The sequence below is a fragment of the Ooceraea biroi genome, chromosome 1 (assembly GCF_003672135.1).
Source record: "Ooceraea biroi isolate clonal line C1 chromosome 1, Obir_v5.4, whole genome shotgun sequence".
Classification (NCBI taxonomy): Eukaryota; Metazoa; Arthropoda; class Insecta; order Hymenoptera; family Formicidae; genus Ooceraea; species Ooceraea biroi.
The window spans coordinates 15,576,894-15,860,382 of record NC_039506.1 but is presented as its reverse complement, the minus strand read 5'-3'; the positions used below and the strand labels follow the sequence as shown (position 1 = coordinate 15,860,382).

General features: G+C 40.6%; 26 protein-coding genes, 3 long non-coding RNA genes and 1 pseudogene across 33 annotated transcripts; 11 read left to right on the top strand and 19 right to left on the bottom strand.

The window, feature by feature from the left end:
- The first annotated feature begins 27,265 nt into the window (after nucleotides 1-27,265).
- Nucleotides 27,266-57,152, top strand: LOC105274892 (transcriptional regulator ovo). Its single transcript, XM_011331359.3, is given in 11 exon segments — nucleotides 27,266-28,180; nucleotides 45,856-46,307; nucleotides 47,644-48,115; nucleotides 48,232-48,799; nucleotides 48,941-49,242; nucleotides 49,413-49,621; nucleotides 49,993-50,130; nucleotides 50,324-50,623; nucleotides 50,963-51,121; nucleotides 51,313-51,381; nucleotides 51,383-57,152. Coding segments are annotated over 11 exon segments (2,877 nt in total). The 5' UTR covers nucleotides 27,266-28,017; the 3' UTR covers nucleotides 51,428-57,152.
- Nucleotides 57,153-57,462: 310 nt separating this feature from the next.
- Nucleotides 57,463-73,184, bottom strand: LOC105274891 (probable glutamine-dependent NAD(+) synthetase). The gene is made up of 13 exons (XM_011331358.3): nucleotides 72,996-73,184; nucleotides 62,504-62,677; nucleotides 62,049-62,304; nucleotides 61,761-61,953; nucleotides 61,165-61,405; nucleotides 60,697-60,936; nucleotides 60,394-60,509; nucleotides 59,807-60,111; nucleotides 59,438-59,646; nucleotides 58,922-59,147; nucleotides 58,641-58,817; nucleotides 58,050-58,152; nucleotides 57,463-57,761 (listed from the first exon to the last, which is right to left on the bottom strand). The coding sequence occupies exons 2-13, from the start codon at nucleotides 62,647-62,649 to the stop codon at nucleotides 57,733-57,735; spliced, it is 2,241 nt and encodes a 746-aa protein (XP_011329660.1). The 5' UTR covers nucleotides 62,650-62,677; nucleotides 72,996-73,184; the 3' UTR covers nucleotides 57,463-57,732.
- On the top strand, nucleotides 62,685-72,359 carry LOC105274890. Its single transcript, XM_026970009.1, is given in 14 exon segments — nucleotides 62,685-65,230; nucleotides 65,867-66,096; nucleotides 66,206-66,358; nucleotides 66,720-67,039; nucleotides 67,405-67,551; nucleotides 67,640-67,751; nucleotides 68,329-68,574; nucleotides 68,918-69,250; nucleotides 69,469-69,696; nucleotides 69,940-70,031; nucleotides 70,111-70,339; nucleotides 70,492-70,603; nucleotides 70,713-71,298; nucleotides 71,511-72,359. Coding segments are annotated over 14 exon segments (3,474 nt in total). The 5' UTR covers nucleotides 62,685-65,151; the 3' UTR covers nucleotides 72,118-72,359.
- A 3,005-nt stretch (nucleotides 73,185-76,189) lies between the features above and the next one.
- On the top strand, nucleotides 76,190-83,789 carry LOC105274888 (cytochrome P450 4g15). The gene is made up of 8 exons (XM_011331356.3): nucleotides 76,190-76,256; nucleotides 76,848-77,078; nucleotides 77,455-77,652; nucleotides 80,892-81,144; nucleotides 81,378-81,597; nucleotides 81,718-81,906; nucleotides 81,986-82,223; nucleotides 82,878-83,789. The coding sequence occupies exons 2-8, from the start codon at nucleotides 76,853-76,855 to the stop codon at nucleotides 83,240-83,242; spliced, it is 1,689 nt and encodes a 562-aa protein (XP_011329658.1). The 5' UTR covers nucleotides 76,190-76,256; nucleotides 76,848-76,852; the 3' UTR covers nucleotides 83,243-83,789.
- Nucleotides 83,790-83,954: 165 nt separating this feature from the next.
- On the top strand, nucleotides 83,955-89,560 carry LOC105275004. The gene is made up of 8 exons (XM_020030253.2): nucleotides 83,955-84,461; nucleotides 84,699-84,948; nucleotides 85,132-85,363; nucleotides 85,569-85,810; nucleotides 85,961-86,320; nucleotides 86,404-86,571; nucleotides 86,806-86,917; nucleotides 87,030-89,560. The coding sequence occupies exons 1-8, from the start codon at nucleotides 84,196-84,198 to the stop codon at nucleotides 87,221-87,223; spliced, it is 1,824 nt and encodes a 607-aa protein (XP_019885812.2). The 5' UTR covers nucleotides 83,955-84,195; the 3' UTR covers nucleotides 87,224-89,560.
- Nucleotides 87,281-95,362, bottom strand: LOC105274887 (glutamic acid-rich protein). 2 transcript variants are annotated; one of them, XM_011331354.3, is made up of 4 exons: nucleotides 95,055-95,362; nucleotides 93,217-93,465; nucleotides 92,987-93,133; nucleotides 87,281-92,876 (listed from the first exon to the last, which is right to left on the bottom strand). In XM_011331354.3, the coding sequence occupies exons 1-4, from the start codon at nucleotides 95,166-95,168 to the stop codon at nucleotides 90,066-90,068; spliced, it is 3,321 nt and encodes a 1,106-aa protein (XP_011329656.2). In that variant the 5' UTR covers nucleotides 95,169-95,362; the 3' UTR covers nucleotides 87,281-90,065. The 2 variants fall into 2 exon arrangements, with proteins under 2 accessions (XP_011329656.2, XP_011329657.2); XM_011331355.3 differs by lacking the exons at nucleotides 92,987-93,133; nucleotides 95,055-95,362 and having other exon boundaries at nucleotides 93,180-93,320.
- A 2,384-nt stretch (nucleotides 95,363-97,746) lies between these two features.
- LOC105274886 (iron-sulfur cluster assembly 1 homolog, mitochondrial) lies at nucleotides 97,747-99,769 on the top strand. 2 transcript variants are annotated; one of them, XM_011331352.3, is made up of 4 exons: nucleotides 97,747-97,912; nucleotides 98,247-98,386; nucleotides 98,746-98,799; nucleotides 98,969-99,769. In XM_011331352.3, the coding sequence occupies exons 2-4, from the start codon at nucleotides 98,303-98,305 to the stop codon at nucleotides 99,221-99,223; spliced, it is 393 nt and encodes a 130-aa protein (XP_011329654.1). In that variant the 5' UTR covers nucleotides 97,747-97,912; nucleotides 98,247-98,302; the 3' UTR covers nucleotides 99,224-99,769. The 2 variants fall into 2 exon arrangements, with proteins under 2 accessions (XP_011329654.1, XP_011329655.1); XM_011331353.3 differs by lacking the exon at nucleotides 97,747-97,912 and adding an exon at nucleotides 97,923-98,080.
- A 2,580-nt stretch (nucleotides 99,770-102,349) lies between these two features.
- On the top strand, nucleotides 102,350-122,040 carry LOC105274877. Its single transcript, XM_011331343.2, has 11 exons — nucleotides 102,350-102,424; nucleotides 115,353-115,455; nucleotides 115,759-115,893; nucleotides 115,981-116,180; nucleotides 116,631-116,988; nucleotides 117,187-117,398; nucleotides 118,482-118,922; nucleotides 119,275-119,429; nucleotides 119,741-120,021; nucleotides 120,250-120,500; nucleotides 121,272-122,040. Exons 2-11 carry the CDS (start codon nucleotides 115,362-115,364, stop codon nucleotides 121,422-121,424), a joined length of 2,280 nt encoding a protein of 759 aa, XP_011329645.1. The 5' UTR covers nucleotides 102,350-102,424; nucleotides 115,353-115,361; the 3' UTR covers nucleotides 121,425-122,040.
- On the bottom strand, nucleotides 121,878-125,678 carry LOC105274879 (UDP-glucuronosyltransferase 2C1). The gene is made up of 5 exons (XM_011331345.3): nucleotides 124,948-125,678; nucleotides 123,877-124,290; nucleotides 123,147-123,378; nucleotides 122,845-123,070; nucleotides 121,878-122,603 (listed from the first exon to the last, which is right to left on the bottom strand). Exons 1-5 carry the CDS (start codon nucleotides 125,368-125,370, stop codon nucleotides 122,294-122,296), a joined length of 1,605 nt encoding a protein of 534 aa, XP_011329647.2. The 5' UTR covers nucleotides 125,371-125,678; the 3' UTR covers nucleotides 121,878-122,293.
- Nucleotides 125,679-129,937: 4,259 nt separating this feature from the next.
- LOC109610700 lies at nucleotides 129,938-146,642 on the bottom strand. The gene is made up of 15 exons (XM_026969615.1): nucleotides 145,768-146,642; nucleotides 144,745-145,158; nucleotides 144,016-144,247; nucleotides 143,479-143,704; nucleotides 142,922-143,197; nucleotides 139,638-139,995; nucleotides 138,636-139,049; nucleotides 137,888-138,119; nucleotides 137,436-137,661; nucleotides 136,960-137,124; nucleotides 133,234-133,762; nucleotides 132,139-132,552; nucleotides 131,409-131,640; nucleotides 131,106-131,331; nucleotides 129,938-130,848 (listed from the first exon to the last, which is right to left on the bottom strand). The coding sequence occupies exons 1-15, from the start codon at nucleotides 146,173-146,175 to the stop codon at nucleotides 130,572-130,574; spliced, it is 4,629 nt and encodes a 1,542-aa protein (XP_026825416.1). The 5' UTR covers nucleotides 146,176-146,642; the 3' UTR covers nucleotides 129,938-130,571.
- Nucleotides 136,406-140,379, bottom strand: LOC105275002 (UDP-glucuronosyltransferase 2C1). 2 transcript variants are annotated; one of them, XM_020030257.2, is made up of 6 exons: nucleotides 139,638-140,378; nucleotides 138,636-139,049; nucleotides 137,888-138,119; nucleotides 137,436-137,661; nucleotides 136,800-137,124; nucleotides 136,406-136,729 (listed from the first exon to the last, which is right to left on the bottom strand). In XM_020030257.2, the coding sequence occupies exons 1-5, from the start codon at nucleotides 140,046-140,048 to the stop codon at nucleotides 136,842-136,844; spliced, it is 1,566 nt and encodes a 521-aa protein (XP_019885816.1). In that variant the 5' UTR covers nucleotides 140,049-140,378; the 3' UTR covers nucleotides 136,406-136,729; nucleotides 136,800-136,841. The 2 variants fall into 2 exon arrangements, with proteins under 2 accessions (XP_019885816.1, XP_019885815.1); XM_020030256.2 differs by having other exon boundaries at nucleotides 136,406-137,124; nucleotides 139,638-140,379.
- On the top strand, nucleotides 144,110-144,735 carry LOC105274880. Its single transcript, XM_011331346.1, has 3 exons — nucleotides 144,110-144,197; nucleotides 144,307-144,509; nucleotides 144,611-144,735. Exons 2-3 carry the CDS (start codon nucleotides 144,318-144,320, stop codon nucleotides 144,728-144,730), a joined length of 312 nt encoding a protein of 103 aa, XP_011329648.1. The 5' UTR covers nucleotides 144,110-144,197; nucleotides 144,307-144,317; the 3' UTR covers nucleotides 144,731-144,735.
- A 2,914-nt stretch (nucleotides 146,643-149,556) lies between the features above and the next one.
- Nucleotides 149,557-173,187, bottom strand: LOC105275001. The gene is made up of 10 exons (XM_020030227.2): nucleotides 172,492-173,187; nucleotides 169,946-170,359; nucleotides 169,533-169,764; nucleotides 169,082-169,307; nucleotides 168,509-168,788; nucleotides 164,605-165,018; nucleotides 164,039-164,452; nucleotides 163,305-163,536; nucleotides 162,801-163,026; nucleotides 149,557-150,488 (listed from the first exon to the last, which is right to left on the bottom strand). Exons 1-10 carry the CDS (start codon nucleotides 172,897-172,899, stop codon nucleotides 150,206-150,208), a joined length of 3,129 nt encoding a protein of 1,042 aa, XP_019885786.2. The 5' UTR covers nucleotides 172,900-173,187; the 3' UTR covers nucleotides 149,557-150,205.
- LOC105274881 (2-hydroxyacylsphingosine 1-beta-galactosyltransferase-like) lies at nucleotides 150,511-153,428 on the bottom strand. The gene is made up of 4 exons (XM_026968131.1): nucleotides 153,006-153,428; nucleotides 151,977-152,390; nucleotides 151,259-151,490; nucleotides 150,511-150,984 (listed from the first exon to the last, which is right to left on the bottom strand). Exons 1-4 carry the CDS (start codon nucleotides 153,411-153,413, stop codon nucleotides 150,755-150,757), a joined length of 1,284 nt encoding a protein of 427 aa, XP_026823932.1. The 5' UTR covers nucleotides 153,414-153,428; the 3' UTR covers nucleotides 150,511-150,754.
- On the bottom strand, nucleotides 153,534-157,705 carry LOC105274884 (UDP-glucuronosyltransferase 2C1). The gene is made up of 5 exons (XM_011331348.3): nucleotides 157,177-157,705; nucleotides 155,790-156,203; nucleotides 155,072-155,303; nucleotides 154,572-154,797; nucleotides 153,534-154,297 (listed from the first exon to the last, which is right to left on the bottom strand). Exons 1-5 carry the CDS (start codon nucleotides 157,582-157,584, stop codon nucleotides 154,033-154,035), a joined length of 1,545 nt encoding a protein of 514 aa, XP_011329650.1. The 5' UTR covers nucleotides 157,585-157,705; the 3' UTR covers nucleotides 153,534-154,032.
- On the top strand, nucleotides 155,160-156,129 carry LOC113561612. The gene is made up of 3 exons (XR_003406300.1): nucleotides 155,160-155,253; nucleotides 155,671-155,879; nucleotides 156,001-156,129. It is a non-coding gene; the product is annotated as an uncharacterized LOC113561612 (long non-coding RNA).
- Nucleotides 173,188-173,771: 584 nt separating the features above from the next.
- LOC105275000 lies at nucleotides 173,772-187,640 on the bottom strand. The gene is made up of 17 exons (XM_026969612.1): nucleotides 186,784-187,640; nucleotides 185,977-186,390; nucleotides 185,204-185,435; nucleotides 184,677-184,902; nucleotides 184,118-184,399; nucleotides 183,478-183,517; nucleotides 182,040-182,513; nucleotides 181,290-181,703; nucleotides 180,588-180,819; nucleotides 180,127-180,352; nucleotides 179,547-179,828; nucleotides 178,166-178,224; nucleotides 177,392-178,014; nucleotides 176,597-177,010; nucleotides 175,887-176,118; nucleotides 175,415-175,640; nucleotides 173,772-175,122 (listed from the first exon to the last, which is right to left on the bottom strand). The coding sequence occupies exons 1-17, from the start codon at nucleotides 187,186-187,188 to the stop codon at nucleotides 174,840-174,842; spliced, it is 5,064 nt and encodes a 1,687-aa protein (XP_026825413.1). The 5' UTR covers nucleotides 187,189-187,640; the 3' UTR covers nucleotides 173,772-174,839.
- A 1,170-nt stretch (nucleotides 187,641-188,810) lies between these two features.
- LOC105274871 (UDP-glucuronosyltransferase 2C1) lies at nucleotides 188,811-192,239 on the bottom strand. The gene is made up of 5 exons (XM_026968127.1): nucleotides 191,720-192,239; nucleotides 190,921-191,334; nucleotides 190,200-190,431; nucleotides 189,761-189,986; nucleotides 188,811-189,482 (listed from the first exon to the last, which is right to left on the bottom strand). The coding sequence occupies exons 1-5, from the start codon at nucleotides 192,128-192,130 to the stop codon at nucleotides 189,200-189,202; spliced, it is 1,566 nt and encodes a 521-aa protein (XP_026823928.1). The 5' UTR covers nucleotides 192,131-192,239; the 3' UTR covers nucleotides 188,811-189,199.
- A 2,445-nt stretch (nucleotides 192,240-194,684) lies between these two features.
- Nucleotides 194,685-198,194, bottom strand: LOC105274873 (annotated as a pseudogene).
- Nucleotides 198,195-198,933: 739 nt separating this feature from the next.
- On the bottom strand, nucleotides 198,934-202,479 carry LOC105274874 (UDP-glucuronosyltransferase 2C1-like). Its single transcript, XM_011331338.3, has 5 exons — nucleotides 201,802-202,479; nucleotides 201,021-201,434; nucleotides 200,337-200,568; nucleotides 199,881-200,106; nucleotides 198,934-199,581 (listed from the first exon to the last, which is right to left on the bottom strand). The coding sequence occupies exons 1-5, from the start codon at nucleotides 202,210-202,212 to the stop codon at nucleotides 199,299-199,301; spliced, it is 1,566 nt and encodes a 521-aa protein (XP_011329640.2). The 5' UTR covers nucleotides 202,213-202,479; the 3' UTR covers nucleotides 198,934-199,298.
- An 818-nt stretch (nucleotides 202,480-203,297) lies between these two features.
- LOC105274876 (UDP-glucuronosyltransferase 2C1-like) lies at nucleotides 203,298-207,439 on the bottom strand. The gene is made up of 5 exons (XM_026968108.1): nucleotides 206,041-207,439; nucleotides 205,252-205,665; nucleotides 204,566-204,797; nucleotides 204,097-204,322; nucleotides 203,298-203,797 (listed from the first exon to the last, which is right to left on the bottom strand). Exons 1-5 carry the CDS (start codon nucleotides 206,449-206,451, stop codon nucleotides 203,515-203,517), a joined length of 1,566 nt encoding a protein of 521 aa, XP_026823909.1. The 5' UTR covers nucleotides 206,452-207,439; the 3' UTR covers nucleotides 203,298-203,514.
- A 97-nt stretch (nucleotides 207,440-207,536) lies between these two features.
- Nucleotides 207,537-210,911, bottom strand: LOC113561599 (UDP-glucuronosyltransferase 2C1-like). Its single transcript, XM_026968107.1, has 5 exons — nucleotides 210,286-210,911; nucleotides 209,497-209,910; nucleotides 208,811-209,042; nucleotides 208,341-208,566; nucleotides 207,537-208,034 (listed from the first exon to the last, which is right to left on the bottom strand). The coding sequence occupies exons 1-5, from the start codon at nucleotides 210,694-210,696 to the stop codon at nucleotides 207,752-207,754; spliced, it is 1,566 nt and encodes a 521-aa protein (XP_026823908.1). The 5' UTR covers nucleotides 210,697-210,911; the 3' UTR covers nucleotides 207,537-207,751.
- A 318-nt stretch (nucleotides 210,912-211,229) lies between these two features.
- Nucleotides 211,230-217,293, bottom strand: LOC105282451 (UDP-glucuronosyltransferase 2C1). The gene is made up of 5 exons (XM_026968121.1): nucleotides 215,924-217,293; nucleotides 215,135-215,548; nucleotides 214,450-214,681; nucleotides 213,980-214,205; nucleotides 211,230-213,230 (listed from the first exon to the last, which is right to left on the bottom strand). Exons 1-5 carry the CDS (start codon nucleotides 216,332-216,334, stop codon nucleotides 212,948-212,950), a joined length of 1,566 nt encoding a protein of 521 aa, XP_026823922.1. The 5' UTR covers nucleotides 216,335-217,293; the 3' UTR covers nucleotides 211,230-212,947.
- Nucleotides 216,552-223,070, top strand: LOC105287122 (dynein intermediate chain 2, ciliary). The gene is given in 9 exon segments (XM_026969602.1): nucleotides 216,552-216,556; nucleotides 220,907-221,109; nucleotides 221,188-221,331; nucleotides 221,401-221,507; nucleotides 221,612-221,789; nucleotides 221,872-222,100; nucleotides 222,162-222,395; nucleotides 222,507-222,568; nucleotides 222,571-223,070. Coding segments are annotated over 9 exon segments (1,260 nt in total). The 3' UTR covers nucleotides 222,669-223,070.
- Nucleotides 223,071-231,603: 8,533 nt separating this feature from the next.
- LOC113561613 lies at nucleotides 231,604-233,671 on the bottom strand. The gene is made up of 3 exons (XR_003406301.1): nucleotides 233,633-233,671; nucleotides 232,873-232,944; nucleotides 231,604-232,206 (listed from the first exon to the last, which is right to left on the bottom strand). It is a non-coding gene; the product is annotated as an uncharacterized LOC113561613 (long non-coding RNA).
- Nucleotides 233,672-236,020: 2,349 nt separating this feature from the next.
- LOC105283975 lies at nucleotides 236,021-236,608 on the bottom strand. Its single transcript, XR_894782.3, has 2 exons — nucleotides 236,386-236,608; nucleotides 236,021-236,249 (listed from the first exon to the last, which is right to left on the bottom strand). It is a non-coding gene; the product is annotated as an uncharacterized LOC105283975 (long non-coding RNA).
- A 1,969-nt stretch (nucleotides 236,609-238,577) lies between these two features.
- LOC105283974 (protein lethal(2)essential for life) lies at nucleotides 238,578-240,101 on the top strand. Its single transcript, XM_026967987.1, is given in 2 exon segments — nucleotides 238,578-238,640; nucleotides 238,715-240,101. A coding segment is annotated over 1 exon segment (588 nt). The 5' UTR covers nucleotides 238,578-238,640; nucleotides 238,715-238,725; the 3' UTR covers nucleotides 239,314-240,101.
- Nucleotides 240,102-240,137: 36 nt separating this feature from the next.
- LOC113561934 (heat shock protein 27-like) lies at nucleotides 240,138-241,389 on the bottom strand. The gene is made up of 3 exons (XM_026969597.1): nucleotides 241,244-241,389; nucleotides 241,055-241,149; nucleotides 240,138-240,526 (listed from the first exon to the last, which is right to left on the bottom strand). The coding sequence occupies exons 1-3, from the start codon at nucleotides 241,387-241,389 to the stop codon at nucleotides 240,276-240,278; spliced, it is 492 nt and encodes a 163-aa protein (XP_026825398.1). The 3' UTR covers nucleotides 240,138-240,275.
- LOC105283973 (brefeldin A-inhibited guanine nucleotide-exchange protein 2) lies at nucleotides 241,050-242,585 on the bottom strand. Of its 2 annotated transcripts, none has more exons than XM_020033173.2 (3): nucleotides 242,247-242,585; nucleotides 241,894-242,064; nucleotides 241,050-241,769 (listed from the first exon to the last, which is right to left on the bottom strand). In XM_020033173.2, exons 2-3 carry the CDS (start codon nucleotides 242,033-242,035, stop codon nucleotides 241,525-241,527), a joined length of 387 nt encoding a protein of 128 aa, XP_019888732.1. In that variant the 5' UTR covers nucleotides 242,036-242,064; nucleotides 242,247-242,585; the 3' UTR covers nucleotides 241,050-241,524. The 2 variants fall into 2 exon arrangements, with proteins under 2 accessions (XP_019888732.1, XP_019888733.1); XM_020033174.2 differs by having other exon boundaries at nucleotides 241,142-241,769; nucleotides 241,906-242,064; nucleotides 242,247-242,578.
- Nucleotides 242,586-242,986: 401 nt separating this feature from the next.
- Nucleotides 242,987-283,287, top strand: LOC105283971 (eukaryotic translation initiation factor 5B). Its single transcript, XM_011347135.3, has 16 exons — nucleotides 242,987-243,349; nucleotides 244,254-244,609; nucleotides 244,739-244,943; nucleotides 245,014-245,346; nucleotides 245,439-245,651; nucleotides 245,945-246,381; nucleotides 246,464-246,681; nucleotides 246,865-247,067; nucleotides 247,150-247,415; nucleotides 247,756-247,837; nucleotides 247,976-248,157; nucleotides 259,040-259,116; nucleotides 259,423-259,630; nucleotides 259,773-259,868; nucleotides 279,081-279,242; nucleotides 282,441-283,287. The coding sequence occupies exons 1-16, from the start codon at nucleotides 243,316-243,318 to the stop codon at nucleotides 282,546-282,548; spliced, it is 3,180 nt and encodes a 1,059-aa protein (XP_011345437.1). The 5' UTR covers nucleotides 242,987-243,315; the 3' UTR covers nucleotides 282,549-283,287.
- Nucleotides 283,288-283,489: the final 202 nt, after the last annotated feature.

Below are 283,489 nucleotides of genomic sequence, written 5' to 3'. Positions count from 1 at the left end.
AATTTACAGATTTGTAAACTGGTTACAGAGCATATCTCAATTTTCCTACCTAGTAGGATAAGTATAGCCGCTTGCAAGAATTTGTAAAGTCACAAATAGATGGCGACAACGAGGAAAAAGGAAAATTGGAAGCATTCACAGCGGAAACTCGTCCCCAACAGAAAGAAAGCGTCCAGGGCTGCTTAATGAACCATTTAAAAGCAATGGAAAAGATCCAGAAGAAAGGAAGACGGTTTTAATATTATACAAACTTTTCTAAGCACTCCATTACTTTTTAAAATTGCAAAGCGATATCTAGCGATTTCTTTTCGGCTAATATGTTACATGTATAATACGTTGTATCTTCTTTATACATGTGTAAGACATTCGATCCTTCCGAGAATATCATCTTTGGGCCACTTTACTTTCTCTTACATTTAGAGTGATTTATTGTTGAAAATGTCCTCTATAAATGACAGGACAGTAATAGAGTTTAAAACGTCTACAAGGTACGAAGTCTTGACATTTTTATACCTTTTTTAGACCATTAGATAACATCGGCTAGCTTTAGGCCCACTACACACTAGCGGTCCGCTCACGGTCCACTCACGATCCGATCAAATTTTTCTATTGTTATAATGGAGCGGAGCGGGACTTGAGCGTTACCCGTAATGTGAATACGTCCATTATAACCAATGGAAGAATATTTGATCGGACCGTGAGCTAGTGTGTATCGGGCCTTATACAGTATATCTACATTGTATATACAGTGTATGCAGTATATTTATACAGCATATATATATATAGAGTATATGTACGTTACAGTTCAACAAAATACTTTTTGAACAAAATACTTAAATTCAAAGTATTTAATTCTTTCAAAATGTGTGGCTGTGTGTGAATATTTCAAGCAAAATAACATATGATGTATGATTGATGTATGATTCTAACTAAAGAGAAAATAATATTCTGTAACGTAAACTATAAATCACAAAATAAGCGTAGAAAAAACATATAGAAATAGAGTCTATTCATATTTTTCCTTATAATAGTCCTGTCGTTGAATTGAGAACGTTAGAACTTTTAGAAATTTTAGAAAAACGTGAAACTATGCGTTTCTCAAACAGAATCCGTAGTTTTGGGATAGTGTCCTGTCCTAAGTGAGTACCAAACATTTTCTATAAATTTTCTATAATTGTGTAACAGAAATAACAAACGTGTAAATTGTCTGCTAAGAATACAATAAAAGTGAAGTTTTCCGCTTCAAAGTAAGAATCAGTCACGAGGGAACCGAAAAGACCCATCCTGTTCGTCATAAAAATTTTCTACTGGGACAAATGACTTTGATAGAACTTTCAGGAGGGCCCATCCTTTGCGAGTTCATGCCGGTTCATGCCGGTTCATGCCGGTGGCGTTATATGAGACACAGCAAAGTGTGCCCTATTGTTAGTTTGCTATTGCTGCTGCTACTTGTGCTGTTGCTATTGCTGCTGCTAGAGGGAGCCTGGTAGGGTACGTGCGCGCGAGGCCAAGCGAGGCGAGGCGAGGCGAGGCGAGGCGAAGCGAAGCGAAGGAAGCGAGCGAAGCGACGCTGGATACAAGAGCGTTGTTAGGTCATTGACTGCCGGTGGCCGCCGATCTGCGAGTATCCAAGGACAGCCGCTCCGACGCTCACGACGTCTCTCTCTCTGTCTCTCCTTTCTCTGTGTCTTCCTCGGTTCCTCTCACCTCCTGCCCTCCTCCCGCCTCCTGCCTCCTCTTCGTTCTCTTCTTCTTCTTCTTCGTGTTTCTCACTCTCTTTGCCACTTTGAAAAATCCGCCGTCTCGGCTATCTGTCTTAACAGCGAATCGAACGAGTATCCTTTATATGTCGTATCGGCGAATCGCCAATTAATTCGTTTATCATCCATCTTTGTCAGGACGCGCGCGCGCGTGCGCCATTTGGCCACGCAACGCGTTTCACGATGACGGTCGCTCATTATATTTGCAGATCGGGAAGCGACTATTCCGGGGAGATTTTTTGCTACGGTTTTGATTTGCGCGCTCGGCGCGTACCTACTCTGCGTAGCAACCGCGCGCGTTATTCACGCTGTCTCTGCATTCTTGAAATATTGGAGCGAGGAAAGAAGTATTTCTCGGAGGGATAATTGAATCAATGTCTTCATGATGAATTACAAAGGTCAAGGGTGCTGATGAAAAATTACGTTTCAATTACGTTGTGGAAGTGTATGTTGGACATAATGGACAACGTAAGCACGGAGAGGTACCACGTATCCCGTGTATTCTACTACGCTCTACACTCCGACGTATCCAGGTCATGGGAAAAAAGGACCGAGGTAAAGGTTTGTAGGATCTCGCGGTTGCCGTCTTCCGTGCGGCACGCATTTCCGTTTCGCGAATTATCGATGCGGTCTCTCTAGCCCGGCGTGACAATACCGAATAGCATTCTGCATTAAATCGACAAAGCGAGATTCGAAAAAGGCGACCTCAGCAGTTTGCCTCGAATGAGAATGCACACCATTATGCACCATCTTTACTTGTCATCGCGTTTTATAATACTTGACACAAATGTCACGTTATTCTTTTATTTCAGCATTTATTTCTGCACTTTTGTATTTTGTTTTTTATTGTACGTGAATGTTAGATTGCATTGTCTCGTTGCATAATCATTGTTTTTATTGATAACATTTGTTCATGTAATTTATGTAGGGTGAATGCACCGTTTGTGGCCATTGCGCCTATTTTGGCCATCTTCGTCATTTATTAAGATTTTCTAAGTTAGGGTTGGCTGTAGTGCGCAGCAATTTATATAAAATTGTGTAAGATATATTTATATATTCATTTCGCGATTGCTGCGCACTACAGCCAACCCTATAACTTAGAAAATCTTAATAAATGAGGAAGATGGCCAAAATAGGCGCAATGGCCACAAACGGTGCATTCACCCTAATTGATACATTAATGTTCATGTTGATAATATAATTGATATATGATAATTGATATGTTATTATTATCTGATCGATATAACGTTTAGGTATTTGGCGCCTTCGCAGCATGCCGGATTTCTGTTTGGAAAACAACTCTTCCCGAAGAGCCCAAATCGAATTCACACCAATATATCTCATTCTGCGAAAGGGAAAATCTTGGCCGTCGTGTGAGGCCCCTTTCACGTCGGAAACCGGATGAAAGGGTACCTCGTCAGCATAGGGGTATCTTCGGCACTGGAGAAGCATCGGATCAGTTTGTGAATATTGAATGGCTTCATTTTCCGCGGACCGTTGACCTAAGTTTTCTATAGGGTCGATTCATAGGCGGAGAGAAACTAGATCGATATCGTGAGAACGAGGGGATCCCTCGCGCCAGTAAAGGATTCACGAAGATTTGGCCATAGTTCGTGGATGATCTTATTTTGACGCCGTGTTTTTTGAAAAAGGTATGACGTCGATCATCGACTATGCGATTGCATTAATTAATCGATAGTTGTTATGGACATCTCTTTTAGGAATATTTTATAAATTTGTTGGCACGTATCGCGATGGCTTTGAAATTTATCAAATGACAAGCTCTATACTGGAGTACAACAATAACCGTCAGATGAAACGAAATATTGCATATAGAGATATTTATATTATTTTTATTATTTTATTACTCCATAATGGCACGAGAGCTCCACCTTGTCCGTCACAAGGGCCTCAAGGGTTAATACTTATATTTTTTTCGGAGGGATTTCAAACACTTTTTTCTCCAAAGATTTCTACCCATGTCGCATGTCACGTAGTCGGCAGCGTGTTCGCGCGTTTTTCCGTAATTAATCACTCTCGTCTTTGGCAACGGTTGGGTTTAAAATCGAAATTTTCCTTATTGCCTTTAACGTAATCTCAGCGAGCTGAATCGGTGATTCTCGAAACTTGCGTCACAAGCGGCAAGGTGCCTTCCAGGAATTCGTAACGGGATTTAATTTCGTCATTCGGAATTCCGTGGCCGTCCGCGGACGCGACGCGTGTATTTTTAGGTACGGCCATGTCAGTGCTGCCTTGTCGCGCTCTGCGCAAGAGGATCATGTAAGCATGTGCGTATATGAGCTTGCTAACATTTCACGAACAGTTGCAAATGTCACTTCTAGTTTGCAGTGACAATGCTTCCGCACTCTGCTCAGATCAACTGCAACGTTCTACGAAGCTTAAAGTCGAAGAATCAATCGCAAGACACTTCTCGCATGTTTCTGTGAAATTTCCAGCAGAAAGTGTAGGAAAAATAGTAAAATTGTATAGATTTCTGTAAAATAAATACAAAAATATATTTTCTAAAACGCCATCTTCACATCCTGAGATTATGATACCTACCCTTTTCTCAAATAATATATTACATATGTTCATAATTCTTGTGTATTAAAATAACAATCAAGAGAGAGAGAGAGAGAGAGAGAAAACGCGTTTGGCATGATACATCCACTCATTTGTCACAACTTTTGCACACTGACAAAACGAATAAAAAAAGAGTTGTAGTATTGGAAATCGATAGGTTGCTCTCAGAGAGAAGCACACGTAAAATGCCGATGCTGTTTGAGAGATTTGACGGAAGGGGTGAGTGTGCGGAGGTACTTCCTTTTCCGGTGAGTGTTCCAGATCTGTCGCGGCAGTTTTTCCCACAAGCTGCGCCGCGACGGGGTGCGGAACAGAAATATCGAATATACGGTAAGGTGCTACTGAGCACACTGCGCGGGGGTACGGCGGGGATGTATCGACCCACCTGTCCGTTTCTCCCACGCTCCTGAGGGATGATGGACCGATGGGTGGATGGATGGGCCCTAATACGGGAGTGCGCGGGAATTCATAGAGGAGAGCCGAAAAATGGATCGCCGCCCTCGCCCTTCATCCTCCACCTGCGAGCTTCCCTTTCTCTTTCATCGATTTAGGACAAAGAAATATAGCATAGCGCCGAGGAGGAAACCATCTCTCCCTTCTTTGCCACCGGAATCGATTGAATTTCAATCGTCCTTCAGTCCTCCCTCGCCCTCCCGCTGCCCCTGCGGAACTTTATTGAGCAAACATTCAAGCACAGGAAGTAATCGTTAATGTCCTCCGGCGGAAGTCTTATGTCACTCGGATCAATTATTCGTATCGCTATTGGATAGAGACAAACGAAAATTATATTTCATGTGTTTCACATTTGGTTTGTAAATAATTGTTTAATAAACATGAAGTATCTGTCTCTCCGAATTGTGTTGGATTCACAGAAAAATGTATAATTGCAAAGATTTGTCATTTTCTTTTCTCACTGACGCTTCTATAAAAGCGATAAAAATTTCTGCACAAAGATCAAAATATTGAATTTGCAGATTTTGAAGTGCTTTGTGACATCTTAATTAATTCATTTAATGAAAATTGACGTATCGAGAGACACTGTCTGAATGAAACAACAATGCGCTTTCGTTCCTACCCTAAAACTCATGGAACTATAAATGACCATCGTCCGACTGTAGTAATAAAATGAATGTTAAAACACGAAGGAGGTCTCGTCCACGATTTTTTCAGACTTTTAAGACCACTGTCCTTACGGTATCAGCAGTTTTTTTTTAAAGCTGTTTGTTGTCTTCGCACCGCCGGAGTTTTTGTTAAAAATACTCGCTTGCAAACCCTTTTTTATGGAGGGTGGCGATAGCGGATTTACGTCTCGCCAGTTCGAAAGAAAATTGCCACAGAGTAAAATAAAAAAAAAAGAGAGAAAAAAAGGAACAATTGTGTCTCCGACATTGTGCCCTGACGAAAATGCGGAACGATAAACGCGCGACACGATATTGTTGTCGGATTGTGCTTCGTTTTTATGACTTTTGAGGAAAACTCTTTCAACCCTTTACCTGGGACGCGCGACGCGTATAACGCCCGTGGCTCCGACACGAATGTAACGTCACATGTCCAGGCCTCGCTAAAAACACAGCGCACGCACATTAATTATTGATTCAAGTTCCTTGATACTATAAAAAGACCTATCAATCTCGCATCCTATATCTATTCATGGCTCTGCTCTTTTATAATTCGATATTTTCCCGAGGGGCGATCTTTTATAGACCTTTCACGATCCTCTGGACAGGAAGTGGGCAGCTTGCTTCGTGTTTTTTTCTGGCTCACCATTTTTTAGCATGGAGATACTTGATCGCTGATGCAACTGCGAGACTACTGTGGACGTTGGATTCTAGAAGTTTCAGTAGTTAACGTCTTTCACATCACATTCTTTCAAAATGTACATAATACAATCGCTAAAAAATCGAAGGAAGCTTGCGAATGTATCAATAAACTGAAAAACGGGTTTTTCTCGTTACACATTATTCATCAAACTTATGCGGTTTAGAGTCAAAGGACTTCGAAGCGGCATCCAGATTGCTACGTTTTTGCAGCTTTTCCGACTGAAAAAGCTGACTTCACTGATGAGGTATTAAAGTGTCGGTTGCGGCTTTGCAAAAAGTGCACGCGGATGGACTGTGTGCCCCGCGAAAAAATTGTCGAAAAAGCGACTAATAATCGCGAGCTCCTTTCCACATCGGTGACGGAAAAAGCGGAGAAAGAAGCTTGACACTAAACACTGAGATTAGTTTCGGTTAGACGACACGCTCATTTATACAGCGTTGGCACAGGGTTAAACCGTGAAACTTCCAGAAGCCAATAGTTTATTACTCGTACCCGTTATTTGCATTGTCCGCCAACCCTTTCAACCCCATGTTTCCCAACGGGGCGAGGAAGTGATCGTCTTGCCGAAGCGAGTTGAAGGTAAGTACGAAGGAAAAAAATTTCTTCCAGAAATTAACACGTCGATTGCGGTACCTGAGAACGCCGGTGGGTCGAATCGTAAAATCAAAATCGTAAAATAAAATTTGGGATGTTACAAGAATATGGACTAAAAAAAATTAGATAAAAGACAACGAAAATAAAGAGAAAAAAGATAAAACGAAAGGAATCCAGGGATCCCGCGCGTTTGCTTGACACATTTCCACGATTGAACGTAATTTATGTGTGACTGATGATGTTCGCTCGAGCTTCACGTGAGACTAGAGCAGAACGGAATATATAAATTTGACTTTAGACTCGCCTACATTAAGCATATGACGGTAGTTGTATGCTTAACATACAAAGTATGTTAAAAGGATACAGAAGAACTATGTTGCCAATATTTCAGGAATGAATCCGTGCGAAAAGCAAGAGAACAGGTACGAAGGTGCAATTAGTTAAGCATTTTCACAATGAAGTTGAAGAAGATGTAGAAGTCAATGACTGACAGGCGTTCAGACATGTGTCCTTTATCTTTATGCATTCAATTCAACCAGCGGTGTCTTGCTTCAAATAATTATTCTGGTTGCTAAATTTTCCGAGAATTCGCACTTTGCGGCATGTTTCTTGTGTGCTTTTAAATGTGCCTAAACAAACATGCCGACAAGAGTCTTTGCAACATGCTTATACGGAACCAAAACGGTTGGATACGTTTCAACCCTACGTTTAAATGCAATATAGGAAGCATCAGTCAAACGAGGGAAAATAAGATTCTTTCGATGAACTTAACTTCCGACGAAAGCGTAGGCGAAGAAACGCATTTTTCATTAATTAAAGATGAAGCATGCTGCTTTTCTACAAAATCTCTATTCCCTTCTTTTCTTTCGTGTCTGTCATCTCTTAACGGTAATTATCGAGTAATCGCTTTGGCACCATGACGCCTTCCAAACAGGACGGTAACAATCATAAACAAAGGAAAGAATTCTACCGCTCGCGATAAGCATTCCCAAGTAGCAACCAGGAATTTGAGCCGAGAGGAGACGATCAGTCCACGCCGATCGCCACACACTTCGATTCAACAATCGGCAATATCTGCAGATGAATCTACGGATGAAGAAAAGCGGGAAAGATTGAAACAACCTTTCGCAGTCTGCACGCACAGATCGCGGCGGGACGTATCGCGACGCCTTCAGTCCCCCTTTTCCCCTCCCCCTTCGGCCCCCCGCGTGTTCACCGAAATGAAATCGTACGGAGCGATCGCTCCGGTCCGGGGACTGGTTATCAAGAAGTACCGCCATGTTGCGGCGCAGAATGTATCCTTGATCGTTCGCTGGTCGCTCGTTCGTCGTCCTGCCGGCCGCGCGCGTGCGCTCGCGCTCGCCCGCGAGCGGACGAGTGGCGGTTCACTGACACGTCTGCGGCGGAGAGCGTCAAGTCCGGCACACTGTCAAGGTCCGCCGGTTCCCCTCAATGGCGACGCCGGGGCCTGTCACGCGATTTACCTACGGTAATCGACACGCCTCGCCGCGAAGGACGCCGCTTCCGTCCTTACTCCTTTGCCGCGCTCCGCGACTATCCTTGGACGTTCATCATTTCGGACGCGAGCGCATGTTGGTCCTTCACGAACACGCGCTTGAGGGGCACTCGTACCTACCTCGGCGAAATAGTTCGCCATTGTCTCGCCCTTTGAATATCCCGAAGAAGTTCTGCCGTTCGCGCGCGACGTCGACGGCCGTGGTAATTTTTAGGCGAGCGGAATGAAGCGGAATGATGCATTAAGGCGGAACTTGCGACCTCGCTAGCGGGATCGAGCGGGTAGCGTTGTCGCCAACTGGAGGACGAGGGGCGGAAGATGACTCGCGAACCGGAAATCGAAACTCGCGAGAGGATGCCTTCATCCCGCTCGGTCCCCTGGACGATCGCGCTCACGAGAGGAGAGACTCTCGTGAACTGCGGTCCTTCGGAAAAAAAGGAACGGAAAAAACGGGGTTGAATAAATCACGGCTGCTTCTGTTGTCCCGGTGACCATATGGCGTGTTTCTTGCGCAGCAAAAAAGAATTGAGAGGGAAAATTCGGGCACGTGAAGGGCCGATTATCCTGGAATTGATTTCGGGCCGCCCGTCTTTATAAATCCTTTGCGCGTGATGAGCAGTAATGTTAGTTCCATTAAAGTTCGCTATTAATTATCTCCCCAGGGCGCCATATATTATGTAATATGTAATAATATTCATATGAAAAAAATGCTGTGTGGCATTTACTACGTTATTTTGTAATACGATCATCAACGTAACGCACTACATAGTTGTTACATAACTACATTTATTATTCAGCATAATTCCCATTCAGTACAGGAGCTTGCAGCAACGTCGCTGTAAGTTCTTGTGTGTGTTGTATATAAATTATGCAATCAATGATGTAGCTTTCGGAACGCAAACTATTCACGCATTTAGCATAAGTCTCGGTAACGGGTCTTTCCACGTCAATCCACAAAATCTCCTTTTTTATTATCATCTCATACGTTGCGACACGGCGATTGTGTTCGCTCGCAAGCCGGCTTATGCAAACTCGCGACTGCCGAAAACGCGGCGATGACTCGGGGATTCGTCATCGGCTAGTCCCGTTTCGGGCGTTTCTCCTCCCGTCGCTTGCGCTTTCGTCGATGGCGTGCAGTTCAGGACGTGTGCGGGCCTCCTTCGACAATGCCGCGCTTTAAAACGTCCCACACCGGTCGCACCACGCGTCGTTATTGTCCCGGACTTATACGATCAGTACCGCAAGTACCAGAGACACGACTTACTTGGTTCACTTTTGCTGGTTAACGGTAAGCCCGTCAGGAGTCAGTGAGTCAACGAGTCAACGGGGGCGCGCGAACGGGCGAGCGAGTGCGCGCGCGAGTTCCCCACGCACTTCGTCGATCGCCCGAGAATCGATCTCCTGTCCGGTACGCGTACGCAAACCTCGTGCATGCCGAAGTGCCCCGGAACCACGGGTACCCCATTCATTATTAAGCGCAATCGCTACCGTCGAAGTTAACGATTCCTTTTTTGCAGGAGAAACCTGATAATTATATCTAGGAATATGTTTATTATTAATTAGTTCATGGTAAAATAGTTATTTAATCATAAATGATAATAGATGATTAATGATAATTAAGATTTAGATTATTTATTTTTTATTTTATATTATTATAATATTATTAATATATAAATTGATATTTTTAAACGAATATAAATTGTTACATAGAATTTTTAAATTAAAGTTTACACGAATTACGCCGAGATTGATTGTGATCCATTGTTGCTGTTTGAGTTTAATAGTTAAAAACTTTAATGATTGAACTGCGGGTCGCGCCGACGAGATACGGTTTCTACGCAGTACTCATCAGCGCCAAAGCGTTCTCCATTTCGCCACACGCTCTCGCGCAGTATTTCCCTCCGGGTTGTTCACTTTTCACCTCGGTCAACGGGTGCATATGTCCCGCATTGACGCGATCGCGTCCGCCATCGCGCCGCAAAAGCCGAGTACTTTCGATCTCGCGTGCCGATTGCATAATGATCGCATTGTCTTGGTCGAGATGGGTCGACGATGGTAACTTATTGTGAAGGACCGAGGGACAGGTATTATGCGTGCGAGAATCAGAAGCAGATCAGAATTTATTCCGTTCTGAAAGTATATCTGCCGAGAGTGATCTCAGACTTGCGCGAAATACATTCAATTTCTTGGCTAAACTGGATTCTAAAGTGGCAACATTTTTAAAAGTAAATTATCGAATGATAAAATAGATACAAGTATTACCAGAATAGTTTCCTATAAATAGTAACAGATAATCAGAAGCAAGGCATCGAATTATTATAATATCTAAATAATTACAGCTAAACAAGTCATTTGACATGACATCTGAAGAACGTTCTATTACTGCTAGAAAGAAGAAATCGAACAGAAGAATCGGCGTTGCTAATTGCATTCTGTCATTAAAAATTCTAATGCCAGACGCATGGGATAAACTCGATTTATTTATTTATCATAATAAACACAAGCAGAAATATCTAGTAACACGAGATATCTAATATCACGAGATAACAATCATTGCTAATAATTAATAGATTACGCAGCATCGATTAATCACCGTTAACGTTCCAGCCGAGAGGAACGGGGGTATCGTTCCATCAGCGCGACCAGCGGAAACTCGAGAAGACGCGAGAAATTCCCGAGGACGGGGCGACCCAATTCTCGAGGAGCCGGCATCCCGCTCCCACCCTGGCCTCGCCCTCTTATGCCACGATGACGCAACCGACTGTTCCGCTTCTCGGCGGAGGAGCGTCCTCGTCTTCACCGTCGTCTTCGTCATCATCTTCATCTTCACGGTCCTCATGGTCGTTACCTTCAGCCTCGTGTGGAGTTCCTCTTAAGAATCGTCAAAAGGCCGGGCCTCGTCGTGCAACCGGCCCCTTGCCTGTCCAGCGTGTCGTCACGAAAATGCGTTACAACTATTCATTCGGTAATGATTCGACGACGAGCGTGATAGGCGCACACACGCACACGTGCGTATGCACGCGTGTAGGCGTGCACACACGTACGCACGAGGCCCGAGGAAGAAGAAGGCTGCGCAGCAGGCCTTGCGAGGCTGAGAGTGGGTTCATCGGACGCCGGCGGCCGCGGATTTACCGTTACGTCTTCTTGGCGAAACCCGGGGAGTCCACCGGCGCGGCCGCGCGGCTCTCTTTCTTTCTTTCTTTCGCCCTGTGTCTATTCTTCGCCGTCTCTCTTTCTCGTTTGGTCCCCTCCTGTCTCGTTCTTCGTCTCTCGGTCTCTCGAGCGCACGTATACACGTATACCTTTGTTGAAGACCGGCCTCACCACCGTCACCAACCTCTTCTCCTCCTCTGTTCCACTGAATTCCAGCCCACCGGCAGCAGATTTGCCGGTAAGAAGCGGAAGCGCGGCGGTTTTATAGGATGACATCAAGGAAAGTCCAAAGTTTGTTGGTTTTAAGTGTCGTTGAACCCGCCTTTCTAAGATAATTTAGCCTACTGCTCGGACGAACGCGTCGATTGCCACACTTCGCTATGAAGGGGTACAATGGGGCACGCCGCAGTATTCTCTGAGTACTTAGGATAACAAAAAATAAATTTAGTAATTTTAGTGCTACGAAATGTTTTAATTTTGCGAAAGCATACATTTATTATTAATCCTTTACCGAATGCATGTGACAAATCGTGAGATGCATAGCTATATCTTTCTTTTAGACATTAAATTAACATGAAGTTTTACGATTAATGTAAAATATAAATTTTATGACGGACAATAAAACAACAAACAGGATAAACTAAATCCTGTGTCTTTTAGTAAAATACAAAAATTTATAAAATTATTGAAATCGAAAGCAAGCAGAGAAGGCAGAAGAGACTTAAAGAAAGTGCTAGTAATTTTAAGCATTCTTGTAAATAAAATTCGGTACTCATTTGCCTTGGTATCCTCTGTTGCTGCCAACCGAGTGTAGGTCAAACATGGTTGACGGTTTCATCATCAAGATGAAATTGATCTTTTCCTTTTCTCCATGACGATGACGTGTAAGCGTGTGTCATCTGTATTCCTAGAATTAGCAGCATGACTCGAAATCTAATTTCCTTGGAATGCGGCTATTAACATGATGAGACAGTAAGATCAGCATGCGCACGCTGGAAACTCGCATTTCGGAAATTTGTATAAATCGAATTAAAATATAAAATCTATAAAAGATGTGTAAATTGTTGGTGAACGTTAGTTTGTAACTTGTTAAGTGACACTATGACAGCAACGAAATACTACACAATTATTGCGATCAGGAATAATTTGCAGGGTAGAGGCCTTGATGTTAGAGAAGATGATATAAATAAAACGGTAAAACAGTTAATCGTGAAATCGCAGTGATGTCACGACGCACGTTACAGATTGCCATCTCTCGCGTACACGCATGCGGCAGATTCGTTTTCAGAATGATGATGACTGATCAGCAATCCGTATCGAATATACAATGGAACTTATCGTTGTCGTGCATGGAAAGGAATGCAGCAAATTCTGTTAAATGCACGTGGTAAGTGATCGTCAACGATAAATCTGATTCCGTGTTAGACGGAGATGGATATATTGGGTCGTCCGGAAAGTTCGTGCCGATTTTGAAGGAAAATTCAAAGGTAACATTTTTTTATGTCGATAAATATTTATTGACTTATGTATGCACCGTTTTGTTTCACAACCTTTGTCCATCTTTCACGCAACTGGAAGATTCCATTCTCCCAGAACTTCTTAGGTTTCTCGGCGAAAAACTCCTCAAGGTGGTTTTTTATATCGATCAAAGAGTTGAAGTTCTTGCCGCTAAGAGAATTTTGCAAAGACCTAAATAAGTGAAAGTCTGAAGGTGCAATGTCTGGTGAATACGGTGGGTAGCACATCCCAGCCAAACTCCAACAATTTTTGTCGGGTAGTCAAAGAAACATGAGGTCTGGCATTGTCCTGATGGAACACGATGCCCTTCCTATTAGCTAATTCTGGACGTTTTTCCTGAATCGCTGTCTGTAATTTGTCCAGTTGCGAGCAGTACTTATCTGCATTTATCGTTTGGTTGTGTGGTAGGAGCTCATAATATAGGATTCCTTTCCAATCCCACCAGACACAGAGCATGACTTTTTTTGGATGAAGGCCGGCTTTCGGAGTGGTTAATGCTGGTTCATTTCGCTTACCCCAGGATCTTTTTCGTTCTACATTGTTGTAAATGATCCATTTTTCGTCACCCGTCACTAATTGCTTCAAAAATGGTACGTTTGCGTTGCGCTTGTACAGCGAGTCGCAGATGGAAATGCGATCCATTAAATTTTTTCGGCCAAATTATGCGGAACCCATACATCATAGCGACTTACGTAACCAAGCTTCACTACATGATCGTGGACAGTGGTTTTCGATATTTTCAGTATCTCTGCTAATTCACGTGTCGTGTAGCGCGGGTTATTCTCGATCAGTGTCTTGATTTGGTCATCATCAGTAGTAGAGGGTCTGCCCGAGCGTTCTTGGTCTTTAAGGTTAAAATCACCAGCTCTAAACTTAGCGAACCACTTACGTACGGTTCTTTCAGCTAAAGCGCCTTCTCCGTAAACAGAACATATCGAATTTGTTGCTTGTGAGGCATTTTTGCCTTTCCGGTAATAGAAAAGCGTCAAGTGTCTAAAATGTTCTTTGTTTTCTTCCATCTTGAAAAGAGTACAAAACTGACACGAATCAATTTATCTGAAACAACTTTTTTCCTAAAGATGCGTTGAAATGTCACCTTTAAGCATATGTATATAAATCGTATGTTTTCAATAACATTGATATATTCAGACATGTTCCAACGCCATCTATTAAAAATCGGCACGAACTTTCCGGACGACCCAATACATGCATACGATGATTAGAAATCATTTATGTAAATTTCTCTTTGTTCGGAACGCGATTAATTCAAGCGGGATGCTAAATGGTTCTTTATTCATCATGTAATTATTTTTCACACTTGTTATATATCTTGATTTCAACAATATTTATATATATTTAATTTAGAATATATAAATGGAATAATAATAATAATTATTATTATTATTGTGTTTATCTATTTTACTTTATTCTGTTCAACAAGCTTTATAGAACTCGTTTTTCTGTGTCACTGTCAAAGTAAATGGCTTTTAAAGAGCAGAGTTCACGTTCTGCGGACGTACCTTTTTTGCATCGCGGTAGAAAAAGAGAGAGACATCCAGGTTTATCCATATCTCTCTTTGAAATTCTTACGACGCGACGCAGCGTTCGCGGAGATAAACGTTCGGTTACGAACGAGTTCATAAATTTGAGTTAATCGATCGCGCATATGCCTTTTTATATTCGCCATACGGAACCAGCTGTACCGTGTGCGCGATTGATGGGTACTATAAACTTTTGCAAGACAGTCTACAACTAGCGGTCCACTGCAAATTATGCTCGAATGCAAATTACTCTGTTTCGAAGAGCGCTCGTTCGATACACGCGAGAAGCCGCAACACTTCTTTCTCATCCGCTGCGCGTTTTTGTGCATTGCGCGACTGGTAGCTGGTTCGAGTTTTGGAGTTACATCGCTACGTTTACCTGTTTAAAACGTAAATAGTAAAAGAAATCTCTTGAATCTCCATATTTGTGCAACATGTATCAAAACTAATGTACCAAAATTAAAGCAAGTCCTCACCATTGAACTTCGAGTCTCTTTTTATTATGTACAGTTCGATTTTTTATTTTTTCGCGCTTGTGCAAATTCTTAGCTATTTTAATAAATTAGACATGTTGGTAGTAATACGTGTGGACAATGTTTTACAGTTTACGTTCATCAGGTCCTCCATTTCGGTCGCTTACAAATCAAAGTCTCGAGGCAGCTACGCGACCATGACGAAGGAGACCATTTTTCGGATCTGAACCGGGCACTTCGCAAGGCTTTCGCGGTGCCCCATGCTATCACGATCCGACGCTCGTTCAACGGGTGGACACGGGCGTCACGCCGAGTGCGTTTTTCCCCGAGCTGTGCGCGCATGCGCGCGCGCGCAAGGCAAGGGCCACCTGTGCCTCGTGCGCGCCTTCTACTTTACTTTCTTCGCGGTTCCGTTAAATACCCCACGCCGAACGCGATTGCGAATCCAGGTGCGGAGGTCAACTTACGTCAGGTTAGGGTTCCGGCGTCCCCTCCAACGTCCCCCGGCGTCCCTGTCACGCTCTCGCGCGTTATATTAGCCCGTTCCGTCACTTCCGCCGCGAGCTGACCCTGAGGGCACGCCGAGGATTTTCGAGTACCGTTCGATCGGTATCAACGTCTACGCTCGATACCCGGCGCCCGAGAGCGAAACCGGTCATTCCGATCGGGATCGAGGATTCCCTCGATTTAGCTTTCCTCTCTCGTGCGTCGTCCATTGGATAATCCACGTTACGCAACGATTAAACGAGCCGCGTAGCGTGGAGGTTTCGCGGTGGCTCGACGCGATCCCGAACAATGGCGGGTAAAACAGGAGATAAAAGTTGAAAGATAAAAGTGCGAGATAAGCGATGAAAAGCTGAGATAATTAGCCGGCCTCGTTTGATGGTCCGTCATTTGATATAACTGTGCAGCCTGCACTTTCAGGATAGTTTCGCTCGTAGCTTGCCATTCATCGCCCGATACTTTGCGCGCTAGATCGCGCGTTGTATGGCAGCCCGCATAATTCTATAATCAACGCCAGCGTCGCGTCGCGTCGCCCGCTCGTCGAGCGGACGCGGTGAATCCGCTGCTCGCGGTTCGTCGTCCGCGAGCCGTTCCCCGCTCGGTCGACCCGAAGAATGTTGCATCGTGCGATTTTCTGAGATGAAACTGCGTCGGAAGGCGTCCGCGAGCCGCGCGCGGCGATAAAACGCGCCGGTGAAACGGAACTGCCGTAAGTTTCGCGAAATATCGCCGCGGACTCGACCTATATAGAAGGGAAGAAGGGAGGGGGGGGCAGAATCGCTCGCAGAATTCGCAAACTCGCGGATAGGGGAGCGCGTAACGGTGTACTCCGGGAAGAGGAAGAGGCAGGAAAGAGAAGAGCCCCGGGAGATCGCAGGCGTTTTGCGCTGTCGAATGCTGCAGGATAGGTGCGAGAAACGCGAGAAACGCCGCCATGCTGGTACCCGCTGGCTTCCCAGTCCCCGTTGTCTCGACATGGTGGCCAGAGCCGACCGATAACCGTCGCCGGGCGATCAAAGTAAAGGGGTCGGCCGGCTCTGTTTCCCCTCGTCGCGGCTTTTCACATCGCGAGTAACGACAGTTATCAGGTACACGAGAGAGTGTTACAAATCCCGCAGCTTGCCGGTGTCCGTTTTCTCTTTTCGCATCTTCGGAGTACACACATATATACGTACATACACGTGGACGTTGAAGAAGATAACGCCGTTTTGTTACGACCCATCTACCGTTGTGGTAAATCTCGTAAGGTCAAAACAGAATCCGTTCCTGTGAAGCGATAATTGGATAAACAGATAAAAAGATAAATGGATAAATGAATAAACAATGAACGGACGGATGAAAGAGACGCAGATAGTGCACAATGGATGACGATGATGATGATGATGGGGTATGAGAGAAAGGTTCAGCTTTGAACCGGCCATTTTCTTTGATATAACAAAAGGACCGAAAAGTCCATCATAAAAAGCCGCCATTTTGTTTCTCAAAAAGTCAAAAAGGGAGAGGAGGATGAAAATCCTCCAATGGAGGAGTAGATAGATAGGCATTTATTTGCACTCTAGTAAAGATGGCCGCCGCGTGATGGCGCGCCGGCAACGATAATTTCGCCGTCGTCGACGTGGAAATCGCTTGAGAGATAGAGAAGGTGAAGCACGGTCATGGGAAGAGAAAGACCGGCGGGAGAGACGAGCGGCCGCGCGAGCGCGACTTCCTCCGCGGCGGAGCGCGGCGCGCAAGAAGCGAGTCAAGTTCGCCGGCGGCGGACGTGCCCGCACGGCGCGCGCGAGCGCGCACGTACACGCGCGTCCACGTAGCCTGCCTACGTAGCCGCGATACGCCGCGACGAGGACCAGGTAACAGCGTTCCCGTGTTACCGGTCCACGGCCGCCACGGTAATTTATTTAATGTAAGCGGCACACACCGCTGCACTCGGCGCGCACGAACACGCGCGCGCGCGCTCGCTGAGCCGGCTGAGCCTCCGCGCGTACGCGAGGCGTTCCTCGATGCAGAGATTCCTGCAGAGGACGAAAGACGAGCTGCACAGTTATTGCATAATAAGTCTGTTTTTTAGCTGCACTTTTCTGCACGCGTTTCCTCAATACGTAGAGCGTACGTGTTCAACGGATACGTACGTTGCAATTCGCAAACATGAGATAGAGGAGAGAGGTAGGAAAGGAGAAACGCGAGTGCGGAGAGTGTAGAAAGTATGGAAAGTGTAGCTGGAAAGGGAAGCTCAAATGTTCTTATATTAATTATTTTGTTATATTATGCCATTATATTTTTCATATTAAAATATATTTTCACATGTCTTTTATAGATAAAAGTATTTTAAGATAAAATTTTAATAAAACATTGGCTGTTTTCTACAATGTAAATAATTCTTGTACTGAGATTCGGCATGTGCTTCACCGTCTACGTATGATCTTGCGATCACGCTCGAAGCATGAGGAATTGCAACTTTCCGCGGCCCGATTATCCTCGCGAGCTTGCTCCTTCGATGAGGAGAAGTTTGAAATGCGAAAGAGGGCGAGGCTTTCTCGCTGTGGTCGAGTTTGAAGACGGATCGCGAGGGAAAAATGCAGCGTGCCAAGATGCTAAGATCGCAACGACGGTGCCGCGGCGTCGTCGCATGCGGGGGAACGCCGTAACCTCAAGAACTCGCGCGAGAAGGCGAGGCCGATGAATGCGCGAGAGCGCGCGCGCGCGCCGCGATGAACGGGAAGGAAGGTAAGAAGGTACGCTCCGTACACACGCTTCTCTGACCTCAAGAACCGGCGGGAAGAAAGGGGGGGGGGAGGGCGAGGGAGAGACGAGAAAGAGAGGAGAGAGAGAGAAAGAGGAAGAAAGAGAAAACTCGCCTTCGCGAGAGAGCCGAAGAGGCCCGACAACGGTCTGGCGCGGATCCAGCGTACGTGCACGGACGGAGGACTCCGTGCGGTTTCTCCTTTTCGCCTTTTTTCCTGCCCGTCGCGGGAATACGTGGCTCGCAGGGCCGACGGCGAACGGTAAAGCGAGGAGAAAGAGAGAGAAATCACGCTGGAACGCTTTCAGGGACTTTTAAGTCTCCAAACGGAAACGCGCGAAACAGCGTAGAAGATGAGAAAATGAAAAAAATGGACGAATCGTTGACACATTGGTTGATCGGCAATTAATAAAGGAATTAATTTCACGAAAGATTTGACGAAGTTAAGATGCACGTACAGGGCGCAGAAGAGAGCTCGACGTCTTTCCTGCGCGCGTACACGCGAGGCTTCTTCGGGGTTCAGCGGGTCAAACTTTTCTCAATAGGCGAGACGCTCATCGAATCTCGTGTGCGAGGGATGCCGGGAGGAATGCCGGGAGGTGTTAAGCGGCACGACGTATAATTACACGCGCAATCGCGCTCCTGGAGGTGTGACCGAACCGATACCGATCTATACGCGTAACCATTTTTTTATGTAACGTTCTCGAATCCAGGTATGATCGCTGCATGCGATATCGCTGAATACCGAAGAGTCGCAGAGGTGTATTTCATGATCTTACTCTCTCACAGTGGTCACACTTGCTTCGCAGCTCGTTAATTTTGCACGCTGATTAATGTTTCTTGCGGCCGCATAGACTTCACCTCTTTGACGTAACAAAGCGATGTTATACCACGTACGCGCGGCTGTGAATATTCATTGCCGATGATCCGATGTTGCACCCAGCTAATATTAGATACAGGAGAACCGCTTTATAGTTACATAAAACAAAACTGGCTCTTGAGCTCCGATTCGGTCCGCGCCTTCCCGAACGATCGTGAGTGATCGCAAATAAAATCGCAAACTCTTTTTTTTCGCTTCTTGGACTGAATAAATGCATACCGCAGTCAATATTGCGGAGCGTGTTACGCATAATTAGAACATAATAGCGCCGACGCAAAAATAGCTATGGTAAAAGACGGAAGGGAGCGTAGGAGAGGAAGGGGAGGGAGATGCTCCGGTCGAGCCGTGCGATCGACGAAGAGAACTGCGCTTTGGAAAATTGCATCGTTACGAGGAGGAGAACGCGCGCACGAACGGAACCGTGAACGCTCGCATGATGCGCGCGAACGCGCGGGTGAAAGAAAAGTCCCCCTTTGTGCCACCTCCATCCCTCTCCCCCTCCCAACGGAAGAAGCCCTTAATTGGTCAAGCCGCCACGCCACCGCGGGAAGTGTACGGGATCTAGAGACGTGTCTTCGAGACGTACCTCTCGTGTGCACGTATACACGCACGCGCACACCGAAGCGCATAAGCATCCGTCATAATCCAGAAACGCGGGGATTGTCGTGGAGTTCCGCCGCGCGGCTCGCTGAACACCAAGATTGTTTGATATCATGTAATACAGTATAATAACACAGTAGATGGAAATATGCGGGATTAAGTTTGATTCGTTGATTTCTGCGATTTTTCTCTCCGTTAATAAATTATCAAATGGGTTAGATAATCGCGATAGAGAGAGAGAGAAAGAGGGAGGTTCCTTTCGTAAGCAATAGCCAATTATAAAATATAATTGGCTCAGTGTATATTTATTAGAGGTACAATAATGACAATAATAAAATAGAATCGGCTTTATATGGAAGAAATTAAGTATCAAATTAGATACATAGTTCTTCAGAATTAATTAACGCATGAAATATAATAATCATGTTGATATTAAATATAACAATTATAAATTCAAATTTCAAAGTTATGCTTACATTATTAGTTCGACAACCTTCCGTTAATAATCTTCACAGAGTTTTAATCAAACATTGTGTAATTCAGACCTTATTATTGTATTAAAATATTCTTCCCTCGCGCGCGGGATATCTAAATATATGCAATCACCGTAGACACACACGTGAATGATGCGATCGCAACAACAACAGTTAGCTCATTAAGATTAATATAAATCGCAGGCTGATATAATAACGTCTAAGTAACATTGTTACGCGCGGCTCGACTCGGTCGCGGAGAGTTCAATGCGGCGTTACGATGCGCGTCATATGCGTATCTGATTATGCTGACGACATTGTGCACCGTTCATAGATTGTTCACGGATGCCCACGGTGCCGTAACTCAGTGTGAGTGATTTTAGGTAAGACCGTCAGCGCACCTGTTGTCGTCGTCATCGTCGTCGGCGACGTCTTCTTTCGTCTAGCTCCGTCCGCTGCTTTCAACACGCGAGTTACGTTAACGGTATACCGACTTGTGTTACGCGGAAATCGTCCCGGCGTACCGAACCGTAATTGTCTCCCAATTATTCGCATAAGAGCGAGCGCGGAATTTCGACTTTCTTGCTCGCCGCACGTGAAACAACGATAAGAGGATGCAGTCTGTTCCCACATCCAATGGCGTTTTCGTTACGATGCTAATCATAGTAGATGTCGGCTAATTATGAGAGACCGCAGCGGACTCGGAGTGAAAGATGTATCATATCGAGCCATTATTTCGGTTCATCTCTATTCGCTGATAAATTATAAAAAACGGTGATTTGTGACACGATTTACAGCAGTAACGTCGGAATTAATAACAAATAAAGACGATACAGATTGAAGAAACGCATTGTCTTCTTTCCTAAATGATATTATATAATTGTTCAAAGAATTATTATATATAGTATGTAATAAATAAAATATAAACGATGCCCGAGCAAGACAGATATCAGACCGATGCACGAGATTAAATTTTATTTGCAGAAGGTTCGTTTCATCGAAGGGAGTCCGAGCGCTCGTAAGAGGCGTCTCATCGCGCTGCGTCGCGTCGACGGTGCTCTACGGCCCTTTCACCTTTCTGTGAGAAGCGCCTGCGGGGAGTGCACCTTCCCTTCGCTCCTTCCTTCCGACTCTCCGGTTCCCGGGGCGGGATAGAAGCGGCGCGGCAGAAGAAAAAGATCTCCGCGAGATTACGTAAGACGGCCCGCGTGGCGAGCCAGCTACGGGCGAAGGAGGCAGGATGGCGATCATCGGGCGAGCGGTAACGAGCAACGACCGGAACTAGCGAGGACGATGCCACTGAACCCGAAGGGGAGGAAGGCGCGTCGACGATAACGACGACGATGACGATGACGGTGACGATGATGATGACGCTGACGACGACGACGGCGAAGCTGGACGCGACGCGTCGAAGCGCGTTGCGCGCGGGAAGAGACGAGAGATCGCCTTCCGAGACTAATGACAGTCTGGATTTTAGTGGTTCGTAGCATCAGCTGCAATACGTGTAATGACGATAATGATAATAATGATCGTAATAACGATGCCCGGCCTCGTGCGCTGAGACGCTCGAGTTCGCTCGAGCCTCTTTCCTTTTCGCGCGCGGGACCAGCCGGCGAGCCAACATTACGTGGAACCTCGCTGTTTTCAACGATCGTAACTCGATGTGAGATCGATCGACACGATGGAATTACATCCCGCCTGACATGTCGCTGGACCGACCGCGCATCGAAGGCGATAATGAAAAGCGGGATTTTCGCACAGCAAATGTAAGTAAGCAGCGTTCAAACGAACGCAGCGTTTCTCGATGACGCCGTGAAATGTTATTTTTCAATTTGCGATATTTATATATTAATAAATTGTTTCAAGCTTTTAGATGCAAATTGGTTCGGACTATCTGGAACATCTTCCAATTTATTACATTTAGTTAATAACTATCCAATCTTCTTCGATCATTGAAGAACGCACGGAAAATATTTGCAATTTTTAATTTTTTAAAACACTTTTAAAACTCGAGTCTTTTGTATTAAACAACATATTGCAAGTAGACTGAAATACTGAAAAGTTAGTCGTAGGAAGAAAGCCGGATTTTGACCAATTTTAGAATACATCTTTCTCTGTGCCACCCACTGTGGTTACTATGCAGCCATACAAAAAGCCTTTACTTGCTCAATTTCTGTGTATTGTATGTAAATCTTATTTCAGTTACCATTGTCAATACCCATCTCTTTGGTCTTTTGCTGCGAAAAGCGATCACCTTGACATAGAATGATTTTATACGTAAGACAGTTTATTAAAAAATAAATAATAACAATAAAATAAATAATGACAATTTATTGAATTATTATGATGGTTTCCTACTTTGTCCAATAATCTATTGAGCAGAAAGTCGGTGCGGAGGTTTTAGTAAAATTCAAACTTTTTGAATTAAGAATAAATTTTGTTAAAATAGTTCGGTCAACTTTCCAGTCAACCCAATATGCAAAACTTTGTACAGAGTTAACAGCTGTTAAGAAGCTTCTGCATTTCATATTGCGCTGATATGTTGGTAAACATGAACTGAACTGAATGCTAGACTGAGGGTTGCCTTCATCGTTCATCAACCAGTTCACTACTTTGCACTACAGCAGTTGAACTGAATGAGATCCCAATGTCTTTCAGTAGATAATTCCACGGGTCTAATCCTTCCTGTATCCTGTATGGATAGTCCAGTAGGTACCTGCATACTTGGGATGTTTGGGATGTTCTTTCCGAGATTTCGATGCATAATGGAAATAATGCTGACATCTGTCTGCGCTTTTATTATTTTAATCCGATTTTTGAATCGATTGGCACCACATAAAATTCTATAGAATTCTTTAAGTAGTTTGTTTATATGCATTTTGTTATATTTCATTATTTTATAATGACGTGAGGAAGCCTCGGTTTCGATTTCTCGCCAGTGCTTTCAGCTCTGACCATGTTTTTCCCTGTTCTTCAGCTTCATTTAAAATTATACGTTTTCACCTTGGGTTTGGGCGTCCATTGCATTTCCCTTGCGGATTCCACTCCAAAACACTTCTAATGATATCAAGTAGTGCTTTTCTAAGTATGTCCATTCCACTTCCACTTTCATTCTTCAATTTCTTTGTCTATCGGAGCGTATTTACATAGGTCCCATAATTAGATGTTTGGCCAGAAAAGTCTGCAGATTCTTCGTGAGCGATTTATTTGCGAAAAGTTGCAAGTTTATTAATTATTTTATCTCTTTGTTATTCGCCAGGTTTCACATCCATAAAGTAGCATCGACTTTATTTTGGAGTTGGAAATGCGCAATTTAATTTGCCTGTTGAGCTGATTTGACACTCAAATGTAGGAAGAAAGCCGGATTTTGACCAATTTTAGAATACATCTTTCTCTGTGCCACCCACTGTGGTTACTATGCAGCCATACAAAAAGCCTTTACTTGATAAATTTCTGTGTATTGTATGTAAATCTTATTTCAGTTACCATTCTCAATACGCATCTCTTTGGTCTTTTGAACATGAGGCCGACTGCCTTTTTTTCAAGTTCTTCGTTTTAATGTGTTCACCATATTGGCATGTGTGCGAGTTATGCTCGGTTCCACCAGCGTCGCTTAACTTTAGTTTAACTCATTTTTCATCTCTTTCTAACTACCCGCCTTAGAAAGAGACAAAGAGTGAAACACAGATTTGGTGGAGCCTTAATAAACTACCATGAGCTTAGCCTAGTCACCTAAACATTGTTTTCCTCAGGAGTCTTATACACGCCATCGGCAAAGATGTCAGTTTCCGGTAAAGCGCTCAAAGGCAAAGGATATGTCAAAGGGCATTAGTGAGAGCTTACAACCCTATTTGATATGGATCCCGTGGACTACAAGAACGTTTTTCACTTAGTCACGATTTAGTGTAGCCACGTGGCGTTAAAATATTATATTTACGCATTTATAGTGGTAAAATCATTAGAGTTACAAAAACATTGTTAAGATACACTTTAGCATTAAATAAAATTCAAGTAGGGAGAAAAAACGGAAATGAAATTATTCCCGTTATTATTACATAAAATATAAATAGAATAAAATACATATTACTTTTTAATATCGAGCAAATTACAGAATAAGAACAGCATCCGTTCATCCTGGCGGGAACCAGATACCACGTTTATCTTCGAAAATGCTACATTACTGTCTTCCAAACGCAGAACCGAAAGATTCTCATCACCAACGGTACCAACGTACGTCAAGCGTAGTGCGATCGCGTCGTGTATCGGATCGTAACGATTTACGTGCTCTTCCCCGCGACAGAAAGAGAGAGAGAGAAAGAGAGATACGTAACAGTTGCTTCATACCCGTTTAGTCGCACTGCTCGCTGAAGGGGGCTGTGCAACAATTCCCCCCACTCGGCAACGGACGTTTGCGCGACTGCGAGCGAACGCGGCGGCGGCGGCGGCGTTGCATAAGTGCTTCTCTCCTCGCCTCGATCCCGACCTTGACTTTGACTTTGACTCGTGATTACGATCACGACCACGACCAAGTAGCGGCGGCTGCCGACGTACGACATACGTACGGTTTCGCAAGCCGCGTATGGGCGGAATAGGCCTCACCTCGCATGCCGGATACCCGCGTTGCATCGCGGCTGACCGACTGCGAAACTGCGACGCCAACTGCACGACGGACCGCGACGCCGGAGCGGCGATTGCAACGGGGAATCGAGTGCGATGCAGAATTGGGCGCGAATTTTGGATAAAGGGAAGTTTGAAGTTGGAGAAGAGAGAGCGAGAGAGCGAGAGCGGGAGGAAGAAGGGAAGAGAAAGAGACAATTTATGATAATTTATGATTTTACTGGGTTTACTTATTACTGGTATCCTTTGTCGCTATTGTCAATGTCTTAATGTTTGAATATCTTCTATCTTAGTATTTTGAACTCTCTCGGAGTGGTCCATGTAGCGATTGGTGCAGAGCGGTGAGGTCGAACGGGCCAGTATTTGATTGTCCTAAAACCTTTGAAAAGAGAAAGTAGGTTTAAATCTTTGGTTGCAACATGGACCTGAGAATATGTGCTCTTTGACGGCGACGAGATATTTGACGGGATGCTTGATAGAAGGTATACAAAGTTGTGATATTAAGAACAACAGATGTTCCTTGGAAAAAGTATCTCCAAATTTATAGCAGAGTGCTCTCTATGTTCACACGGAGCAATAAGATTAATTAGAGTCAAAAAAAGTTTGATGCTGCTGGTTGGCGCAATTTCATTCATAATTACGATAAAATTGCGGCGATCTGAGAAAAAACAGCTAGAAAATATCGATAATTATTAATTCGTGGAACGCAACGGGAAGCCCATGAATATACATGTAATCCTATCACACAGCATCGTTTTTCTACATAATGACACACGCATACCGAGAGATGCATACGAATTGATCGTTTGATAACATGCGCCGAGTGGCAGGGGATATTTAAGAGAAGTAAATGCATAAAGAAATATACATAAGTTTACGTAATTTTATTACATAATTTATTTCACACATATCACTATATCTTTTGTCATATCGTTTAAAATTACAGAATTACAGAATTGTACTTTTCTATCCAATATTATAGCGTTAAGTGACTCTGCAATCCGACGAACTTTAATGTCTTAAATATTGTTAAATTGTCAAATCTTATGTGTCTTAATCTGATTAATATTTTATAAAACATAAAAACAAGCTCAATTAGAACAAAAAATATGAGATCATGTATAATTCAATTTTAACAAAGTGTAAAAATATTTTGTTAGCGTTTATATTTAACAGTTTGTATTGCACGTTCATATATTCAAAATTTAGAACATAGGTAGGTGCATTTAAATTATTCAAGAATTTGTTGAGGTCCCATCGCAGCCCGTGGGAAATATGCATGACTAGACAGAAATCTTCAAAAGATTAATGAACAACGATCTCTTTCTTAGAACATTTTACTTTTGCTCTACCTATTCTTCACGCCTTCCCAAAACTTTTCCAAAGAAGAGACCAGGATACCATGTCGTTCATAGGTTTAGACGCATAAAAATATTACCAGTTGTCTTGGACAAATTTACATATTTATATGAGTCTATAATGCTCGCGAGACATATTTGTAGAGTTTAATTAGCAATTATTGTGTGTTGCTCGATCACCTCAAGTTTTATGTGCATGGCACAACTTCTAAGATCATGGAAACAGATCTTGCTAATCGCGATCTCGATCACGTTCCGAGATTTCATCCCGTGGATATCTCTCCCTCTTGACGAAGGTCGTAAATGTTCTCTCTCTGGAAAAAGGTTTGGAAATCGCCAAGATCAGGCGAGAGACGACTCGTGTTCTGGACCCAGACATAATTCTTTACTGCTTCTTCCAGATCGAAATAAATATTCTGTCTTGTGGAATTTTTATGTCTTTATGAGAACTTTGTGCGTTTCCTCTGTTTCTGGTGGATCAATTTTTGCGTTATTTTTTAACTGTAATAGTATCTTGTGACAGAGAGAGAGAGAGAGAGAGAGAGAGAGAGAGAGAACAAACTAAGAGTACTTAAAAATACGCTAACAAAATTGACTTTAAAAAACTTTTATTTTTTACTTATTTTATATTATTTTTTGATACATTTCTTGTGTAAGAAAACTCTGCTAAAAATTAATAAAAATGCCGCAAATAACAAGTACGAACACGTAAGTAAAATAAGTTAATTTCGAAAAAAATTCCACTTTAATTGGCAGCTTGTCACGAAAATGTACAACTTGGAGAGTTGGCTACCCGGAAATGTGTTCAACAGCGAAGCGCTAATTCGATCAAAAGGTGTGACTAAACGACGGAGCAGTTTCCCTAGAAGAATAGAAAGGAAGAAGAAGCAGAAGAAAAAATAAAGAAAAAAGCCAGATCTCCTAACGAGAAAAAAAACGGGGAGCTCCTCGAGCGAGCACACGCACTCAGGCGAACACGCATGAGGCTCCGTTACGCGCATGCGCGCGTTGCAAGTTTTCATCTCCGTACGAGCGCGGGGCCCGGTCGCTCGGTACCGAAGCCACCGAGCAGTCCTGGCAGTCCCGCTGCTGGCTGTGAGGCTCCGTGGAGGGACGGGAAGGTGGGCCAGTCGTCAGGGCGGTGGGGAACGAAAGACAGTCAACGGGGTCCGCGTGCACTTAGCAGGCTCGCGGCGAAGGTACCAAAAGAGGGGGGGAGTGGAGAGCGGGTAGAGGGGAACCGCGACGGGGCCCGGACGGTCGAGTTCACTGCCGATGGACTCAGTAGCTCGTGAGGAGCCCGATGGTGGAGTTTCGTTCGACCCGTAGTGCTCGCTCGCAGTCGGAGCTAAAGATAACTGTAAATCCGCCGAGCGTGTGAAGTGACAGGATCAACCGCATGGACAGAGCGTACCGGAACTATCGGTCCAATCGATCAATGCTTATGCGCGCGAGTGATCAATCGCAAGTCGTCGATTGCGAGCGCTTCGGATTTAGCTTGAAGACGCTCGAGACCCCGCTATGTTTCCGTGAGGAACCTCTCTGGACGGAATGTGAATTTTTGGTCGTCGTGTTCGCGAGAAAAAGTTTCATACAGGACGGGTGGGATCCTCACGGTGCCAGGACGCGCAGTGGTCATCAAGCTGTCACGACCGAATCGACAGTCAGTGAACGAAGCTTCGAATTTTCTTTAAGTCACCCTCTCTTGCTTTAGGTCTCGGCCTCGAACTCGCCTCGTGCAAACTCGTCGCGGCTCCCGTGCGCGCCTCGTCGCGTCGCGAGCAACCTTGACTGTAGCTTCGCGGTCCGCGGAGCTCGCGCTCGACCGCGAAATGTAATGGAAGTGCGAGTGGGGTAGTAAATCGTGCGCAGCACCCAGCCTCACGATGCCGAAGATCTTCCTGATCAAGAATCGGCTGCACCAGCAGCAATTGCGACTGCTGGAGTCGCAGCATCTCGGCAAGAACGTATCACTCGGCAGCGCCAGGGACAACCCGCTGGACAGCTCGGCGCCGCAGCCGCTCAGTCTCATAGTCAATAAGGATCAATGTAAAGTGTTTTCCATCTGACTGGCAACCGACGTGATTTCGGCGAGTTTCTCAGGCTACTCTGTGTTCATTATCGCGACAGTTGCACCGATTGACGCAACGTTTCGAGACAACGGTTTCAACAAGTGCTTTCTTGTACACGTTGGAAACTCGTAGAGATGACACTGGTTTCGAATGCCGATATTATTGCTTTAATGCTTATTGCTTTAATGCGACATTGATGCTTTAACACTTAGTCTCTAAACTGTTTCAGGAGTTGTTTTTAGTATTTAAGATATTTCAAATTCTTCATGATTTCTCAGGCTTCTTACTTAACTTGAATGTGCACGTTTCGAAGAAAAAATATTGCCTATTTTATGCATCTTTTAGGATTTTAAGATTAAATCATTTAAATAACGTTTGTGCCAAGTTGCTCACGATCTTACAATTAGTCGCACTGTGCATCATTAAAGTGTATCGACATTTCTTCCTATTGAAACGTGAACATTCGATTAGGAAAAATATTTTCATATCCAATATGTTAGATGTAGGTCAAAGCAGGCCAATTTAACCATACCTCTGCCCTATGCCACATGTATGTAACAAGAAACAGTAGCACCGTTACTCAAATTGATGCAGCAAAATTATCGCGGAACGGACAATGCCATTCGCTTTATTATCGCCAATGTAATTACCCGTTCTTGCACGTTATGGATATTAGTGACACCCGTGAAAAAGATGCACGTACATACACGTCGTGCGCGAGAGGTGTATTAAATCGCAGTGAAAAGTGCAGCGCGCGCACACACGGGCGCATCATTAACTGAGGGAACGGATTAAAAAGGCGTAAGACAATTATCCTTATCTTTTCGGTGGTGCGCGTAGCAATTTGATATGCCGATTATCGACATTACCGGCGAGTCGTGCAAGAGCCGTTGCGTGCAAAATTAAGATACGGATCTCGACAGTTTAATCCGCAATGCGGCCCGCCGATAATTCGGCGGTCTCAGCCGGAACGCAAATGTAATATTGTAGCTTCCCTCTCGTCGAAGGGGTGCTCTCCTTTGCCACTCGATGTACCTGTCGGGCAAGTAAGAAAAAAAAAGAAAAAAAGAGACAAATAAGGGACGGGAAAAAGGGAGAGGAGAAGAACGAGAGAGCGGGAAGGAGCGAGGACCGCACCGAAATGTTACACTTCTGCTTCTGCAGGTGCAGTCGTCTCTCCGGGTACAGGTGCGATTGCAATTCACGTACCCGTTTCGGGAACGTTATCGCGCGACGCAGTTGCAAGCTTTTTTGGCCTTTGTGAATTCTTATGCGTGCACATTATGCTAAATTCTGCGTATCCTCTTTCGCGACTTGTTAATTTGGCAATTTGGCGGCATTAATTTGCAAATTCGACAGCATTCGTCACGACGATTCCCTTTTTTCTGGCGCTGGCAAAAGCTGGATTTGCTCCATTGTTTTAACCGACGATAGGATTTACGATGCGTTAATCAATATGTTAATATATTCGCAACGCGATGCTAGATGCAGAAGCTAGACGTCATTAAATTGTGAAGCGGCATCTTTTGACGCAGATTTATTTGAATCTTAAAATGACTATGGTGCTCGGTTCGTACTGGAGGGCGCAGGAATATCATCTGCAGATTCGTTTACAATTTATTTGAAACACCACATAATGCATAATAGTTTTATAATCTTTCCAGATACTTCCAAATAGGGATCCTATAAGGAGGGATCGCACTTTTTCCAGTTTCCGGTTTCCGATTTCCGGTTTCGAAACAAATGGCGCGACCAATAAAAAACGTAACCGCTTGTACCGATCCTATAGGATCCCTACTTCCAAAAGCCCTCCATGCGACATTTTTCGGTCCACGTGTCCACGTGCCCAAGAGCAGTTCAGCTCATCTCTCACAATCTCTCCCAGTGATTCATCCGCCAGGCATTTTCCAGGCGGCTTGATGTAATCAGCGATACGCAGTTACAGCATCGGGAAAAAGGGAAAAAAAAGAGAGATTGACGATTATCGAGTGACGACTGACCCCCGACAGTCAGCGCATTTGCTGTCCGCTGTAGCTGTGCATGCCACGTGCGGAGTTAATTATATGAATCGTCACTCTGTGCGGAACGTGCACACACGGGGATTGCGTAACGTGCTACGTTTACGTTGCCGCAAACGGTTTCGTTGGGAAACAACGGTCATTCCGTGGCTTCGTCAGCGCACAAGTCGACGAGAGACGGTAGAGTAATAACGGTAGAGCCCATGACGAAGGTCGTCCGTCAATTTCGCAATCGGGCGCGTGCAAAATATGTGTCCTTAGATGCTGTTTTTGTCTTCCCCGATAAAGTCCAGTAAAGTTCAGCAAGGTCCAGGTCGTAAAGGCTCCGCTTTTGATCCATGAAAAATCAAAGGCACAGGACAGTTTCAGGGCGGAATGTTTCAGAGCCCCAACGGCGTGGGTCGAAACAGCTTTGAAACGAAAGTCCATATAATACCTTACTCCGCTAGAATTGCCCTGTCGGTCCTAACGATTCCAGCCAATTCAGTATCTTTGGCCAGTAATCCGTTTAATTTCGGCGAAAGTTGCAGATTTATCTACCTACGAGGACTTTTCCTTTCAAATTCGCGACATGACCTTTGTCGTAAACATCTCCTCGTCTGTGGCCAGGTGCCATAAAAAAACTCAAATCGAAGCAGGCCGTATTGTAGGATATTACGCAATCTGAGTTTTCGTTGCTGCTGCTGCTGCTGTTGTCCTCAGGCAACCTAGCCGAAATCTAGACGGTCTAGAGATTGATCCGAGTTTCTTTTACAACGGTATAGTGCGTAGTAGGTGAAGGCTCCTGTAGTCCTAAAACTGGTTTAGAAAAGTGACCGGGGCGGCTTCTTCTTCATTCCGCTTGTTTCTTTTATTTCCTTTTTGGCATTCCCTTTCCTTTCGTTCTCTTTCGTATATTGCTCTTTACTTCACCCTCAAACCTGGCCCGGGAATTTATTTCTTTGTGTTTGTTCAGAAGCTTGTTGCTGTGTTGTTTTGTTGCAGTTTGTTGCTGCGTTCAGGAGCAAGTGATGCGCAAAATATAGTGTCGATGCCTTGCAACCGGCGATCACCGCGTGCTCCTCGGTTGCAGGTGCACCGAGCTCCTCTTTCTCCCTCTGTCTCTCTCTTTTCCTCCCTGCCGGTGCGCGCGCCGGTTTGCCATTAATTATACATGTTAATTAAACATATAAACGTGCATAACGCGGAAACGATCGTATTCTGCGTGCGTTCGTTCCGAGAATCGGTCGTCCTCGTTGTCGTCATCGTCGTCCTCTTCGTTGTCGTCGTCGTCTTGATGCCCCCGGCTATGTCCGACGCAACTGTCGTGTACTTAATTAACGCACCGGCGTCCAATTAAGTGATTTATCGTCCCCGAATTTAATGACTCACGTATAAATCGGCTCATTAAACGTACGTCATTTGGCAGCGCTCTTTCGCCGAGGCTTCGAGGCTTCGATTGAGACTCCAAGCGATTCGTTGCGGTAATAAATATCATTACTCCGCGCGAAGAAGAAAGAGATTTCCTCGCGTGATTAACCGGCCGGGAAATTGCGATGTTACGTAAACGCCGCCTTGCGACGGCACGTCTTTGCGTGTCGTCGTTCACCTTTTCTACGTTGACGAACGGAATCCAGACTGACGCACGTAGACGTGGCATATCCCGCGCCACTGGCGCGCGTATAACGTTTCCTGCGCCGTATATCACACAAGTCGAATATGCATGTGCGCACGCCTCCCATGCGCCGAGGCATTAAAGTTTCCGAGGTGCCTGGATGCCTGATCGCTGCGTGCCCTACCGAGCGGAGACTTTGATGCTCGCCTAAGCGATGCGTCGCGCTTCGATGCTAGGACAGGGACGAACTTTTCTTCCCACGATCGAATATTCTCATTCTCTTTGCTTTTCTCTAAGCTTTGAAAGTTGACCTGCTCGAAGTTAAAAGAACCTAATATTGAAAATTCGGGCGTTTCCTGCTGAAACGCTTCAAACGAAATTATTAAAATGTTTTTTAAAGAAGCGAAATGTAATTAAATGAAAAAAGTTTTAATTTATGTGAAAGAGGTTTTAATTTAATTTACTTTAATTAGTAATACGTTTGCGAACTGATGCATTTTCTCGTTTTTTAAAAATGGAGTTCTGTTTTGGACAGAGTGAAACAGTTTCTCAAGTTGCGAGCTGATGCATCTTCTCGTTTTATAAAAATGGCGTTCTGTTTTAGACAAAATGAGTTTCTGAAATAACAGTTTCCGAAACTCCTAGTTTCGGAAACTATTTTAGTCATGGAAACACGTCCTTTCTTATTGTGGAGATGAAATATACTTCCTCTTCCCACGTACGACCTTTTTGAAGGCCACCAGTGAAGACTGGACAAAACAGCATCGTTTGTCACGAGTCTCACGTTTCTCTCGTTCTCTTTCAGAATCATAAGTTACGATGCAAATAGAATAGAACCGAGTTACGGCGAATAACTGTTCTAATGGCGCAATCTTGGGCGCACCATTCTTGCGGATTCATGGCCACGACCTCAAATGGCGACGGTGGATCACTTCTATTTCGTGAATGCTAATGAGTCTCGCAAGTTATATTTGGCACGGCTGTGTTAGGCAACTGGAATTCCGCCCGTCCGTTAGAGCCGGGAGGAAACCTTCGGTTTCGCGCGAAAGTTGCGCAACGCAACGCGAAGGCATAAAATCCGCTGTCAGTGATCTCCAGCGGTCTCCGCGACGGCCAAGGCGATCGCGCTGGCATTAGAATCTCGTCGTGGCACGCAGCGACGAGCGGTGGGGAACGCACAGAAGGACGCAGACCGACCGGGAGTTACTGACTAGAAATTCAACGAAGAATACGGAACTCCTCACGTTCCCCGCTGACTTTAATTTACCCCAAATTTACTGAACTCTCACGGACCCGTAATTAATTCGTGATTGTCATGCTACGGATTCGTTGTACGGTTTCATATAAATGATGCGCTGAAATATTTGTCAGACTTAGAAAAAGAATTATGAAGAATTGTCGTTTTATGTAAATTATATGATTGGAATTTTTATTGAACTTTATAACGGAGAAGATGTCCCAACTCTGTTTCAGGTATTTTTATTTTTATTCGCTGGTGCACCGTGAGTTTTAAAAGTGTTGTTTCCTTTCGAGATGGAGTGAACGGTGGAGAGATTCATTGATATAAAGTTATGAAATTCTATTAATTAATTTCCAGTCTTGTTTTTATATGGGTATAGCAAGAAAATATTCCTGCTACGCAGACGTCATGCAAGTAAACCGTATGCGCGGATTATGTTAACCGGTCATAATTATTTTCTTGCCCCCTAATTTAATCACTGAATATTATTCACCGAAATCGAACCAGACCAGACGGGTGCTAATAATATCGCGATTCGAAAACAATTTATAATTATAATTTATAATCTAACTGGATATGCAGTTTATATTATTATTGTTTTCATTTTATTCCAGTGGCGGAAAGATCCACGCTATTTTTAGCGCGGATCGCACGTGCGGGTATTACACCTTTCCGATTTTTTACCCGCGCCTGCGTATGCGATTCTCATTAATCGCGGAATCATTAAGAATGCGTTTCTCGATCGCGCCGTCGTTCTGGATCAAAGCCCGGGCGACGAGCTGCATTTCGCGGACGCGCGCGCGCGCGTTTTATGCAATTGCGGTGCGACGCACGCTCATGCTCATTCCACTTTAGTCGCTAGCCACACCAAAAGAGGATCGCACTGTCGCCGTGTGCGTGGAATGCGTTAAATTCGACGCGGCGAAGGGAGCCGGCAGGGCCGGCGCGACCGGCCGCGATTGGTCGTTGCACTCCGCGTCGCAGGATGACATCGCGACTGACTGACCGTGCTAAAACGTTCACTATCATCCGTTTTGTATTGTTTGTGACGCGACACGGGCAAAGATCGTCCCCCATGCCGTTGTTCGACGTAACGTATTTGCGTACTTTTTGATTACGCACGAAGAGTTATTCGCTGGATAACTGTGCGTGACGTCACGAACAGTCACGACGTATCGCACATGCAAACGCGCATTGACATTTGTTACAAGATTGTTTCTGAGATATTTCAACGAGGAGAGATTTTTTTCTCACCTTTCGACAATCAAAGTTACGATAAATTTAATTGATGATGATGATTGATCCACGTGTCTGATATTAGTCGGAATTGTCTGTAAAATATTCCAGGAAGTCAAAAAGTCTTAATCTTTTCAACAATTTGGAGATAAAGTTGGTGATGAGTAAAAGTAATATTTTCCAAATTGATTATGTTATAATACTTGCAAAGACGATATTTTCTAAAGAACACAACACTTTCAAAGAGTTAACGTTTCATGAATTATAGTGATAAGTCACATACGAGCCATAAATTCCAAGTGAAAATGGCCTTGTCAATTTAGCATCAGAACTATAGTTCGTTTTTACTGGATTAAAATTTGAGATCATATATTACATATTATCTACAAAATTGAAAAGAATGTAAAATAGATATTTTTATATGAAAAAATTGTTCAATAAAACCAGTATCGGATTACCGTTATTTCCAGAAATACTACAACTTTGACATTTTGTATACGGTTCACTTAGAACTACAAATGTTTAAAAATACTTCTTCTTTTATCTCACCCTTAGACGTTAGAAATCTAGCCTGTTTAATGATTCCACTATTAAACCTTAATGGAACAATAATGGAACATTTTATCTAATTTTCTTCTAACGTTATTTTTTCATTAATTAAAACGGCGGGCATTAATTAATGTCAGTTTTGATTAAGTTAACTTTCCGTTTTATTACTTCAAGCCAGTCCGACGGTCTTAGCGGCTGAGTGGAGCCACAATGCTCCAAGAAATAAAAAAGAATATTCGCTTGGAAAAGAGCGTCGTGCGTGCGTATGTACCGCGCGTTCGTAGATAAATACTGTTACATCCAGTGCACATACGAGCTTTAACTGTCGTTGACACGCGGGTAATCGCGCTCGGTGACGCGCACCTGTTGCAAAGGCTGGTACACCAGGATGTGCAGTCATCGCGACGAATTACAATGCAACGCCCGTAAGCTTCGCGATGCGTGCATGCATGTCTAATCGTACGTACGTACGTACGTGTGTATGTACGTGTGCGAACGGCATAGGGGTACGCGGTGTCTTCGCCGGGTACCGTGACGCACATTGGAAAAAAGATGGCGCAGAATTAGATATCCGAGCAAACGTGCGACTGTATTCAGAATCATAAATATTGTATTTTGCGACTTTAGTACGAGCACAAATGTTCGTACAAATCTTTCACAATTCAGCTATTTGAAAATTCTTCCTATTCCGAATTATGAATCGCATTTTCGAAACCGCCGTCTTCCAAGTTACCATTTTTGCGCGTGCTTTTCTTTAGACATTCAAAAATCTCCAATTTACTTTAGGCATGATTCTTTAATCACGAAAGTTGCGTGAGGGTGAATTTGGACACCGCCCTCCCCCTGTCTTTCTCTCGCCCCTATCCTCTCGTCGCCCTATAAATTGCGCGAGGGAGTACGTTCCTGCTTGACGCAAATCTTGCGGAACACCCCGCAGACACGTACGTCGAGGTCCGCTCGAAACGACACGGACTCCGCATCGTGCGTGTGAAACAGGTTCGACTCGTCGAGAGGGCCGCAGGTACACTGTACGCGTATGTACGTGCGCGTTGCTTTGTGACGCGTACGCACCGACACGCGCAACAGGTACAACTCACACGCACCCTGGGCCGCGTCAGTGTGCGCGTTCACGTACACACATAGAGGCGCGGCAAGTGTACGGCGACGGCTAATGGCGCAAGAGGGGCCGTGACCGAAATTCTTTCCGAGCAAGGGGGCCAAGTGCAGAAGAGAACACTCGGCGCCGATAAATCTCGCTTCGCGCGCTAGGCGCGAAGTCCAGTATCGTGCCAATAGCGATTAATTCATAGCGTGGAATCGTCGCGAATGATGACGATGTTTCCTTCTCTCATCACGCATCAATGCGGATTGCGATCGATATTTTGCTGTCGATCGCTAAATGTGGGCGTGTGGACTCCAAAGAGAGAATTGATTCGCTTAATCAATTCAAATCAGCGCTTAATCCGTCGTCACAATACTCCTGATTGCAGCACTGCGTTCGCACTTTTTTGCTGCAGATTTCCTTTAACTCTGTTTATTATAAAGAAAGAGAATACATTTCTGTCTCTTTTCTTCTCTTTCTTTTTTTTCTTTCTCTCTGCATTTGAAATAGATAATTTTGCGCTTTATGTAAGCGTATGAAAGAGTCGTTATTTTCAAATAGTCTTTTTGTGTGATAGATATGGTAGTCCGACAACGATCGGTCGAATGACATCGCTCAGTCGCGACGATCTTGCCACGGTCTCTGATTGCGTCTATCTGTTTAAAAAAGTTTCGATAGAAATGAGAAGGCCAAGGTTTTGTCTCTGCCATTTCCCTTGGTACTATTTATTGTTTAACTAGAAGGAAAGGAAATTATTGTATTAGCATTATTTGATTGAAATTTAATTGTACAAATTAATATATATATACATACATAATATATATATATATATATTAATTATTATATATTAATATAGTTATAGTTAGTTAGTAATATAATTAATTAATACAGTAATTATTAATGAATATTAATATTTGCAACGTTTGATGAAATCATTTGCTTAACCTGATGTATCTTGTTGATAAGAATTACCATTTCCATGCGCTCGACTATTCTGTTTACATTTTTGATATTTCTATGAACAAAAGTGAGTTAAATCGATTTATAATCTCTAAGGTAATTGGGTACATTATATAATACAAATGCGTTAAGAAAAACGCGTTATACAACCATTGAGTCATGTGAATAGTTGTACGTCTAACTTAAGAGTTAACGATGATGCGCGTGTAATGTTTCTCATGGTGCACAGCAGAATATTAATTGTCATATTTGTCATCGCCTCTGTCAAATTACTATTGATGAGGTTTCTGGACAGTCCAACACTCTAGACAATCTGTTATGAAGGAAGTAGTGGAAGAAGAAAACAAGTCGACAAACATCTCGATTTTTAATTCCGTGTCCGCACACCACTTATCGCACGATAATAATCTCGAAATAATTTGCTGGTGGTAAAATTAAACGACAGTTTGTATTTTTTCTTCCTCTTTCCCTCTCTCTCTTTCTTTTTTCCAGAAACTATATTGATCGAATATTAAGATATTCTCTACTAAAGGTAGTCATAAAAATTAATTGGAAAGAGAAACTCGATAACAGATTATCACAAATAAACAATCGATCGGATATCAAAATATTTTTAATTACTGCAGGAAGAAGAGAGAGAGAAAGAGTTTGGAGAAATATTTAATAATAAATTCGAGAAGTATCGATAGTCGATTTTCACACTTGGTTGCATTTCATCGTGTCGTGGTATCGGTACCGCTTTGTCCGGTACCACTTGCACGAGCAAAAGTACCGGGCAGCAGTGCACTTTCCTTCAAGACGCAATCCCCACGAGCAGAGCGGTCATATCTTGGCATTGTGCGAGCTCTGGCATCACGGGGACACGCTTGACCGGTCACGTTGGAGCCGCACCGGTCTTCCCCCATCACCGCACCACCGATCGCCTCCTCCACCATCGCGTTCTCCCTTCGCCGTCGCTCCTCCGCCACGAAACGCCGCGGTCGGCGATGATTTTTTTCTCACCCGCGAGACTTTTCACCGAGTGCCAAGGTCAGGCGAGAAACGCCGTCGTCGTCATCGTCGTCGTCGGCTAACGCCTCGATCTTTCAGTCCGGCCGTAGAGAGGATTCTCTCTGAAGCGTGGCGCTATCGAGATGTGTTGTAGATGCGCGCGGCTGCATAGATTTATGCGCGCGGGTTGTATGTGTGCGTATGTGTGTGATGTATGTGTCCTGCAGCTTCTAGGAAGCGCAGAACTCGTATGTGCGATTACCTGCGATTCGATGCGTTTGATTTGCCGGCGGTGGAACACGCTCGGGCCGGCGGAAACCACGACGGGGAAACATCGTGCGCGCAAGTGAACCGACCGCGATTATCGATGCCGATAAAGACCGGATAATTTGGGGATGATAAACCGCAAATCGATAATCCGGACCCCGACAATTTGCCTCGAAATTAGTCCGCGGAGCGGACCGAGGGTTGCGCGCTCGCCGCGATCTCGGAGATAACGTAAATTGAGTTAAAGTACTAAACCGCACGTATGGCTGTGTGTATGTACGTGTGCACACTGACTCATTGCTGCGAGAAGGAAACATCCTGGACTTCGATGACTATCTGGAACAACTATTCATTCCGATATTGAGATTTCATGGAAATCTTAGATACCAATGAGTCCGCTGCACGGAGTCCGCTGGAAACGAGCAGCCGTTAGTCTACTAGAGCCATAGCTGAATGATACACTATTACACAATAAAAAATAAAATGTTAATTTTAACATTTTTTGCATGTCCCAGAAAGTCCACTCTAAATTTTAAGTTAAAGTAACTCATTCGTCATATGTTACTTCTTGACAAACTAGAAATGTTAAGTAATTAACACAATATTTTACATTTATTTTTGTTATTGTAACTTTAAGTGTGATGTAAAAATAACATACAAAGTAATTGAAAACTACATGGAAGAGAAGTTACAATAACTCATCAGAAAAGTTGATAGAACATTTTCGTTCATACAATATGAACATTTACTTTTTATGTTATATTAACACATGATAGTAATTATTTCAACTTAAATTATTTTTGATAGAAACATTTATTTTTAGTAAATTTGATTATTTTATATGTCAAAGTTCATGATTATTTGAAGATTTACTTTAACTTCTTTTAGAATGTTAAACTGACTTTGTGACGCGTTGATTGTTTAAAATTATTGTGTTAAAAGCATTTCAAATAATATTCCATTTCTAAGAGACATACACAAAATGTTAAGTTATGAAGTTAACATTAATGTAACATATAAAATTGTTATAAAAATAATAACATATCAGTTGTATGTTAATTTTACATTGAAGTAGTAATCAAAACATGGCAACACAAGAAAATTTTAACATATGGACGCACAATTTTTAACGGTGTAGAGACGACATTTGCAGCGATATTAATTTTTTCCTCGCAGAAAAAGTTTTAATTAATTTTTTTAATTTTAAAGTTGTAATTAATATTAATTACATATTAAACATCATTTCTGATTAGTTGCAGTCGTCTTTTGACAGCCTATTTTTCGCCAAATTGCTTGAATCTAATTGCATCAATATTGCCACAAGCTTGCCTCAATATTGCTGCAAGTCTGTTCCAATATTGTTGCAAGATTACCGCGTTTGGTGTCGCGGGCGATTCGTGCCGGATCGACGGCAGACTCGAGGATAATACGCACGCATACATTGTTACCCTGCACGCGTCCATTACGTAAAGCGACCAAGTGGCCGCGTATACGGTGTCACCTTGCTGTCCGTGCGACGCGACTTCCCAACCCACGCACGGTACCGCTACGCAAACGCTACACAGATATCGCGCCGGTCGGAGCGGACGCGCGCGTATCGCGTATAGGGGACGAAGCGGACTTCCTCGCGACAGTGTTGCAACGAGTTCTGAATCAATTTTATCTTGATATTTTGATAATAATCTACATTTAAAGTATCTTGACAGTCACATATGTAACAGTTTTATATGATTTTTAAAATGATACAATAATATTAACGAAATATCCCCGAAACGGAAAGCAGCAGAAAAAGGCAGAAGAATTATATTTTGAAGAGTGAGAAAATTGGAAAATTTTTCAAAAAGAATTTTAATAATTATTTTTTGATTCTCTCAGAAAGTATATATATACTTCTACATGCATATAATATAAATATACATCGAGGTGAATGCACAAATGTCGGATCACGTAGCGCAATTTCTAGATCGAGGCTTGGCGCAGCAGAAACGGATCGGGGATCGGGCTCGCGATGCGGAGATCGTGCTGCAGCAACCGAGCGAGGTCGGCGCGCGGGTTCGAAGAGAGCCCGACGTGTATGAAGTGCCCGGATCGCGACCGCACAGCTTCGCTGGCAAGATCCTGTTGCAGGTTCTCCCGCGGCCGGCGCGATGCGGACGGTGCATCGTCGGCAGCCGTTGCAGCCTTCGTAATACTCGCCGAGAAACATATCTGCTCGATCGAACGAGCCGAGCCACGGCTTAGCCGACCTACTTACAGCCCGACCGCTCCCTGCTCTCCGAGTCCTTTTTTCCAGATTTTTCCTTTCCTTTCGGGCGGTTAACGCGCGCAGCTCGCCCGAGCCATTTAACGCCGCCGCCGTTTATCGCGCTTATCTGCATACGAGACCAGAAAACAATGTGTTGGACGATGAAGTAATCGACGAGCTGCGTTACCGCACGTGCATGTGTATGCGTGTGCTGTGCACGTATTATACGTACACGGCCGGCGTGAGCGAACTCACGCGGGATTTACGGGTCGCCGTAAACGTCATGGGGCGGGTGTTTTATCGCCGTTCTTGAGAAACCGTTGGTAACAGAGTTGATAGGTCGAACGGACAGAAGAGCGAAGGCTCCGGAGAACGCGCACCACACCCCGCGTTCGACGCTGAAGCCGAGTGCGTAACGCCGCGCGGATTCCCCGATCGTACCGGGATAATATCGAGCGCAATTGTCGCATTTGTATGCGCGACGTGCTCGTCGGCGAGCACGATTAGCGCTCGAGAAGGAACGTACGGGCTTTACCTGTAGTCGTCAGTCTCGGCTTCGACGTTAAAAGCGATCGTCCGACTTTTACTAGAACCTGTCATCGAGTAACAAGCGTGTTCTTCAAGTTAGATGAGCTATGGTATGCATACCGCGACGTGATGCAGTAGCAGATATCGGTTAAGGAATACGATAGTTTAAATGTCGTACACGAAAAGAATTTTTCTGAGGATTATTGGCATTCGTAAACCGAAAGGAATATTTTTTGATCATACTTTGATGCAGATCAGTTCAAATATATCAATAATTGCGAAATTATACGTAGAACACGAGATAATAAAGGATAAAGATAATAGAAATTATACACGTAATTAATCTTAAAATATATGAGATGTATAAATATTTTATTATATCTACATAATTAAAAATATAAGAATAATTTTAAAAAATTGCCAGGAAATATGAGAGATTCCGCGTGCACGTGATAAATTTGTGATAAACGGCATATTACAAAAATATTTATTTAAAGTCGCTGATTAATTACTGCGATACATATACATTATACAAGCAGATATGTTAATTTTTGCAGCTTCTGGCATATTCAAGAAAAATTCTATTCGTGCGGGTTTGATGGGCGCCCGGCCCTCAATGGCAACGACCTCTAGGTCTCTCGTATCAGGAAGTGTACTCCACTCGTTCCAGCGCGTGCTCCCGCGTTTCGCTTTGGGAATTGTGAGGATTCAGTCGTTGCGCCGAGCCGGGCATCGATCTTCCCCGCTCGATCGCTCCGCAGGCACTCCGTTCCGCGAACGAGCGCATTCGTCTTAACGCTGCTTCGCGTCGCTTCGCCTGATACGCCGTATCTTCGCCTATGAGAGGCAGCCGAGGCGATTTCTTCGGTAACTACCTAACTGCTCCACGCGATGTTTCCTCGCGTCTTCTTACATTCATTTCGCCGCATCTCAGCGGTGCCAAGATTCTTCTTCATTAATCACGACCTCGATAGTAGAAGGAACTCTTATTTTTTGTTCTTGTTGTTAAAGCGGCCAAGGGTACGCGACGTCTCGACAGTTTTCCAGAGATAATGGATGAGTTTGGAAAAATAGTGTTCTTGCTTTTTGCTTGTACGTCTGCGTTTTACATATCGCTGTTGTTGTTGTTGATGATATTTGCAAAATGGAGCTGTGCAACGAACCGCACTTCGGGTGCCGATTTACCAGGATTTCCGTACCGTTTCCTCTCGACCCTCTCTGCATCCGATCTCTCCTCCTTGTCTTGTGGCTATTCCGCGAGCAAGCCCGTCTCTCGATTCCGACTCGATGTACCGGTTCTCGTTTCATTTTCTCCCTCTCTTTCTCTTTCTTTCCCTCTTTCTCTTCGATGAAGAGAAAGACCGAGGAGCAGAAGGAAAAATGAGAAGGAGAGAAGGACAGCGCGGTCGAACGAGGAACGGGAGGGAATCGGGCGGAGAACGAGCGCGATGGAGAACTTGGGGGCGGGAGGGGGGGGGAGGGAAAGGGAAAGAGACGGAGAATCGAAGATAGGCAAAGAGCGTACATCGGTACCCCGATCACGACGATCGCGCCGGTATTTATAGCGCGGCCGAACCTGTTAGGGGGATTTGGTTAGAGGGACTCACGCACTCACGCATGTACGCGTGCGGCGCGGTTCTCCCCGGATTCCGCCCGAAGGTTGCCCAACAAACGGAATCGCCATTTTGTGGTGCCTCGCTGCGCCCGCAGCGGAGTTGCCTTCAGGGTTCTCCGGGCTAGTGACGCAAGAAGGGGATTGCGTAAAGACATCGTTAGGCGCCTCTAACTCGCAGTTTCGGGGCCCGAGATTTTCGCCACCGCTGATTTCTGAACCCACGATCGACCCTTCGTCCCTCCCTCTTCCCCTCCCTGCCCCTCGACGTCCGCGAGATGGAGGATACCGTAACGTGGGATTTAAATCTCTCGCAATGCCGCTTCGAGCCTGACGCGCGTCTCGGGATTGGACAATCCGCGGAAGATTGTCCTTTCTTTTCTTCACTGTATTCTCCATAATGCACGTGACCTCGGTAAAACTTTGCGGCCTCGCGATTGGTTTCCTGGTTGTCGCTCCAACGACGTATAATTGCGCGACGCAGTGTCCTCGTGCTCCATCGGCGAGCCAGCAAGTCGATGTCGAAGCCTGTGCACGTCGCGGTGGCCAGCGGTCCCCTTTCAAACTAAAATAATGCACTATACTGCAACAAAAAGAAACAAGAAACTAATCCACTCTTAAAAAAGTCTGCTTAAAGAATCGAATCATTCAATTATTTAATGGAATGGTACATTATTGGTATCATCAACATTACCGACAAATGAATTCGATAATACTTCTCGTCCTATTCTGTATCCTCCAATCTCGTCTATTACCTCAACAATTTCGTTAACGAAAAAATAATAATTTCATAAGGACAATTTCTCGCGTCTAACGTGGAAGAACGTGGGCGACCCTCAATCTTCATCGCGTCCAATCTTCACCGGCCATTACGGCGACATCGAAAAACGCCGTTGCGATCAGTTGTCGCTGATCACCATTATTATCATAATTAAAAACGATCGCACACGTGGGCGTACCGCGTGCGCGTCTGAAAGCGCGCAGGACATTTCCGCGCCGCCGGGAATTAATCGCTGCGGGGGACAAGCGGGCGGTATCACGTACGCGCGAAGGACGCGCGAGCGTACGGAGCGGGGGTGCCGTGCCGCGGCATACGGCACCTACGAATCTTCAAGGTTGCTCGTAAATTCAGCGACGATGGCGGAGCGGGCCAACCGCCACGCTCGTGACCGTCCGCGTCCTCACGCATTACGTATGCCGGGGTCCCGCCGGTATTGAGATTCAATTCTCATCGGCTGTGAGTGCCGCCGGACCGCGCGAATGCAAGCCCGCGTCGCGCGGGCTGCGAGAGGACCGCCGCGTGAACCTTGAGAGTGGGAAGCTCCCGGCACGTTCTGGCACGCACGCGTACGCGCGATCGCATAAAGAGCAAAGAAATGCAGGAACGATTGTTTATCAGTAGTATGCAACCGATCGGGCGGTGCAGCAATGCAGAAAAGCGATTCTAATAATTATTTATCATCATTATTTTATGCGCGTCGAAGATAAACGCACGAAATGCGACAGAAATTATGCAACAGCCTAACGTCCATCTGTTGCGCACGTCATGCGAGGTCCATGCCTCAGAAAACTCTCGGGGATTGCTTTAGTAATGATGAATGAAATTTAATCGTGATTAAATTATTGCCGAGATGATTGTTTGCTTGGTAGAGAAGCTAACTGTTGTAAGCAAATCGTACAGCGAAAACCACACCGCGGAAATAGAAATGGGTCAATAAGGTAGATAATGCGAATTATTGAATCCTGAGGGCGCAATCAGCCAATATATAAAGAGCGAAGGAGAGATAAGCGGGGAGAGCGTTAGGAGAAAGCAAAGAGAGTAATCGAGGTAAAAAAGGGCGAGCGTGTCGTCGGATAAAGAAAAAGTAAGGCGAGCGTGCCGATAAACTAATTAATATCACGGTGAGCGTACCGGTGGACAGATCAAGTAAGAACAAGTGTGGCGAGCGTGCCCTAAGTGCGGAAGTGCCGCCTAAATACCGTCGAAGCAAGGAATAAATATAACCGTTGTTACCATTATCGTAAATTATTGACTATTGCCATCCTGAAATCCAACGAGACCTCACACTATGAACATGTGCGGAATATCGTTGCTGATACATGAAACATTTTTCTGCAGTTATATTTGTTCAGCGAAAAGTGGACGTTTCAAAGCCGGAAGTCGGGGATGTGAGGAAAACAGGATTAGTTGAGTGACAAACAGTCTAGGTTGGTCTAGGTGCACATGTGCGCGGTGTAAACTAAGAAGAAACCTTATTGATGTTTTCTCTCGTTTCTTTGATGTTTTCGACTCGTCTGTGAAGTCTTTTTAAATTGATGTCAGAAGTAAAAACACACACGTAAATCATATTCTCATACATTACACGCTTTAACAAGCTAGGTTGCTTGTTAAACCAGACCTGCGAGACGTAGAATGAAAAAGACGACAGACGGACAGTGTTTCTTGTAGATTCATAATTGATAAACGTCATTCGATTACATAGACCCCGCAGTACAGTAGTTACAAGACTGAATTATGCAATCATTTATTGACAAAGGTAAAGCGAGCTTTAAAATACGATCCATCTCGCCGAAGCAAAAAAGAAGCAAAGATTCGAATGCTTCTTAACATAATTTGTTATAGATGAAAAACGTTTTTATAATTTTGCTCAACAAAGGGAATCGCCATTTTGTGATGCCTAACGATAAAACTCTGTATCTTAAATCAAGGAGCTACCAGAAATCAAGGAGAATTTATTAACTACTTTTATAATGATCAATAATAAATCTGTCTGTTTATATTATATATTTTTATTAATTAATTTCAATAAAAACAAATTTTCGACGACTGAACTGGCAAAATTCGTTTATTAGTTCACAACGTTTCGACCATATGGGTTGTGATCCTTTTCAAGTGAAAGCTAATATGATAGTCTTATTTTTGATCCGAGACAATAGAGCAACCTTGACATGAGACCATCTCGTGTTGTTTGTCTGTGTTCGTTATTCCGCCAGTATCATCCGTTTGATACGGACGTGTTGGTTAGCATGTTCCAAGACTTCAAATGATCTTCTTTGTAAATTTCAATTTATTTGTAAGTAAATTATTTCTTTTTACGAATTTTCGTTGTAAAATTGAGAGTAAATTAATTAAGTTTGTGTGGTTTGTAGCTTTCACTTGAAAAGGACCACAACCCATATGGTCGAAACGTTGTGAACTAATAAACGAATTTCGCCAGTTCAGTCGTCGAAAATTTGTTTTTATTGAAATTTCTTATTACTGGCGTACACAATTATAATTTGTGATTTAATAATTAATTTATTACTAACAGACCGCGACAAACCTGATGATGACCGTGCGACAAGTCCGGAGTCCTTGTCCAGTAGCAGTCCTACACACTCGCCACTACTAAAAAACCTACCAGTTACTCCGAAAAATGCTACGATCAATACGCGTCCCCGAAGATTCTTCTCCAGTATTCTCAACGGAGAGTCGTACGGTAGCAGACTTCATGTGCTGACCCGGGCGGAGCGGAAGGATTACAGCAGTCCTCCGATAGCTTCGGATGATCCACCCAAGGTCTTGTCCAAAACCGAGTCAGAGAAGGTCATCCTCCCGAGGCCGGAGACCCCACCGAAGGCGCCCCATGTGGAGCCGCCTACTAGGGTCTCGGTTATTCAGAGGGTACCACCGCAAAGTCAATCTACTTCTCGGAAGGAGGAAAGTAAGAGCAAAGTCGAGATCGAAAAGGTCGATGAAGTACAAGATCCCGGTCCAGTACAGGTATTACCAGATTGATACTTTTGCTCTACTACTTTATCTCACAGTACCTCACAGTGTATCAGTATCTCATTAGTGTCATTAGTATAGTCTCAACTGGATTATTGTTGCTGTATTTTCACGGACATAACGCACGAGCAAGACCTTTTGTTACAAAGATCACTCACGGAAATAGTTAGACGTTCCTTTAGATTCACTGTAGCTATGACCCAAACTATGGAACCAAATGCCTTACGAAATTAGATTTGTCTCTTTCTTAAATGTATCAAAGCTAAATTTTATGATGTACTCTTACAATGTGGATAGCTCTTTGTGAACTCTGTCGTGCTCTTGTTACTTGTGCTTGTTGTGCTTGTTGACACCTGCTAGGTTTCATAAATAGTGCTCCTTTTTTTAACACTATGGTCACTGACACTATGAATAATGCGCTTATTCTTATCTTTATCTCTATTTAATTTTATGTGTATATATTTCTTCAATTTTATTATTATTTTCTGTCTATATTACTTTTTGTCTCTGTGATATTTACTGCGTACATTTATTAGCTTTTCTTTTTTGATTAGTTTATTATATTCTTTCTTCTGTTATTGACGTTATTGTATTAATGATATGCATTACTTTTTTGAATTTCTTTAATTTTGTTATATATTTGATTTATTGTGTGTAGTTTTTCTGCGCTTAAGGGAATACAATTTGCCGTTGAACCGATATATTTAATGTTGACTGAAATTTCTTTCTTTCAAGTCTTACTAATAAATATGCACAGAACTTAATTCTGGTCCTCATCAGGTGCGAAATTACATCAACACGCGTGTATCTCTCCACAGCACAAAATGTCACAGTGATATCAATGTGATCAATATGATATCATATTGATATCACCGTGACTCCCTTTGCTATGGGGGTCGTAATGCATTTATTTTCATTATTGCCAGTTGAGGTCAATTATAAAGTGATTTTATAGCATGAAAATTTTAGTAACACCACACTTACATACCGCACCACTCTTAATTAAACATGTACAGAAATCACGAAGATCTTGGATGTGTGTCCGTAGAGGGAGTGTAGAGGGTCCTGTTATTAGATCCTGTTATTAATGCAACTCACAATCCTCACACATGTATTATGCATGGTGATCAGGTAGGCAAGAAGGGTGAGAAAAATATTGCATGGTATTACGCGTAACACGCGCCGTGTCGGTGTTCCGCCTAGCTGCACCACATTCCTCGCACAATTACTCCCCGAATGCACATTTAACATCCCCAAGTAGAGAAAGAGAAACTGTAAATCACTGATCGCGACAACTGACAATTGATAACGACGCCGGTATTAATTACAGGAGCAGCCCATAGATTACGCGGTGCCGAAGCGCAAGGAAGAAGATGACGAGAAGGGTCGTGATGGTGCTTCGGTGTCACGCAATATTGGCAACTCCATCGCACGGTCCCTGCTGGCGGTCAAATTGTCCGGTTCACAGGTGGTACAGGCGGCTTCACGGCACTCTGATGGTTCTTCCGGAGGCAGTGGTAATGCTGGCAGTGGTTCCTCAGCATCATCGAACAATGGAGGTGGCGGCGGAGCTATGATCAATGGATGCAGTAGTGGAGCGATGATCGGATGCGGCGGTGGCGGTGGTGGCGGTGCCGTGGGTGGTGGCGCGGGTGCGGGCGGCATGCCTCCCGGTGGCAACGGGGGTCGCGGAAACTACGGGCCCAGCTCACCACCGACGGGCTCCCTGCCGCCGTTCTATGAGTCGCTGAAGGGCGGCAACAATCTTGCGAATTTTGCCAATCAGTATAACAGCGCTCAAGGTACCGTATCATGTCGCTACGCTCTTATTCCCCACATTTGTATCATTGTTTCTTCTTGATACTGAATCCTCATAATCAAGTAATTTCCTGATTTGTCCATTTCATCTCTGTTTCAGGAAATGGATATCTCACACCGTTGACGGCGGTCGGAATCGAGTGTGATACCGGCCAGCAGGACGTCAACTCGCAGCACGCGCAGTACAACGCGCAGGAAGGCAAGCAGTACTCTTTACTGCAAAACGTGTGCGCGAACGTTTGCGCCTCTTACGGCCTCACGTTCAAGGAGGAGGAGGAAGAGTTGGCGGCATACAAGATTCAGACGAACGATCTGCTATCTGGTCAGTACGGCCCGTACGATGTCACGGACGCAGGTATGATGGTGGACATGGTGACTGGCGCAGTGATGGACCCTCTGCAGTTCACGGCGGCGACCTTGACCTTTAACTCGCCACCGGACCACACAGCGTTGCTGGAGAGCCTCAGCGACGCCGCGGACCTTCTGCTGCCGAGGTTGCAAACCGAGGACGGCGGCAGTGACCTTCTGGAAGAGTCACTGCACTCGCCCGCGTCAACCGGCAGCAGCGGAACCGGTCAAGACAGCGGTCAGATGACCACTCCCGTCGAACCTAGCGTTGATCCTTTCCCCGAGCACAGCATAGCCTTGACCAGGGGTTTCGATACTAGGTAAGTGTGGCGGATGCCGTGAGAACTACTTGCTCGCTCGTTCACACTGAACTTACGCCGAGGCTGATCGAAAACGACGACGTGAATTTATTGGTACGCACAAGTCCAATAGAATTCGAAGAGGGATTTGCCTGTTCACAGACACTACACGACTCCGCAACACTTCAATGCGTCCAAACTCTCGGGGTTGAGCTACGCTGCAGGTGAATCCAGTTACCAGTCCCTGCAGAAGGAACGACCGGAGCTCGCTTTACACGTTAATCAGAATCATCAGCATCAGCAGAATCAGCAGCTGCAGATACAAGTGCAGCTGCAGCAACATCAGCAGAAGCACCAGACCGCCGCATCGCCGCATCAGCAACAACAGCAATCTCAACAGCAGCAACAGCAGCAGCAGCATCAACAAGGTTTACTGAGTCCTGGATTGAGCTTCGCTGGTAATGGTGAGTTCTTTCAAACTCGCTTTCATGCCTTTGCCACGAATATTAGCGAGGCGCTTTTACAAAATTTTTACTAAGTTTTTACAGGAACAAAATACAACTGTTCGATTGTTTGAACTGTTCGATTTTTTGAAGTAGGTACACATTAACGTTATTATTCTGGGATCTTGAAGGTTTAGAACTGGATTCCGGTAGCAGCGTGGGCGGAAGTCTACCCAGTCCCGGCACAACCAGCTGTTCCCTGGACGGAACATCATCCGGCACCTCTCCGTCGTGCGCTCTGGCTGACAGCCACGCACACAGTCCAGTCGTGTCACCCACAGTCGTGAATGCGGCCCAATCTTCTGGTGGAGCAGTCAGCGAACCTCATATCTCGCAACGGGTCAGTGTACTTCAACAAAGGGTAAGGACCCAAATTGATCCAGGCAAACGCATATCTGTTCGCATCGCGTTATTAGATTACCGCCGCCGGAAGTGGGATTGGATCGAATCGATCGTCGATTGATTCGATCCTGTTTATCCAGACCTACTCGCGACAAGATAATCCATGACTCGTCGATATTCTAGTTAATTCTAGAAGATACATTCTCACTTTGACATGAATAAAGTGGATCTTTGGCTCCCACTCTCGCGCATCTATTATGCAATGTCAATCAATCAATTTGAGTACTTCTTCCAATGTCATCAGGCTTAGTCTTCAATCGCCTCGCGAGGTTGGTTGATGATTAACGTGCATGCTTTAACTATTCGTAGTTGGGTTTGCCGAGCGACTGTCAAATAGAATTTGTTAATGGGGGTCATGGCATAAAGAATCCTCTCGCGGTCGAGGGTCAACGACAGGCGGCGACTAATCGGGATGAGGAGAGAGTGAGTCGCACGCCGCCTAGCAAGGTAATTGACGCTTGTTTTGCGTGTAAGATAACATTGAGCACCGTATCACGCACTGATCACGCAATGGTCAATGTTAACATGCATTATGACATAACGAAAGAATCGTGCCAGATCGTTATGTCAGATATGTTGCTATGCGATTCTAGAGAAGACATTATTATAATCAAACTTCCTCTGATTCCTTGTTCAACAGGAGGATGATCCCAGTCGCTTCAGTTGTCGCGTGTGCAGCAAGAACTTCAGCCTTCAGCGGCTCCTAAATCGTCACATGAAGTGTCACAGTGACGTGAAGCGTTACCTCTGCACATTTTGCGGAAAGGGTTTCAATGATACGTTTGATCTGAAGAGGCACACGAGGACACACACGGGCGTGCGACCGTACAAGTGCTACCTTTGCGAGAAGAGTTTCACGCAGAGATGTTCGTTGGAAAGTCACGGTCAGAAAGTTCACGGCGTTCAGCACCAGTATGCATATAAAGAGCGACGTGCTAAGGTAAATTATTCTTCAAAAATGACAAAACACCTGATATTCCGTGCTTATTGACAAGTGGTTCTTTATCGCTAAAGCTTCGAAACAATATTGTGTTGCGTATCCTGAATTTAATTTCTTTATGGAATTCTCTCTGTGGATCTATTTTGACATATTATGACATATTATTTGATATATTCTGGAAAATGTAAATGTTAGAGAATTTATTAATTTCATAATAGTAATTTATTTATTTAGTTATTCTCTTGTTGAAGCAATTTAAGTTGGGCAAATAACGTTAGTTATTAAAATAATGGGGCGACAAATGAGTTACTTGCACTGAAAATGTTCTTTATTCGACAGATGTATGTCTGCGAGGAATGCGGACACACTACGCACGAGCCAGAAGTGCACTATATCCACCTGAAGGAACAGCATCCTTACAGTCCAGCGTTGCTCAAGTTCTACGACAAGCGGCACTTCAAGTTCACCAATAGTAACTTCGCCAATATGTTGCTCCAGGTGGGCACAGAACCCGTAGACTAGACACGAGTAGACATGAATATTATTGAAAAAAACCGAGTTAAAGAATAGAGGGTCTCACATTGATCCGATGATCTGATATAGAGAAAACCTTCGATACTCGAACAAAATGAAATACACCGCGCGCTGTACAAGAACACGAAATTGTTCTTGTTGATGTAACTCTTCAGAGTGGCCTGTTGCAACGGGACTCGAGGAATACGGACAGCTGCGGCCTCGCGGAACGGCGGGAGGCGGTCCTCGAAGAGCAGTGACGAGTCGCAACAAACCACGATCAGCTTCTGAATCGGGAATCTGTCGGCTCCGGGACCAGGAGATTGAACGACATGTTCTTCGTTCGGGCTGATGAAATTCTCAGGAAGAGGAAGTGACATCGCGCGAACCTGCAGGTGGTTCTCACTGAAGGGACTATGGGAGAGAACTCGCGTGATGAAGCTTCTACGCATCTCTTCTTACTTAGTTGTCCGGCAAAGCGACATTACTGTTGCAAAAGGGGACGAGGGGGCACATCTGAAGAGGACGCGTATGTAATTCTTCGATCGATGAAAGGCGATTTTTAAGCGATGATGAATGTCTTGAGTTTTTAAGCTTTGATTCCATAGTGTCACCACTGAGACAAATGTTTCAAGTGATAGGAATTGCTTAAGAACTGAGCGATCACATAGGCTCTCTATTGGACTTGGATTCCATCCAAGTTTGGGGAGAAGAGGGACAAAGATGGGAGGAAGGTAGAAGACAGGCAGAAGGACAAAAGGAAAAAGAAAAGTAGGAAGAACTTACTTAGACGTCGCGAATGATGATGGCGAACGTGATTTCTCATATCACAGTTTCTCTCGCTGAAGAGAATGTGGGAGAGAACTCGCGTGATGAAGTTTCTACGCATCTTTTCTTACTTAGCTGTCCCGCAAAGGTGATACTCCTCGGCATTACTGTTGCCGAGGAGGCATGTCTGAAGAGAACGCGTATGTAGCGTACTCCTAATTCTTCAATCATGGGAGCCGATTTTTTGAACGATGATGAATGCTTTGAGATTTTAACCTTTCATTCCATAGTGACTGCACAACAGGATCGTTATCAAGCGGAGAACTTCGACGATCTCCTTGCGGCACTGTAATATTTCGACTGTACATCCGTTTCCTTCATCCATCATTAAACAATCCTTCAAATTTCTTAGATATTTACATCTAGTATCCTCTTAATCCTTAGCTTTATGTAGCGAATTAATCTAATGAAAGTTTAGAATACTGCGACTGAATGAATTATAGTGGACATGTATGCGGGTGTGTAGGACACACGTTCACGCGATTAGAAACATACTATAGGTACTATTCATGCGCGCGCGCTCACACGCTCATACCTACACCTACACACAAACAGACATACGGACACACGTGTAAGTAATTGCATATGTAGATTTTACATGGAATATTGACGACGCGACGGGCCGGATGTGGGCGCGACAACGAGCAGACCCAAAGACTCGGATAGAACGTTTCAGGAATGCCGATCACCCTCAGCCACACGCGGCCAGGGGGCGGGAAGAAGTGCACGGTCATACGGAAGACCTGTTTTTTTTTTTTTTTCTCAGAGATGTACGGCGAGTTACGTTGCTTTTCGACTCGATGGGCGGACGCGGACGCGAGAGACGCGAATCCTTGGCGTCGATCTGCGCGACCGACGTCGGAGGTTTCCTCGATCGCGAGTTCCTCGTCATGAATCTTTTGTCTTCCTTAAATCGGAGGAGCGTCGGGACAGAAGTCTGTCTCTCTTTCCCGAGTTGTCGTGCGTTGCAGAAGCGAGATCACGTTGACAGAGCGACTTTGCGCATTGTAGAAATAGGGTTTGAGCTATCGATGCCCAGCAAGTCGGTCGTGACGAGAATAATTGAAGTAAAGAAAAAGAAAAAGAAATGTTGCAGACAAAATCGGGAGGGTCAAAGAGAAATGATTGTAACATGAAACTTGGTCATGCGGAATGACTGCGTCTGTATAAGACTGTTTTCATATTACAGACATTTTACGACTGTTGATTGACTGTTAACAGAAAAGCTTAATTTTCGGAGTATTTTACAAGTGTGCTGAAGCGATCTGTAGTGTTTTTTATCAAAATATCTTTTTATTAGAAAATAGCACGCAAGAATTCTTAGCGTGTCATTTCTCGCCTCTGACGTCATAATTCAACAGGCGAGGGCAAGGAAATTTTATCCTTAATTTTTATCCTTAAGGACAAAAGGTTTATTGTGCTGTGATTATATAGCAGAAAAGAATATAGCGATGTAAATATCTTAAATATTGTGACAGTCAGAGACGGAGACTTTAATTCTAATGATTCTCGATACGATCGATTTCCCGAATGTCGATTGGTACGATCAGATGTATTAACGTCATCTGGTGCCGGCCTCAATTTGCAAGGATATCTTTGTTAATCAGTTGACTAGATAGACTAGACAGAACTGATGATGAAAACGAGACAATAAACCCCCATACAGCACAAAAGTCCGAGAGACATCGAAGGGATGTTTAAAGGACATTTTATATCCTGAGATATCCCTACGACGCCCTTCAGACTTTTGTATGGGAACTTTCTTAACATTGCACAGTCCTTAGGGCCTTTTCTAATAGATTTCTACTAGAACACGCTCTAGTCCGTATGTGTCCGGCATCCGACTGCGACGTATTGTAGAATAGGCCTTATTAGCGCACCCGACAGCATTGATGCACTAGATCGTACGCTATATGTATGATACATGCAATGTAACTCTCAAACTGAACCGCACTATGGGTAATCTGTGATATCAGCACCAATCGAGACAATCTCATTCTCGCTCCTTCACGCACCGGGTTTTTTGTTTCTCCCTTTTTTTCGCTCTTGCACCAATGGTTTTCTTCTTTCGGGCTCAGGGAAGGGACGGGGCGGCAAGAGGGATCACGCACCGATCACACGCACGTAGATCGAGCTATATATTACACGCACACAAACCGATACATCAGTTACACAGAACGGGATTTCGTGCAATTTTAATGGATTAGGACTTAGGGTTTAGATTGTATATTTCATGTCGATCTCTGTCCATCGGAGGGCAAGAAGCGCGAAGTTTTGGAGGTTTAGGGGTCTTAAGGGGACTCAAAGGCTCACGGTTGGCGGACGAATTAATTGCGACCGGGCGAGGGTTAACCCTTTGAAATGCGACGGCTGCGATGCCCAAATCACCTTTTTCTCTGTTCTTCCGCCCCACGTTTCCTGTTTCTTGAAATTAATTTGAAACTTCGCGCGACGCTCTGATTGATGGGCGGAACCGACATAATTCGCGTAACTTTACTCTTCTCTCTTTTCTCTTGTATTTATTTTTGTATCATAGATTATATATTTTGTACTGCAAACTCTGAACGGTGTACATATGTATATATCGTATGCATAGCACTTGTTCTCTCGTAGTCTACACAAACCTCGAGATGCGCTTTGTCGAAGGGCTGAAAACGTCATTTTCAATGCAAAGCACCTCCTGAGGTCTTCCAATCATCGGGCGAGCCCTTTATTCTCTTGGACGCCACCAATAGCGTAGGTAGAACAGTTCTTCAAGACTGTCCTACCAGTTTTACAGGCCAATTCCAGAACTTACTCTTACCGGAATTTAACTCATTAACTCTTTCAGGACTACTTTTGTACAAAATATACTTCTATTTATTTGTTTAATCCACTAAGAGAGTCATATGGAAGCTTATATTACAAATTTATAATATTTTTTAGAATAGGAGGATTTATAATATTTATTTTAGTTAACAAGGGCCTTAGGGCTCTGGGACAAAAATGTCCCTATGGGGGAAAAAATCTCTCACTTTTCAGTGGATTATTTTTGTACCAATGGTAAACAAAAATGAAAAAAAAAAAATTACTGAGTGGGACATATATATATCCCAGTGGTCCTGAAAGGGTTAACGAAGAAAATGAGAAATTCATACTGCGTCCGATGTCCGATGTATGACATTTAATCCAACAGGAGAGTTCGTTTTCTAGAGACACGTGACGCAGTGTCAATTCTCCATTAACAAGTTAAAGTAAATTGTGGAACTGGGTCTTAATCTTCGTTTGTCCTCTCGTTATTTCACAAGGAAGTTTTCGTTTTATCGAAATTGAGGATACATACGCTCGCCCGATGATCGTGAGAGCTTTTGGGGTAATACTTCCTAGTGTAAATAGCGACTACCGATGTTTTAATATAATTCTTATTATACATATGCGTATAAGATATGCGTATTTTCAAGTCCGATCACTTCGGCGTAGATGCTGATGCTCCGCCCAGAGACGCCTGTCTCGACTGTAAATATTATGTTTCATTAAATAAAACGGCGGGCGGAAACGGGTACCAATTAGTCCCACAATTATCGTAATATCTGACGGCAATAACGCGCGAATCCGTGAAGACTGGACGCGCGAGGACTGGAATCGGGGTACGAACTTCGTGCTCGCACCTTGAAGACAAGAATACTCAAGGGTGATGCGCATGCGAGCGGTACCCCTCGTCGTATACCGCAAACTTGTGGTGTTGCGTCTTGCATCTTATTATTAATTTAGGTTCTTAGATTTAAACGATATCCCTGTCCCCCATTGTTATTTAATTTACCTTCAGTATTGCCGCAAGCAAGTTAGTAGTTAACTGTCTTCTCAGTGGATCCTTCAGGTCGATTTCGAATTTGATTACTGTCATTTTCTCCTCCCCATTCTTTTCTTCGCTTTTGTTCTTATCCCAGTAGATTGCAAGTAGATTTCTTGAAATTCTGAGATATTAATTCGCATCAGTTTTAGTATTTAATAATTCGTCATATACTATTATTATTATTAATATCATTATTATTATCATTATTTTATTATTATTAATATTAATATTATTATATCATTATATAATGTTGATTACAGATTCGATTGACACAATATTGATATTATATTAATATTATTATTATTATGATGTTATTTTTAGTAGGATAATTATCCATGGACAACAATTTTACATATTAATAATAATAATAATTTTATAAGTAGTTCTATAGATAGCTAAGAGATAATCTTAAAGGAAGACAGTCGTATATAATATTTATCAGAAGCGAGGTGGTCCATGTTGTAAAACAGGCGGAAGAATGGCTAGTAAATATAGTTATCTGACGTAATGCGCTTTACCCAATCAAGAATACAGATATTTCAACTGATTGATGATGATAATATTTCCACGATCATTGATATAGTTTTCATTTTCAGAATTGTTTTATTAAACATTATTAATTAATTGCCAAATTACAATAATTGCCGCATAGATATAATCTGAAATTTCAAAATATCTATTCGTTCCTAAATTTTTATCCGTACGTTCTTTAATAATTTTCAACTTTAGTAAAATCATTGCTTGCAAAATGATTAATTAACTAAAATAGAGTTAAAAATAATTGAGTTGGATATTCTTGGTTTTCTTGGTTGGGCAAATTTCATATTGGAAGTTATATTTTAAACATATGTCTAAATTATATGTCTAAATGCGAATTGAGCGAGTGATTGTATGGATTGAGTGGTATCGTGGCATTGTATTATGAGGATACGTGCATATGTGTATGGCATAATTTTTGGCTATATTTGTGGGGAGCATAAGAATGTACAAGCTATAAGAGTGTACAATATATTGTAATATACGGTGCCTAAGCCTATATATAAAATATTACAATTTATTGTATAATGTTGAAATAAAGGAGTGAATAATGCCGAAAGTACAGTTAAAACAAATGAATTTACTGTTGTTCGATATATTATATTATGCATAGACATATTATGATATGTCTATGATATTATGTATGCGTGTTTCCGATGTTTGCCAGCTTGTAAATTCTATTAGAGTGCGATTGCATATCCGGTCGTGGTGTCTACTTATTAACGATCGTTATTAATTATAGCTAATGACAGAATGGCAGTTATGCGCTCTTATATCTTTGTGAGAAATAATAAAATTTATAATATTACATGCACTTTATATACTGTCTCATTTTTATACCTCAACTATATATGAAGACGAATATAAATATAATGAATATGAATATAACTAAATAAAATAAATTTTACGTGAAAATTTGTTAAGAAATATAATCGCATCGCAAAAAATATTTCGAAGATGAAAACTATTTTAATTAAAATGAAAAATATTTCGAATCTACATCGATACATAAATATATTCAAACAGATGCTTCTTGAAGAATATATTTCACGATTTTAAATCTAGATCAAAGCAGCAATGAGTACCCTTTTCTTTTTTTTTTAGGGATCAAAATTCAAACAACAGAGGGTTTTTTCCAATGCTTTATTCAACAAATTAATTTGTCATGTTTCACACAACTTTGCCTATAGGAAGCATATCTTACATGAGAACGCATTGCTCGCGGAAGCTCCTTGGACATTAACGTCACAGTCGCAAAAGATCGCTCGACGATTAATAGTCGATCGATCGAGCGGACCGAACGCAAATGGATCGGCTACCGAACACGTCCGTTGCCGCCGTTTAGTTTACCACGCAGCGCTGCAATGTCAAAATGATAAAGAGAGTGCTACTGCTACGGTTAAACTACTACTCCGGGATGCGTCTTATCTGCAACAGAGAATTGATGCCGCTGATGATTCCTCGATAGAAGTGGCAGCGGGCGAGAATGTGCCGCGGTGGTATAAGGCGGGACGCACGGGTGTCAGCTCGAAATTTCGAGGCGGGTCATTACGACCTGCCTGCGTGCAGCTCCAGAGGTGGTTACTTTTCGGTGGGTGCTTTCGCCGGGTTATTTGTTTTGTTACTTTTTGGCGATTAAGACGATATCGTCGTTCGAAGTGCATGATGCTTCGACGTGCTTCGTTAATGCGCGCACGCTTGGCTTTGTCTACTCACTACTGATTACGGAGCTAAACGGCATGTATCTGGGTTTGGCGGGCACTTTTGGAGCATCCTTGTGCGGCCTGGACGATTTCTCTTCGCTGCTGAGTCGTTTCACCTGGAAAAGGTCCAATCACTTTGTGAGATTAGAGGAAAGAAAAATACAGAAGATTTAGCAAGCTGTCGTTATATTGTCCACGTTATCTCTGATGATCTCTGCGTTATTAACGTATCATGGTATTAATTACGAAGACAAAAGATGAGACTGGAATTTCTATGAACGAAATCTGATTTAAGCTATCCTATTCATTTGCCAAGTCTCATTTTGTGTCGAAATACTCGAAGAAGCCTAACGTACTGTCCAACTCGCTCTCATCGTCAGCACGATTACGGATTTACGGAGAGAATTCAGGCTCTACGAGTCATCCTACGCATGAGGCGCCAGGTTCCACGATGCATGCAAGACTTTCCGTTACGTAGCGCGCTTTCATACGTGTTTCCTAATCCTGACGTTACTTCAGTCGCTCGACGTTTCCTCTTGCATTTTGATGCGTTAGAAGAACTGAAGACGAGAGTGGCGTCAACTTTTCCCCGCGTGACTCTCACCTGTTCGTCAATCGCCGCGAACTGCCACTTCCATGTATGATTATAGAGGAATGGACGATGATCGAACCGATTGTCGTCGGGGCTGTACGTTTCCGCGTGGCAGGACGGAGTCAGTATCGTCATTTTGTGACGATGTATGGCGTAACACCTGTAAAAGTGTTTCACCTTATCGGCCACCTGAAATGGGATTTTTTTTCTGTAAATTCAGTACTCGATGATGAGGAGACAATCAAAAGAATCGAGATCGACCGACGCATTCTGTTTTCAAAACCTGGACTCACCTCTTTCGGTGTGCAGTGATCCCACATATGCACCAGTCTGCAGAACATAGTGAAGGGTCCAGCGCAATTCTGCTTCCTCAGTCGTCCAAAGATCGACAGTTCGTTGTATGTCATACCCATGTCCACTTCGTCCAGCTGCGCGAGCTGTCCGGCTTGCAACGGCTCCAATTCCGCGGTAGGCGGAGCGTCTAAGATACCGTCCAACGAGGATATCCCATGTTTGCGTCTGAAATTCGTATAAACAGAATTTTATTAGTCCAATTCCTTTTTAAAAAGAATAATATTAATTACGATAGTAATTACAATGGTAATTAATATTCTTCGTTAATTTTATTATTTTATTACAATTATGTGGGCAAATAGAAAACGCGTTTGCTGGTGCGTTGTTTCAATTACTCAGTTTGTAATAAAACTCGTTGAAATTTATCATTTTGTTTAAGTTTTTGCTATTATAGCTCCTATGAACGCGTAGCTGATGTCGGATGAAATACATTATTATCATATTCGTGTACGCACCTAAAATACAGGAGAAACTTCTTCAGATCATTCTTCGCGATGCCACCGATCGGGTTTATGTCGGCGCTGCTGCAATCGTATTTCGTGAGGTAGCCTCGTAACGCCTCGTCTACATTACCACTACCAAGTACTAGGAGGCCACCCGGCCGACCTTTGACCCATAGCATCAATTGAGCGAACAAGTAAGCAATCACCATTCGTAACCGAGCCTGAAAATCAAGTATCCAAGTATAAAAATACGCAAGTGCAAAATTTCAAACTCTTGAAATATTTATTCAAAATATTTTATTGCTATTTAAAAGAGATATGGCACTTTATTAATAATAAAGTTAATAAAATAAAATCTATTAAAAATCGCGCGCAATTTACCTGCACGTTCTGCAAGGCCAGGTTCTCCCTGGGCGATCCGCCCTGTATCCTGAACCTCGGAGTCAGCTTCGTGACTTGCTGGAAGATCCCCAGAATCGCGGATATCGCGGTGTCTATGACTATGCTGTGATGATACGAGCCAATCTGACTGGCCAGTTCCGCCGCCCTGGCCTTCGTCTCCGCCGACGAGTTCTCCGTTCCCATGTAGCACGTGAACAAGATGGTGTTGCAGAGCTGTTTCGGGTCGACCGGCGTGTATTCGCAGTCGCCGACGATTTTCCTGATATCCGCCAGCACCTGCGTGTCTAAACAAGACATACATTTTCTAGACTCAAGAAAATTCACAGATCAACATATTAGATCGATACATAAGTTCTCGCTGATTTTGCAATTTTTCTTTATTGAAATGAAACAATCGATGCAGCATAAATCAATCCATAAATAAATATTTTCCATCGTTTTTTTATTTTTCTTTTTTCCACTTTTCTGGCAACATGCGAATACTACGTCGAAAGAAGAAATCATCTTTTGATCCATTCATCGACAAGAATTTATGCACCGACCTAATGACTATACGATGATCTTACCTCCCTTGCCGACCGACTCGACAATCATTTCACACATGGAGTACACAATGCACGCTGAAGACGACGAATCGACGCCGCCGCTCAGCGGTAAGAAGAATCCGCCTTGACACGACCGTCTAGAACGTAGATAAGCAATAATAACAATCACTTTATCAAAACGAAAACGATGCATGCAGTTGAGAATATGATAAGAAGAAAGATAGACACGAAAAAGGCTGATAGCAGTGACCTAAAACTTGAAAAAGGAAATCGGAGACTTGAAAATCCTGAGAGAAGAAATGATGTTGAAGGTAGTTTGTGTACCTTAAATAATCCCACAGCCAACACGCGGGTGCCATCGCAATCTCTTCTTCCGGGATGTGATAAACGAGTCTCGAGTGTCCGTCATCATCCTCGTATATGTCCTGGGGCCCGTCGAGCGGCCGGTCCGGCGGATTCGAGATAAGATTCTCCGGGGTGAGTGCGAAGTCGACCTTCACACGCGGGTAACTCGGTGTTGCAGCCGCCGCGTGCGACCGCGATCTGATGCCGTTCCGGTAATTCCTACAAGTGCCACGGTAAATATAAAATTGCGTTGCATTACTTTATTAGATATTGTTTAGCGATAAAATTATTTTTCTTTAATAAAAGTAGCCGCGGCAATTATTTTGTTTCGCATTATTTTTCAAAATAGAGTCCTGGAACACCCGAATTTGGATATTAATCAGTAATCGAAAATTATTTGACGTTGTACTCGAATTGTATTCCATACACACACGTGCTACTCCTTACCGAATATCCTCAAGATCGAACGTGGCGATGGTCACTTCCACGTCCTCGAGAGCAAATTGTCTCCCACGATTTAATATGTTGCCATTCAGCGTGATGCTGGAGCCACCGTTGAAGTAGAGCCTACCACCGTCGCATCCGCGCAAGTTACTAAACATGTAACAGCCGCCGGCTTTAAAGGTGGCCGATTTGACGAGATCCACGGTTACGTAGGCTTTACGCAGCTCGAAGTACGAACCGCTCCCTTTCAGACAGAAAGAATAATTTAAAACAAACGTCCAAATGTATTTCTTGATTATACAATACACGCTGGAAGTAAAATCAAGTAAAATAGGAGCGAATAAAATCTGACATAATTCTGGTAAACTCAGGAATATGTAAAACATAGAAATCGAATAATGTGGCAATGAAAACAAATTTCCAAAGAGGACTAATTGTAAGAGGTACCGAACAAAGACTTAATTCCTTCAAGATGTGTTCCCATTTTTTCCTCTTTTTCCACGCTCCGCTATCCACGATAAAAAGACAGAAACATATATCTAATAATACATATATCAGATATGACAATGTCAATGACATAGAGGCAATAACACCATTACCATTCGCGATAATCTCTACGCCGTCCAGCGACATCGGGATATGATTGCTGGCCGGATGCCAGAGCTCCTCGCATATCTCAAAGCCAATGCACGTGTCCCTGGTCGCGATTACCGCGTCGCCGAACGGCACCACGTTCTGACTGGTAATCTGCGATATCATTCGTGGCAGGAAGTAATCCTCGACCGTGCGTTCCTGAGACATTCAACGAGACGTGGCGATGAGTTATCGCGTGCGAATCACCCTGGTTGATCATGTAACACATATATATATGTCGTGTCTATCATTACTTTCGTCCACGGTGAGAACCATCTGCTCTCCCTGTAATTGCCATCCTCGCAGAGCCGCATCTTCGGTCTGATCAGAAGAATGCGTCGGTTCAGGAAGGCCACCCGGCAATTGTACGTGACGTTCTTGTGCATCACCGGCATGCCCACGTCTATCAGCATGTCCTCGCAGACGCTGGATCTCAGCAGGTTCGCCAGGACCTCCCAGCTATGGAGCAACGTATCCGATTCGTAAAAGTGGTCCTCGCAGCTGTAACCGCTGTTGAGCAAAAGTTTTTATTAATTTAATTAACTAAATTAATATATAATAAAACTATATGGTAAAAGTAATACAGTTATAGTAATCATCATACAGTTTGTGAATGAAGAAATATTTGAAAAGCAGTAAATCTGTTAAAAAACATGACTTCATGTGAAAAGTTGGTCTGATAGTTTTCGTGATCTTGAAATTTGATTACCAGATCTCGAGCTCTGGACCGCTTCGGTAAGTAGCGCCGGCATCCTTTGCTTCTTGTATGCTCTGTAAGATCCTTCTGGTGTTCCCATCGAAGTCCATCGCCCATTGATTCAACGTGCAAACGGCGACGGTCACCGTGCGCCCCATGTTGAACTCGTAGGATTCACCGTTACTTCTAAACAAAATTTACTTGAAATAAATTTTGAAACTTACTTGAAGCGTCATTATCAAATTTACAAAATCATGCAAACTTTCCGACAATACCAAGAAATAATTATAAAAATATTACAATTATCCGCGGTTTCTTCAATGTCTTTAGATCTTCAGATGAATGAAGAGAACGACCAAAATTTTTGGACAATCCAAAGATTAAAAGAAAATCGAACGGTTCTTTAATAAGATGCAAATATCGCTCCAAATTCCAAACACAGAGATGGAATATTTAATCAAATATTCCAAATCAACATGAAATTGCAGAGTGAGAGAAATCTAATAGTCCAATCTAAACATCGTAATAATACTGATCGTCTCGTTTGTCTACGATTGCATGTGCACTTAATGGAACTTTTGACGGTAGCTCGCCCGCTAATCCTATCAATTGCAATCCCATCGATCATACTAAGATGATGATACACTGAAAAGTTCTATTCTCCTTAGTCTGGCGCACGTTGATTGATCAATAAACTGGAAGACCCGGTACGGCCAGGTAAAACCGCCTGTTTCTCTACGTAGCAACCACTACAAACCATAGTCTACCACGAATTCTTTGTATCGCTGTCTCTGAAAAATTATTCTAAGGCATTTATTAAGATCTGGCGATATCTTAATACTAGAAAATTGAGACAATAAAAGGAAAACCAGTATAAATATCAATATAAACTGTAGATAAGTATTTGAAATATTGAGTTATATATTGCAGTATTGTCAGGTTTATCAGATGGAAAAGAAAATACAAAACGCGAAAGAACAGTCTGATTTTAACAGATTTTAACAAGACAATGTTAACAAGAATTTATCGCTAATGAGAGAATGCACGTAGTAATAAACGTTATATTAATAAATAACAAATAATATTAACTATTTATATAATAAAATTTACATAAAAATAACTAATAAATGTCATACTTGCTGAAAGACGAGTTTTTAACGCGATTCTAAACATGATTGTACAATACTTGTTCATCAAATCGTTCTATCGATATTAATCAACTCTAGAGTCACAATTCTTCAGAAGTAATATTACATTTCTCATCCCATTATGCCTGATAAAATTCTCGTAAATGGAAATGCTTCACGTTTCATACGAAGTGCTCAGCTTTGTGCAACAAGTTGAAATAGAACTCTTGTAAGTCAACGCAACCTTGTCCCAAATGTGGTGGGACACTAACCAGACGATGATAGACATTGAATTCCGAATTAGCAGGTCAACAACCTTTCTTCTCTTCCGATTAATTTTTGGATCACGTCTATCATCGTCAGGACCGGAGCAAATTCTCCGCCGGTGTTCTTCGTGTTCCGTCGCGAACTCCTGCGCGCTAGTCGCTTTGCGGTACTCCAGAAACGTCGATACTCATAGCAGACGAGTTACCGAACTCGGCTGGTATTATATCGATGAACCGCGCCGACGGCCTTCTGGAACGAGCGGTTAACGAACAATCACGTTCAAAGCCTAGCTCCGCCCACGATTGGCGACGGTTGTCAGGCAATCATCCAGGAACCTTCCGCTGAATCTTCAGCAATGGTTAGGTTCCTCTCCTGGCGTTCGCCAGGTTAAAATCGAACCCCGCGAGGCTCTTACAATTAGTACTGCTTGCACCCTCTCGTTGGCAGTTGCCTCGGAGAACTCTCTCTTAGTCTATTCGTACCTTCGACAGTTGCTTACAGCTCGTACAGCTTCGATCGATCAGAGTGATAGTTGTATCAGAGTGATTGTTAATGAATTCGAAAACGCTTCTATCAGTGTGAAAAGGACTCGCTTGACGAACATGTATTCGCGTATCGGATCTTTCCTTGTTAACACATTTGATGAATTATGATCGTAAAACGAGAGATTGGAAAGATTAATGTTGTTTCGCTCTTGCTAGGGTAGATATTTTATTTCATCCCATTTTATCACTCATTACATTTGTTTTCCATACAAAGTATGTAATATAATCCTCGACAATCAGATCAAGTTAACAGGGTATATACAAAATATGTTAACAAGATGGTTCGATAATATGCACATAAATATTCCTTAAGCAAGTTGTTGAGCATTCCTTTTCGCGTTGGCAAAAGTGTTTTTCCAGTGCTTTATCAATGCTTCCATTCTCGACGAGGCACATGATACATCTTAAATAATACTTTCTTAAATTAAAAAGTTAAAATCATGAGAGCAGGTCGTGAAGGATCGAAGATCGACCGACGTGGTCCGCAGCAGGAACAAGTGTCAAGATCCTCGATGTGAGAATCACGAGAACGTAGACTGGACGCTCCGGACTGGATTGGAAGATGAAGAATTCGGTTGCCAAGTATCTCTTGGGGGTGGACGCAACAACGAGGGTGGATTACACGGACTGGCAGGAGAATGCCGAGGGCGGAAGGACGTCGCCGATGGTAGACGCTGGCGAACGCGAGGACGAGGACGAGGCTGATGAGAGATAACGAAAGATGATGAAGGCGGTGTCGGGCAGCAGCAACAGAGTGAAAGAGCTTCAGGCCATGCTGTTTCCGGTCCAACCCATTCCAGGTGAGTCCTCGCGAAAGTCTTGATGATCACTTAATGATGTGGCGTTCGTTGAAGCTAAGAGCAAGCAACTCGACAACTCATTTCCATCCTGACGCGAGTAATGAGAGAGATAATGACGGAATAATACCTTCGTAACGATGTAATGGGATAATGAAGGTGTCGGCGGGGTCGTGAACCTACCAACATTGTATTTAACTGCACGGACATCGATTCCTCGTATGTGACCTGCGATCACTCCCCGTTTAACTCTGCAGAACGCGAGGTCTATCTGCCAAGATTGTAATTACTGATACTCGCGCGTTATTGCGCGAATAATTCACTTCGCTGATCCTGAACGGTTGTTCAGGATTTTTGTCCATTTGTAAATTCTCTTGAATTTCTTGTTAACATAATTGTCGGTGCCGCATAATTAATTTGGAAAGACGAACGAGTCAGTCTGAATGATTGAAAGGCCTTGAGGTCTTTTCGAATTATCGAAGCTTCTCGTGAACGACAATTGAAGGTCTCCCAATTCTTTTCACGAATATCGATCGAATATCTGATCCTCGAAAGCCGCGGAGAATTGATTTATGTTACAGCGTATATTAACAGTAATGATGATAGCGGAATAATTTTTTTTGTTTTTGTGCGACGTAGGTGGCATGTTTTCCGACCTACAAGGGCCACAGGAATTGTTGCAAGCGTCACCGCTGGAACGTTACGACAGCTCGTCTCTAAGACGAGATGCAGAATCGGCGCTGTTCGCGATTTCCTTGGGCTTCTCCAGGTACCGGTACTCGAAGGAGACTCTCCAGGCGGTTCTGGATGCACGCTGCATCATTGAGGGAAACATTCAGGAGGAAGCCAGGTGGCCAACCGAATGTCAGGTGACAATTAGTGTAATATCTGTGACTAATAGTAATATCTATAATGACTGATGAATGATGGCTATGAATGATTCATAAATTAATCGAAACAATATATCATATTTTCCAGGTAATCCCAGGGAGAATTCGTCACGTGGAATACAATCCTACCTCCGCAGAAGCTTTCTACGTTTCAACTGGAAGGGAACCAAAACCGAAGCCAATCAACGACGATCTCGGAACGGTGATATTTCGCTACTGTCCGACAAACGTCACCAATTACGTGAGTTGTGATATTATTGTGATAATCTAGATTTTACCTTTATTGTGTAAGATAAGTTCTTTTTTTTATTATATAAGATTATATAATTTTATTGATGACACGGATAATAATATAATAATTATATAAAATCTGTTTTTTATCATATAAGATTATGAAAAATATTTATTATATAAAGTAATATTATATTACGTAATTTATTATATTATATAATTATTATTATATATTATTATATAAGATAATAAAATAATATAATAAAGCTTTAATATAATTTTGTTGGAATGAAAATTTGCTCCAATCGCGAAAAAAACTGTCATAAAAGAGATCCAGAACACAAAGACGAAGGTCTGTTCTTTCTTCTTAGTTTAGCCGATCTTGCGTTGGTGGTAGTTCGGTATTACCGTTCCCCTCGGAATTCTCCGGACAGTCAACCACGTGTATTATGGATAATAAGGGGAGCACTAACGAGAACGACATTTTCTTCGTCACCGAAGCGCCCCGGCCGAGGGAAGACAGCATGGACTTGCGGTTCGAGTCGCGTTTCGAGTCCGGAAATCTCGGCAAAGTGGTAAAAATAACCGACACGTATTATCAGCTTTACCTGAGGAGGGATCTTTATACTCAGAGACACACGCAATGGTTTTACTTTCGGGTGTCCAACACGAGAAGCAAAATTACATACAGGTATATAATAATACAATCGCAAAGTTGACCGTAAAACTTGTTCAATTAAGTCTGATCAATTTTTCAGAAAATTACAGTCTTTCAGAAAAATCAACTCGAGTCTAATTCGAAAAAGATTTAGATAAAGGATGAACTTTTCTTTCATAATTTTCTTTTTTTAAGATACCTTTTACGTTTTTATAGAGATTTTTAAAATTTTATATTATAGACATTTTATTTTATTTTATATGATAAAACTCATGTGGCTTCCTCATACGCTACAATTTTCTTAAATTATAGATTGATTCATGCAAATGACAAATGACATGTAATTTTTCACACAGTGCGCTAATTAAATATAAAAAAATCTATTGTTACAACTGCAGATTTTCAATCGTGAATATGTGCAAGGAAGAAAGCCTGTACAACGAAGGACTCAAGCCTCTTCTCTACTCCACCGAGGACGCGCGCACTCGATCTGTAGGATGGAGAAGATGCGGCGACAACATTACGTATTACCGCAACAGCGATTCGTCGTGAGTGCTAAAGAATATCGAGTCCCAACGTCACGTAATTCCGCGACGTGACTGAAACTGAACACGCAAAATGGAACAATTGCAGAAGCGACGAGGAGAGGGAGAGGCACACGCTGACGTTCAACATCTCTTTTCCCCACGATCGCGACATCGTTTACTTGGCTCACTGTTATCCTTACACGTACACCGATCTCCAGGTACGATGAGCAACAATTTGTTATTAAAAAAGGCGCAGCTATAATAAATATGAGAATATCCACGTCCAGTTATTTTCTTCTTAATTTAATTGATCTTTGAAAACAAGATTGTAGCGATCGTAAAACAGTTGTAATTAATTAATTATAGTATCTGCAAATCATACAACAGTTATACTTAACAGTTATAATTAATTATATGCGAATCATCCGTTAATATGTTAATATAATTAATTAATGTCTTCCAATCACCAGTTAAATTAATTGTCTGTAATAATATGTATTTCATTGGTGAGCTCCACCCCCATTCGCTTCAAGCTTCCCATGCGAGAAAGCCGCGTGGACAAATTAAAAATGCTTTCGGCAATTACCGCGCGGAATGTTCCCACAGTCATTAAAAATGCGTATCATTTGTGAATACGCTCCGCCGTATTTATTACAGCTCGTCTGGGGGATATTATCGGGGTTTACCATCGACTCCCAACGCGCGCGGTGCAATTGCGTTTATCGTACACCGTCGCAGATTAAATCTCAGTCTTTACCTCCGTCTCTAATCGCGCGCAATAAATATACATGCCAGGAGTATCTCGGCAAGATCGCGACCGATCCTGCGAAGACGCGGTTCACCAAGCTGCGCTTGCTGTGCCGCAGCCTGGCCGGGAACGGCGTTTATTACCTGACAATCACCGCACCGACGCATAATGATGAGGTACGCAGGAAGAGAGGCGTCGTCATTACCGCCCGGGTGCACCCCGGCGAGACGCCGTCCAGCTGGACGATGAAGGGGATCATCGACTTCCTCACCGGCGACACGAACCGCGCCAAGGTAAGACGCGATATTGGGCGAGAGTTTCAGTATAATAAATATGTTTAATATATCTGATATAAATTTTATTAATATCAAATTAAATATATATATTATTATAGATGGATTATATATAGTAAATTGATATTTAACATATTTTTTGATATGTTAGATACATATCGCTCTTAAATATTCTTGAGACTTGACGAGATGCGTAGAAGGCTACGCGAACGTGATTTAATTTAATTTAATAGCGATAATCAGGCATGTCAGTAAATGATTTCATTACAATGAAACTCTGTTCTAACTCTAACAATGATTGCACACGAAACGATTTAATCAACACGACGTACGATTGTTACAGGAACTCAGAGAGAGGTTTGTCTTCAAGCTGGTGCCGATGTTGAACCCGGACGGCGTTATAGTAGGCAACAATCGGTGCTCGCTGTCCGGGAAGGATCTAAACCGACAATACAGAACCGTGATGCGAGAGAGCTACCCATCTGTATGGCACACGAAACTGATGATACGCAGGCTTCTCGAGGAATGTGGGGTGGCGATATACTGCGACCTTCACGCTCACTCGAGGAAGCACAATATCTTCGCGTACGGTTGCGAGAACAAGAGGCCCGGATGCAGCGGAAGACTGTCGGAACAAGTGTTTCCGCTGATGCTCCATAAGAATGCAGCTGATAAGGTAAGCGTACAAACACGTGAGATATCTCAGAAAATTCCTTCAACTTCAACTTGTATGACGTCACTTGAAGATCAAGTTGGAGAATAATTTCCAGAAATCTGGAATTCTTATTAAAAAAAAAGCCAAGAAGCAGGATATTTCATAATAATTTTCAGCTTCTGAATATCTTACTGATTATTGCCAAAGGGATTATACATCTTGATTCCATGGTGTTCCAGTTCTCTTTCGAGAATTGCAAATTTCACGTTGAGAAAGGAAAGGAAGGAACGGGTAGAGTGGTAGTGTGGTCGATGGGCGTTCAGAATAGTTACACCATAGAGGCCTCCATGGGCGGCACCAAGATTGGCTCGAGGTGCGGTACGCATTTCTCCATTCAGGATTACGAGCAGATCGGCAAGACCTTCTGCGAGACCCTCCTTGACTTTTTCGATCAGGATCCCATCAAGGTGAGATCAACAATCATGATGGTATCGATTTGTGGTATCGATCAGCCACAATTGGAGCTTCTGTTTATTATAAATTTACTTGATGAACGTTTTTCACGCGCGCGAACGGATCTATATCATGGTAAGAGCAAATTCACATATGAAACACATCGTAAGACACATCTGACATAAAGAGATTCTAAATATATTATTCAAGATGAATCACGATGGATCTCGTGAACACTGGGTATCACGACTCGATAGGAGAAGCTTCGGAATAAGATCATAGCCAGATTAACGAAGGAGGGATCGAGTGCCGAGGAGCCCATCAACATCGACTTGACCGATTACTCAAGGTAAATCCCATGTTCCGTCCGTTCCACGTCTTTCTTCAGATAACTCATATAATTAAAAAAATCTTGTCAATCTGACTAGTGACGAAGGAGACACCTCACAGGAAAGTCTCTCGTCGGAAGATCGATTCGAGTATACGGACCTCGCGTGGACCAGCGAGGGCGGAGAATTCACGGCGAGTCGGCGCCGTTATCTCTGCGTTCCTCCACCGTCACCAACCTTCATTCCACCTAGAAGTGTTGGTCTCTTCAGGAGGCGAGCGAGAAGGGACGTGATGGGAAGGATCTATCTGGAACGCAGGAGGAATCTGGTACATCTATCATACGTACAATCCTTGCAATCCTTGTCAATATGATAGTTGCACGTCGAGAGTGTTGATCTGCGGTGGCAGAAGTGTAATTCACGAAGGCACTTTTATAACGTAAAGAGTAACAAACTCACTCACAACAATATTTACGACAGGCGCAACGAGCCGTGATGGACCTGCCAACCACGGATCCAGGTAGCGATCTGTGCGATCTGACCGATTCGGCCGACGAGAGTTTCGCCAGAAGCGAAGGAAAGATGTGCGAAGGTACACTGATCCGAACAATACCGAAAAATAATACCATTCTATAATAATTTATTATAATTAAATTATTATTGCTACGTATATGGATTGATCTTATTTATTGATCTTGCAGTAGTATGGAGAAATACGCGAGAGCATCGCGAAGAGATCGTCGAGCTGTCCGAGGCGGGTCCGATCGAGGAAGAGAAGCAACAAGACAAGACGCTGATCCTACCGGAAATCGTGAGACCTCGCAGCGTGTCTTTCGGCGAGCTCTTGCCGCGCAAGGATCACCGAAAGACTCGTCAACGACAGCGATGCCTGCGGTACCGTTCAATACTTCGTTCCTCCCTCCTCATTTCGTGACATCGCCAAACATTGATTAGCAAAAGTTATGAATTATTTATCAGAGTAGAAGAACACGAAACGATATTAAATATCTTTTCTATTCTCGTCAGTGTTTATTATCAACAATTATTTAATCGATTGCTGCTGTTTAATCAATCTAGAAGAACGCTGAGGAATTCGTCGCCGGTGTCGCCAACGAGTCAGGAGGCGAAGGTCAAGTTGACGTCACTGAGACAGCAGATCTGGATGGGCGTACCATCCGCCACGCAGAGCAACGACGCGGAACACCTCGTATTCAAGACGCCACTAAGCTGGGGTGTTTCCAGACACGCTCTGATGCACTATCCCACGGACGGCGAGGTCACGCTGAAGTGAGTTCACCCTCGACTCATCATGCACTTACGGCGTCCGTAAGACACGTTAGCTACCGATTAAATTAAAAGCTAAAAATTAATGAACGCAAAATAATCAACGACAGACGAGTTCCGAGACAAAAACAATTATAATAACATTAATCCACGCATTTATCATGAAATGCATCTCGCGCGATATGTCTCTCATACTTTATCTATCATTTTTTCAGATCGCAATCGAAAAAAACGCAGATCGTCGACGAGGGTGCTCGGGACGACGCGAGGAAGACGGCGCGGAAGAAGTCGCGGCGGAAGCGGCAGGCTGGCGTCGCGGAAAACGCTCAGCTGAAGGAAACCGCGGGAGCGGACGCTCGCAAGTCGACGAAGAAGAGGGATCCGAGGATGGACTGGCAGCGACTGGCGACAAATCCGCGTTCCAGGATCAAGGATCACGCGAAGGAAGCGAGAACGTCGTTCCTCACGATCGAGGCGGACTCGCTGAAGCTGTTGGAGTCGGCCAAGCAGCCGCAGCGGCCGCGGAAGCTCGATTCGTCCCGGAAGAAGTTCCGCAGCGTCGGCGCGGTGGCGTCCATGTGCGTCGCGAGGACCAGCGACGCGAAGTCGAGGACGCCGAGGCGACCGCACGCGTGTCGCCACGACGTGGCGCTCTTCTGCGAGAGCACGACGTCGGACGACTCCTCGTCGGACTCGGAAAAGCAGCCGAAGGCTGCAAAGAAGAAGCCGAAGAAGAAGAAACGGCCGCGGTCGCGGAAGCTGGCGACCAGGGGAGCGGAGCAAAGCAAGAACGGGACGAAGAATTTGCGCAGTAACGTTTGATTGTTTCTATAATACAAAAGAGAGAAAGAGAGAGAAAAAAAAGAAAGGGATTGAGAGAAATGGTGGAACAATTTTCTCGGACGTTTCGAATCTGTTTGATCTATCTGGATCTACGAGTTTACTGGATTAGCATAGATCTTTGTTTTGCGATTATTCGAATGCAAACACAGGAATACTTATTTAATTAAGTGTTAAATAACGTTGTAATGTGATTGTTACATTCCTAATGTATACACATGTTGTGATATAGAAGTTTTTATTCAACGATAAGGAACACGTGACCAGCTAATATAAGATTCTAGCTGTTATAACTATATTCTCAAACTTCATTTTGGATAATGTAAATTAGTGCTAATCAGTCAATTCCTTCGTAATCAACTGATCGATCACTGCCTACATGTTACAGAAAGCACCGAGGAAAAGCACGTTAAACGGAAGAGTACGTAAAATAAAATTTCATACTGTGAAAAAATTACCACGCAGCGGACAAGTGTTCACTACCTACCAACAAAAGTCGTTGCGAAAATCGTGTTGCGAGCGAAAAGCGACGGCTAGAAATTTGCAACGCGCCGACGTCGGCGATTCGCACGCGCGCGGAATCGTCGCGCCACGTGCTCGCGTTTTGACAGCGCGTTTTGTCACCATAGCAACAGGTGCACGCGGAGTAAACAATCCACGCCATCGCCGCGGATTAGATCACGTGGCTCGCGCGACTAATCGTCGCAGAATCAATTAGCTCGCCTTCGTACGTTTTCGATGATCGTCGGACTCGCTCGCATGGAAAAGGTTTCGCCAAATTTCGCACAGAGTGACGTTCGGTGACAGATGCGACGAATCGCGTCGATCATCGCGAGAAAATGAGTAGAAAGACTACTTACCCCGACAACCTGGACGTCCGAGAGAGTTGAATTGGAAGAGCCCGAAGCGGCTCTAACGTTGGTGCTATGAGGGCTAATCGCTCGTTCTGGAAATTCACTGTAAATGAAACGAAAATCGACGAGAGAGACTCGTAACAACACGCACCACGCTCGTTCCCGTGACACTGGTCACGTTTCGCGCAGCTGATAGATAGCGGGCTCGTACGTACGAGAGGTCGAGAGCCGCGAGCTTTCGCGTCGCCATCTGCTGACGGTAACTTGCGGTAGCGGGAAATTCAATTCCTTGCTTTAGCTGAATACACACAGTAAATCTGAAATCTATATATATATATATATATATATATACTTGGATTGTTTTATTGTTCTAATGATTTTTTACTAGAAAAGTACTAAGTAATGTCGGCGATTCTCCTGAATTAATAAAAATAGAGCGTTTTTTTTAAGTAAATGTAATCTTTTCTCATTTTTTTGAGGATATTTTAGTTTGATACATTTCTAGTTGGAAAGTTTACTATATAACCTCTGTTATTTTTAGAATATAATGTCTGTTAACTTTTATTAAATTTAGATATTTTGAAAAAAGCAGTTGTAAAGAACGATCATGATAATTTGTTGGAAACTTGTCAAACAATGAAAAATTCTTAATATTATAAATTTCATAGCTGAGTTATGTAATAAAATAATTTTATTGTTTAGGAAACTTGAGCACAGATGTAAATTTACGCAATACCTTTCATGCCCTTTAATTTTATATATAATGAAACAATCTATTAATCAAATTTAAGTTACATATGAATGTCGATTAATCCATGCAAAAATATTCGTTCGTTTTTTACTTTTTACTCGCACCAATGACTTTAACATTTATATATATCTTTCCTGCACCCCCATCCACGTACGTTCAATCTGCATTGACGCATAATCATGTATGATTTTGCACCCTTGGAAATAGAATTCCACCTGGGCAGCATATGGGGTGCAGGAAAGATATATATTTGCGCGCGTAATTATACATTTGCATACGAAATACACGACGAGATTACACTCTGCACCTTTTTCGCGGAATTCCCATCCTTACGAGAAGCTCGGTTCATAGTTTCATACATTAATGCGCGCACGTGTAGGCATGCCATTGCCAGAATTCAGTATGATTTACCGCGCATGCCGCTGGATAATCTAAACATCCGACGATTTTATGCAACGTCATTTCGCCGACATCATTGACGTTTAAAGGATGTTTTTGCGATGTCTTTTGGATTTTTGTGTTGTCATATATTTACATATATATGAAATATAAAAAACACGGACTCCCATGGCATTTGAGATTTTCATGTATATGCATTTATTTCCGAGTGTATGGTGCGAAGTCTATCCATTGCGGTCCTTTTATATTCTAAAAATAAAATCTGACATTACTAACGAAATAGTTCGTTTCTCAATCTCACGTTAATTATCAATGATATTACGTACAGCTTTGCTCACAGCCGTTATTTGATTTTGTCTAATTACGTACAGATTAATAATTTGCATTTATTTATACATAATCAAAATACATAGTACACATATCAAAAAACATAGGAATCTTATGTACCTGCCGCAATGTTGTTTATTGCGAATGTTCTTTATTACACTGTGACAATGCTAATATCACAAAGATTTTAAGTGCTTTTGTTATATGTATAAAAAGTGCTTTATGATGGATCTGAAATATAAAAAGTAGATGAATTAAGCATTACTTATTATAGTGCTCTGATACACGTGACGCATTGTCTATGCATTGTTTGTGTAATAATAGTGACAATTAAATCCCTAACAGAAGAAAACTGCAATCCGACGTAATCAAGAGGCATGGTAGTGCCTGGTGCCAAATGTACATACGCGCAGCGCGAGAAGACACGTACGTGCTTTTTGTACGTGAGACGACGTTTCGAAATTGTATAAAAAATAGATTGATACATGGATAAAAAGTAAAGTGATATATGATGATATATTTCTGTTTTAAAGAACATATGTAAATATATGTAAACACATGTAAATCTATGCTCAGACTGCACAAAAATCCAAAAGATATCGCAAAGAAAACGTCCTTTCGATATTATTGATGTCATATATGTATGATTTTAATTGATTATTGATGTCTTTCGGATTTTTGTGCTGTCTGAGATATATTTGCACATATAAAATATATGAAACATAAATATATGTAACATAAATTGTGTATAAGTATTAGTTTACTGTAAACAAAGTATAGAAATATTATCATATTAAATAAGTTAAATAATAAAATCTAATTTTCTTGTTTATAATTTTAAATAAAATTTTAATGAAAAACAAGACACATAATAAGACACATGTTAAACATAATTTATCCCTTATAGTAATGAGCATAAAAAATGCAATGAAATGGAAAACAAAGAAGACAAAGAAAAAACTTTTTTAGAGTTTTTTAAAAATAAATTTTATTAAATATATTATAGTTTTTTAAAAAATACAGCACTCACTAAAACAATATTACATTTCATGCTATAAATAAATAATAACAAATTAGATACTACGTATTTGGCTTTACATTATATTTCATATATTGAACTTTTTCATTTAAATAGCAATTTTTCTAAATTTCTATTCTGACATATATTTATTATTAACAAACATTAACCATAAACATATATAAACATATAACAAACACGGCATCATAGATTATTAAAAACGAACATGGTTTCAAATCAAGCATTACAAAATTTACGCGGCATTAGAAAGGAATCTATCTCCGTAATGTTTGCAAAACCATTTGCATTCCTGCGAATTTCAACAATAATAGAAAAAAGTATGCATCGGCATTTTCTGTACATACCTATATGACCTTTCCTTTTTCGTTCCAATGAATCCGTATTATTGGAAAATTGCCGTTTGCAGTAGCGTCGAAAGCACAGACGTGGAATCAAAGTCTGATTTAGGGTAAATGTGCGATAATTTAATTATGCTTACAAATTTATCGGAGCACTCATCGGTATGATACATATTTGACACCGTCGCGCAACGGTGGTCCAATGAAAAGTGTAGAAACAGTAAGTGATTCGTTTATTAACATCGACGTTGCAGAAAAATAAAGGGAGCCGTTAATTAGCATTACGAAACTCGGTATCGATGGTGGTGGCTGACGAAAGCGCCGGTTATAAAGGATCGGGCGAGACACACGCGAGCAGTTTGATGCTGTTTCACCTGGAAAGTACTCGATCGTGCACACGTGAATATATATAGGTGGGTGTTGCATCAAAAGAGAGCGAGAGAGCTTTCTTATTCCGCAGCTCTCGAGCCTCTTCCGGTTTAGGGTCGATCAAGAAGCCCGTCTCTATTTGTTTTCTGTCTGTGATGATCAGTGATGTCTGGGGTTCATCGAAGACTCGACGAAGGCCGTGTCATGAGATCTCAGTGTTTAATGAAACGATTGGGGATTAATTGTTATGTTATTTGTCAATTGCATTTACATTTTGCGTTTTACGTTTATTTATTATTTTTAATATTTATTGATATAACTGGTGTTACTTGCCGTCGTGCGATAGTTTGATTTCATTTTTAAATGAAGAATCCCCTTAGGGAATCTCCCACGTGCAAGATATGTAGAGTTCAATATAAAAATTATAATAATCACTTTATAATAATTTATGTCACTGATCAATTTATAATTATAAGGATTTATATTCAGATAAGATTACGTTACGTTTATAATTTGCCCTTTGCAGAAACAATATTTCGTGCTTCAGAAGGGAATCGTCGAGTTCTTAAAGTTCTTAAGATCGAGAGATTAAGGTTCTAGATATTACAAGTCCATCTAATGTTGCTTCCTTTCAGGAATCATGTCGGCGGGCGAGCCGGAAGTGATAAGCGAAACTGCAGCGATAACTCCTGCTGGGTTATCAGCAAGAACCGTTTTTTTCTCCCTTTTGATACCTGCTCTGGTTCTGTACTATATCTACTTTAAGATCTCCCGTCGCCATATGAATCAGCTAGCGGAAAAATTACCGGGCCCTCCAGGCTTACCGTTCGTCGGAAACATACTGTTGTTCTTTGGAAGCTCCAACAGTAAGATAACACTTAAAAGAATATAGCAAACACAAAATGTACAAATGGTGAAAAAGATGTTTTATAAAATCAAAGATGAGTTAATTTGCTAACATTATTTATCAATTACGCTTCTGTAAGATGGAAGCAAATTTCCTTATTGTAAATTAAATTATCGTTTAACAAGAATTATTTAGAAGTAATTAAAAAGACGCGAATAATACAGTTAATCGTGTAAACGGCCAATCTTCTCGAATATTTGTATCTAAGAAGAATTATTTATTATTATAAAGCAATTTTTTAATTTGAACGCATCGAAAAGACTGCGTAATTAACGCGTCCATTTACATAACTTCTGATCGGCCGAACGCCAAGTCAAGTCTGACTCTTGTTACAGCCATATTCCGTAATATATACAAGTTATCCTTCGAATACGGCCAAGTCATCAGGATGTGGATCGGACCGAAGCTCATAGTTTTCCTAATGGATCCGCGCGATGTCGAGCTTATTCTGTCCAGCCACGTGTACCTCGAAAAATCCACCGAGTACAAATATTTCCAGCCTTGGCTTGGCAACGGTCTCCTCATCTCCAATGGTGAGTACTAATGATATACACTTGCACACCCACAGAAAAGATTTCTGGACTTAATGCTATTACTCTTTAATCTATCATAAAATAAGATCGCTATAGCGACAATCATATTTATTATTGAAAAGAAGCATATTTTAATCTTGAATAGAAAATTCGAAAATCTAGATTAAAATAATCTTGGTGCTATCTCATTAATTTTCTCAGAAGGAGTTAGATACAAATTTGTAGCAAGTTCAAAATATTCTTGATTTAAGAATGTTGTGAGATCTAAAAGACATCTTATTCTATTCTTGTAAGAGAATTTGTAGAATCTGCACAAAACGGCCAATATTTATGTGTTGTAATCGAAAATCGGGAAAGTGTTTCTGTGTTTCTGTTATTTACAATGAATAAGTGCAATACTCTACAAGAAATATTAAAAGATATGGAAATGTCTTATCTCGAATCTTATTTCTCAAGTAAGTATATTGTATATACTTACTTACATTTCCATATCTTTTAATATTTCTTGTAGAGTATTGCACTTATTCATTGTAAATCTTTCCCGATTTTCGATTGCAACACATAAATATTGGCCGTTTTATCGGAATAAAGGACGCAGAAGCGCCGAGTCGACGAGCGACTGCGAGAAAATGATGCGTCGACATCGATAAAGCCTACTATAAAGTGGCGCTAATATCAAATTATTCTACATACAAGAATATATAAGCATAAATTTGTATATGTTACTCTTGTCTCAAGACAGTAAGACAATCTTATTTAATTCGAGAGAGAAGAATAGAAATTACTGATTTAAATTAAAAATTGTTTTATTTTCATATTTTTTATACTTGTAATACGATTCAATTAGTCAAGAATATTTTTCGTCTTGTTATCAGAAATCCTTTCTGAGGGTGCACGCGTCGACTCGTTTTTGGCGCGGAAAAACGAGATTGTACCCTTTATACTTCCGTAGCCGCGTGATCCGGCGACCAGTCAAATTTTATATTTGTATATCAGTTACTACAAAGTTTTATCTATTTATTTATATTTGAAGTAGTTTCTCTTGAAAATCATTTTTGAATCAAGTTATCCGATCAAGTCGTCTTTGCATAGTATCTCGATTAAGTTTCTCGATGTTACTTTTCTACTTCTTCTTCCCCTTTTTTCTGTTTCTCCTCTGCTCATTCAGAATTAAAATAGAACTAAAGTTGACCGATTAAATGACTTCTGTCATTGCTCGGGATTTATGAATGCCTGGATCATTTTAAGCAGCTACCAGCGCGACATCCTCGCACGGTGGTCCGCGAAGATGTAAAACTGGATCGCCCGAGGTGAAAAGAACGGGTACTTGCGCGTGCACACGTGCGATCCACGATCGTCGACCCACGTGTTCGCTTTTATCGCAACTTTCTCGGTACCGCGAGAGAGATGATTTTTTTACTTGATGGAACTCTCTCGCGATCGGCGTAACAGCTTAAGCACGTAACATGCGGTGTTGTTCGCCTTAATTCGCGTATATATCGTTGTCATCGTCGTCGTTGTCGTCGACACAACGGCCGACATGGGCGTCGGCACCAGCCGACAGGTATGCACCATTTCATGCAAACTCTCTTTTTCTTGTAACGTGCCGTGTAAAATTGCATTCGCGATAACAGTGCGTTGTATAACGATCACATAATCCAATCGTGATCGTGTCGCTTAGTAATTGCCGCTATTGGCATAAACTGCACGCGCGCGATTCAGTCGAGTTTCACGAAATGCGTGCCTTGGCGAAATACCGGAGCGGGGAGAGATTTAACACTGATGTAACGTTATGTACCTCGGTGGTTTTATCATTAGCTTTTTAGACATGGCGTGGGTACCTCAGTTATGATGTTAGAAAAAAGGAAAAGTTAGTTATGATGTTAGCAAAAAGGAAAACGATAGTTTTATTACTTTTTTACGTAACTAAATTATCACATTTTCTCTCTTTATGTATTATATATTTCCACGAAACGTCACAGTAATTTGTATAAAGCATATGTAATATCATGAGATAATTTTTTGTACAGGAAATAAACTATTCCTTGCTAATTTGTTACTGTTAAAGAAAAACACTTTGGTGTTGTAACTGTCTCGAATTGCGATTATTTCATGCTTCCCCAGTCACGAAAATCTGCGTGTACGAATTTCAAGTGACACATTAGACCGAAATTAAGTAAATCCTAGATTGACAGGTACATTCTGGAGAGCAGACTCTTACGTAACAACAAAACGAACAAATGCGATAATAACATAGTAATAACATAGCAAGGCATCAGGATCTCGTTGTGTAAAAAGTCATTACACAACTGGACACGACTGTTAACAGCTAGCTTCGCGCTCTATTAATCGCTAAATTGAACGTTTGGTGCACGCACAATGGTATTTATCACAATCTCTTTGAAAAGCCAAGATAATGGAGATCTCCGCGAGCTAAAATGATAGCATTTATATTCGATTTCTTGAATCTACAATCTATTAAACGGATATTTATCACCATTTTGAGGATTGATTGAGGCGGGACTTGGGACGCCTATGCGTGCGCAGCAAACAGTACAATTACATAGTACTCCTCGCTCTCGCGCGAGAGTGGAGAAATGCAGAAAGGGAGAGTGAGTGAAATGCAATCAGTCCGCGTAATTCACGTGACGCAGAACAGGAAGAAAATTCACGCGCGGTGCTTTCTCTCCCTGGCTCTGTTCTCCATTTACGCACATCTCGCTCCCTCTGACGAAACGATACCGGACGTTACAGCCTCGAAGACGCGTTCCCCGGCTCTCCCTGCCTGCGCATACACGTTGCAATACATTATTCTTCTCTCGAAGTCCTCCTCTGCCTCTTCCCCTGTTTCCCCCCTTCCTACTTCCGTATGTTACAGATGACAGAAAGCACCTTTCACGTGTGCCTCTGGCGCACTCTGAAGCAAATAAGTTACTCTGAGATGTAAATGCAATAAGCAGACAGTAAGAATCCTCGTGTATGCGAAAACACGAATCGGATGTACAATTTTTCGAGGAATTTTCTTTGAAATTTAGATCTTTTTGTTATTTTTTTAAATATATTTTTATCATGTTGAGCGAGACAATTAAATTCCGAGTCGTAAATCGTTTCTGTCAACTTAATTCTTTCGAAAATTACAAATTTAAGATTTTTAGCGATCTTTCTAAATCCTCGGTTGCGATAAAAAATCGCTTTTGATAATTTTTATTGAAAATGATGAGATAAGTATCTTCTTGCAGGTCAGAAATGGCACACTCACCGTAAACTGATCGCGCCGACGTTCCACTTGAATGTGCTGAAGACCTTCATCGATCTGTTTAACGCGAATTCACGCACTGTCGTGGAAAAAATGCGCAAGGAATGCGACAAGGAGTTCGACTGCCACGATTACATGTCCGAGTGTACGGTAGAGATCCTCCTCGAGACCGCTATGGGGGTCAACAAGAAAACGCAGGACAGCAGCAGCTTCGAATACGCCATGGCAGTTATGAAGCAAGTGTTCAGAAACTTCAATCCACAAAATGACGAACTCCACTATCTGCCATAATGTTATTGTCGCAATTTTGTGTAGCATTGTACAGTAGCAATAGCTTTTTATGTGACAAATATTTTTTATATTATATAGCAATATTTGTAACATTTTGCAATACTTTTTTTATGAACACAGATAAAAGCGAAAAAGTGTAGAATGTGTCGCCTTGATATCACGATCATTCTTTTATCAGAATGTGCGACATCCTCCATCTTCGTCACACGAAATTCTGGCTCAGACCTGACTGGCTGTTCAACCTCTCGAAATACGGCAAGGATCAGATCCGGTTGCTAGAGATCATCCACGGGCTCACGAGGAAGATCATCGCCAGCAAGACGCAAAATTACAAGAGCGGCAAGCATAATGTTATCGACATCCCCGCTACGCAAAATGGCGCTCCCAAGGAATCCAATGTAATCGCCGGTTTGCCTTCCCTTAATACACCGAACAATCGTATTGGATAATAATGTACAAAATATAAAATACAAAATATCGAATAAAAAAATCAAAACGCGATTTCTTGTCCATTTCAGAACACCTCCGTGGAGGGACTTTCCTTTGGTCAGTCGGCTGGTCTGAAAGACGACCTCGATGTGGAGGAGAACGACGTTGGCGAGAAGAAGAGACAGGCTTTCCTCGACCTGCTGATGGAGGCTGGCCAGAACGGTTCCGTTCTCACGGCCGACGAAGTTAGGGAGCAAGTCGACACGATCATGTTCGAGGTAGGCGTCGCAGACTGCAATTATGAATACTATCTTGAAGAAGATTGGTCAATCATTGGTCTTCGCAATCTCTTCTTAGGGACACGACACGACGGCGGCCGCGTCCAGCTTCTTCCTGTCGCTGATGGGCTGTCACCCGGAGATCCAGGAGAAGGTCATTCAGGAGCTTGACGAGATCTTCGGCGACAGCGACAGGCCTGTAACCTTCCAGGATACCCTGGCGATGAAATATCTCGAGCGTTGCCTCATGGAGACACTCCGTTTATATCCACCCGTGCCCGTCATCGGGCGAAAAATCAACAGTGACCTGAAACTCGGTATGTTCCTCAAGCTCTTTCGTCGCAATTCTTTTTATTCTTATTGTGATCTCTTCTTCTTTCTTGTGAGTCGGTTTGAAAAGTTACGTTGGCTTCACTTGAAGAATATCTAAGTGTTAAGTGGAAAAAATACTTTATAAAAGAGAGAGATCTGCGTGTGTTTGAGTAATCGCTTTCAATGGACAGTAATCTTCTTAGAGATGTTTTATGTTTTGCATACTTTGATACTGAAGTTTCAAAGGTTGAAAGGTTTTCTAACAAACATTCTAAAAAACATTAAACGAATCTATAAAGAATAAAGTCTTTACACGCAAATGTTATCGGAAAGAACAAATACGCAAATAGTATGCAAATCGGAAACGTTTTTTTTTATTTACAACTGTTTTTTTTATTTACAACTGTCCAACGTGCATTGACGACGTTTTCTTATGAACTACATTTCCATATAAACATCATCCATTAATATTAAAAAGTTACAATATCATATAATTAAAATCAGATACAAAAAAAAGACGCAGTGTACAAACTATTTTTTTTTTGGAAAACGCTTTAAATTACCAATTAACATTCTTTACTCGATATTCATAAAATTCAATAATGAACGATAATAATGATAATGGACAAAATAATGACCAATATCAATCACCATTTCAGCGTCGGGAGATTACTCGATCCCGGCCGGCACTACGATCGCCGTGACGACCTTCAAAATGCATCGGCAGCCGTATATCTATTCGAATCCCGATGTCTTCGACCCCGACAACTTCCTGCCGGAAAGAACAGCCAATCGACACTACTACGCCTTCATACCGTTCTCGGCCGGACCTCGATCCTGCGTGGGTCGCAAATACGCCATGCTCAAGCTGAAGATCCTCCTCTCCACGATCATGAGGAACTTCCGCGTCAGATCGGACATCAAGGAGTCGGACTTCAGGCTGCAGGCCGACATCATCCTCAAGCGGGCCGAAGGCTTCAAGATCAGGCTGGAACCGAGGACAGCGGCGGCCGCCAAGGCTTAGACGGCATTCCTTGAGCATTTTCACTCTGATAGAGCTCAAATAGTACGGATCAAAGAGTACTGGAGAGTCATGTAGTAGAAAGTAGTAGAGAATTGTGAGGAGGGTAGTCATGTGCGGCGAAGCGGATTCCGAGCGAAGCGGAAGGTGAAGCGTCGCGCGCGGATTCGCGACCGCGCGAATCGCGGATATTGATTGTATATTTATTACACGTTTTATATTAATGGTCCGTGGTCATTAACATGTTGTATATGATACTTATTTGCTTATGGCTTGCGTTGATATTTATCTCTTGCAATAAACGTGGCGTACGTCGCGAAATTATAAATACGAGTCTACTCGCCATTTCCCTGTTTCAGAGTTACATAAGCTCTCTCGTCCCACGTAAATGTTATGTTCGTAACGTAACGCATATAACGCACGCATTACGAGTTATTATATAGAAAGAAAACATTCCGTCGATATTTTCCATATCTCTAAGGCTTTTTCTTTATTCAATAGCGTTATGCAATTTTGTTTGATGTCGTAATAAAAGAAGAACTAAAAAATATATGCAGTAATTCGTGAACCGGATTATTTCTAAAGTGGAGACCGACAGAATGTAAAATAATGTTCATACATTCAAAATAACAGTGACCGAGATGAATTTATTGTGTAAAAATTTCAAAAATATCTCTCCCAAAATCTCTTACCTCTCTCAAGAAATTTCAGAAAATTGGTAGCAACAAAAATTTCTTATTTTCATAAATCTTTTCAGAATCTGAGAGAACTCAGAGTCTCCACTCTTTCCATTTAGAATCTCAAATAAATCGATTATCCAAAATTGTCCTACGTACAAAGGCTTCAACAATATTTACTTGCATTCTATTAACAAATAGATTTGGTGTAAAAAATTGTGTACAAAAGATCACAATGGACAGTCGCTCTGGATCACCCTCTATATACAGAATATCTCGATGTTTATCTATCTTTTTAATTGCAAAATCGTGATCGCAAACATGCGAAAATTCGATTTAAAGGCTCGTGTAAGAGCAGTCCAAAAAGATCAGCCCCAGAATGAGAAATTGTCAAAGATTGATTTCAAGATTCGAGGAAGCGAACGAGATCTGGCCGGAAGCAAAGCGATCAAAACCCTTGCCGGGGCTCGATGGCACGAGATGGGGAAGGTTAAGGAGGAGTTGAAGGCGATGCTGCCCACGTTAAAGCCCTCGGAAGTGAAAAGGTTGCTTTATCTTCAAAAAAAGAAAAAAACACATTCTTCATTTTCTTCTCTTCGCGATATATGATAATATTAAAGCCTGAATGATTACAATTTTATAGTGACTCGTCCATCTTCTCAGCATTAATCTTTCTTTGCTTGATTCATTTTTAAGTAAAATGTATGACAAGAACTTAAAATTCCACGAAATAAGCATTTTTCATTGATTTTCTTGATTAACATTATTCCATCTGCGAACAGATTTCATTTACCACCTCACGAAGCTATTATCGACGAACTCGAGGAAGATGGTTACAAAGAATCAGCCCAGTATTTGAGAGAATTATTTGAGCTGGATGAAGAGACCCGGAAGGAAGCTGGTCCCGGTACATTAATCTGGAAAAAACCACGTTTGAAGGAGAATAAAGACGCGATGATGCGTCTCAAAGAAGGCTTGATGGCCTTTGAGCGAGCCAAAGACGCCGGTGCGCGTATTACAGGATTACGATATTAATTTTATGATGCTTGTAGAATAAAATTATTAAAAATTATTTATTACACACATGATATATAAATATAATTTAATTAGCTAAAACATATCTATAATACGTGATATATTTAATATAAAAATTATATTAAATTGTCGGTAGAAGAAAATACGGAGTATTTAATATAAAAATTATATAATTGATGTCGTGCTACAGCACGATTAAAGCCAGACTTTGCGAATGCAGGAAATCTCACTTCGATGGCCACGGTGTTCCTCGATATCGCGCTGTTTTTCCAAGCGATGACATGGGAGTGGTGGTGGTTGGCGGAACGGCTTTACCGTAGCGCTCTGGTGAACGCGAAATTAATCAGGAACGATGATCAACGGATGATTACCTTGATACGTTATCTACTCGGACGATTTCTGTTCGAACAAAGTTAGCTTACAACAAACGTAACGATGACGTAACGACGTGCAAATCACACGCATGAGAATAGCAAAAGGAGGACTTCCTCCTCTTAACATTCTTAATTTCATTATTATTTACTGAAAGCCACTTGTATCACTAAAGTATTATACAAATCTTACGTTAATTGCTATGAACTAATTGCAACTTCAATTACGTTTGCGCATACGATTAGTGCAAGACACAGCGGAATCACTGGTCCATCTAAACGTCGCTCGCGAAGCATCTCAAGAGAAATCGTGGAATGCGTCGAGAATAACTGGCCGAAAGGAAGAGAGCCTCTTTCGAGAATGCAACGTGCTTCTGTACAAGATACTGCTGGTGCACGCGCAACAGAGTGATCCTGGTCAACCGGACGTCGCCCTGAAAGCATGCACGGAAGCTCTCGCTCGAGCGGTAGATTGTATGGCTACTCATTTTTATAAATAATTAAAATAAATTGGTCACGTGTTCTTCAATTATTAAGAAATATAAAATATTGGTTTTGTAATCTTATCCTGAGAAACAAATCGTTTAAATCGCAAAAAGTTCTCAATGTGCTGAATTAAAGTGAAATCTTAATAAAATGTAGTGTTTTCTCAAGATAAAGGATTCGTTTATGTTCACATCTTAATTTTGGTGGTCATTGTATATGTAGCTGGACACCGCGAGTACATGGCGAACGCTCTGCACGAGCTAGGGAAGAGCCAGTTGCGGTCGGGCGACGTGAAATCCACCTTGAAGAGTTTCTCCAAATTGCTGGCGATTACCAAGAGGATTCCGGATCCGGAGGGAATCTGCAAAGCGCACCTGGCACTGGCGTCCGCGTATAAGTTACGTGTCACACACAATGCGAGAAAGTCTGCTTCCCAAACAAAACTGGAACGCAATATAAAAAAATATATATATAACACGCGCATCTCTCGAATTAAAACCAAAGTTCTCTGGTGAACAGAAAAATCGCAAATTTTAGCTTCGACTTTCCTTCGACTCCTATTTTGTATCACGACTTCAGTTGGCTCTCTCTGTAAATACGTAAAATAAAATGTTTTCTTGCTGATTCGTCTGCGCAGGAGGTGAACGACGAGGTGAACACCGAGAAACATCTCCGTCTGTGCAGAGAAGAAGCAACCGCGTCTAAACTGCCGAAGGAACTTGCGCAGGCACACTACTGCTTCGGTGAATACTTCTTGAGTAAGGTGCGCGCATCAGAGGGACTTTCTCGCGAAGAGAACGAAAGTGACACAGTAGTCAGAAGATATTTATGAACAGAAATTACTGTGTTTTCCTTCGAAGTCTTTACATTGTACAAAATATACGTCGATTACGATTAACAATTATTTACGTGTCTAGACGAACTCGGTCGCATTTTTAATTAAATATAGCGTTCCCACACAACGATTATTAAAGTAAAAATAATTTGAATTCTCTAGAGAAGGCTGGATATCGCGACCCCTCATCTGGAAACGTCTTTCAATCTGTACAACGAGCTCGATTTGCACAACGACGCTGACAAAGCGCGGACTAACGCCGGTGTTTCGAAGGGTGAGTGAACACGGTGTTTTCGAAATCTCAAAATTACAACTGAGCGAAATTTATGCAGATTTTATAACGCACGCATTTTTTCTATTTTAATTAATTTTTTGGTTTATAATAGGACAGGGAGTTCTCGATCAGTACATCGATCTTGTACTCCGCTGCGGACCGGCTGATCAGAAAGCAACATTGATGCTTTGCCAGTGGAAAAATCGTAGAAGCGCGTTTTGGACTGAAAAAAAGTTGCATACTGGTAAGAGAGAGAAGGAGAGAGAGACTCTAAAAATGAATCCCGATGATCTACAATCAGTTTAAATCTGTTTGCGCGAGAATCCGCCTCTCGATTTCGAGTTATTGTGCATTCAAATCATATTGTAGTATTATCACAATATATTGTATTGCAGTATTACAAATGAATGCGTAACACAGATAAAAATTACTATTTCAGATGAGCTGGACGAGCTTGGCTCCAGGAATTTGGACGAGACGAGCTCTCCGTCGCTGTCTACTCTCACTGACACCACGGACACCGCAAAGTTTAATACAGGCTCTAATACAAAATCTAATTAATGTGACCTGATAAACGGATACGATGATGAAACTTTACATCTACATATTTACTGTATACATTCTTTGTACATTTTCTCCCAGCGATGCAATTCTCACATTTACAATGCAACGCGAATCACGGCAAGGAAAATGCCAACATCTGCAAATGAACATAACATATGCACGACCCTCGTTCATTACGATTAAAAATTAAAAAGATTAAAATCTCTATGATTAATTATGGATTTTAATTTAATGCCATAATTAATAGCAATATTTCTTACTTAACGATGTAACGATGTTAAATAACGTATTATGCTTCGCGTACCCTGATTGTGATCATTATGCAACGATGAGCAGAATAATTAATTTCTGCACGTATCGACTAAATCGCAATTTAATGTGAAATGTATCACGTATGTTTATCATTAATAGATGTCATTTAAGTAAATTTCTTGAGATGTTTGCTATTATCTCTCTTTCCATAGTGTATTGACTAATCTGTTGTTATATATGTATATGTAATTTAATTATATTAATTTCTTCTTTCATTACTTAATAATAGTTGACATTACTGCATAATTAGAATTAAATACCGAATTATTACTTCAGCGTAATACATATCTAGAATGAACATGTACATATAGAATTTTTAGTAATTTTACAAAACTTTTACATAAACTTTTTCAGATTGCTCTGTATTATAATTTACATTCATTTAATTTTTATCTAATCATCGAGACGTTTCAAATGTTGGTAGTGCATTACAATTATATTACACGTTACACGTTACGCGATCAATTATGCAACACGCGTGCTATCTTCTTTTCAGTAATAAAAGATAATATCTAAACATTTTGGTTGCAAATTAGCAAAATACAGACGAGCGATTTATTGTTTATTGTTTGAAAAGGAAATTTTGGAAGTTGAGAGACGAACAATTAGCGTTGAATTAACGTTGATATCATTTTCCTATGTTATTAATATTACCGTATATAGAAGAATGTTAAAACGTATATAGAAGAATGAAAAAAAGGCTACGAATTTATTTAAAAAATTATTAATCAACAATTTCTCTCTACAATTAATTAATCGCTCAGTACGCTTAACGTCTGCGTGTTCCTTGCATAACAATCACTAGGATAATCGACATTTCGTTTATTTCTTTTTCAAGTCTTTTTACATTATAATTGCAAATTTGGAAAGACCTCGTTTTTCACTGAGGCCATCTTCACTGTCTCTCCGAGACCACGTTGACGGCGGCCTTTCAGTGTTAAAATTTTCTCTGTGAAAACTCATCGATAGCGCATCAGCCGTTCGCTTTTACGTGGCAAGTGCTCGGCCTTACGAGGAAAGTTAACAATCGATACCGCCTGTTATCGCATACGGTTGTCTGGAGAAAGCACATCTGTCAGGCTACGCACTCTATTCTTCGGTAATGCAGCTGACGTTCGACGAATCGACAACGCTCAACAAGCCCGACACGCGCAAATTCAACCAACCGGGGAACCGACAAACGTATGCACTACCTGTGCACACTGTGCGTGTTCGCGCACAAAGAACGGAAACGTATTACACAGGAATTTGTTATACACGAATATGCAAACACCTTCGCAGAGAATTTAAATACATACCAAATCTGCCTATATACTCCAAAGATTTTGACGTACTATGTATAATATATATAACGTACCGCGTATCACGAATCACTTCGTCAACAGCGAGATATAACGGCTGGCTTAACAAGAGATCCAGCCGTTTCGCTGTGCTCTTCCGTGTCTTCCACCCCTTCATCCCTCACGATAAAAGTTCGTTGCTTATTGTTACAATTGTGAATTTCTTATCTCCTAGTTGGATACCTCGGTGGCATGCTCTTTCTACATTTTTGTTTTTCTTTTTCTCCTTCTTTTACATCTAAATTCTTATGCATACTTGTGGATCTTGACTGCAGTGACAATGGCTCTCACGATCGTGATGGCGTCGGACATTCTTACAATCTGATGTATCAGCTATCAGTCGCCGATATATTTCCACACTACTCTCAAACTTATTTTGATCAGTATAAAAAAATCGGTGCGCAAAAAGGCTTCCTACATCCCTTTTTATGCTTCGGTTCTACATCTCGATAACGAACGAGTGCTGAAACTCTCCAATGAAATCACATCGTGCGGATAGCTCATACATCCATACGACAAGCAATGCAGGAAATTAATGTGTAATCTTGCTTATCCTAATATGCCTAGATAATAATAATCATACGAGCTCCTTACACTGAAAAAATTAACTTCAATGCGTGGCATAAGGTCCCGTGTCAACCGTTGCCGCGTCTCTCTCGCCGTTCAATAAGAGGAGGCAGAAGAGGCAACTCGGGAGAAATAAAAACATGAATATTCTGCGAACATTTCAATATACTGGATGAGAAAAAAATAACTCGCAATTATGATTGTAAATTATAGACGTCCAATCCGTTTATTATCCTCCGCTTCCGCTAATTGGGAATCTATAATGGATGTGCATTGCACACACGGCGAAGTGCTCGCATAAAAATGCGACAGTATGTACAAAGTATGTATTGGCGTGCGCGCATGCGTAAGTTCTCTTACAGCCCTTAATCCAACGTGATATCATCGTGGTTGTCGTCGTCGTCCAGCTCCATCATACTGATCGGGTCCAATGACGGCATATCGGCGCTGTTACGTATCTCGCGCGATATGTTCTCCAGAGTCTCTATCTCGGTGTCGTCCAGGTCCTTCGTGATCTTGTTATCCTCCCGTTTCTGCACCTCGGCGGCCGCCAGGTTGAACACCTCGCTCAGAATCTCGTTCGCCGCGTCTGCGGGACTGTTGTTCGACGTCACGTGATTCGAGTTCTCCTGCTCCCCATACTCGCCCTCGCTCACCACCGTCTCCTTGATCAATCGCTCGAGGCTCTTGATGCCGTCTTCTAGTTTGTAGTTCTCTTCTGGAGGATCGTCCTTCAAAAGTGCTTCGTCCGTGAGCTTCTTGGCCTTCGCCACGTCGTTATTGTTGGCTAGCGGAACCATCAGGATGTCATCATCGTCTTGGACATCGTCTTGGACATCGTTTGCCGTCCCGTCCAGCTTGTCGCAGTTCGAGAGATCCGGCTCGTCTCCTATGCCATTAGGCTTGTCCGCGAGCATCTCGGCAATCAGATTGTCTCCGTTCTGCTGCTGCTCCGACGCCGTGACTCCGATTTCGTCTATTATTGTTAAGTCGTCCGAATGCTTCTTGTCATTTGGTACCTTTGTCTTACTCGTGATGTCCGTCGTGGTTTTATTCTTCTTCTCCGACTCCTCCTCGTCTTTGTCATTGTTACTTTCCTTTTGAGATTCGTTCGTTAAATTGTCTTGTGTTGTTTCAACGTCCTGTACCTCCTCGTCTTTATTGTCTCGACTGTTATTTTCCGATTCGTTTGTGCAGTTCTCGTCTTGATCCTTCGGCGCGTTATTGACTAGTGATTCCACCACCGTTTCCTCATTGTGCGTCGTCGCCTCCTGAACCTTCTCCGTGTCGTTATTACACTCGCTAACAGGTTGTTCTTCCTTTTTCTCGGTGAGCACTTCCGCCTCGTCCTCCGCCTGTACCGTTTCGCATTCCTCCGCGTCTTGATCAGCTGAAGCAACGGTAGCTTTCTCTTTCACATCTTTGTCTTTTGATGTATCAGTGGCTCCGTCAATTGGCGTCTTGATGTCTTGATCCTTTTCGTCTTTATCCTTTGTATCTTTCTCCTGAATTTTATCTGGCGTCACCGGTGTATCTGGCGTCAACGATTTATCTGGCGACGTCGACTTATCTAGCGTCGTCGACTTATCTGGCGTCATCGATTCTTCGCGTTGTTCAGATTCTTCCACTGAAACGTCTTTGTCGCTTTGAGTTTTCGTAGATTCTTCTTCTGTCCTCTGCGATTCATCCTCTGCCGTGTCCAATTTGTCAGATGCATCGGCTTTCTCACTTTTTTCACTTTCGTCGTGCTTCGCCATCTTTACCTGTTCCTCGGTTTTGATTTCGTTTTTCAACAAACTAAAGATTTCTTCGTCGTCGGTGTCGTCCTCGACGTTGATAGCAATTTCCTCGGACGGATCGTCACCCTGCTTGTCGATGGATACGGTTCTGCTGCACGGCGACTTTACTTCCTTAGAAGTCTCGTCTTCCTTCGTTTCCTGCTTCTCGCTGTCGACGTTGACTCTCTCGAGCTTCAAGGTGATTTGCTTGAGGTGTGTCAACCTGTGCTCCACGCTCAGTATCTTGTTGTCGAATTTCTGGCTGCACTTGTCGCATGTGTATTCCGCCTTCACCTCCACAGATTCCGGACTCTTGAATTCTGCCAACGGCATTTCCGTGCTGGAGATCGAGGACGACCGCGTTCTGTTGCGAATCTCCCGTTTGATCTCGACTTCCGGTTTGACCGTAGGGGTGGCCCATGTGCTCGACGCGTTACTCTTCTTCCGACTTCGGCTGTTCTCGTTGGACGAATCGTCGCTATGTTCCGAAAGCGCGGCTCCGTCCAAGGTAAAAGACCTCAGCCTCTTCCTGTTTGATTTTTTTGTGTTTTCCGCGGGTGATGTGATCGATGCGCGTAATACGGGTGACGCGGGCTTGGCGCGGTCGTTCGATGTACGTGCACGCGTCTCCTTCGACGTCAGCTGAGCAACGTCCGAGTCGGAGCTGGCGGTACTCGCCCTCTTGCGTCCCCGTCGCGTCACAGGCATGTTGGGCGACTGTTCCTTGTCGGATATTGTCTTCGATCTCGTCAATCTCGTTTCAGGGATTGTCGTACTCGTCTGCGTGCTCGATCTCGTCATTTTCACCGGCGTGGTCTCGATGTCGCTCTTAATGTCTATTCGCCGTTTCTTTCCCCGCTTTTTCGACGCGCTGGCGGCTGTGGCTGTGTGATTCTGCGACTTGGGCGAGGCGCTCTGACGGCTGCTCACGGACGATCTGTCCTCTGAACTGTCGTCCAGTATCACATATAGCTTGTTACCATCCTCGTCCTCCTCCAGCTTGTACGGTTTCTCGTGCGAGCCCTCGCTCAGCACGTCCGTCAAGAAGACCGTACACAGTTTCGTTTTCGTATTCTTCAGCGATCGTCGCCTTCCTTTACTTCTGTTCGGGTCCATCGTTATCCAACAGCTCTTGCACACTGTCAACCCCGTGCGGTGGAATCTGTACATGTCACTGCCGGTCGCAACAACGTTGCGACACTGGTCGCAAGTCCGTACTTTCGCCTTGGCACCTTTCAGCTTCTTCTGCGCGTTGCCCCGCGGCGCATTGCGGCTCTTGACGCGCGACTTGCGACGTGACATGTTCTCGCCCTCGCTGTCAGAACTTAATGAACCATAGAATGTGATATCCGGAAACGTAGTGACGGTTGTTTTGCGATTTACGACATCTGTGTGTACCTGCAATTGAAGAAAAAAACCAACTAAATACTGAGACAATTATCAGTCATAAAAGTACCGATTGATAAAATTGAAGAAAGAGGCACACGGATTCTGAACTGCCCTATTACCTTCGGAAAGCTTGAATAGTCTATTTCCTTGTTGATCAGAGCCTTTAAATTGATAATCGTCTCTTGATAAATTTTTTTCAAATCATAAAGAACATCCAAGTTATACCGGCACGTCAAACATATTAGTTTAGCATCTGTCTTGGTGAGCTGCAGGAAATAAGAATAATAACAGTATTAAAAAAAGCACTCGTACCATTCGCTTGCAGCGAAAGAGCCACAGATGAGCTTACGTCCTCATTGAAAATATTGCGGATCTTCTGCAGGGGACTGAATATTGCGCGACTGTCCTTGGTGATGTCGAAGATGCGACTGCTATCCACGAACTCCAGGCACAGGCAGCAGGAAGACGGCGCTGCTGGCGCCTTCGAGTTTGAGGTCTCGTGTGAATCCTTGTACTTCTTCACGAACTTGGTGCACTGGTCCAGTTCATACGCGCACTTGTAGCACACCTTGTTCGACAACTCGATATTCTCAGTAATCTACACAGACATTCGTTCAGAAAATCGACTGCTTGGAAATACAAATACAATCGGACAATCACATTAACGCTTTTTTTAGTGCTATCAGCAAATCAACATTCCTGCAATTATCGTGGTATCGCGACACTAACGTGCTCATTTCTTTCTTCCTCTCTTTGCTCAGTGGTTGTTTACGTGAACGATACATCAATTAACACTGCGCGTGAAGGACATTCCCCCTGAACACCGCAGATCTCGGGAACCTTTGAACGTAGCGCATGGGGCAGTGTTAGTGCGCTCGATTATTTATTTACACATACAAATGGAGCATTAACAAATGAAACGCGCAGGCCGTCCTGACAAGGTGCGGGCGCAACAACGAGCAAAACACGGCGGCGCTCGAGCAAGTGTACGCGTCGATTCGCCGCATGTCCCGGTAGACATCAGCCGAGCTAAATAAAGATACGCACGTGAGACGGCCGAGTTGCGCCAAGTAAACATCGCACATTCATTCTACGAAAAGTCGCGCTCTGTACGTGACAGGACTAGACGAGCGAGTGCTGACATGTTACGTCTCTTTGAGAAAAATCTCGCAGGCAAGAACACCTAACCGGAATCGGAAGGGCAGAACGGAAGGAATTTCTGCTGACAGTACCTACGCGAGATCTCCCTTCGTGCCTCCCTTCTCACGCGATTTCATATGTGCTCTCGCGATATCTGACGATCGGGACTATTTGTCGCGGCGTAGTAATAATTATGCACGCGTACTTAGCATCTCGACGATAGATGGCACGGAGCGCGCCGACGTTCGCGATAAAAGAATCTTTTTTGCCTGTTTTTTCTTTTTCTTATAAAAAAAAACAATTCTCTCTCTCTCTCTCTCTCTCTCTCTCTCTATTATAAATAAAGCTTTATCTATCTATCTATCTATCTCTCTCTCTCTCGCGCTTGAACGAACTGCGACACTCATTCGTTTGGCTCTGAAGAGAGATAATTTGACTATGTTTATTTTTAATTCTAACCTAAGTTTTAATTAAGCGACGAGTTTTAATTAGGCGACTCTCGAGTAGAATAATCTAAACCTGAATTGTTTGATCGATTTAGGTACTATTATTCGGTTGATAGTACTAGCTGTTGCTTCGCGATAAAGGGATCCGCTGGACCTAACCTAACTTAACCTAAAAGCTTGCGACCATGACTCCGTACACACTATGTTGTAATTTAAAACGAGATAAATTCAGATTCAAGAGCGCAAGGGGAGAAAACGAAACGTAGAAAGTGTAACGGAGATACATTCACAACGTCAACACAAGCCTTACAGGCGAGTAATGTCGTTGTTTTCCAGTGTCTCGTGACACGACTGCGTGTTTATCTATGACGAGACGCGGATTGTACGTCGCACCTTCTACATTTCGTACGCTACCGTTTGTTTTCCCTACGAATGCAAACTTTACTTTTACGCTGCAAGTGCAAAATAATAAATAGTGCAGTTGGAGAAGGGGTGCTGCACGTCTACTCCACGCACGCACAGACACGCGATTAGACACGCAAAAAGCGGACGTCCTCGCGAAGCTCTCCTGCTAAAATACATAAAGATTCATCCAATGTACCTTAGTGGTTAAGCATGTTTCGAGTTGATCGCCAAATACACTCTGATTGTCTGCCGTAACGTCCAGGAAGACACCCTCGTCGCTCGCGCACAAAAAACAATAGTGGTCAGGCATGGCGGCGCGTAATCAGGCTAACGTCACGGTGCTCGAGTTTTTCTTACGTCCGGATGAACTCCCATGTGCACAAACAACCGTCGGAATCTTTGTTTCGGCACAAAATTAATCGCTACGATATACGCACATTCTACATTACGTATCAAATTGGCGGTAACTCTCGCCAATATGGCGTATAACGACGCTATCGTGCTTCGATGTATCGAAGATTAGTTGATCGACATGCTCGAGTGGTTCTAGACTGGCTGCGTTCCAAAATTCACTGACTCAGCGCTTTTCAGCGCTGAGTCAGTGAATTTTGGAACACAGCCACTATAGTTGATTCGATCTCTGTCTCGTCGTTGGTTTATTCCGCTTGAAAGTAAAAGCTGAGTAATTCATTAGCGTATTTTACACCGATTGTTTAATACGCGTATTAAATAGTAAATAACTAGTGCATCCGTTTAGTCATTGGCTGATTAGCTGAAATGTACTATTTGATACGCGTATCAAACGATCGGTGTAAACTAGGCTATTGTTGAAAATAAAATTTGTTCTATTTATCATCTGGCTGTACTACTTAAAACTAAAGTCGCGTCTGATTTGCCGTCGGTTTATACTAAGGATCATTCAAATAGTTTCAGCAAACTCCGATAGATAACGACACGGTCCCACGATTTGTGCTTTCACTACATTGTGGGTTTTCCAGCAACGACACAGCGCGACACAGTGTATCATTCTATCTTCTTTCAATACCAGCGAACAACAAAGAATGATACACTGTGTCGCACTGTGTCGTTGCTGGAAAACCATCATTCTCAGCTTCAAAAAATTGACTCCAAAAATTCCGCTACGAGTCTCCACTGTCATTGATCGAAAACTAAAGTGGTAGTTGTGCCGTTGTGGTAGTACGACTCAACGATAGTCAGACCACAGTATGATATACAGTAGGGACAAAGAGCGTCGGCACCTTTGATCTTTTTCAGCCGATCCGCCATGTCTTCGGGCGGCAAGTAGCGTATCAATAATATTAGAAACCACCGCTATCAGTAAATATTTTTAACGTGTTTTCTTAAAAAAATTACATATTTTATAAATACATAAGTAATGCATACCTTTCTTTCTCTTTTGGAAAGCGAAAAAATGATATATTATCACTGTGAATCATTGTGAAAACAATTTTGCACTGCACACACTCGATGTATTCTCTTAGACATTGTTTTTAACAAAAGCACAAAACAAACAATACAATACAATATGCGAATTTTTATGTTTGGTTATGTTTCTCTATCTATTGGGTCGTCCGGAAAGTTTGTGCCGATTTTGAAGGAAAATTCAAAGGCAACATTTTTTTATGTCGATAAATATTTATTGACTTATGTATGCACCGTTTTGTTTCACAACCTTTGTCCATCTTTCACGCAACTGGAAGATTTCATTCTCCCAGAACTTCTTAGGTTTCTCGGCGAAAAACTCCTCAAGGTGGTTTTTTATGTCGATCAAAGAGTTGAAGTTCTTGCCGCTAAGAGAATTTTGCAAAGACCTAAATAAGTGAAAGTCTGAAGGTGCAATGTCTGGTGAATACGGTGGGTGAGGTAGCACATCCCAGCCAAACTCCAACAATTTTTGTCGGGTAGTCAAAGAAACATGAGGTCTGGCATTGTCCTGATGGAACACGACGCCCTTCCTATTAGCTAATTCTGGACGTTTTTCCTGAATCGCTGTCTTTAATTCGTCCAGTTGCGAGCAGTACTTATCTGCATTTATCGTTTGGTTGTGTGGTAGGAGCTCATAATATAGGATTCCTTTCCAATCCCACCAGACACAGAGCATGACTTTTTTTGGATGAAGGCCAGCTTTCGGAGTGGTTAATGCTGGTTCATTTCGCTTACCCCAGGGTCTTTTCGTTCTACATTGTTGTAAATGATCCATTTTTCGTCACCCGTCACTAATTGCTTCAAAAATGGTACGTTTTCGTTGCGCTTGTACAGCGAGTCGCAGATGGAAATGCGATCCATTAAATTTTTTTCGGCCAAATTATGCGGAACCCATATATCATAGCGACTTACATAACCAAGCTCGTGGACAGTGGTTTTCGATATTTTCAGTATCTCTGCTAATTCACGTGTCGTGTAGCGCGGGTTATTCTCGATCAGTGTCTTAATTTGGTCATCATCAGTAGTAGAGGGTCTGCCCGAGCGTTCTTGGTCTTTAAGGTTAAAATCACCAGCTCTAAACTTAGCGAACCACTTACGTACGGTTCTTTCAGCTAAAGCGCCTTCTCCGTAAACAGAACATACCGAATTTGTTGCTTGTGAGGCATTTTTGCCTTTCCGGTAATAGAAAAGCATCAAGTGTCTAAAATATTCTTTGTTTTCTTCCATCTTCAAAAGAGTACAAAACTGACACGAATCAATTTATCTGAAACAACTTTTTTCCTAAAGATGCGTTGAAATGTCACCTTTAAGCATATGTATATAAATCGTATGTTTTCAATAACATTGATATATTCAGACATGTTCCAACGCCATCTATTAAAAATCGGCACGAACTTTCCGGACGACCCAATATATGTGATCACAGTTACGGAGATAATGTGCGTTCTTTACTTTGAACGGGATTGGAAGCCGCCCAAGAACATGGCCGCTTGGGATGCGCAAGCAAATCTGCGCGGCTGACTCGAAAACGGGTGCTTGTCCCTACTGTATATCCTTATACCGTGGTCAGACGTAGTTTGTTTTTTTTTCAATCGATGCAGCTCCATGGTAGGTTAAGTATACATTTTACGTGTACATTTTCTTTTCGAGTAACTCAACATCGGGTTGTTATATCGATGGTTAATTTTTTGTGCACAAGTTTCCGCGTAATTGCGCAAGTTTGTATGAGTATTTTAATGCGTAACATTCCAAAAAAGGTTTTGCATCTTCAAATACGTGCGTATATGTATGTGCAGAATAAGATAGATATAAAATAGATATTTGAAGCAATAAAGGAAAGACGAAAGGGGCGAATAATAATAGAAAGTGCAGACGATGTAGTTAGAAGAATAAAGTTAGTTTATCCGCTCTTGCAATGACAATCCGGGCAATACTATTTCAGAATCGCACGTGACCGAGACTCCGATCAGCTGAGCGAAGTTCGTCCTTGCCACAAAAATGGCGTCGTCCATAATGGCAGCCACCACGATTCGAGCCATCAAAGGAAGAAAAATCATTTCGACTCGTGCTGCGCTTACTCTGGTTAGCATATTATCGCTTAATTACGCATTATGTTTTTGCTACTTTTTTTGCACAGAGACAGTTGCATGTTTCGATTTAATTTTGCGCACTTTGTGCATTGCGTCCGAGTGACGGGCGAAAATAAGTAAGAAATTCGAAAAGAAACTGTTCCACAAGAAATAATCGAGCGATTTAACGTTTAATGATGATTTATGATAGCAAATTTTGTGACGCACTACGGCTCTTGTTTATTTGCGCGTTTGATTATGTTCGTCGTTTCGTAATGTTGCGACATGCCTGTCGATAGGTTATAACCTTATCATTTTCAAGGATATCGTTTTCATGTAAATTCTGATGGAGAAACGTGTTTTATATTTCAGACACCCAATGCTGTCAAGAAGATTAAGGAGATTTTGAAAGACAAGAGTGACTACGTAAGTACATGCATAGTATCTGGATTACATAACGACGGTAGCAGGATTTTGCAATTAGGACAAACATGCATGTGCAATAGGCCGTTGTAAAAGTCCATTAAATCTTGTCATCATTAGATCATCATTAAATCTTTCCTAAAATCAACATAAACTTATGCTTGACTTGTAGATCGCCCTTAAGGTTGGAGTACGACAACGTGGATGCAACGGTTTGAGTTACACGCTGGACTACGCAAAGGAGAAGACCAAACTCGACGAGGAGGTGGTTCAAGACGGTGTCCGTATATTTATCGATAGAAAGGCACAGCTGTCCCTCCTTGGAACGGAAATGGATTACGTCGAGAATAAATTGAGCTCAGAGTTCATATTCAATAATCCAAACATCAAAGGGACATGCGGGTGTGGAGAAAGTTTCTCGTTATAGTGAAATTTTAGTGCAAACTCCCTGTCGCGATAGTTACTTCATGATGATAGACTGTGAAATACTTTATTATGATGTATTTAGGTAAACTAAAATTGTAAGATTGTGCGACATTGTGTTCTCAGCGTCACTTCTCCTAGTTGAAGGCTGCGTTTGAGATTGCAAAATAGTTGCATGTAACAATTTATCATAACAATTGTAATTTTTGTACATATCCTATCACATTTGCATTATACATTATGTATTTTCATTGATGATGCACATTAATTACGCACTTTTTTGTTTTACTGTAATCTTTCATTCACAGTAATTGAAGTTTCATTAAATTTTTAGTAACTCTCGTTTCATTTTTTTCTTGTTGCGTTATCCATTTATCACATTGCATAATGAAATGTACAAATAATGTATATAAACAAAATATATTTTTAGTTAAGAAATATAGCTTGTTTTTCTCTTTTCGCAATATAACGTTTCTTTATTATACATGATTTGAAAATTGTGTTGATAATGAGGTGTGTGATTTTAGAATACATTTATTTTATAATAATATTAAAAAGGAAACAGGATGTCTGAAATATCAATCTTACAGTAGTTAAATTAGGATATCTGATAATAAAAATAAAAAGTATACGTCTTAATGCCTTGCAGCAAAATATCACAAACACGTCAGGAATTCGCATTATGCCCAAGTCTATCAAAATCCGTTTTCGGTTTGTCTGATTGTTATTCCGAGTTTTTTCCGAGATGATTCCTTAACTTTTGCGCAACGCGCTTCGTGCTGTGCATCACCGACATAGTTGACATTCCTACGTCCATCGTGGAATTCCACTCGATATAATCACTCATTTTCGGTACTAATACAGAGAAGAATATTTAAAGCTCATTTATCTACAAGTCACTTATTGTTTTACTCAATTCCTTTAAATCTATCAAACGTTTTTCGTTAATTAACTGTTTGCATCATCTGAGATTTGCTCCTCCCCTCCTCTCTCTCTCTATCTCTTTCTGTGTGTATGTGTGTGCGCGCGCGCGCGTATATGTATGTGTTGGCATATTGCATGCAACAAGAAATCAAAGGATCCCCTAAAATTTGAGTATGTTTTCGCGGGCAATTTTTAATATTTATGGAAAGCTAATCCCGTATGCTAATCCCCGGCGCGATATGCGGCGTCGGTGTGTAGAAAGTGATATATGATCAATTACTGATTAACGCGTCAACCGAATTCCATGCAAGGAAACTTCGTAGGGGCAGCGGGAGAGGCAGCTTCGCTCGTTCGTCCTACGTGTACATATTTAGATTCGGTTTTGTTCTCCTCTCTCACAACGGGTATCGACTCATTTCGGGTATTTGTGTACGTATACGTGTGGGGATACCCGGATCATCCTGTCATGGTCATGAGGCCCATCTCCTACCCGACCCTCCTGTCCCTCTCCCTCCCCCGCCGTTGCGGTCTTCCTCGGAGGAGCCCTAACGTGGTATTTACGACGCAACTTGCGAAATCGCGATTTTCATGATGATAATGCTATTATCGCGACTGGCATGTCTTACCGGCTGACTCGGGCCTCAAAAAAAGCGAGAGAGAGACAGAGAGAGACAGAGAGAGAGAGAGAGAGGGAGGGAGGGAGAGTGATGCACGGGTTTGGAATTGGCGGGGCCCGACTTCGTTCGGAATCGAAATTTATCCGACACCTCTCGCGCGTATAGATAAATAATCCCAGAAGACAGGCGAAATTATAATTAACTTCTCTTCGTGCGCGCTTTCTTCCACGCGTTTAAATTCCTCGATTTACGGTCCATTTTTCAATCAAATCCAAAGGAGGAAGCGGCCAAGCTCTTGTTATCGCGCGCGGACTTGTTACTACGCGTTACGCGTTAATTCCTCGTGCTCGCAATTGTGTAACTTGGCACCCGTTAACTGACGTCACTCCGGAATCATCCGAATCAGTGGAAAAATTAGTATGAATCATTTGATTCGATCACCGTTTTGGAAACGGTTGGAGATATGCGGGTCAATGTCATAACTAATTCCATGTTTTGGATTTTTCATTTATCGAATTATTATTTACCGCATATTGAGATTTATCATCATTCGAGATCATCACCCGGCGCATTGAATCATAATGCAAGATAGCTGCGTTGACAAGAGGAGACTGTTTCGCGAAACATTTTGTGACGCGTTTGCACAAGAGTGCAAGAGGTAGTCAGGTACGTTGAATGTGTGCAAATACAGGGTAGTAGGCACATTCGACACACGCGCCGATACATTCGACACATTCCTCGAAAGGTGAAACAACTTTTCCTTAACAAGAAAGTCGAATAATCTCCCCGTTGTGATTGATCGAAAAAGAAAGTGTCTCTTGAAGTGCGCTTTGGAATTCGCATAGATAACGAGATTCCCTGTTTTTCAACCAGTTGTAGGTGGAGACCGAAATCTTCAGCGGAATCTCGATTCGGCATTTATCAAAGCATCGAAAGAGAAAGATACATGTACACACGTGGACTATGCTTGATTAAAAAAAAGGACGCAAAGAAGTGTTACACTTATTTGGCTGCTGTAATGGAACATAGACGTGCTTTTTGGAAGTTAGCGAGAAATTAAGTCATCTTCTGCTAAGGATGACTTTTTGACGCTGCTTATTTAACACTTGATAAGGAGCAGAATTAATGATCGAAACGTAGTGTTTCTCATTTTTTATTGGTACTTGCCAGTTTAGTCAACAATAAAGAGGACTCAATATTCGTTAAATTACTGGCGATATAAAGGCTTCATTCTGAATTAAATATGAATAAATTATGGATAAACAAATATGACTAAATATAGACAAAAATTGTTCTCATTTTCAATGAGAAGTATCGTCCCACTGGTGGAAGGAACGCCAACCGAGCACCCTATAGAACGCATTGCGTGGGTAACGTAGGTGTGCGTTTGTCTGGTCGATGCGGACACGGACGGACGGGAATAAAATTGGCGAGGCATCGCGCGCGGATGGGATGTCCGAGAGGGAGTCAATGTAATATGTTGACCAGCATAGGATATCGAAGGACAGCGGCGATTCACGCATCCAGCTGGTAGGGGGGTACCCGGGCCAGAGAGATCCGGAGGATGGTATAAGAGAAGAAGGGATACGAAACCGGCGTCAGTTACATTGACTTTCTTTTAAGCGACACGCGCGTTACACACTCTACGCGGGAGGATACATCAGGTAAGTGCCAGCTTCATTTATCGTCGTTGCACGTGAAGTGAGCGGCGTCACCCGAGCAATTACCCGGGTGCTCCGCGAATACACGCGTGTTACACTTGTTGCGCTGGCGCGCCGCCGCTAGCACCCGCAGTTAACTTCAAGTTGCATAGTATACCGCACCTGCGATTCTGTAACTCGTTATCGATAATATTCGGTATCGACTTAATTGACTAGCGACAGCCAATGGCAAGGACGATCTTGGAGAAAAGCGTGGCTCTCATAGGTTGTCGCTAGTTAACGATATCGAAAATTATCAATAACGAGTTACAGAATCGCACTACTGACATGAATCTGTCGAGTATCGAAACTGTCTGTAGCTTAAAGCTAGCGCTAGACTATGCGCGATTCGAAATTTGCGATTCGTGATTTGTAGAGACTCATTGGACATTCGGGAAAATTCGTTATTCATCAATGTAAACCTTCTACACTATTCGCGATTCGCAGTATATCATTCATAATTCAAATAAATTAATTCATGATGATTCGCGCCCTTTGAGTTTCGTCAAAAAACCTCTCGGCTAGCGAATCAGTGCGAATGGCGAATCGCACGCGACGAATCGACGAATTTTCCCTCCACTATTCACAAATTATGAATCACGAATTACGAATCGCGCATAGTCTGGCGCATAGTCATAGTTTTACATACTTTTCGATGAATCTTGCCACCGGATGCTGCGTGGCCGAAAAATTATATTTGGTTGTAACATAAGTTCGTCCCGTTTTTTAGTGCTTTTAAAAATATTGGTACAAAAATATTGTGACATATATTCATTATTAAAAACACTGAAAAAACAGGATGGATGTTACACGTTATGCATGTTATCAATATGTTATACCTTGCGCGCCAACGACCGCGTTTCGATTCTCGCGAGTAAAGGGGAGACGCTCCGCTGTGTTTGCAGCATCGTGGTCCAGACTCATCGACATTACATCGGCAGTAAATCGTGCGACGTGTTCGTCTTGACTTTTTTAATCGATTCGTCGAAACGCTTCTACTTCCGTATGCAGTAATAAACTTTCGCCTCATTATTAGCGAGATGTAACTGTTAAATAACCATCCCATATCTTGCTGAAAGTTTTCACATTATTACATAAATAAGTTTTACTCGATATTATCGTGCAGCTGGAATCGAGCGGCTTTTTTCGATTCCCGCTTGCGGAGAACTTCTTTTATATCGCGTATACTGCAGATTGGCTGACGAAGATCGGCAAAGTCGCTCGGGAATTCCGCGCGCCGTCACAAAATTAATGTCGGAATGTAGGACGTTAGAGAACTATCTCCGTCATTTCTTTCCTCCGTCTGTTTGGTATTTCTGAAAAACGAGTCCCTTCGAGATAAATTACAATTAAACACATACATCGTCGGCGACTCTTCGATTAATCAATAATATTTTTTCGAGGTTGCACGTGCAACAACCGCGTGCTGGGCTGCAAAAGGCGCGCCGCGAGAGATTAATGCGTTTCATCAATAAAAATTAATGACCGCTAAAGCATGCGTGTGCGAAAGCGGCGGTCGCTTCAAAATGCCGTAAAAAACGAATCCCACTACTTCCAAGTGCGTGCGAAATTCTTAAAATGAAAGAAAAAGAGGAGAAAAATGATCATGGGTTTTTCCGTGTGCGTTAATCACCGCGTGAATTCCAGAAACATAACAAGCTATCTACGTGGCTGTTTTAATTGAACGCGTCCGAATCGCTGAGAAGTTTTTTCAGTTCAAAGCCAACGGACAATACAAGCGGGAGGGCAGGGGAGAAGGCGGAGAGGGCGAACGGTTGAATAAATTAATAAATTTTCGCGTTTTTCACACGTTGCAATTATTAGCTGGATTTGTTATTTACGACTCAGGAAAGTCTTTGTTCACCCCTTGTCTGCGTTTCTGATCTTTTCCTCTGCCCGTGTTCTTTTCAATTTGTTCTTCCGTGACACAAATAATGAAATATCTGTCAGGCTTGCAAAATGTACTCGCCGGATTTATAGAATCCCACAGGCGCGCAGAGATCTGTCTCAGCGAGACTCGCGACCTTCTGCGTCCGTTTCCGTTCCCGCTGCGAGTTCTCTCAAAATGCTAATCCCGAATGCTAATGTGCGGAACCTAAAATTCCTATTCTGCCTCTAACGCTCGTAATAAGCCCTTCTTCTCTTTTAGCTGATTCTGAGCAGAACGGTAAAAACATATACACACGTGCGCGTATTAAAACCGAAATGAACGCGGAATAACGTTAATAAGTTCCTTCGGTCGGAGCCTTGAACCGACCGCCTCAACTATCTGAATCATTCATCTGAATCGTCGGATGCCAGAGTGCTGTTTTGCATTATACCGTCATCGTATTGTAATTCACCGTTTTTTTCATCTTTATTGCTCATCCATAGGTCGATTGTTCGGACACGATTAGGTAATCGTGCCGATGGCACTCGATTCCGGAGTTCCCGCCGCGCGCACGCGAAAGTTCACGTGCTCCGCGCGTCGGCAAGTAACGAAAAATCGCTCCAATACACCTGAAATATTCATGAGGGTCATATACTTCAGTTTGGAAAGTGCTATTTATCTCGCTCTACGTACCGCTCGAAATCGCGTTCTCTCCTCAAGAATTCGTGAGATGCGTGCACGTTGCGTGAAATCTCGCTGGAATACCAGCGCGAGAATGCCGCGCGTCTCTCAAAATTCGTCCGAGCTCCTTTTCGAGCGCCCTCGAAACAGTACGATCGGGGAATATCGAAAAGTAAAGACACGCGCTCGTATACCAAATATGTATCTTTATTCCAACATTTTTTCACTTGTTAATGTCATATTTGGAACCAGCAGCGAAAATTCTTATCGAGGAAAAACCGAGCCCATGCTCGAGGAACACGCACTTTCGGGCACTTAAAGTCGCGTGCTGGACATCGTGCGATAAATAAGAGCGGGATGTCACCGGGCGAAACCGCGTTCCCTGCAGCTCGTTAAACGCCCGTAATAACGATAATGATCCGTTACATCAGATCCCGCGAGCTTATTTTACCGGATAAAAAAGGATATCGGATGAGAACACACGCGCCGGTGCCCGAGCGATAAGGTCGTAAAAGAGGAGCCGCTGCCCGACGGCAACCTTGCGAAGGTAGTTAAACTACAAGCTGGAAGTGACATTTGCAAGACGCGTCGATCGTTATTCGGACTTAATTAAATGCGCGGCGTAATTACGCGTATTTACAGTGAAGCCGGAGTCGCAAACAAAGAAGCCGGCCGCGAATGAAGAAACGCTTTATCGAAATTCGTTGTTACAACGTTGATGGTTAATTTAGTAATTTATTTATATCGCCAGGCGAAATCGAAAGTTTTCTATGTTGATTAATCATCGAGAATTTCCTAAACTGGACGAAACTACGCTTCGTCAGGGGTTAGGTATTTATCACCCACGGAAATGAATAACGTATAGTTATCGATATTGTATCGCACGCGCGCGTTTAATTTGCGCTCGTAAACTCGTCCGTCATCAGAATACGTATAATAAATATATGGCGCGTCGTAAAGAAGACGCGAATAGAAACTTTAACAACACGGCGTCTCCAAAAATATTGGATAATTTTTTCCTTTTTTTTTTACCATTTTGTCGGCATCACGAGCGAATATAACGTCGCGCGTAGGTGTTTGCCGCACATTATGGTAATGACGGCACGAACAATCGGCCGGCGATCGTAAAATTTGCATTTTGGCACAGATATTGCAGACGTGCACGATGCGCGACGCACTCGCTACCCCCTTCCGCAAAAGCCCCGCGGCCTATCCTGGTATATATTCGGCTGCAGCCGTTATTTCAGAGTTTTGCAATGCGAACGGGTGTTACCGGAAACGTCCGGATGGAGGAACCATCAAAAGTCGAGGTTGAGTGATTGGAGGACGCTCGGATGATCGATTCGGGCGTCGCTGATCCTTGCCAGCTTCAATTAATATCCTGAAGTCGTTGCTCGCGCGCATGCGCATCAAAGGCGCATCAGGTGGCAACGGCTTCCTGAAGGACGGCGTAATTTCGTTTTTTTGCCCTCCGCGAAACACCTTGAGGATAATCGATCGTACATTATCCCCCTCGTGCGAGAAACTAACTCGAAAACAAGAAGTGCTTCTTCCTCCTCCCTTCTTCTCCCTGCGGAGGCGCGTCCGGGTTTTGCTTTCTCCTCCTCGCATGATGCGCGCAATTAGTCAAGTACTACCTTGCGCGCGCGCGCACGCACCCTGCAATTAGCCAATCTTAAGACGCCAATCCTTACGTCGACTCGGGGCTACTACACTGATATCTTGCTTCTTTCTCATTTATTTTTGCTCTGCGTTTTCGTTTTATCACTTGTTAGGTATAATTAGTCTGCCAGCAGCTTTAAGAGACATCTTCTTATATAATTAACGTCTTCTTATCGTTGATTTTTATTTAATCGTTGCAAAAATCTAGCTTTATCTGCCTTCGCTTCGTCTTCTGGTGACGCAAGATACGGATGGACTAATTAAACTGCGCTCCGTGGTCAGATCGACAGAAAGCGTTTCGATGGCTTCGACGACTTCATGCAGATGCGTTTTATATCTTCAGTTTTTGCCAGAGAGCGATGTCCAATATAACCCGGCAATTAAAAACGGTTTCCTCAGGAATCCCGCTTTTCACATGCAAATATTTCATAGCACGGCAATGAGGAAGATACTTGAAGAATTCCCATAGAGCGTCATTAATAAGAGATAAAATACCTCGAGTTGTGTCGAAGCGACAACCGAAAGGGGTCAATGGCGACTTCTTGATTTCGATAGTAAACGTAATTACCGGTTTCTCTTGCAAGAGAGGCGAGGGCGGGTACGAGGAGGGGGGGGGGGCGGGAGGGGAGTTAAAAAACATTCTCGTAATGATATTCACGCGGGCATTTTATGACGGCGCGGGTCGCCCTGCCACGATCCGCCCGTCACCTTTGCCCGATGGGGTCCCCGTTTTTGCCCGGAATGGCGTAACGTTCGGGATTGTGAACAGAGGAATCATGTCACGAAAACCGAAACGCAGAAGGCCGCGATGTGTGGAAATATACGGCTCACTCGTATAGGCAGAAACACGGACAAATATTCATATTCATATTCAGATTACGGCAACATTCTAAGGCCGGATCAGTTACAGTTTGACTGGCTAGTTTGGTTTGAGGGCCCAGGCGCCGATGACAGGAGAGGACAACCCGAAGACGTTTCTCACTACGGGGAGACGGTGCCGCACGTTTGCGCGCATCCCTTTCCCCCCCCCCCCCCTTTTGAGTAATTAACGCATGCTCGACGAGACTATCGAATCTCATTAGTATTTATACCGCATGACCCTGTAACACGTGTTAAGCTCACGCACGTGTCCAGATTGCGGGTCTAGGATGTCTGGATCTCCCGTTAGTGTTCCTCCGATGCGCTCCTATCGCGTCGCATTAATAATGGTGATGCAAATAGCGAACTTGCAAAATTCCAAAGTTCGCGAGTGAAACCCCGTCGACCCGGCCGTCGAATATCGAAATTGCTGGATATCGAAATGTTGCGGATGGAATGCTTATTAATGCTAGAAACGCCTGCGAGACGCTTCGTGTTTCTTTCCCAATTCAAAGTCGCCCGAATTTAACGGTAAATCAGACACGCGTCAATCGAAGTACGCTTCTTTTTTTTATAATATCTGAAACAGATCAGAGAGCGCGATAGCAGACAGATTCGTTAACTCTCCGATAGATCTTTCGATAAGAGAAGCTGTTCGGCGGCGAACCATGCTGTGAAAACAGATTCCATCGAGTTCTAGAGATGAAGATAGAAAGGAAGAGAGAGAGAGAGGTGTAGGGAGATACATAACTAGATTGATCTATCATCATGATCTAGAACCAGATCCCGTTACATCATCACCTATGCGAGAGGAAATTAGTAACGCGTGAAAGTGTCGAATAAAAATGAGACTGGCGCTAGCCGGTTTCTTCGACGTTGGTTTATTCTACTGGCAGATTGGCCTGACTTAAGAATAATCACTTAATAGTGACGGACTTACGCAAGCTCTCCACGCGAATTTATATCACTTCAGTTTCTGAAGTATTTTAATCCTACGATTGCGGATTTTTGCGACCAAATTCTGTTAAAAAACATCAATTTTCAATCCTATAAGCTGTTATTGCAAAATTAGCATCTACGACCGCAGCGCCCGTGTTTATTCAAAAACAGAAAAAATGCGGGGTTTGTCCTAAAACGACAGACCCGCATACGTACACACACACACACACACACACACACACACAAGCGTGTACTCGACTGCTGTGTCACAAGATCGAATCGACTCGGGAGTCAAATTTGACCCGTCGACACGATCAGTCAGATATAATCACCGGGGACTGATCGCTCGATCGCGCGTTACGTCCATCAGCGTGCAAGTGTGTTGCGAGTGAAATTGACCAGGGCCCACGGGGGGGTCCCGAGATTCGGTCTCGAGGTCGAGATCGCACATTAGGCGCGAAGCGCGCGCGCGAGCGCGTGCGTGGCGTCGCGTCGCCGAAGAATTCGAACCTTTGAACTCTCGTCCTCTCGCGGGGCCGCACGCGGTTTACGTAATCCTGGAGAGGCCACGATGGGCCCCGTGCGGCGCGCGTCGTCACACTGGACAGTGTCACGGATGCGTTCGAAATTGCGTAAGTCCGGTATTCACTCGGAAGAGGGGAAGGAGGAGAGGGAATCGTCATCTCTGGCGCCGCGCGCGGAGATGTAATCTCGGGCCGGGGACTGACGAATTAAACGGTCCGGCGGAATGTTCGGATGGACGTAGCAGGCCATCTTTGATTGCTTTCTCGTTTTACGCTCCGCGGGTGAATCGGGGCGACGACGACGAGGACGACGACGCTGAATCGTGAAATGCAAATAACCGAAGGCGAAAGTTAACTTAATTATGAGGTCGATTGGCTTTTATCGAGAGAAAAGCTAGGAGGGACCGGTGAGCCGGTCGACTCAGGCACGCCCACCCTCGCCTGCTCACGTTTCTCGAGTTACATCGAGTGTGGGTCCTTTTTAGGAAATAATTGAGGAGTTTATTCCCAAAGTCCACTTTGAACGGTCTATAATTTGCGATTTCTCACTTAGAGTTCCATCAGTAAATTATTGCAAACATTGAGGCGTCTCTCTCGATCTAGAACTGTCGAGTACTCTTACTCGATTTCACGTAATTCTTGCGAGACACTTGGATCAAATTATTTAATTGAAACAAAAGTGTAAGATAAATAATTAATTAAAACCCAAATTTTACTCGTTCGATTCTTTAAAATTGATTTGATTTTTCGAAAGTTTTTTGATAATTTACGAAATTATAAATTTAATACTTTACGCAAGAATTTTGATTGTCAATGTTAAGTAAGTCGTGGGGCCTTGACGGTTAAGAATTTACTGTCGCTTTTACTCGGGCCCTTCAGTACGCACGGTTGAAAGAGGAAACATCGGCCATAATGACGCACGGAGACCATATCTCGATCCTGATAATCGCCGACATGCTCAAGCAAAACGGATTTCATAATTCACGCGCGGATGACATCAGAGGAGGGGGAAAGGGGAAAGAGGAGGGCTTATTATCTAGCGACCTTGCTCCTTTCTAGTGGGCCCCGGACGACCGCCGCGAGTCCCACGCGCGTGAGCGCCGTCCGTTGCTGGCGCCGGCGACGCCGAAACAGAACTTTCCCAAAAGTAAAATGCATATCGGCGAGAGAGTAATAGGAGGTCAAATTCCCCGGCGAGAGAGGAGAACGTACTGGGAATTTCCGGGAAGCCTGCCCGACTTTTAATTTCTCTCACGTGCGCGTTCTCCGGCGATCCGTCGCCTTTCGACGGATACGTTATCCCTGCGTTCGATCGGGGCCTCATTTAGGAACTGTTAATTTCGACGAGACGTTTCGACGCCGTAACGACAGAAAAGCAGATGTAAAAACTAAAGCGCCAGGTATGCGTTACGTAACGCAAGGTATTAAGAGAATCACAAAATATAAAGAGAATATAATTATAATATAAATATAAATAAAACTTGCATATTTATGATGGATCAAGACTGAATTAAAGATCAAGACTAGTAATACCTGTCTTGATCGATTATTAATTTTATTAATTTTGATGCGATTTTCCAGAAAGCGCAATATTTTTATTGTCCTTTAAAGCAAAAGTTTTACAATTTTATTATGGCACAAAAGGGCATAAACTTTATTTTTAGACGAATATAAAAAAAATGAACCAAATATCTTAATAAATAAGAAAGAAGCAAAAAAGTAAAAGTCAGTGGTCAATTTCTCCCTTTCTTCTTGCTCGTTCGCTCGTTTGCATTTCAATCACGCGAATCGCAGATCAGCAGATCGTGTCGCGAATTCCATTTGTACGAGATTGCGATCGATTGCAGGATCGAGCGCCATAAACGGCATAATTATACCTCCATAAAAAAAAGAATGCGCGGTTTGAATCATTCTTCTCTCTTCCTTCTTTTTAGCGATGTCCATCGAATATAAGAGACTAAAATATCATAGCTTCGTAGGCGCCAAGTGATTGAAAGGGAAGATCGAGCAATAACTGATCTTCCCGTGACGTAACGTTTCAGACGAAGTGCTCGACGTGACGCAACTAGGATTTTATCTCTTCATTAGACACCCATTTATTAGCAGCTACGAAAATATCTTATTATTCGAATTTGATTGATGAGTCGCCAGACACTCGAGATATCGAGTTTATTGCGCCGACATCAAATAAGACCGGAAGGCTCGATGTTGAAAAAAGGATCTTAGGACGCTGTACTTTCAAGATTGCCTTTTTATTGCCGAAGATTCTACCCGGCGGAATTCCCGCCTGGGCAAGTGATGGCGTAAGTGATTGCGGATGTTGTTAGAAGTGCCGACGATGATCGCAGATTAAATATCGATCTCATCATGCTGCGTGTCATCGAAATAATTATTTAATATTCTTCTCTTCCGGTTGTCCGGTCGTGTCCGAGACAGTTTCCACGTGCTGGTCTGTTGATTATAAGCTAAATTACGCGCGGCGGTTGTTGTACAAAAAAGGATCTATATATCTACAGACTATAGGCAAATTAATATCCGGCTGTTAATTATGCGCCCGTTTTAATTATGTACAGCGAGACGGCGGGTCGGGATCGGTGAAAGTACATATTGATTGACAAATCGAAAGTAAGTTTCTACTTGGCAGCTATTCGGCCGGCGATCGATGTTATTAATGAGGACGTGAATATTTAAGTATTTACGCTGTGTTTAAGTATTACACCCACATTACAAAAGCGCCCGTTGAGACGCGTCAAAATCGGCTCCAGATTATTTATGCGTTTCCGTGTCGCAATAGGCAGCGAGAAGGAAGAAAAGAGGGAGGGAGGGACGAGAAGAGAAAGGAAAAAAGGGAGAAAAATTAATACGCGGGTCCATTTCTGTGCTGAGCGGAATACCAGAGCTCGCGTCTCTATAAGACCCGGATGTCAACCTCGATTTTGGCTCCAGAGTCGGGTTATTAGGATGCGCCGGGCATTACGCGGCGATTCGGTAAATCTGATTTGTGCGACTCGGGTAATCTCGCGCGTAATTCAATGAAAAGGAGAAAGTAGTATCGCATTCCCTTCCTCCCTCCCTCTCTCTCTCTCTCTAATGTATATGTGAAAGTAGTGTCCGCGCACGGGTACACATTTGCAAAATGATATTTGACGGTGCCGCCCGGGACCGACCGTCCCTCTGCGTGTCCGCGTCATGTCGGCGCTTATCATGGGAATCGAACGCATCGTGAATTTTCGGCGTTTCTGCAGTATACCGCGCGCACTTTCTCCTCACCCGGTGCCCAGGACGAGAGAGACGCCGTTAATCCTTCGCGATTACGCGGGATTATTATTTTTATCACCGCTTAATAGCCGCGCGATATCCTCCCGACTTGAAAGTCGAAAGCAAACGGATACCGGATCGATCCTCTTGCGGCGCGCCGATGTCGCGGACGCGGGCGCGTATATAGGCCGGTATTCATAGTCGGATCTTATATTCAAGACCGTCTTAAGTGTATCTTCAGATACTCCGTAGCCAATGAAATGATCTATACAACATCTGCGGATAAACTTAAGACGGTCTTAAATATAAGATCCGACTATGAATACCGGCCATAGACCCTTCGATGTACGCGGAAGCACAAAATCTAGAGAGTTAAATATTTTAAGAGAGAGAGAGAGAGAAATATGTAGATGGAACGATGTTAGATTTATGTAACGTATTTTTGGTGTTCCTCCAAGACATTTGAAACTTGGTTTTACACTCCTATAAATCTCAACTTGTGTATTAAAATGAATCACCAGGGATCATCTTTTCCTGGTAAGAAAAATTTTGTTTCTGCGGAATAAGTATCTGTTTACATCATTGTATACAACAGGGAATTTATTCTGAATATAAAAGTTGTAGTCGTCATTACCGAGCCGTTTCAGTTTCTTGATAAATATTGATATGTGTAAAAGCGTTTCTTTCTACTCTACATTCGTTACGTATTACACGTAACTGTTACAGCTCACTCTTTGGTGGAATTTACGAACCTTACTTGTCCAGTAAAAAGTAAAAGGAAGAGAGAAAGCGATAGAAAGAAAAGAAATAGAAAGCGATTGAAACATTTTGAAATTAATTACTGAATATAGTTTCACCCATACCAATCTCTTTCAATTCTTGTTTACCGAGAGAACGCTGTTTACGATTGCGGTTTTGAAGGCTGAGACGCAATCGTCGCATAAATCAACGCGCCTGACCAGCATATCGCACTGACATTTTTACGATATTAAATGTTAGGTGCGAATAACACGTAATATTCCCGTGTGCGCTCATCGCTCTCACGCGCCATTCGCACGATCACCGAATCGCAAAGTATGTAAATCTTTAGATCATCAGAAGACGTCTGACCACGGGAAATCCGTAATGCGTTCATCGCGCCGTTTCTTTTTTCTCGCTTTTTTTTCTTACGATAAATTTGCATCCCATGGAAATTTCTGCGATGAGCACGCAGGATGAGTGACTCATGAGAAATTTGAACGCTGCGAGGTACATATTTAACAAGCCGATATCGTGCATCAGTATCGCAGATGTATATTAATTAAGCGTTGTTTCGCCCGTTTTTCGCTTCGTTTCGTTTCACATACGATTTATCGTACGATGACGTAATGGTAACTCCATCCTCTGTTATTCAAGAATTCGGAGCAACGCTGGTCCAATAATGGTTTTTAAAGAATCTAAATATTAATATTGAACAGAAAAATAAAATCTTATAGTTTTCGTTATTCAAGAATTCGAAGCACGACTGACCCACCTTTAAATTTAATCCTTTTTTGAGAATTTTGGGATCAATATTTCAGGAAAAAGTTAGATTTTGTTTATAACTGCCGCAAGTTCTTGAAAAAAAGCGAATGTCACGGTAAACTGTGTCGGTATAGCATTTCGATCGTTAGGAAATGAAATCAGCAACGGGAATCAGACAATTAATTAAAGAAATGTAATGGTTACGTTAATATAGTAATCAATGACGTAATAACGGCGGCGGAATTTTTTACAAATACCAGAATACGCGATATATCTCCTGTTCTTACGCCCGCGTTTTGTTTGGCGCGCTACTGTGGCCCCGACCTAACCTAATCCAGCGTGATGACATCACCGATAGGAGGATGTGTTTGCACCTACACTGGCGGCCATGTAAGTGGCGGATCGAATATCCTGTAGAATTCCGGGCCGCCGTATAATTTTCATATAAATTATTTACCAAACAACAAAGATTGCAGAGATCCTTGAGCGCGATTATTTCATCGTTAGAAAATACCGCGGGCGATCCGAATATGAAAGTGTTCCTATTTATACTCGCGCGCGCGCGCTATTATACCCGTCTGCCCACGCGCTTGCGCAGTATTGGAAATAATCTACAGGGTGTATCTCGAAAATCGCGTATCTCACTCGCGCGGGTTTCTCGCGGGGCGAGCTGGCCACTTCGTCCGCGAACAATCAACGTTTCAGAATCTCGTTACATGGCGAGTTTTGGAACCAATTGACGAACGGGACGCCGAGATAATATCGACGACATCCCGATTACGTTAGATTTACATTATTAAAAATTTTTATTAATAATTTGAGGTATCAAGCGGGGTCCCTGAAAAAGAAGCCATGACATGTGATTGGTTTACGTACCATTTTCCACGTGGACTTTTGAGATATCGATAAACGCGCGAAAAGAAGAAAAAAAGCAAAAAGAGAATTTATTTATTTAAAAGGGAATATTTTCAGCTTTGCGCTCATTTTCATCACACCGGTGTCATCGGATGATCGCGGACGCACTATGAATGGAGTTACTCCTACAGAAAAAGCCTCGTTTCTGCGTCATCGATATCTGCAGTATTTCTGCAATTCCTGCGATTATGCTCCTCAGTCACGATTTTCCACCTCGAAGAGTCGATCGGAATCGTCGACCGCGCCGTACTAAGCGTCCACCTAGCGATTTCATCGTCTTCCGTTCCCCGCACTCGGGTCGGCGATTGCCGAGATGAAAATATAATAAAATACTCCTTTTTACGCGTGCGGGATTGCGTGCATGCATTTCTCCGTCTGCGGATAATTGAGCGGGTGACCGCGCGTTAAGGAAAAACGCGAGCGTTACTGCCGAAGGTTTGCACAACTTTTATATCGCGTTTATGGGTCCCGCGGTATTCGTGAAGAACCGGTCGGCCACCGCGGCTGGCGAGGTATGCAAAAATCCTTCCTTTTTTTTATTATCCTTTCTGGACGCCGTGCGCCTCGAAGTGACGTTAATGGCACCTCCGTTTATTTATTCGTCCGCGTGGCACGCGGGTCAAAATAATTGTCGTTTCGTAGTTGACGCGCGTGTGTTAATGTTGGCTCCGTCACCTTCCAGAATTCCACCATGAGACCACTGCTGGAGATGCTACTGGTTGTAGCGTTAGCTATGCACACAAGTGGACTCCCCTACGGCGAGCTGCCACCTCAGTTGCGAGCACGTGAGTATGCAACCTCGGCAGACTCGATAAATCATCCCTCTCCCCATTTATCAAGTATACGCAGACATAAATTCTGATTTATGGAATAATTTATCCGCGGACTCCCCATGGCTGGCATGATACATGAGCGAAAACTTTATAATTTTTTCTCTTTTGACACGCACCATTCATACTCTGCGAGGTGTTTCATCCCCTAATCCGGAATATTTAAGATGCGCTGGAAAAAAATATGCAAATTAGGTTTCCTTATTTCCCCCATAAAACGTGGCGTGACTTGTATCCTTCAATCGAGTCCGATTTCAGAGGACGGACTCGTCTGGTATGGCGACAATCGTGCTGCCCAAGTTCGGAGCAACGTCTATCAGAGCTACAAAGAGAACGTCGCCCCGGAACGAATCGGCCAAGTGCCGCAATACAGTTGGGATCAGTCCCAGCAAAGTAAGGCTTCTGCGTCTTTCATTTCCTTGATTTAGCGAAAAACAACTCGTCGTATTGTTATATAACATTGTTATCCCATCGCCACAGGTACGTTCGAGGGATATGAGCCGTCAAGATCGCAGAACAGTCCCAACTACGTATACCAGCAAACGCTGCAGTCCGATTCTAACGCCTTGGACAGTCTCACGATTAGCTGCAATGGGCAAAATAAAGTCTGCGTGGACAAGAGCGTGTGCGTGGACGGATACGTACATCCCTTGAAGCAAGGTTTCATTCGACCAGGACAGGTGAGATCAATCAATCCGTTATCGCTATCTTGTACTCACATTTCTCAACTTTCTATGAAATATTAGGTCATTAACTCCGTCAGTAATCCAGGTGTGTCTATAGATGGCGATGAATCAAACTAACACATGCTTATGACAGCACTAACGTAACATAACTTGTCATATATTAATTTTATAACAGGATAGGCAATATTTAAAAACCAAAAAATAATATTCTCCAAAGTATCGCTACACTATTTGACCACCTAGACGCGACCCGGATAACATTTCTTTAAATAAAAGATACCTTCAATTTCGGATGTGTGATATTTTTTAAATTCATTAATCATACAAAATTCTATATTTTATATAATTATATAATTATCTAACTTCTAATAGAATTTTCGTCATTTTCTTACGCAAGTTAACAGCTCGCTCACACAAATCTACTAATCCGTGTTTTACGCATAGGTGCAAGAATGCAAACTCAGCCACGAAGTGTGTTGTACCGTGCAATACGATTTTCATAACTCGCCATACGAGAACGATCAGATCAACGCGGTGCTGAAGAACAATCAGTACCTAGAACCCACCCTCGAGAATGATCAGAGGTACGTCCCGTACGGGCAGAACAACCAGGCTGATGTGGCGAGCGTCGACTTGACTCCACCTTTAAGAAACGACGGTGAATTGCAATCTGCAGCGAATGACGGATACGTCTTAGAAGCCGCGAATCAACCATACAGTGAGGCGAGGCCCGCTAAAGATTTGCCTGTCGATTTCAATCAGATACCAGACGGTACAAATCAACAGGAACAGTATCAATCAGGTACGATACACCAATGTCTTCCTCGACGATTTTTTTCATGATTTTCACGAAACCATTTCTTTAATCATTCTTCCAGTTTAGTATTTGTTTTTTGCAGTTTATAAAAGTTATAAATTACATATCTAAACTTTGTAGAAAATGATCCCTTTTATGCTTTGTTATGCTATTTTATTTCATTAATGTGGATTGACGTTGCAGGCAGTGCTAGTGCGAGCGAGCCAGTTCTTCCTCCGTTGAAGTCGGCCCCTACAAACTCCAATCCCGCGTCAGTTTTTCAGTTTCCGGTTCAATCGGGATGCGCGGCTGCTTTACTCTGCGTGGAGGAGCAGTATTGTACGTTGGAAGGAGTCATCAGCACGGAACCGGTTGCGCTTACCAGCCAGCAGCTTCTACGACGTGTTCCCTTGAGCGTAAGCAATATGAAAAACATTTCAACTATATTCACGTATCACGTATACTATATTGTATAATACGTGTATAAAATAATTTTATATCAGCGAAGATCATCAAGGAACTTGAAACTTTACCTCATCGAGGAAAACTAATCGAAAGCAATTTCTCGTAGTTAAAATCACACATAAATTATTCTTTATATTTTATAAAAATTTGTATCTCTTTCTCTCTCTATTTCTTATGTATATTTTTATTTATTTTTCATATAATTTTGTAACATTTTATAATTTTATAATTTCGTGCAATTAGTCATATATATATATACAGGGTGTCTGACATAAGGCGAAAAGCCCATAGGTAGATCTCGTCAAACTGAATTAAAAAGTCCTGTACCATTTTGCAAACAACACGTAAAATTTCGAGTAATTAAGTAAAGAAAGTTCGCTAATTCAGCGGACGCGAGAGAAGTACGAATGAATGACGTAAGAAACGTCTAGCCGCGCGCGCGACGCGAGCGTATTTCTTAGAAGAACGCGATAGCAGCGAGTATCGGATTACAGCGGCAGGCGAGACGACTTTTTGTGATGTATAAGAAACGGCTAACCGCGCGCGCGACGCGAGGATCGGATTACAGCGGCAGGCGAGGCGACGCTTCTGAAATACGACAACACTTTCTCGGCAACACGAGCGCGTGAATGAGACGCTGAGAAATTATTGTCCACGCGTCGTCTCGCCTGCCGCTGTAATCCGGTACTCGCTGTTATCGCGTCGCGCGCGTGGCTAGCCGATTTTTACGTCATTCATGCCTACTTCCCTCGCTGCCAATCGCGTCCGCTGAATTAGCGAACTTTCTTTACTTAATTACTCGAAATTTTACGTGATTGTTTGCAAAATGGTACAGGACTTTTTAATTCAGTTTGACGAGATCTACCTGTGGGCGAGAGCTTTTTCGCCTTATGTCAGACACCCTATATAATATATATAATTATAAAAATTCTCTAATTAATAAAATGTAAGAGAGATAAGCAAAACTCTTATCTGTCATTTAAAAAAATAAGATGTTAAGTGGATATTGATCGTGAATCGTTCGTTTTTTACAGAGCTGCAGGGATAAGGAAACCGGAATAGTCGGCAAGTGTTGCCGCGATCCGAATTACGTGGATCCGTGGCCGACGGGCAACCTGCCGGCCAACTACACCGGCGGTTTCGACGAGCAGGGCTTCCCAACGTTCCTGAACATCGCCAAAGTGCGACCACCGAAGAAGCCGGTCACGCAGTCGCCTATTAAGATCATCCCTAAGCCGCCCACCAAGACGCCTGCGCCTCCCATTTACGAGCAGCGAGAACCCACGCACGTCGTTCCCCTGGTACCGGATTATTCCGTGACACCGCAGTACGTGGTACCGATCCCGACCCAGCTTCCCCCGATTAGCACCCCCGCACCCTTCATCAAGAGACCGTACGAAACCGCCTCGAGCGATCAGGACTCCGTTCCTATTTTGCCAGAATTGCCGAGAGGCCCGTGCGGAGTGAGAAATTACGTAAGCATAAGATAGAATTGTATTATAACTAAATTAATTAATATTATTTATTATATAAAATTAATATTAATTATTAATATTAAAAATTAATATTATAACTTCTAACAGGATAATTTTAGACTAATTTTTTGCATTTTTTATCATCAAGATTCTAGTTTCTTTCTTAAAGTTAATTAGAAAATTGCATTTTTAAATCCTTATTCCCGTCATGAAAAAGGTTCATGAAATTTAGTAGTGTTATTGTCAAAATTACGAGACCGTTGCGTGATAAATAAATTTTTTGAAATACTGAGCAAGAAATATTCATCAAGTGAATTTGAAAATCTGATCTGATTTTTTTGTGTGTTAAAAGGGACAACGTCCGCCCGGCTTCAGAGACACCGATGCGGCTTTCGGAGAGATCCCGTGGCAGGCGATGGTTCTGTGGTCGGAGGAACGTAAGATCTTGTGTTCCGGCGCCCTCGTGGCAGAGAACGTCGTCCTGACGGCTGCCAGCTGCGTCAACAGGTAAAGCTTCGGACTTATTTTTGACGATGCGTGAAATTCGCGAGAAAATTCTGAACCTTTGCTTCTAAATTATACCGTATTTGTCATATTTTGTTTCTCGAAAATTATTTAAAGCGGTTTAAAGCAGAGTTGATCAACGTTTACTATCTTTTTCACGAAGCAACTGTTTTTATTAACTATGACATGTTTACCTACCTGTTAGACCCAGTTTTTCAACTTTTAATAATAATAATTTTGTTAATAATAATTTTAAATAATTATGTTAATAATTTTGAATAAAATAAACAAACTTACGACTTGAATGCTTTTAGATTCTCGCCGAATGAAATATCCGTAAAACTTGGCGAATGGAAGCTGGGCTACGAGCTTCAACAAGAAGAACCACTTCCGTTCCAGATCATCAACGTGCAGACCATCAAGTATCATCCCGGATACGTGGACGGACTGTCGAGCAACGACACCGCCATGTTATTTTTGCAGCATCCCGCGACCTTTAACTTGCACATTAACACTCTGTGTCTCCCTGAGGATTACCAAATACAAGCAACCTCGCAATGCATCGTAACGGGATGGGGCAAATCGATATTGCAATGTAATACATACTTATACGCTATTTTGCGTTGATTTATTGCCATCACAGTTCGATCCGTTACAACATGGCATCTCCATTGCCCGAAACGATTGTTTCTCGCAAATTCCATTAAAGAGGAATACGAGTGGACAGGATTATTTAAAATATTAAATTAACGATGTATTTGATAAATATCTAACGAAATAGAATTGAACAAGTATACGATTACATAAACGCAACATGTTACAGCTCACTACGCCGGCGCCATCATGCACATGGTAGACGTGGATCTGCTGTCGCACGACGTTTGCCAGAATCGCGTCTTGGGTGCGGAATCCCATATCAATGTCGCGAATAACGTGATTTGCGGCAAGCCACAGAATGAAAATAATATGTGCCAAGCTGACGTCGGTGCTCCGTTGGCCTGCTACGACGGCAACGGCGCGTATCACATCGCCGGTATCTACAGCCAAGATACCGGCTGCTTGCCCACAAATCAAGTGCGTACGGCTTATAATTTGTTGCACCGATAATAATACATTTGGCCATAATTAATTTAATAACACAAACATTATTTTTATAGTAAGCTACTATCATTTTTCAAAAATTCGAGAATTATTACGCTTTATGTAACATTTGGAAGATGTTTATTTTTTTATATTTTGTTTATTTACTTCAACCATTACAGTCAACAAGTGGGACTTGGTTTACAACCTCCTGCTTAACCATTCCTTCATTTTCGCACTCATCCTTCCACACTTTCCTATACTCTACTGATTTCTAAACATCCTGCTTAGATCTACCTTATACCTACTTGTCAATTCTTTCTTTCTCTTTCTTTCCTTCGATCCTGTTTTCTTTTATATCTCAATTTTATATAACTTATACACTGAGAAAAAAATGTAATTGATCTTACGAAATGTTTTGTCACGGGCTGCCAACAAAATATATACTTATTCCAACAAGTTCTATATTGAAACAAATATGTAGTTCTTGGATTATGGATATGGATGTGTAATCACACATACGAGAATTATAATCCAACAATTATATATTTGATTCAATATATAACTTGTTGAAATAAGTATATATTTTGTTGGCAGCCCGTGACAAAACATTTCGTAAGATCAATTACATTTTTTTCTCAGTGTATGTATTTTACATATATTTCACATAATTATTATTATATATATATATATAATTTTATATTTGCTATTTTATATTACATTTAATATAGGCTGTATTTGATTCACGCGCTTTTTGTATTTCAGGTGGCAACGTTTGCGCCAATCGATATCGCCTGGGTGAAACAGACCATGTATCCATCCGAGAGCAAGATCGACGCCGCGCAGACTATCATTGACGACGGCTACGATTACCGGAAGAGTAATTTAGCGGGTAATCAGTATCTGCCGCCAGTGTAGAAAGCCACACGCATACACGTGCGATATATATTTATACTGTTGTATAGCATACTTCTCTCTCTTAATACTCACGAACGCGAGGAAGCGGCGGTCGCGCGTTCGCATAATAATACGATTTAGTGTAATGCTGGGAAAATAATTAGTGATACGATAAAAAAAATGGAAAATAACCGATTTCATGCTAAGTCGCGGAAACAGTCGTCTATTATCAGCGCTGACATTGCATTACTTACGAGTGGACGTTACGACATTGCATGGATGCCGAACGTGAACTGACACTAATTTTGCACTTTACCTTGGAACGGCGATTCGATTTCAATAATGCAAGGAAAATAATACATGACGGAGAGCACTTGCTGCCCCTCGTGGCGAACCGAATGTCGAGATCAGCGTCCACTCGATACCGGAATAACACAATAAAACGTACAACATATACAATGAATTCCTAGACTCTAGACGCAAATATATTTATTTACCTGATGTAATGCTAAAATTATACATACATCTGTACATAATGGGAACATTGCATATAAAGAATGTGCGCTTCAGCGCGTAAGATTATGTAAACTTATACCAGACAACTTGTCAAGCTATGTTACGTTTAATATATACTTGTTAGAAAACACTATTATTCCCTTTCTTCCTCTCTCTCTTTCTAAAGAGATCACTGCATTTAATGTGCCGAAATAGCTTTCTTCATTCGTATCTATAAGAAGGCTATGTATCTGTATAATGATGTTTTTAAACTAAATTATTCAGCATATTTTTAAATTACTGCGTGGCGTAACAAGTACAGAGAGATCAAAATGAAATTCTTCACCTGCACAATAATTATCTCTGACGACTCCATTACGTGTCGTCCACATTTTTCAAAATTTCCCTCGAATTGGTTCGATTGAACCAATCTTCTTCAAATATAACAATAAGTGATGCTTTTCATTTATCATTTTCACCACAAAACGCATGATGAACATCGCAAAAGTAATAATAGCTGCCGCGCAAAGCAAAAGACACGCGGCCACATCGATGAGGCATATTTGCCACCAGGCCAAAGCCATAGCGGGCGATCGCAAGACATCGTCGCCGTATTTAATAACGTATTCGATCCAGTAATTCGCAGTGTCAACAGGATTCAACGGCTGATCGAGGAGTCTCTGCGATAGATTTCTAATGTTTTCCCTAAAAAGAAAACAGTCACATTATCAATAGCGATTAACATATCGCATTAAAGACGAAGCAAACAGTAAATACGCTGTGACAATGCCAAATGTACACAGTGTGCACTTTAAATAGATAAAGAATAGCATGTATATATACATTGTATAATTATAATCAGACAATGCAAAGTGCGCAATAATATCTTACTGACAGATTATTGTTTTACATGTATGTTAATACATGAAATCATATTTTCTCTTACATGTATCGGGGGTCGTGCAAGATCGCGTTCAAAGCTGCGCTCATGTCTTCTTCAGAAATCTTATGGATATCCAGTTTCATCGCGATGTTCCTTGTAACATACGTCTCCATATTTTTAAACTGATCGCTGTACAATGGTATGCCAATCATGGGAACACCGAGGAAGACCGCTTCCAGGGTGCTCATGAGTCCGCCATGAGTCACGAAGGCTCTTATATTTGGATGTTCTAAGACATTGAATTTGTATTATACGGATTTTGTAAATTTTACAAAATTGATTAAGTGTAGAACAATGTGACTCACTTAATACTTTAACTTGCGGCATCCAACGGAACGTGCGAATATTTTCGGGTAAGCCAGCCGGCAATTTTTCCGGGTTCGGTACCTTCATTAAAACCCGCACAGGTGCTATCTTGCCTAAGGAGGCATAAAACACATCGAGGATTTTGCGGGGAAACGTTTCAATCAGCACCATCGAGCCGAACGTGAAGTATACAAAACCATCTTTGCTGTCGTCCATCCATTTCTTCAATTCCTACAAAGAAAGAATTCTTAAATGCACTTGCTGTTCATGCCAATTGTTTTCTCGTGAATATTGAAATAAAGACTCAAGAAATTCAAGGAATAATTAAACAATTTATTTAGAGAAACGATCGAGCTGTGATTCATAAAATATACTGAAATTTGAATAGTACAAAATTAAGTGCAGATGACAAGTGGGAGATGATTGCAATCACACTACACCTTTTCACAATTCTTCTTTTTGTTTCTCTTCTATTTCCACTATTATTTATATTAACGATATATTAACTTCTAACGCAGTTTCCGTAAAGATGCTAGTTACTCAAATTGCAAAATACTTTGCCGTGCACGCTGACACACTTTAATTTTATCCTTGTTTCCAGAACAGTGTCATCAATGCGAGTGGATGAGAGAGAAGCAAGAGAGCAAGAGGTTGCCAAGAGTCATATAAAAGTGTCGTTGGCGTTAGGCAATAACGAAAACGACTTCACAATCGAAAGAATTGTCTTACCTGTGGCAACGGTGACTCATCATCTCGAATATGAATCCCGGCTATTTGAACGGCGGCAGGTGTCATTGGCTGGATGCCATTCAGAACGATGTGAGAGTTGATGAGGACCAATGCCAGATTCATCTTCTGTATGCTTGGAAGATTCGGTCCAAAGTACTTCCTTACTAACTCGTCTTGCGGTCTCGTGAGATAAGTGAAGTACAACTTGCAGTAGAGATTGTAAAGAGTGTTGTACGTACGTTGCCATAAATTTGTGGGAGATTCCTTGTTTGCAAAGAGGTTTGATACGAAAGCTAGGTTCTCTGGTTGAGCGATTAATTCATTATGCCATGGAAGCAGTGGCGTCGTGCTGAGCCCGATCAGAGGTATATTTAATAATTCGGCGATAGCCGCAAAGCAGTGTGCCCCGAATACCTAATAGGTAAATAATTTTATGTCAAGAATTAACATGGAAAATTCAGTTTCTCTTACACATTCGAAGTATTCATATTTGAAATATGACTAACAGATATTGTTCGATTGGTGACACCAGTTTTGTTTGAATATGATATTCAATTTTGTTCTTAATTTCCTTATTAAGTGTCCGGAATTTATGAAGTGTGAAATATATATTGTACATTACTATTCGCCGGAAAATGAACATCAGTGAAATTCATCCATCAATTGCAATTAAAGCAAAGTATTTCGCATCTTATTATTGATAAACTAGTGAACTGATTTGTGTAATGTAAATGAATAACATCAAATGGTCTATGGAAGATGACTTATGCATTTAACATTCCGTTGTATTATGTATTATTATTCTCCTTTACCATTGTCCGGTTGAAAAAGAAATCGATTAATTTACATCAGAGATAAAGTTTGATATCACCGATATGAAAAAAAAAACATATTATGCAGTTAGAGAGTAAACGTGTTTATTCACTGTTATGCCACTGGAAGGACTATTTTCTTTCTGCAATAATAAATAATATTGAGACAGATTCTTACTCTTCTTCCTCGCCACGAAATATGAAATATGAAAATATGAAAATATGGTGCGCGAATATGTATCACAACAATTTTTCATACCTCTATAATCATTGCATCGTAGGGTGGATCTTTCGGCGGGTTGCGAACGAGGTTTTGTATTACTGGATTCCCCAGATGGGCTTCACAAATATCATTACCATTTATTAGTCCGATCAGAATCGCCGGATTATTGTCCGCTACTATTTGTGTCATATGCTCATACGTGAAATTGTTTACAAATGATAGAGGCGCTGTCAAGTTTGCAATATCGGTATAGTTTGGATAGGGTGTCTTCTGTGGGAACGGACTGATTATGTCGACCTGGTGTCCTTTACTGATTAAACCTTTCATCACACTCTCTAGTATAACGAAATGACTCTTGAATGCAATGGGAAACACCCCGAGAAAGCGATATGCAGCGCAAATCGATAGCCAGAACAGCCAAACAAATATCACCGGCAACATCCGCATTTTTGTTTTCATAAATTTTCTTTCTTAAATTTGATTTTGAAACGGGAGGGAAATCACGATTACTTCGAATATTTTTATTTGTATTCTGTTGTCTGTTATTTCATATTTGCTTTTTTAATTCTTAATACTTTTGGTGATAATCAGATGTTCGATCTACTTTTTAAATGATTATGAAATAATTAAATGGCACAGAATGTTAAATATAAGATCCGAAGCTGAACATTCGCGATGACAACACGCGCTGAACTTAAGACGCAACTAAGCTTGAAAATTGTTAATTTTACGTATATAACTTGTTTATTATGCGCAATCGCAGTTGTATGCAACGATGAGTATTGAAATTTAAATCGTTTTGGATTTATCTTTTAAATTCTTATGCTTATTAGCACTATTTGCAATCTATGTTCATGGATTTGGTAAGTGTTTACATCACTTATCTTTTAGTTTGTACGTTGCAGCCATTGTAAGCGCGCAAAAAGTTTTCTTATCTTCGCGAGCTTGGAATTATTAAAAGGTTTTGATGATGATGAAGGTAATGATGAAGAGATTAACGGAGAATATTATAAACAATTGAGAATTTTTATTTTTCTTGTTCTTTTCTTAGTAAAATTATTAATAAAGAGACGACTCTCTATTGACTTTGATATAGTTGTTAAGATCATGACTTCAAAGAACCTCAAAGAGATTTTAATTGTCGCATATATTCTTTATTATAAAAGTTATCAGCACAAGAAGGTTTATAAATAGGATGTATTTATTCTGTGTGTGTGTGTGTGTGTGTGTGTGTGTGTGTGTGTGTGTGTGTATGATTCTGCGCATGTTCTTTGAACTCATGATCTTAACAACTATATCAAAGTCAATAGAGAGTCGTCTCTCCTATATATATATATATATATATATATATATATATATATATATATAGGAGAAATGGGCAATATCCTCGCATTTCTAACAAAATGGTGAAGTTTATATAGTTTTAACACCAATATTTTGTGAATGAAAACTTTAAAATGTTAGCGGCCTATTTTTGAAAGATTTTTGATTAAAAATCAGGGTATGTTTTCGGTAATTAAAAAAGATATGGTCATTTATCATGGACTACCTCATGTTTCACAATTTCGCTTCTTTATATATTTTGATGAATAAAAAAAAGGGTCGTTTACAGCGAAATAATACGCCAGAGTGTGTTAAAACTGATGAACGTTTCCATAAATCACATATTTCGTAGGGGAAGTATAATAATATACAATTATTTTAGTTTTCTCCGACAGTTCGTGAACATTTTCAGTCTACTTTACTGACCCGAGAAATAACTTTTGCTATTGTAAATCTAAATTTGGGAGTCAAATTTTCAATACTGTATGTTGGCTACAAATGAGCTGCAGTGATATGCGGTGGCATATTAATGCCTTAAGGAACACTTGCAAAAAACAGCCATTATTTATTCTTCCGAAGCATTATAACTCTGAAATTATCCTTGATTCATTATAATTTTATTCAATTGTTTGCATATTAAATACAGTTGCCTAATTCTACTATCTTATCTACTCTTAAAAAAGCCGTGTTAAGGCAAATCGAAATCATTGTTGCCTCTTTTCCGCGACGCTGATTAGTTATCTAGCGTTGTGCGTTATGTTCAGTTTAGATTACCATCGCGCGGCTATCTTCGCGTGGAGGTTAACAATTTGGTAGAGTGTGATAATTGTGCATATAATAAATAATAGATGAATATTATTATTCGAAAACATTATTAATATTGAAAAATAAAATAGCGCGCGCCTGTGTTGTACTGGTAACAATATAAATATCCCTCCTCGAACTCCTCGGAAAAAGAAAAAAATTTTAATGGCTAGAACTTATTCATTTATTGTTTTAACGAATTTTAAATCATCCAGAACTCTAGGCAATATGCCAATTAACAATATAAACGTCTCAGACCTACTCGGAAAAAGAAAAAATTTCTAAGGGCTAGAACTTTTTCATTGTTGAGTTTACGGTATTTTCAATAGCAGAGAACTCTAGGCAATATAAAAAATAATATCAACAGCTCAGAACTTCTCGGAAAAGAAAAAATTTCTAAGGGTTAGAACTTTTTCATTTCTGAGTTTACGGTATTTTCAATAGCAGAGAACTCTAGGCAATATAAAAAATAATGATATCAACAACTCAGAACTGCTCGGAAAAAGAAAAAATTTCTACGGGCTAGAACTTTTTCATTTCTGAGTTTACGGTATTTTCAATAGCAGAGAACTCTAGGCAATATACAATGACATAACTCAAAACTTGTGATTTTTCAGGAGACACGATTTAAAGTTTTGAATTGTTATAACTTTGAACGAGAATTTTAAAATACCGTATTGGCATAATTGAATAAAGTAACGTAACATATAGTAGAAAGAAAAAACTATTTTAATTGATTGAATGAATTGCTACTGAATTCTCCTATAACCCGAAAACAACCTCTCTTTAGACTTATGACATTCTTATTAAAAATAGCTTTTAGAATACGACATATGTAAAAATATGATGTTCTTGTTAGGAAAAAAAGCATATTTGGCAATCTTTCTCCCTGTATTAATAACTCAATAAGGGCAATTTTTGAGTTATGTCATTGTTGCAGCAAATGAGCGTTTTCATTTCTAAGGCCCAATTTCTTCACCTCTCGATAACTTTATCCAAATGATATCTCGTAGAATCAGTTTTCTTCACCTTTGTAACCTGACAGAATATGGTAATTTATAATAACATTCTAGACACTTTGTGTCAAAAGTGAGTAGTATAAAGAATAGCTATCCATTAAATACGTAATCAGAGGTTTCAATGAAGAAAAGAAATTTTTAGGTATCTGGAAGTTAGCTATTGAGAAGTATGAAGAAACCGGGCATAAATCTGAAGGATTTTCAATCGTCGAAAACTCTTCGCAATATGCCAAATCCATTCTTAAAAAAGCCGTGTTAAATGTCTTCGCGTGAAGGTTAACAATTTGGTAGAGTGTGATAATTGTGCATATAATAAATAATAGATGAATATTATTAGTCGAAAACATTATTAATATTGAAAAATAAAATAGCGCGCGCCTGTGTTGTACTAGTTTCATATAAAGTATTGGTTGTCATTTACATTAATTTTATTCGTCTGTCTTATTTGAATGTTTTCGAGATATTACATTTATTATAGTTACATAATAACAAATTTACGATGTAAATATAAATAAAATTACCGTTTACTAGATAAGAGCTATGTTCTGTTGAAAATGCGGAAAATTCTACTAAATTAAAAGATAGCGAAATGTTTTACTTTTTTTATGTATCTTTTTTTAATTTTTCCTTGTTTCCTTGTTTTAATTTTTTATAATAAACAAAAGTATAATTACTCTAACTTAAAGAAGTAAGAAGTAAGCAGGAATCATGTCTTCTTAAAAAACTAAGATACTGAGTTGCTACTGATTGTGAAACGTTCGTTTTCCAGTTACAAGAAGAATTCCGTGACACTGCAGTATATTGTACCAACCTAACTCAGCTTCCTTGATCACGATCATTCATACTTTCACGCCATTGCTCAAATTACCATACAAAATCTTGAGCAAATAGAACGCCCAACGTGCCCAAATTTTCGAAGAGTCCCTACAAAGTGAGAAATTACACGCTCTCGCCGTTTATACTGGGTGTCTCATAACTCCTTACCTTCCCGTTAATGGTGTATAGTTTTGACTTACAAGTAACACTACCCAAGTGTCACACGCCGATTTTGATAAGCTTCGAATATGTTGTTGTCTAGGTCAAAATATGAGATACATATTTTTTTATATCGGCCCGTTTTGCCATTAAGGGGGTGAAACACCCTCTTGAAAAAAATCGGGTTTTATATTTCTTAGCGAATACCGTCGAAACAATAAAACATATAAGAAAAAGTTTCAAGTAAAAGTTTTATGGATTCTAATGTACTTTATAACAGTGCAATCAGATTTTTCGAAAATGTCATATTTTTCAAAATTCCTTTCCCCCTCCACAATTTTTGAAAATTTTAAAATTTATCTTTCAGCAAAACTTCAAGCATATTTAACGACAATTCAACCATATATGATAAGGTCATATTCTGAAAACGCATTTTTCAAAAATAAGCTAAAAGTACCTCTATATCGCTACATACGCGCCCCGTCCGTATTCTCGTATTTAATACGCTAGTTACTCCTGGCAAGAGTTTTTTCGCACAGAGATAACAATGAAGTCGGGGGATTACTTTTAATTAACAAAATAAGTCAGGTTCTCGCCCTCTGCCGAACCCAGAAATGGTCAACGTAGAGCTGACAAGAAAATTTTACTTTTTTTATTTTTATCAATATTTCTAAATTTGTTTGTTTTTTTCTCTATAATTGCATATATACTAACATTTCTTATGAATCTGATTGCACTGTTATAAAGTACATTAGAATCCATAAAACTTTTACTTGAAACTTTTTCTTATATGTTTTATTGTTTCGACGGTATTCGCTAAGAAATATAAAACCCGATTTTTTTCAAGAGGGTGTTTCACCCCCTTAATGGCAAAACGGGCCGATATAAAAAAATATGTATCTCATATTTTGACCTAGACAACAACATATTCGAAGCTTATCAAAATCGGCGTGTGACACTTGGGTAGTGTTACTTGTTAGCTGAATCGAAAAGTCCTTTACCATTTTGCGATTTTCGCAATAATAATCAAGTTATTAAACGATTAAAGTAAATGAATGCGAGCACGGCTCGTGCAGCGAAGCCGTCGGTAGAAGGACCGCGCGCTCGTTGTTGGGTATCGTGCAATGAGACAGCGGTACCAGAACGCGTGCTTTGTAGCATGCAGTGGGGATGGAGTAGGAATGGTCTCGCGACTTGTCACACGTTTTCTGGCATCACTGTCTTCATCACGCATTACTGTGCCCTCCTACCGATGGCCTCGCTGCACGAGCCGTGCTCTCATACGTTAATATCAATCGTTAATAACTCAGTTATTATTGCAAAAATCGCAAAGTAGTACAGGACTTTTCGACTCAGCTATAGCTAAGTCTAAACTATACGTCATTAACCAGCGCAGCGGTAACAGAGTTTTGAGACATCCTGTATAAAGAATTGTTTTTAATACATCTTCTAACAGAAAGTTTCGTCAGCCAGAGAATAATTCTGATAAATAATTACTTCCTATTTATATTCTTCAAAATTTCTTTTGAATTAGTGCGACTAATTGATCTTCTTTGAATGTAACGACCTGTGATGATTTATCATTTTCATCACAAAACGCATAATGAACAATGCAATGGTAATAATGGCTGCCATGCAAAGCAAAAGACACGCAACTACGTCGACGAGACACAATTGCCACCAGGCCAAATCCATAGCGGGCGACCGCAAAACATCGTCACCGTATTTAATCACGTATTCGATCCAGTAATTTGCAGTGTCAATAGGACTTAGAGGTTGATCGAAGAGTCTCTGCGATAGATTTCTAGCGCTTTCCCTAAAAAGAAAATAGTCACATTATCAATAGCGATTAACATATCGCATTAAAGACGCAACGCAAATACGCTGTGGAAATGCTAAGTACACAGCGCGCACATAAAATAAAAATAAAATAGTGAATAGCATATTATACCGTGTTGTCGTATACATACAATGTATAATAATAAGTAGGCAATGCAAAGTGCGCAATAATATCTTACTGACAAATTATTGTTTTACATGTATGCTAATATTTCAAATACTATTTTCTCTTACATGTATCGAGAGTCGTGCAAGATCGCGTTCAAAGCTGCGCTCATGTCTTCTTCAGAAATCTTATGGATATCCAGTTTCAACGCGATATTTCTCGCAACGTACCTCTCCACAGTTTTAAACTGATCGCTGTACAATGGTATGCCGATCATGGGAACACCGAGGAAGACCGCTTCCAGGGTACTCATGAGTCCACCGTGAGTGACGAAGGCTTTTATGTTTGGATGCTCTAAGACATTGAATTTGTATTATACGGATTTTGTAAATTTTACAAAATTGATTAAGTAAGAACAACTTGTGACTCACTTAATACTTTAAGTTGCGCTATCCAACGGAACGTGCGAATATTTTCGGGTAAGCCAGCCGGCAATTTTTCCGGGTTCGGTACCTTCATTAAAACCCGCACAGGTGCTATCTTGCCTAAGGAGGCATAAAACACATCGAGGATTTTGCGGGGAAACGTTTCAATCAGCACCATCGAGCCGAACGTGAAGTATACAAAACCATCTTTGCTGTCGTCCATCCATTTCTTCAATTCCTACAAAGAAAGAATTCTTAAATGCACTTGCTGTTCATGCCAATTGTTTTCTCGTGAATATTGAAATAAAGACTCAAGAAATTCAAGGAATAATTAAACAATTTATTTAAAGAAACGATCGAGCTGTGATTCATAAAATATACTGAAATTTGAATAGTACAAAATTAAGTGCAGATGACAAGTGGGAGATGATTGCAATCACACTACACCTTTTCACAATTCTTCTTTTTGTTTCTCTTCTATTTCCACTATTATTTATATTAACGATATATTAACTTCTAACGCAGTTTCCGTAAAGATGCTAGTTACTCAAATTGCAAAATACTTTGCCGTGTACGCTGACACACTTTAATTTTATCCTTGTTTCCAGAACAGTGTCATCAATGCGAGTGGATGAGAGAGAAGCAAGAGAGCAAGAGGTTGCCAAGAGTCATATAAAAGTGTCGTTGGCGTTAAGCAATAATGAAAACGACTTCACAATCGAAAGAATTGTCTTACCTGTGGCAACGGTGACTCATCATCTCGAATATGAATCCCGGCTATTTGAACGGCGGCAGGTGTCATTGGCTGGATGCCATTCAGAGCGATGTGAGTATTAATAAAAATCAATGCCAGGTTCATTTTGTGTATGCTTGGAAGATTCGGTCCAAAGTACTTTCTTACTAACTCGTCCTGCGGCCCCGTCACGTACTTAAAGTTCCACTTGGAGTAAAAAACATTGAGAACGTTTTTCGTACGCTGCCATAAATTTGTGGGGAAACCCTCTTTTGCAAAATTGTTTGATACGAAGGCTAGGTTCTCTGGTTGAGCAATTAATTCATTATGCCATGGAAGTAGTGCCATTGTGCTGAGTCCGATCAAAGGTATATTTAATAATTCGGCGATAGCCGCGAAGCAGTGTGCCGCGAATATCTGAGATAGATAAATAATTTTAAGTCAAGAAGTTACAGAGAAACTTATCTTTCTTTTACAAATTCGAAGTATTCATATTTGAAATATGACTAACAGATATTGTTAGATGACATGTTGTTAGATGATTGGTAACAGCAGTTTTGTTTGATTATGATATTCAATTTAGTTCTTAATTTCTTTATTAAATCAGGAATTTATGAAGTGTGAAATATTGTATATTATACAGTATTCGCCGGAAAAAGGAACATCAGTGAAATTCATACATCAATTGCAGTTAAAGAAGTATTTCGTGTCTTATTATTGATGAACTAGTGAACCGACTTGAATAATGTAAATGAATAACATCAAATAGTTTATTGAAATTGACTTATGCATACAACATTCTGTTGTATTACTTATTCTCTTTGTATCATTGTCCATTGTATCATTGTACTAGGATGAAAAAGAAATCGATTAATTTACATAAGAGATAACGTTTCGTGTCACCTATATGAAAAAACGTATTATGCAGTTAAAGACCGAACGTGTTTATTCACTGCTATGCCATTGGAAGCACTATTTTTTTCACCAATAATAAGTAATATTGAGACAGATTCTTACTCTTCTTCCTCGCCACGAAATATGAAATATGAAAATATGAAAATATGGTGCGCGAATATGTATCACAACAATTTTTCATACCTCTATAATCATTGCATCGTAGGGTGGATCTTTCGGCGGGTTGCGAACGAGGTTTTGTATTACCGGATCCCCCAGATGGGCTTCACAAATATCATTACCATTTAGTGTTCCGAGCACAATCGCTGGATTATTGATCTGTTGTACTTTTGTCACAAGCTCATACGTGAAATTGTTTACAAGTGATAGAGGCGCTGTCAAGTTTGCAATATCGGTATAGTTTGGGTAAGGTGTCTTCTGTGGATACGGACTGATTATGTCGGCCTGATGTCCTTTACTGATTAAACCTTTCATCAAACTCTCTAGTATAACGAAATGACTCCTGTATGCAAGGGGAAACACCCCGAGAAAGCGATATGCAGTGCAAATCGATAACCAGAACAGCCAAACAAATATCACCGGCAACATCCGCATTTTTGGTTTCATAAATTTTGTTTCATAAATTCGATTTTGAAACACGGTAGGGAAATCACGATCACTTACTTCAAATGTATTGTTTATTTGTATTCTGTTGTCTGTTATTTTATATTTGCTTTTTTAATTCTTAATACTTTTGGTGATAATCAGATGTTCGATCTAATTTTTAAATGACTATTTATTTTGAAGAAGTAATTAAATGGCATACAATGTTAAATATAAGATCCGAAGCTGAACATTCGTGATGAAAACACGCGCTGAACTTACGACGCAATGAAACTAAGCTTGCAAAGTGTTAATTTTACGTATATAACTTGTTTATTATGCACAATGTAACAGAGTAGAATGTATCGCAATTGTATGCAACGACGAGTATACCAATTTAAATTTAAATTAGTTTGGATTCATATGTTTTGCGGTTTTAGTACTTATGCGTATAGCACCATTTGCAATCTATTTCCATGGATTTGAATGTTTAAGTGTTGGCATCACTCATCCTTTAGTTTGTATGTTGCCGCTATTGTAAGCGCGCAAAAAGTTTTCTTCGTTTTCTTGACTTTAATATAGTTGTTAAGATCATGACTTTAAAGGACCTCGAAGGGATTTTAATTGTCGCGTATATTGTTTATTAAAAAGTCATCATAAGAAGTTTTATACATAGGATATTTATTTTCTCTCTCTCTCTCTCGCTCTGTGTGTGTGTGTGTGTGTGTGTGTGTGTGATTCTGCGCATGTAAGTAATCTAGAATCATTTCCACGCCCTCTGTTGTTCTTATTTTTGCGTTAATTTTCAAAATTTCCATTTTGTATTTCATGATCATTTTTCCTGGATATACAGGGTGTTTCCTAAGTAAGTAGACAAACTTAAGGAGGATATTCCTTGGCTTATTTTAAGAAGAAAAGGTCATATAAACATATGTCCTAAACTGCTTTGTTTTCCAAAAAAAGTACATCACTGTTTTCGTTCACTTTTCGGATAGCGTGCTTTTGCAGTACGAGTCAACAGCGGTGGGGATGGAGTGGGGATGGTCAATTTTTGAACAGGAAGTTTGCCAATCGATGGATCGGTCGAGGTACTCAAAGACCAAACGATTTATGGCCTGCAAGATCCCAAGACTTAAATCCAGTAGATTTTTTTCTATGGGGACAGCTTAAATCTTTAGTTTACGCTACACCTATTCAAAATGAAGAAGATCTCAGAAATCGCATAATAGATGGATGTGAAAGAATACGTAACACTCCAGGTATTTTTAAGCATGTACGTCAATCAATGGAAAGGAGAGTTGAGGCGTGTATCATGGCTGCAGGTGGACATTTTCAGCAGTTACTGTGATGTTTATTATTTTTCTTTTTAGTTACTATTTTCTTTTTCGTTATAATTTTTCTTTTTGGTTACTATTGTTTTTCATTTGTTTCATTTGCAATAATACAAACTGTTCTATAATAAACGAAAAGTGAACGAAAACAGTGATGTACTTTTTTTTGGAAAACAAAGCAGTTTAGGACATATGTTTATATGACCTTTTCTTCTTAAAATAAGCCAAGGAATATCCTCCTTAAGTTTGTCTACTTACTTAGGAAACACCCTGTATAGGACATAGAATAAATAGGATAGATGGACAAGATCCTCGCATTTCTAAAACAATGGTAAAGTTATATAGTTATATAGTCCTTAAAATAATATTTTATGAGAGAAAACATGAAAATGTTAGTGGCCTATTTTTGACAGATTTTTTAAATTAAAATTCTGGGTATGTTTTCGGTAATTAAAAAAGATATGGCCATTTATCACGAATTACCCCATGTTTCACAATTTCGCTTCTTTGTGTATTTTGAAGAATAAAGAAAAGAGTCGTTTACAGCGAAATAATATGCCAGAGTGTGTTAAAACAGATGAACGTTTCCATAATCACATATTTTCATAGGGGAAGTAATATACAATTATTTTAGTTTTCTCCGACAGTTCGTGAACATTTTCAGTCTACTTTACTGACCCGAGAAATAACTTTTGCTATTGTATATCTAAATTTGTAAGCCAAATTTCCAATAATGTATGTTGGCTTGTTGGCTACAAATGAGCTGCAGTGATATTACGGTGGATATGTTAATGGTCGCTCCATAAAGAACAATTGCAAAGAACAGCGATTATTTATTCTTCCGAAGTATTACAACCCTGAAATTATCCTTGATTCATTACAATTTTATTCAATTACCTTTATTAAATACATTTGCTTAATTCTACTATCTTATTTCATATAAAGTATTGATTGCCATTTACATTAATTTTATTCGTCTTTCTTATTTGAATATTTTCGAGATATTGTATTTATTATAGTTACATAATAACAAATTTGCGATGTAAATATAAATAAAAATACCGTTTACTATACTGCAAAACATGTCTACTTTAAATTCCGCGAAACTATAACGGAAAAAAGTCATTTTTTCCCGCTTTAACTTGTAAGTGCGAAATTAAAGCGGAATCATTGCGAGTTGTCATAGTTACGTTATTTTCGTCCGCTTTAAATATGTATGACCGAAATCGTAACCGATGATCACATCCTTTATAATATTCGTTAACTATACTTTATATATATATATATATATGATTCCGCTTTAATTTCACACTTACAAGTTAAAGCGGAAAAAAATGACTTTTTTTCCGTTATAGTTAAAGTGGACATGTTTTGCAGTGTAGGTAAGAGCTAAGTTCTGTCGAGAAAATTTTACTAAATTAAAAGACAGCGAAAGGTTTTACTTTTTTTATATCATTTTTTAATTTTTCCTTGTTTTCTTGTTTTACTTTTTTATAATAAACAAAAGTATAATTACTCTAACTTAAAGAAGTAAGAAGGAAGCAGGAATCATGTCTTCTTAAAAAACTAAGATACTGAGTTGCTACTGATTGTGAAACGTTCGTTTTCCAGTTACAAGAAGAATTCTGTGACACTGCAGTATATGGTACCGACCTAACTCAGCTTCCTTGATCACGACCATTCACACTCTCACGCCAGTTTTCAAAATACCGTACAAAATCTTGAGCAAATGGAATGCCCATTGTGCCCAAATTTCCGAAGAGTCTCTGCAGAATGAAAAATTACATGCGCACAGAAAGTTTCGTCAGTCAGAGAACAATTCCGATAAATAATTACCTGCTGTTTATATTCTTCAAAGTTTCTTTTGAATTAGTGTATCTAATTAATCTTCTTTGAATGTAACGATCTGTGATGATTTCCATTTATCATTTCGATCACAAAACGAACGATGGTTACTGCAACGGTAATAATGGCTGCCACGCAAAGCAGAACACACGCAACCACGTCGACGAGACATAATTGCCACCAGGTCAAATCCATAGCGGGCGACCGCAACACGTCGTCACCGTATTTAATCACGTATTCGATCCAGTAATTTGCGGTGTCAATAGGTCTCAGTGGCTGATCGATGAATCTCTTCGACAGATTTCTAACGTTCTCCCTAAAAAAGAAGATAGAACAGTCACGGTATTAAATAACAATCAAGACATCGGATCAAAGATGAAGCGACAAAACCTAAATTCGCGAATACAAAATAAATTTCAAATGTACAATAATTTAATAAAGTTTAAATATAACAATACGCAAATTAAATTAGACAAAATTGAATACGATATATATTTGCGAATGGCAAATCGTATCACATTATGGTACATAGAATATAATAAGGGCGTGATATATAATAATTTATCACTGACAAATTGTTGTAGTAATAAGATATGGTAATTGTTATAATAAGAAGTTTTCTTTTACATGTATCGCGGATCATGCAAGATCGCGTTCAAGGCTGCATCCATGTCTTGCTCAGTGAGCTTATGGACGTCCAACTTCACAGCGATGTTTTTCGTGACGTACGAGTCGATATTCTTAAACTGATCGGCGAAAAGTGGCATGCCGATCATGGGAACACCGCAGGTGATCGCTTCCAGGGTGCCCATGAGCCCGCCATGAGTGATGAAGGCTCTTACATTTGGATGTCCTACAACATTGTATTTATACTAATAGAGTTTTATGATTTACACAAAAAAACATACTTTGTATAATTGATATAATTTACATGTAGTGATGGTTGCATGTGATAAGTTTTTAATTATTTTTAATATTGCAAATGTGTAATACCTTTACTGTTCGCATGAGATCACATTATAATTTTATTAATATTAATATATTATATAATTGATTAAGTAAAAACAATTGTGACTCACTTAATACTTTCAGCTGCGACATCCAAGCGGATGTGTAGACATTTTTGGGTAAGCCAGACGGTAACTTCTCCGGGTTCGGTACCTTCATTAAAACCCGCACAGGTGCTATCTTGCCTAAGGAGGTATAAAACACATCTAAAATTTTCTGCGGAAACGTTTCGATCAGCACCATCGAGCCGAAGGTGAAGTACACAAAACCGTCTTTGCTATCGTCCATCCATCTCTTCAATTCCTGCAAAGAGAGAATTATTGGATGCACTTGCCACTCATGCCAATCGTTTTTTCGTTGTTTAAATGAAGACTCAGGAAACAAAAGGTATTTAGGGAAACGGCCAAGCTGAGTTGTGTGAAAAAGACATCTTATTAAGAATGAATGTTCATTCTAATAAATAATATTATTATAATAAAACAAAATAAAGTTTAGCAATAAAATTAAGTGCACGTGATGTGGAAAATGATGAAACATATACTGCAAATTTTCGCAGTTTGTCCTCCTATTTGCAATATCAAGTCGATACATCAATTTCTACTTTAGTTTCCGTAAATATGTAAGTCACGCGTATTGCGAAATACTTTGCTGCGTATGCTTTAATTCTTTTTTACAAAGCAGTGTTATCAATGTTGCGGACGGAGTGAGAAAGAAGAAAAAAATAGATAGGCCAAAGGTCATACTAGAGTTTCATTGGCTAGAGTTTGGTTACGCTATCCAAAGTGAAAACAGCTTCAGAGATCGGCAGAATTATCTTACCTGCGGCAACGGCAAATCGTCATCTCGGATATGGATCCCCCCTACTTGGATGGCAGCAGGTGTCAGCGGTTGGATCTTATTCAGAGCGATGTGAGAATTAATAAGCATCAGCGCCAAGTTCATCTTATGTACACTTGGCAAATTTGGACCGAAGTACTTCCTCACTAAATCGTCTTGCGATCGCGTGAGATAGTTGAAGAACAACTTGGAGTAGTAGGTATTAAAGACGTTGTATGTACGCTGCCAAAAGTTCATGGGAACTTCCAAGTCTACAAGAGTGTTCGGCACGAAGGCCAAGTTCTCGGGCTGAGCGATTAAGTTATTAAGCCATGGATACATCGACGTCGTGCTGACTCCGATCAGGGGTATGTTTAACAAATGAGCGATGGCCGCGAAGCAATGTGCACCAAAGAGCTGAGCATAAACAGAATAATTTAAAGTCGAGAAGTATCTGAGGAGTTTTAATTAACTTTAAAACCTCGAAAGTAATCGTACTTGAAACATGATTATTAAATATTGTTAGATTGGTGACAGAATGTTTGCCTGTATATGTTATTTGACTTAATTTTTTTCTTGTTTAGTGTCGGTAATTTATATAAATAATAAAATAAATTTCTCAATATTTTTTTGCTAGGGAATAAACATTAGTTAAATAGATTAATGAATACGAGTCAAGTAGATTGTATCTCATGTTTATATCTGTTTAATTAAGGAAATCAATTACATCAATGTGAATAAAGTATTCACAAATTTTCTATTGAAGACGCTTTATGCACGTAACATTCATTCGTTATTAAATTGATTATTTACATTTGAAGTAACGATTTACTTCAAATATAAAAAAAACGTATTAAACAATTACTATAAAACCCGTACAAATTCCTTTCATTGCTGTGCAATTGAAAGACCATTTTTCTGCCTCATGGTGATGAGAAACATTCTTTCTCGCTACAAAATTGTTAAGTATTTTGCAAGAAAATACATCAAAATAATTTTTCGTACCTCCATAATCACCGCGTCGTAGGGTGGATTCTTTGGCGGATTGCGCACCAGATTTTGTATTATCGGATTCTTCAGATGAGCTTCACAAACATCGTTACCAGCTATTGTCGCTACAGGAATCACCGGATTCATGTGCACTAACAGCGTCATCACAAATTCATATGTCATATTGTTCACGAATACCATAGTCGATGTCAATTTTACGATATCGGTATAATTCGGATAGGGTTTTTTCTGAGGAAAAGGACTGATTACGTCGACCTGATGCCCTTTATCGGCCAAACCCTTCGCCAAACTTTCCAGCATGATGAAATGGCTTTTGCCCGGAAGTGGAAATATTCCAAGAAAGCGATATGCACTGCAAACCGTGAGCCATAACAGAGAAACAAGTATCACCGGAAGCACCCGCATTTTTTGTCTTTATTAATTCTAGTTGATTATAGAAAATGTATAAATGCGATTTGGATACACGTGGAAGAGGATCGACGACACTTGATTGGCATTTAATTGAATTCTCTGTTGTTCTCTTTTTTTTATTTCATCCGCATATTTTTAACTGGTAATACTCTTGGTAATATACGTTCGATTTAATTTAAAAAATTCGCTATTTAAAAAATAATTAATCAAAAATGTATGTTGCAAAATGGAGAATATACGAGGCTGAACATGGCACCGACAATTGCATTCACGAGCACGATACGCACAAATCTTAAGATGGAATGAAACTGTTTCGCAGTTCTATGACAAGATGACATGTATAATGCAGTGGAGGGAGATGTTTCGTAAAGATATGTGTTTAAACATGCAATCACTAGCAATGATATGTACAATTTGCTACGTCAGATTTTAAATTCTACGGAATTTACATGCAGACTTGTGTACCACGCTAGAAGAGATTATGTCATCTTGAACAATCATATCCTTCAACAAATTTCTCGCAACAAACGTAATTGTCATGCATTCGGCAATAGTTTCTCGTCATAATGTGACAAGCAACTTTATTAATGACAGTCTTTTGCTTGCGGCTTTTTTATGAACTGTGTGTGGCAATATACACTATTTTCTCGTTAAGAAGACATGCTTCATTTTTATGCGTTATCCCCGAATTTCGAAGTCAAATTTCCGATATTGTTAACTGATTAGGAGCGATCTTCGATGATATAACTGAATGCTAATGTTGATGCATTAATGAAATATTAATATAAGGGAGATCAATTTAATTCGCTATATATTATAAGAAGAAAATTGTTATTGACTGACGGCAACTATCTTGTTGTGAGAGCGATGTACTTACTTAGCATTCCCCATCAGATTAGCAGAACTCTGCATAAAATATATATGTCGATTGAGAAATTTCAAATGGAAGAGTGATATTAGAAGATATAATGTAATCTATACTAGAACGTCTAGCTCGGCAAGATTTGCACGCGGCAGCCGATTTTCAGCTAGCGCCGCCTCGCGCTATTCCCCTTACCTCGAGCCCCGCGCGCAGCCAACAATCTGCTCACGGCTCAGGACCGTATGACACGCGTATATCTACATATATTTCCAATAGCTTTCCACGTCACCCGTGAGGTACTATTGTTGACGCGTTTTTTTTAAGTGGTATCCCCAGTAGGCCTAATCCACCCTATGACCCTAAAACAACCCTTTTAAGGAATAAAATAGAAGAATGAAATTACTAATTAAATGAAAACTATTCGGACAATTCAGATTGTGAAGGCAATTTTCGAGATCTTTTAAAGACGAGAGTAGAAACATCGATTTCCATATTGCATGTAGCAAGTCGCATAAGACGCGGTAAAGAATCATCACTTAAAGAAGAATTAACGTTTTTCGTTTTTTATCAATTTCATTTTCGAAAATGAAGTTTCACATAAATATGTGGAACCAAACATGGAATAAATTCGAAGTCCGAAATTTTGCAGCTTGGGATATGATGATTCTGATAAAATTTTATAAAAATCAGCACCGGTTTCTTTAACCGTTTTGAGAGAAATATCAGTGTGTAAATCACACAATTCATCCTGCAAATCAAGGTGTTGTTCTTCGATTAATTCTTCTCAAGAATCCCCTTACAGGCTGTAAGTTACAGCGTCAATCGAATATATATATATATATATATATATATATATATATATATATATATAATTATTTTATTACATACTCGCGAATTGTTATTATAAAAAACTTGTTTATTGTATAAAACTTATTTAACTGTCTCTTATTTTCAATTTAATTTCTTTCATTTTAATTTCATATAAATTAAACTTGCATGTAATAACAAGTCTGAATCTCAATATTTGGAATGTAAATGTACAATGTAAATAAAACTGTCGTTTACTTTTTACTAGATTAACGTTCATTTATATGTCAAAGCATAGAAAATTGCTAAATTTGCTAAATTGAATAACATAAAAAAATTTAAGTTTTCGTACTTTTTAATGTTTTCATATTGTTAAATGTGTCACATGTCTACTATCGTATACGCCAGTGGATGATTTCTCTTTCGCATTTTGTCATTAGCTGCTCAAGCAGGAAGTTCTCACATAAGAAGATGCTCCCGAATGATATAAAATCAAGCCAGTTGAAATTAAGCGAGCTCAGGATATCAAACAGCTTAATAAGCAATGTTAATGGATATTCATGCTATTTATAGATTGGCAATCTTTAATTATGCACATCTGACTTTTTATGTCTAAGCTCTTGTGCTAAAACTTGTTAAAAAAATACTACTATTTAAACAAGAAATTGCTTTTCTACTTTTTCGTATATCTCTTTGCTTTAACGTTTTCGTATTCATATTTTGAAAAATAGAGCTACTGATTGCACGTGGTCTCAAGAGATTTAAAAGTAAAAACTAGACATGAGATGGAACTTTTTCTTATTAATATAAAAGCATAATGGAAGCAGCTGTTATAGCTGCAAAATAGTTTTCGCACAATTACAGTTTCCACACTTCTACTGTATTTATAACAATAAATTTATAATACTATTTAGAGAACAAAAATAGAAGAAAAATAAGTGGGGATCAAGTTTTTTTATTTCCAAAAATAAATATATCATTGTGTACTTGCATAACCTTCTTCTTAAAATAAATTAGTTAGCACATTTCTGATTCATATTTTTAATGTCCTCCGGGGACAAAGAAAATTCGCAGAGCGACTGAAAATGAAATTCCTCACATAAAGAATAATTGCTCCCGATGAATTATTGCGTACTATTTATATGTTCTTAAACTTTCAATTTTCCACTTTATATGTTCTCAACTGAATTAATGCAACTATTTAATCTTTTTCAAATGCAACAATCTGCGATGATTTATCATTTTCATCATAAAACGCATTATGAACATTGCAACGATAATAATGACGGCTATGCAAAGCAAAAGACACGCGGCCACATCGATGAGGTATATTTGCCACCAGGCCAAATCCATGGCGGGCGATCGCAAGACATCGTTGCCGTATTTAATTACGTATTCGATCCAATAATTCGCGGTGTTAGCAGGGCTCAGCGGCTGATCGTGAAATCTCTGAGATAGATTTCTCATATTCTCCCTAAAAAGCAAAGATAATAGTCACGTTATCAACAGCGATTAACACATCGAATTAAAGACGAAGCAACGAATATACATCGTCGTCGTGAAAATACATTAAATGTACACAGAGTGCACTTTAAATAGATAAAGAATGATGAATAGCATATCATACCATGTTGTTGCATATGTTGCATACATATAATGTAATAAGCGCGCAATGCAAAGTGCGCAAACAAGTTGTTGTACGGAAACTGTTATATATATGCTAATACATAAAATAATAAGTTTTCTTTCTTTTACATGTATCGCCGATCGTGCAAGATCGCGTTTAGGGCTGCATCCATGTCTTTCACAGTAACTTTATGGACGTCTAGTTTCACAGCGACGTTTCTCGTGACGGACGCATCAATGGTCTTAACTTGATCGACGGAAAGTGGCATGCCGATCATGGGAACACCACAGAAAACCGCTTCCAGGCTACTCACGAATCCGCCATGAGTGACGAAAGCTCTTATGTTTGGATGCTCTAAGACATTGAATTTGTATTAGTCGAGTTTTGTAAGTTTTACAAAATTAATCTCCCGGACAAAAGACATAATTTGTATGGTTGATTAATTATATATTCTATCAACTATTATAAAAGTTATATACATGTAACGATGACTGTATGTGCCAAGTCCAAAAATTTATAATATTGCAAATGTATAATGCCTTTATTATGTATGTTTATAGTAATTTATAATGTATGTTTATGTGAATTTACATTATACTTTTATTCTGTTTACTTTGAATATAATTATACCATATCATTGATTAAGTAAGAACAATGTGACTTACTTAATACTTTAAGTTGCGCTATCCAACGGAACGTGCGAATATTTTCGGGTAAACCAGCCGGCAATTTTTCCGGATTCGGTACCTTCATCAAAACCCGCACAGGTGCTATCTTGCGTAAAGAGGCATAAAACACATCGAGGATTTTGCGCGGAAACGTTTCAATCAGCACCTGTGAGCCAAGAGTAAAGTATACAAATCCATCTTTACTATCGTCCAACCATTTCTTTAATTCCTGCAAAGAAGGGATCATTAAATGCACTTGCCAATCATGCCAATTGTCTTCTCCACTAGTAAATGTTTAAATGAAGCTTCAAGAAAGTCGGAGGACCAAGCAATTTATTGGAGATCGCTCCGTGATTCGCAAAATACATAATGTGAAGGATGAATGGTACAAAATTAAGTGCACGCGACAAGTGGAAAATGATTGCAATCATACTACGAGTTTTCACAATCGTTTCTTTAGATTCTTCTATGTCCAACGCCATATTTATGATGTATTTACTTTTAATGCAATTTTCGTAAACATGCAAGTCATTTGAAATGCAAAACACTTTGTCGTGTACACTGATTCATTTTAATTTTATACTTTTTCCAGAGCAGTGTCATCAATTTTTGCGGGATGGACGAAAGAGAGGAAGAGATTGCCGAGGATTTCACAAGAGCTTCATTGGCGTTAGGCAACAGTGACAAATGGCTCCAAGATCGAAAACCTTGACTTAAGGTAAGTACCTGCGGCAATGGCGAATCGTCCTCTCGGATATGCATTCCGCCTACTTGGACGATAGCAGGTGTCATCGGCTGGATTCCATGCAGAGCGATGTGAGTATTGATAAAAAGCAATGCTAGGTTCATTTTGTGTATGTTTGGAAGATTTGGTCCAAAGTACTTCTTCACTAACTCATCTTGTGGTCTCGTGAAATAACTGAAGTACAACTTGCAGTAGAGAGTATAGAGAGTGTTGTAGGTACGTTGCCACACATTCTTGGGAAATTCCTGTCTTGCAAAGAAGTTTGATACGAAGGCCAAGTTATCTGGTTGAGCGATTAAGTCATTATGCCATGGAAGCAGCGGCGTTGTGCTGAGTCCGATCAGAGGTATATTTAATAATTCGGCGATAACCGCAAAGCAGTGTGCAGCGCAGATCTAATATAAACAGAATAATTTTAGTCAAGAACTAATAGAGAAACTTCTGTTTCTTTTACAAATTCAAAGTATTCATACTTCAAATATAAGTAATAGATATTGTTAGATTGGTGACAGCAGGTTGCTTGAATATGATATTTATTTTAATTCTTGATTTTCGTATTGAATGCCGGAAAGTAAGAAATTGTGAAACATATTCCTCAATATTTGCCTGAGAATAAATGTCAATAAAATGCATCAAATGCAATCAAAACGAAGCATGTCATTTGTCATCGCTAATGAAGTCTAATGAAGTCGAATCGAATTGAACAAATTGCTTAATGTAGACGATTTATTGTTTTCGAATATGTAACATTCGATCGTCATTTATTCTCATTGTTCCATTGCCAGAATAAAAGACAAAATGATTGTTTACATCAGAAGTAACGTTGTGCGTCAATTATGTGAAAGCATGTATATATGTATAGTAAAGATCGGACGTATTGTTTTCATTGCTACGCAATTTACAGGACCATTTGTTTTTCTACGATAATAAAATCAATTGCTGCTCGTTATAGAATTGTATTAATTTTGTAATAATATTATATATACCAACACAAATTTTCGTACCTCCATGATCATTGCGTCGTAGGGTGGATCCTTTGGCGGTTCCCGCACCAGTTTTTGTATTACAGGATTCCCCAGGTAGGCTTCACAAACTCTATTACCAACCTCTGTCGCGATGGCAGTCACCAGATCCCTGTGTTGTATTTTCATTATAAATTCATATGTCGTATTGTTATCACGTACCATAGGTATTGACAAGGTTGCGATATCGGTATAGTTTGGATAGGATTTCTTCTGTGGAAAAGGACTGATTACGTCGACCTGATGCCCTTTATCGGCCAAACTCTTCATCAAGCTCTCTGGCAAGACGAAATGACTTATGGCGGCAAACGGAAACACTCCAAGAAAGCGATATGCATTACAATCCGATAGCCACAGTAGTGAAATAACTACCACTGACAGCATCCGCATTTTTATAAATTCTGCTGCGTAAATTCGATTGTGACACACGTGAGAGAAAATTAATGATTATTTATCTCGAATTTATTTGGATTCTGTTTTTTTCTTTTATCCTTATTTTTTTAACTAGCGATATTTTGATAACACTCTTATGTTCAATCTAGGTTTTACTGGACAATATAAGAAATAATTAAATAAACTATATAGACATAAAATGGTGAATACAAGAGCCGAACAGTTGCGACGACTATGGCGAACTTAAGACAGAATGAGACTGTCAAGTCCGCAAATTATAACTTGACTACATGTATAATGTAGTAAAGGAGTATTTATCGCAATTGTTTTACATCAATATTTACACAATTTAAATTCATCTGGTATTCCTACTTTTGTACTGTCAGCGCTTATGCTTATTAGCACAATTTACAATCGTTTGACTTAGTTAATAAACACTTATACCTCTAATATTGGCCGTTTGATTTAAATATTATAAGCATTGTGAGTACAAGGTAAAAGTTGATATTGTTACATCACAGTAACACTTTATCTTTTACTTTTGCAATAGTCTTACTGATTTTAAATATGAAGACTCAAACGGTTCTATAGGAAAACATCTATAAAAACATGTGATGATTTCCATTTATCATCTTCATCACAAAACGTACAGTGAACACTGCAAAGGTAATGGCTGTCATGGAAAGAAGAAAACATGCGGTCACGTTGACAAGGGATAATTGCCACTAGGCCAAATCCATAGCGGGCGATCGCAAGACATCGTCGCCGTATTTAATTACGTATTTAATTCGATCCAGTACTTTACGGTATCAATAGGGCTCAGTAGCTGATCGAGAAATCTCTGCGATAGATTTTTCGTGTTCTCTCTAAAAAACAATAGCAGAAAAGGGTTACGTTATCAGTAGTGATTAACATATCGAGTCAAGGATGAAGCGACGAAGGCACGCAAATGCAAGATAACGATTAAATATTCACAGCGCGCACTTCAATTAGACAAGAAATAGTAAACTGTGAATAGCAACTCCTATCATTTGATCTTACGTATCTATATGCACGATGTAAAATGAACAATATTATGTTGCTGACTATTGTCGTAATCATTTACATGTATGCTAATACACAATAAAATAAGAAGTTTTCTCTTAAGTCGGGGAAGTTGGATTCACTTTAAAGATATATCGTAGATATGTGGATGACATATTTGTAATTTTATCAACAAATAAGATCCAATTCGTACTTGAGAGGTTCAATGCTTACCATCCGAGATTGAAGTTCACATTAGAATTGGAACGTAATAAGTGTCTCAACTTTCTCGATGTAACAGTCATACGTAACAGTGATGCTCTCATCACTAATTGGTTTAGAAAACCTACGTTTTCCGGACGATACACGAACTTTTTCGCTAACAACCCTACGCAGCATAAGGTGAATGTAATATCGAGCCTAATCGACAGAGCGATCTTGTTATCTGATAGCAAATTTCACGCCACTAACATTGAAACTGTTAAAACTATTTTATGCAACAACTGCTATCCTCGTAATTTTATAGAAAGACACATCAAGAAGAGACTCAAAAAGATTGTACATAAAAAATGTGTCAATGAGAATGACGGTGATATGTGTATACATAGGGACAACAATAAATACGACAGAGGCTTTTTGCCGATTCCATACATCAAAGGAGTAAGCCAGAGAATAGGTAGGATTTTTAAACATTGCCGGCTTCGAGTGTTGTATACAGTTTTTAGCAGGATGAGTAGCATCATTAAATGCGGTAAAGATGAACTTTCAAGCGACACTAGAATGGGTACTGTATACAGGATCAATTGTACTGATTGTAACAGCTGCTACATTGGACAAACTAAAAGACAGCTGAAGGTCCGCATTAACGAGCATAGGTCTGATATTAAAAAACATCAGAGCAATTGGTCGGTAGTTAGCAAGCATAGGATGGAGAACGGCCATACTTTTGACTGGTCGAACGTTGCCGTTCTCCATCAAGAAAAATATTTGAGAAAACGTGAGATGGCAGAGATGTTATTTATCAAACGTAGCAGTAACGCGATCAATCTGCAAAAAGATACGGACAGCCTACCCGGTACAAACGATCTTATTTTGACAAACATCTCATCGTCTCCTTGATCACACTTGCTTGTTGACTGCCACCGTTCAGTGACGTGTCTCCGCAAGTTCGTTACTTCGATAGTGTCTTATGTCTTTTTTAACCAGTAAGTACTTGCACATTTCTTATTAGCTAATTTCAGTGATGTAAATTATTAATTTAATTATGTATATTTTAGAATAAGATATTGTATGCTTGATAAGGACCGGAGTAAAGGTCGAAACGTAGCGGTTTTTTCCAATTAAAATACTGCCAGTGTGGTCGTGAAAATACGTTGTCGATTTTCTCTTAAGATCGTTCTACATTAGTCGCAAGCAAGCAATCGCATGAGCGCAAGTAGTACTACTTCCGGTCGCAAACTCCTTGCAAATAGTAGTCTCATACCCTGATTCGCTAGAGTCGTACGACTTGCGACAATATGGATGTGTGATCAATCGACTAATGTAGAACGACCTTTACATGTATCGCGGATCGTGCAAGATCGCTTTCAAGGCTGCATCCATATCTTTCTCAGTCATCTTTTGGACATCTAGATTCACAGCGATGTTTCTCGCGACGGATGCTTCGACATTCTTAAACTGATCAGCGAATAGTAGCATGCCGATCATAGGGACACCGCTGAAAATTGCTTCCAGGATCCCGCTGTGAATGATGAAGGCTCTTATGTTTGGATGTTCCAGGAATTTGAATTTATATTAGATATTACAACCCCTATAACATTTTCTGCAATTGCAAACATGGCAACAAATTATGTTTGCCGGAAGGTCGCAAATGGAAAACATACTTTGTTAACATACTTTGTTGCAATTCTGTTAGCACACTTCCGTCAATATGCAACATTTTCACCATTCTATTGTCAGATCTGCTCTAATGTTGTCGTCAATTTGACTGTGGAATATATTCGTCAGATTTAGTTCACATTGGAGACCAACTGAGGACACAGTAGGCTCTGGTTTTGGCATTATAGTTCCGCTGACATTTGTTTCTCATTTGGCAACATCCCACAACCAAAATGTTTGCTGGGAATGTCTATAAAATTAATCCAGGCAAAAGACACGGCTTGCATATTTGATAAAATTTACATTAGTGGTTCACATCTTTAATTGCAAATGTATAACGTGCGTATACGCATTTGAAACTACTTATAATTTTATTCCGTTAAATTTATATAGTTTATAATTATTTCAGTATAAACGATGTGACTTACTTAATACTTAAGCTGGGGCAACCAAGGGAATGTGACAGTACATGTATGTACTTGAAGCTATAACGACCGCAATATATTTTATTCGTATACTTTTTCTTGAAATCCATTATTTTTTTATTATTATTATAATACATTAATTATTATTATTTACATAATATAATATTTACGCGCGAATTGTTGTTATAAAAAAACTCGTTTATTATATAAACCTTATTTATCTGACTCTTATTTCCATGGTTATTTCATTTAAATTTTATTTAAATTAAAATTGCATGTAACAACAAGTCTGAATTTCAATATTTGCAATGTAAATATACATGTAAAAAAAACTGTCGTTTACTAGATTAATGTTAATTTATGCGTCTAGATGCAGAAAATTCTCCTAAATTGAATAACATAAAAAGAATTTAAGTTTTCGTATTTTTTAAAGTTTTCATATTGTTAAATGTAGACATATCTACTATCGCAATTGCCATTGGAAGATTTCTCTTTCACATTTTGTCATTAGCTGCTCAAACAGACAGTTCTCACATTTTTAATGCCCCCCGGGGGGACAAACGAATTGCAGAGCGAATGAAAATAAAATTCCTCACATAAAGAATAATTGTTCCCGATGAATTATTTATTATTACGTGCTATTTCTATGTTCTTAAACTTTTAATTTTAAACTTTATATGTTCTTAGACGAATTAATGCAACTATTTAGTCTTTTTCAAATGTAACAATCTGCGATGCTTACCATTTATCATTTTCATCATAAAACGTACTATGAACACTGCAATGATAATAATGACGGCCATGCAAAGCAAAAGACACGCGGCCACATCGATCAGGCATACTTGCCACCAGGCCAAATCCATGGCGGGCGATCGCAAGACATCGTCGCCGTATTTAATCACGTATTCGATCCAATAATTTACGGTGTCAGCAGGGCTCAGCGGCTGATCGTGGAATCTCTGCGATAGATTTCTCATATTCTCCCTAAAAAGCAAAGATAATAATCACGTTATCAACAGCGATTAACATATCGAGTTAAAGACGAAGCAACGAAAATACGCCATGAGTATGCTAAATGTACAAAGAGTACTGTTTACGTAGATAAAGATTGATGAATAGCATATCATACCATGTTGCATATGTTGCATACATACAATGTAATAAGCGCACAATGAAAAGTGCGCAAACAAATTGTGGTGCGCAAACCGTTATATATATGCTAATATGTAAAATAATAAGTTTTCTATCTTTTACATGTATCGTGGATCGTGCAAGATTGCGTTCAAGGCTGCATCCATGTCTTTCTCAGTTATCTTATGAACGTCCAGTTTCACAGCGACGTTTCTCGTGACACATGCTTCAACGTTCTTAAACTGATCGGCGTAAAGTGGCATGCCGATCATGGGAACACCGCAGAAGATCGCTTCCATAGTGCTCATGAGTCCGCCGTGAGTGACGAAGGCTCTTATGTTTGGATGCTCTAAGACATTAAAATTGTATTAGACGGATTTTGTAATTTTTACACAAGTAATCCCCCTGGACAAAAGACATAAGTTGTAAAAGTTATATTTTATTAACAATTATATAATTTATATGTAACGATGATATTATATGTGCCAAGTCCAAAAATTTTTAATATTGCAACTTTATAATGCCTTTATACTAAGTATATGTTTATGTGAAATTACATTATATTTTTATTCTGTTTACTTAATGTAGCATATAATTGATTAAGTAATAACAATGTGACTCACTTAATACTTTAACTTGCGGCATCCAACGGAACGTGCGAATATTTTCGGGTAAGCCAGCCGGCAATTTTTCTGGATTCGGTACCTTTATTAAAACACGTACAGGTGCTATCTTGCCCAAGGAGACATAAAACACATCGAGGATTGTGCGTGGAAACGTTTCAATCAGCACCATCGAGCCGAAGGTGAAGTATACAAAACCGTCCTTACTATCGTCCATCCAGTTCTTCAATTCCTACAAAGAAAGAATTCTTAAATGCACTTGCTGTTCAGGCCAATTGTTTTCTCGTGAATAGTGAAATGAAGACTCAAGAAAATCAAGAAGTAATTATAAGTACTTTATTTAGAGTGATCGCTCCGTGATTCGCAAAATACATAATGTGAAGGATGAATGGTACAAAATTAAGTGCACGCGACAAGTGGAAAATAATTGCAATCACTCTATAAGTTTTCGCAATCGTTTCTTCAGGTTCTTCTATTTCCAACGCTATATTACCGATGTATTTAATTTTAATGCAATTTCCGTAAATGTGCAAGTCATTTGAAATGCAAAACACTTTGTGCACTGATTCACTTTAATTTTATCCTTTTTTCCAGAGCAGTGTCATCAATATTTACAGGATGGACGAAAGAGAGGAAGAGATTGCCGAGGATTACACAAGAGCTTCATTGGCATTAGGCAACAATGACAATGGCTTCTAAATCGGGAAACTTGACTTACCTGCGGCAACGGCGAATCGTCCTCTCGGATATGCATTCCGCCTACTTGGACGATAGCAGGTGTCATCGGCTGGATTCCATGCAGAGCGATGTGAGTATTGATAAAAATCAATGCCAGGTTCATTTTTTGTATACTTGGACGATTCGGTCCAAAGTGCTTCCTTACTAACTCGTCTTGCGGTCTCGTGAGATACTTGAAGTATAACTTGCAGTAGAGAGTGTGGAGAGTGTTGTAGGTACGTTGCCACACAGTCTTGGGAAATTCCTGTCTTGCAATGTCGTTTGATACGAAGGCTAGGTTCTCTGGTTGAGCGATTAATTCATTATGCCATGGATACATCGACGACGTGCTGACTCCGATCAGGGGTATATGTAATAAATCAGCGATGGCCGCGAAGCAATGTGCAGTACAGATCTAATATAAACATAATAAGTTTAAAAACTAATAGAGAAATTTCTGTTTCTTTTACAAATTTAAAGTATTCATACTTCAAATATAAGTAATAGATATTGTTAGATTGGTGACAGCATTTTTGCTTGAATATGATATTTATTTTAGTTCTTGAGTTTTGTATTGAGTGCCGGAAACTAATAAATTGTGAAACATGTTCCTCAATATTTGCCTGAGAATAAATGGCAATGAAATTCATCAAACACAATTAAAGCGAAGTAATTCGTCATCTCTAATAAAGTCTAATGAAGTCGAATCGAATTGAACACATTGCTTAATGTAGACGATTTATTGTTTTCGAATATATAACATTCGATCGTTATTTATTTTCATTATACCATTGTCAGAATAAAAGACAAATCGATTGTTTACATCAGTAAACAATCATACAGAAGTAACGTTTCGTGTCAACTATGTGAAAACATATGTATATATGTATTATAACTCGAACGTATTCTTTTGATTGCTTCACAATTCGCAGGTCCATTTCTCTCTTTCACGATATAATAAAATCAATTGTTGCTCATTACAGAATTGTATAAATTTTGTAATAATATACACCAAAACAAATTGTCGTACCTCCATGATCATTGCGTCGTACGGTGGATCCTTTTGCGGTTCCCGCACCAGTTTTTGTATTATCGGATTCCCCAGATAAGCGTCACAAACATCATTACCAAGGAAATTCACGAGGGCACTCACCAGATTCCTGTTTGGTATTTGTAGTATAAATTCATATGTCATATTGTTATCATAAGTCACAGTCGTTGCCAATTTTGCGATATCGGTATAGTTTGGATAAGGTTTTTTCTGTGGAAAGTGACTGATTACGTCGACCTGATGCCCTTTATCGGCCAAACCCTTCGCCAAACTTTCTAGCACGATGAAATGGCTTTTGCTCGGAATCGGAAATATTCCAAGAAAGCGATATGCACTACAATCCGATAGGCACAATAGTGAAACAACTATCAACGACTGCACCCGCATTTTTGTTTTTATAAATTCTGCTGCGTAAATCCGATTTTGATACACGTGAGAGAAAATTAATGATTATTTATCTCAAATTTATTTGGATTCTTTTTTCTTCTTTTATCCTTATTTGTTTAACTAGCGATATTGTAATAACATTCTTATATTTGATCTAGTTTTTACTGGACAATATAAGAAATAATTAAATAATCAGACATAAGAGAATAGAGAATATAAGAACCGAAGCTGAACAGTTGCGACGGCTACTTGCTGAACTTAAGCTAAATGAGACTGTTAAGTCCGCAAATTATAACTTGACTACATGTATAATGTAGTAAAGGAGTATTTATCGCAATTGTTTTACATCAATATTTACACAATTTAAATTCATCTGGTATTCCTACTTTTGTACTGTCGGCGCTTATGCTTATTAGCACAATTTACAATTGTTTGACGTAGTTAATAAACAATTAAATCTCTAATATTGGTCGTTCATTTTGAATATTATAAGCATTGTGATTACAACGTAAAAGTTGAGACTATTGTTACATCACAGTAACACTTCATCTTTTACTCGTGCAATACGAGTCTTACTGATTTTACATGTGAAGACCCAAACGGTTCTACAGGAAAACATCTATAAAAACATGTGATGATTTCCATTTATCATCTTCATCACAAAGCATATAATGAACATCGCAACAGTAATAATTGCTGTCACACAAAATAGAAAACACGCGGCCACATCAATGAGGCATATTTGCCACCAGGCCAAATCCATGGCGGGCGATCGCAACACATCGTCGCCGTATTTAATCACGTATTCGATCCAATAATTCGCGATGTCAGCAGGCCTCAGCGGTTGATCGTGAACTCTCTGCGATAGATTTCTTATATTCTCCCTAAAAAGCAAAGATAATAATCACGTTATCAACAGCGATTAACATATTGAATAAAGACGAAGCAACGAAAATACGTCGTGAATGTACAATACATGTACATAAAGAGCACTTTAAATAGATACAGAATTGTGAATAGCATATCATACTATGTTGTTGCATATGTTGCATACATACAATGTAATAAGCGCACAATGCAAAGTGCGCAAACAAATTGTGGTGCGCAAACCGTTATATATATGCTAATATGTAAAATAATAAGTTTTCTATCTTTTACATGTATCGTGGATCGTGCAAGATTGCGTTCAAGGCTGCATCCATGTCTTTCTCAGTCATCTTATGAACGTCCAGTTTCACAGAGACGTTTCTCGTGACACATGCTTCAACGTTCTTAAACTGATCGGCGTAAAGTGGCATGCCGATCATGGGAACACCGCAGAAGATCGCTTCCATAGTGCTCATGAGTCCGCCGTGAGTGACGAAGGCTCTTATGTTTGGATGCTCTAAGACATTAAAATTGTATTAGACGGATTTTGTAATTTTTACACAAGTAATCCCCCTGGACAAAAGACATAAGTTGTAAAAGTTATATTTTATTAACAATTATATAATTTATATGTAACGATGATATTATATGTGCCAAGTCCAAAAATTTTTAATATTGCAACTTTATAATGCCTTTATACTAAGTATATGTTTATGTGAAATTACATTATATTTTTATTCTGTTTACTTAATGTAGCATATAATTGATTAAGTAATAACAATGTGACTCACTTAATACTTTAACTTGCGGCATCCAACGGAACGTGCGAATATTTTCGGGTAAGCCAGCCGGCAATTTTTCTGGATTCGGTACCTTTATTAAAACACGTACAGGTGCTATCTTGCCCAAGGAGACATAAAACACATCGAGGATTGTGCGTGGAAACGTTTCAATCAGCACCATCGAGCCGAAGGTGAAGTATACAAAACCGTCCTTACTATCGTCCATCCAGTTCTTCAATTCCTACAAAGAAAGAATTCTTAAATGCACTTGCTGTTCAGGCCAATTGTTTTCTCGTGAATAGTGAAATGAAGACTCAAGAAAATCAAGAAGTAATTATAAGCACTTTATTTAGAGTGATCGCTCCGTGATTCGCAAAATACATAATGTGAAGGATGAATGGTACAAAATTAAGTGCACGCGACAAGTGGAAAATAATTGCAATCACTCTATAAGTTTTCGCAATCGTTTCTTCAGATTCTTCTATTTCCAACGCTATATTACCGATGTATTTAATTTTAATGCAATTTCCGTAAATGTGCAAGTCATTTGAAATGCAAAACACTTTGTGCACTGATTCACTTTAATTTTATCCTTTTTTCCAGAGCAGTGTCATCAATATTTACAGGATGGACGAAAGAGAGGAAGAGATTGCCGAGGATTACACAAGAGCTTCATTGGCATTAGGCAACAGTGACAATGGCTTCTAAATCGGGAAACTTGACTTACCTGCGGCAACGGCGAATCGTCCTCTCGGATCTGAATCCCTCCTATTTGGACGGCAGCGGGTGTCATCGGCTGGATTCCATGCAGAGCGATGTGAGTATTGATAAGAATCAATGCCAGGTTCATTTTCTGTATACTTGGAAGATTCGGTCCAAAGTGCTTCCTTACTAACTCGTCTTGCGGTCTCGTGAGATAATTGAAGTACAACTTGCAGTAGAGAGTGTGGAGAGTGTTGTACGTACGTTGCCACACAGTCTTGGGAAATTCCTGTCTTACAATGACGTTTGATACGAAGGCCAAGTTCTCTGGTTGACCGATTAATTCACTATGCCATGGATACATCGACGTCGTGCTGACTCCGATCAAGGGTATATGTAATAAATCAGCGATGGCCGCGAAACAATGTGCGTTGAAGATCTAATATAAACAGTGTTGAACATCGATAGTTTATTTGTGCTTTATTAAACCGATTTAAATTGTATGTGTGTGAAGTGTGAATGTGAGAGACAACGCTACAAGTTCGGTTCCTCGTTAACTGTCCGGATGTAGCGATCTCTGAGGATCATTCAGGAATCTTCGAACCACATTATTACTTATGCGCAAACTTGTAGATCACAATCCTTTCCGCCCTCGTCGAGCACTCGCACTCAAGAAGTTGATCGATAAAGACGTGTTATCTTGTGATTATTGAAGTTCTTTATATTTTAAATCAAGTTATTTTTCACACCCGCATAATCCTTAACAAACAGAATAATTTTAAATTAAGAACTAATAGAGAAACTTCTGTTTCTTTTACAAATTCAAAGTATTCAAGTAATTATATTTAATTATATTTAATTATAATTAATTATTTATATTTAAGTACTTTAAATATAATTAAGATATTGTTAGATATTGTTAGATTGGTTACAATATTTGCTTGAATATGCTGTTTATTGTAATTCTTGATTTTCGTATTGAGTGCCGGAAACTACTGAATTGTGAAACATATTCCTCAATATTTGCCTGAGAAAACGTCAATGAAATGCATCAAATACAATCAAAGCGAAGTAGTCCGTCATCTCTATAACATAGTCTAATGAAGTCGCATCGAATTGAACAAATTGCTTACTGAAGACGATTTATTGTTTAATATATAACATTCGGTCGTTATTTATTCTCATTGTACCATTGCCAGAATAAAAGACAAATCGATTGTTTACATCAGAATTAACGTCACTATGTGAAAACATACGTATATGTATATGTATTAAAAATCAAACGTATTCTTTTGATTGCTTCACAATTCGCGGGACCATTTCTCTCTTCCACGATATAATAAAATCAATTGTTGCTCATTACAGAATTGTATAAATTTTGTAATAATATACACCAAAACAAATTTTCGTACCTCCATGATCATTGCGTCGTACGATGGATTCTTTGGTGGTTCGCGCACTAGTTTTTGTATTACCGGATTCCCCAGAGAGGCTTCACAAACATAATTACCACCGAATGTCGCGAGGGTATTCACCATATTCCTGTTTGGCATTTGCATTATAAATTCATATGTCACATTGTTATCATATATCACTGTCGTTGCCAATTTTGCGATATCGGTATAGTTTGGATAAGGTTTCTTCTGTGGAAAGTGACTGATTACGTCGACCTGATGCCCTTTATCGGCCAAACTCTTCATCAAGCTCTCCGGCACTACGAAATGGCTCCTGCCGGGAAATGGAAACACTCCGAGAAAGCGATATGCACTACAATCCGATAGCCACAATAGTGAAACAAATATCACCGACTGCACCCGCATTTTGTTTTTATAAATTCTGTTGCGTAAATTCGAGTTTGACACACGTGAGAGGATACTAACGATTATTTATCTCGAATTTATTTGGATTCTACTTTATTCGTTTATCCCTATTTTTTAACTAACGATAGTTTGAAAACATTCTTATATTCGATCTAATTTGTACTGGATATTATAAGAAACAATTAAATAAACAAACATAAAATGGTAAATGCAAGAGCCGAACAGTTGCGACGACTATTTGGCGAACTTAGGACGGAATGAGACTGTCAAGTCCGCAAATTATAACTTGACTACATGTATAGTGTAGTAAAGGAGTATTTATCGCAATTGGTTGCAGTAATAGTTACACAATATTTAAATTCTGGTATTCCTAATTTTGTACTGTCAGCGCTTATGCATAGTAGCACAATTTACAATCTTTCCACTTAGTTCATAAACATTTTAATCGCTAATATTGCTGTTCGATTTGAATATTATAAACATTGTAATGTTTTTTCAAAGAAAAGTGTTTATGAAAATCTTGTATGTATGTATAAGTATGCACAAGATTTTCATAAACACTTTTCTCTTTTATTACGCTTCTAAAGTCACTTCTAAAAGCTTCATTATATTTTTTTATTTTATCCCATTGGAAGTCGGGACCGCCGCAATTTTGTGCGTACAAATTGCGAAATTTTTATAAAAATCAAATATTTGTGCAAATGGCAGCACCATCGCGAAAAAGTTCCCTAGTCACTCCAGCAACCCCTTAAATTAGTTTTGCAATGTCTATAAAAGTAATCCGGGCAAAAAACACGGCTTGCATGTTTGATAAAATTTACATTAATGGTTCACATGACAAGTACAAAGATCTTTAATATTGCAAATATATAATGTGTATGCGCATGTGAAATTACTTATAATTTTATTCCGTTTCATTTATACATTTTATAATTGTTTCAGTACAAACAACTTACTTAATACTTTAATCTGGGGCAACCAATAGAACGTACGAATATTCTCGGACCAGGTAGCAACTTCTTCGGATTCGGCAGCTTCATAGAACTCGTACCGGTGCTATCTTGCCTAAGGAGATATAAAACACATTTAGAATATTGCGTGGAAACGATTCGATCAGCATCTGCGAGCCGGAGCTAAAGTACACAAAACCGTCTTTGCTATCGTCCATCCACTTCTTCTTTCCTGCAAAGAAAAGATTATTAAATGCACTTATTACTCATACCAATTATTTTCTCGTAATTATTTTCCATGAAGACTCAAGAAAATCAGAGAACAATTTTTTATTTAGAGGAATTGTTTTAGAGAAACAATCGCGCCGTAATTCGTAAAATAGATACCTGTTGTGAAAGATGCATAGTACAAGTAAAATGCACACGATAAGTGGAAAATGATGACAATCATACTGCGAGCTCTCACAATCCCTTCTTTTTTATTTTTTCTCTTTCCAACATAACATGTAACAATATATATTAACTTTTAACGTATTTCCACAAACATGCAAGTCACTCGAATTGCAAAACCTTTGCCGTGTACGCTGATTCACTTTAATTTTATCCTTCTTTGCAGTGTCATAATGGTTTGTGAAGTGGACTAGAGAGAAGAATGGAAATATACAAGAATTGTGCTAATTAACAGTGAAAATTGCTTGTGGATCGAAAGGATTCAATCGTATATGCTGATCGAAACGTTTCTGCGCAAAATCCTAAATGTACTTTATACTTCCTTAGGTAAGATAGCACCGATACGGATTTTAATGAAGGTATCGTGCCCAGAAAAGTTGTCGCCTGATTTACTCGAGAATATTCGCACGTTCCCTTGGATCTTACCTGCGGCAACGGCGAATCATTCTCTCGGATATGTATCCCGCCTATTTGGACAGCAGCTGGTGTCATCGGCTGGATCTCATTCAGAACGATGTGAGAATTGATGAGGACGAGTGCTAGGTTCATCTTCCAAACGCTCGGCAAGTTCGGTCCGAAGTGCTTCCTTATTACTACCTCGTCTTGCGGTCTCGTGAGATAATTGAAGTACAACTTGTAGTAGAGAGTGTGGAGAGTGTTGTAGGTTGCCACATTCTTAATTTTCTCATTGTCGGAAATTTATAAATTGTGAAACCGATTCATTAATATTTGCCGGGAAATAAATATCACAGAAATGCACGCATTAATTGCAGTTAAAGCGAAGTATTTTGCGTCTTAGCATTGATGAACTAGAGAACCGACATGAATGCAAATGCAAATGAATAACGCAGTTGAATAACATCAAATTGTCTATTCAAGACGACTTATGCACAGAACGTTATTTATTCTCGTTGTACTATTCAAGTCAAGATGAAAAAGAAATCGATTAATTTACATGTGAGATAACGTTTTCCGTCAACTACGTAAAAAAATATATTATGTAGTTAAACAGCGAATGTATTTATTCATTGCTACTATTGCTGTCATTGGAAGAATAGCAATTTTTTGTCTTTACTTTTCTTCTCCATAATAATAATTCTTCTCATAAATAATATATAATAAGATGCTTATTCTCGCTACGAAATATGGAAAGTATTTTGAATATATATTTGAACCATTTTTCGTACCTCCATAAACATCGTATTGTAGGTGATGGATCTTTCGGTGGGTTGCGAACCAGGTTTTGTATTCCCCAGATGGGCTTCACAAACATCATTAGATATTGTTCCAATAATACTCGCCGTATTTTGATTTGTCTTACAGACTCATACGTCAAATTGTTCACAATTGATATAGTAGGGTCTGTCTCTTTTGCGATATCAGTATAGTTTGGATAAGGTTTTTTCTGTGGAATCTGATTATGTCGACCTGATGACCTTTACTGATTAAACCTTTCATCAAACTTTCCAGCACAGCGAAATGGCTTAGCAATCGAGTCAGAAACACGAGAAAGCGATATGAACTGCAACCTGATAGCCAGAACAACCAACTAGGTATCACCGGGAGCACTCGTATTTTTTGTTTTCATAAATTTTGCATAAATTCGATTCTGACACACATGGAGGAAAGCTGACTCTGACTTGCTTCGAATTTATTGCTTATTTAGACTCTATTATCTGTTATTTTATATTTATGTTTTTAGTTGGAGATACTTTTGATAATATCCAGATGTTCAATCGAATGTTTAAATGTTAAAGAATAATTAACCAAAAAGATATATTAAGTGGCAAATACAAGAGCCGAAACTAAAGGTGGCACTTGCCGAACTTAAAACGGAATGAGAATCAAGTCCGCGAATTATTTTATAACTTGACTACATGTATAACACGTTATGTTATAAGGAATATTCTTAGAAACTATTTACGTCGATAGTTGTATAATATTTAGCTTGCATCTGTTATTGGATTCGTTGCACTATCAGTTTATGCTTATTAGCACTATTTGCAGTCGTTCCATTTTATTTAGTTGCTAAATTAGCGTTCACATCGCTAATGAGGAGATTCGATGTGAATATTGTTAAGATTGTAAAAATATAGCAAGCGCGTAAAAATATAGACATGTTCTTACATCACAGTAAAACATCATCTTTTACTCTTACAAAAGATTCTGAACTGTTCTGAAATGTTATGAAGACTCTTCTACAGGAAGACAAACATGCAACATTATTTGATAACATTTGATAAGAAAACTACCATTTGATCCCATGCATGTGGCTCTATAGTCATAAAGATGTCCAAACATTCGTGCATTTCTATGTCTACACACAAAGAATTAGTAAATTTTCCTGATGAAACCTTTTGTAGCATTATATTATTGCATATGTATAGATACAATATCACAATATACAATATACAGATACAATATATGAAAGTTTTCATAACAATAATTTTGTTATGATAATCTAATAGCGCGTATACACGATGACACCTAGAGCGGACACTTATATCTAGATTAGTGTCATTACAGGTACAATTTTCTTTAGCAACACGGTCTCAAGCACTGTACACACGTCGACACTTAATGTATATACTCGATCTAGAGACAAAAAGTGTCGTCGTGTGTACGCGCTATAACGCTAATGTTAATTCAAAAATCTCTGTCCTGAAAACAAAACACAACGATATTTTTATTCAAAGATTCAATCTTAGTCAATCCTTAATAAAGCACTATTTTGTATTTTCATTATGAAAGCTGATAGAACAATAACTCAAAAACGAAATAAACACTCTTTACATCCATAATTGCGTAGCGCAATTTATAATAATCAAAATTAATAGAAAAGATGTAAGTAGAAATCAAGTTTTTTATTTACAGTAAGATATTTAATTGATATTAGTCATAAATGGTTCGTTTGACAGAGATGCAATTTTGTGACGCCAGAGTACATGGTATCGGCGGCGGCGTCCCGGCACAGTTTCTTCGATTGCGCTCCAATCAGTAACTTCATGTAATTCCCAAAAAGAAACTGTACGAAACCGTTTGGAGTAAATAAGCTGTTTCTATCTTGTGAAAATTGTCAAAAAGTTTGTGCAGAGTAAGAAATTATACATGTGTGCGATAGAACGAATGTTTTCAACAATATAATTTCTAATAGAAATTCCTTAACAAGAGCTAATTGCTGCCGATAAATTATTACGTTCATATGTTCTTAAACTTTTCATAAATTAATGACTCTAATTAGTCTTCTTCGAATGTAACAACCTCTGATGATTTCTATTTATCATCTTCATCACAAAACGTACGATGAACACCGCAAGTGTAATAATGGCTGCCGCGCAAAGCAACAGACACGCGGCCACATCGATGAGGTATATTTGCCACCAGGCCAAATCCATTGCGGGCGATCGCAAGACATCGTCGCCGTATTTAATTACGTATTCGATCCAGTAATTTGCGGTATCAATAGGGCTCAGTGGCTGATCGTGGAATCTCTGCGCCAGAGTTTTAATGTTCTTCCTAAAGTAAAAAAAGCAAAGATAACAGTTACGTTAATGAATATTTAATAGTGTTTCATAATTAAAGACAACGAAGATAGAGCGACGAAAACAAGACACGCATATGCAAGATAACGATAAAATATGCGCGCATTTTAAATGAGACAAGAAATAGTGAACCATGAGTAGGAAAGTCTTTCATTTAATCGTAGATATTTATAATGCAATAAGCACGATATATAATGAACAATAATATGTTGATGACTATTATTGTAATCACTTATATGTGTGCTAATAAGAAAAATAAGAAGTTTTCTCTTACATGTATCGCGGATCGTGTAAGATCGCGTTCAAGGCTGCATCCATGTCTTTCACAGTAACTTTATGGACGTCTAGTTTCACAGCGACGTTTCTTGTGATGGACGTTTCAACGTTCTTAAATTGATCGGCGAATAATGGGACGCCGATCATGGGAACACCGCAGAAGATCGCTTCTAGGATACTCATAAGTCCGCCGTGAGTGATGAAGGCTCTTATGTTTGGATGTTCTAGAAGTATTTATATTAGGAGGATTTTGTAATTTCTACAAAATTAATACGGACAAAAGACATAATTTGCGTGGTTGACAAAATTTATTTGTAGTGGTGATAACATATGGGAAGGTCAACAGTTTTTAATATTGCAAATTTATGTCTATGGTGCGTGTGGAAATGCATTTGAATATACATAATATTAAATTGAATATTGTAATGCATATATATAATCATAATTATTCCGTTTAACTTATTCATTATATAATTGATTAAGTAGGAACAATATAACTTACTTAATACTTTAAGTTGCGGCAACCAAGAGAACGTACGAATATTTTTGGGTAAACCAGCCGGCAACTTCTTCGGATTCGGCACTTTCATTAAAACCCGCACAGGTGCTATCTTGTCTAAGGAGGCATAAAACACATCGAGGATTTTGCGCGGAAACGTTTCAATCAGCACCATCGAGCCGAACGTGAAGTATACAAATCCATCTTTACTATCGTCCAACCATTTCTTTAATTCCTACAAAAAGAGAATTATTAAGTACACTTGCTGTTCATGCAAATTGTTTTTCATGAATGTTTACATAAAGATTCCAGAAAATCAGAAAACAAATAAGTAGGAAGTATTTAAAGGGACGGTCGCGTTGTAATTCCTGAAAGGCATCATTTAGAAATGACTGAAACAAAATTAAATACATGCGCGACAATTAGAAAATGTTAAAAATCGTTCTGCGAATTATCGCAACCTCTTTCTTTGTTTTTTTTTCTATTTCCAACGATATGTCGATATATTACCTTTAAACACAATTTTCGTAAACATGCAAATCCTAAACATTTTGCGGAGTACATTGACTTCTTTAAGGTTTTTCTCTTATTTTGCAGAACAATGTCAATTATATTTGCGGAGAGCGGGGGAGTGAGACAGAAGAGGACTACAAGGTGCCGAGCGTCATGCAAGAATTTCGTTGGAGTTACATCAACAATAGCGGAAACAGTTTCATGCATCGAAAGAGTTGTCTTACCTGTGGCAATAGTGAATCGTCATCTCGGATATGAATTCCACCTATTTGGATAACGGCAGGTGTCATCGGTTGGATCCCATGCAGAGCGATGTGAGAGTTGACAAGGAACAGCGCTAACTTCATTTTCTGCACGCTCGGCAGATTCGGGCCAAAGTACATCCGCACTAAATCGTCTTGCATCCTCGTGTGATAGTTGAAGTACAACTTGGAGTAGAGAAAGGAGAAGACATTGTGCGTACGTTGCCACAAGTTCATGGGAAACTCCACATTCAGACGATTATTCGGCACGAAGGCTAGATTTTCGGGCTGAGCGATTAATTCATGAAGCCATGGATACAGCGTCGTCGTGCTGACACCGATCAGAGATATATTTAATAAATCAGCGATGACCGTGAAGCAATGCGCACCAAAGACCTGATATAAACAGAATAAGTTTAAGTGGAAGTGGAACTAGCTGAGAATTTTTTTGTGAATATGATTTGCTTGGACATTCAATTTAATTCTTGTTCATTACAAAATTGTAATGTATTTTGTGAGAAAATAACAATCAAGATAATTTTTCATACATCCATAATCATCGCATCGTAGGGTGGATCTTTTGGCGGATTGCGCACCAGATTTTGTATTACAGGATTCCCCAGGTGGGCTTCACAATTATCATTACTAAAGAATGTCACCACAGCATTCATCGGATTCGGGCTTGCTAGTGTTTGCATCATAGCTTTATATGTCACATTATTTACCGTTAATGAAGGCATTGGCAAATGTGCGATATCAGTATAGTTTGGATAAGGTTTCTTCTGTGGAAAAGAACTGATTATGTCGACCTGATGACCTTTACTGACCAAACCTTTCATCAAGCTCTCCAGCATGATAAAATGACTTTTGCTCGGAATCGGAAATATTCCAAGAAAGCGATATGCACTGGAAATCGATAACCAGAACAGCCACAATAGTACCACTGGCAGCACTCGCATTTTTTGGTTTTATAAACTCTGTTGCATAAATTCACTATTGATATTGTTACGTCAAGTGAGCGCACTTAATGAATGATATCTGAATACTGAAACACTGTCAAGTAAACAAAACTCCCGCACTAGATGAGTGATGTCTAGATACTGCGTCCAGGGAGGTTGTCATCTTTTTTATATGGGAGGAATGGTGTAGGAGAGGAGTATTCCTTTTCTGGGAACTATTTTCGGGGACGAACTGGACATCCCTTGCGATAATTAAGCCGGTATCGACAGATGGGTCTATGAGATGCTAATCCTTTGTTAGCCATAGATCCATTGTTCCAGCCGCGACGATCCCGAGACGTTCGCGGATCGTTTTCTTAAGCCGGATACGTTTCTAGCCGAAAGTCTCGGTCCCTGCCAGACACGTGTGCCAAAACTCGCTACTCTTGTGAGAGTATTCGCCCAGAGATCATCCGGCGGGCTCAGTTATATCATTTCCTCTTCGGGGAAAAGGGATATAATCTCTCACTGCGACCGCGAGGCTTCCGACCACACGCGACTGCACTTATCGCAACGCGGGATATTGTCCATTGGATTATTTTTATTTTTAGAATACTTATTACTTCCTTTGGAAGCGAGCAAACGTGGAGTCTGCTGGACATAACAATATACAGGGTGTCTCGATGACCCCGTGCCACCCGTTAATGACGTGTAGTTTGGACTTAGCTGAATAGAAAAGTCCAATGTCATTTTGCGATTTTCGCAATATTAACGGAGTTATTAATTAATAAATCTAAGCGAATGAGGGCGGTGCGTGCAGCGAGATAGGTCGGTAGGAGGGCCGCGCGCTCTTTGATACCGCGAGCTGGGCGGCGCGCGGTGAGGGAGAATGGGGTGTCTTAGATACTGACAATAACAAGGGCGCGCGGGGGGTCCTCCTACTGACGGCTATCTTGGAGACTGATAGAAACAGCGTGTGACGCTGGGGCCCCGCGCTGAGCGATAATTGATTCATATCCTTTTTTCCAAAATAGTTTATTTTGTGGCAATTTTATTTTGAGGTAAAAGAAATTGTTTTTAAGGCAAAGGAAAGGAAAGCTATCGTTTCCTCACCACCTTGCGGTAGATAGCACCGAGCGTTTTTTTAGGGCCGGTTTTTCAATCATGGTTTAAACGTAGATCTAAGTTTAAACCATGATTGAAAAACCGGTCCTTAAAGTGGTTTCTCCAATAGACCTAATCCACTCTCATTATTTAATGCAATAATTGTTCGAAGTGCCTTCCTCGTTGCTCTATGCAGAGTTCGGCTCTTCGAACAATGTTACGCGTTGCACGTTGCGCCATGTCCGGCGCGATGGTATTGAAGGCCGCGATAATTGCTTCACGTACTTTTACTTCGGAGGTATTCTTATTCTTCGTCATTAATAACGATTTTCGTACATTATTAACTATTGGCGATTTTCGTATATTATTAATCATTGGCGAAACATGCACAGGATTCCTTGCGCAGCATCGGCGAGACGTTTCTTTCCCCGATCGAATTCTATGGACCGATGAGGCTACATTTACGCCTAACGGAATTTTCAATTCTCGCAACTTTACAACATAGCGAGAAGAAAATCCGCATGCTATTCGCGTTAGCTCTTTCCAATATCGATGGAGCGTAAACGTGTGGGCAGGAATCATCGGAAATGAAATAGTAAGTTTGAGTAAATGAGTTAAATAAGATTTTTTGTTGCAATTTTACCTAAGTTTCTTGTCTTTGATTTTCAGATTGGCCCATTCTTTTTCCCGCCACGACTTAATGGGCAAATTTATTCAGATTTTCTGGAAAATCATTTGCCAATATTACTGGAAAATATTCCTTTACTTTTACGAACGCAGATGATTTTCCAGCAAGACGGGGCTCCTGCTCATTTTTCGCGACAAGCACGTGAAATTTTGAACGCGCGCTTTCCGGACAGGTGGATGGGCCGTGATGGCCCAATCGCTTGGCCGGCGCGATCGCCGGATCTGAATGTATTAGATTATTTTGTTTGGGGCTACATAAAGAATTTAGTCGAGCACTGGCGTGATGGCACAGAACATGAAGTACGTGAAGCAATTATCGCGGCCTTCAATACCATCGCGCCGGACATGGCGCAACGTGCAACGCGTAACATTGTTCGAAGAGCCGAACTCTGCATAGAGCAACGAGGAAGGCACTTCGAACAATTATTGCATTAAATAATGAGAGTGGATTAGGTCTATTGGAGAAACCACTTTAAGGACCGGTTTTTCAATCATGGTTTAAACTTAGATCTACGTTTAAACCATGATTGAAAAACCGGCCCTAAAAAAACGCTCGGTGCTATCTACCGCAAGGTGGTGAGGAAACGATAGCTTTCCTTTCCTTTGCCTTAAAAACAATTTCTTTTACCTCAAAATAAAATTGCCACAAAATAAACTATTTTGGAAAAAAGGATATGAATCAATTATCGCTCAGCGCGGGGCCCCAGCGTCACACGCTGTTTCTATCAGTCTCCAAGATAGCCGTCAGTAGGAGGACCCCCGCGCGCCCTTGTTATTGTCAGTATCTAAGACACCCCATTCTCCCTCACCGCGCGCCGCCCAGCTCGCGGTATCAAAGAGCGCGCGGCCCTCCTACCGACCTATCTCGCTGCACGCACCGCCCTCATTCGCTTAGATTTATTAATTAATAACTCCGTTAATATTGCGAAAATCGCAAAATGACATTGGACTTTTCTATTCAGCTAAGTCCAAACTACACGTCATTAACGGGTGGCACGGGGTCATCGAGACATCCTGTATATGTAGGAGAAGACGGACAATCGCTTGTTTCGAATTTATTTAGATTTCTGTTGTGATATGTTTGATAATATTTAGATCTTCGAATTTATAAATGACAATTGAAATAGTAATTATATGACAATTAGTACGTCTTAAATATAAGAGAGCCTAAACTGAAAGAGAGAGAAAAAACGTAACGGTAACACGAAACGCACCAAACGTAGGACAGAATAAAACTGTTCACAAATTCATGATTTTACGTATATAATTTGACTACATATAATGTAGTATAATATAATGTAATATAATGTAATTTAATGGAATAGGCCCGATAAAGAGACATGTCTTATTTTATTATCAACGACTTCCAATTCAAATTTTCAATATTATTGACTGGTTGCAAATTAGCTGCGATAAAAATAGCGGGATGCTAATTTCGGTGCATTAACAAACTACTAATGCAAAGAAACCGAATTTATTTCACAGATCTAATTTCCATAATTCTACGCTCTATATATATTTCTAATAAAATCTTAAATTAAAGTAATAAATAAAGTAATAATAAAAGACGCGCGCGCACGAATATATAATATATCAGCATATGATAGAAGAAATATTTTTAATGATATAATTTCTAACAGAAATTCCTCAACGAAAGCTAATTGCTTCCAATGATCTATTACGTACTGTTTATATTTTCTTAAAAATTTTCAAATTAATGTAATTTAGTATTCTTTGAATGTAACAACCTCTGATTATTTCTATTTATTATTTTTCTTCTAAAACGCACAATGAACACTGCAATAGTAGTAATGGCTGTCACGCAAAGCAGTAAACACACAGCTACATCGACGAGGGATAATTGCCACCAGGCCAAATCCATGGCGGGCGATCGCAAGACATCGTTGCCATATTTAATTATGTATTCGATCCAGTAATTCGCGGTGTCAACAGGGCTCAGCGGCTGATCGAGAAATCTCTGCGACAGATTTCTCATATTCTCTCTAAAAAAACAACGTAAAAAAAGGTCACGTTATCAATAGCGATTAACATATCGAGTCAAGGAAATGCAACGAAACTAAGGCACGCAAATGCAAGATAATGATTAAATATTCACAGCGTGCACTTAAATTAGATAAGAAATAGTGAACTGTGAATAACAAATTCTATCATTTGATCGTACATATCTATAATGCAATAAGCACGAACAATGAAAAATGAACAATAATATGTTGCTGATGGTTGTTGTAATCATTTATATGTATTTTAATATATAAACCAAGAAGTTTTTTCTTACACGAATCGCGGATCTTGCAAGATCGCGTTCAAAGCTGCATCCATGTCTTTCACAGTAACTTTATGGACGTCCAACTTCACAGCGATGTTTTTCGCGACAGACGCATCAATATTCTTAAACTGATCGGCGTAAAGTGGCATGCCGATCATGGGAACACCGCAGGTGATTGCTTCCAGAGTTCCCAGGAGCCCGCCATGAGTGATGAAAGCTTTTATGTTTGGATGTTCTAGAACATTTATATTAAAAGGGTTTTATAATTTCTACAAAATAATCTAGCTAAAGACACAATTTGCGTGTTTCATAAAGTTTACGTGAAATAGTGGTTGCTTATGGAAAATACAAACTGTTTAATATTTCAAAGTTATAATGCCTATGATGGAAATGTATTATAATGTTATTTCGTTTAACTTATTCATCATATAATTGATTAAGTATGAACACTATAGCTCACTTAATACTTTAAGCTGTGGCATCCAAGCGGCCATGTGAATATTTTCGGGTAAGCCAAGCGGCAACTTCTCCGGGTTCCATACCTTCATTAAAACTCGTATCGGTGCTATCTTGCCTAAGGAAGTGTAAAAAACATCTAAAATTTTGCGCGGAAACGTTTCGATCAGCACCATCGAGCCGAAGTTGAAGTACACAAAACCGTCTTTACTATCGTCCATCCACTCCTTCAATTTCTGCAAAGAAAACAATATTAATGGCACTTGCCACCCATGCCAATTATTATTTTCTCATAAATTGTAAAATACAAATTGAATAAAATCGGGGAACAAATAAGCACACAATATTTAGCGGAAGAGCTACATGTTATACGAGCAAAAGTGAAAACTGCTTCAGAGATCAAAAGAATTGCTTTACCTGTGGCAACGGCGAATCGTCATTTCGGATATGGATCCCCCCTACTTGGATGGCAGCAGGTGTCATCGGTTGGACCCCATTCAGAACGATGTGAGAATTGATGAGGATTATTCCCATGTTCATTTTTCGCACGCTCGGCATATTTGGCCCGAAATACTTTCTCACTAAATCATCTTGTGGCTTCGTGTAGCAATTAAAGTACAATTTGAGAAACTGGGTTTTTAGGAAGTTATATGTACGTTGCCAGAAGTTCATAGGAACTTCTAGGCCCATATAATTATTTGGTACAAAGGCCAAGTTCTCAGGCTGTGCGATTAATTGATGAAGCCATGGAAATAGCGTCGTCGTACTGACTCCGATCAGAGGTATATTTAACAAATGGGCGATAGCCGCAAAGCAATGTGCACCGAAGATCTGACAAAACCAGAATAATTTTATGATGAATAAGAGGATCCTGGAGTCGTCTGTATTACCAACGGAATGAGTGAGTTGTTTTAATAGATCTTTTCATTGGTTGCGCAGAATGAAAAATCCTTTTGCACGATATCAAGGAACTAATCTTGTGCTCTGTTTTACTCTTGGTCACGATTTTAGAGATGCACATGTGCTCAAAATTTTTACTCCAATCAAACTTTTTTACTAGACTTCTGAAGTCTCTTTTAAAAGCTTCCTTATATTCTTTCCTTCTCTTTGTCATTAGCTACTCATTTTTTGTACATACAAACTGCACAACTTATATATTATAAGCATATTATCATACGAGGCAAGCCACAAGTCGGTTATAAAACTGTAATTTTCGAAATTTTTTCCGTTTTTAACATTAAGTTCAGGTCATTGACAAATATTTTTATGTGTATTGTAATTGTGGAACAGGATTTGTTGTACATATCAAGGTCATTAGCGCTCCTCTATCCCCTAATCTAAATATTAGGTTGTTCATTAAGTTCTGCGGTTTTCTTGATAGATAGCGTTTGTCCATTGAAAAAGATAGCATGCATCGCCTGAACCGCGGATTGCCGCATACTCCGTGACAGGTTAGACAACGCTTGACATTTCGCCAGAGTCTTTGTTGTGTTTTGACGTGTTGTGTGTACGCACTATTCATTGAAAATGGAGGATCAAAAGGTGCATTTTCGGCACATTTTGCTATTTTTTTTCCGCAAAGGAGGAAAAGCGACGGACGCGCAACGTGAGATATGTGGCGTGTACGGGGACTCGGCCATAAGCGCTGACACTTGTCAGCGTTGGTTTGCGCGCTTTCGTTCCGGAGATGTGAACGTCTCCGATGCTGCTCGCTCCGGTCGTTCATCCACCACTGACGACGACCAAATCGTGGCCGCAATCAAAGCAGACCGACACCTGACGACGCGAGAGATCGCGGAGCGCTTCGACATCGCCCATACAACGGTTGCGCAGCGATTAAAACGGCTTGGGATGTCGAAAAAAGCAGATGTTTGGGTCCCTCACGAACTCACCGAAAAGAACATTTTGGACCGCGTCATGATCTGTGAATCCCTGCTGAAATGGAACTCGCTGGAGGCCTTTCTCAAACGGGTGGTCACGGGAGATGAAAAATGGGTGGTATATAACAACATTCGACGCAAGCGGTCATGGTGCGGTCCGGGTGAGTCGTCACAATCGGTTGCCAAAGCGGATTTGCATCCGATGAAAGTGATGCTGAGTGTGTGATGGGATTGGCGAGGCGTCCTGTACTTCGAGCTGCTTCCGCGCGGTCAGACCATCGACGCCGAGAAGCATTGCGCTCAGTTAGAAAAATTGAAGCAGGCAGTGGCGGAGAAGCGGCCGGAATTGGCGAACAGGAAGGGCGTTGTCTTCCACCACGACAACGCCAAACCACACACTGCTTTGGTGACCAAGAAGAAGTTGAAGCGCTTTGGCTGGGAAGTCATGCAGCACCCACCGTACTCCCCAGACCTTGCGCCGTCGGATTACCATCTGTTCCGGTCACTCCAAAACAATCTCGACGGGCAGCGCTTTAATTCAGTGGACGATATTCAAACGTACTTGAAGGACTTTTTCGCGCAGAAGTCGCGCGACTTCTACAAACGCGGCATTATGTCCCTTCCAGAACGTTGGCAGAAGGTGGTCGATCAAGATGGACAATACATTCTAGATTGAATAAATGTGTAAGTACAATAGATTTATGTTTTAATTTAGGGCAAAAAAACCGCAGAACTTAATGAACAACCTAATAATTACCAATCAAAGATATATGTAAAATAATATTATTTGTGATATATCTCAGAAACTAGAGACGACTCCTACATAGCTGTTAGGTAAAACTTACTTAGAACTTTACCCTTCATAACATATGTCACAATGAAAGAGATTTCTGCGCTGTGTAACCTTTTCTGCATAATTACAGTATATTAAACATTTAATGAGCGAACGTATTCTATTCATTGTTATGCAATTTGCAATACTAAATAATTTTTCTCCCCCATGATAATAATGAGGTAGATTCTTGCTCGCTACATAATTGAAAAGTATTTTACAAGAATATTCACTAGAACAAGTTTTCGTACCTCCATGATCATCGCGTCGTAGGGTGGATCCTTCGGCGGATCGCGCACCAGTTTTTGTATTACCGGATTTCCCAGATGTGCTTCACAAATATCATTACCATAACTTGTCGCGGATGAAGTCCACGGTATCGAGCCTAGTACTTGCACTATGAATTCATATGTCATATTATTCGTGAATGATATAGGCGCTGTCAAGTTTGCAATATCGGTATAGTTTGAATAGGGTTTTTTCTGTGGGAATGGGCTGATTATGTCGACCTGATGTCCTTTACTGATCAAACCCTTCATCAAGCTCTCCGGCAATGCGAAATGGCTCTTGCCGGGAAATGGAAACACTCCGAGAAAGCGATATGCACTGCAAACCAATAGCCACAACAGCAAAGCAAATATCACCGGCAGCATTCGCATTTTTTTATGTTGTGTAAATTTTATTTTAATTCTTAAATTTTTAAATTAGATTTTAAATTTTAAGTTTAGATTTAAAAATTTAATACACATAGGAAAATATTAACAATCACTTGTTTAGAATTTAGTTGGGTGTTTTCTTCTTTTATGCTTATAGTTTTAACTAGCGATATTTTTAATAATATTCATAGGTTCGATCTAATTAAAAATTGAGGAAGTTAATTGACTAGAAGAAGATATATTAAAGCGACGAATACAAGAGCCGAAACTGAACATTCGCGACGGCGACTTGCCGAACTTATTGTTAAGACGGAATAAGACTGCCAAGTCCGTAAATTATTTTGTCTACGCGTATAATGTAGTGAGAGAGTATTATCGCACTATGAGTGAATAGTTCTACAATATTTCAGTTGCTTAACGCGGTTTTCGTATCATTGAACTGTCAGTGCTTATGCTTATTAGAATTATTTGTAACCGTGTTGGTTGATAAACAACGCTAATAGAGGACATTCGATTTAAACATTGCAAATATTATGAGCGTATAAGAACTTAGGATATCCTTATATCACAGTAAAGCATTATCCTTTACTCCAACAAAGAATTTGGAATTATTTTCAGATCTAAAGATTTAAACGTTACAATAGAAAAACATACGTAAGGGATAAAAGATAATTTGGTAAGGCACCATTTAGCCTTGGGCATGCTATATTACCATAACCATAAAAGTAATTGAAGTATAAAGAAGTGCACATTCGTAATTTACGCATAAAAAATTAGCATTTTTCCAGGACGTGTAGGACTTTCTGTAGTATATAAGGAAGCAATGGATCTTTTCTTCCGTCAGGTTTAATTTATCGTATTTTAATAGACGCATAGTGCAAATAATAATTTATTAGAACATGATAAATCTAATGTGCGAGAAAGATATTTCGCCGCTTCACATGCGCCTCACAGCAAAAAACGCTTAACCCGATCATAAGCATCTCAGGGAAACAAAATTAAGAGTGGATGTATAATTTATAATTTTTTATGGATTTACAGCCTTCTTCTGTTTTTTTTCTTCTGTTCTTAAATCTTATTTTTGTTCTGTAAGTATATCTTACTTCTATTCTGTAACTCAAATAGCAAAGTGATATCAGAAGACGACATAATATCGTCTATGTAGCCCAAACCAGAGATCATGTCATTTTAAACAATTACCTCCCTCGATAAATCGGAGCAATCGTAATTGTCACCATCACTTAGCAATATTTTTTGTCACACTGTAACAAGCAAATTTATTATAATTTTTCGTCTGCAGCTTTTTATAAATTACATGGCAATACACACTATTTGCTCCGCATACATTCCATTGTTCTGTGTTATCATCCGAATTTCGAAGTCAAATTTTTGATATTGTCGGCTGGATACAAACGTGCTGCGACAAAATGGCGAAATGCTAATTTTGGCGTTGATAATACAAAGGAAGCGAATTTCTTTTACTGAAAGATTACAATTGCGGTTATTGTTGATTCACGATGACCATTATATTTGAATATTTTCTTGAATTCTATTATTTTACTTTATACGACTCAATGATTGTTAAAATTATAAGAATAAGTAATTTAAGTAAAAGTATATTATTTAGTAGATTTTCCACGCTACTTTGCGCGCAAAAAATGCAGTAAATTCTGCTATACTAAAAACTATTTTAAAAAATCCTATGCCTCCTATAATGTTCCTTGAAATGTTTCAGTACTAACAAATATGACAAGTACTACTATTATACCCTATCTGCTAGAAATTATATTTCTATTTCTCTTTCTGTTAGAAAATATAATTTCTAATAGAAATTCAGTAGCTTAAACTAACTGCTACCATTGAATCATTATGTGTTATATATTTTTTTTCGTAATACTTTTTTAGAATTAATACAATTAAGTAATTATTAAGTATTAATACAATTAAGTAGTTTTCTTCGCATGTAAGAGCTTGCGATGATTTCTATTCATCATTTTCACTATAAAACGCATTATGGACACAGCAACGATAATAATGACTGCCATGCAAAGCAAAAGACACGCGGCCACATCGATCAGGCATATTTGCCACCAGGCCAAATCCATGGCGGGCGATCGCAAGACATCGTCGCCGTATTTAATCACGTATTCGATCCAGTAATTCGCGGTGTCAACAGGACTCAGCGGCTGATCGTGAAATCTCTGCGATAGATTTCTAATGTTCTCCCTAAAATCCAAAGCAGATAACAATCACATTACTAATAGCGATCAAGACATCAAGTCAAAGTAAAAATGATGGAAACAAGGCACATGAATGCAACATAATGATAAAATATGTACGCACTTAAATTAGACAAGAAATAATGAACTATGAATAGCAAATTCTATCATTTGATCGTATCACATATCTATAATGCAATAAACACGATGTAAAATGAACAATAATATGCTGCTCACAAATTATTGTAATTATTTGTATGTATGCTACTACATAAGATAATAAGATAATACTCTCTTACATGTATCGCGGATCGTGCAAGATTGCATTCAATGCTGAATCCATGTCTTCCTCAGCCATCTTTTGAATGTCCAGTTTTACAGCGATGTTTCTCGCAATGGACGCGTCGACGTTTTTAAACTGATCGGCATAAAGTGGCATGCCGATCATGGGCACACCATTGGCGATCGCTTCCAGAATGCTCAGAATCCCGCCGTGAGTGATGAAGGCTCTTATGTTTGGATGTTCTAGGACATTGAATTTGTATTAGACAGTTTTACACTTTTCCAAAATTAATTCTAGCAAAAGACATAATATTTCCGTGATTGATAAAATTTATATGTAGCGATGATTGCATGTGGCACGTCCAAAAAGTTTTAATATTGCAAATTCAAATGCCTTTATAATGTATGTTTGTGTGAAATTACATTATAAGTTTATTCTGTTTAATTAACATAGTATGTAATTGATTAAGTAAGAACAATGTGACTCACTTAATACTTTAAGTTGCGGTACCCAAGAGAATGTGTAAACATTTTCGGGTAAGCCAGGCGGCAATTTCTCCGGATTCGGTACCTTCAGTAAAACCCGCATAGGTGCTATCTTGCTTAAGGAGGTATAAAAGACATTTAAAATTTTGCGTGGAAACGTTTCGATGAGAACCATCGAGCCGAAGGTGAAGTACACAAAACCGTCTTTACTATCGTCTATCCATTTCTTTAATTCCTGCAAAGAAAGACTTATTAAATACTCTTGCAGATCGTGCCAATTATTTTCTCCTCACAAGGTGAAACGGAAACTGAAGAAAATCATGGAACAATTAAGCACCAGATATTTAACGGACCGTCCACTCTGTTTCGTAAGAGACATCAGTTAGGAAATTAATGAAACAAAATTAAATACATTGAAACTGGAAACTTATACAAATTGCACTAAAAGTTTTCGCAATCTTCTGGTTTTCTTCCTCTTCTATTTCCTAATGCAAATTATGCGAATCGCATACATTTTGCGGAATAGGTTGACTCACTCTATGATAATTTTATCCTTATATTGCAGAGCAGTGTCATTGATATTTGTGAGGAGCATGAGAGAGAAGAATACAAGAGATTGCCGAGTGTCATTCAATAGTTTCGATAGCGGTATCACGTAAAAGAGCAAAAATGAAAACGGCATCTAACCAAAGATATTGAAAGGATTTTCATACATGCGGCAACGGTAAATCATTCTCTCGGATATGAATTCCGCCTATTTGGACGACAGCAGGTGTCATCGGTTGAATTTCACTAAGTGTGATATGAGAGTTGACGAGCAATAGCGCCAGCTTTATTTTCCGCACGCTCGGCAGGTTCGGCCCGAAATACTTCCTCACTAAATCGTCCTGCGATCTCGAGAGATAGTTGAAGTACGCCTTGTAGTAGAGAAAGGAGAAGACATTGTATGTACGTTGCCACAAATTCATAGGAAATTCCACATTCATAAAATTATTCGGCACGAAGGCCAGGTTCTCGGGCTGAGCGATTAATTCATTAAGCCATGGATAAAGCGTTGTCGTGCTGACTCCGATCAGGGGTATATTTAGCAAATGGGCGATGGCTGCAAAGCAGTGTGCCCCGAATACCTGATATTAACAGAATAAATGTATGTTAGCGAGTAATCTGAGATACTTTAATTGTTTTTGCAAGTTAGTAGTACTGTTAAGCTAACAATCAGTATCGAGAATTTATAAATTGTGATACAGATTCAGCGATATTCGCCGGAAAAATGTCAGTAAAGTGCGTGTATTCCAGAAACAAAAAAGATATCCAGTACGTCAATTTACATCAGAAGTAACATTTTACATCAAATATATGGAAAAACATATTATACAGTTAAAGAATATTTTTCATTAGCAATTGAAGAAAACCATTTTTTTTTCTACGGTGAAAATATGGCTGATTGTTGCTCACTACAAAATTCAAAAGTATTTTGTGAGAATATACACCAAACTATTGTTTCGTACCTCCATAATCATTGCATCGTAGGGTGGATCCTTTGGCGGATCGCGCACCAGTTTTTGTATTACCGGATTCCCCAGATGGGCTTCACAAATATTACTACCAAATAATGTCGCAAAAATTTTCGGATTCGAGCCCGCTAGTACTTGCACAAATTCATATGTTACATTATTTACATATTCCTCAGTTGCCCATTTTGCAATATCAGTGTAGTTCGGATAAGGTTTTTTCTGTGGATACGGACTAATTACGTCGATCTGATGACCTTTATTGGCCAAACCCTTCATCAGGCTCTCCAGCATAATATAATGGCTCTGGCTTAGTGGCGGTACTACTACAAGAAAGCGATGTGCAGTACAAAGCAATAGCCACAACAGTGAAACAAGTATCATTGGCAGCACCCGCATCTTTTGGTTTTGTTGGAAATAAGCGTGCCAATAGTGATTGAACAAAAGACCATTTATTGGTAACACAAACTGATAATTAGACAAACGGAATATAATTCGGATTTGACACACATGGAAGTCTGTGATCTCGAATTTTGAATTTATTGGACTGCTGTCGAGTATTTTGTCAATTTTTCCAAATAGTTTTTTATTTTTGGTATATTTAGATGTTCGTCGTAATTCTTAAATATAAAAAATAATTAAATAAAAAAGTATATTGTGAAATAGTAAACATAAGACCGAATCTAAGCAATTACGACGGCAACATGCCCCAGACTTAACACACAATGACACTGTCATGTCCGCGATTCATTTGTCCCATATATAACGTACTGCATTTCGTGAAGAGGGTTTTATCACAATTGTGCAACGATGGACATACAATATTTAAGCTGCATATTTTCCTTGTTTTCCCTGTTTGTCTTTATACTTGTTTGCTAACATTATTGGCAGTCGTTTTCCTTAGTTGGTAAGTACTTACATATATCTAATAGATCGTTCGGTTATGATATTGCAAGTGTGAGCGCATAAAAATGGAAAAACATTAGTACCTGTCTTATTTCTATAAGTTTTAAAATTATTAGAAATTCTTGATGATGACGAAGATGATGACGGAGGATACAATTGAAAATTGAAATATTTACTGAATGTTTTCTAAATTGCCGATATCTCAATTGAAAAATTTGAGAAAAATTTATATCAACGTTACAGCATGGCAATATAGTACACAATGTTAAACAACATCAATCACAATATGCAGCCACAAGCAGTAATCTGTAAACTTTGCTTCGTAAGATTATGTATTATAGATCCTATGGATATTGTATGCAGTTATATGTATCGCACTAAAAGAGATTATGTCATCTTAAATTAACTCCCACAGTTAATTACCTCGATTTGTTTGGAGTAATCATAATTGTAATCATCATTAACCAATCATCATTCACGTTTTCTCGTTACAGTATAGACATGCAAAATTATTAATGACAAAAATATTAGTTTTTTATCCAATGCTCCAATCCAATACTTTATGTAGCAACACATGTTATGTTTGTTAAAAACATATGTCCCATTTTAACGCGTTATCATCGAATTTCGAAGTCAAATTTCAATATTGATGGCTGTAAACGAGCTGCGATAATATACTTACATGCAAATACTGACGCATTGACGCAAACTATTACTTCAAAAAACGTTATTTCATTTCATTTCAGGTATTACAATAATGAAAGTCGTATTGAGTCACGACAATCATTTTATTTGAAGTATTACTGGAATTCCATTATTTTTTTCCACACTACTTATTGTTTGTTTATCTTTATTGTTATAAAATTTACTCGTCTGTTTTATTTTGAATCTTTTCAGGATATTTGTTAAAACTGCATGTTATAACACGTATTAAATTCAACATTTGCAAAACATGTATAAATAAAAGTACTGTTCATTAGAGTATCGCTACTTTACGTGTCGAGAATGCAGACGTTCTACTAGAGTGAAAAATATTTGAAAACTTTGAGCTTACGTAATTTTCTAATACTTTTGTGTTTTTGTAAATATATATATTATATTAGGTTATATTAGCACATAATGGAACAAATAGTTCTAATAGTATAATTTCCAACACAAATCCCTCAGCTAAAGTTTAATTTTTTCCCATGAATCATTACATGATATTGTTTCTTTTATTCTAATACTTCTCTCGAAGTAACGTAACTAATTAGTCTTCTTCGACTGTAACAATCTGTGATGATTTCTATTTATCATCTTCATCATGAAACGTACGATGAACATCGCAAGAGTAATAATGGCTGCCACGCAAATCAAAAGATATGCAGCCACATCGATGAGGTATATTTGCCACCAGGCCAAATCCATTGCGGGCGATCGCAAGACATCGTCGCCGTATTTAATTACGTATTCGATCCAGTAATTTGCGGTATTAATAGGGCGTAGCGGTTGATCATGGAATCTTTGCGACAGATTTCTCATGTTCTCCCTAAAAAGCAAAGAAGAATCACATTACTGATAGCAATCAGGAGGTCGAGAAAAGACAAAGCGATGAAAACAGGACACACGAAAGTAAAATAAAATATGTGCGCATTTACATTAGACGAAAAATAGTGAACTGCAGATATCTGTAAATTTGTAAAACGTACTGTAAATCGTACCATTTGATCCTTCATATTTATAATGTAAAAAGCGCGAGATGTACAATTCATAATAATATGTTGCTGACAAGTTGTCGTACCTTTTTTTATGTATGCTAATATATAAAATAATAAGTTTTCTCTTACAAGTATCGCGGATTGTGCAAGATAACGTTCAAAGCTGCATCCATGTCTTCCTCAGTCATCTTATGGACGTCTAGTTTCACAGCGATCTTTCTTGCGACGGATGCGTCGACGTTTTTAAACTGATCGGCGTAAAGTGGCATGCCGATCATGGGCACACCATAGGCGATCGCTTCCAGAGTGCTCAGAAGCCCGCCGTGAGTGATGAAGGCTCTTATGTTTGGATGTTCTAGAACATTGAATTTGTATTAGACGGTTTTGCACTTTTCCGAAATTAATTCTAGCAATATAATATTTTCGTGATTGATAAAATTTATATGTAGCGATGATTGTATATGGCAAGTCCAAAAATGTTTAATATTGCACATTTATAATTCTTTTATAATGTATCTTCGTGTAAGATTACATTATAATTTTATTCCGTTTACTTTTATAATTTTTTCAGTATAAACGATGTAACTTACTTAATACTTTAAGCTGCGGTATCCAAGAGAATGTGTAAACATTTTCGGGTAAGCCAGGCGGCAATTTCTCCGGATTCGGTACCTTCAGTAAAACCCGCATAGGTGCTACCTTGCCCAAGGAGGCGTAAAAGACATTTAAAATTTTGCACGGAAACGTTTCGATGAGAACCATCGAGCCAAAGGTGAAGTATACAAAACCGTCTTTACTATCGTCCATCCATTTCTTAAAGTTCTGCAAAGAATGACTTATTAAATATTTTTGCAGCTCATGACAATTGTTTTCTTGCAAAAGTTTAAACGAAAAGTTAAGAAAATCAAGGAACAATTAAGCATAAGATATTTAACGGAATGATCATTCTGTTTCGTAAGAGACATCAGTTGAAAAATGAATGAAACAAAATTAAATACACACTGAAACTAGAAAATGATAAAGAAGTATTTGCAATCTCTTGTTTTCGTTTCTCTTCCATTTTCCACATGCAAATCATGCAGAACCGCAAAATATTTTGCGGAATGGATTGAGTCATTTTATGATAATTTTATTCTTGTACTGCAGAACAATGTCATTAATATTTATGAGGAGCGCGAGAAAGAAGAGGACAAGAAGTTGCCAAGTATCATTCAACAGTTTCGTTTGCGATAACACGTAGGAGAGCAAAAGTGGAAATGGGCATCACTCAGATATCGGAAGGATTTTCATACGTGTGGCACTGGCGAATCGTCCTCTCGGATATGGATTCCGCCTACTTGGACGGCGGCAGGTGTCATCGGTTGAATCTCATTCAGAACGATGTGAGAGTTGATGAGAATCAGCGCCGGGTTCATATTCCTCACGCTCGGCAGGTTCGGCCCGAAATACTTCCTCACTAAATCGTCCTGCGATCTCGAGAGATAGTTGAAGTACAACTTGCAGTAGAGAAAGGAGAAGACGTTGTTCGTACGTTGCCACAAGTTCATGGGAAACTCCACATTCAGACAATTATTCGGCACGAAGGCCAGGTTCTCGGGCTGAGCGATTAATTCATTAAGCCATGGATAAAGCGTTGTCGTGCTGACTCCGATCAGGGGTATATTTAGCAAATGGGCGATGGCTGCAAAGCAGTGTGCCCCGAATACCTGATATTAACAGAATAAATGTATGTTAGCGAGTAATCTGAGATACTTTAGTTGTTTTTGCAAGTTAGTAGTACTGTTAAGCTAACAATCAGTATCGAGAATTTATAAATTGTGATACAGATTCATCGATATTCGTCGGAAAATTATTTATTAAATAAAATAAAAAATTATTTTATTATTATATTGTATTATATACATTTAAAGAGTAAACGTTTTTTTCATTAGCAATTGGAAGGACCATTGCTTTTCTTTACAGTGAAAATTCAGTTGATTTTTGCTCACTACAAAATTCAAAAGTATTTCGTGAGAATATACACCAAAATAAATATTTTGTACCTCCATAATCATTGCGTCATAGGGTAGATGCTTCGGCGGATCGCGCACCAGTTTTCGTATTACCGGATTTCCCAGATGGACTTCACACATATTGTTACCAAAGATTGTCGCGATATTTTTTACTGAATTCGAACCCCCTAGTATTTGCACTAATTCATATGTCATATTTATATCTGCCTCACGCGTTGCCCATTTTGCGATATCAGTGTAGTTCGGATAAGGTTTTTTCTGTGGATACGGACTAATTACGTCGATCTGATGACCTTTATCGGCCAAACCTTTCAACAGGCTCTGCAGTACTTTAAAGTGACTCTGGCCTACTGGCGGAAATACTACAAGAAATCGATGTGCACTACAAAGCAACCACAACAACGAAACAAGTATCACCGGCAGCACCCGCATGTTTGTTTTTAACTCTGTTGCGTAAATTCGGATTTGACACACATAGAAGACTGATGGCCACGTTTTTTGAATTTATTTGGATTCTGCTGTCTTTTATTTTGTATTAGTTTTCTTAATTATTTTTCAGTTTTGGTAATATTCAGATGTTCGACGTAATTCTTTAATATAAAAAATACTTCAATGAAAAAGTATATTGTAAAATATTAAATAAGTCAAAGCTGAGCAATTACGGCAACATGCGCCTGACTTAAGACGGAATAAGACTGTCATGTCCGCGATTCACTTGTCCTACCTATATAACGTGACTGAATAATATAGTGAAGAGAGTTTTATCACAATTATGCACCGATGGATATACAATGTGTCAGCATTAGTTTTCCATGTTTTTACGCTGTTTTTGCGCTGCTTTAAGGTTCTTTGTTACCATTATTGGCAGTCGTTCGCTTTTGCTGGTAAGCACGCACATATCTAATAGATCGTTCGGTTAAGATATTGCAAATGTGAGAGAATAAAAATGGAAAATTCCAAAGCATTAGTACGTGTCTTATTTCTGCAAGGTTAACAATTATTACACATTTGTGACGGTGACGAAGATTATGACGGAGGTTACTATGTGCAACTGGAAATTGGAATATTTCTTAAAGTTTCTTTTTTCTAAATGGCCGATATCTCAATTGAAAAATTTAATGGAAGAAGTTATACTAACGTTAAAATGGAGCAACGTAGTACGCAAACATAAATCACAATATACAGTCGCAAGGAATAATTTGTAAACTGTGTTAACATTTTATTATAGATCCTGCGGATTTTGTATGCAGGTATATGTAACGCACTAAAATAAATTATGTCACCTTAAATAATTATATCTCTTAAGAAATTGTTTGGAGCAATTATAATTGTCATTATTATTTATCAACGCTTTCTCAGCAGACATGCAAATTTATTGAACACAGTTTTCGTCAAATGCAAGTTTTTATAATAAATTATATGTATACATTATGCAACACACACTGTTTGCTGCATTTTAATACATTACCATTGAATTTCGGTGTCGAAGTTTTGATATCGATGACTGGCTGCAAGCGAGCAATGATAATGTATTTACATGCAAATGTTTACGTATTGACAAAATATAATTGCAAACAACGCCATTTTATTTGATTACAGGTATTATAACAACACCTACATTACGAATATAACGAAATTCTTATTAATTCATAATAACTATTTTATTTAAAGTTTATTAGAATTCTATTATTTTATTTCATATACATTATTGCTTTTTATATAAAAATTACTTGTCCGTTTTATTTTGAACGTTATCAGGATATTTTATTTGTTAAAACTACATGTAATAACATGTATCAAATTCTACATTTGTCAAATACGTATAAATAACTGTACCGATGTTTATTAGATTATTGCTAATTTACATGTCGAGAAGACAAAACGTTCTATTAGAGTGAAAAACATTTGAAAAATTTGTGCTGTTCTAATTTTCTATTACTTTTGTATTTTTGTAAAGGTATATATTATATTATATGAACATATGATGACTGACATTTTTCTACTAATATAATTTATACGCGAAATCTCTCAGCTGTACCTTAATTGCATCCCATGAATCATGACATGTTGTTTCTTTTTTAAAAATATTTCTCTCGCATTAAAGCAACTAATTAGTCTTCTTCGAATGTAACAACCTGTGCTGATTTCTATTTATCATCTTCATCACAAAACGTACGATGAACACCGCAAGTGTAATAATGGCTGCCGCGCAAAGCAGAAAACACACAGCCACGTCGACGAGGGATAATTGCCACCAGGCCAAATCCATGGCCGGTGATCGCAAGACATCGTCGCCGTATTTAATTACATATTCGATCCAGTAAGTTGCGGTGTCAACAGGACTCAGCGGCTGATCGTGAAATCTCTGTGACAAATGTCTAATGTTCTCCCTAAACAGAAGGATCACATTACTGATAGCAATCAGAAGATCGAGAAAAGACAAAGTGACGACAAGACACGCGAATGCAAGATAATGATAAAATATACCCGAACTTAACTTACAAGTTAGACAAGAAATAACGAACTGTGAATACCAAATCGTACAATTTGATCCTTCATACTTTTAATGTAAGAAGCGCGAGATATAAAATTAAAAATATGTTGCTGACAAATTGTCGTAACTGTGTTTATGTATGCTAATACATAAAATAGTAAGTACTCTCTTACTTGTATCGCGGATCGTGCAAGATTGCATTCAAAGCTGCATCCATGTTTTGCTCAGTTATATTATGGACGTCCAGTTTCACAGCGACGTTTCTCGTGACGCATGCTTCCATGTTCTTAAACTGATCGATGAATAGTGGGATGCCGATCATGGGCACACCGTAGAAGATCGCTTCCAGAGTGCCCAGAATCCCACCGTGAGTGATGAAGGCTCTTATGTTTGGATGTTCTAGGACATTTATACTTAGATTTATATTTAGACGGTCTTTGTACTTTCTACTAAACAATCTGGCCAAATGCACAATTTGCGTGTTTCATAAATTGTATGTGAAACAGTAGTTGCATGTGGGAAGTTTAGAAAGATATAATATATATAATATAGAAAACTTTTAATATATATATATAAGATTATATATATATAATATATAATATAATATTATATATATATATAAGATTACATCATAATTTTGTTTTATTTACTTAATACAATACATAAGTGATTAAATATGAATAACATGGATGTGACTCACTTAATACTTTAAGTTGCGGCATCCAAGCAGACGTGTGGATATTTTTAGGTAAGTCAGGTGGCAACTTCTTCGGGTTCCATACCTTAATTAAAACCCGTATCGGTGCTATTTTGCCTAAGGAAGTGTAAAAGACATCTAAAATTTTGCGCGGAAACGTTTCGATCAGCACCATCGAACCGAAGCTGAAGAACACAAAACCCTCTTTACTATCGTCCATCCATTTCCTTAAGTCCTGTAAAAAAAGGATTAAATGCTCTTGCGACTCATGCCAATTGTTATTCTTCTCACAGTTTAAACCTTAGAACATATATATAACATGTATATATGTTCTAAGGTTTAAACAAAAATTGAAGAAAACCATGGAACAATTAGGCACAAGATATTTAACGGAACGGCCATTCTGATTTGTAAGAGACATCAGTTGGAAAATGAATGAAACAAAATTAAGTGCACACTGGACCTGGAAAATGATAAAAATCGCGCTGCAAGTTTTCACTATCTCTTAGTTTCCTTCCTCTTCTATTCTTTTTCAAATGCAAATCATTAGTCATAAACATTTTGCGGAATAGGTTGACTCACTTAATGACAATTGTATCCTTGTATTGCAGAGCAGTATTATTGATATTTGTAAATTATTTAATATTTGTTGATGTAAGAAGCATGAGAGAGAAGAGAACAAGAGATTGCGAGTGTCATTCAATAGTTCTATTAGCGGTAACGCGCAGAGTAAAAATAAAAACGACATCACTCAGGTATCGGAAGGATTTTCATACGTGAGGCACTGGCGAATCGTCCTCTCGGATATGGATTCCGCCTACTTGAACGACGGCAGGTGTCATCGACTGGATCCCATTCAGAATGATGTGAGAGTTGACGAGGATCAGCGACAAATTCATCTTATGTACGCTTGGTAACTTTGGACCGAGGTATTTTCTCACTATATCGTCTTGTGATCGCGTGAGATAGTTGAAGTACAACTTGGAGTAGAGGGTATTTAAGACATTGTATGTACGCTGCCAAAAGTTCATGGGAACTCTCAAGTTTACATAGCTGTTCGGCACGAAGGCCAAGTTCTCGGGCTGAGCGATTAAGTCATTAAGCCATGGATACATCGACGTCGAGCTGACTCCGATCAGAGGTATATTTAATAATTCGGCGATGGCCGCGAAGCAATGCGCACTGAATACCTGATATTAACATAATAAATTTATGGTAGTGAGTAATCTGAGACACTTTAGTTGTTTTTGCAAGTTAGTAATACTGTTAAGCTAACAATCAGTGTCGAGAATTTATAAAATGATGATACAGGTTCAACGATATTTGCCGGAAAAATGTCAGTGAAGTGCATGCATTCCAAGAACGGGGGTCCAGTATATCAGTTTACATTAAATAGAGAACTAACGGTTTATTTCAACTATAAGAAGAAAACGTACAGTTAAAGAGTGAACATATTTTTTTCATTATTACGCGCAATTGGAAGAACCATTGGGTTTCTCTACAGTGAAAATTAGATTGCTTGTTGCTTACTACAAAAGTGAAAAGTATTTTGTTATAATATACACCAAACTATTGTTTCGTACCTCCATAATCATCGCGTCATAGGGTGGATCCTGTGGCGGATAGCGTACCAGTTTTTGTATTACCGAATTTCCCAGCCAGGCTTCACAAACATAATTACCAAATTTTGTCGCGATAATGTTTGTTGGATTCGGGCCCGCTGCTTGTCGCAGAAATTCATATGTCATATTGTTCAAGAAGAATTGAGGCAGTGGCAATTTTGCGATATCGGTATAGTTAGGATAGGGTTTTTTCTGTGGATTCGAACTGATTATGTCGACTTGATGCCCTTTATCGGCTAAGCCCTTCATCACGGTCTCCAGGATGACAAAGCGGCTCCTGGTTGTTTGCGGAAACACCCCAAGAAAACGATATGCACTGCACATTAGCCACGACAGCGACACAAGTATGATCGGCAGCACCCGCATTTTGTGTTTTTATGAACTCTGTTACGTAAATTCGGAATTGACACACATGGGAGACTGATGATCGCGAGTTTTGAATTTGTTTGAATTTTGCAGTTTTTTATTTTGTATTAATTTTTTTAATTGTCCCTTGTTTTTCTTAATATTTTGATGGTCGAACTAACATGGCAATATAAAAAATTAATTAAATAAAAAAAGATTTATTGAAAATTGCAATATGGTGAATATAAAGCTGAAGCTGAGCAAACACGACGACACATACGCCAGACTTAAGACGGAATGACATTGTATTGACTGTAATTCATTGGTCCTACGTGTATAACTTGATTACATGCATGACGTAGTAAAGAAGGCTTATCGCAATCGTATGCAACGATGGACATTCAATAATTAAGTTGCATTTGTTTTCTCTGTTTTTGCACTGTTGGTCTTTATGCTTCTTTGTTACTTTTGTTGATTGTTGGCAATCGTTCGCTTTTACGAAGCACTCACATATAGGTATAACATTTGCATTTGTGCGCCATTGCCGCTTGTAACAAACTACCGCCCCGCGCGCCTAGCAACCACGATCGCTAGGCGGTCACATCTCGCCGCGCGCTTACATTTGGCGGTAGGCCGGCTTAATGTGATAATTTTTAATAATTAATTACTCGATAATTATTGCGAAAATTGCAAAGTGGTACAGGACTTTTCTTTTCAGTTCACTGTGCTCTACCAGCTCACGAGCGTTGGTCCGCTTCATGCCGGACACCCTGTATAATAGATCGTTCGATTAGGTTGCACGTGTGAGTACATAAAAATGGAAAATATTAAAATATTAGTATCTGTCTTATTTCTACAGGTTTAAACTTATTACAAATTCTTGATGATGACGAAGATGATGACGGAGGATACTATATGCAACTGGAAATTGGAATACTTCTTTTTGCTAAAAGGCCGATATCACAGTTGAAAAATTCAATGGAAGAAGTTATACTAACGTTAAAATGGAGCAACGTAGTACGCAACGTTGAACATAAATCACAATATATGTAGTCGCAAGGAACAATTTGTAAAATCTGTTAACATTTTGTTAACAGAACCACCGGATTTTGTATGCAGATATGTGCATCGCGCTAAAAGAGATTATGTCACCTTAAACAATTATCTCTCATAACTAACTGTTTGAGGCAATTGTACTTGTTATTATTATTTATTTATCAACGCAATCTCGGCAGACAGGCAGAATTATTACTATCAGTTTTTCGTCAAATGCAAGTTTTTATAAATTATGTGTATACATTATGCATCGTATAAATTATGCGACACACAGTTTGCTCAGTAAAAAGATATGCTGCATTTGATATGCGTTAGCATTGAATTTCGGTGTCAAAGTTTTGCTGGCTGTAAATATATACTGCGATAATGTATTTACATGCAACTGCTGACGCGTTGACAAATTATTATTGCAAAGAACGCCATTTCATATGATTACAGGTATTACAACGATATTTACATAACGAATATAACGAAATTCTTATTAATTCACAATAATTATTTTATTTGAAGTTTTATTAGAATTCTATGATTTTATTTCATATATATTATTGCTTATTTTTGTACATAAAATTTAATTGTCCGTTTTATTTTGAACGTTATCAGGATATTTTATTTATTAAAACTATATTATTATAGTAATACATTATATTAATACGTGTAATAACATGTATTAAATTCTACATTTGCAAAGCACGTATAAATAAAAGTACCGTTTATTAGATTATTGCTACTTCACATGTCGGGAAGGCAAAACATTCTACTAGAGTGAAAAACATTTAAAACAATTAGTGCTTTTGAAATTTTCTACTACTTTTGTATTTTTGCAAAAGTATATATTATATTATATGAACATATTGCTAGGACACATTTTTCTACTACTATAATTTCTAAACTCACTCAGCTGAAATGTAATTGCTTTCAATGCATCATGACATGTTGTTTCTTTTTTTCTAATATTTCTCTCGAAATAACGCAACTAATTAGTCTTCTTCGACTGTAACAATCTGTGTTGATTTCTATTTATCATCTTCATCACAAAACGTACGATGAACACCGCAAGAGTAATAATGGCTGCCGCGCAAAGCAACAGACACGCGGCCACATCGATGAGGTATATTTGCCACCAGGCCAAATCCATTGCGGGCGATCGCAAGACATCGTCGCCGTATTTAATCACATATTCGATCCAGTAAGTTGCGGTGTCAATAGGGCTCAGCGGCTGATCGTGAAATCTCTGTGACAAATGTCTAATGTTCTCCCTAAAAAGCAAAGAAGGATCACATTATTGATAGCAATCAGAAGATCGAGAAAAGACAAAGTGACGACAAGACACGCGAATGCAAGATAATGATAAAATATGCTCGAACTTAAATTAGACAAAAACTAGTGAACTGTGTATAGCAAATTATACAATTTGATTCTTCATACTCAGAATGTAAGAAGCGCGAGATATAAAATTAGTAATAATATGTTGCTGACAAGTTGTCGTACCTGTTTCTATGTTTGCTAATACATAAAATAATAAGTACTCTCTTACATGTATCGCGGATCGTGCAAGATAACGTTCAAGGCTGCATCCATGTCTTCCTCAGTCATCTTTTGGACGTCTAGTTTCACAGCGATCTTTCTTGCGACGGACGCGTCGACGTTACTAAACTGATCGGCGAATAGTGGAATGCCAATCATGGGAACACCATAAGCGATCGCTTCCAGAGTGCCCAAAAGCCCGCCGTGATTGATGAAGGCTCTTATGTTTGGATGTTCTAGAACATTTATACTTAGATTTATATTTAGACGGTCTTTGTACTAAACAATCTGACTAAAGCACAATTTGCGCATTTCACAACCTTTGTGAAATAGTAATTGCGTGTGGCAAGTTTAACAATTTATAGTGTATATGATATTGCATTATATGGGCTTGGTTTCTTTAATTAATATATATACATAATTGACGAAATATAAATGATGTGAATTACTTAATACTTTAAGTTGCGGCATCCAAGCAGACGTGTGGATATTTTTAGGTAAGTCAGGTGGCAACTTCTCCGGGTTCCATACCTTAATTAAAACCCGTATCGGTGCTATTTTGCCTAAGGAAGTGTAAAAGACATCTAAAATTTTGCGCGGAAACGTTTCGATCAGCACCATCGAACCGAAGCTGAAGAACACAAAACCCTCTTTACTATCGTCCATCCATTTCCTTAAGTCCTTTAAAAAAAAGGATTAAATGCTCTTGCGTCTCATGTCAATTGCTTTATCCTCACAGTTTAAAAATTAAAGAACTAACGAAAACTAATGGAACAATTAAGCACAAGATATTTAACAGAACGGCTATTCTGTGATTCGTAAAAGACATCATATGGAAGATGAATAAATCAAAATTAAGTGCATACTGGAAGTGGAAAATGATAAAAATCGCGCTGCAAATTTTCGCGATCCCTTCGATTTTGTGCCTCTTCTATTTTCCAAATATAAATTACGTGAGCCTCAAAACATTTCGAGGAATAGATTGACCCATGTTAATTTTATCCTTGATTTGCAGAGCAGTGTCATTGTTAATCATTAATTTGCGAGAAGTGAGAGAGAAGTAGACAAGGGTGTTATCAAAGCTTGCCGAGTGTTATCTAATAATTTCATTAGTGATAATGTGTAGGCGAGCAGAAGTCACAACTACAAATGTCGAGAGGATTTTCATACATGCGGTAACGGTGAATCGTCCTCTCGGATATGGATTCCGCCTACTGGGACGAGAGCAGGTGTCATCGGTTGGATCCCATTCACAGCGGTGTGAGAGTTAATGAGGATCAGTGCCACGTTCATATTCCGGATGCTAGGCAGGTTCGGCCCGAAGTACCTCCTCACTATATCGTCTTGTGGTCTCGTGAGATAGTTGAAATACAACTTGCAATAGAGAAAGGAGAAGACATTGTATGTACGTTGCCACAAATTCATGGGAACTTGCAAATTTATACAACTGCTCGGCGTGAAGGCCAGATTCTCGGGCTGAGCGATTAATTCATGAAGCCATGGAAACATCGACGTTGTGCTGACTCCAATCAGAGGTATATTTATAAAATTGGAGATGGCGGCAAAGCAATGTGCACCGAATACCTGATATATACAAAATAAATTTAAGTTAGCGGGCTATCTGAGAAACATTAGGTGGTTTTGCAAATTAAAATAACTACTAAACTAACAATCGGTTCGGCAATTTATAAATTCTAATACAGATTCAATATTCGCCGGATATTCCCCGGAAAAACGTCAGTGAAATCCATACATTTCAAAATCAGGGGTCCAGTATATCAATTAACATCTGAAGTAACGTTTTATGTCAGCTATATGAAAAAAAAACATATTATACAAATAAAGGATGGACATATTTCTTTCATTGTTACACAATTGGAAGAACCATTGTTTTTCTGTACGATAATAATTTGTTGCTCACTACAAAACTGAAAAGTATTTTGTGAGAATATACATCAAAATATCGTACCTCCATAATCATCGCGTCGTAGGGTGGATCCTTTGGCGAATCGCGCACCAGTTTTTGTATTACCGGATTCCCCAGATGGGCTTCACAAATATCATTACCAAATACTGTCGCAATACTTTTTCCTATATTCGAGCTCGCAAGTACTTGCAGCATAAATTCATATGTCACATTGTTCAATACTGATAAATGGACTGGCAATGTTGCGATATCGGTATAATTCGGGTAGGGTTTCTTCTGTGGGAACGAACTGATTACGTCAATCTGATGTCCTTTATCGGCCAAACCCTTCATCAAGCCTTCCAGCACAGTAAAGTGACTCTTGCCTTTATACGGATACACCGCAAGAAAACGATATGCACTGCAAACCAACAGCCACGACAGCGACACAAGTATCATCGGCAGCACCCGCATATTTTGTTTTTATGAATTCTGTTGCGTAAATTCGGACTAAGGGTGGGTTTTCCGAAATTCCACCCCTAACGGGTGAGAAGGGGTAAAATGTGTTTTTATTTAATTCTACACATAATATCGCGGGCGAAGCCCGCGGACAGAGGTTGCTAGTAATTAAACAAAATAATTTAAAAAATATATTAACAATTACAAAATGGTCAATATAAAGTGTAATCACCACGACACCATGCGCCAGACTTAAGACGGAATGACACTGAAATGGCTACAATTCATTCGCCCTACACGTATAACGTGACTACATACATGTACTACAGAAGTTTTATCGCAATCGTATGCAACGATGGACAAACAATAATTAAAGTGGCATTCATTTTCCATGTTTTTGCGTTGTTCGCCTTGATGTTCTTTGTTAACATTGGTGGCAATCGTTCGCTTTTGGTGCTTTCACGTATCTAATAAATCGTTCGGTTATGACATTGCAAATGTCGCATGAGCGCATAAAGCTGGAAAAGATTAAACATTAGTATTTTTCTAAGTTTTACATGAGGTTTAGAATCATTACAATTTCTTAAAATGACGAAGAAACAGTAAAGTGACTCTTGCCTTTATACGGAAACAAAGAAAACGATATGCACTTCAAACCAACAGCCACGACAGCGATACAAGTATCACCGGCAGCACTCGCATATTTTGTTTTTATGAATTCTGTTGCGTAAATTCGGATTTGACGCATATCGGAAACCGATGATCTCGAGTTTGAATTTGTTTGAATTCTGATATCTTTTATTTTGTATTAATTGTCTTAATTGTTTTTCATTTTTCTTAATACTTTGATGTGCCCTAATATGGCAATATAAAAAGTAATTAAATGAAAAATTATATTGTAAAATAGTAAACATGAAACCGAATCTAAGTAATCACGACGGCAACATGCGCCAAACTTAACACAAAATGACACTGTCATGTCCGTGATTCAGTTGTCCCATATATAACGTGACTGCATTTCGTGAAGAGGGTTTTATCACAATTGTGCAACGATGGACATACAATATTTAAGCTGCATATTTTCCTTGTTTTCCCTGTTTATCTTTATACTTGTTTGCTAACATTGTTGACAATCGGTTTCCTTAGTCAGTAAGTACTTACATATCTAATACATCATGAATGACACTTTACAGACTGCAATTCATTGGTCCAACATGTATAACTTGTCTTCATGCATGCTGTAGTGAAGAAGGATTATCGCAAACCTATGCAACGATGGACATACAATACTTAAGTTGCATTCATTTTCCATGTTTTTGCGCTGTTTACCTTTATGCTTCGTTGTTAGCAGTCGTTCGCTTTTGCTGGTAAAAACTCATGTATTCAATAGATCATTCTATTAGAATATCACAAATGTCGGGAGCGCATAAAAATGGAAAAGATTAAAACATTAGTATCTTCCTTATTTTTACATGAGCTTTAGAATTATTACAATTTCTTAAAATGACGAAGAAACTGACGAAAGATGCTATATGGACAACTGAAAATACTTCTTCCTCTTATTTTCTAAAAGACTGATATCTCAATTAAGAAATGAGGTGCAAGACGTTATACTAACGTTAAATCATAGGAACATAGCAACGTTGAAAACTGGAAATCACAATATACAGCCGCGAAGAATGACGTACACAATGTGTTTCGTAAGATTTTAGATCTTGTGGAATTTGTGTGCAAACATGCACCTAAAAGAGGTGTCATTTTATACAGTTATCTGCAACAAATTGTTCGGAGCAATAATGCTTGTCATCATCATTCTCCAATTATTATTCACGTTTTCACGTCACAGTAAAGACGTGTACAATTATTAATGACAGTTTTTCGTCAAATACAAGCTTCTATAAATTATGTTGCAACACACACTTGTTTGTTAAAAATGCATTCTCCATTTTAATGCGTTACTATCGACTTTCGTAGTCAACTTATTTGATATTGGTGGCTGCCTGCAAATGAGCTGCGATAATGTATTTACATGCAAATACTGTTGCATTGATAAAGTATCATTGCAAAGAACACCATTTCATTTCATTATTACAATAATGAAATTCTTATTGATTCACGACAGTCCTTTTATTACAATTCTTTGTTTACTTATTTTATTTTATTCCGCATTATTGCTTAGGTTATATGTACAATTTACTCGTCCGTTTCATTTTAAAAGTTTTCTGGATATTTTATTTGTTAAAATTTCACGTAACAATATGTCTTAATTTCAACATTTGCAAAGCCTATTGAAATAAAAATACCGTTTATTATAGATTATCCTAAATTATATTTAATAATTTATGTGAATGCAGAATACTCTGCCATATTGAACAATATTGTGTTTTCCTAACTTTTTACTGCTTTTGTATTTGTGTATATACTATATTATATTATATTAGCATATGATGAAATAAATATTTCTAATAGTATAATTTCCAAGAGAAATCTGCTAAAACTTAATAGCCTTCCATAAATCATTACATAATGTTGTTTCTTTTATTCTAATACTTCTCTCGAATAAACGCAGCTAATTAGTCTTCTTCGAATGTAACAACCTCTGATGATTTCTATTTATCATTTTCATCATGAAACGTATGATGAACACCGCCACTGTAATAATGACTGCTGCGCAAAGCAAAAGACACGCGGCCACATCGATGAGGTATATTTGCCACCAAGTCAAATCCATGGCGGGCGATCGTAAGACATCGTCGCCGTATTTAATCACGTAGTCGATCCAGTAATTCGCGGTATCAACAGGGCTAAGCGGTTGATCGTGGAATCTTTGGGACAAATTTTTAATATTCTCTCTAAAAATGGGGACAGAAAAATGTTATATTATCAAATAGTAATCAAGGCAGAGAGTTAAAGGTGATGGCGACGAAACCAAACCATGCAAATATAAGATAACAATAATAAATGTACATAGCGCGCACTAAAGTTAGATAAAAAGTGATAAACTGCCTAGAGCTTTGTTTTTGTACCACTTAATCCTGCATACCTATTATATAGGAAGTGCAAGATATAAAATGCGCAACAATATATTGTTCACAACTTATTGTAACCGTTTGTATATATACTAATACATAAGATAATAAGATAAGATAATACTCTCTTACATGTATCGCGAGTCGTGCAAGATCGCATTCAGGGCTGCATCCATGTCTTTTTCAGTGATCTTATAAACATCCAGTTTCACAGCAATATTTTTCGCGACGTTAGCGTCGATGTTGTTATACTGATCCAAACATAGTGGCATACCAATCATGGGAACACCATAGGCTATTGCTTCAAGGGTGCCCATGATCCCACCATGAGTAATGAAGAGTCTTATATTCGGATGTTCTACATTGTAATAATATTAGAAAAGTTCTGTAATTTCTACAAAATAATCCGGATAAAAGACACAACTTGCATGTTTCATACGATTTATGTGAAATAGTAGTTACTTACATGTGGCTAGTTTATTAATATATTGAAAACTTTTAATGTATATGAGATTACAGTAATAATCTTGTTCTATTTAAAATACATACTTGATTAAATATGAATGATGTGACTCACTTAATACTTTAAGTTGCGGCAACCAAGGGAGCGTACGAATATTTTCGGGTAAGCCAGGCGGCAACTTTTTCGGATTCGGTACTTTCATTAGAACTCGGACAGGTGCTATCTTGCCCAAGGAGACGTAAAAGACATCTAAAATTTTACGCGGAAACGTTTCGATGAGGACCATCGAGCCGAAGGTGAAGTACACAAAACCATCTTTACTATCGTCCATCCATTTCTTTAATTCCTGTAAAGAAATGATTAAATGCTCTTGCGATCCACGCCACTTGTTTTTTCCTCCTCATACTTTAAACGAAAACTAAATAAAACTATGGATACAATAATTAAGCACAAGATATTTAATGGAATAGCTACGCCGTAATTTGTAAAAAATAGCAGTTGCAAGATGCATGAAACAAAATTAAATGTATACTCGAGGTGGAAAATGATGAAAATTGCGCTGCAAGTTTTCGCCACTTCTTGGTTTTGTTTCACTTCTATTATATAACTGAAAATCACACAATCCGCAAAACATTTTATGGAATAGATTGACTCATTTTAATTTTATTCTTGTTTTGAAAAGCAGTGTCATTGATATTTGCGAGAAGTGAGAAAGAAGAAGGCAAGGATGATAAATCTAGCCGAGTGTTATGCAATAGTGTTGTTAGGGATAAAGCGTAAGTAAGCAAAAGTAAAACCGGTTTCAGATATCGAGAGAAATTACATACTTGAGGCAATGGCGAATCGTCCTCTCGGATATGGATTCCGCCTATTGGGACGAGAGCAGGTGTCATCGGTTGGATCCCATTCACAGCGATGTGAGAGTTAATGAGGATCAGTGCCACGTTCATATTCCGGATGCTAGGCAGGTTCGGCCCGAAGTACTTCCTCACTATATCGTCTTGTGATATACTGAGATAGTTGAAATATAACTTGCAGTAGAGAAAGGAGAAGACATTATATATACGTTGCCACAAGTTCATTGGAAAGTTCACATTCACGCAGGTATTCGGTACGATGGCCAGATTCTCGGGCTGAGCGATTAATTCATGAAGCCATGGATACATCGACGTTGTGCTGACTCCAATCAGCGGTATGTTTAACAAATGGGCGATAGCCGCAAAGCAAGATGAACCCAAAATCTGTCATAAACAGAATAAATTTATGTTGCTATCTAAAAAACTTCAGTTGGTTTTAGAAGTTCGATTTACTATTACCTTAACAATGAGTTAGGAATTTATAACTTGTGATATAGTTTATAGTGATCGATATATCGATAAAATGCAGTGAAGTCTAGGGTTTACACAAGACCTAAAGTTTAATGACAACTATATGAAAACTTGTGCTGTTATAGATATATATTATATTGTGTTAAAGAGTGAATGTATTCTTTTATTTATTGCTTTGCTGGTTCTTGAAAGGACCTTTGGTTTTCTTAGTTGTAATTATGAGATGGATTCTAGCTCGTTACAAGTTTTAAAGTATTTGTTGAGAACATACACCAAAATAACGTTTTGTACCTCCATAATCATCGCGTCATAGGGTGGATGCTTGGGCGGATTGCGAACCAGATTTTTTATTACCGGATTTCCCAGATGGGCTTCACAAATATCATTACCAAATACTGTCGCGGAAGATTTTCCCATATTCGAGCCGGCTAGAGTTAGCAGCATAAATTCATATGTCACATTGTTCAATAATGATAAAGGAACTGGCAATTTTGCGATATCGGTATAGTTAGGATAGGGTTTTTTTGTGGATGTGAACTGATAATGTCGACTTGATGCCCTTTATCGGCCAAACCCTTCATCAGGCCTTCCAGCATAGTAAAGCGGTTCTTGCCTTGATACGGAAACACCCCAAGAAAACGATATGCACTGCAAACCAACAGCCACAATAACGAAACAAGTATTATCGACAGCAGTCGCATTTTTCTTTTTATGAACTCTGTTGTATAAATTGGGATTTGACACACATGGGAAACTGATGATCTCGTGTTTTGAATTTATTTGAATTTTGCTGTTTTTTATTTTGTATTAATCGTCTTAATTGTTTTTCATTTTTCGTAATATTCAGATGTTCGACCTAATGTGGCAATATACAAAGCAAATAAAAAAATATTTTGAAAATTGTAAAATGAGGAATATAAATTTGAAACTGAGCAATCACCACACATGCGCATGTTTAAGACAGAATAACACTGTAATGACTGCAATTCATTGGTTCTATATGTATAACTTGACTACATGCATGATATGTAGTGAAGAAGGGATATCGCAATCGTATGCAAGAATGGACATACAATACTTAAGTTGAATTCGTTTTCCATGTTTTTGCACTGTTCGCCTTGATGCTTCTTTGTTAGCATTGTTGGCAATCGTTCGCTTTTGGTAAGCACTCATATATCTAAAAGATTGTTCGGTTAGAATATCGCAAATGTCGGGAGCGCATAAAAATGGAAAAGATTAAAACATTAGTATCTTCCTTATTTTTACATGAGCTTTAGAATTATTACAATTTCTTAAAATGACGAAGAAACTGACGAAAGATGCTATATGAACAACTGAAAATACTTCTTCCTCTTATTTTCTAAAAGACTGATATCTCAATTAAGAAATGAGGTGCAAGACGTTATACTAACGTTAAATCATAGGAACATAGCAACGTTGAAAACTGGAAATCACAATATACAGCCGCGAAGAATGACGTACACAATGTGTTTCGTAAGATTTTAGATCTTGTGGAATTTGTGTGCAAACATGCACCTAAAAGAGGTGTCATTTTATACAGTTATCTGCAACAAATTGTTCGGAGCAATAATGCTTGTCATCATCATTCTCCAATTATTATTCACGTTTTCACGTCACAGTAAAGACGTGTACAATTATTAATGACAGTTTTTCGTCAAATACAAGCTTCTATAAATTATGTTGCAACACACACTTGTTTGTTAAAAATGCATTCTCCATTTTAATGCGTTACTATCGACTTTCGTAGTCAACTTATTTGATATTGGTGGCTGCCTGCAAATGAGCTGCGATAATGTATTTACATGCAAATACTGTTGCATTGATAAAGTATCATTGCAAAGAACACCATTTCATTTCATTATTACAATAATGAAATTCTTATTGATTCACGACAGTCCTTTTATTTCAATTCTTTATTTACTTATTTTATTTTATTCCCCATTATTGCTTAGGTTTTATGTACAATTTACTCGTCCGTTTCATTTTAAAAGTTTTCTGGATATTTTATTTGTTAAAATTTCACGTAACAATATGTCTTAATTTCAACATTTGCAAAGCCTATTGAAATACAAATACCGTTTATTATAGATTATCGCAAATTATATTTAATAATTTATGTGAATGCAAAATACTCTGCCATATTGAACAATTTTGTGTTTTCCTAACTTTTTAATGCTTTTGTATTTTTGTATATACTATATTATGTTATATTAGCACATGATGAAATAAATATTTCTAATAGTATAATTTCCAAGAGAAATCTGCTAAAACTTAATAGCCTTCCATGAATCATTACATAATGTTGTTTCTTTTATTCTAATACTTCTCTCGAATAAACGCAGCTAATTAGTCTTCTTCGAATGTAACAACCTCTGATGATTTCTATTTATCATCTTCATCACAAAACGTACGATGAACACCGCAAGTGTAATAATGGCTGCCGCGCAAAGCAACAGACACGCGGCCACATCGATGAGGTATATTTGCCACCAGGCCAAATCCATGGCGGGCGATCGTAAGACATCGTCGCCGTATTTGAGCACGTAGTCGATCCAGTAATTCGCGTTGTCAACAGGGCTAAGCGGTTGATCGTGGAATCTCTGGGACACCTTTTTAATGTTCTCTCTAAAAATGAAGACAAAAGAAGTCATATTATCAAATAGCAATCAGGACAGAGAGTAAAAGGTAATGGCGACGAAACCAAACCATGCAAATACAAGATAACAATAATAAATGTACATAGCGTGCATTAAAGTTAGATAAAAAGTGATAAACTGCCTAGAGCCAATTGTACCACTTAATCCTGCATACCTATTATGTAGGAAGTGCAAGATATAAAATGCGCAACAATATATTGTTCACAACTTATTGTAACCGTTTGTATATATGCTAATTCATAAGATAATAAAATAATATTCTCTTACATGTATTTCGGGTCGTGCAAGATCGCGTTCAAGGCTGCATCCATGTCTTCTTCAGTAATCTTATGGACATCCAGTTTCACAGCAATGTTTTTCGCGACGTAAGCATCGATGTTGTTATATTGATCGATATATAGAGGAATACCAATCATGGGAACACCATAAGCTACTGCTTCAAGGGTGCCCATGATCCCACCATGAGTAATGAAGGCTCTTATATTCGGATGTTCTATATTGTAATAATATTAGAAAAGTTATGTAATTTCTACAAAATAATCCGGGTAAAAGACACAATTTGCATGTTTCATACGATTTATGTGAAATAGTAGTTGCTTGTGACAAGTTTAGAACTATTTAATATTGAATATTTATAATGCATATGAGATATATTACATTATAAACTTGTTTTCTTTAATTAATACAATACAAAATTGTTTAAATATAAATGACATGACTCACTTAATACTTTCAATTGCGGCATCCAAGGGGACGTGTAGATATTTTTGGGTAAACCAGTCGGCAATTTTTCCGGATTCGGTACCTTCATTAAAACCCGCACAGGTGCTATCTTACCCAGGGACGCATAAAACACATCGAGCAGTTTGCGCGGAAACGTTTCAATCAGTACCATCGAGCCGAAGGTGAAGTACACAAAACCGTCTTTACTATCGTCCATCCATTTCTTTAATTCCTGTAAAGGAAGGATTATTAAATACTCTTGCGACTCATGCCAATTGTTTTCCGCACAAAGATTAAACAGAAACGGAGAAAACCATGGAACTTCGGAATTAGCTGAAAGATGAATGAAACACAATTAAATGCATGTGCAATGCAAGTGCACTCTTGAATTAAAAAATGATAAATCTCGCGCTGCAAGTCATTGTAATCTCTTGTTTTTGTTTCCCTTCTATTTTCCAAATGCAAATCACGTGAGACGCAAAACAATTTGGTGTAGAATAGATAGATGCATTTCAATTTTATCCTTTGTTTGCAAAGTAGTGTCATTGGTATTTGCGAGAAGTGAGAGAGAGGAGGGAAGAATGTTATCAAATCTTGCCGAGAGTTACCCAATAGTTTTGTTAGTGATAACGCGTGAGTAAGCAAACGTGAAAACAGCTTCAGATATCGAGAGAAATTACATACTTGAGGCAATGGCGAATCGTCCTCTCGGATATGGATTCCGCCTACTGGGACGAGAGCAGGTGTCATCGGTTGGATCCCATTCACAGCGATGTGAGAGTTAATGAGGATCAGTGCCACGTTCATATTCCGAATGCTAGGCAGGTTCGGCCCGAAGTACTTCCTCACTAAATCGTCCTGTGGACTTGTGAAGTAGGTGAAGAACAGCTTGGAGTAGATAAAGGAGAAAACATTGTATGTACGTTGCCACAAGTTCATGGGAACGACCACATTCACACAGTTATTCGGCACGATGGCCAAATTCTCGGGCTGAGCGATTAATTCATGAAGCCATGGAAGTAGTGACATCGTACTGACTCCAATCAGAGGTACGTTTAACAAATGGGCGATGGCTCCAAAGCAAGGTGCACCAAAAAGCTGACAAAAACAGAATAAATTTATGTTGCTATCTGAAAAACTGCAGTTGCTTTTAAAAGTTTGAATTACTATTATACGGTAACAATGAGTCGGGAATTTGTAAATTATGTTATAGATAATAGGTATCGATATTAACCAGTATAATGGCACTGAAGGTTAAGTAAATTATAAATTTTACAACAACTACATGAAAACCTGCTGTTATTACATACGTTTTATACTATTAATGAATGAACGCATCCTTTTTATTGCTACGCTCATCTTTGGAAAAATTGTTCTTCTCCATGATAATTATAGGATGGATTCTTACTCATTATAAGGCTGTATAGTATTTTCCGGGAATATACATCAACATAATGTTTCGTACCTCCATAATCATCGCGTCATAAGGTGGATCCTTTGGCGGATTGCGCACTAGGTTTTTTATTACTGGATTCCCCAGATGGAGTGTACAAATATCAGTCCCAACGACTGTTGCGATAGCTTTTGCTGGATTCGGGCCCACTACTACTTGTAGCATATATTCATACGTCATATTGTTCACTAACAATATAGGTAGTTGTAATGTTGCGATATCGGTATAGTTTGGATAAGGTTTTTTCTGTGGATAGGAACTAATTATGTCAACCTGATGCCCTTTATCGGCCAAACCTTTCATCAGGCCCTCCAGCATATTAAAACGGCTCTTGCCTTGATGCGGAAACACCCCAAGAAAACGATATGCACTGCAAACCAACAGCCATAATAGCGACACAAGTAGCATCGCCAGCACCCGCATGTTTTGGTTTTATGAACTCTGTTGCGCAAATTTGGATTTCACACACATGGAACACTGATGGCCTCGTTTTTTGAAATTATTTGGATTCTGCTATCTTTTATTTTGTATTACTTTTGTTAATTGTCTTTTAATTTTTCTTAATATTCGGGTGTTCGATGTTGTTCTTCTCCATGTGGCAATATAACAAAAAATTAATTTAAAAACATATATTGAAAAGTGCAAAATCGCGAATATAAAACTGTGTAATCACGACGACAAAATGCGCCAGACTAAAGACGGAATGCCACTGTCATATCTGCGATTCATTGCTCCTACATGTATAACTTAACTACATGCATGATGTAGTGAAGAAGGTTTATCGCAATCGTATGCAACGATGGACGTAAAATATTTAAGTAGCATTCGTTTTCCATGTGTTTGTACTGTTTACTTTTATTCTTCTGTGGTAGCATTGTTGGCAATCGTTCGCTTTTGCTGGCAAGTTCTAACTCATTCGGTTAGAATAATGTCGAAAGCAAATACAAATGGAGAAGATAAAAACATTATCTTTCTTCTTTTTACAAGAACTTTAGAATTATTACAAATTGTTAAAATGACGGAGGAACTGACGAAGGATGCTGTGGACAATTAAACATTGAAATACTTCCTGCTCTTTTTTTGTAAAAGGCCGATATCTCAATTACTTAGGTGTAAATCCGGTGTAAGAAGTTATACGAACGTTCATTGAAATCTATACATACTGAAGTGAGTGTGCCTATTGTTCTCGATATCGCCGGGAGAGAGGTATTGCCAATACCATATTGGTGGATGAATCTTTCTCTCTTTATAGTACCATCTGATTCGTTAATCGCATAAAGATGACGTCAGGCACAGGTTTACTATATTTACTAAAAAACATTGGTCCTTCAAATCATCAGCATAATCATGGATTTACAATTTTTGATTACACAATAGTGCACCATTTCTTAATTTTCAATTAACAAATGATTTCAAAAACTTCTATCTCAATAGGCACACTCACTCTAGTATGTATAGAGGTCAATGTTAACGTTTAGGGGAAGTTGAATTTCCGACAAAATTGAGGATTGTAGCACACAGAATTCGTTTTATTGGTTGCGCAGAATAAAAACTCCTTTACTCGTTTTTGTACATACTATATAGTATATTATATTAGCATATGATGGAATAAATATTTCTAATAGTATAATTTCCAATAGGAATCTGCTAAAACTTAATATCCTTCCATGAATCATTACATAATGTTGTTTCTTTTATTCTAATACTTCTCTCGAATAAACGCAGCTAATTAGTCTTCTTTGAATGTAACAACCTCTGATGATTTCTATTTATCATTTTCATCATGAAACGTATGATGAACACCGCCACTGTAATAGTGACTGCCGCGCAAAGCAAAAGGCATGCGGCCACATCGATGAGGTATATTTGCCACCAAGTCAAATCCATGGCGGGCGATCGTAAGACATCGTCGCCGTATTTAATCACGTAGTCGATCCAGTAATTCGCGGTGTCAACAGGGCTAAGCGGTTGATCGTGGAATCTTTGGGACAAATTTTTACTATTCTCTCTAAAAATGGCGACAGAAAAATGTTATATTATCAAATAGCAATCAAGGCAGAGAGTTAAAGGTGATGGCGACGAAACCAAACCATGCAAATACCAGATAACAATAATAAATGTATATAGCACGCACTAAATTAGATAAAAAGTGATAAACTGCCTAGAGCCAATTGTACCACTTAATCCTGCATACCTATTATCTAGGAAGTGCAAGATATAAAATGCGCAACAATATGTTGCTCACACCTTATTGTAACCGTTTGTATATATGCTAATATATAAGATAATAAGATAATATTCTCTTACATGTATTTCGGGTCGTGCAAGATCGCGTTCAAGGCTGCATCCATGTCTTCTTCAGTCATCTTATGGACATCTAGTTTCACAGCAATGTTTTTCGCGACATAAGCATCGATGTTGTTATATTGATCGACATATAGAGGAATTCCAATCATGGGAACACCATAAATGATTGCTTCAAGGGTGCCCATGATCCCACCATGAGTGATAAAGGCTCTTATATTGGGATGATCTACAACATTGTATTGATTCAAGCAAGGTTCCGTAATTTCTACAAAATAATCCGAGTAAAAGAAACAACTTGCATGTTTCATGCGATTTATATGAAATAGTAGTTACACGTGGCTAGTTTCGAAATTCATTTAATAATGAAAACTTTTAATGTATTTGAAATTACATTATAATCATGTTTATTTAATTAATACAATATATAATTATTTTAATCAATTGATTAAATATGAATTATGTGACTCACTTAATACTTTAAGTTGCGGAAACCAAGGGGACGTATGAATATTTTTGGGTAACCCAGGCGGCAATTTCTTCGGCTTCGGCACCTTCATTAGAACTCGCACAGGTGCTATCTTGCCCAAGGAGGCATAAAACACATCGAGGATTTTGCGCGGAAACGTTTCAATCAGTACCATCGAGCCGAAGGTGAAGTACACAAAACCGTCTTTACTATCGTCCATCCATTTCTTTAATTCCTGTAAAGGAAGGATTATTAAATGTTCTTGCAACCCATGCCAAATGGTTTCTGCACAAAGGTTAAACAGAAACGGAAGAAAACCATGGAACTACGGAATTAGCTGAAAGATGAATGAAACAAAATTAAATGCACGTGCAATGTAAGTGCACTTATGAATTAAAAAATGATGAAACTCGCGCTGCAAGTCATTGCAATCTCTTGTTTTTGTTTCTCTTCTATTTTCCAAATGCAATTCACATGAGACGCAAAACAATTTGGTGTAGAATAGGTTGATGCATTTCAATTGTATCCTTTGTTCGCAAAGTAGTGTCATTGGTATTTGCGAGAAGTGAGAGAGAGGAAGGCAAGAATGTTATCAAATCTTGCCGAGAGTTACCCAATAGTTTTGTTAGTGATAACGCGTGAGTGAGCAAAAGTGAAAACAGCTTCAGATGTCGAGAGAACTTTCATACTTGAGGCAATGGCGAATCGTCCTCTCGGATATGGATTCCGCCTATTGGGACGAGAGCAGGTGTCATCGGTTGGATCCCATTCACAGCGATGTGAGAGTTAATGAGGATCAGTGCCACGTTCATACTCCGGATGCTAGGCAGATTCGGCCCGAAGTACTTCCTCACTAAATCGTCCTGTGGACTGGTGAAGTAGGTGAAGAACAGCTTGGAGTAGATAAAGGAGAAAACATTGTATGTACGTTGCCACAAGTTCATGGGAACGACCACATTCACACAGGTATTCGGCACGATGGCCAAATTTTCGGGCTGAGCTATTAATTCATGAAGCCATGGAAGCAGTGACGACGTACTGACTCCAATCAGAGGTACGTTTAACAAATGGGCGATGGCCCCAAAGCAAGGTGCACCAAGAAACTGACAAAAACAGAATACATTTATGTTGCTATCTGAAAAACTTCAGTTGCTTTTAAAAGTTTGACTTACTATTATACGTTAACAATGAGTCGGGAATTTGTAAATTATGTTATAGATAATAGATATCGATATTCACCAGTATAATGGCAGTGAAGGCTTACGTTAGAAGTAAATTATAAATTTTACAACAACTATATGAAAACCTGCTGTTATTGCATACGTTTTATACTATTAATGAATGAACGCATCCTTTTTATTGCTACGCTCATCTTTGAAAAAATTGTTCTTCTCCATGGTAATTATAGGATGGATTCTTACTCGTTATAAAGCTGTAAAGTATTTTCCGGGAATATACATCAACATAATGTTTCGTACCTCCATAATCATCGCGTCGTAAGGTGGATCCTTTGGCGGATTACGCACCAGGTTTTGTATTACCGGATTCCCCAGATGGTGTTTACAAGAATCAGTACCAACGTGTGTCGCGATAGCTTTTGCTGGATTCGGGCCCACTATTACTTTTAACATAAATTCATACGTCATATTGTTCAATAATGATATCGATTGTTTCAATGTTGCGATATCGGTATAGTTTGGATAGAGTTTTTTCTGTGGATATGAACTAATTATGTCAACCTGATGCCCTTTATCGGCCAAACCTTTCATCAGGCCCTCGAACATATTAAAACGGCTCTTGCCTTGATGCGGAAACACCCCAAGAAAACGATATGCACTGCAAACCAACAGCCATAATAGCGACACAAGTAGCATCGCCAGCACCCGCATGTTTTGGTTTTATGAACTCTGTTGCGCAAATTTGGATTTCACACACATGGAACCCTGATGGCCTCGTTTTTTGAAATTATTTGGATTCTGCTATCTTTTATTTTGTATTACTTTTGTTAATTGTCTTTTAATTTTTCTTATTATTCGGGTGTTCGATGTTGTTCTTCTCCATGTGGCAATATAACAAAAAATTAATTTAAAAACATATATTGAAAAGTGCAAAATCGCGAATATAAAACTGTGTAATCACGACGACAAAATGCGCCAGACTAAAGACGGAATGCCACTGTCATATCTGCGATTCATTGCTCCTACATGTATAACTTAACTACATGCATGATGTAGTGAAGAAGGTTTATCGCAATCGTATGCAACGATGGACGTAAAATATTTAAGCAGCATTCGTTTTCCATGTGTTTGTACTGTTTACTTTTATTCTTCTGTGGTAGCATTGTTGGCAATCGTTCGCTTTTGCTGGCAAGTTCTAACTCATTCGGTTAGAATAATGTCGAAAGCAAATACAAATGGAGAAGATAAAAACATTATCTTTCTTCTTTTTACAAGAACTTTAGAATTATTACAAATTGTTAAAATGACGGAGGAACTGACGAAGGATGCTGTGGACAATTAAACATTGAAATACTTCCTGCTCTTTTTTTGTAAAAGGCCGATATCTCAATTACTTAGGTGTAAATCCGGTGTAAGAAGTTATACGAACGTTCATTGAAATCTATACATACTGAAGTGAGTGTGCCTATTGTTCTCGATATCGCCGGGAGAGAGGTATTGCCAATACCATATTGGTGGATGAATCTTTCTCTCTTTATAGTACCATCTGATTCGTTAATCGCATAAAGATGACGTCAGGCACAGGTTTACTATATTTACTAAAAAACATTGGTCCTTCAAATCATCAGCATAATCATGGATTTACAATTTTTGATTACACAATAGTGCACCATTTCTTAATTTTCTATTAACAAATGATTTCAAAAACTTCTATCTCAATAGGCACACTCACTCTAGTATGTAGAGGTCAATGTTAACGTTTAGGGGAAGTTGAATTTCCGACAAAATTGAGGATTGTAGCACACAGAATTCGTTTTATTGGTTGCGCAGAATAAAAACTCCTTTACTCGTTTTTGTACATACTATATAGTATATTATATTAGCATATGATGGAATAAATATTTCTAATAGTATAATTTCCAATAGGAATCTGCTAAAACTTAATATCCTTCCATGAATCATTACATAATGTTGTTTCTTTTATTCTAATACTTCTCTCGAATAAACGCAGCTAATTAGTCTTCTTCGAATTTAACAACCTCTGATGATTTCTATTTATCATTTTCATCATGAAACGTATGATGATCACCGCCACTGTAATAATGACTGCCGCGCAAAGCAAAAGGCATGCGGCCACATCGATGAGGTATATTTGCCACCAAGTCAAATCCATGGCGGGCGATCGTAAGACATCGTCGCCGTATTTAATCACGTAGTCGATCCAGTAATTCGCGGTGTCAACAGGGCTAAGCGGTTGATCGTGGAATCTTTGGGACAAATTTTTAATATTCTCTCTAAAAATGAAGACAAAAGACGTTATATTCATATCAAATAGCACTCAAGGTCAAGGCAGAGAGTAAAAGATAATAGCGACGAAACCAAACGATGCAAATACAAGATAGCAATAATATATGTACATAGCGCGCACTAAAGTTGGATAAAAAATGATAAACTGTCTAGAGCCAATTGTACCACTTAATCCTGCATACCTATTATGCAGGAAGTGCAAGATATAAAGTGCGCAACAATATGTTATTCACAACTTATTGTAACCGTTTGTATATGCTAATATATAAGATAATAAGATAATATTCTCTTACATGTATTTCGGGTCGTGCAAGATCGCGTTCAAGGCTGCATCCATGTCTTCTTCAGTCATCTTATGGACATCCAGTTTCACAGCAATGTTTTTCGCGACGTAAGCATCGATGTTGGTATATTGATCGACATATAGAGGAATTCCAATCATGGGAACACCATAAATGATTGCTTCAAGGGTGCCCATGATCCCACCATGAGTGATAAAGGCTCTTATATTGGGATGATCTACAACATTGTATTGATTCAAGCAAGGTTCCGTAATTTCTACAAAATAATCCGAGTAAAAGAAACAACTTGCATGTTTCATGCGATTTATATGAAATAGTAGTTACACGTGGCTAGTTTCGAAATTCATTTAATAATGACAACTTTTAATGTATTTGAAATTACATTATAATCTTGTTTTATTTAATTAATGCAATATAAAATTATTTTAATCAATTGATTAAATATGAATGATGTGACTCACTTAATACTTTAAGTTGCGGAAACCAAGGGGACGTATGAATATTTTTGGGTAACCCAGGCGGCAATTTCTTCGGCTTCGGCACCTTCATTAGAACTCGCACAGGTGCTATCTTGCCCAAGGAGGCATAAAACACATCGAGGATTTTGCGCGGAAACGTTTCAATCAGTACCATCGAGCCGAAGGTGAAGTACACAAAACCGTCTTTACTATCGTCCATCCATTTCTTTAATTCCTGTAAAGGAAGGATTATTAAATGCTCTTGCAACCCATGCCAAATGGTTTCTGCACAAAGGTTAAACAGAAACGGAAGAAAACCATGGAACTACGGAATTAGCTGAAAGATGAATGAAACAAAATTACATGCACGTGCAATGTAAGTGCACTTTTGAAATAAAAAATGATGAAACTCGCGCTGCAAGTCATTGCAATCTCTTGTTTTTGTTTCTCTTCTATTTTCCAAATGCAATTCACATGAGACGCAAAACAATTTGGTGTAGAATAGGTTGATGCATTTCAATTGTATCCTTTGTTCGCAAAGTAGTGTCATTGGTATTTGCGAGAAGTGAGAGAGAGGAAGGCAAGAATGTTATCAAATCTTGCCGAGAGTTACCCAATAGTTTTGTTAGTGATAACGCGTGAGTGAGCAAAAGTGAAAACAGCTTCAGATGTCGAGAGAACTTTCATACTTGAGGCAATGGCGAATCGTCCTCTCGGATATGGATTCCGCCTATTGGGACGAGAGCAGGTGTCATCGGTTGGATCCCATTCACAGCGATGTGAGAGTTAATGAGGATCAGTGCCACGTTCATATTCCGGATGCTAGGCAGATTCGGCCCGAAGTACTTTCTCACTAAATCGTCCTGTGGACTGGTGTAGTAGGTGAAGTACAGCTTAGAGTAGATAAAGGAGAAAACATTGTATGTACGTTGCCACAAATTCATGGGAACGACCACATTCACACAGTTATTCGGCACGATGGCCAAATTCTCGGGCTGAGCGATTAATTCATGAAGCCATGGAAGTAGTGACATCGTACTGACTCCAATCAGAGGTACGTTTAACAAATGGGCGATGGCTCCAAAGCAAGGTGCACCAAAAAGCTGACAAAAACAGAATAAATTTATGTTGCTATCTTAAAAACTGCAGTTGCTTTTAAAAGTTTGAATTACTATTATACGGTAACAATGAGTCGGGAATTTGTAAATTATGTTATAGATAATAGGTATCGATATTCACCAGTAAAATGGCACTGAAGGTTTACGTTAGAAGTAAATTATAAATTTTACAACAACTATATGAAAACCTGCTGTTATTACATACGTTTTATACAATTAATGAATGAACGCATCCTTTTTATTTCTACGCTCATCTTTGAAAAAATTGTTCTTCTCCATGATAATTATAAGATGGATTCTTACTCATTATAAAGTTGTAAAGTATTTTCCGGGAATATACATCAACATAATGTTTCGTACCTCCATAATCATCGCGTCGTAAGGTGGATCCTTTGGTGGATTACGCACCAGGTTTTGTATTACCGGATTCCCCAGATGGTGTTTACAAGAATCAGTACCGCCCTTTGTCGAGATAGCTTTTGCTGCATTCGGGCCCACTGTTACTTTTAACATATATTCATACGTCATATTGTTCAATAATGATATCGATTGTTTCAAAGTTGCGATATCGGTATAGTTTGGATAGAGTTTTTTCTGTGGATATGAACTAATTATGTCAACCTGATGCCCTTTATCGGCCAAACCCTTCATCAGGCCCTCCAGCATAGTAAAACGGCTCTTGCCTCGATGCGGAAACATCCCAAGAAAGCGATATGTATTGCCAACCAACAGCCATAATAGCGACACAAGTATCATCGCCAGCACCCGCATGTTTTGGTTTTATGAACTCTGTTGCGCAAATTTGGATTTCACACACATGGAACACTGATGGCCTCGTTTTTTGAATTTATTTGGATTCTGCTATCTTTTATTTTGTATTACTTTTGTTAATTGTTTTCACTTTATCTTAATATTCGGGTGTTCGATGTTGTTTTTCTCCATGTGGCAATTTAAAAGATAATTAAGTAAAAAACATATATTGAAAAGTGCAAAATAGCGAATGTAAAACTGTGTAATAATGACGACAACATGCGCCAGACTAAAGACGGAATGCCATTGTCATATCTGCGATTCATTGGTCCGACATGTATAACTTAACTACATGCATGATGTAGTGAAGGTTTATCGCAATCGTATGCAACGATGGACGTAAAATATTTAAGCAGCATTCGTTTTCCATGTTTTTGTATTGTTTGCTTTTATGCTTCTGTGGTAGCAGTGTTGGCAATCGTTCGCTTTTGCTGGCAAACACTCACATGATTAATAACTCATTCGGTTAGAATAATGTCGAAAGCAAATACAAATGGAGAAGATAAAAACATTATTATCTTTCTTCTTTTTACAAGAGATTGTGAAGTATTACAATTTCTTAAAATCACGAAGGAACTGACGAATGATTGGTTGATGAATCTTTGTATCTTTCTAGTATCATCTGATTGGTCTATCGCATAAAGATGACGTCAGGCACAGGTTTACTACCTTTATTAAAAAACATTGGGCCTTTAACACACCAGCATAATCATGGATTTACAATTGTTTATTACAATAGTGCACCATTTCTTAATTTTCAATTAACAAATGATTTCAAATACTTCTATCTCAATAGGCACACTCACTCCGGTACATATAGAGGTCAATATTAACGTTTTAGGGGATGTTGAATTTCCGACAAAATTGAGGGCACAATTACGATTTCTGAGGCGCCCCGATTTGACCGTTGATTCTTCATCTATCGACCATTACAAAGCGAATTTGAAGAGTGACTAAAGTTGATTTTCCGCTTAGTTTTCGAGTAAACACCTTATCAAAATTGTAAGATCGCAAAAGTTTTTACTGTATATCTGCGGAAATATTGATTTGAGGAAAAAAATTTGTGAGCAAAACATGAAACCACTAAAAAACCCTATAAAAAAGGTGATATGCATTTTTTTTTATAAACCTATTATTTTCCTGTTATGTAAAAAATAACAATTTTTAATACATTTAAGTGCGTAAAACACGAATTTGAAAATTAAAATCGTCGCTCTCAACTAGAACCAAAGTTACAAATTGTTAAAAAGTGATAGTTTCGGGGTAAGAAAATCTGTCATACCGACAATCTACTAGCCTACAGGCGTAGCACACACTGACCGAGCATGCGCGGTTTTCAGCCCGCTACGCGGGTGGGCGGGGAGGGGGGAGGGGCTTCGCCCCTCTACCCCGCTGGAGCTAGTGTAACAGATTTTACCATACAGATTTTGATCACCTGGTACATACACGGCACGGATCCCGGTAAGGAGCTCTTCTTCATATTTACCAAAATTTATTTCAATGGAAAAATACCAGCCCTTTATAAGTGAAAATGGTAAAACTGCTGTTTAGAGGACCCACCTCCAATGACCTTGACCTTGACATATGTTATAGAGAACACTTTCCTGAGTGACCTACACAACATATGTCAAGGTCGAGGTCAAGGTCATCGGAGGTGGGTCCCCTAAACAGCAGTTTTACCGTTAAAATTATTATTTTCTAACACAACAGCCAAAATAAAGCGTTTATGTAAAATAAATATGCATATAACTTTTTTGTAGAGTTTTTCAGTGGTTCCATTTTTTGCCTAACACTTTTTTTCCTCACATCAATATTTTCGGAGATATACAGTAAAAACTTTTGCGATCTTTACTATTTAAATAACGTTTTAACTAGGAAACTAAGCGGAAAATCGACTTTTGTCACTCTTCAAATTCACTTTGTAATGGCCCATAGATGAAGAGTCAACGGTCAAATCGGGGCGCCTCAGAAATCGTAATCTCCCCAAATTGAGGATTGTAGCACACAGAATTCGTTTTATTGGTTGCGCAGAATAAAAACTCCTTTACTTGTTTTTGTATATACTATATAGTATATTATATTAGCATATGATGGAATAAATATTTCTAATAGTATAATTTCCTATAGGAATCTGCTAAAACTTAATAGCCTTCCATGAATCATTACATAATGTTGTTTCTTTTATTCTAATACTTCTCTCGAATAAACGCAGCTAATTAGTCTTCTTCGAATGTAACAACCTCTGATGATTTCTATTTATCATTTTCATCATGAAACGTATGATGAACACCGCCACTGTAATAATGGCTGCCGCGCAAAGCAACAGACACGCGGCCACATCGATGAGGTATATTTGCCACCAGGCCAAATCCATGGCGGGCGATCGTAAGACATCGTCGCCGTATTTAATCACGTAGTCGATCCAGTAATTCGCGGTGTCAACAGGGCTAAGCGGTTGATCGTGGAATCTTTGGGACACCTTTTTAATATTCTCTCTAAAAATGAAGACAAAAGAAGTCATATTATCAAATAGCAATCAGGACAGAGAGTCAAAGGTGATGGCGACGAAACCAAACCATACAAATACAAGATAGCAATAATATACAGGGTGCCCCAGACCTACCGTATCACCGGTCAATGGCAGATTTCTCAGGTGATTCTGAGACGAATGTTCCTCTTGCAAAATGTCGAGGGTGGCGTAGTTTTGGCGCTACGAAGGGTTGTTAGTTATCCTATCCTTGTGTAGAATTTTCCCGCGTTCAGTGACGGTGGGTCGAAGGGGTCCCGCGTATCGCGCACACTTCAATTTGAACAGCCGTGAAAAATTAAGATCAAATTGAAGTGTGCGCGATACGCGGGACCCCTTCGACCCCCCGTCACTGAACGCGGGAAAATTCTACACAAGGATAGGATAACTACCAAATCCTTTGTAGCGCCGAAACTACGCCACCCTCGACATTTTGCAAGAGGAACATTCGTCTCAGAATCACATCAGGAATCTACCATTGACCGGTGATACGGTAGGTCTGGGACACCCTGTATGTACATAGCGAGCACTAAAGTTAGATAAAAAATGATAAACTGTCTACAGCCAATTGTACCACTTAATCCTGCATACCTATTATGTAGGAAGTGCAAGATATAAAGTGCGCAACACCATAGTGTTAATAACATATATTCACAACTTATTGTAACCGTTTGTATATATGCTAATACATAAGATAATAAGATAATATTCTCTTACATGTATTTCGGGTCGTGCAAGATCGCGTTCAAGGCTGCATCCATGTCTTCTTCAGTCATCTTATGGACATCCAGTTTCACAGCAATGTTTTTCGCGACGTAAGCATCGATGTTGTTATATTGATCGACATATAGAGGAATTCCAATCATGGGAACACCATAAGTGATTGCTTCAAGGGTACCCATGAGCCCACCATGAGTAATGAAGGCTCTTATATTGGGATGATCTACAACATTGTATTGATTCAAGTAAGGTTCCGTAATGTCTACAAAATAATCCGGGTAAAAGAAACAACTTGCATGTTTCATACGATTTATATGAAATAGTAGTTACACGTGGCTAGTATAGAAATTCATTTAATAATGAAAACTTTTAATGTATATGAAATTACATTATAATCTTGTTTTACTTAATTAATACAATACATAATTATTTTAATCAATTGATTAAATATGAATGATGTGACTCACTTAATACTTTAAGTTGCGGCAACCAAGGGGACGTATGAATATTTTTGGGTAACCCAGGCGGCAACTTTTTCGGCTTCGGCACCTTCATTAGAACTCGTACAGGTGCTATCTTGCCCAAGGAGGCATAAAACACATCGAGGATTTTGCGCGGAAACGTTTCAATCAGTACCATCGAGCCGAAGGTGAAGTACACAAAACCGTCTTTACTATCGTCCATCCATTTCTTTAATTCCTGTAAAGGAAGGATTATTAAATGCTCTTGCATCCCATGCCAAATGGTTTCTGCACAAAGGTTAAACAGAAACGGAGAAAACCATGGAACTACGGAATTAGCTGAAAGATGAATGAAACAAAATTAAATGCACGTGCAATGTAAGTGCACTTTTGAATTAAAAAATGATGAAACTCGCGCTGCAAGTCATGGCAATCTCTTGTTTTTGTTTCTCTTCTATTTTCCAAATGCAATTCACATGAGACGCAAAACAATTTGGTGTAGAATAGGTTGATGCATTTCAATTGTATCCTTTGTTCGCAAAGTAGTGTCATTGGTATTTGCGAGAAGTGAGAGAGAGGAAGGCAAGAATGTTATCAAATCTTGCCGAGAGTTACCCAATAGTTTTGTTAGTGATAACGCGTGAGTGAGCAAAAGTGAAAACAGCTTCAGATGTCGAGAGAACTTTCATACTTGAGGCAATGGCGAATCGTCCTTTCGGATATGGATTCCGCCTATTGGGACGAGAGCAGGTGTCATCGGTTGGATCCCATTCACAGCGATGTGAGAGTTAATGAGGATCAGTGCCACGTTCATACTCCGGATGCTAGGCAGATTCGGCCCGAAGTACTTCCTCACTATATCGTCCTGTGAGCTTGTGTAGTAGGTGAAGTACAGCTTAGAGTAGATAAAGGAGAAAACATTGTATGTACGTTGCCACAAGTTCATGGGAATGATCACATTCACACAGTTATTCGGCACGATGGCCAAATTCTCGGGCTGAGCGATTAATTCATGAAGCCATGGAAGTAGTGACGTCGTACTGACTCCAATCAGAGGTATGTTTAACAAATGGGCGATGGCTCCAAAGCAAGGTGCACCAAAAAGCTGACAAAAACAGAATACATTTATGTTGCTATCTGAAAAACTGCAGTTGCTTTTAAAAGTTTGAATTACTATTATACGTTAACAATGAGTCGGGAATTTGTAAATTATGTTATAGATAATAGATATCGATATTCACCAGTAAAATAGCACTGAAGGTTTACGTTAGAAGTAAATTATAAATTTTACAACAACTACATGAAAACCTGCTGTTATTACATACGTTTTATACTATTAATGAATGAACGCATCCTTTTTATTGTTACGCTCATCTTTGGAAAAATTGTTCTTCTCCATGGTAATTATAAGATGGATTCTTACTCGTTATGAAGCTGTAAAGTATTTTCCGGGAATATGCACCAACATAATGTTTCGTACCTCCATAAACATCGCGTCGTAGGGTGGATCCTTTGGCGGATTGCGCACTATGTTTTGTATTACCGGATTCCCCAGATGGAGTTTACAAAATTCAGTACCACCGTCTGTCGCGACAGCTTTTGCTGGATTCGGGCCCACTACTACTTGTAGCATAAATTCATACGTCATATTGTTCCATAATTCTACAGGTAGTTGCAATGTTGCGATATCGGTATAGTTTGGATAGAGTTTTTTCTGTGGATATGGACTGATTATGTCAACCTGATGCCCTTTATCGGCCAAACCCTTCATCAGACCTTCCAGCATATTAAAGCGGCTCTTGCCTTGATGCGGAAACACCCCAAGAAAACGATATGCACTGCAAACCAACAGCCATAATAGCGACACAACTAGCATCGGCAGCACCCGCATGTTTTGTTTTTATGAACTCTTGCGTAAATTCAGATTTGAGACACATGGAAGACTGATGGCCACGTTTTGTGAAGTTATTTGGATTCTGCTATCTGTTAGTTTGTATTATTTTTCTTAATTTTTAAGTTTTCTTAATATTCGGGTGTTCGATGTTGTTCTTCTTCATGTGGCAATATTAAAAATAATTAAGTAAAAAACATATATTGAAAAGTGCAAAATGGCGTATATAAAACTGTGCAATCACGACGACAACATGCGCCAGACTTAAAACGGAATGCCACTGTCATATCTGCGTTTCATTGGTCTTACATGTATAACGTAACTACATGCATGATGTAGTGAAGAAGGTTTATCGCAATCGTATGCAATGATGGATACAATGTTTAAGCAGCATTCGTTTTCCGCAGAATGTTTTTGTACTGTTTGCCGTTATTCTTCTTTGGTAGCATTGTTGACAGTCGTTCGCTTTTGCTGCTAAGTACTCACATGGCTTCTAAATCGTTCGGTTAGAATATTGCAAATGTCGAGGGCGCATAAAAATGGAAAAGATAAAAACATTATTATCTTTCTTATTTTTACAAGCTTTAGAATTATTACAATTTCTTGACAAGGACGAAAAAAATGACGAAGGATACTATGAACAGTTGAAAATTGAAATTACTAAGACAACTTTTCGTCAACTTTTTCGGCAAGGATTTAAACTGTTTGGTAACACATGCTGTTTGTTCGATAAAAAGACATGCTCCAGTTTAATGCATTACCATTGAATTTTGAAGTCAAATTTTTGATATCCTTGGCTGGCTGCAAACGAGCTGCGATAATATATAATCACATGCTACTGTTGTTAACAAACGACAGTGCAAAGGATGTTGTTTTATTTCATTTCAAGTACTGCAATAATGAAATCCTCATTTATTCACGACAATCATTTTATTTGAATTTTCACTTTAATTCTATTATTTTTAAAATATGAATTAGTGTTTGTTTTTTACATAAAACTAGCAACACAGGCGCGCGCTATGCGCGCGCTATTTATTTTTCAATATTAATAATGTGTTCGAATAATAATATTCATCTATTATTTATTATATAATAAAGAACACAAATCCTATTCTAAAAAAGGCTTTAAAGGTGTTATTTATTTCATCGTGTTTCATCAATACAAATTTGTCAGCCACTATGACATTTTGACATTCGCAACACAAATTTCAAGCCACACGAAGTTCGAGCCAAGCGAGATAACCAATCAGCGTCGCGGAAAAGAGGCCTCAATATTCGATAAAAAAGAACTTCAAGAAGTTACGCCTTTTTTAGAATAGGATTTACTTGTCCGTTTTATTTTTAATATTTAGGATAGTTCATTTGTTAAAATTGCATATAATATTAATTTCAATAATGATAGCATTGTCAAATTTGTGATATTGGTATTGTTCGGATTGGATTTTTTCTGTGGAAATGGGCTGTTTATATCGACCTGATGTCCTTTACTGATCAAACCCTTCATTAAGCTTTCTAGCAATATGAAATGGCTTCTGGCATGAAATGAGAACACTCCCAGGAATCGATATGCGCTGCAAACCAATAGTTACAACATAGAGCTAAAGTATATGGAGTGCGCGATGCAAAACAAAAGTGTGTCTACGTGTGCAAGAAGGATAGATAGCGTCCGCGGCTAATATATATCTGTCTTTTTCTAGTCAGGATCTAGCAATTACGTTCCTTAGCAACTAACTATTAACCAATCAGATTTATAGATAGAGGCAAAAAACGTCCGCGGCCACTTGCTATCTCCCTCATTTTTTAGGACCTCGTTTCGTACACGAAAAATAGAGAAATCGCGCAGTCCATTTTTAGATCTACTCATACAGCACAAGATCGTTCTATGATCATTCATAGAATAATATCGGAGAATGTTTAGAATATTCTCATATAATGCTTCAGAGTTTCTGTGAACCTTCCATGGAACATTTGAAGTAGACAAAAACTCATATTCTCTGAATGTTCTATAAATATTCTGTAGCATATTCTATGAACATTTTGCGTATGTTTATGGACTGTTTCTATATATACACTCTAAATAATAAGTGTTTAAAATTTCAAATACTTTCGTTGTCGCCGTTTTCAAGATGTTTATTAATGTTTGACATTTCAAACATTTATAAGTGTTGGGTTTGTGGTTGGTGTTTAATTATATTACACGCGTAAGGTGTTTGATTTTCTACTTAATTGAAATTTCCTGCAAATCCTGCAAATGTTTATGTTTTAAGTCTAACGAATTTGTTAGCGCGTAGTGGATGAATTGGTTCCTAGAGCGAGAGATTACTGCATCTTAATCCGACCATCAGATTATCAGATATTCCCAGTGTACCGCGATTTAATTATATTAAATATAATCTGATGGTCGGACTAAGATGCAGTAATCTCTCGCTCTAGGAACCAATTCATCCACTACGCGCCAACAAATTCGTTAGACTTAAAACATAAACATTTGCAGGATTTGCAGGAAATTTCAATTAAGTAGAAAATCAAACACCTTACGCGTGTAATATAATTAAACACCAACAACAAACCCAACACTTATAAATGTTTTAAATTTTAAACACTTATTATTTAGAGTGTATATATAGAAACAGTCCATGAACATACGCAAAATGTTCATAGAATATGCTACAGAATATTTATAGAACATTCAGAGAATATGAGTTTTTGTCTACTTCAAATGTTCCATGGAAGGTTCACAGAAACTCTGAAGCATTATATGAGAATATTTTAAACATTCTCCGATATTATTCTATGAATGATCATAGAACGATCTTGTGCTGTATGGGTACGTGGCAATACTCGCTATTTGTTCGGTAAAAAAACTTCCTTCGCTTTGTGCGTTATCACTGAATTTAGAAGTCAAATTTCTGACATGTTCGTATAATTAATAATGTACGTCTGAATATTTTTGTCTAAACTCGTGTGTTAAAATTTGCTTTACAAAATTTGCTTTTCAAGGATAAAATTGCTCCTTTACTTTTTTGTTATAACGTTCTCATATTCGAATTTTGAAACATGGCTCATAGTACTGTCAATTGAACAAACGTAGTCCGAACAGGTTTAAAATTAAAAATTAAACAAAAATTAAAAATTAGTCGTCAGATGGAATCTTTTTTTATTAATGCAATGAGAGAACCGAAGCCATCAGTTACAAGCTTATTTAGTAATTTACCTCAATAAAGTTAGCCGGACAACTTCGACTTTAAACATTTTTGTTTATACGAATCGTTTGTTAGTGGTTTGTTGTTGATTGTTAGATTAATTAAAACATTTGTTAGACAATATTTTCTATGTAAATACGAAAACAATTTTTAATGTCAAGATAGCCGGTAAATTACAATTTTTGTTTCAAAATAGGCTTAATCGATACGGAATCGTTTGTTGTTTCCGAATAAACTAATCAAAACGTTTGTTGGATCACGGTTTCGCTTAAAAAAGCGAAACTTACCGTGACGGCAGGGATCGGCAAAATATTAATAATAAATTAATATTACTTGAGTATTTAATTATTTATTTAACAGGAAAAAATAATTCCCGATTAATTGATTAATCAGCAATCAAGATAAGCAATTTTTCAATTGCTCGGTTAATCAGTAATCAAAATGAACAATTTCTTAATTACTCGATTAATCAGTAATCAAAATAAACAATTTTTCAATTACTCCAGTAATCAGTAATCAAAGTGAAGAAGTTTTTAATTATTCGATTAATCAGTAATTATAGTATAAAATATTTTTGTTACTTGATTAATCAGCAATCAGAACGTAATAATTTTAATTACTTGATTAATCAGTAATCAGACCGAAAAATTTTTCAATTATTTCATCACTCAGTAATCAATGTCAGATGTTCCTTGATTATTTAGTTGATTTTTTTCTGGATTATTTTCTTGATTATTTAAGTATCTTGATTATTTAAGTCATCAGCGTACAGCAGCAATTATATACAGAAAAAAATTAATTCAACGCAATATTTTTCTAATAAAATTAGTTGAAGTAGGATTTTTTATGACTGATTAAAAAATAATTTAAATAGTGAAATATTGCGTTAATTTCATTTTTTTCTGTATGGAATTGGTGCTGTACGCTGATAACTACTTAAATAATCAAGAAAATAATCCAGAAAAAAATCAACTAAATAATCAAGGAACGTCTGACACTGATTACTGAGTGATGAAATAATTGAAAAATGTTTCGGTCTGATTACTGATTAATCAAGTAATTAAAATTATTACGTTCTGATTGCTAATTAATCAAGTAACAAAAATATTTTATACTATAATTACTGATTAATCGAATAATTAAAAACTTTCACTTTGATTACTGATTACTGGAGTAATTGAAAAATTGTTTATTTTGATTACTGATTAATCGAGCAATTAAAAAATTGTTGATCTTGATTACTGATTAATCAATTAATAATAAATTTCTCGAAGTTGATTACTGATTATCAAAATAATTGTTAATCAAAGCTGAAAATATTACTGAAAATATCGTTGATGCCGATCCCTGCGTGACGGTAATACTGAAGGAGACGGGCTTCCTCACCGACATTTCCTCAATTGCCGTTAGATTATAGATACTGGAACGATCCTAGTGATGAGTTCAAGGACGAAGAAGGATCCTTATTACCTCTGTAGAAGTTCTCTTACGAGAAAACTAAGAAGCATGACATCACGGACATGTGCTTCAACACCACGTATTACTATCTTTTCGCGGTCGCCTTTGGAACATGTCGGTAGCGAGCACGCGTATTCCTATTTCCTCACAATGCTCAGGCTTTACAAGCAGATTCTTACATTGTCATTACAGTGTCATTTAATAGTGCGATAACGAACGGTACAGTATGCTTATTCAGTTTGAAGAATCCGTCGTATCCGGAATGGATTTGTCCGACAGAGTCTCCCGTGATGTGCCTGGACTTCAACGCCCAGCATCCTCACCTTCTGGTCATCGGTAAAAAAAATAATATGTCGGCACATAATATTTAGAGATACAAACGATTCATTGCGCTAATAATTTTAGGTACCGTGGACGGGTCAGTAGCGGTTTATAACGTAATGTTACCGCCCTCCGCGCCGCAATACAAGAGCAGCGACGTCGTGCAGAAGCACGGGGGATTGGTATGGGAGGTCTGTCGAAACTTTTTTTAACTTTGATGTATTATTCTGCGCCAACCGAGATCTCCCCGAGAGCCTCAACGAGAAGAACGTTAAAAGAATCGTACTGACCACAGATTTGTTGGGCGCCTGACACGGAAGAGGGAAATCTGGCGTTCTTCAGCGTCAGTATCGACGGCAAGATAAATCACTGGGTGTTAAATCAAAACGATCTCGGTCTCACCACCGTTATGACGTTATTTCTGGATCGACCGCCTATCCCGGGACCAGACGGCACGATGATCACGCTCAAAGGTAATCCCAGGCAAATGATGAACGGTGTTTACCGCGTCTCCTCCAGGTGTTACGTGATTACGTGAATTCCGTTTGAATTCAGGGTGTGGGATGTGCATGGCATTTCATCCTGCCGATCAGAACGTCTTCCTGGTAGGCACGGAAGAGGGTACCATATACAAGTGCAATACGGCGTACAGCAGTATCTACATGAGGACGTATCACGAGGCGCACACCATGCCAGTGTACCGGATAGTCTTCAACAAGTTCAACTCCAGCACCTTCGCCAGCTCCGGCGATTGGCGAATCAAAATCTGGGAAGACGAGAGACCGTGAGTTGCACATCCCCGACACAGATTTCAGATTTCATTGCGATACACCATTACGTTGCAGGGAGTCGTTGTTCATGTTTGATCTGGGCGTTCCGATCGGTGACGTTCAATGGGCACCGTACAGCTCGACAGTGCTGGCCTGCGTATCGAACGACGGCAAAGTTACGGTGTTTGATCTAAATGTTAACAAGTACAGGCCTATATGCAGTCAGCAGATTGTCAGCAAACGGAAGAGCAAATTGACGCAATTAGCTTTCAATTACGCGCTACCGTTTATAATAGTCGGCGATGGTAAGTAAGTAACATCTTCTCAAATTGTACAACGTCTGTCGTAAGTCACTTTTATTCGAGATTATGCTGTACACAATTCCTTTGCATTTCGTTACCTCAACCTTTGATCTCACAGAGGTATCGTGAATACACTGAAACTGTCCCCAAACTTGCGGATCCAAGTGAAACCGACGAAGAAGCAACTGAACTAGAATCGATGAAGTTAGAAAAACTGCTCAGTTTTGTGCGTGAGCCTCCAGTGCTGATTCCACCTGAAGACGTGAGAACGGTGTCCTAAATAAGTAAAACTGATGCGTCGAATATGTATACAGAGCTTTTGAGCTTTTGTAAAACAGTGCTTTATTAGTATCTGCTATAACAGATGCGGATACATATACATATCTATATTTTTACAAATAAATTGGCACTAATTAATTAATAGAGAGCTCAAACAGTTCTACGAAGTAGTATGTATGCGTGGGCTTATTGCCTGCAAAAATCTTTATAATAAATCATCTCAAGTTCACTGTGGAATATGCAATAAACAAAATTATTCGATCTAAACTATATCCAATCCATGTACGAAATATAATATATTATATAGGTTTTTCTAAAATGCAAAGAAATAAAAGAAAATATCTATTTATGGAAGTTTTGTCTTGTTCCCTTAAGATTACGACTTTTGATTGAGCGAAACTTGAACAATAGAAAATCTCGGGGAAGGAATTCAGGATGGACTCCACCATGGACGCCACATCGTTCTCGAAATCGTCCTCTGTTATAGGATCTCTATACAATATAACCTTCCTTACTTTAGGGTTAAACATATTAGTGTAAGAAAAATAAGTTTTTTTTTATCCCACCAACCAAACCGCTCACAAAGAGTCCTGGAACTAAAAGGCGCATTACGTCAGGACTCTCCGCCGGTTCCACGCTCCCGGCTAAAAAGGGTGATTTTGTACGACCTACGTCCCCCTGTGGGCCCCGGCCCCCAGGAGGTTCGGCCACCCCCCCCCCCACCTGGACTGCGCTCGTCCAATAAAAACGCCGTGCATCCCTGTCGAGACCGGGCAGAATGCCCCACGGGTGGATCATGCTGCCGAGTCGGTGCAACTAAAACCGCGCCCGAGGATGGAAGGGTAGCAGACCCGCGGGGTGTGCCATAACGGGAAGTTATGACAACTAACGATTTAAAAAAAGATATCTCGTAATTTCGTTCTAATGATAAAATAGTACGTAAAATAATCATTCGTATCTTAAACTTGTCAAATTTTATAAAGTTAGTTATAACGTAGTTTTTTAATTGAGAGCAACCTTATTTCTTCATTTATTCACATTAGTACGAAAATTTGTAATCTAAAAAATGGACAATTTCACACATGGGCGTAGGTTTGAATCCCATAAGGACCACATACGCTGAGCGAACTAATTATTTCGCACTTCCCTTACGGTTAATTTACGCTTTACTTGACATAAAAAATACAGTCGTGTTGCGTAACTGCGCCCTTTATTACCCGCATTAATTGTTAATAAAAGTCGAGAGGAGGCACTCTTGTTATACCGCGGCACATAATGTGGGTAATATAGTTTGCAACTCGTAACGATAATGGGGCGTTAAGACTCCATTATCACGCAACGTAAAACCCCATTAACTTAAGTCTATGGTTTCTGCCATGTACGAAGCGTGACGCGAGAAATATCGTTTGCATATGCGAAATGGAGATGACTTTCTTACGTTCAACAGACCCGCCGGCGACCGAAAAAGAACGGTATTCACAAGCGCGTTCTCTATCGTTCTTCATCCCTTACTGTTCCTTTCCTGCCACTCATGAAATCACTATTAGAATTTTCAAGCACCAAAATTCACCGGAAAAATCAGTAATATTTAGCATACAATTTATTTCAACTTCAACAAATTCGAATATTTGCTTTTGAAAATGAAAAGAACGATAATGCCTGCACATGAATTAATTTTAATAAAGTTACGCAAAAGTTTTAATTAATTTAAAACATTACAAAAATTTCCAAGCTTCAAATATCACAGAAATATTCGTACATGTTCAAACTTTACTCGTGCCTCTCTTCCATTACCATAATTATTTCGTTTTATAAACAATATATCTCTCAAAAAAGTTACATTAAAAGAGCAGTGTTTTCAATTCTCATTACATATACGTTTATGTATTCTGTAAAATCTCTTTCAGAGTTTCTCCATATTTTAATATAAATTTAAGCTCTCATTTAATTTTAGCTTGAATCAGACTCAAGAGTCGCCCGGAAATTGATCACAAAACCGCGTGTCGATCGTCCTACCGACTAAAATCATGATTCCCACAATTATTAATGAGCGCGAAAACATCGTTCCTGCTTGCAGAAGTTGTTAACCAAAGACGTGGTGCAACGGAAGAACCAGATAGTGCCATGCTGCTCGCCGACGCAACTCGCCCCGCTTCAGCTGCTCTACATCGACTCGAACAACACGATCACGCAGAAAACACTACCGAACATGGTGGTGGAGGCTTGCGGTTGCATGCGACGCCACCACCTCGAAGACAGAGGGTGGATCGATTATTACCGCCGAGAAGACGAGACTCTCTGCGATCACCCTTACGCCATCCTGTCCAAGGCTTTCGCTCGCGCTTAATCACCATAAGTTTCATCCTACCGAGACGCTGCGTCCCATCTCGTTTGTCTCATCAATGCGAGAAGATTGGCAAAAACGCGCAAAAACACACGAATTGCGCCTAAATCTCGCGATAACGATTAGAGATAACGGCACGCTCAACATGCGAGCTCACTCATCGTATTTTATTAAATCATGAATGATAGCATTGCAAAGTCACTGCCGTGAAAGTTATGAAACTTCCATGATTTACGTCTATTTACTTTTATTTGTGTGAGCATCACGTTTATCAGTAAAACGCTATTGTTCGCGATAGAGAATTATCATCGGACGATAAACTGCATACAAGAACAGATCGTCCTTTTTGATTAATAAAAAAAATAATAATACAATTGCTATGCGCGCGCGTTAGTTGAATACCGTAATACGTGAGCTCGCGTGATATGATAAAGGCGCGTCTTTATCAGAAACTTTATTCTTAAACGTTGGTGTGGCCCGAATTGCGAGACCGAGCGAGCGCCCTCACGGTGTCATGGGAAATTAAAGCGTGAATTAAGGCGAGCGAAATCGTGGAGGGAATCCATTCCGTGTTTTGCCATAAATACTGACACATCCGCGTGCCTGCCGCACGTCCACAAAATTAGTAGCGGGAGATCTTTTGAGCAATTTTGACAGTGAATCTCGTGTCTGTTTACGTAAAGCCATGTCTCCTGTTTCTAGAGCGCGAATCTCTTGCCGAATCTCAACTCCGGCGAATATAAAGACGCCCTTCGTGCCTTTCAAAAATAACGACTATCTCGAATCGACGATGCGACCAATGACACACTAGAAGCCATACAGTATATTTTCTCACCGAAAATCCACTTATTTGCCATACAATTTGAATCCGTTACGTCGATCTGACTTGTACTTAATTTAAGCAGCGTGACAGAATAGAATTTATTTATTGCTAAGATAAGGATTTCACGTCGTCGCCTTGTCATCGGCGGTTGACTCGCGGGCACGATTGCAGCAAGCAATAAAATACAGTAGCGACTAGTTTAGCGATAAATATGAGCGATGTGAGCACAATATTGATAGAATCTATTGGGTTGTTCGGAAAGTAATTTCGTTTTTCACAAAGAGATGTCGTTAGTCGCGTTCCTCGATACTTAACCTTACTCTAAGCGACAAATTCGTTTTATATTTTGACAATTGACATTTCAGACGTCATTTAGTATCTTATTATGTTGCGATCTGTCAAGTAATTTTTGTTTGGCATCACATCAAACATGGAAAATCAAAGTGAGCATTTTCGTAATATTTTGCTTTTTTACTACCGAAAGGGTAAAAATGCAGTGCAAGCGAGAAAAAAATTGTGTGCCGTGTACGGAGAAGATGTATTGAGTGAACGTCAGTGTCAGAATTGGTTTTCGAAATTTCGTACTGGAAATTTCGATTTGAAAGATGCACCACGTTCGGGTCGGCCAATTAAAGCTGATGACGAGAAAATAAAGGCTCTGGTGGATACAAACCGTCGCATAACAACACGCGAAATTGCTGAAAAGTTAAATTTATCGAATTCGACCGTTTACGATCATTTGAAACGCCTTGGATTCGTTTCAAAGCTCGATATTTGGGTTCCACACAATTTAAAGGAAATTGACTTGATTCGACGCATTACCATCTGCGATTCATTGTTGAAACGTGAAGAAAATGAACCATTTTTGAAGCGAATCATAACTGGAGATGAAAAATTGATTGTTTACAACAATGTTAAGCGAAAACGATCATGGTCCAGGCAAGATGAACCTACTCAATCGACATCCAAGGCAGATATTCATCAAAAGAAGATCATGCTTTCTGTATGGTGGGATTGGAAGGGAATCGTATTTTTCTAGCTACTACCAAGCAACCAGACGATTGATTCGAAAGTGTATTGTCGTCAGCTGGATGAATTGGATGCTGCCATCAAGCAGAAGCGACCAGAATTGGCGAATAGGAAAGGTGTCGTATTCCATCACGACAATGCCAGACCACACACAAGTTTGGTCACTCGCCAGAAGCTTTTACAGCTTGGATGAGATGTGCTACCACACTCACCATACTCTCCTGATCTGGCACCATCCGATTACCATTTGTTCCAGTCTCTACAAAATTCTTTGAACAATGTAAACTTCGATTCAAATGAAGGCGTCAAAAATCACTTGCTTCAATTTTTTGTCAATAAGGAGAAGGACTTCTATGAGCGTGGAATCTTAAAGTTGCCAGAAAGATGGCGAAAGGTAGTGGAACAAAATGGCCAATACATCACTGAATAAAATTTATTCTAAATATGAAAAAACCGCCTTTCATTTTTCCTTGAAAAAACGAAATAACTTTCCGAACAACCCAATATGTCATTAAGCGATGCTATGCGCCGACGATAACTGAAAGGATGAACTGCGAAAGGCACAGACTTCGAAAGGTTCTAATAAAAGGCGGAACAATATTATCGATGTATGATATTGTACTTGCGTTTCCTTTTTTTATAGCTTTACGAAACGCGTCGAGCGTGAGATAAATATATATATTCGCGGGGATCAATATCTCCCTTGCAACGCGGCTCAAGAACGCAAATCCGACGAGATGGATTCTTTTTGCACTTGAAACCTCGCTGGCTTACGATCTTAATTCAATCAAGATGATAATTTTTATTTTGTGTGAATAAATAATATACAATGCTATCGAATTTGTAATATTTCACCTAGTTTGTCCACGTATGATTTTAATCATGTGACGCGGATGTAAACAAAACGAATTACACTTCCTGCACATTTTTATCATATGCACGTCAACCAATCTGTTGTACGTCGACATAAGTCGCACTCAAACCTACATCGCGCTCGTTTTTTTCGCGAAACACGCGAAAACCCGGCTTGAAAGAATTCATGGGGACGGATGAGGGCAAAAACTGTGGACGAACTTCCGTGCGCGGCTTCGAGAGTGGATTAGCGCGTTCCATTCAAAAAATACATTTCGCGTTTCCCGCCCCTTCGCGTAACGCTCGATAAACCTTTCCCGAGTACATCCATCTCGCGGGTTTCTCCCTCGGCGCCATGTAAATATATCATTCGTGTTTTGCTGTACGGTGCCACGTCTCTGTAAATGAATTTCCCGGAGCGCTTCCTTCCTCCGTCCGGGAGACAGACACAGAAACGACAACGAGGAGGAAGTGGAGGAGAGAGAAAGAAAGAGAGGATACGAGGAAAACGGAAAAGAGAGAAAGAGAGAGGAACGAGGAGAGGATGGAAAGCGGAGGACTACGCGAAGAGCGAAGAGAACGGGAGAGGAAGAGGAAAAGAAAACAAGCACCAGGCAGAACGGGAGACAATGGGTGGCACTGTACCGCGGGATCGAAACCGAGTATGTCCTTTAGAGACATTAAACGCACCAGGGAAATAATACTTAACGCGACTCTGCGAAGCAAGTGTATGTCTTTGGCGACAGCAACGAGATAGCGTAATCTTTACTTATACGGATCTGGGCCCCGAATCGCGTCATGCTGCTGTTGTTAATTAAGGCGAGGCAATTTCCAATCTTTATAATCCTAATGGGATATCCGAGATGGATGGATATCGCGATATTGATGTGATATAAATAATACGATACTTCCCTTCGTCGCTTTCAATGAAATCTACAGTAAGATTATTTCCAGAGAAATTAGAGAAATATCATAGAATAGTATTACTGAATAGTAAGATTGAATTAATTAAATGTAACTAATGGATAGAAAATAGTTTATAGATCGTCGGGATTATAAAGATTGAAAATGCAAAACTAACATCCGCAATCACGATCCAGCAGGCCGCATGATGCAAGCGAAGATCTATATTTTTACCGTACATTTTGTACGGAATACAGCCGGTTTCAAGCCTCCGCTAACGTCAAACAACGTTCTCTGCAACGTGTTGTTTCAGTAAATTTTACACCACCCTTCATAACTGCAAGATTGTGCACGGAGTAAGTTCGTAATGAGACTGTAGATCAAGATTGTGTAATGTATAATTTAAGTTAGACCACAATTATATATTTGACAAAATGACAAATGTGTAAATACCTATAATCCATACATGCATGTGTATATTCGCATAAAGAAGCATGGAAAGTTGTGCTTCAGCATAACAAATAAAATTCATCGAGTACTCAATAGATATCCCAACAGGCCAGATGCGATGATCAATCTGGCGTTTCGTCAGATTTTGTTACGGTACTACAATATTTATCCGCACGTTCGCTGGCAATCGTAGTCGGTTAACGTGCGTTTCCCGCGCGATAACGAGTTTAACGTTACGTGACGTCGTCTCACCGCGGATTAATTGCGTCCACGTGAGAGTGCGAGTGCAGTGGCAAATTGCGATCGCCGCTGCTGCTGATGTTGCTACTGCACTTCGTCTGTCAATCAACCGCGCGGAATTGCGCCTGGCGGGCGTAGTCGTGCGTATACGCATATATGCGTGCACGCGTGCGCCTCTCGTTACGTATTATTTCGCTCCAAAGTCCGGTGATTACTTTAATTAAGCATGAGATTGCGACGGAAAAATGGCAATAACGCACCGTTGATAAAACCCTGATATGTGACAGGGCCGTCTCGCCACGTAACATCGTGTGACCTTTTCGCTCGACAGCTGTATCTCGAAGTCGGGTATCGACTTTAATACAAGTCTCTTCGCGGATAATAATGCCGGACAAAGACAATTGAAGCGTATGATTCAAATATCGAGATAAATTGCAAAAATGATCCTATTCTAAAAACGGCGTGTTAACTTCGTGAAGTTCTTTTTTATCGAATATTAAGGCCTCTTTTCCGCGACGCTGATTGGTTCTCTCGCTTGGCTCGAAAACATTAGTAATATTGAAAAATAAAATAGCACGCGCATCGCGCGCGCCTGTGGTGCTAATAGAATAAAAAATAATGATATCAACAACTCAGAACTTCTCGGAAAAGAAATAATTTCTACGGGCTAGAACTTTTTCATTTCAGAGTTTACAGTATTTTCAATAGCAGAGAACTCTAGGCAATATAAGAAATAATGATATCAATAACTCAGAACTCCTCTGAGAAGAAAAAAATTTTTAACTCGAGAACTTTTTCATTTCTGAATTTACGGTATTTTCAATAGCAGAGAACTCTAGGCAATATAATAAATAAGGATATCATCAACTCAGAACTTCTCGGAAAAGAAATAATTTCTACGGGCTAGAACTTTTTCATTTCAGAGTTTACAGTATTTTCAATAGCAGAGAACTCTAGGCAATATAACAAATAATGATATCAACAACTCAGAACTTCTCGGAAAAGAAAAAATTTCTAATGGCTAGAACTTTTTCATTTCTGAATTTACGGTATTTTCAATAGCGATGCAATTGCGATAATGATATTATAGTATATGTCGCGTAAATAAAAACTTGCAGGAAATGATATTTGAACTTGATTTAGGCTATATATAATCCGATAATATACTTCGAGACTTGGCTTGATGGAAAATTTAACAAGCGCTTCTGAGAAAATTTGATTAACCGAATAGAATTGTGCGATTCAGTTCGAGAATGCATACCCTGCTTGAAATAATCGTACATATATGCGCGCGTTAGATATACGAATTTATAGAGATAAATAACTGTTTTCATCTCGGTGTGAATACAAGCGTGTAACAGAGATTTAATAAAATATAAAGATTAATCGACTGCATGTTTATGAGGAAAACTATATAAAGCATATAGGATTTTTGTCTTTTCGAAATACAAGTGTAAAAGTGTAAAATACTTAGTTCTTTCATTGTGAATCTTTCAGCGTGATTTACAAATTACTGCATGCGTTATTACTATTCTACAAGTGGTAAAATTGAGCACTCACCAATGAGCGATGAAATCCTATAAGAATCCATCACAGCCACTGATGAAATTGACCGACCATCTGTAATCTCTTCAGCTGGGAATCTCTCATCGGTTGTTCTTCAGTTTTCACTTCTTTTTGTACTTTGCACTTTTCACTTTGTTCTTTACACTTTATACTTTGCACATACGAGTTTATTCGCGACGCGATACTATTGTTAACGATATTTAAAGAATATTTATGTCGGCACAAAAGTCACTTCACTTTACTGGCGGAGATCGATGCGCAGTGCGATGATCCCACGACGAATTACTCCATATTATGATGGCGAAGTTCATCTTCGAACAATATATTGCGAACATTGCTTCGCACAATATTTGAGAAGACTACTTCGCAATGTCTATGCGAAGATTGCACGGCTTATTTTAAAACGTAATTTAAATTTTAAATAATTAAATTTATAATAATTTATATATTTATTTATAATAATTAAATAATTGAAATTTAATTGAACGTGTTTTACGTCTTTCTACTCGAAATGTATAATAATTTATAACGCGACTTCTAAATCGTTTAATATGTAGGCGAACAAAATATAATCGCGCCTATCAATGCAGTAAATGGAATATCAAGAAAAAAGATTATGCAGTAAAATTGAATAATTAATTATAATTGTGATTACAAAATATATACTCTACTGAACGCAAATAAAATAATTCTTAAAACACTAATCCGATTTTTCTTTGACCGCGTATCTCTAATCGCAAATATGTATATATAATTAATGAGAAACAAAATATAATTGCATCACAACGCGAGCAAATATTCGTGAAATCTATATGACAGCAAATTAGCTCGCGATTTTGCCTCGCGAATTTGAAATATCATCCTTTTCGATGGTATTTGAATTAAAAACCATGCATATCCAAAAAGATAAAATTATTCAATAAGATGATATAAATCAATAATATATACATATATTTTAAAGATATAATACTTAATTAAATAACCGAAGAATCTTTTTAGAAGAATTAAGAAAACATGTAATTTATAAGATAGACTTAAAGACGAATAAGTTATAATTTATATAATTCTTTAATCAATAATTCATGCACAAAACTACGTAGAAAAGTATCTACTTTTATGTATTATACTAAAGCTATGTACTATACTACTGTAAATCACACTGATTATTGCAAAAAGACCATCACCATAATATACAAAATATTTTTACTTTTATTGTTTCAATTACTCACTCTACGATGCTTTGGCGTTGCACAATACAAAACTCTCTTGCTCCTTTTAATTCTTGATAGCTCGCACGAAACAATGGCACTCCTCAATTTCGCAGTCATATTCCTTTAGAAATTTCAATATAAAATTAATTTTATTTAATTAATTTTATAGTTACTGTCTTATTCATATTTTATTGCATCGAATTATATGAAATATGATGTAAATATAATTGCAAAAATGTAATTAATAACGGAAGCTAACGAAATATTTCAATCACATTGTGCGCACGTTTACGTCGAGAATATATGTATTTAAATCCTTACGAAATTTAATTAAATTAATGCGTTCGTGAAAAATAAACATTTGCTCGTTTGCACTACATTTTCTAATAATACTTGGATTTAAATTTAAATTTAATTTAATTATCAATTAATAATATCTTGTAGAGAATATTACGTGTGTCGATATTCGTCAACGGACGACAATAGAATGTTGCGCGATCTTGGGTCGAAGGTCGTTTTTGTGTAATAAGACGTCGATAATTTCAAGGATACACAACATTAATATGTGTGTATAATATATAAAATTTTCATTTAAAATTATATAATTTTACGGTTGTATTTGTCTGAATACAATGCGAAAAATGAACTCAACACACACTAAAGTGCACACATGATTGCGCTCATTAATAACTCGCGCCTATTTCAATACAAAATATTTATCAATTTAATGAATAAATGTGATGTTTCACGATGACGGCGAAGAAATTGAAAAGATTTATCGATTTACCTTTGATTTACGTTTTTGAGCCAATCCTGAACTGGAGTTTTCGGTGCCGCGAATTTGCAATCTTCGCAGGATCTAGAGACAGTAATATTTCTATTATATTTTCATGCAATTGTTAGATTAATTATACAATTAATTATACCCTATGTATAATTCTTACATTCGCAACGCGATATCATGTAGAAATGATCGCGCCAAAAGCGTATCGTAGCTATCGACCATTGAGCGAAAGGGTTAGGAACGCGACTCCATATTCGCGAGCTTATAACATTATAATATTTAATAAAATCGCGGCGCTAAATATCGCAACGGATTCGCAAACTCCACGCGCGTGTAATTTCGACTCTAATAGTTCAAACATAAAGCTTAGCGCGTCAAAAGAACGTAAAAAAAGTAGATTACAAAATACCTAGTGCGATATGAATGTCGCGCGAAAAGCAGCGTGAAGTTGTCGCGATCACGTGATCACACGTGGGAAAATGAGACAACGGAAAATGAAATAACGAGAGAAATCGCATAATGTATTACTGTTATTTTATCTTTTAACGCAAAAACTAGACATTGTTGGAATCTTAAAAAATTTCGTAGCGAAAACTGTACGATAAATAACTACATCGCGTCAACATGTTTATACGAACAGATATTCGTGAGAATTAATTAATCGCGCGCGTTAATAGCTCGCGCTGATAATTATTTATTAGGTTGTTCATTAAGTTCTGCGGTTTTTTTGCCCTAAATTAAAACATAAATCTATTGTACTTACACATTTATTCAATCTAGAATGTATTGTCCATCTTGATCGACCACCTTCTGCCAACGTTCTGGAAGGGACATAATGCCGCGTTTGTAGAAGTCGCGCGACTTCTGCGCGAAAAAGTCCTCCAAGTACGTTTGAATATCGTCCACTGAATTAAAGCGCTGCCCGTCGAGATTGTTTTGGAGTGACCGGAACAGATGGTAATCCGACGGCGCAAGGTCTGGGGAGTACGGTGGGTGCTGCATGACTTCCCAGCCAAAGCACTTCAACTTTTTCTTGGTCACCAAAGCAGTGTGTGGTTTGACGTTGTCGTGGTGGAAGACAACGCCCTTCCTGTTCGCCAATTCCGGCCGCTTCTCCGCCACTGCCTGCTTCAATTTTTCTAACTGAGCGCAATGCTTCTCGGCGTCGATGGTCTGACCGCGCGGAAGCAGCTCGAAGTACAGGACGCCTCGCCAATCCCACCACACGCTCAGCATCATTTTCTTCGGATGCAAATCCGCTTTGGCAACCGATTGTGACGACTCACCCGGACCGCACCATGACCGCTTGCGTCGAATGTTGTTATATACCACCCATTTTTCATCTCCCGTGACCACCCGTTTGAGAAAGGCCTCCAGCGAGTTCCATTTCAGCAGGGATTCACAGATCATGACGCGGTCCAAAATGTTCTTTTCGGTGAGCTCGTGAGGGACCCAAACATCTGCTTTTTTCGACATCCCAAGCCGTTTTAATCGCTGCGCAACCGTTGTATGGGCGATGTCGAAGCGCTCCGCGATCTCCCGCGTCGTCAGGTGTCGGTCTGCTTTGATTGCGGCCACGATTTGGTCGTCGTCAGTGGTGGATGGACGACCGGAGCGAGCAGCATCGGAGACGTTCACATCTCCGGAACGAAAGCGCGCAAACCAACGCTGACAAGTGTCAGCGCTTATGGCCGAGTTCCCGTACACGCCACATATCTCACGTTGTGCGTCCGTCGCTTTTACTCCTTTGCGGAAGAAAAATAGCAAAATGTGCCGAAAATGCACCTTTTGATCCTCCATTTTCAATGAATAGCGCGTACACACAACACGTCAAAACACAACAAAGACTCTGGCGAAATGTCAAGCGTTGTCTAACCTGTCACGGAGTATGCGGCAATCCGCGGTTCAGGCGATGCATGCTATCTTTTTCAATGGACAAACGCTATCGAGAAAACCGCAGAACTTAATGAACAACCTAATAGATTAACGGAGCAACCTCGAATGACCTTGACCTTGACATATGTTGTCACGGTCACCCTCCTGAGTGACCTTCAAAAGGTTTTAGCCGTCGCTCATTGTTTATTAAAAAGTTATTAACAAAAGAAGTTTAATGATTTCCCCCTGCTGCCGCGATACTGCAGCGTACATTTACCGCTTACATTATGCGCACATAGTGTACAATCGCGCCCCGCTTTCTTGTCTAATGCGACAAATGATCAATCTACTTGCCATATACGTCGTAATTTACATGCAATAAGACCTTACCACGCGAAAAAGATCCATAATTCGGACAGCGAATACACGTTCCGTGCGCCAAGCTTCGAGCCGGAGAAACTATACCGATTCAATTCAAATGCGCAGTACTACGTGAGTCGTACGAAAGTCAAACTGCACGAGTCAAGTGAGTGTCCCAGCACTACGCGAATCGTTGCCCCGTCCGTTTCGCCAATATGGCGGCCGCTGGGGAACCTAACCTGGATTTCCTCGATCGTGATAACCTAAAACCGGGGAAAGCGCAATTGACAGGTAGTGACTGTTAGAATTCCGTGTCACTAGTCGGAATTCTAACAGTTTTGCGGCACTTGGAACGAGAACATGACGAGCATGGTGGAAGTAACAAGGTGTGCTACTGCGCAGACATTTCTACTGACCAATAAGAGAGCGTGACAAGAGTCCGCCATCTTGAATAATTTAAGTGAATTAAAAAAAAGATTTGGATAAGAAAAGGATTAAATAAAAGATCTTTTGTGTGTACTTATGGTAAATATATTTTTTAAAATAAAATACAGGGTGTCCCAGACCTACCGTATTACCGGTTAATGGTACATTCCTGAGGTGATTCTGAGACGAATGTTCCTCTTACAAAATGTCGAGGGTGGCGTAGTTTCGGCGCTACGAAGGGTTATAGTTATCCTATCCTTGTGTAGAATTTTCCCGCGTTCAGTGACGGTGGGTCGAAGGGTCCCGCGCATCGCGCACACTTCAATTTGATCTTAATTATTCGCGGCTGTTCAAATTAACCGGTGATACGGTAGGTCTGGGACACCCTGTATAGGTAGTATCTCACGTAAAAATGACCGATTTTTATATTGCGAGGTCTTAAAATGTTGAGAACAAACCCGAGCTAGATAAAGAAATTTTAAATAATGCATTTTATTATATTCTATTATATTTAATTCGTTAAATTCCATTTACCACCTTTCAATATTGCATATATACATACCGTTCTTTGCATTGACATTTTCTTTGCAAAGTCTTTTCTACTGCGCAATCATTTCTTCATTGTTTGGAAATGAAAAATATCTAACATGTTTATTATTTCGTGACGTGTTTTTACGCTGTTTAAACGAACATGACGGTATTGTGCGATGTGCGAGACTCTGAAACAGTGCATACCTATGTCGTGACACTTTCGTTTACATTTATTATCGCGTTGCTATTGGTTGCTATTTGCAAAATGGCGACAACTTGGTGCTGCGCAGAACGTGACGAAATTCGTCCGAGATAATAGCACACCTTGTTACTTCCACCATGATGACGAGCATCACACACGAGCGGCTTGCTCAATGCAGATAGAGCGTATCAGCATTACCTTCGTGGTGATCCTCCGGCTCCCGACTCCAGTCCGCCGTACGGCCGACGGGCGCTCCCGTCGGCATGCCGGGTGCTCCCGGTGTGCGGGCCGTCCTTCCAGGGCGCTCCCTGGAGGACTCCTTCCTTTCCCTTCCTTCGGGGTCGGGCGCTACCGACTCCAGTTCGCCGTACGGCCGACGGGCGCTCCCGTCGGCAAGCCGGATGCCCCCCTTTCGCCGGTCGGCCGTACGGCGGACTGGAGTCGGGAGCGCCCGACCCCGAAGGAAGGGAAAGGAAGGAGTCCTCCAGGGAGCGCCCTGGAGTATCGTACCGGCAAGTGATTAGCGAACGTCGATCGAGCGTATAGTTAGCGAACAACCTGTCAACGTGAGCTTCGGCAAATTCAAGTTCATAGTGTAAGATCTGGAAAGATAGTCGAGACTGACAGGTCGTATAGAGGATCGGAATGAAAACAAGTTGATCACAACAGTAGGAGTATTGGCCGTACAGCCTAAGACCTAGGCGTGTGAACCAGGGATCCCGGAGAGTTCGAGTTCAAATCTAAGGCAGTCTCCTAGTTATTTTTCGCCTCTTACAATTCAGAAGTGGGATAAAATCCGCTACCCCTCGAAGACAGTTGAGATTCATCCGCTACCCCTCGGAGAGGAGGGAGTTGAGAGGCAGCTGGCCGGCAGTGAAGCCTGAACATGGAGGTCGTGACGGACTCAGAGGAGTGAACCAACATGGAGATTGGGAAGGACTCGGAGGAGTGAACCAACATGGAGGTTGGGAAGGACTCGGAGGAGTGAACCAACATGGAGGTTGGGAGGGACTCAGAAGAGTGAACCAAAAATGGATGTTGGAAGGGACTCAGAAGAGTGAACCAAAAATGGAGGTTGGGAGGGACTCAAGTGGAGTGAACCGACGATTTGGAGACATTCGGGGACGAATGTAATGTCAGGCTGGCCGAGCTGTAAGATCTGGAAAGATAGTCGAGACTGACAGGTCGTATAGAGGATCGGAATGAAAACAAGTTGATCACAACAGTAGGAGTATTGGCCGTACAGCCTAAGACCTAGGCGTGTGAACCAGGGATCCCGGAGAGTTCGAGTTCAAATCTAAGGCAGTCTCCTAGTTATTTTTCGCCTCTTACAATTCAGAAGTGGGATAAAATCCGCTACCCCTCGAAGACAGTTGAGATTCATCCGCTACCCCTCGGAGAGGAGGGAGTTGAGAAGCAGCTGGCCGGCAGTGAAGCCTGAACATGGAGGTCGTGACGGACTCAGAGGAGTGAACCAACATGGAGATTGGGAAGGACTCAGAGGAGTGAACCAACATGGAGATTGGGAAGGACTCGGAGGAGTGAACCAACATGGAGGTTGGGAGGGACTCAGAAGAGTGAACCAAAAATGGATGTTGGGAGGGACTCAGAAGAGTGAACCAAAAATGGAGGTTGGGAGGGACTCAAGTGGAGTGAACCGACGATTTGGAGACATTCGGGGACGAATGTAATGTCAGGCTGGCCGAGCTGTAAGATCTGGAAAGATAGTCGAGACTGACAGGTCGTATAGAGGATCGGAATGAAAACAAGTTGATCACAACAGTAGGAGTATTGGCCGTACAGCCTAAGACCTAGGCGTGTGAACCAGGGATCCCGGAGAGTTCGAGTTCAAATCTAAGGCAGTCTCCTAGTTATTTTTCGCCTCTTACAATTCAGAAGTGGGATAAAATCCGCTACCCCTCGAAGACAGTTGAGATTCATCCGCTACCCCTCGGAGAGGAGGGAGTTGAGAAGCAGCTGGCCGGCAGTGAAGCCTGAACATGGAGGTCGTGACGGACTCAGAGGAGTGAACCAACATGGAGATTGGGAGGGACTCAGAAGAGTGAACCAACATGGAGGTTGGGAGGGACTCAGAAGAGTGAACCAAAAATGGAGGTTGGGAGGGACTCAAGTGGAGTGAACCGACGATTTGGAGACATTCGGGGACGAATGTAATGTCAGGCTGGCCGAGCTGTAAGATCTGGAAAGATAGTCGAGACTGACAGGTCGTATAGAGGATCGGAATGAAAACAAGTTGATCACAACAGTAGGAGTATTGGCCGTACAACCTAAGACCTAGGCGTGTGAACCAGGGATCCCGGAGAGTTCGAGTTCAAATCTAAGGCAGTCTCCTAGTTATTTTTCGCCTCTTACAATAGTACGTAACATCAATAACACGCTATAATAACAGACTGCGTTTCGTGTTTACTGTACCCAGTGCATTGCTAATAGATCAAACGTCAATGGATCAACGCGAAAACCGCGAGGAAATGTCAAGACTCCAGTTGCTGTTCACCAACCGGCAGGAGAACCTGGAGCGTACTTACTATGATCTGCTGAACTTACTGAACCGCGACTTCGGCCGGGGTCTACAGTCGGAGCTGTTGGCGCTGTCATCACTTAACCGACAACGTGACCACGCTATGGAGCCAAGGAACCTGTTGCAGCAACGCGAGAACAAGATCTCGTCCGCGCCACCGGTGAACAAGGACGACTTCCAGGTGGTGCTGGACGTGCAGCACTTTGAGCCGCAGGAGATCGAGGTGAAGGTCGTGGACGATTGTCTCGTCGTCACTGCCAAGCATGAGGAGAAGCGAGACGAGCACGGCTGGGTGTCACGCCAATTTGTCAGGCGGTACCAGCTGCCGGAGGACTCGAACGTGGAGCAACTTACGGTCAGGTTGTCCTCGGACGGTCTTCTGACGATCGTCGCGCCTAAGAATCGACCGGAGAAGGAAGAGAGAGAATGACGGATGATCCCAATCGAATGCACATGCAAGCCCTTCGTGAACAAGGAGACCAAAGAGAGCGACGAGGAGAAGACCGAGTGAGAAATCAGGTCTTTGACATAATCAAACTACTCTATATTTGTCTACCAAACTACTATTGTATTTCTCTGAGTGTTCATTAGCCTGTGATAAGCGATTAAATTAGATGGCAATGTGATCATAGTATATAACGTTATCTGTTATGTTTATGTTATTCCTAAAAGTCGTATGTGTATTTTAATACATTTATAATATTTGAAGAATTATATTAATTTCTGTGCAAATGATACCTACAAGCCTCTTTAGATAAACTTTAAATAAACTTTATATTAGCTATTTTTATATATTTTGTTAAAGTTATGCTAAATTAAATGCTTTAGAATACTTTCTATCCTGTCACTTCTTTCAAATAATTACAAAGAAATAAATAAAAACAAAGAAAAAAATAGTATTTTGTAATATTTGTAGCATTAGGTATTAATTAACTTGACTGATAAAATGTTCAATTTCAGTCTAGAATATGGGAGATGTATTATTGATCATGTACTGTATTTGCAAATATCCAATTAAAATAGTTTTGTAAGTTATATTTTTTATTGTTACTACTTTCTTAATTATATTAAATTATTATTTATTATAATTAAATTAATTATATCAAGTTGTATATCAAACATATTTACAGTCTCTTGAGTGCACTTCTATATATAACATCATTTGCGGTATATATCCTATTTTTATAAAAAAGTACTATATTTTATAAATATTTATATATATATAAATATTTTATAACTTGCGATTACAAGATTGTATTCTAGAAGATATTATAAAAGAAAATAAAACGAAACTTTAACGTATTAAATGTGTATTTATTTATTTAAAGACTTTTATCTTATATATTTACAAAATTTTATTAAACTTAATGATTTTCAGCAATACATGTAAAATACGTATATAACTTGTACGTATGTATAATAACGTTACATGTACGTGAATAATCAATAGGCTAATAATTTTACAAAGCTCATTTATTTTTTATCCCCTTGTTTTATTTCTGGATCGTCTTCTACGGCGGATTTCCCGGTATGTTCAATATTAATCACTCTTTCTTTCCTGGCTTCTTCAGCTTCAGGCTTTCTTGGTGCAGTGATCGTAAGCACACCATCCAACGAGAGAGTACTCGTTAACTTCTCTGAATCACATTGCTCTGGAACCATGTATTTCCTGATAAAATGTCTAGAAATCGAGCCATGCTCATCTTTTTTTTCCTCATGCTTTCCTGTAATCAAAACAGAAACGTAATTGTAGCACACTTGTATATTTATAATTATTATTGTAGAGTAATTACGTTAAAAGGAGAGAAAACATTGAAATAATTTACACGATAGCATAAAAATATTGTTGAGTAAAATTTGGACATGCGCTTGCAGGTCAATCGATAAGACGCATATGATTCTTGAACACGCAAGAGCAGGTGAGATCGAATTGCATCAGCCGGTTTTGTCATCATAGATACGCGCGTTTGTTATTATAACATGTCATGATAAAATTGAAAAATCATACTAAATATATTTATAAATTTCTATTCTCTCTCTCTCTCTCTCTCTCTCTCTCTCTCTCTCTCTCTTTTATTTTCCAACAATATTTCTCCGTCTTCGTCTACGTTTTCAATAATAATTTACGTGAAACGAGAACGATGCAATTTTTCATCAAATAACGGACTCGACTGAATCTTTGCATGAAAAAAAGTTTCAACATATAAATGTTTAAAATTATGTGAGATTTTGCGTTTTGAAGCAGAACTTACCTTCCACGACGACGAAATCATCCAACACTTTGACAGTGATCTCATCGGGTTCGAATTGTTGCACGTCGAGGCACACGTGAATTGTTCTTGTCGTTCTTCACGACGGACCATCCGTTCTCGCAGTCGCGCTGAAACTCGCGCACAAACTCGTTCTATGATCGCAAGTTTTCGGTAATTGCCCTCTCGAACGGAAATCTTCGGTCGAAGAACGAAGGCTCGAAGAAATGCGTGGGATTGATGGCGAATCGCTGATCCATCAAACGATGCGGACGTTCCAGGGTTTCCCACCAGTGGGAGAATAATTTTGGTATCAACGTTGCTCTGTATCTGCTCATTTTGCCTCTGAACTCACGAAGATCTCACTTTATATTCGTAGAGTGAATTCACACTAGATCGAGATGTGCAGCGTGATGCAAGACCCAAACAATCCCACTTGCAGCTTCTGCGTCGTATCCCCTCAGCAGTTGCTTCTACACTGACGCGACACACGCCGGTAGAAGCTTATATATAGGCGCACTATATAGTTGCTGTAGCACGTAGATGTAGACACACTCCTCGTCCTCGTACAAATTATTATCTATGGCAGTTCTTAACATGCTCTTCTTGCAGAACTCCATCTGTATGTGCATGAATTGTATTTCCTTTACTGGCGCGTCCTCACTCGTAATTTCCGCGTCTTTAGTCTCGTTTGAAAAGTCCTGTGCATACAGCTTATCTACGCATTATATAATAACAACGATAGAATTAGTATGATGCGTTTACAATTCTATGTGGTAACTGAGCTGGAGAAAAAACGTACAGTGACATTCTCTCGAGGCAGGCACAAAAATGAAACTCACTAATAATCTTACCGGTCATGGAAAAGGCCAGCTTGACAACAGATTCATCACGATTGCTAGCCGCGCGATGGAAAACGCTCCCAAAAATGTTCTTACAATCGGATCTAATATTTGGCGCTTGCGAATAAACAATCTGCGCCATGCATCTCACAATATCTCTACACAGACGATCTGAATCACATTAAATCAAATTAAATTTCAATCAAACAATAGTTAGATTATGCAAAATTATAAATACAATGCTTAACTTTATAAAGAACGTTCTACATGGATATATAACATATCGGATTACTCGATTACAACTACAAAATTAAATAAAGGTAAAATTAATTTATAGAATAAAATTACATTACCTGTTCTTCATGATGTGCTCGAACGGTCTGAGCAAGTCTTTCTTATCATAATTAAATATATCACAGGACGGATATTAACGATATTCGTCCTGTGACATCACGTGCACGATATTTGTCCTAAACTAAAATGGCGTCGTCTTCTTCTTCGTAGTATTTAATGGCACCCGATCCCTTGCAGGTTCGATATGGCCAATTGCGAAAATGAATTAAAAACAAAATACGAAATACGGAATAACTAGTTGAGAAAAAAACTCGGGACAATCATTGTACACCTGACGACTGTCCCCTTCGGAATTCACTAAAATGGCGTGACAGTGACAGTATTTCTTATACCTTAAATCATTCAATAACATAGAAGGGAAACTACTGATGGAATTTCGTCTCTTCTTTTGAATAGAATTTCGCTTTTCTAAGCGAAACCGTGATCCAACAAACGTTTTAATTAGTTTATTCGGAAACAACAAACGATTCCGCATCGATTAAGCCTATTTTGAAACAAAAATAGTAATTTACCGGCTATCTTGACATTACAAATTGTTTTCGTATTTACATAGAAAATATTGTCTAACAAATGTTTTAATTAATCTAACAATCAACAACAAACCACTAACAAACGATTCGTATAAACAAAACTGTCGAAGTTGTCCGGCTAACTTTATTGAGGTATCTTCTAGAGCTTGTAGAAACTATTTTCAAATATCTCTAGGAAACTGCAATTGGTGACATTACCGCCCCATGTTACACCTTTTGTAACCAGCTCTCGCATAAAACACTAGAAACCCGTAGTTGCGTGCGTGCGTGCCAGAGTGCCAGCTGTATACCGTCCCGTTTTTGCCCGTTTTCGAGGCCGGGTGTCACGGAGCGCGCTGGAGAAGTCCCCCAGGCACTTTCAATTCTGCATGACATTTGTTCGCGACGTGGGAACGCCACGCCGACCTCCGTCCCGGAATCAGCGAGCGGTTGAACATCGGTCGACCGGATCGCCGAGATAGTCTGCCGCACCGGAGAGGTAAAGGGGTAAACGAGGAAAGCTGAACGTGTGCGGAACACTTCGCAGCGGCGAGCCAAGATGCAGGAACCTCAGCCGAAGAAGGGGAAAAAAGGTTAGTTTGAACGACGTTCAATGCGTCGAGTCTCCCTCGCGCACTTCACGTCCGCGAATTAAATTAATGTAGCATATGCACGCACCCGCTCGCTCGCTCCGATGTGGCGAACGTCGTCTGCTATAACCTAACCTCGCCGCGCGCGCGAGACACGTTACACGCGGCTCCGAGGACGTTGGAGCGCGCTTCGGCGCCACATACGGCACCGTGACGCTCGATATGTTCGTCGACGTCGACGTCCACTGAATGCGCGATTCAGTGAAATTGCCATAAATTCAGGAGAATTGCCACGAGCCGTTTCGCAATGCGAAGTATATTGTATGATTCATTCTAATAATGTTGCCTGACGTTAGGTAACATTAGAGTTGGAGACATGCGTTAGAGATGCTTTAGAATTATGCGTGAGATCGTTGGAGGGTCTTGGTGAATTTTGGTGAAAATTCTGCGCGAATTAATTGGCCAATCGGTTCGGCTTGTGGCAAGTGACAGTTGCTTCTTCTTCTTGATAGTGAAAGTTGATGACCTTTGAATAGTGTTAGTGATACTTAAAATTCATTAAACGTTTGTAAGGGTGACTGAGAATGTCAACATTTTTTATTTCCTACTGTGACTGTGTAAGTTCTGAGATGTGTATGTGATACTTCATGCTTATGTTGCATATGAAATTATTATTGTATACTTGTAGATGAAAGTTGAATTGCTTTGGACACATTTAATTATTTTATTTTAATTAATTATGTATCAATAAAAATATATCTGATTAAATACAGCAGTACTTTAAGATCGTGATTTATTGTACACTCTATGCATATATATAATAGTGTAGAGTGATAAGTATATGTAACTTTGCAATTTTTTCATTGGCAGTTCACAAAAATAAAATTTCTGGCTTCTCTAAATATAGGAAGGAGAAAGCGCAATGACAGCGATGAGGACATTGAGCAAGTCTTGGCAGAGCTGGCATTGGAGTACTCCGGAGAGAAAACAGTTAAGGACAACAAGGTTGAGAACAAACCTGAATCAACGGAGCAAACGATTGACGACGATGATAAAAAGAAGAAAGGGAAGAAGGATAAGAAAAAGGAAAAAACCGAGAAGAATGACGTCAAAGAGGAAACCGCGGATAATAACGGAACCATAGCTCCAGAATCAAACAATGCCGACATGGACGTTGAAGTTAGCACTGTGAAGACAGCGGCGCAAAAGAAGAAAGAGAAAAAGGAGAGGGAGAAGCAGAAGAAACTAGCTCAGAAGAAGGCGGTAAGCAAACAGTACAATTTACTTATAATTATATATAAATAAATTTCATGCAATTCTCATAGAAATTTATTATTCAATAATCAATACCTTTTGTTATTAACATTCAGCCTTTAATATTTATTACAACAGGAAGCTACTAAGGATGTCACTAAGAAAGAGAATGACGGTGAGGAAACCATGGTAGCAGCCCCTGACGAGAAGAAAAATGATAAACCTGCTGCTGCTGAGAAGAAACAGGACAACGTGGAGGCTGACGGTGACGCTGTTGAACCTGAAGAAAGTTCGAAGAAGAAAAAGAAGAAAGGTGCCAAGGAAGAAGGAGCCAAGGAGAAAGGTAATTTCGTTGATTAAGCAATGCGCTATTTGATCAATTATTCTTCTAACATAGCAGAATTTTCGAACAGCCAAGGGTCCCGGGAAGAAGACCATCGCCGCTATGCAGGAGGCTTTGAGGAAGTTGAAGGAAGAGGAGGAGAGGATGAAGCGCGAGGAGGAGGAAAGGTTACGGCAGGAGGAACTGCGAGAGCAGGCGAGGTTGGAGCAGTTGCGGCTAGAACAGGAACGCAAGGAGAAGAAGAAGCTGAAGGAGAAGCAACGGAAGGAGAGATTGAAGGCGGAGGGAAAGTTCCTGACCACGAAACAGAAGCAGGACAGAGCGAGGGCGCAGGCGATGATCGAGGCGCTTAAAGCTCAGGGTCTCGACTTGCCGGATGTGGGAGACAAAAAGCCTCGGCCAGGTATTTTGGTTGAATGTGCTATGTGCAGCGCATGATCGACATTGATTATCGCTAAACTCAGTTGTACTAACGAATTCTTTGAATCGCTCCAGGAACGCGAATCAGGCCAAATAAACTGAAGCAGCAGATCAGCGTGGAGAAGAAGGACGAAGTAAAGACTGAGGAGGGTGAAACGCCTGCGGCTCAGGTGCAAGTAGAAATCGTGGACGAGCCGGCGAAGGAAGTGAAAGAGAAGAAGGAGGAGGACGACGTCAAGGATTCGTGGGATGCTGATACCACGGAGGACGAACACGAGGAAGAAGAAGGTATCTGTCTGCATGTAGATTGTTCAAATCATATGTTTACGTGAATTATACGAATTATATTTTTAGATGATATATATTACAGATATATTAATCTTATTACTTTTATTAAATACATAATTTTATAAATTCAACGACTACGAGGGTCGTTTGATAAGTCCTTAGAAAATATATAAGATGGCGGTACTAATATCAAACTAACACGATAGCTGACGTATGTATATATTTTCCAAGGACTTATTAAACGACACTCGTATTTCTAAATTTTTAGTGATCGGATTTTTAATTAATTTCAGACAAATCGGATGACGCCCCGAAGACACCCGAGAAGGCGAAAGAACCTGTCGAACAAGTCAAAGTTGAATTAGAGAAAAAGGAATTCTCAGAGAGCGAAACGGAGAGTGAGAGCAGCAGCGAGTCCGAATCCGAGGAGGAGAGCGACGAGGACAGCGAGGTGGAGGATAAGATACCGGATGCCGCGCGGAAGAAGGAACGCGCGCGCGAACGAATCCAGAATCGTCGTATCGAGGCCGAGAAGAAGAAATCCCTGGATAATCTGAGGGCTGCTGTCGTTTGCGTATTGGGCCACGTAGATACCGGCAAAACTAAGATTCTGGACAAGTTGAGGAGGACGAACGTGCAGGACGGGGAAGCCGGCGGTATAACGCAACAGATAGGTGCCACCAACGTGCCGATCGAAGCCATCCAGGAGTCGACGAAGCACGTGAAAGGCGTAAGTATTCGCTTGATACTCAAACTATCGAACAATCTCTGGACATGTTACAACGTGCATCATTTCTTTTTTTTGTTTTTAGTTCGCTGACAAGAAATTTAAAATTCCTGGTCTCTTGATCATAGATACGCCTGGTCACGAATCGTTTAGTAACCTCAGGAGCAGGGGGTCTTCTCTTTGTGATATAGCAATCTTAGTTGTAGATATTATGCACGGATTGGAACCGCAAACCATAGAGAGTATCAATTTGTTGAAGGCGAAGAAGTGCCCCTTCGTCGTCGCCCTCAATAAAATCGACAGGTAATTCTGCGCAGCAGCGGTGATCGATAGATCGACCCTCATGACTATTTTCGTCATTTACTTTCATATTTCACAAGTTAGTCGTGATTGCCTGGAGATATCGCGTTTCAGAGCTGTCCATTACTAAACAATGTACGATTCGTGAAACTGCATTATAAATTTACGGTGTGATCCAATCTTCAGGTTATACGATTGGCAAACCATGAACCGTAAGGACGTCCAAGATATAGTGAAGAATCAGGCACCTAATACTCAGCGGGAATTCGAGAAGCGGACGAAGGACATAATTGTACAGTTTGCCGAGCAAAGTCTGAACGCGGCGATATTTTACGAGAATCCGGATCCTAGGAGTTACGTGTCACTAGTTCCTACTAGCGCCATAACAGGTCAGTATTATTATAATACATTTGAGGCTAGGATGTAGCGTGAGACGCAGCCGTTTTCACACGTCATCGTATCATCGTGCAGGCGAAGGTATGGGCAACCTGTTGGCATTGATAGTTGACGCCTGCCAGGGTCCTCTGGCCAAGAGATTGATGTACAGCGAGGAGCTCCAGGCGACCGTGTTGGAAGTCAAAGCGTTGCCTGGACTCGGCACCACAATAGACTGTATTCTAGTCAACGGTATATTGAGGGAAGGCGATACAGTCATTATCGCTGGTACGGACGGGCCTATCGTAACGCAAATTCGATCGCTTCTCATGCCGCAGCCATTGAAGGAACTGAGAGTCAAGGTAATTTTTCAGACACACGTATTTCGCATGTTGCAAGCGGTGGCATTACGACACATTATTCTTCACATGTTTGGAGAATCTTTACGAAATATAATACTGTTATATATATTTTATATATTATATTCTTGGAGGGAAATTTCTATGGTTATATATGTTGCACTGGGTTGACTGGAAAGTCCATGCGGATTTTTTAAATAAAATTAAATCTTAATACAAAGTTTTGCGTTTGAGCTCTGGTAAAAAAATCTGGACGGACTTTTCAGTCAACTCCCAATATTTGTAAAGGGAGAGATTTTTATAAAATACCTATTAAATTATATACATTTTTCTTACTCTCTAGAACGCGTACATTGAGCATCGTGAAGTTAAGGCCGCTCAGGGAGTGAAAATTGCCGCAAAGGATTTGGAGAAAGCCATTGCCGGTACGTGGTTTATTCTCGAGATCAAGCAGTTTCTTACAATTCTTTATTTCTCATAATAATAATAATAATACAAGTCTTTCAACTTGCTCTTACATCTACTGAACGAAAGCAATGATGCGAGGTCATTTTTATGTACAGGATTAAATATGCAAGTCGCACAAAAACCGGACGAGGTGGACGTCATGAAGGAAGAGATAGCGAAGGAATTGTCGAGTGCCCTTGGAAATATACGTTTGGCCGAGCGAGGAGTCTACGTTCAGGCGTCGACCTTGGGTGCCCTCGAAGCGCTCCTGGACTTCTTGAAGAGTAGCAAGATACCGGTGAGTGCTCGCTTGAAAATGATCTTCTCATTTTGATGCACCCGGCGTTACCTGAAAAATCTCGAAAGAACTATCTCGAAATCGCGCGAGTAGCATTTATTTGGCCGACTATTCGCCTGCGATCGTCAGGTTGAAATGATTTGCGCGTTCGTGTTGCTACATCCGCGACCAACATAATATTCTTATCGGGGAATGTTTTCTTTTTATTCTCGGCAATCGCAAGTTCGCGGAGAGAATACGCGTCGCGTTGCGTGAACAATTATTTGACGCTAAATAACGCAGTCGCGTGCTCTAATCGTCGCTGTTACGCTCTTCGGTTTCTTTCCGAAGAAACGCGATATAAATATAATCATATGATTGTTGCATCATATATTTATTTATCCTGTATCACGCGTGAAAGTAATGATGCCATTATCTATCTAGATATTATTTGATCAGCAACGCTTACGATGCTTGCACAATTTATCTCCGCGTACGTACATGTATAAGTATCGTATACTTAAGTGTACAATGAGTCGCCACACTTTTTAAATATATATCACATCTCGTAATTTCCCTTCGTCTACATGTACCTTCTTCCTCAGCCGAACGAAAGAAACATTTCTCATAAATTACCGCGTAATAGAAGAACAATCGTAATACGCGCATAATACACAAATAAATCCCAAACAAAAAAGACGTGCGTATGTATAAATAAATAAAACGAGCACGTCGACGAGGCTAGATTAGGAGCGGAGAGAAAAAGAGAGTGGAAGAGAGAAAGAGAGGGTCGGGGGGTAAGGGAGAGAGAGAGATCAACGGCGGACAGACAGATAGATCGGTAGCTAGATAGATAGACAGATGGAGAGAGAACAGCAGCAGCAACGAACCACTTCCTTCTTAACAGTTTAGCAGGATACGGCTCATTGGTCGCACACGGTGCTCGTACTCGTGATCCATCGTGCTATCAGCCGCGCTGTCCAACCGTGGGCACGCCTCGCAACCTTCTACAGGGTGTCTTATATTACGCTACGCGCTGACAAAAATTTCGCGCGCCGTGAAATTCGTCCGCGCGCCGCACCTCCGAATTCTCCCGCCCGTTTCGTCGAGCACTGATACTCGAATCTCGTCAAATGATCGAAATCAGCTGTTATTACCATTATTATTATTATTATTATTATTCCTGTTATTACTATTATCACTCCCATTATCATTTTTAATGTTATGCTATTAAGAGTATATATTGTGTACTCGTTCTCTTTCCTACATTATTATCATCGTTTTATTTATTACTTTATTACCGTTATTATTGCTGTGTTATTATTATTGCATAACAACATGCTATTTATCGCGCGGGAGCGATTACGCGAGTTCCCGTCGATAACTCGGTAGTAATCTAACTTCTATCAAAACTCCGTGAACTATTTAGAAACCAAGCGTGTTACGTTAATGCGCGATGACGCGCACACATGGATACACGCACACAGACGCGCCATTTGCGGAATGTGTGATTTATCAGAAGACTATATAGTCGTCGTCGTGTAGCTCGATTCACAAGCGTTAATCGCATCGCATCTTCGCTCGTTTCTGCTGCCGGACAAACTATTGTACATTTACGTAAGATGTATTGCGTGCGCGCGCGAGAGGAGAAGTACGGCAAAAGTGCGCGCGTCCCGTTATCTCGGGACCAAGATATCATTCACAGGCTCCAACGCGCGCTACGCTCAACAACGATCGTAATAGCGGTAGTGATAGCGACGATTTCTCGCAGACATCGCGGGACGTTTCTGCACCAACGCGCTCGCATTTCCCCATTCCGTCCATTCGACGGTCCCGCGACGAGGCCGGCGCGCGACGTTCGTCCAAAAATCGTCCTTTTTTTCCTTCACCTTCTCCCTTTCTCTCCGTTCATTTTTTCTTTATTTTCTTTTCTTATCCGCGACGCCGCGCCGCAACAGAGGCCGGGCGAGAGCGCAAAAAACTTGCCGTCATCTTTCGGCACGAGTGCGAGTAACACACCGTCCGAAACGGCCTTAAGCCTGTCCTTGCTCGGGTTATGAATGGGTTCCCCCCACCGCGCGTCGCGCGTGAGATCACGTGGGCCCCGTGACGTCGGTCATTTCATCGCACGCACACGCGAGACTCGCACGCACGATCCCCCGCCCCCTTCCCTCCTGCCCCTCTTCCCGTCCCGCTTTATACCCTCCCTCCCTCGCAACTTCCTCACGTGCACACAGAGACACGTTTCCACGGCGCGAAAGGGGACGACAAGGGGAGGGTGGAGGAGGGAAGGAGTCGAAGCGGAGTCAAAGTATCGCGCGGTGTGGAGGTTAGTTTGCGAGGGAGGAGGTTGAGAGAGAGGGGGAGGGGGGGGGAGGGTTGACGGGCTAAACTCGAAACACGCGCGCGACGATATGCCTCTCTCTCTCTGTCTCTGTCTCGCTTACGGAACGCCTCGCTTTTGCCAACATGGTGGCTCGCGCGAGCGCGCCCGCGGACGTGTGTAGGCTGGAAAAAAGGAATACGTGATCAACGTACAGGAAACAGCCTACACTCGGCGCGCGGGCACCGTGGGCGGACGGACGGACGGACGGACGGACGATTCAGGAATCGTAGCAGTTTCAGGACGGACGCCGGGATGACGCCGCGAAAAATAGCGAGTGGCGTGCCGGCGCGAAGAAACAGCGCGGATTCCATGTTCGAGGGGAAAAATGTTTTAGGCGTTGCAAAATCTTCGAGAAATTCGATTATTCGAATTCGTTCGATCCGTATCGCCAGATGCGTAACAGAAGTGGAACTTTATCGCTGCTCTCTCGATTATAATCTGGGTTATCTCTGATTGCTGCATCACATAATTCGTCATGAATTACTCACCGCCATTAAGTATTAATTAAGCAATACGATATTGAGCATCACGCAATCAAAGTATTAGGGGTGTGATTTAGTTTTGAGGGTTTTTTTTGCTCAAAAAACGCATGTATTTAAATATGATAATGAATGAATACCTTAATCAAAATATTTTCCTTCCTTTTCTATAACTTTTTCCCATCTTTCTGGCAACAGATGGATTCCGCCACGATAAAATCACTCTTCTTTTCAGTTGATCCATTCGTCGACGAATTTTCGCACTTCTTCCAAATTATGAAAGTGTGTATCCTCTAAAGCGTGTTGCATCCACCGGAACAAATAATAATCGCATGGAGCAATGTCCGGAGAATACGCGGGGTGCGGTAAGACTTGCCATTCAAGCTCTAATAGTGTTTTTTTCACTGATAACGCAACGTCAGGTCGAGCGTTGTCACGAAGAAGAATCACTTTCCGTCCTTTACTCGCAATTGGTGGTCGTTTTTCGTCCAATGCTTGCTTCAACTTGTACAATTGGTGTCGATAACGATCAGCCGTGACAGCCTCATGCGGATTTAACAGCTCATAGTACACTATCCCACCAAATACGGAGCATTACTTTTCAACCGTGAATATTGCGTCTCGGAGTGGATGTTGATGGTTCGCCTGGATCCACCCATGATTTTCTGCGTTTCGGATTATCAAAATAGATCCACTTTTCATCCCCAGTAACAATCCGAGACAAAAGACTCTTCTTTTTTTGCCTGCCGATCAACGAAATGCAAATGTTCAAATGGCACTTTCCGATAACTGATGTCGAACCCATTTCCCTTCTTTCTGAATTTTTCCCATTTCAAGTAAATGTTTGGTAACTGTTGTACGATCAACATTTAATGCTCTGGCAAGTTCTAAAGTGGATTGTGTTGGATTTTCGTCCAATAATGCTTGGAAATCTGCATTTTCAAGCTTTCTTGGTTGTCCCGAGCGTTCTTTGTCCTTCACATCAGTATCACCACTTTTAAAGCGTCTAAACCAGTATTCACACGTCTTAATTATGGGGCAGAATCACCATAAGTTTCCACAAGAATTCTATAACCGTCAGCCGCAGTTTTCTTTTGATTAAAAAACAAAAGCAACGCATGTCGAAAATGCTGTTTCGGAAGTTGCATTTTTACGATGATATAAACACGACTGTTATTGCATCTATTGCTATAATGCTACTAAATGTCATGAATAATGTCAACACTGTAAGAAAGAACAGTTATCGGAAACAGCTATTGGAACAAACTGACACTACAGCCATCTGTTGCAAAACCCTCAAAACTAAATCACACCCCTAATATTAACAAAATATGTTACGAATCAAGCTGTTCTCATTAATTTACTCGAAAGACTATCCGCGAATATCTGCAACATGTCGGAGGTATGATTCAGTATTGGGAGCGTCGGGAGATATTGAATTACGAGTCTCGCCGCGAGATTCGAGCCATTCGCCGGTATCCGTTACACCCCGCCAACGTGCATGATTCTTTCCGCGTTATATCCCTCGAATGTGTATAAAAAGCGCGGTGCAGAACGGTGTTGCACACATCGCACGGCCGTTACGACCGCCGCGACAACGGGAAGACATAACTTTTAAATTCAACGACTGGCATAAAGGCGGATCAATATGAGGCGGTCTTTAGGTCAAGAATGCCCGGTGACCATGAAGATGTTTTTCAAGGCACTGCCTCAAATGTAAACGACTCCGGGCTATTATTACGAGTCGTACGTATCCGCGCGCGCGCGCGGACGCATGTCGCGCAATTAAACGACGCGCGCGCGGCGCGGCGCGAGCGATCGGTGCACAATGGCGTCGTTGAATTAACGATTCTTATCGGGCGCGTCTTCCCGTCCTCGTCCCGTTTAGGCAAACGGGATCGGTACATGTGGCTTAATCGGGACGCGCGATACGCTCTTCTCGGAACCTGCAGCGCATGCGCGTGATCGACGATTATAGGCATGCTCGCTCGCGCGCGAGCAGGTAGATGCACGTGTGCGCGCGCGCAGCTTGTAATAACAATCGAAAGCAACAATTCGGCCACTCAAGCCGCCCGGGCGATCGAGACTTTCGCGAAGCAGATCACATCGGCGCGTTTATTACCGAAATCGGTTACGCGTCAGCCGTTACGTAACGGCTGATGTCGAGCTGTAGCGGATCGTTTGATATCGTTTTTCGAAACTGCGTATGTGCCGTCGGAATATCGGCGGTGTCAATGATTAATATTGATTATCGGCGCGCGCTCGCGCGCAATTGGGCCGCGTGTTCTCCGCATTTGCAGAATCCGTAATTGGCACAAGCGCGGTCAATATTGTTCTCGGAATCGTGTAATTTACCACCGTGAATATTATCGCGTAATATCGTAGTTATATCGATTATCGCGAGGTCGTTATTAATTTGCACAACGATACGGTAATCTGCGTTCTAATTAGTATCATCCGATTTCTTTTGAGATTTCAGCAGAACATGTTTTCAACGTATTCCAAGTCTTATTGTTAGAAAATATTATTTAATAATGCTTTTATGAATTTTATTATTTTACTTTTATGAAACTATTATTTATGATCATTTTTATTATTATTTTTCTTATTATTGAATTATTATTATCTGCATTTTAGATAATAATAATTGAAATTATTAATATCCTTTCTCTTTATTAATATATATTATTCAAAAGATTCTTATTGATATTCATAAAAAATTAGATTGCTTTTCGTGCATCATTCTCCTGTACATCCGTCGTTGGCGTGGTTGCATTTATTTGGTACGTTTTCTTAAAAAGCGCGTATCCAGCCGGAGCGGCAGGCCGCCACGTTCTCGACTCCGTTTCAATGCGAACACAACAGGAAAAGATGGTTCGCTTCCTCGCATTGTTTCTGAACGCCCGGCACGACAGTGGTTTCTTACACGCCAGTTATCCATTAAGAAGCGGGTTCCCTCGAAACGAGACTAATGCATTTTCATAAACCGTCACGATACCTATCGTTCTTGTCTAACAAATTACACAATCCGTAATTAGGATTTCCGCTCCGCCGGCGACGACCGGATTTTCGTTCGTTCTCTCCCTCAAACTATCTAGGCGAAATCCGATCATTTGAATTCGTCGTCGTTGTCATTACCGTCATCATCACGTTATCATTACGAATATCTTACAAGTGCTTGGAGGTTCCGGATTAAGGAGCTTTGGGATTTTTTTCTTCAACTAAAACAGCGGCATACAAAGAGCATCTTGCCGTATGCACGATGCCGGCGACAACGTATCGTTGTTCCCTTAAAAGAAACTATACTCTCATAGAACTTCAGAAACCGAGGTTTCGAGTATCCCGGGAAGCGGCGAGATTCTCGCAATTTCGGCACAGTGGAAAGACTTCGTCTTTTCGAAAAGCCCGGCACCGTTCCGAAATTTCGCAGCATCCGGTCGGTCAGTTTCGGAAGCGGCCTCGGGCTACCCGCGTACGCTCGTTCGGCGTTCACGGGCGGACGGAAGCGTGTAGCTCGCTCTTCCGCGCGGCGGTGCGGTGCGGTGCAGCAGGAAAAGATGGCTCGTTTCCTCGCATTGTTTCTAACCGCGGCATATGAGTGCGCGCGCGCTGCATATACCGGGGACATGGGAGCGGATGCGGGGCGCGGACGCGCGCCGCGTCCGTGCACGCTCCGGCGCGTCGCGCGAGCACGTTTTTCACGGGGCGATCAGGAAAAAGAGCCGGCGGATTGAACGTCGTTAGAGCGTCATGCGGATTTCGGTTAAAATCCGCCGGAAGCGCTAACCCGACGGATCATACCGTCGGATGTGTCGAAAAACCCGGATGTCCTTTCAGTCGCAATTCCGGCGAAAATCTCTCGGCTAATCCGGAAACGCCCTTTTCTCCGACGAAGGCTGTCAAAGGGAATTTGAATTTAATTTATTATTTTCTCAACACATTTCATTGTTTCCGGCATCGCTTTGTCCTTATGATGCCGTAACGAGTCTTAAAATCTAGAAAATCTGACGAAATAAATCTGAAATTGCCCTCTCTTTCTCTCGCTCTCCCTCGCTTTCTCTTGTTCTCCCGGTACTGTCGCGCCTGATCATAAGAGACCTAGCAAAAACGTTGCGCGTTACCGAATTCGAAACAGGTGCACGTGCGCCTCTTCGTCCTTCGGTGACGCTGATCATAGCGCGAGCGAGCGCGCATTCGCGCGCGCTCGTACGGACAGGATATGCAGGAGGAGCGGAACGGGAGGCGAGTTTAATAAATTAGCGTTTCCTTCTTCGGCAAGCGTGCCGCAGTTACGACGAGAGGCTAAAGAGGATCCGTGCCCCGACGGCTGGTTTTAAATGCCGGAAGCGCACCCCTCCCGCCTCTTTGCCCCCGATCCTCCCTTCTCCCGAGCCCTCCTCTCGTGCCTCGCTGCCAGAGGCCCCCTCGTCCCGCTTCCTCGCCGTCTCGCTCTTCCACCCAACTTCCTCCCGCTTGTACCAGCGGCGGCGGCGTTTCTTTCGCTGGCAACATCTGCCGTGTCCGCCTTTTCTCGTCGTGCTAGATCTCTTTCTCTCTTTCCCCCTCTCTCTTTCTCTCTTTTTCCCTGCGTGCTTCGTCCCTCCTCTCCTCTTTTCTCCCGTACCCGCTGAGTTCTTTTTCACTGCAGCACCTCTCTTCTCTTCAGCCCTGTACTCTTCTCCTCCTCCTCTTCCCTTCCCCTCCCCCCCCCTCTCTCTCTCTCTCGTCCTCCTTCAGGAGCATCCGTTCCTCTGGAGTGAAGTTATCGTCAACTCGCGCCATGGCTCGCCACGAATTTCGATGGTGCGCGCTGAGGAACGCCGTGAAGTTGCTGTCGTAAAGTTCCCGATGAACAGTCGGTCCGTATGCAACTTCAAGAGTGGCGATGATTATGTAGAGTCTAGATGTCATACGCCGCTCAAAGAAGCATATATAACAACCGGAAAGAATAACTATAGGAAAATTAGTTAAAGTTATTACAAGTTGTTAGCGATTTGACGGTAATCGGTGACAATTTAATAAGATTTTGCCATCGTTAACAACGAATATCGCCGAGTAATGCGCGCGAGCATTAATATCCATTAATGTACAACTTCTTCTTCTTCATCACTCTTCATTTCTTGATTTTATAGCCTTTGATACACTCACTTAAAGCTAGACTAAATAAAGTAAAATTCGACGCAAAAGTCGAATCAAAGGTTTTGACCGACTCGCAGAACCGATGAATTGACGGTGTATCTTGTGTCACGATCGGAATGCGACGTGCACCGGATGTTCTAAAACATGTTTATCTCAGATAGTCTTCGGGAACGTATCATCTTCTGCTCGTTCATTCGTCCGACCGTTCGTTCGTTCGTTCGTTTGTCTCGTGTCTTCCACCTTTCCCCGTCCGTCTTCTTACTTATATCAACTCGAGAATTGGCCCGTAAATAGGAGCTACCATGCGCACGGTCTGTATACCTGCGAGAGAGTAATTATCGTTGCAATTGAGAAGGATGCGATTTGAGAGTTGAGAGCGCGAAATGAGAGAGAGAGAAATGCGTATTTAAAGTTCGTTATAAAATCTTTATGTACTTTAAAATATTAATAAATTCTGTGAGAATTTCAATATTTATGAAAGAAACGGAGAAAAAAATTACTCCGGTGAAAGGAGAGAACGATCCGCACAATTAAGTTTCAAATTAATTTATAGGAAATTTATAAAAATTTCGATACATTTAATTTTTGAGATTCGATATTGACGTATCTGCTAATAATTATCATAAAAATGTAAATCTAAATACAAAACGCGAATGTATTATATAATATCATTGAACCTTTCACGGGAGTCTAAAAAATATTTTGTATTTTCCAACCGTAATGGATCAGCGAGAAACGTTCGACCTGGACATTCAACATTTCCTAGCATTACACTTGTATTCACGCTAGAGAGGTATAACGCATTTAAACTCGGTTGCGATTCTTAACCGAACGCGGCGATTAATCCCGTTTATCGAGAGCATCGCGTCGCAGACATTGACCGCATTGGCGGATAACTGATATCCGTTTCGCAACCGGAAAACAGACTCGCGAGCGTAATCACGGCCGAGGATCACGAGCTCGTCTTGCTGCTGATGATTGAAGAGGCGGAGTGTAATGCCGCGTGTTGCGCTGTAATCCGACAGTTATCGGAAATAAGCTCGTGCACGTACGCGTTTCTTAATTAATCGCCCCTTTAAATCTAGTTCATCGGGAGACTATATTTACTCACAATTAAATGGGAGAGAAGTCCCAAGCGTGAAAAATCTACACCGCGCAATCTCGCTGCGTCATTAAATATAATGAAACCTAATTATTAATAGCGAGAATGAAACCAACCCAACTATGTAAATGATACCGACAAAAAAAAAACGCGTTCGATCATCTCCTCCTCTGCATTGTAGTCGCCATTTTACTTATTTACCTTATGTTTACGTACATTTATATTTCTAAACCTTTAATTCAGCTTTTAACATCATAATTATGCGCTCGTCATACTAAAATTATTATTATCAAGTTTTTCATTATTATTATTATTAATTCGCGGTCTAGGGAATTAATTTCTTGTGCACAGAAAGAGACCATCTTCCTCCCGGATTTAACGAGAAACGCCTCGGACACGCGGATTCTTCGACGGATTTGTCCTTCCCGAGAGGATATCTCCCGGTGGATCAGACGCAGATCTGGTTCCGCGTATCCCGCGACGTTACTACGGTACGCGCTCGTTCTGCCGGTCGTGCCGGTATTAATTCCGGCCGCGGTGCAGACCGCGCCACCGCTTCTCGGCCGCGAAGCGGCTTTTCTTGGTAAAGCCGCGAAACGGCTCGTTTGTAGGCGCATCATCGTCGCGCGTTTATTTCAACGGCGTCGCGTCGCGTCTCGCGTGTCGCTCGCGCGGACGCTTTCCGTCCGAATCTGGCCGGCGTGCATGCGTCACTGGTTATTTTTGCCTAGTCGTACGTGTATGTGTACGTGCAACACATACATGTGCACGCAGCCCGCGTGTGTACGCGGAGGGACCCGCGGGACCCGTGATCTCGATGGCGACGATTCCAGGGATCCGCCGTCCCGCGACCGGTGATTTGCACGCGTTGCGAAATCGAGCGCCGCGCTCCATCCGCTCCATCCGCCGGCGCGTTGGCCATATGGGCGGATTGTTCATTCATTGAAAACGCAGCGCGTCGCTCTGCATCGGAGTCGTTATTTTATTTATTTGTTTTATTTGATGTTTATGTGTTTATTAATTGGATTTCGATGATGATGATCGTGTGCTTGTTATTCAAAAATAATTCCTGAGTTTACAATTTTTTATTTTAACGATGATTATGCTCGATATTTGCAAATAATGTTAGTTGTCGACAATGGGAATGATTTGAGCCGATAATATTCACAGGTTCAATACTGTCGTGAGGTTGTCATTATCAATTACTGTAATTTGTTATTGTAAACCGGACACGACGTTCTGCGACGAAGGCAAAGGCCGAAAACAAAGAGCACCCTGTCAGAAATGATCAGAACCGATTGCGACTCGCGAGGTATCGCGTGTTCGACCGACCGCGCTCACTCGCGTCTCCCTCGTTCATCGTCCAGGCAAATGGATTGCCGGGGGTTTTTTGCGCTTCCGCGTGGTCACGCGTGACCAATATCAGTGTCGATGAAAAGTTACATTGTCCGCAAGAACTGGTTCGGGTTAAGCAGATGACAAGCGCAAACCGCGACACCGGGCCGTTAGATTGTTACCGCAATCATTACTCGCTCTCCCCGCTTCTCCCCTTGCCCCTTCCGCTCCCCCCCGCTCGCGTTTATGTAACAATGCGCGAAATAACGTAATGCAAGAAACTGTGTAATAACGCTGCTTGCCAAGATGACAGCCGTTATTGCACGCGGTTATGCGAAATCGGAGCGACTTGCTTGCGTAACGACGAGCCGCGCTCGCTCGCGATCGCTGTCTAGTGCACATCTTTCTTGCGTTCAACGATCTCTCGCTCGCTAAGGATATTTCTGTCTTTTTTCTCCGCAGTACTCCGGGATTCGTATTGGACCGGTCGTCAAGAAAGACGTCATGAAAGCGTCCATCATGTTGGAGCACGATAGCCAGTGAGTAGACCTTGATTATCATTTAGTAATAGTGTAGATGGTCGCCACTTCGTTATGTTCCTTCAAGTCTTTCCTTGGGCGCGCTGCCAGAGTAAAGATTTGTTCATATCCAAAAATTGACAAACGTTTCTCGTTTCCTTTCGCACGTTCGGTACAAAATCGGGACACGAAGTTCCAGCAACTTGATTCTAATTGTCTACTTATCAGTTATGACTAATCATTAAACTGACCGCTGATCTTTTCTATCGAATGAGAGCGACGAGGCTTCTGATGATCAGTGATCAGTCGTGATTAACTCTCCCGCAGGTACGCGACGATCCTCGCGTTCGACGTAAAAATCGAGAGGGACGCGCAGGAGCTGGCGGACTCGCTGGGCGTGAAGATCTTCCAGGCGGACATCATTTACCACCTGTTCGACAAATTCACCGCCTACAGGGAGGAACTGAAGCAGCGCAAGCGGGACGAGAACAAGCACATCGCCGTGTTCCCGTGCAAGCTGAAGATCCTGCCGCAGGTGAGCGAGTGATGCGATGCGCCCTCGCCTCGAAGAGGGCAGGGGTGAAAAGGCGCAGGATAAACAAGCGGGATTTACGCCGGTACGATGTCCTAACTCTGTGCAGCTGTCTCAATGGTGGATTCTACCGTTCGTGTTTCAGTACGTATTCAACTCGAGGGACCCGATCGTGATCGGCGTGATGGTCGAGGCTGGAATCGTCAAGGAAGGAACGCCGATCTGCGTCCCGAGCAAAGACGTGAGTCGACTTAACGTTCTTCTTTTTCTTCTTCCTCCTCCTCTTCTTCTCGTCCTTCTTCTTCTTCCTCTGCCTCTTCGTCTTCTGGAACCCTATCGTGGATGGCGACGAACGCCTCTCTCTCTTTCTGCATGTCGCTCGCCTGTTATCGGCGTGTACTGGTGGCTATCGCCGGGCAGATCGATAACTTTCATGTCGCGCGAGCGACGCGTCAGCAGTGTTTTCCTCGATGATTCGATATTAAGGCAGTAAAAAAATCCCGTCTCCGACGAGATACGCCGACGTAAGATGAACGATGCTCTTGACGTCCGTACGTGTCTATTTGTTTTATCTTCTTTAATGTTGGATTGATCCCACTTGGGGAGCAGCAGGCCAAGCAACATTAGAAAACATTGTAACCGGCAACCGCCTTGAAGCTCCTTAAAAAATATTGAAAAATAGCGTCACGTTACTTTTTATTGAACGAATGCGATGTCGCGCGAGTGCTCATGAAGTATTTCCATCATCCTTCACGGTATACACGGCATAAACACCGGCGAGGTCTTTGCGTGCAAAACCGGCGCCTCTTGTCAGGCGGCGCGCGTACCAAAAATAACCACGTCGGGCCATGTAATCGCAGTGGCCGGAGAGATTAATAAAATTTACGCCGAAGGCCCGCGGCGAAAATTGAATCCGCGCGCTCACGACGGAGGGATGAATGGAAGAGAGCGAGAAAACGGGACGGGAACGAGACGGAGGCACGCAAGCGTATGCGAGACGGCGGCGGCGGCGGCGATCAGGCGGAGTCGCGACCGGACCGGACCGGACCGAAGCGAAGCGGAGCGGTGCGGAGAGCGGTAACCGAGAACTATCGGCGCGCGCGTAGGTGAACTCGTTCGGCGGAAATACGGCGATTCAGTTGGCCGATCGATCGTGTCGATCGAGCAGGCGGACGTATAAACCGCTCCGGGCCGACCGACCGACCGACCGGCATTCTCGGTCTCGCTCTCTCGCTCCCGTAGGTGGATCCGATCGAACGACCGGCCGATCGAAGAGAGTCCAGTCTCTCTCTCTCCCTCTCTCTCATTCTCTCCCGGTTTTGCGGTCTCCCTCCTTTCCTCTCTCTGTCCCGTTCTCTCCCGTGGGAGGAACCGGGTGGGTAGGTAGCAGCCGGCCTCTCCGGCCTCGCCTTACGCGGTAGCGCGCGCGCGAAACGTTGCAGGTTGCTGCCTAGCCTCGGGACGCCCGTAGGCGTCGCGATGCCATTAGCGGCACGCAAATTCCCGGCGTATCAAAAATCCGAAATGTATATATTCTCCCACTGGTGCGCGCGCGCTTGGCGCACCCACGCGCGGCGCGATCGATGATTTAGCGCGCGGCTCTGTCACCGCTTCGCCCCGCTCCTCTTGGCTCTTTCACTATGAACGACTTTTTTCTGCTTCCCCGCGAATTGTTTGTCTGAAAAAGCCTCCGAGTGCCGCTCGGGGGTTTCCCGAGATCTGCTTTGTCTCCGAGATGATGTTGAAGTCCTCGAGAACTTCATTTCTTTGCATGGCTTCTTTTAAATTTAGGGAATTTAAGAGATTGCCTTTATAAATGCATTGCGTTGCGATATAAAAGTTAAAACACGATGGAAGTACACTAACTACATAAAAATCGCCGTTCTCTTTTCTTTACAAAATGTCCAAATTAAGGATTTAAAAAAAAAGTCTCTCGAATTATCGAAATATAATCGACGCCGAGATTTAACTCCCACACTATTCGAAAGAAGCAATTACTATTCTTTATTTTACTATTCTATTCGTATTACTTGTGAGCGAGTCGCCGAGTTTTCCATCGCCACCGAAAAAAATATCGGGTGCCTCGGCTCGTGAAAAATCGCGATTCGTACGTGAGACCGAGAGACTCTTGGGATCCTTCGCACGAAAGGGAGGCGACGTACATTCCGGGCCCTTGCGCGTAGAAAGCAGCTCCGACCACGTATCCGGGCCCACGCGGTACTTCCCGCGGGCCTGCGGGGGCTCGCGCCGCGAAACTTTGTGTCGTCGGGCCTCTCGGCGATGTTTCTCAACCGTTTTCTGGCTCGAACACTTCCACCCGGCGTGCCAACGCTCCGCCGACAGGATGAATTCGCGATGAATCCACGGTGATTTTCCACAACGTTTCTCTCCACGCACGATCTCCATTCCGCCGTCCTTCGTAGCAAGAGATTCCGAATGGGCTCGCTTGTTTTTCCACGTGGGCCTGTAGGACGTGCCCACGGTATCGACAAATGGCGGGATCGCTTTTGCGAGAATTTGACTTTTTACGATCCTGTCGTGGATCGGAGCGACTCGTGTCCTTCGCGACTCTCAGTAATCTCTAAATCGTTTAATTTTGTCTCATTTCTTTGCATTGAGTTGTTTGATTTATTATTAATTTGATTTTTCGTTCTCCGGATGTGACATCAGCGAGACCTGACGAGACGCTTAAGGATCGCATCCAACTGCTGCGGTTATTAAGAAAACATTTTGGGATTTCTTTACGTGATTACTGCGCGAATCACGCGGTGGTGAAAGTATTCAGGTATCTCTATCCTCTCCAGCGTTTTTCTTTGAGGGTAAGTATACATACTTCAAGGGTGAAGCTTTACACACACATCCCTTTGGAATATCCTCTACACCAAACCTTTCCTCGACCCTTATTTCAGGCTTAAGAAACGGAATCGGCTCATGTGCCTAATTCCAGTACAAAGCCCTCGATTGCACACGTCGTTCAGTGTTCCTCATGCCTAGCAACGACCCCAGATGGAAAACGGATGGAAGTAGTTTCGCAAACAAAGCGACTCGGGGCGGAAAACTCTCCGGATTTGCCGTGAAAGTTACTTCCGCCCGAGCCGCGTCCAATCGACGTGGTCGTCAGATACGCGTTTCCCTGACGACGGGGATGACCCGACGATGATCCCGGGCGTCGGCCGAGTCTCACGAAACTCCGGTTAGCGCAGGTCAGTTTGTTGGCCGGGACTCTTTGTCGGACAACCGGATGTGCGTCGATGGCGGCGGTAGAGCGCGCGATATCGCGCCCGGGAAAGGAAGCGGACCCCGCGGCTTTTACGGGCGGAAGAGGACGGAGCCGCGACGTGAGCTCGCAAGCGCCGAGCGGATTTCAGCTCGGGACACATCTGGCCACCGCGCCTCGCACCCGCGATCTGCGTGCCAATTTTGACGACGTCGTCGTAGCTTCACACTTCACGTTGTGTAACGACCTCGCGACGCTGCCTTGTCGTTATTCACGTTATTTTTTTTATTTTTTTTCTCTTGACGACGTCATCGTAGAAGATATACTTAATGATGAGGGCTGGACGACACGTTCGACTTTTCGGAAAAGCTCATTTTCACTGCTAACATATTAAGGGGGGAGCCTGCTTTAGAACGCTGAAAATAAGGTATATTTTACGAATTGTTTTTGGAGAAACTATACAGCGGATCATTATAAAACTTTTATGCATTTATTAGTACATGTTTAAAGATAAAAAAAATTATTTTTTGATTTGAATATATCGCTTGTAGAGGTCGTCCTGGAGAAATCTTAGTGCGGCCGCGTCGCCGGCATTGCAAATTGGTGAGCATTCTCCTGCCTCCAAATTTCGTCTAAACTGAAAAATTGAAATATGTTCTCGTTATTTATGAATTCCCATCGTCGATGAACCAAAGAGAGAAGAAAAAAGTTGAAAAGTGTCAAAATGGTGGAGCTTAGAACACAAAAGTACGATTTTTAGGCAAAGTTTTTGAACTTTTTCATGCAAAAATAATTGTTTAACTTAATGTTTTTATGAATATTAAAGGTTCATCGACGATGGGAATTCATAAATAACAAGAAAATATTTCAATTTTTCAGTTTGGATGGAATTTGGAGGCGGGAGAATGCTCACCAATTTACAATGCCGGCTGCACTCAGATGCCTCCAGGACGACCTCTACAGGCGATATATTCAAATAAAAAATAATTTTTTTTATCTTTAAACATGTACTAATAAATGCATCAAAGTTTTATAATGATCCGCTGTATAGTTTCTCCAAAAAAATTCGTAAAATTATACCTTATTTTCAACGTTCTAAAGCAGGCTCCCCTCTTAAGAAGAGTCTGTATTTGTGCTCTGCTAGGGGCGCTTGCTTTCAATATTATATTATGTTGTTGTTAATGAAATCATCGTTTGGAGCTGTATCGAGAGACGTACATTAAGATTCGCAGATTTAGTTGGCTCACTCTCAGCATTGCGCGCGCAGAATTGACAGTAATTTTTCACGATGCTTGAATAACTCCGATTGAACGTGCAGAATCTCGTTCGCGCTTTGAGACGTCACGTATCCAGATCGAGATCGGGATCGCGCGCGCGAAACGGATCGTCGATATGACGATCCGCGCCCGTTGACCCCGCCGATTCGCAGGCGCCGTTTCGATTCGCGCGTTTTCCCGTAAACGCGATCGCCTTAACGAGCGCGATATCAATGATGGCGCTAATGAGACTATCGACATCGTTACGTAACGCCTATTACTCTTTCCTTAGAATTTATTTCGTCGCATGTCTATGTGCGTGCGCTTCGCACACTCGTATCACGCACGAAAGAGGCTCTAGCGAACCCCGGGAGGCGCACCGAGAGCCTATCTATTCATCTATCCGCTTCCCCCCTCGCTCGGCTCGTATCGTGCGTTATCGGGCGTACCCGCGCGTCCACACATTCGTATCACATACGCGTCGCGCATACGTGCGCACACGTGCGTACGCGTTGCGCAACGTGTCGGCGGCGGTCTCGATAGAGAGGCGGCTGCTTTAAACGCGGAGCGGAAATCCGGCGGATTCTTTCGGCCGGCCGTTTTCTTTCCCGGTCGTTTCCTTTTTCTCTCCCCCCTCCTCTTCCGTCGCATCCATTTTCCTCTCTTCCCGCCGATCGCTCGTCCGTTTATCCGTTCATTCGTTTATTCATTCGGTGGCGGATTCTGCTCGGCTCGATGACCCGAGAGCATGGTGTCGCGATAGCGCCGAGCTTTTGATGCTCCTTCTCTTCTTCTTCTTCTTCTTGCTCCGTCTCGCTCTCTCTCTCTCTCTCTCTCTCTCTGTACGCCCGCTCCGGGAGTAGATCTCGGCGCGTTTCACGATTGGATGGTCCTGGCGGAAATAAACTCTGCTGCGTGAAGCATCGTCGCTGCTGTGCTGCCGCTGCTTCTTCTTCTTCTTCTTCCTCCTCGCGGTCTTCGCTCCGACTTGTATCGCGCGACTTCTCCATTTTCTTCTGCCTCCTTTATCAGGCCGCCTAAGCGACAAGCAGACCGTCGTCCGCCGGCGCATAATAGGAGAGCGCCAACGATAAAATAGACCTATCGTCAGTTATCAGTCTTTCGCGTTGAAACGCATGAAACGCGCCCGTTCATTGAGCTTTCGTTCCTCCAGCGAGAACGGAATCTCGCTGGTCGATCGAAAATCGTTGTAGATCGTCCCTGACAACTAATCTTGAGAATCCACGAAAAATCGTTTATACTTGTCTTGCATAGCGCTAGTTTTGCATTTTTGTTTCTACAAAAATGGATATTGCTGAAAACAGTATATGTATAATACTTGAGGGATTCCTATATTAATTTTAAATAAATATAAATTTTAAATTCAACCTCCTTTCTTAGAGACTTTGTACAAAAACACATACGTATTTATATACACTTATATAAGCATGCACTTTATACACAAGAATGTATACACATATTCCGTTAAATATTTATAAATATTGATAATCGGTATAAATGCACGTTTGATAATAGGAGGTTAAGGAAGTGACGAGGTCGCGACTGATGTCTAAAGTTATCATTGAAAATTGAAAAATAAAAATGGATCAGAATCGAAGCTGGACGTAGCGGCGCGGTTTAAAGACACGTCCTCGCACGACATCGCCGTCCCGTAATGCGAGAGTCGGCAGCTCGACGAGGAGCGAGTAGAATAAGTGAGTGACCGAAGCTTGGAGGAAAAAGGAAAGATAGAGAGAGAGAGGCGAGCGCGAAGCAGGACGTGAGAGAGAGAGAAAGAGGGGAGGAGAGGGAGAGAGCGAGGGAGAGGCGGAGGCCCTTTATCGTGGCAAGTTCAACAACACGCTATCGTGGCGCGAAGAACACGATCGACGTTCGTCGTTGCATTGAGCGCACGCTCGCCCGATTCTCAATCTCTAGTACGATGTTTCATAACGCTGTCTCGTGGAGGGACGGAGAGCAAGGGAGAGGAAGATAATTTGCATTACGTGTGCCGCAGCGTCTTGTGAACGCGCTGAAGAGATGTCCACATGTCACATGCGTGTTTAAATATTATTTATATTCTGCAAGTAAATTTTCTAAAATTATGCAGCTTTATTATGCAGGCGTAAAAGTAGCTTAACTCGAGCAGATTTATAAGTAGACCTCATTGAATAATATAATAAAGCAGAAGAAAAATTCGACTTGAAGATAACAATTCGAGTAACGATGACAAGAATGAAGTACAAGACGTTACAAATGTCAATGTGAAGAGATTTTCTTAGAAATTCAAATCCTTCTAACTTTTCAATCTCAGGCAGATATGATTGAGATAAGATGCTCATAATTTTACGATTCTCTCGACGTAATCTCACAATTTTACGTCTCCTCTTTAATAATGACGATTTCGAGAGGAATGACCTGTTCCAAATGCCGCAAGATCGCGATCAAACATGTCGCGGAGATTCCGCGAGGCTCGGAACGATCTCGCAATCTCGCCCGGAATTCCACTTGGCTCGTAGGCGAGCGACAGGAACTAGAAACGCTCTCGTGCGAGTCCTCTTCCGGCGGAAAAGGCGCTCGCAGCCGCGTTCTTCCTTTCTCTCCATCTCCGATCCCTCTCCCCCCGCCGTTTCCTCTGCCTTCTGCTTAGCTGGAGGGTACATACGGCGCGGCAAATGCGCGTGCAAATTCACGCGCGGTGGACAGGAATCCCGCGAGGATATCTTTCGATTGAGAGATATTCAGACCGCGACATTTCGCAATTGTCCGCAATGCATGCCGGCAGTTACATTCTCAAGGGAGCTCCTACGCGCGAGTATTATCTTTCTCAACTTTACGCGAATCGCCCGAGAGCGCAAGGTACGCCGATAATTTCCCGTGAATACTGACGGATTTAGTATCACTGATTATTTATTTATAATTTTTATCGAGGTCCGTCTAGAGTTATTTTATTTTAGTCTTCTGGCATTTCTTTGCTGGTCGAAACTGTTCGGATGTAGTGGATTTAGGAAATTACCGATGTACAGAAACGTGTCAAGCGAAATAAATGATGCTTTCCGGAGACGTGGGATCTCCAGAAATGGAATATTGCGACACCGAGGCTCGATTGGTCGACGGAGACCGGCAGGAAACGTAAAAAGGAAATGGAGATAATAAAACCGATATCTGACGTAAATTTTAAACGAACGGGAGGATAAAACGGGACCTTCTCGTCGTAGATCTATTTTCGCGCGTCTCGTAATTTCGACGACATCGATCGAAACCGGATGCGACGAATTAACTTCGACAGGGTCGTCCCGGGCTTAAAAAGTGCCGCGCGCGCGCGGCACATACCGAACGATACCGTGTGTCCCGCTCGTTTCGAGCACAGTAGACTCCCATATAACGCAGTCTCGTATAACGCGACGGAACAATTGCGGCAATGTTCACGTAACATGATAAATCAGCCACGTATATCGCGTTGCACACCTACGCGTAACAAAACACGACTAATCCTTGTGATATGCCGTCAGGATAAGAGATTTGCAAGATTTTATATATTTATATAAGCCTCTATAGCATAGATTGCCTGAAAATGCATACATAGAGGAAAGTCCCCGATTATGAGGTACCATATCGATTTTGCCGAATGTAAGGAAATCTATAGGCAGAATTTAAAAATGTAATACGTTATCTTGAAGAGAATTTAATAAGCTTTAGGTTGGGGAAATGAAAAATCTAATTTAAATATTATTTTTTCTGAAAATTAAAAAAATTTGAAAAAAGAGCTTTACGCAGGATCGAGAAAGTGTGCTCCTAATATAAGATACCTCGAGAAATCGGTGTTAAAAGTGCAAAATACATCAGTATTGCAATTAAAAAACTTTATTAGATAGTTTTATAAAAATACTGCTGCCACAGCCTTCGCCAAATCTTCACGATTCCACTGTCGACGCTTCCTCGTATCTCTAACCTCCATAGTCAGATTCTATAAAAATTAAATACACAAAAATTCGTAATATAAATTCGTATTAACTTTTCTTTAACCTTAAGTAGTATTTTCTTTCTTTTTATTACACTACATAATCTTCATATTCGAGCAATAATTATCTCATATTAAGAGTACCCTGAATATCTCATTATACGAGCCACACGCCTAGCGGTTCCGCGATCATGAAATCTAATCTCTACAATTAAGCAATTCAACAAATTGCGTATTTTCCTGTTACTACGATTCTACTCTATCATTGCATACTGAATTTATTGCCAACCATTTCTTTATTATATAATAAACAAGGTTTAAAGACTTACCTCAAGTTCCTTTGACATGTTCACAATTTCACAAGCCGTTTCTTGCAAAAGCTAAACGCAATAACGAACAATGAATTTTTCACTAAATACATTTTACACCAAGAGTAATAAGTTCATGGTGGAACTAACAGATGGTGCTCACTAGTTTAGCAGAAACCCCATTATCTCATATTAGGAGCATATCTCATAATAGGGGATTCTCCTCTACATATATATCTTTCTATTATTTTATATATATACAGGGTGGCCCATTTTAATTTATACAGTCGATTTTTTAAAAAACTAAAAGAGATACGAAAAAATGTTTCAGACAGACATGTCACGATTTCGAGGGGGACATAAGATGATACCATTGGTTTGACCTTGAATAGTCGTTTGAAGGTCACGCGAAGATCACCTTCAATTTCTTAAATTGAAACCCCAACTTTTTATTGCAGATTCTTATTCTCTATCGAAAAGTAAGTAACTTTTGTCTGAAACATTTTTCCGAAAAATGTCATCTTATGTCCTTAAAATGTCCTCAAACTCATCTTGAAGATCATTTTAAGGACATAAGATGACATTTTTCGGAAAAATGTTTCAGACAAAAGTTACTTACTTTTCGATGGAGAATAAGAATCTGCAATAAAAAGTTGGGGTTTCAATTTAAGAAATTGAAGGTGATCTTCGCGTGACCTTCAAACGACTATTCAAGGTCAAACCAATGGTATCATCTTATGTCCCCCTCGAAATCGTGACATGTCTGTCTGAAACATTTTTTCGTATCTCTTTTAGTTTTTTAAAAAATCGACTGTATAAATTAAAATGGGCCACCCTGTATATATATATATTACTTATTTTATATATATTTTATTCCTTTATACATAAATAAAGATATAAGAGTTAAAATTTATGAATATTCCATTACCATAATATGCGCATATAAACGCGGTTCGTGTAACGCGGCACGTACGCCACGCGTTTTATTTGTATTGTACGCCACACTGCCGCTATGAACCGAGGGTGCATCCTTGTGAAAGGACGAACATACCCGTATCCGCATTCGAAACGTCGGCAGAGGGTACGCTCGTCCGGCCGGTCGGCTGTCTAGCGAGTGATAAACGGCCGGAAGGAAGCCAGAGGCGTTTCCACGAAAGCTACTGACGGGCCGGAAGACCGAAAGACGGGATGTGGTCGGTGAGTAAGCGCTGAATGCGTTTATGCACTATCGTGCACCGCCAGCCCGTACGGCGTCCCTCTGCCCTCTTCTAAATATCGCTCTTCCTCCCTGCCCCGACTGTCCCGCTCTAAATATCGTCCCCTATCCGTTCCTCTCTCTAAACGTCGCGTTTCGCCCAAGTTTTCGCCGGAGGAATCCTACCAGAGGGGCTACTATCAGACACGTTGCGCTTTATCTCGTCGAAATGTGTGGAATAAATTTTGTTCTGTCTTTCATGACAGAATATATTTTTTAATGGCGTTTTTGGTAGCCTTTTTCAACAAAAATCTCGAGATGCTTATAATTTTTGAATATTTAGGGATTATAAGTAGGAGGCTACTGGAAGATCAATTTTAGGAGAAAAAATAAACAAAAAATGATATCTTGATACAATTTTGACAAAATTATATTACGATTATTATACTCTACGAGTTAATCACACAAAAATATGCAATATATAATACGAAACATAAAGATATATTATGAAAAAGTTCCTCTTTACCGCTGTTTCGTCAACGTATAAATTTGACATGGCCTAGTTGTCACTGTAAACAGGGGGGGAGGAGAGGAGGCGAGGAAGGAAGAGCAGAGTGCGGCTAGTTGTAGAACGGAAGCAGAAACGGAGGGGAGGAAGGGGGAAACGTGCCCGGCCGGATACGAGGTTTCCAATGTCGACGGGATCGTTTTACCCGAGCTTGCGATTAATACTGCCAACAACGATAAAAAAACGTCGCGGCAGGAAGGAGCGAGCGGCTCCGAACACACGTGGAGAAAACGCTCTCGCGTCTGTATAACGTTAAACGGCACGCGAGCGGTTTTAAGATACAGCAAGACACTCAACCAGTTTTAAATTCCACCTGGAAACATATTTTACATACAGGGTGTTTCCTCTAACTGTAGCACTTAGAATATCTCTGCTTCCTTTGATGATATGAAAAAAGTCAAAGGACGAAAATTGTTCGATTCAAAGAGACTAGTACTCTGGTAAGAAAATTATTTTTTTTAATGTGACCTTTCACAAGATATCAAGGTCATGAACATTTTTTTAAACGAGATGGTATATTTTCCTTAACGAAATGATGTAGCTTGTAAAAAAACAAATTCAACCATACAGAATATGTTGACCTTCAAATGACTTTGAACCACAAAAATCACGTTTAGGAAAAGAAACTCTATTTATTGTATGTATAACTACAAAGATATACCTTTTTTACAGATGTTCGAAATGATCACCGTTTACTTCCATACACTTTCGAATTCGATGAATAAAACGATTGTTTTACGTTTTTGAGAGATTCCGGAGTAATTGCGGTGCACGCACGCTGAATTCTTTCTCGCATATCTTCAGGTGTTGTCGGAATATCGCGATAAACTTCATTTGCACGGAACGTACTCAACGAATCATTTCCTGATCGCTGGATTGGACGTGGTGGAAGAATTTCTTGGCCGGCTCGATCACCAGATCTTACGCCTCTTGATTTTTTTCTTTGGGGACACCTAAAAAATGAAGTTATATATATATATTTCAGTTTTAAATTCCATCGGAAATATACACATTATATATTTCAGGGAAAATTAAATATATTTTATTCACTATCTCTCTGTGCTCTTGATTGAAGTAGACGCGTCGCTCTCTTGATGATCGTGACTCGATCGTCGGTTTCCGACGCGAGATTTCACGCGGCGTACGTGCACGTAGTATTCGCGAATGACGCGAGCGGACACGGCGCGAAATCTCGATTAACGCGCGCGCGGACGTCCAGAAGCGCCGACGACGTCAGGCGCGCCGTCAGGCTGTTAGGACCGCTAGCTCTCGTCGCACGAACTATAAAGCCTTTCTAAATTGGTGCGGGCCACGAAAATAGACTTCCGGTTCCCGTCTCGCGCTTGCTCGCTCGCTCGCTCACGCCGAGACGCGCCACGCCGCGTCTGCTATCTAGTATGCCAAGAACGACTCCTCCCTCGTTCCGTCCGTCCTCGCCATGCACCCGCGATAAATACGGCCGCGTACACATGCGTCTCAGGCAGCGCGAGTGTAAATATTACACCCGGGGGAGAAAATAATTTTCATATGCAGAGACGCTGCGAGAGCACGGGGAGTCGCCTCTCACATTGGTGTTCCCCCGCGTTCATCCTTCATTAATTGTATCGATCATTCATGATAAACGGCAAAGAAACACGCGTCGTCAAGCCGTGAGAGGCGCGCGATTTAAATTGAAAAAACGCGCCAAAATTGTAAATTCTTTATATTTCCATTGGATATCATTGCATCAGCGTTGTATCAAAAACCTATTTCGTTTTATTTACACTATACAATAGTCATAAATTTAGTCTCGGTCTAAATTTTATTGGGTTGGCCAAAAAGTAATTGCGTTTTTTTTTATATAAATAAAAGGCGAATTTTTCATGGGAAACAAAAACTTTATTAAACAATATATTGTCCATTTTGTTTGATTATCTTTTGCCATTTTTCAGGCAACTTCATGATTCCGCGCTCAAAAAAGTTCTTATCTTTTTCAGCAAAAAACAATTCTAAGAACGATTTGATATCCTCATCAGCAGTAAAGGTTTTACCATTCAAGGCGTTTTGCAAAGAACGAAACAAATGGTAATCTGATGGTGCCAGGTCTGGCGAATATGGTGGATGTGGTAACATCATGGTAACACATCCCATCCAAGCTGCAACAATTTTTCACGAGTGACCAAACTTGTACGTGGTCTAGCGTTATCATGGTGAAATACAACACCTTTGCGATTCACCAATTCTCGACGTTTCTGTTTGATGGCATCATTTAATTTATCCAGTTGGCGACAGTATACGTCTGAATTAATGGTTTGATTTCTCGCAAGCAGCTCAAAATACACAATACCTTTAAAGTCCCACCAGACTGACAGCATAATCTTTCTTTGGTGAATATCTGCTTTTCAAGTGCTTTCAGCAGGTTCATCACGCTTGCTCCACCATCTTTTTCGTTTGACGTTGTTGTAGACGATCCATTTTTCGTCGCCTGTTATCATGCGTTTCAAAAATCGATCATTTTCCTCACGTTTCAAAAGAGAATCGCAGATGTCAATGCGCTTAGTGAGATGGATTTCTTTGAGCTCATGTGGTACCGAAATATCGAGCTTACTAATGTATCCAAGTCGTTTTAAATGGTTTTCAACACTCGATTTCGATATGTTAAGATTCTCAGCAATCTTTCGGGTCGTTAAACGCCGATTGGAATCGATCAGTGCCTTTATTTTGTCATCATCAATTTCGATTGGCCTTCCTGAGCGTGGTGCATCTTTCACATTAAAATCTGCAGATCGAAATTTAGTAAACCAATTTTGACACTGCCGCAGTTTTAAAGCATCTTCGCCATATACATGACATAACTTTTGATGAGCTTGCACAGCGTTTTTCCCTTTTCGGAAGTAATAAAACAAAATATGAGGAAAATGTTCTTTTTGATTTTCCATTTTGAAATCGACGGCAAAGAAACAATTGTTAACGAAATCGCGTACTTTCTTTTTCTAAAACAAGCTTGAACTGTGAGTCGTTAACCTACATAATGAATTTGCGGTTTAGAATGAAGTTAGTTACATTTCAAGACATGTATGTCCATCTATTGTAAAAAAACGCAATTACTTTTTGGCCAACCCAATATTTCGAGATCAAACGCTCGTCTGATTTTCCGAAAGTCGTGACTGCTCTTTTACGTGAATCTTGCACCGCTGCGCGCGCTCGTTACAGTCAGGCTGCAGCGGCCGCGATGCGACTCGCGAAAGCGATTCCGACACGCGGAGTGCCCCGCGGACGCAGAAGAACGTTCGGCGTTCCATATGTGTGCCAATGTTCCCTCCCGCCACGTGCATCTCGTAACCCACGTATACCGTTATGAACCCGCCCGCACAGCCGCGAAAGCTGCACGTAAATCCCGCGCACGCGGAATAAGTAATTCCGCTGTCTCAGCAGAGGCTCCAGTCCCGTCGAGGACAACCTAACCTCCAATCATGCCCGCCCGTATCGACATCCGCGCGCGCCACGCGCGGATCTCGGAACGGCGCGCGGCAGGTGCAGTTTCAGCGCGATTTTCGCGGAAATGGCTAGAAAGCGACGCGATTGCACCGCTCGCATCTCGCGGATTTCTCATTTCGCGCCGAAAAAAGCTTGGCGTTCGAGCGGCGCGCACGCTTATCGTTAATACCAAGGTCGAGGCGAGAAGCAATCCTATATAGGAAGGCTTTTTCCCTTGTTGTTTTCTCGTTGCAAGAAACTTCTCGATTTTGTGTCGATTTTGTGCTTTCGTCCCGCAGTCCGAATTAAGTAAAGGCCGCGAAAAATCTTCCCGTTATACCAGCTCGCGCGGAGTTTTGTGCGATGAAGGTCGTTGACCCCTCCACCGCTGCGGCCATATTGGATTACAGGCGCAACGGCAAATATGAATGATATAATAATGAGCAATGAAAAGAAAACTTTCAAAGCACATAGAGATAAATGTTAAAATAACGCAGAAATAAGTCCGTACACAATTTTCTCTTTTTAACGTTGTTCCGCGTGTCCGAACGTAGCGGCGAGAACGAGGGCGAGAACTTTATCGAAGGAACCGCGGGGCGCAAGTGGGTGTCCGCGCGTACGATTAGATGGTTTAGCATCGGAAGAGCGGCGGATAAGGCATGTGCACGCTTTTCCGTTTGGTCCTCCTCGCATCAGCCGCCCCCGCGGGTCTCTCCGCCCACGTGGCGCGCAACGTCGGCGACGAGGGAGGGAAAGAGAGAGAGAGATTCCCGCGTCTCTCGGACACTTAGAACGCGAGATAAATCTAAAGTGGACGGTGTATACGTCCTCCCGAGGCCCACGCGCGTACCCGGGCCCCCGGGTCGCGTAAGAGCGAGAGATAGCGAAACCCGTCGCCTCTCTCCTTCTCCTCCCGCTCCGTCCTATTGAAATGTTAGTCGTAAAAGGTAAAGTGCGCGGCGATAACGCTCATAATGGCTTCCGTAATTTCAGAAGGCGACGCTCGGATTATACTCGACGCGGCGACCAGATTTTTAAACCGTTGACCCTCCTCCTCGTCCTCCGTTTAGCTCCCGGTACCGCGCGATGATCGTCCTCTCTAACGCGCCCGTCGAAGAGTAATTTTGTGGATACTCGAGTTAAAAAGAGTAATCGTCACTTCCGAGTCCAGTCACCGTCGTTTAAAATCGTTCCCCCTTCTCGTTCCTTTTGTGAACGTGAACGTCCTCTCAGCCACATATTGAGAATTCCTCGTATCCATTTGAGATTAACGCGCGTTATCTGTCATCCCCACAAAAATTACCGTCGAGGGCTCGACCCCCGAGACACTTCCGAAACTCCTAGCGGCAGGAACGAGAGAGGAACGTCACTGTCGTAAAACACGTCATGTAACATTGTACATTTGAGAGAGAGAGAGAGACACAAAAAAAGAAAGGAGCAAAAGAAGCGAGAGGAAAAAAGAAGGATAACGAGAAGACGAACGTACGAAATTAGCGGTTCCCTTCGACGGTCCGGGCTTTATCTTAAAACCTCGAGCGGTTAAGAGAGCAGAGCCGAGAGAGGATTGAAGGCGCGCGCGATAGGCTGGAAGAAAGGGCGGAGAAGGTCGAGACGGAGGACGAACAAGGTTCGTTTGCCCGCCTGCACACGTGCACCTATATGGTAATTCTCCTTTCGGTCGCGGCGGAGTGTCGAGAATCTGACGACGGGGCACGCCGTAAAAAGAGTACGCCGGCCAGAAGAGCGTCGTGAGTGTGTCGGAGAACACGCACGACACGCACGGCAGAAACGGACGATCGTATCTTTTTCCCTTTTTTTCGCGTCTCGACTGATCGACTCCAACGTACGCAATGCTCCGTGTAAACGAACATTTTTCTTTCATGCTTGATCACAATTCGCATTAATAATACTATTGGGTTGTTCGGAAAGTAATTTCGTTTTTCACAAAGCGATGTCGTTAGTCGCGTTCCTCGACACTTAACCTTACTCTAAGCGGCAAATTCGTTTTATATTTTGACAACTGACATTTCAGACGTCATTTAGTATCTTATTGTGTTGCGATCTGTCAAGTAATTGTTTTTTGGCATCACATCAAACATGGAAAATCAAAGTGAGCATTTTCGTAATATTTTGCTTTTTTACTACTGAAAGGGTAAAAATGCAGTGCAAGCGAGAAAAAAATTGTGTACCGTGTATGGAGAAGATGTATTGAGTGAACGTCAGTATCAGAATTGGTTTTCGAAATTTCGCACTGGAAATTTCGATTTGAAAGATGCACCACGTTCAGGTCGGCCAATTAAAGCTAATGACGAGAAAATAAAGGCTCTGGTGGATGCAAACCGTCGCATAACAACACGCGAAATTGCTGAAAAGTTAAATTTATCGAATTCGACCGTTTACGATTATTTGAAACGCCTTGGATTCGTTTCAAAGCTCGATATTTGGGTTCCACACAATTTAAAGGAAATTGACTTGATTCGACGCATTACCATCTGCGATTCATTGTTGAAACGTGGAGAAAATGAACCATTTTTGAAGCGAATCATAACTGGAGATGAAAAATGGATTGTTTACAACAATGTTAAGCGAAAACGATCATGGTCCAGGCAAGATGAACCCGCTCAATCGACATCCAAGGCAGATATTCATCAAAAGAAGATCATGCTTTCTGTATGGTGGGATTGGAAGGGAATCGTATTTTTCGAGCTACTACCAAGCAACCAGACGATTGATTCGAAAGTGTATTGTCGTCAGCTGGATGAATTGGATGCTGCCATCAAGCAGAAGCGACCAGAATTGGCGAATAGGAAAGGTGTCGTATTCCATCACGACAATGCCAGACCACACACAAGTTTGGTCACTCGCCAGAAGCTTTTACAGCTTGGATGGGATGTGCTACCACACCCACCATACTCTCCTGATCTGGCACCATCCGATTACCATTTGTTCCGGTCTCTACAAAATTCTTTGAACAATGTAAACTTCGATTCAAATGAAGGCGTCAAAAATCACTTGGTTCAATTTTTTGTCAATAAGGAGAAGGACTTCTATGAGCGTGGAATCTTAAAGTTGCCAGAAAGATGGCGAAAGGTAGTGGAACAAAATGGCCAATACATCACTGAATAAAATTTTTTCTAAATATGAAAAAACCGCCTTTCATTTTTCCTTGAAAAAACGAAATAACTTTCCGAACAACCCAATAATTTGAAGGAAGCGCGATCAATCCGCGGTATTCTGCGCGCAGTTTTAATCGACAGTTTTTTGTAAACTTTGTAATTATGTACAATATTTTTTTATAATCTTGTAAACCTGTTTATATTATTCTATCGCATTCTATTGATCTCTATCACGCTCGTTAACGCGCCACGAACCATCCAAGCCGCTCCGCGAAGTAGGTTTCTCTCTCACTGTCGCAATGCCTTAAGTATATACATAATTAATGCAGTTTGGACGTGGAATAAATATTGGAGCAGCATATCGAGGGAGATAGCGAGGCGAGGTTCTTATCTCTCGCGATTCGACGCGCTAGATAAATCGACGTGAACTCTCTTTCACGCCGCGACGTTCACTGCGATTCCTTTTTCTCGCTCATAATCTGCAAATGCGTTTTCTCAGAATCATTTCGTACCATTGCACGTATCGACCAATGAGCGTGGTCCATGTGCTTCTTGCAGTCGATACTTTTCCGTTTCTTCTTTCAAGAGTACGGATTTATTACATCTTGAACACGAAGGGAGAGAAAAAGAGCTGAGCTGAGGCGGAAATCGGGCATATTGGTCGCCATATTGCCACCACATTGCGCCGTCGGCTTCGGAGTACGGCGGTAAACGTTTGCGGGCGTCTTAATCGTGCAACTCGATCGCGCACGTACGACACCACCGAAAGACCAGCGCCGTTGCGAAAGCCGCGAATCTTTTTCAAGTGGTGGCCGGTCGCGCTTGCAAATCCTGGACGCGACCGACCGCGTCCGGGTTTGTCGCCCACTTCGCGCGCTCCCGCAGCCGCAGGTGTGTCGCGGCGAGTCCGGGGCAACGTGCCCGTGCTTTTTCGCCTATATACACCGTTATACAGCGTGTCCCGAGATTCGGCAAAGCCGCGACCCCGACGTGGTCGACGTCTAACGGCGCCCGACGAAAATCTTTCATCCTGGCTGGATTCCAGCTGCGAATCGGCGCTGACGATCGAAACTTCCCCCCGGGAAGCGCGTTCTTCTCCCTTTCTCTCGTTTTTTTTTTCCTTTTTCTTCTTTTTTTTAACGAAAGATGATCTCTACCGGGGGATCTCGACGTAAACGCGAGGTAGGATCGCCGCAATTCGCCTGTGATTATATGCGATCGCGATATGCATAATTAACGCGATCGGCGAGGTGATCGAGATTAAGGTAACGATGGACCCTCGTTAACTTAATGTCATCATTTCCGGAGAGAACGACGGAGGGAAAGGAAGAGCGAGAGACATGGAGATGCCAGACACGGTCGACTCACCCTGGGATATTTTCTTAGAGCACTTCGCGTATTACCACGTCGATGCGAGATTATCGGGACGAACGCCACCGAGCGGAAAGTCCCCGGCGCGGTCGCGAAACTTGTCGGCAGCGTCGCAAGTCGGAAGGTCGGGACATTTGCGAACACCCGGTGGATTTGTCCGGCCGGCCTACCACGTCGGCCTACGTATGCGGGTATCTGCCTACCTACCTACTTGGTTCACCGATTCTCGCCGGTATTCACTCGACGAAAATGCGTACCCACGTCTCCGGGACTCGGTTGCGAGGCAGGCCTCTCCCGACTCTCTCTCTCTCTCTTTCTCTCGGCTCGACGGCGCGTTCAGGTACTCGCTCAGACTGTCCCGACTTCCGGCCGTGCCGTAAAGGTGCGCCTAGGCGGAGTTATACCCACGCGACCCTGCGATCGATGGCGAAAAGGGAAAAGAAGGGAAAACAAATAAATAAAAAGAGACCCACGGAAAGTCGCGGCCACCATGCTTCCAGGCTTCGCCCGCGGAAGGGCCTGTTTTGGTAGATCGCGCGCGTTAACCCGCCGTTAAAATCATGTTCAGCTACTAGCTCGCTACGAGCTAAGTCAAGCGCATAGGCTCACGCACACGTGAATGGCATAGCATCGCGCTGCGACTCTGGATGGGTCGGGAGTTGCGGTATCTCCGCGATCTCTTCGATTTGGATCGTCGAGACGCGTACGCTTCGCGATGTTTGCATTAGAGACGCACACATAATCTGCATTAAAATATATTAAAGATAATTGATGTTGGAAACGTCTTCGCAGCTCATGAAAAGTATGTGCTGCGGGACAAAGTGATTCTTTTGAGGAAGTCCTAGGTGAATCAAGTCTTGCTACGTTAAACGTACATAATGCACAACGGATAATTATCGCTATCGTTCGATAGAATTATCCTGCAAGCCATATTTATACCGCAAAATACACAATGTACCATTACGCTCCAGTTTGAATTGATATGTTGCGGATCTATTGTTTCAGTTCGTTGACTTGGGCATGGTAACCAGCATAGAATACAACCACAAATCCGTGGAGTCTGCCAGAAAAGGTCAGGAAGTCTGCATCAAAATCGAGCCTGTACCGGGAGAAGCGCCCAAGATGTTCGGTCGTCACTTCGAAGCGAAAGACTTTCTCGTCAGTAAGGTAAATAGCAGCCTATCATTGAATCATTGTTTCTTTATAAAAATACAAAGACAGATTAAATTAATTGCGACCACAATGTAACGACAAGCTTACTCAACTTCTAAATTCGACTGCCGTAAAAGAATGAACACGGATAGGCTGATTTTTGCAGATCTATTTTCTTGCTACGTAATAGAAAAAAATTGCATTGTATAATAATAAACGCATTTACCGCCATGACGGTCACCGGTGACCGACTTGCAATTATATTGAATGCGATCATTAAATATATTGCACTCAAGCGTTTTGTAGTTTTATCTTGATAAATCGAGCTTTAATTTTGATTTTGTTGATGTTTGTTGATTTACATACGAAATTGTGTGTTACTTGAGCCGTGCCAGACCGCGCGAAACCGTGAAACGAATGTTTTCGCCTTGACGCAAATTCGACTTAGTATGCGAGACCTAGATCGAAAAAGGAAGATGAACATCCGGCGGCGATCGCCCGTCCGCCGCCGGCTTCCGGCCTTCGTAGAAGCTCGCTACCTTTTTCCCCTCCGTCTCCCTTCTTCTCCTTCTCCGTTTACTTTCTATTCTTCTTCCTTTTTCGTCTTCTTCCTGCAGGCCAGGATATTGACTACAAATCGACGAACACTCGGTGTTCAGCGTTCGCTTAAAAAACATTTCGTTCTAACGCACGCGCATGCAAGCGGTTCTTTGCTTCGACGATTATCACGCGTACACACACTCGCACGTACATAACACACATACACACGTACATCCAATGGCGGTTTATTATTACGTAAGCCACGCTGCCGTTCCTCGTTTAGTCATTCAGATCTCATCACCGTGATGTTAACATCAGGACGATCGAAATGGATGAATGAAATAATTAGTTGAGTCAATGGCACTGCCGCATGCGCCACATTATTTATTACGATCTTATCTCATCCGTTCTAATTATTTAAATTCGGATTCTCATCTGACAATTGTATTTTTGGTCTTTAGAAATGACAAATGAAACTAATTGTACTTTCGGTTGGTCCCAAATGGCGAATGCGATCAACGCGATGCATTTCTTCTAGATCCCATCTAACAAAGCAGCTTTTCCGTTCCTTCTGGACAAATTGAAGCGGTATGTCGATTCTCCTCTGAACAAATGGCGCTACTAGTATTTTCAATTTCTCTTTAATGTACGGAAAGGCAAGAAGTTTCCATTGTTCCACCGCTGACGCGATTGTTCCTGAGGAAATGCGTAAAGACTGTTGCGATCGTTAATTGAGACGGAGGTTTCATAGGTTTCTTTCCCCGTGAGAAACGGTACCGGCCTTTTCTTCAGCGCACAACCGACGTCTCATCTTCATTCTCCCCTTCCTTCCTCCCCCCCCGGGCTCGCTCCTTCTATCCTTCCTCACTACTCTTCCCCTTTCCGCGAGCCTTTTCTATCGTCGTGCTTCAAGTGCCTTCCTGTGCTTTGGTAGGCAAGCGGAAGTCGTCGTTACCGTTTGGTTCGTGGAATCAGTTCCGGAAGTATCTCGTTCCCACGATGATTCTCCCGAAGCCACCGTTCTGTCGACACATTGACTCGTACGGGCAAAATAAAGCGGACGCTTTTGCTTTTGTCTGTCCGGCGAGCATGTTTCGGAAAAACACGAAAATAAAAACGCAGAATCAGGAATGAAATCGAATAAACGCATATTCTCTCTCTCTCTCTCTTTATTAAGAAAATTTCTAATTTAAAAAATGGGAAATAATTATATCGTGCAGCATTTTCCGTTCGAATATGACAAACTTTGTGCTTTTATAGACAAGAATTTCTAGTTATTGTCCGTCTATATACGATAATTCTAAAACTGCAAAAGGTGCGAGATGTAGGATGCATGGTTGGCATCAGTGGCAGACAAACGCTCGTGCTGCCAGTCTCGAAGGAGAACATTTGCTTTACTTATATCGCGCAGGCACATGGAACAATATTTCTCGCCGTGCTTTCCTCGCCGCGTTTTCCGGTGATGCGTTTATTTATCCGTGCGCGGGAATAGTTCGTTCCTGAATACGGCGCGGCGGGACGAGCGGCCGAGGAAAGTGGATCACGGAGTGGATCGCGCGGGTTTTTTTAAACGGCATCGATCGAGCGCGCGAGTTGCCTTGAAATTCGTCACTAGCGAAAGGGCGACCGCCTTCAAAGGGAGGACGGTATCGTGAGGGAAACCACGCCGATCGATCGCAGCGCCGGCGATCTTATCGGGCCGCCGTTCGTCACGGCGCACCGAAATTGCATAATAACATCCGCGATGCGTGATCGCGATCGTGAGCTTCGCGCGAAAAACTTAAACTTTCAAATTAGTTCTGCGCTTTGCGCCGTCGGTGGTTGAAATTTTTTATGATTACCGCGAACTGTTGTATATTCAACGTTCCGCGTACTTTACGGGCGGTAATACGGACGTAGGAGGGTGCGGGGAGGGAAGGCGGAGAACGACGGGGCCAGAAGGCGCGAGAGAGAGAGAGAGAGAGAGGATAGGCGGCGGGAAAAGCGGTGGGGTAAGAAAGAGAGAATGAGGGAAGCAGCGGAGGGGTAGGGGGGAAGGAGAAGGGGCGTGGCGGGAGGCAGGCGTCCTCAATAGCCACGTAAAACCACCATTGTGACCGATCCATGAATGAAACGGGACTTCCGGCCGGGAGTGGGGGCGGAAACAGTTGTGAAGTGTTACGTTTCCGAATGGACCTATACCTACACGCGCGCGCGCGCGTAGTGTGTGCGTATGCGTGTGCGCGTTGACATTGCTCGTCTTCTATTTGCGAAAAGCGCCACGTGAAAATTAGCCACGGTACTACTGGCGTGTGTAAAAACGCGCGCCTCTAAAAACGCCGCAGCTGCCACGTTACGAACTCGTTACTTTATTGAGATTTCACTTTTAACACGTCCCGTGGCGCGAATGACGCTGACGCCTCTGAAATAGTTGGATATCGCACAGCCGAACCTTCCTGTCCGCCAAAAATTAATGTTGACAAAAATTAAAAATGTTCTCTACTGCAGATTTCTTCCCCCGTCTCAATTTACATTTCTCTTGATTTTTCGCAAATGGCGGATCGGTTTCAGTATTTCACTCGTGGAACGGAAACTCGTCTACCCACGTCGCAACTTCTATTATACTATGTTCTATTATACTCCTATTATACGATAACAATAATCGCGCGACTGCCATCCCTCGGAATGTTACAGATAAGCAGACAGAGCATAGACGCCTGCAAGGATTACTTCAGGGACGACCTATTGAAGACCGACTGGCAACTCATGGTAGAATTAAAGAAACTCTTCCAGATACTCTAGGATAAGATGCGCATCGCGTCGACGACATTATCCAAAGGCCTCTTGCTGCTTTTCTGACGGTGGCTCGGCGGGAAGAGTTGGGCGAATTGTCAGCGAGTTTTGCACGATCGGGACGGGCGACTTCTCGTGCTGAAACTCTATGACTACTCGATCGTCATCCCGATCGGTATCGTCGTGGTGACGTCGTCGCAACTGTCGTGCCGAGGACGCAGCATCCCGATCACGAATCGACATTTCCTGTACCGGAAGCACTGTATCCGTCAGTGCTCGGGGAGCATGCTACGGACCGAAAGAGAAGCAAGGACGAGATCGATCTCGGTCGCGACCTTGAAATCGCGAGCTCTCGAGGACGACCGATCGGGGGGAGATCGGCCGATCGTTTGAGTTTCCGCAGATTACGCTCGGGATGCTTACGTGTCACGTGGTACTTTCGGATCTTGCCGACGACGTAGAGGAGGGCCGTGGTTTGTCGCACCGGAGAGGAGCTTCTTGGAAGTGCGCAATCGCGAGAAGGAGAGAGTCGCTCCGGATGGGACCGCGGGTGGCGATGACGATATTGTAGATACGCGGAAAAGAGAAGAACGAGAGGAAGGAGGGGAAGGGAAGAAGTATACGCTGAGCTTGTGACAAAAGAATCGCGCGGGAACCTCGTGTGTTTTGTATATGTAATCCCTTTGTATAAGATAAGCGAAGTATTGTGGTCGGAAAATAAAGACTACGCGTTTTCGCAAAAAGGGGAGAAAGGATATATAAAAATAAGAGACTTCCCCTGCATACGCTCGCGCGTGCACGTCCTACGTGCGAGGACGCTCACGCTGCATCGTCCTTGATCCTCAAGCGGCATTCCGATGAAGTTCCCATCACGTCTGTCTTGCTGAGGACACGCTGTTTCAATGTCTTACACGGCAATACATGCGTTTAAAAATTTAAAAGATCAGTTT

What these genes read in the sequence shown, in the direction of transcription:
- LOC105275001 (XM_020030227.2), bottom strand. Translation starts at nt 172,899, where the DNA reads ATGCGAATGCTGCCGGTGATATTTGCTTTGCTGTTGTGGCTATTGGTT. An exon ending in ACGATTCGCCGTTGCCACAG is followed by an intron (nt 169,765 to 169,945) that starts GTAAAGCAATTC and finishes TTTTCTTTGCAG; the next exon opens with AAATTGAAGGAGTGGATGGA. An exon ending in ACGATGCGATGATTATGGAT is followed by an intron (nt 164,453 to 164,604) that starts GTATGAAAAATT and finishes TGTTTATATCAG; the next exon opens with GTCTTTGGTGCGCATTGCTT.
- LOC105275002 (XM_020030256.2), bottom strand. Translation starts at nt 140,048, where the DNA reads ATGCGGGTGCTTCCGGTGATACTTGTTTCTCTGTTATGGCTCACGGTT. An exon ending in GTCGCAGCTGAAAGTATTAA is followed by an intron (nt 137,662 to 137,887) that starts GTGAGTCACAAT and finishes ACAATGTTGTAG; the next exon opens with GACATCCAAATGTAAGAGCC. An exon ending in TTGCATGATCCGCGATACAT is followed by an intron (nt 137,125 to 137,435) that starts GTAAAAGAAAAC and finishes CTTCTTTTTTAG; the next exon opens with GGAGAACGTTAGAAATCTGT.
- LOC105274876 (XM_026968108.1), bottom strand. Translation starts at nt 206,451, where the DNA reads ATGCGGGTGCTGGCGATGCTACTTGTGTCGCTATTATGGCTGTTGGTT. An exon ending in ACGACGCGATGATTATGGAG is followed by an intron (nt 205,666 to 206,040) that starts GTACGAAACATT and finishes TGTTTTTGTCAG; the next exon opens with TTTCTTGGTGCACCTTGCTT. An exon ending in ACGATTCGCCATTGCCTCAA is followed by an intron (nt 204,798 to 205,251) that starts GTATGAAAGTTC and finishes CTTCCTTTACAG; the next exon opens with GAATTAAAGAAATGGATGGA.
- LOC105274881 (XM_026968131.1), bottom strand. Translation starts at nt 153,413, where the DNA reads ATGCGGGTGCAGTCGTTGATAGTTGTTTCACTATTGTGCCTATCGGAT. An exon ending in ACGATTCGCCGTTGCCGCAG is followed by an intron (nt 151,491 to 151,976) that starts GTAAGTCAAGTT and finishes CTTTCTTTGTAG; the next exon opens with GAATTGAAGAACTGGATGGA. An exon ending in GCCGCAAGTTAAAGTATTAA is followed by an intron (nt 150,985 to 151,258) that starts GTGAGTCACATT and finishes TTAATGTCTTAG; the next exon opens with AGCATCCAAACATAAGAGCC.
- LOC105274891 (XM_011331358.3), bottom strand. Translation starts at nt 62,649, where the DNA reads ATGGGGCGCACGGTGACCGTCGCCGTTTGCACGTTGAATCAATGGGCG. An exon ending in CGTAGAGATTATCGCGAATG is followed by an intron (nt 61,406 to 61,760) that starts GTAATGGTGTTA and finishes TCTGTCTGAAAG; the next exon opens with GGAGCGGTTCGTACTTCGAG. An exon ending in TCGCGGCGATTGACGAACAG is followed by an intron (nt 58,153 to 58,640) that starts GTGAGAGTCACG and finishes GACCTTTTCCAG; the next exon opens with GTGAAACGACTCAGCAGCGA.
- LOC105274879 (XM_011331345.3), bottom strand. Translation starts at nt 125,370, where the DNA reads ATGAAAACAAAAATGCGGATGTTGCCGGTGATATTTGTTTGGCTGTTC. An exon ending in ATGAGTCACCGTTGCCACAG is followed by an intron (nt 123,379 to 123,876) that starts GTAAGACAATTC and finishes CTTTCTTTGTAG; the next exon opens with GAATTGAAGAAATGGATGGA. An exon ending in TTGCACGACCCCCGATACAT is followed by an intron (nt 122,604 to 122,844) that starts GTAAGAGAAAAT and finishes TTTTCTTTTTAG; the next exon opens with GGAAAACATTAGAAATCTAT.
- LOC105274877 (XM_011331343.2), top strand. Translation starts at nt 115,362, where the DNA reads ATGAGACCACTGCTGGAGATGCTACTGGTTGTAGCGTTAGCTATGCAC. An exon ending in TTGGGATCAGTCCCAGCAAA is followed by an intron (nt 115,894 to 115,980) that starts GTAAGGCTTCTG and finishes CCATCGCCACAG; the next exon opens with GTACGTTCGAGGGATATGAG. An exon ending in GGGCAAATCGATATTGCAAT is followed by an intron (nt 120,022 to 120,249) that starts GTAATACATACT and finishes AACATGTTACAG; the next exon opens with CTCACTACGCCGGCGCCATC.
- LOC105282451 (XM_026968121.1), bottom strand. Translation starts at nt 216,334, where the DNA reads ATGCGGGTGCTGCCGATGCTAGTTGTGTCGCTATTATGGCTGTTGGTT. An exon ending in GCCGCAACTTAAAGTATTAA is followed by an intron (nt 214,206 to 214,449) that starts GTGAGTCACATC and finishes ACAATGTTGTAG; the next exon opens with ATCATCCCAATATAAGAGCC. An exon ending in TTGCACGACCCGAAATACAT is followed by an intron (nt 213,231 to 213,979) that starts GTAAGAGAATAT and finishes CTTCATTTTTAG; the next exon opens with AGAGAATATTAAAAAGGTGT.
- LOC105274874 (XM_011331338.3), bottom strand. Translation starts at nt 202,212, where the DNA reads ATGCGGGTGCTGGCGATGCTACTTGTGTCGCTATTATGGCTGTTGGTT. An exon ending in ATGACGCGATGATTATGGAG is followed by an intron (nt 201,435 to 201,801) that starts GTACGAAACATT and finishes TGTTTTTGTCAG; the next exon opens with CTTTTTGGTGCACCTTGCTT. An exon ending in GCCGCAATTGAAAGTATTAA is followed by an intron (nt 200,107 to 200,336) that starts GTGAGTCATGTC and finishes ATTACAATATAG; the next exon opens with AACATCCGAATATAAGAGCC.
- LOC113561599 (XM_026968107.1), bottom strand. Translation starts at nt 210,696, where the DNA reads ATGCGGGTGCTGGCGATGATACTTGTGTCGCTATTATGGCTGTTGGTT. An exon ending in ACGACGCGATGATTATGGAG is followed by an intron (nt 209,911 to 210,285) that starts GTACGAAACATT and finishes TGTTTTTGTCAG; the next exon opens with CTTTTTGGTGCACCTTGCTT. An exon ending in TCCGCAACTTAAAGTATTAA is followed by an intron (nt 208,567 to 208,810) that starts GTGAGTCACATC and finishes ACAATGTTGTAG; the next exon opens with ATCATCCCAATATAAGAGCC.
- LOC105274888 (XM_011331356.3), top strand. Translation starts at nt 76,853, where the DNA reads ATGTCGGCGGGCGAGCCGGAAGTGATAAGCGAAACTGCAGCGATAACT. An exon ending in CGGTCTCCTCATCTCCAATG is followed by an intron (nt 77,653 to 80,891) that starts GTGAGTACTAAT and finishes ATCTTCTTGCAG; the next exon opens with GTCAGAAATGGCACACTCAC. An exon ending in TCGACACGATCATGTTCGAG is followed by an intron (nt 81,907 to 81,985) that starts GTAGGCGTCGCA and finishes ATCTCTTCTTAG; the next exon opens with GGACACGACACGACGGCGGC.
- LOC105274880 (XM_011331346.1), top strand. Translation starts at nt 144,318, where the DNA reads ATGAAGCTTCAAGAAAGTCGGAGGACCAAGCAATTTATTGGAGATCGC. An exon ending in TCCAACGCCATATTTATGAT is followed by an intron (nt 144,510 to 144,610) that starts GTATTTACTTTT and finishes TACTTTTTCCAG; the next exon opens with AGCAGTGTCATCAATTTTTG.
- LOC105275000 (XM_026969612.1), bottom strand. Translation starts at nt 187,188, where the DNA reads ATGCGGGTGCTGCCGATCATACTTGTGTCGCTGTCGTGGCTAATGTGC. An exon ending in ATGACGCAATGATTATGGAG is followed by an intron (nt 181,704 to 182,039) that starts GTACAAAATATT and finishes TGTTAATATCAG; the next exon opens with GTATTCGGGGCACACTGCTT. An exon ending in ATGATTTACCGTTGCCGCAT is followed by an intron (nt 176,119 to 176,596) that starts GTATGAAAATCC and finishes CTTTCTTTGCAG; the next exon opens with GAATTAAAGAAATGGATAGA.
- LOC105274871 (XM_026968127.1), bottom strand. Translation starts at nt 192,130, where the DNA reads ATGCGGGTGCTGCCGATGATACTTGTGTCGCTGTCGTGGCTGTTGGTT. An exon ending in GCCGCAACTTAAAGTATTAA is followed by an intron (nt 189,987 to 190,199) that starts GTAATTCACATC and finishes TAAATGTTCTAG; the next exon opens with AACATCCAAACATAAGAGCC. An exon ending in TTGCACGATCCGCGATACAT is followed by an intron (nt 189,483 to 189,760) that starts GTAAGAGAGTAC and finishes TTTGCTTTTTAG; the next exon opens with GGAGAACATTAGACATTTGT.
- LOC105283971 (XM_011347135.3), top strand. Translation starts at nt 243,316, where the DNA reads ATGCAGGAACCTCAGCCGAAGAAGGGGAAAAAAG. An exon ending in ATGTTGGAGCACGATAGCCA is followed by an intron (nt 259,117 to 259,422) that starts GTGAGTAGACCT and finishes ACTCTCCCGCAG; the next exon opens with GTACGCGACGATCCTCGCGT. An exon ending in TCTGCGTCCCGAGCAAAGAC is followed by an intron (nt 259,869 to 279,080) that starts GTGAGTCGACTT and finishes CTATTGTTTCAG; the next exon opens with TTCGTTGACTTGGGCATGGT.
- LOC105274886 (XM_011331352.3), top strand. Translation starts at nt 98,303, where the DNA reads ATGGCGTCGTCCATAATGGCAGCCACCACGATTCGAGCCATCAAAGGA. An exon ending in CTCGTGCTGCGCTTACTCTG is followed by an intron (nt 98,387 to 98,745) that starts GTTAGCATATTA and finishes TTTATATTTCAG; the next exon opens with ACACCCAATGCTGTCAAGAA. An exon ending in TGAAAGACAAGAGTGACTAC is followed by an intron (nt 98,800 to 98,968) that starts GTAAGTACATGC and finishes CTTGACTTGTAG; the next exon opens with ATCGCCCTTAAGGTTGGAGT.
- LOC105274887 (XM_011331354.3), bottom strand. Translation starts at nt 95,168, where the DNA reads ATGCCTGACCACTATTGTTTTTTGTGCGCGAGCGACGAGGGTGTCTTC. An exon ending in AAACATGCTTAACCACTAAG is followed by an intron (nt 93,466 to 95,054) that starts GTACATTGGATG and finishes ATGTCTGTGTAG; the next exon opens with ATTACTGAGAATATCGAGTT. An exon ending in GCAATATTTTCAATGAGGAC is followed by an intron (nt 93,134 to 93,216) that starts GTAAGCTCATCT and finishes TATTTCCTGCAG; the next exon opens with CTCACCAAGACAGATGCTAA.
- LOC105274884 (XM_011331348.3), bottom strand. Translation starts at nt 157,584, where the DNA reads ATGCGGGTGCAGTCGGTGATATTTGTTTCACTATTGTGGCTATCGGAT. An exon ending in ACGACGCAATGATCATGGAG is followed by an intron (nt 156,204 to 157,176) that starts GTACGAAAATTT and finishes TGTTTATATTAG; the next exon opens with ATCTTCAACGCACATTGTTT. An exon ending in GCCGCAAGTTAAAGTATTAA is followed by an intron (nt 154,798 to 155,071) that starts GTGAGTCACATT and finishes TTAATGTCTTAG; the next exon opens with AGCATCCAAACATAAGAGCC.
- LOC105283973 (XM_020033173.2), bottom strand. Translation starts at nt 242,035, where the DNA reads ATGGCGCAGATTGTTTATTCGCAAGCGCCAAATATTAGATCCGATTGT. An exon ending in CATGACCGGTAAGATTATTA is followed by an intron (nt 241,770 to 241,893) that starts GTGAGTTTCATT and finishes TATAATGCGTAG; the next exon opens with ATAAGCTGTATGCACAGGAC.
- LOC109610700 (XM_026969615.1), bottom strand. Translation starts at nt 146,175, where the DNA reads ATGCGGATGCTGTCAGTGGTAGTTATTTCACTACTGTGGCTATCGGAT. An exon ending in GTCGCAGCTGAAAGTATTAA is followed by an intron (nt 137,662 to 137,887) that starts GTGAGTCACAAT and finishes ACAATGTTGTAG; the next exon opens with GACATCCAAATGTAAGAGCC. An exon ending in AGCGCAACTTAAAGTATTAA is followed by an intron (nt 131,332 to 131,408) that starts GTGAGTCACAAG and finishes TCAATGTCTTAG; the next exon opens with AGCATCCAAACATAAAAGCC.
- LOC105275004 (XM_020030253.2), top strand. Translation starts at nt 84,196, where the DNA reads ATGTTTATCTATCTTTTTAATTGCAAAATCGTGATCGCAAACATGCGA. An exon ending in AAGCCCTCGGAAGTGAAAAG is followed by an intron (nt 84,462 to 84,698) that starts GTTGCTTTATCT and finishes ATCTGCGAACAG; the next exon opens with ATTTCATTTACCACCTCACG. An exon ending in TTAAAACCAAAGTTCTCTGG is followed by an intron (nt 86,321 to 86,403) that starts TGAACAGAAAAA and finishes CTCTCTCTGTAA; the next exon opens with ATACGTAAAATAAAATGTTT.
- LOC113561934 (XM_026969597.1), bottom strand. Translation starts at nt 241,389, where the DNA reads ATGAGCAGATACAGAGCAACGTTGATACCAAAATTATTCTCCCACTGG. An exon ending in TTCTTCGACCGAAGATTTCC is followed by an intron (nt 241,150 to 241,243) that starts GTTCGAGAGGGC and finishes TCCGTCGTGAAG; the next exon opens with AACGACAAGAACAATTCACG. An exon ending in TGATTTCGTCGTCGTGGAAG is followed by an intron (nt 240,527 to 241,054) that starts GTAAGTTCTGCT and finishes TTTTGATTACAG; the next exon opens with GAAAGCATGAGGAAAAAAAA.